The sequence below is a fragment of the Neoarius graeffei genome, chromosome 9 (genome assembly GCF_027579695.1).
Source record: "Neoarius graeffei isolate fNeoGra1 chromosome 9, fNeoGra1.pri, whole genome shotgun sequence".
NCBI lineage: Eukaryota > Metazoa > Chordata > Actinopteri > Siluriformes > Ariidae > Neoarius > Neoarius graeffei.
In genome coordinates this window covers 30,380,001-30,668,358 of record NC_083577.1, presented here as the reverse complement: position 1 = coordinate 30,668,358, position 288,358 = coordinate 30,380,001, and the positions used below count along the sequence as shown (strand labels likewise).

Below are 288,358 nucleotides of genomic sequence, written 5' to 3'. Positions count from 1 at the left end.
AACTTCATTTGGGCGGGGTAAAAAAAAAAATATTCATGTTCAACACACAGACACACAAAGAGTTAGGTGTTTTACTGTATTGGACGGTGTACTGCATCTTCTCCCAGACACTGAACTGCAGGTTGGCCAGATGTTTTGCCACATGGATCAGTGCTCCTGAAAGCTCCTCTGGATGCTGCAGTGTGCTCTGGGCTCTGCAAAAACATTCAGGAGTCAGTGTTGCTGTGGGTTTGGATTCAGAAACACAGAGAATGAGAGAGACAGGAAGCACATCACTCACCTTTTCACTGTGGCCTTGTAGTTCTGTAAAACAAACATCAGTGGATATGATTTACATTTTTACACCACTGAAATGTGACGTTTCTGATGATGGAAAGAAGTTTTACTTTCTCACAGTATAAATACTGACTAAATGACCCTCACTTCTAAGAATGAGACGTCTTCAGCTCTATACAGCAACATGAACTGTATGAACACGCAATGCTGGTACAGCGATAGAAAAATGTCAGTTGACCCAAAACCTGACTCGACAAAACAGTTTCATTCTCAAGAAGGAATGAAATCAGCTTCATCCTCATGTAGGGACATGCCCACATTTAAAAAAATATATATATTTGTTAATCACAAGAATCAACCTGTAACATGATGAACTGGTCCAACTCTTCCGATCTGGCCATTTTGAAAAAAAAAATCCTTAAATATTTTTTCCCCAGAATTTAAGTTGAATAAATAATACTATATATTATATAGACACGAGTGTTTTACTGGGAAATACGCCACTCATATTTTTCATACGTGCTCCATCCAGGACATGGAGAACCAAAACCGTGACATAAATCTCTATCTGTGACTTGTGAGGAAATCGATTAATTGTCTTGATAAATTTGGGTACTTGTTGTTTGTGAATGTGTCTATATAATAAAAAACCTCAAAGATGTGAATTTTCTCTTCTCATGTTGAAAACCTTGCATGTTTCATACGAACTACATCATGGATCTGAGTGATATATTTAAATATCATTGGCTGGTGTTGAGTGGTATATCAGATATATTCCATTAAGCTAGCATGATATTGAACGACTCGAAGATGAGTTAGCTGAATGGAATATATTTGATATACTACAAAAAAAAAGCCATCCAATATTATTATTATTATTATTATTATTATTATTATACATACACATTCCTTTCGGTGTTCAACATGTCTTTCAAAATTCTTTCAAAATCTTCCGTATTTAACAAATCAAACCTGGCGGCCATGTTTGTTTACAAACCTTCACAGTCGCTCGCTCGCGTGGAAGTTTTATGTCTCTGACGTGTGACATCATGTTGTCTTGACAACCATACAACATCGTAAACCATATTCAGGGCTCATTTTCCACTGGGTAGAGTGGTGTAATACATGTAGGATAAGCGATATGATAACAATATTGCATGCTATCAAAATGAGAACTTTGTGATTTTGAGTTGGTTCACTCTGCAGACCAAACTCGGCTTTTATTATTTGATTTAATAAAAGTCTAAACTTTTCTGTAACCTCTTGGACTTTGAATCATTTTTGCTCAGAGAGTTTAGGTTTTGAGACTTTCCATGACGGGTGGCACGGTGGTGTCGTGGTTAGCACTGTTGCCTCACAGCAAGGAAGGTCCTGGGTTTGAGCCCAGCAGCCGATGGGGGGCCTTTCTGTGTGGAGTTTGCATGTTCTCCCCGTGTCTGTGTGGGTTTCTGCTGGGTGCTCCGGTTTCCCCCACAGTCCAAAGACATGCAGGTTAGGCTAATTGGTGGCTCTAAATTGACTGTAGGTGTGAATGGTTGTCTCTCGCTATGTGTCAGCCCTACAGTGATCTGGCAACTTGTGTACCCCGCTTCTCGCCCATAGTCAGCTGGGATAGGCTCAAGTTTGCCACGACCCTGTATAGGATAAGCAGCTACAGATAATGGATTGCTGGATGGAGTTTCCATGACACACAGACCTTACAGACTGTTTGCACTTACATCATGAATCTCCCGTGATGCTCTCCGATTTTGTTGTATCCACCATCTTTGCGGTATAACATCCATGGCGACCGAGGAGAGTACATTGACAAATCGTAATTTTTCGCAAAGATATCATGAATTGAGTAATAGTGAGAAGGTCAGATACAGGGAAAAGATGAAAGAATGTTCAGGGATGGATCTGTACAGCAATGTTGTAGAGTATGAAGACGATGTACGGATGTCGCCGAGTGTGAATTACACAGACATTGTGAATTACCAGGTGTTAACTACTAGCTTCGTCTCTGGTACCAACTGACGTACACTATCATTTACTGTTTTGCGCAAGTTTACTGTAAGGCTCTAGTAGGTTCCTGATGTGGGCAAATGTTACACAAAACACAAACCAAAAAAAAACAACCTTGACGTCTTCTAAGGCAACATTTTACCGAGCTCAATGACCTACATTTTACTGGGTCTTTGTGCTGTGCAATTGTAACTGCACTATGAATTGGAGTAGCGCTTACAAGTACATCACTTACAGTATGTCGCATCTTTATATATAGTTTGTCTATGGGTCACATAAACGATAGAAATATAAACTTACCCTTTACGAAAGGATCTGCACATACTTGTACATATTTGTAGCTGGTCTCTTTTTTGTCTGATCTATTCAGATTTGCAAGCCACTGTCTCTGTAGTCTACGGGTTAGATCTTCCATTTGGGGTCCTTCTCGCATTTTAACTGAACAATCTGACTCCAGCCTCAGCAGAATTGTTCAAGCAGCCGATAACTGAGTAAATTTGTGGCATTTCGTATAAAAGGAGAACTGAAGGCAAATTTTTTATTATCAAAATTCTATTTATCTCATTTTATTCAATATAGGAATGCATTTTTGATAGCTATTTTGTCACTGCTATAGCAAGTTATGAGTGTTTGAAATATGCTATGGAATATATCAGTCCATATGTCAAAGCGATGGCTGTAAACGAGATGCATTGAGACCTGTGCGAGATATCGTAGGACGGAAGTAAAACGTTCAGCGGAAATCAAACCCCGTGTCCGAAATCGCTCACTCATTCACTACTCCCTATCTAGGGAATTATTATAAAGAGGACTATATAGTGGGCGGCACGGTGGTGTAGTGGTTAGCGCTGTCGCCTCACAGCAAGAAGGTCCGGGTTCGAGCCCTGTGGCCGGCGAGGGCCTTTCTGTGTGGAGTTTGCATGCTCTCCCCGTGTCCGCGTGGGTTTCCTCCGGGTGCTCCGGTTTCCCCCACAGTCCAAAGACATGCAGGTTAGGTTAACTGGTGACTCTAAATTGACCGTAGGTGTGAATGTGAGTGTGAATGGTTGTCTGTGTCTATGTGTCAGCCCTGTGATGACCTGGCGACTTGTCCAGGGTGTACCCCGCCTTTCGCCCGTAGTCAGCTGGGATAGGCTCCAGCTTGCCTGCGACCCTGTAGAACAGGATAAAGCAGCTACAGATAATGAGGTGAAACGAGATGAGGACTATATAGTGAGTTCATTGGTAAAATGAAAAATGCTTTTGGACACTACTCCGTCGTGCTGGTATTTACATCATTACTGTCGCACAATTAAAACGTGCGAAATCAGTCGGCTGGTGGGTTTTCAAAATAATAAACACATGCATGTATTTTTGTGATAAATCCATATTATACTGAGCGTATTTCCCACATTAATCAATACAAAGTACCTGCAACTTGCAGTTCTTTTAAATCAAGGCTGAATACTTTCTTCTTTGCCGCTACCTTTTATTAAATCAAATTTGAGACTTTTAATTTGACTTCTTTCAGCATGACTACAATACATGATGGGATATATTGCTTGGGTTAGTGACCATCGGTTGTACACTACTTTTCATGATGCATTGTGGGATACTTTGAGTGCAATATATAGGGTGTAAATAATCCTCACTAAGGTTTTGGACAACACTACAAAATGGCGTCCCCACGATATAGTGCCCTATATAGTGAGTAGGGAGCGATTTCAGTCACAGTGAAAGTAACCAACATCTGCCAACGTTGTCAAAAGACGCGTGCCCTTGTTCGAATGCTGATGTAATCAAGCTGGACATTTTGTTTGTTTTGATAGCAATCAGGAAAGTTTGAAAAAAGTAGGCAGTAATCGTCATTTAAACTCGTTTTTGTGCAATATTTCATTTGGAAAACAGTTTTCAAAATGGCGGCACAGACACCTGGCTGACACTTCACGTTTCGAAGTCTCGCACAAGTCTCGTGAAGATCGTGCGGATAAGCGACGCCTGCCGTGGACCAAACGAACTAAATTCAACATGGCTAAAAACCAAACAGGCCAATAAGTATAATATTTAATTGCAATTAATTGCCAATATGAGTCATGATATAAGGTTACTAAAACCAAAAACATAATTGAATAACACGTTAATTCAGAAATAAAGCAAGTTTAAAAATGACTTCAGTTCTCCTTTAAATATTCAACCCAGACTCAGGCAAAGCCACATGTGGGTACATTCTGTCCGACATGCCCGCAACAAGATCAACTGTGAGCTACTGCTCACTTACGTATCCCCCGCTCTCACTTCTATCAGAATGCAAGCGATCAAAGGAACAGCACACTGATTATGAATGTTGACTTCAACAAATAATTAACCCTGAAACAAGTAAGTAAAGAGCAGTGTTCTCCCCAGGGATTTCAAATAGCATCCCGGTAAACGGTCATTTTGAAATAGCATTTTGCTTCTTGAAATAGCATCAAAATCCACCCTATACTGTATGTTTATTTCTGTAATATCTAAACAAGGGTGCTCTGAGAGCACAATATCCCCCACTACAATATATTGCAAATGAAATTGCAATATGCACATGACTGTCCTATAACAAAGCCTTTGGCCAAGTTTCGTGAAATTCCTCCAAAAATTGTGAGAGGAGTTGATTTCAGAAGGTGAGAACCCTTTCCGGGACGGAAGGATGGAGACGGACGGACTTCGCCACCACATAATCCCTCTTCGGGCATTTAGGCCAGCGGGGGATTAAAAAAAAAAAAAAAACATAGGCCATTCTGTGGGTGGGAAGTGATTTGAGGGGATTCCCAAGCAAATAATGTGCATCAAATCGCTCGTTTCGTGCAGTCAAGCAGACAGAGGAAGTCCGTGTGCGCATGCGCAGGTTTATCTGCTACTTCTTTTGGGTTTTACAGCAGCTGGCATCCACAGTATTGCATTACTGCCATCTACAGGTTTACCTCTGACCCTGCCCTGACAGTTCCATCATTCTGTCGCTAAACGAACCGCTGATCACACCGAGGTGTTCACTGACCACCAATATTTATTAGTTGGGTCCTGCGTTTCCTTTCCTTCGCAACATAGCATCTTTTCTTCTCGCTTTCCGTTACTGTACCTGCTATACCTCAAGTGCTTCAAGTGCCCTTGACTGTTTGTTTATTTGCACCAATTTACGTGTGTGTGTGTGTGTGTGTATATATGAGTGTTTAGTCTATGTCTAGTTCTTATCTAGAGTGTTTATACTGTTTATATTGTTTGTTTGTTTTTTCAATTATTCTATTTTTATTTATTGCATTGCCTGTTTGCACCGTGGGTCAGAGAGGACTGAAATTTCATCTGTGCTGTATGTCGAGCATGTATAGCATATTTGACAATAAAGTTGACTTGACTTGAATGGAGTCAGTCTTTCACGTTTCATTTGCACACTCACATCCTCCATTTTTTTCTCCTGTTTCAAATTTGTATCCCACAATGCCTTGCAAGAACAGGGAAAGCCCACCACGTGATGCATGACACAGTATCTTGAATTGGGTCATGGTGAAGCAGGAAAAAATAGCGGAGAATTTAGCGCCACATGGCCCTCAGTTCATTCAGTGTTCTATTAAAAAAAAACCTAATAAAATTGGAAGTCTGTGATTTGAATTCAGTAGCATTTGCTCCACTAACCAAAAAATAATTGGGTGTCAGGGGAAAATTCTTTTTATGACCTAAACTTGAAAAATCTGAAAGGCAGTACAGCTTCAAAATTAGTGTTCCTCATAAAAATCTACTTATAGTCCTGAATTGAATTGAAAGATAGGGAAAAACCCACAGTATCTGTCCAACTAGTCCCACTCGGGGATGGTTGTGGAATCTTATGCAAGGCCCCCAAAAGTATTTGGACACTTAAAAACACCTGTCCGTCAGGTTTCCAAGTCAAGCTTTAAAAGGTTTCGCAGTTTAAACACACTGATGATCTCTGTTTCTCTTCAAACATTCCACTGTCATCATGATTGTTGTCATGAGCTGTGCTGCAAATCAAGATCTCTGATCTTACATTCAAAAATAAATAAATATATAAATCCAGAAAGTCCATAAGCCTGGCACACAAAACAGACCTTTTGGTAAAATTCAAACATGAACTGTAAGAGGAAAACTGGATCGTGTTCGTACTCAATAATGGTCTCGAAAAAGACACAGCGCTGGTTTGTTTAGCAGAGGTAGCTGGATGGAGAAATTTGTCCATTTCTGTAGCCCTTGTTTTTCTTTTTCTCCCCCAGGGTTGATCTATTAGAACAGCCGTAAGCAGCACAAACCATCAGCACTTTTGCATCGTTAGTGATCGTTTGCAAAGAACCCATGGTTCCAGGTTAGTTTAGGCCAAAGATCATTATGTTCATGTAAATGAGTGAGCGATAATGTACAGTAAGCTGGTTATTATCGTGAAATACACCCTGACAGGGTGATGCAGGAGTCCAACACAAAGCAGAGAAGGTCTTGAATCACCCTGAAGGAGTTTTATTTTGCGATAAGAATCGGCTCACTGTACATTATCCCATTTATTATACAGTTACGTACTAAAGAACTCAAAATCTGACAAAATATTGTTGTAAAATGATTTTATTGCTTCTGGTAATGTCGTGGTCCATAACAACAGTTTGTAATAAAGAAAAAACAGACTGTAAACCAATCAGAATCAAGCATTTAACAAAGCTTTGTAATAATAATACAACCCCAATTCCAAAAAAGTTGGAACACTGTGTAGTGGGAAGACATGGGACAAAAATAAAATACCTAGGCCTAAATGTTTAATTTTTATTTATTATAGACGAGACAGATCTTGTCATGTTTTAACCCATATGATACAGCAGCCAGGGATAATGGATGAGAGTTAAATATAACTTGCGGTTAAAGAGAACATTGAGAAAATTGTTGCTTTTAATTGTTGCTTTTAATGACTGACTCTCTCACCTGCCTCTCTCTCTTCCACATCCTCTCAGTGATCACTTACACACACATTAAACTGAACACATCCCTGATACTAATCATGTAAATAACAACCACCACTGCACACATCTGTACAAATATATAACTGTGCACATCATGAACATTTTAACTGTTAATAATAAACATTACACAGATTACAGATATATTTATTTGTGCATATTTTAATTGTCCCATTATGCAGATTAACAGTGTTTAATATCAGAATGAACAAAGTGAATTTATTTCACTCAGAATTGATTTAAACTTGTGAATCATCACCTAATGCAGCATTAACATACAAATCCATCTGATCTTTACAAAACCACAAACTGCTGGGGGAGGGAAACTTAGAGCTTGAATTCTCCTCCACTGCACAGTTTCTCACACACACACACACACACACACACACGTTTAATCCAAGAATAACAGCAAACGCTAACAAGTACAAATACAAGCAAGACATGAGCTTTCAAATTCTCAATTTATTTAAAATACATCAATAAAATTAAATAATCTTTTCAGCTCATTCTGCATTTGAACACTTTTGTGATTTTAATTAAATGCTATGTCGTAAGTTTGAGTTAATACCTTGTTATTTCAAGACAGTGTGTCATTATTTCACTTATTTTGACTTCCTCATACTTTCAAAAGCTATCATAATATATTTTAAGATATATCTTATTGAGTTAATTCATTATTTCAAGATATTCTGTCAATATTTTGAGTTGATTCACTTGAAAAAAAAAAAAATCACAGTGTGCGCTTCAGGGTTTCCAAAAGGGGGAAAAAACACTTACACAAAGAACACTAATCTTTTAATCTGCAGTATTTTATTAATGAACTGGAATAAAACATCAGTGCTAACTGATCTGATTCACTCTTACAGAGCACTCAAGTGGGAGGATCTTTATGGAACCAGTAACACGTAGGAATGGCAGTAATTTATCAGTAAATGTGTGTGTGAAAGTGTGTAAGTGTGTGTTAGTGAGAGGGTCGGAGAATGACAGTTTTCCTCTGTCCCAGTCCAGCTTCACTCTGATCCTCTGGAGTTTCTGTGCTACTGAGAGCTGAGTGACTGGATGTGGTGTAGAAACTGCGCAATATTTATCACCAAAATACCGCACATACCAGATTCCTCTTCTGGAGAATATCCCCCCCTTCCTCTGAGCAGATTCTGTCACACCCACACTCCACCCTGTGCAGTCTCCAACTTCCACATCCCAGCAGTGTGTCCCTGAGTTAAAGCCCTCAGAACCCAGGATACACGGATATTTATCAAATCTCTCTGGATTATCAGGAAGTTTCTGTTTCTCACCACTGCATCTCACACTTTTCAGATCATCAGATACAATGAGTCCAGGATGAGCAGTGTTGGGGTCCAGAGTTACAGGTGCTGAAAACACACACACAGAATTAAGAGTCTTACTGCAGAGGTGTAGAATTGGGTATGGACGGTATGGGCGTGTCCTGACCAATATTTCTGATTGAAGAAAAAAAAAATGGCGGTACACAAATGGTTCCTGTAGGTTTCCACTGGGCGAAACAGCATGCAAAATTCGCTCATGAATATTCGCTCTCAAACATTTTCATGTAATAAGCAAAACAGCCTCCGCCTTCTGGATCAGAAATGTTTGGTTCCTCCCGTCTCTCTTTTGAAAACGTCCCATACCGAGAACACACATCCGCTGAACTGATTGGTTCTCGAGGGGCTTCATTTGAAAGCGGGGGCAAAAACTTTTCTCTGTAGAACCCTGTCACTCCCTCCTCCCCCTCCCCCCTCCGCTCTGGGCTCAAGAAGACAACAGAAGGGCAATAATATAACAACAACCAATCAGAATTCAGATACAACAACCAATCAGAATTCAGATACATTCTGTTGCCAAGTAAAATTGTAGCCTTTCAACATATCAAAAAGGTTCTCGAGCCCTCGTCCTGTTTTACCGTTAGATCAATCACATATCAGCTTAAACTAGCATTCTAACACTAGTGAAAGATCCCACAGAAGAGAGCCGACTCCCCCTGCCAGCCTCATGGAACGCAGTGTTTAAGGCTCCGGATGTGTTTTATTTCCATTGATGACAGTCAATGCGTTATTCGCTTGTAAAACACATTTGCAAATTGGTAGAATGAGTTAATCATCATGTAACCGCTGATCCTGTTCTACAGGGTCGCAGGCAAGCTGGAGCCTATCCCAGCTGACTATGGGCGAAAGGCGGGGTACACCCTGGACAAGTCGCCAGGTCATCACAGGGCTGACACATAGACACAGACAACCATTCACACTCACATTCACACCTACGGTCAATTTAGAGCCACCAATTAGCCGAACCTGCATGTCTTTGGACTGTGGGGGAATCTGGAGCACCCGGAGGAAACCCACACAGACACGGGGAGAACATGCAAACTCCACACACAAAAGGCCCCCGCTGGCCGCTGGGCTTGAACCCAGGACCTTCTTGCTGTGAAGTGACAGTGCTAACCACTACACCACCATGCTGCTCAATGGACTACATATTATTATTATTCATGAATTATTACAGTTTGGAACTTCAAATTTTAAAAGTCTGGACTTTGGAGAGATGATGGATACTCTTTTGGTGGAACACAACAGAGCAAAATATTGCGACTCTATAATGTTGACCTGAAGTTGGCGCCAGTGGGGGTTGGCATTGGGTTTATGTCCCCACCAATGTTAATACCAAACCTAAGCCATTGTCTTACTGTATTGGACGGTGTACTGCATCTTCTCCCAGACTCTGAACTGCAGGTTGGCCAGATGTTTTGCCACATGGATCAGTGCTCCTGAAAGCTCCTCTGGATGCTGCAGTGTGCTCTGGGCTCTGCAAAAACATTCAGGAGTCAGTGTTGCTGTGGGTTTGGATTCAGAAACACAGAGAATGAGAGAGACAGGAAGCACATCACTCACCTTTTCACTGTGGCCTTGTAGTTCTGTAAAACAACAAAACAAACATCAATAGATATGCATGGATTAAAGCAAAAAAAAAAAATCATCTGACTGAAAAAAAAAAGCTCCATGTTGTTGGCCCCCAACACGTCAGCAATGCGTCAAATTTTAAACGCCGTGTTGTCCATTATCCCCTCGGCCCCTACTGGCTATAAATGATGAAAAATCAAGTTTTCAGCGCAAAGTGCAAATTTATTTCAACAATACTTTAGTAATGCACAACAGTGGTTCAGAGAAAAGTGCAAGTGCAGTCGAACTTGAACCATGCTTTCAAAAGAGTGGAACAGAAAGAAAAATAAGAAAATCTGTTGAAATCACGCCAGGAAGCAAGAAAAGTAAAGTGAAAGTTCACTTTTTCTGCTTCTTCGCAGTGAAGCCAAGGCATCTAGTTTGGCAACACCTGATGCCTGTTTTTGTTTCTTTTTCCTTGGCACAGCAGCAGGAGCTTGCCATTATCGCCCATTTCATTTCGCCAAGCCCATCTCCACTTATTTTTTACCGTTTTGTCGATGTCTGACACATCTGTGCCTTCATTTAAAAGAAGCGCGTCCATGCTGGCAAAACCGCAAGTAATTTGACGCGCTCTAGTGATGGAAATCGAAGGGCCTATGTCAGGTGAAATATGACCTTATACGCAGTACTCGAGTTGAGGGGGGATGTGGGGGGAGGCATCCCCCTTCTGAGATAAAAATCTCAAATCATCCCCCTTATAAAACGGCCATCCCCCCCCCCCATCACATCCCTTGTGCCATTTTACCAATTAATGTGGAAATTAGCCTACTATTATTTTAACAAATATTACTACCATTTCAACATTAGAGGCTTTGCGCAGTGATAGCCTCCATGTAGCCAGATAAAAAAGACGCATATTTATTTATTCGGTTGCACCTCTCATTCACACCTACAGTACCAGTCAAAAGTTTGGAAACGCCTCTAATTCAGTGGTTTTTCATTATTTTAAAATTTTCTGAATTGTAGATTAATACTAAAGTCATCGACATTATGAAGAAATATATATGGAATTATTTGGTAAACAAAAAGAGTGTTAATCAAACCAGAATATGTTTTATATTTTAGACTCTTCAAAGAAGGCACCTTTTGCTTAGGTGGCAGCTTTGCACATCTTGGCATTTTCTCAGTCAGCTTTACGAGGTAGTCACCTGGAATGGCTTTCAGTTTACACCTGTGCCTTGTCAAGAGTTAATTTCTTGAATTTCTTGACCTCTTAGGCTACATCCACACGACAACGAGATTTTTTTTTTTAGCGGATAAAAAATATCATCGCGTCCACATGGGCAACGGATCAGTAAAATATCAGGTACATATGGCAACGCAACGCTTGCTGAAAACGATGCAATACACATGCCACACCTCTACGTGCGCTGTAAGACGGTCCCATCGGAGACACCAGAACAATAGAAGAAGTAGGACGCATGCGCATAAACCCCTTCTTCTACCCGGCGTGCTGCTTGTTCTAGTCATGTGGTTGTGACGTCATTGTAAACAAATCCGTTCTACTCGTCCAGACGACTTCGCAACGGCGCCGTTGCCAGATTTTTCCACTCTGGAAACCATTCTCAAAAAATATCGTTTTGGGGCACCCAAAACGCCGGTGCCGTGTGGACGCCAGGCCGAAACGATAAAAATTTTTTATCGGATTCACCTGAATCCGTTGCCGTGTGGACAGAGCCTTAATGTGTTTGAGACCATCAGTTGTGTTGTGAAGAGGTAGAGTTGGTATACAGTGAATGGCCCTATTTGAGTCCTGCTCTAATCCATGCCAAGAACTACTCAACTAAGTAAAGAAAAACGACAGTCCATCATTACTTTAAGAAATGAAGGTCAGTCAGTCCGAAAAAGTTTGGGATGAGTTGGACCGCAGCGTGAAGGCAAAGCAGCCAACGAGTGCTCAGCACCTCTGGGAACTCCTTCAAGACTGTTGGAAAACCATTTCGAGTGATGACCTCATGAAGCTGATTGAGAGAATGTCAAGAGTGTGCAAAGCTGTAATCGAAGCAAAAGGTGCCTACTTTAAGAATCTAAAATCTAAAACATATTTTGGTTTGATTAACATTTTAAAGTTTACTAAATGATTCCTTACATGTTGCTGCATAGTCTGGATGACTTCAGTATTCATTTACAATGTAGGAAAAAAATTTAAAAATGAAAACATCGAATTTGAAGGTGTTTCCAAACTTTTGACTGGTACTGTATACGGAGGTTTCAGTCACTGAAAACAGCTACTTTCGCAAACTCGGGGCAGAGTGGAGATTTCTGAAAACTCCATCTTCAGACACTCGTGTAAATCGGGAAAACGAAGCAACAGTGGGCGAGAGGGAGCGCACGAATATAATGAGTCATAGGTGTGAATCTTTCACCGAATGCCAATTGTCCCGGTTCTTCATGAAATCGCACGCGCGTGCACAAATTCATTAGGTTAACTTTCAAATAACTGTTCTTGTGCACTTGCGACACCGGAGCCACTTTCCTGAATTTTGAGCTTCGGAGTATTGGCTTCCACTGTTTTCTGACCTTTTGTGCTCAGTGAATGAGACACTTCATTACACTCCACTGACCGACTTCCAATTCCGGACTTTTTTGAAAATGTAAAATATAGGCCTACGAGATTTTTTTTGGGACTTAATTCGCGTTGGTCCTTCACTATTAATTTTTGAGACTGACGAGGCACTAAATACTGTGGAATTATTTTCTCCTTACTATGAAGTTTGGCATCTTAAACAAGCGTCAGGAAATCTTGCAGCCCGACTCTGCAGCCTCCAATGTTTAAGCGAACTGCTGAAACCATAATGTTTAAAGATTAAATCGTAGGCTAATCAAACCAAAGAAAAATACAGCCTTTCCAGAACGTTGTCTGCCGAAGCCTGTTTAACCTACAAAAGGCTTAATAGCATAGGTCTTGCTGCGGCTTCAACAGGGCTGTTTAGATTTTTTACCTGATCACCTTTCAAGAGGCAAATATCATCATCATCATTATTATTATTACTACTACAATAGGCCCAGTATTAGTAGTAGGCAAGTAGTTGCCTAGTAGTAGGACAGCCAAATTGTTTCATCAGTGGAGCCGCCGTTAAAAGGAAACTGATGCGGAGCGCCGTGGCTCGCCTCGGGGTGAATCGCGTCCCGAGGCGCGGGGCTGGCCCACCCTGGCAGCGCTGGTTCGTTGGGGAGAGGGCAGAGGTCGCTGGCTGCCAAGTTTGGGGAGGCTGGGACCTCCCCTGGCCGAGTTACGAGCGTGCAAAGTCGGGCTGGAGCCGCCGATAGAAACGAAACTCAAGCCGAGCACCGCGGCTCGCTGCCTACACCTAGGCTCACTGGGACTAGACAGTAGCGGAGGCTGTATTTATTTATTTATTTGCGCCTATCTAGCGCAACAACTTATTCTTTTACATATACTCAAACATAGCACAAGAAAGGGTTCAACAACAGGCAATCACAGCAGCTTGGTGAAGTTCTAAATCACATCGGTGTCAGACCTATGGGCCTACCCCCCCCCCTTTTTTTTCTTCCTTGGATCTGCATCACTCTCATTATTGACCTTTAGCGCTCCCAGTTGACGGAAATCCGTCGTAGCGACGGAAAACTTTAATCCATGGATATGATTTACATTTTTTCACCAATGAAATGTGACATTTCTGATGATGGAAAGAAGTTTTATTTTCTCACAGTATAAATACTGACTAAATGACCCTCACTTGTAGCAATGAAACGTCTTCAGCTCTCATCTTCACTTTTATGGCTTTGATTTTGCCTGAAAGAGAGGATATGTCTTTGCTCAGCTTCTCAATCTTCTCCTTCATCATCTGACTCTTCTGCTCCTCTTCCTCTCTCAGTGCAGTGATCCTGACTGCCTCTTCATCTCGTAGAAACTGGTGAAGCTTCTCAAACTCCTCCTTAATCTGACGCTCTGTGTGTTGGGCCCGAATCTGCAGTGAAGAGAAAATCAAATGAAACATAACTGAATATGCAATGAAACAAAATATAATTATAATATCAAACCCATGTTATTGATTCTAACCTTTATATGTTCTGCAGTCTGACTCCATTTCCATTTACAGTCTTTAAGTATCTTCAGTTTCTCCTGTAGGGGTTTCAGTGCAGTTTTGAGCTTCTCCTGAAATAAATTAACACGCTGCATGGAGTCTCTGTGTTTTAGATATTATTTGAACTCAGATGAACTAAATTGATTACAAAGTAATTGTCATGATTATGAACAATAGCATTTGTTGACATGTGACCCATGAGTTCATATGTACATTTTATTTACCTTACAGTCTGTTACTGCCTCATCAATGGGGCAGAATTTGTGGTTGGTGTGTTTTCTTGAAGTCTGACACACCACACACACCGGCTGTTGATGATCCAGACAGAAGAGTTTGAGTTTCTCACTGTGCAGACTGCAGACTGTTTCAGACCCTGATGAAGATCTCGGACTTCTCTCCTGTAAGAAAGTCTCACACAGGTTCTTTAAGGCCAGGTTTATGGGAGGAGACTCCATAGATGACTTCATCCTACAAAACGGCACACAGGACAGGAGAAATCCTCCTCTGAAAACTTAGAAGCCATTTCTTTTGCTGCTGCTGTTCTTCTCTCTCCTCCAAATGCTCAGAGTTTCACTGTCACTTCTGTGAAAAGTAATCACACCCTGATTTCAGGTTTCTTTAAAGTTAAATAGATGACTTTGTAGGTTCAGTTAATCATCACTTCCTTTCACTGTGCTGAAAATGAGACACAGATTTCTCCCTAAACTGAGAATAAATCTCAACTTACCAGAGCAGAACACTGCAGGCTGTTAATGAAGGACTTCGGTCGTGTCAGACTTGGCACTTCCTTAATAGGAGGAGTTTTCGAGAGACACATTATGACCTGTTACACTCCTCAGTTACATCAGAAACAGCACACGGCACTTACTTATGTTTAAGCACTGAGAATTAACTGTAATTTTGGGACAAATTTATCCAGTGATGAATTTCACTCTTCTGAACTGAAAATAATGTTTCACTTCTGGAATCATTTAAAGGGATAGTTCGGGATTTTTGACATGAATCTGTATGGCATCCCCATCAATAGTGTCGTGCAAACACACTGACTTACCCCTGACAGCATCCTGTGAGTCCAGTTCTTGTCCAGTTTTGGTCCAGACGAAAGTAGTCCGGCAAGTTTGTTGGGGTCACGAAAGTAAAACGTTTTTCGTCTCAAAACAGTATGTGTTCAAAAGAGTGATATATTTGCATCACAAAACCGTTGCCAAATAAAAAGTCAGACCTCGAAATCGCTTGGCACTATTTTCTCTCCCTTCTTATCACTGCGCGCTGCCGCCAGGTGACAGCCACGGCTGTTTCATTCATTGTTTTAGTGATGGGAATTTCGGCTCTTTTTCGGGAGCCGGCTCTTTTGGCTCTTCTTACTATAAGGAGCCGGCTCTTTCGGCTCCCAAACGGCTCCTGAGATTTTATTTTTGATTTAATTGCTGCAATTAACGAGTTAATTAATTACGACACTATTGATGGGGATGCCATACAGATTCATGTCAAAAATCCCGAACTATTGTATCCTTTTAAAGTTGATCTTGCAGTTTCGGACACAAGACCCAGAAAGCTCTAATCATCAGTGGGATGCACTGGATCTCAGTCAGAAGAGTTATAAGCTCTTATAAACAGCAAATGATACTACACCTTATCCTCAGACCTGAATAAGGAAGACACTCACAGGAAACAGCACAATGGCAAATAGTCACATACTGTACTGAGTGAGATTATAGTTTTTAATAATATTTACTCCACATAACACAGTTGATGCAAATCCTGTAGTGCTACAACTGATGCAAGATGCTGATCATAAATGGAAAACATTTATCAACATTGAATGGCAAATGATATTCATCATATTTGTATAATATTGTCTGATATTTTGTTGCATTAACCGTTTTATAGAAGGGGCTCAGTTGTAACATGTTTCACATTTTCTTAAAAATACAAACCTCATTTCCAGAAAAGTAGGGATATTTTCCAAAATGCAATAAAAACAAAAATCTGTGATTTGTTAATTCACATATATCTTTATTTAACTGACAAAAGCTCAAAGAAAATATTTTCAGTAGTTTTACTGACCAACTTAATTGTCTCATCTCATTATCTGTAGCCGCTTTATCCTGTTCTACAGGGTCGCAGGCAAACTGGATCCTATCCCAGCTGACTGCGGGCGAAAGGCGGGGTACACCCTGGACACCTTAAGTCGCCAGGTCATCATAGGGCTGACAAATAGACACAGACAACCATTCACACCTACGGTCAATTTAGAGTCACCAGTTAACCTAACCTGCATGTCTTTAGACTGTGGGGGAAACCGGAGCACCCGGAGGAAACCCACGCGGACACGGGGAGAACACGCAAACTCCGCACAGAAAGGCCCTCGCCGGCCACGGGGCTCGAACCCGGACCGTCTTGCTGTGAGGCGACAGCGCTAACCACTACACCACCATGCCGCACAACTTAATTGTAGTTTGTAAATATAAATGAAGTTAGAATTTGATGCAGCTTAATTGGTAACATGATTGGGTATAAAAGGAGCAGCACCAAAGGCTCAGCCTTTGCAAGCAAGGATGGGTTGTGGCTCACTCTTTGTGCCAAAATTTGTGAGAAAATTGCTAGTTATTAAAAAAAAAATTCTCAATGCAAGATTACAGAGAATTTAACTCTTCCAAAATCGACAGTACATAATATTTTGAAAAGTTTTAGGGAATTCGGAGACATCACAGTGCATAAAGGATGAGGTGGGAAACCACTGTTGAATGTGCGTGACCTTCAAGCCCTCAGGCGCCACTGACTGGGAAACTGTCATGCTAATATGACAAATACAGCCACATGGGCTCGGGAGTACTTCGAAAAACTGTTGTCACGTAACAGACTCAGGAAATCATGGATTACAGCTTGAAAGTTCCGACACTCCAATCAACTAAAAAATGTACAAATTAAATGGGAAACATGCTTCAGTTACACTGTGTTCGCTATACTTTCCAGGGGTGCCAATAATTGTGGAACGTTTTTTGTTGAAAATAATTATTTCTTGATAAGTCATTTGTTTTTCTCTGAATAAATTTAGTTCAATTAAAGGTTGGATTTTTCCTCATTTTTTCAGCGTGAGATGAAGCGACTTCACTAAAAGGTGGATTTTTTTCGAACCCTTTTCACTCATCTTTACAAGGGGTGCCAATAATTGTGAAGGGCACTGTACATGCAGTGGCTTCTGAGAAAAACATTGGAATACTGTGCCTTGATAAGCTTTATGGATCAAGATATAAGGAGCATCTCACTACTCGACTTGATGCCTTCTTAATTTCTTGCTCCTGCATCCATCATCCTTCCATAAAATAAAATCTTTATGGATGTATCAATTCTCACTCAGAGGAAACAAGGAGAGCAGAGATAGGAGACCTTTTTTTCCATCGCATGTGACATATGCACACAGTATAACTCCACCTCCTCCAAAGAACAAATTCCAAAAAATAATCATAAAATACACTAATATTGAACTAATCAAACATTGGATAAAGGTCCAGATGTGTGTGAGAAGCCAAACTACAGTTTTATATATGATTTGTTTTTATACAACACACACAAGTCTGGATCTCAAAGAAACTGCTGGAAAAGTAAAACTGAAACTGACACTTGTCACTCGTATGTGTAATTACACATCAAATATAATCCAGATTAAAGGTGTGGGGAAAAAAGGCTTGTGCACAGTTCTGCAGTGTTGTATAGTAACGAAGTAAAAATACTTCACTACTGTACTTAAGTACATTTTGGGAGATTTTGTACTTTACTTGAGTTTTCAAATTTTTGAGAACTTTCACTTTTACTTCACTATATTTTTTAACTTAAGGGCCCGTTTACACGAGGACGCTGTCGGGTAAAAACGACTAAATATTTTATCGGAAGTGCCTTTCGTCTACACGGGGACGGCGTTTCCGAGGCTGAAAAACGGAAAAAATTGAAAACGCCTTCCAGAGTGGATAAGTTAAAAACAGCCCCCGTTGCATATCCGTCTAAACTACCCAATACGCCAAACTCTGCTCGGATCTGCTCACGTCGGGTACGCGTTTACGTCATACATATGTCATATACTGTACATGCCAGCCCGGGAAGTAAGAAAGTAAGTAAAAAAGTAAGAGCATGTCTGATTACATCGATCCAACGGACCTTCAAGCTGCTCTGGCAGCTTTAATAAACGTCCAGGAGTCCTTCGAACATCTATACCGAATCTGCACATATACCGTTAATGAACAGAGGCGGGTATAGCATGCTCTTACTTTTTTACTTACTTTCTTACTTACCATAGCCAGAGTAGTCAAAGTTTTCGCGGCGCAGATGTGCAGATCAGACAAGACGGAAGACGTTGCGCATGCGTGCAGACATAGCGGAGGTCTTTCACAGCACCACCTAGCCGCCTGGCATGCACATCTGTGACAGAGCGCAATGCGTCTGTCACTAAACAGCGGTTCCTCCCGCTGGTCATGTTTCAATGGTCAAGTGCAATGGACTAAACCACAGTTGCAAAGACATTCCAAATACAATCTGTGTTGTATGTTTGTTGTGGGTTTGGTAATGGGGGCTTTACAAGTATGTTTTGTTACGGGTACATTTGTTGCAACTTTTAGATATGTAAACCTGAAATGTTTGGTCCATGTGTTCATAGTAAAAGACGCGACACAGGTTTAAACAGCGCAAGCATTTATTAGTGTTCACTATAAACAATAGCGTGTAAAGATTCATTAAGTGCGCACGTTTAACATCTGAATCCTTTTCTGCTAGAGTTTATCTAACATCAGCCAGAAATGTTTGTAGCCATTTACCTGCTGTAGTCTTCCGGGTGCGGGACCAAACCAGAATGCAGGTCCGAAAGCGCTTTTCAAGGTTTCTTCCGCGATGCGCGGGAAAGCAGCTCATTAGAGCGGAGAGAAATGGTCTAAAAATCTTACGTAAGTGTTTGTTGTAATATTTAAGGTCTGCACACTGTTGTAGGAGTGTAATGCATGCAGTGAAAATGTTTAGAACTGTTAAAATCTGTCTAGATGTGTTGATTGATTTTAATTGTGTTAAGACTGTGATGTAGTCTTTTAAATATGCGCTGCACTGTTCATTCGGGGCATGGCCTCGGCAGGGAGAGGACGCATGACTTGAGCTCTGTGTGAGTAATGCCAGAGTAGCCTAGGCATGGGCATTTTGTCCCAGAATTTTTTTTTGTTTGGTTTTGTCATCAGTGTTTTTTTTTTTGGTCCTGTCTGTGTTAACTGCCGGCTTAAGAATAAAAAGAAAACTATTTTTGTACAAGAATTTTCCTTGTTTTGCTCATCATTCTGACTGACTACTCCATCCGCTCGGCACACTCTATTACAACATCCAATTGAATTCCACACATTTATGCGTCACCGTATAGATGCAGATTTCCTCCTTGAAAACGGTCATGTAGATGCGGAAAAAAGTGAGAACGAAAACGGACTTTTGCGTTTTTGTTTCAGACCGTCCCCGTGTAATTGCATACTTTTACTCCGATACATTTTCAAAGAGCCGTTTAGTTACTCGTTACAAAAAAAAAGAAAGGAAAATAAACGTGTTTTAACCCCACTGACTGCAACGAAGTCAGGACGTGCCTGGGCTTGTTCACCACTTGCGCATGACAACCAATAAATCAAATCAAATCAAATCAAGTTTATTTGTACAGCGCTTTTAACAATAAACATTGTCGCAAAGCAGCTTTACAGAATTTGAACGACTTAAAACATGAGCTAATTTTATCCCTAATCTATCCCCAATGAGCAAGCCTGTGGCGACGGTGGCAAGGAAAAACTCCCTCAGACGACATGAGGAAGACCCCGTCCACACGTAGCCGGGTATCTGCTAAATCGAAGATATTTTTCTACGTTTTGGCCTGTCATCCACATGAAAACACATCAAAAACGAATATTTAAAAAAACTCCGGGCAAAGTGAAGATTTTTGAAAACTCCGTGTATGCCTTTTCGTGTAGACAGAGATAACCGGAGGTTTGCGTTTTAGAATGTCACAATCTGCGCCAAAAAAATGACAACAAATCTGCCCTGACGTCAAACGTGCGACCTTTGTTTACTGCAGAAGCCAGATTAAGCATGGACTTAAGCTAGCCGCACACCACGGCGATCCACGCGGTACCGAACCGACCCATTTCAGAGCCGACTCCCGACAGGGCACGCACATATCCCCCGACTGTTGACGAGTGCAGTCGCGATTGAAGCGACACGTGACAACTTAATAGCTTTGTGTTTGGCTATTGGATATCGTTACTGTTAAATCCAACACTTGAAGATGCTACAGGCTGAATTACAAATGACACAACATGGAATATGTAGCGCACTATCTAGGCTGCATGAGCTATTATTCCCAACCTTAAATAGTGCACTTATATAGGGGAGTTAAAACGATTTGGAATTCAGCCACACAACTTGAGCAGAGTGGCTTTCCAGCCCACTGTGTCTATGGATAAAGCTTCAGTCTATGGAATTACAGTATATACCTGCATTAGGTGCTACCAACACGTATTTCTCGCGCTAGAAATTGTGTTTAATGATGTCACGTGTTATATGCGAAAGATATGATTGGCTATTGCTAGCGACTCTCGCCGATCAGTCTGGCTCCCGATTAGTTTTTCGAATCGGCTGTGAGATGAGTCGGTACCACCGAAAACTAGTCTTTACGCCTGACTCGCGACTTCAGTTGGCTCGGTACGCTGAAAATCGGCGTAGTGTGCGGCTAGCTAAAGAGTAATGGATCGGAGTAGTGCCTTGAAAGCGTTAATTATTGTGCAGGTGCTATTTACATGTTTAATTTTAGAAGCCCAACTACTGCTCCAAGAGCACAGGCGATGTGATTAGGGGGTAGGATTTGGGGAAATAACCATCTACAGGTTTGGAATGCTTATGAATGTGATTGAAAACGCAGATGTTCGGTTATGTGTGGAAGGGATTTTTTTCGAAGACGAGGTGGTGTAGATAAAACAGAAGAAACCTCGAGAGGAACCAGACTCAAAAGGGAACCCATCCTCATTTGGGCAACAACAGACAGCCTGACAATAATATTAACAGTTTTAACAGGTATAACCCTCAACTGTCCTCATGGGGCCGTCCTTCACAGGAGTGGGGCGATAAAACTCCGACCAGACACAGGGCACCAGGATGGATCAAGCAGGTCCGAGGGGCAGAAGAGGCCAGCATCTCAATCCCAGGATCAACATGTAACTCAGAGGGACAGATGGGGGGGGGGGGGGGGGGGAGAAGAAGATGGGGGGGGGAGATAGGCTGCACCTGTTGGCTTCACGCAGTAAGCTAGCTTCGCAATCAACAGCCCTGATGGAAGAGGAGACAGAGACAGCAGCTACTTCGGCTACAAATGAAGGGGAACCTGATGATGAGCACCCCTGGCCGTATTTGAACACAATGTTCTCTTACGGTGATGTGAAGGATTCATCCTATCGAATGAAGTGCCTCTTATGCCTTCCAAAAAACGTGGAAATTCTATCTTATAGAAACTCCCCATCCAATCTAAAGAAACACATCGAGGTACACTGCAAAAAGTAAAATCTAACCAAGATTAAATATCTTAAATCAAGACAAAATATGCTTGTTATTTGTCTGCCAAGATAATTCTCCTTTCCAGGCAGGTTTTGTGTAAGAGTATTTCACTTACTTTAAGCATTTTTTCCCTCAATTATCTTAATAAGGTATTATAACTTGTTATTGAGATTTTATTACTGGTTATGAGTAAGTTCTGTCTTAAAATGAGAATTACCGTAATTTCATCGGTGTTACATTAACCATGACAAGTTTGTCAAAGTCAGAATTTCTTATTTCAAGCATCTTATCCTTTCTTTTAATCTCTTAACACAAAACAGATAACTAAATTAAATTAATTGTTGTATTGTCAATCTGGCAACAAAAATAGGCTACAAAATGGATTGGTTTGTTGTTTTGATTTTGATTTATTTGGCGGTCTCGGTTGGTATAAACACTTACTTAAACAGAGCACACCAATATGCCCAGATGAAATAGTCAAACTGTTGGTTGGAGGACAAAGTATCTAGGATGTTAAAGTGAATAGTACAAATCTACTTGTTTTTAGTATAAATACACTAGTTTTAAGACATCTGTGGGGTTTCTCAAGCTAGATATATTTACTTGTTTTTAAAAACCTTGCCAAGTCAAATTTTCTTGTTCTGTTGGCAGATAATTTTGCTTATTTTAAGTAAACTATTCCTAATTTTATTACTTTTTTCTTGTTTTTGTAAGCCGGGTTTTTGCAGTGTAAGTTCTAGGTTTATGAAATTGTTACAGTATATTCCCATTTCAGCAACCATAGTATGAATATTCTAGACACAATTGTGAAACCTTGAGCATTCCTGTACAAACGAACTTTGTTCTTCGGTTCCACGCGGTTTTGGCATTTGTTGGCTGTAGCAGGCTACCTATCTGCGAGCCTTTTCGGCTCAAGGAAAGGCATACAGTAGCTGTAAGTGTAAGGATACACTGTCGAATTTCAGTGCTAGCTGGTGCGATGCCCATGGCGACATAACCTACAGTTTGGTTTTGAATATTTGACATTCAAATACATTTAAGCTGTGATGTAAATCACAGATTCTTCAAACAATTTTTACTGTCTTCATGATAATCCAGACTATACTGCAAGACAGTAAATTAAACAAAATCATATGATTTTCTACTATCCTAAATATTACTATATCACAAGTTAAATGCTCTTTTTAAATAAGTCCAATTTTAAATATTCAATTCCAACCAATTCATCATTGGCACTAAATGTAAGCCTATGTTTTATGTGTACAGCATGTTTTATTTAGCAACTTAAGCAAATTGGTAAATGTGATGCACTGTTTGTAAGTAATGTGTGGGTGAGTTAATTTGTGTTCAGTTTGACTAAATATAGTGTGTCCTTTTTTTTTTGTCTGTTTCAGAGAAAGCATCCGCACCATGTTCAAAAATACATCGAGCTGACCACAGCAAAGCGGAAAAGGGTCAGTGGAGCATCCACCACCAGCAAGCAGGCCACGTTAACACAGTCCTTGACCATGACGCCTCAGAAGAGAATTGACAAGGCCGTCGTTAAATACGTTGTACATGGGCTTCAGCCATTTTCTGTAGTTGAGCAGGAACCTTTCAGAGAATTAGTTAAGGACCTTGTCCCTAATACCAAAATGATGTCCCGGGTGACTCTCACCTCCATGATTGATGATGGCTTCAAACAAATGAAAACGGCTCTGACTGAGGCAATGAAGGGGGTCGACCACATTGCCACTACGACCGACTGTTGGTCTGTCAGAAGGCTAGGCTTCATCGGTGTTACTGCACACTGGATTGACCCTGAGACTCTTCAAAGATGTTCAGCAGCCTTAGCTTGCAGACAGTTGAGGGGTTCACACACATTTGACCTGCTAGCCAATGCTCTGAATGACATACACGCGGAATTTGAGATTCGAGGCAAGATTGTGAGGACGACCACTGATAATGGTTCGAACTTTGTCAAGGCTTTCCGAGTGTTTGGGGAAGATGAGAACAACAATGCGGAGGGAGTTGAGGAAGCTGAAGAGTCTGCACAGTCTGAAGAGGAAGACAATGGTGGAGTGGATGAGGATGAAGATGTACAGTACGTTGATACGGCAGCTCTTCTAAATGAAGATGATGGCTTTGAATTTCAACTACCGAGACACCGACGCTGTGCTTGTCATATATTAAATCTAATCGCTAGTGAAGATTCCACAAATGCAACCTCCAATGATGCATACAAAAAGCTGCACCATGCAACATTTGGCAAGTGTTACGGCCTATGGAACAAATGTGGAAGATCCACACTTGCAGCTGAGATGATTGAAGATGTCTGTTCCATTCAGCTTCTAAGACCAAATAAAACAAGGTGGAATTCCTTGTTCATGGCCGTGGAACGCCTACTCCGGATTAATAAAGAGAAGGGAGAGGGAGCCCTAAGAGCTATTGCCACCGACCTGAAGGTCCCAATGTAAGTAGACCTAAGAATTGTATGTTTTTTTATTAAAGTAAGTATGGAATAACAGATACAGATAAACAAAACAGATTTCCAGTGTTTTTTGTTTTTCATCATAGGTGCTATTTTTTTCACATTGTATCAGAACTGTGAAATTTCTATTTAGTGTTCATGTATAATTCTTGGTTCCATCTAACAAATATCCGGGTGTCGTGTGTGTGTTCTTTTTTTTTTGTCAACACAGGTTCAACCCAGCAGAACTTGCATTTCTCACTGAATATGCTGCTGTAATGAGCCCTGTCGCCCAAGCAACCAACATACTGCAAGCAGAGACCAACGCACAAATGGGGGTGGCTACTTCTTACAATCCACCTGCTGACGGTCAAACTCGACAAGGTCAAGTTGCAGCTGAAGTACTGCAGGCCTCTTGTCGATGCTCTACAGTCTGGAATTCAGAACCGTTTTGGGCACATGTTCAGGGATGCTGAGCTGGTTGCAGCTGCAATTCTTCTTCCCAAATTCCGAATGACATGGACGAAGGACGACGCTACCATCAAAATGGGTAAGGCATGCATATAGTTAAGTGTGTTTGTGTCTCGACACTTTGTAATATTAACAGTTTTGCATGTTTGTTGTAGGTGCATGAAATTGGACAATGAATGAGTGCAAAAAAATTAATTCAAATAATACTTTAATGTTTCACTTCCTTAGGCTGATATCACAACATGGTAGAAGGTTGCATTGCATCATTTAAGTACTGTAACTTTCTATATTTCAGGAATCGATTACATCAAGCAGCATATAGAGGATCCCTCCCTCCAGCTGGGTGTGACCAGGTCGAGTTCATCAGATGAGGATGACTTCTTCTCGTCCCGGCAGGTGTCGAAGACCCAAGATGGTGCCAAACAGTTGGATGCCTACTTGTCCTGCTCAGCTGACCACATGGACTTGCTGAAGTCCTTCCCTTCTGTTTGCAAGCTGTCTGTCAAGCTCAACACGCCACTGCCAGCATCAGCAGCATGTGAAAGGCTGTTCAGCATAGCAGGGCTTGTTTTCAGCCCATGAAGAGTACGGCTAAATTCTAGGCATTTTGAAAGCCAGCTGCTTTTGAAGATGAACAGAAAGTTTTACAGTTTCAAGTGATGGCGGGGGTTATGTGCAAGGATGACCTCAAAGGAGGTTTAAGTTAGAGGGGAAGAATAAAAAGGTCAAGGGCAAAAGTGTGTATTGGGGATGGGGAAGTGGGGCTTGAATGTGCAAAAAGAAAATCTGTTGGTGCTATGTTAAATGTTAAGATTTAGTTTATAAAGTGCAATAACGGTAGCAGCTCTTTTTTGTTTTATATTTTGTCTTGATGGTGTGATGTACGCCTCATTTTCAGTACTATTTTATTTTTAAAAAAAAGGTTTCAAACTGTGGTCACCCTCTTCAGATGCCAGATAAGCTTCAGTTTTCTCCAAATTACTTTTTTCTTTTGATTATTATGACAGCAATTGGTCGTGTATGCACCTCCATAGTTTATAAAGTGCAATAACAGTAGCAGCTTTTTTTTTTTCTTAATGGTGTGATGTATGCCTAAATTTCAGTACTTTTAGTTTAAAAAACAAAGGAAAAAAATGAGAAAAGTGTCAAAACTGTGGTCTCCATCTTCAGATGCCAGATAGGCAGCTTCATTTTTCTCCCAATTTATTTTTTCTTGTTTATAATGGTTGTGTGTGCACCTCTATTTTCAGCAGTGTAACTGCTTGTCATGAACCATTGGTGACAAATTACCTTCAGTTTACCAAAATATTACAAATTCAGATTGCCTTTGCTTGTTTACTTTTACGTGTACTTTTAATTACATTACTTGAGTACATTTATTTTTGCATTACTTGTCATACTTAAGTGCAAGAAATGTCAGATACTTTAAGACTTATAACTCAAGTAACATTTCAGTCAGTGACTTTGACTTTTACCAAAGTCATTTTTGGAAAGGTATCAATACTTTTACTTGAGTGTGATTTCCCAGTACTTTATACAACCCTGCAGTTCTGGATATACAGGTTGGGTTAAAATGTTTAGTTTTATTAAAACACTTTGAGGCAGAAAATTTGTCAGGACAAAGTGAACTTAAAAACCATCGAGCAGGCACAGTGCAGGTGATGAGCAAATAGACAGGGAGAGACTCGATAATGATCACAAACCGGGATATCAAACACAGAATAAGCAGCTCACTAACGTCCCGAGTAAAGACCAAGTGTGAGATTTCACAGTGATTAATTGAAATCAAGTGATTGTGAATGTGATGTGGTCGGTACTTTTGAGAATCATGGCAGTTGGAGTTTGTGTTTTCAGTCGAAGGAGACAAGACAGATCTTGTCATGTTTTAACCCACATGATACAGCAGCCAGGGATAATGGATGAGAGTTAAATATAACTTGGGGTTAAATGACGATAGAGAACATTGAGAAAATTGTTGCTTTTAACACCTTTAATGACTGACTCTCTCACCTGCCTCTCTCTCTTCCACATCCTCTCAGTGATCACTTACACACACATTAAACTGAACACATCCCTGATACTAATTATGAAAATAACAACCACTGCACACATCTGTACAAATATATAACTGTCCATGTCACAAACAGTTTAACTGTTGATAATAAACATTACACAGATTACAGATATATTTATTTGTGCATATTTTAATTGTCCCATTATGCAGATTAACAGTGTTTAATATCAGAATGAACAAAGTGAATTTATTTCACTCAGAATTGATTTAAACTTGTGAATCATCACCTAATGCAGCATTAACATACAAATCCATCTGATCTTTACAAAACTACAAACTGCTGGTGGAGGGAAACTCATCTCATCTCATTATCTCCAGCCGCTTTATCCTGTTCTACAGGGTCGCAGGCAAGCTGGAGCCTATACCAGCTGACTATGGGCGAAAGGCGGGGTACACCCTGGACAAGTCACCAGGTCATCACAGGGCTGACACCAGTGGCGGCTGGTAGTCTTTCAAACAGGGGAGGCTGGTCGGTTACGATATTTCCAGATTTTAAAAGAAAAAAGAAAAAACACATCAGTTTTGCCCATACTCTTGCCTCTGATCTGGCTGATTGTTGGCAGGGTCACAAACTGTGAAATAACAGGTTCTTTTGGCCCATTAGCCTACTGTCCAATATACATGATGGTGGTGTTGGGGGGGGATATTTTAACATTTTATATTTTAAAATTGAGGCATGTTGTTTAAAAATTGATCATTATTGAAAGCAGCTCTTTGTCAGGAACCTCAGCAGTAACAGCAGAGTGTTCTGGAATAGGCACAAGCACTGACCTTGGGGAGCCAAACATAGAGCTGGGTGGCACACATTTCATTCAATGACACTTTCCCTATATTTTACTTATTTTGACTGAGAAATGTTTTATTGACAATTTTGATAACCCTTCACTTTTAATCCAGGTCTGTAGTGTGAAATGTTCTCGGCTGTGTTTTTGTTTAAAAATGTTTTCCAAATTGTAGCTGTGTTTAATTCATATCCAGAAAAATATATATTCCAATATAATATACTCAGCATAAACATTTTAAATAGAGTCTATATTTTTGGTCCATCCATGACATATTACTAAAGTAGCCTATTTACTGTTGTTGATGTGGGTCACTTGCTCTTAGCCAATTCACTTTCTCGTACCAGGAGAGCTGAAAGGAACGAGTATTATTCCCTACCTTTTTCACCAAGTCAATTTGAGGCGTTGGTCTACCCTGCTCTTTAATTTTAATTTTTTCCTCGAAAGGAAGACTGGCAAATGGCTTAGCCAAAATTAAATCAGCAATGCTTGGCATCCGTGCGCAGCTTTCTTGCTAGCTGACTAGCCCCCTCAAGTTCAAGTTCATTCACTCAAATAAACGACATTTCTGGAACTAAAATAGCAAACTTGACAACACCATATTTACACTTTATTTACAATGAAAATATATACAAACTAAAAAAGCTGGTAGAAACCGTATGTAATGAATGAAATCGAAATGTAAGCTGATCTCTTACAATACACCACAGCACTCGCGAATCCGCATGGGAGTGAACTGAAATTCACCGCTGCCTGTCTATAGTTGAAACGAGCTGTCAATCAAAGAAAATATCTGTCCGCTTTCACCAATCACCTGTCTCCTCGCAGAAAGCTTTGCCATGTCCCTCCCACTGTGAGGCTGGAAGTCCGTGGGGCGGGCGTTTTCGCAGTATTTGTCCAATAGCCGTCTTGCATTTTGAGATTGACAAGCGCATAGCTCCCAAATGCCATTGAAGTCCACTGAGGCTGGGAGTCTGTGAGGCGGGCGTTTTCGCAGTATTTGTCCAATAATCGTCTTGCATTTTGAGATTGAAAAGTGCATAGCTCCCAAATGCCATTGAAGTCCATGGGCTGCATCGCTCTGTCACGAGGGGGAAAAACTCACGCACACATTAGGCGAACTGGGGAAAGTTATAACGGAATGATTTCGCACTGTAGTTGGGTTGAGCACATATATTTCTATGATTCTGGATCTGAAATAGCAATGTTATAAGGTCGGCTATAACATAAGCCTAGCGCAATTCATCCTACACGATGTTCGTCATTTTTAGAGGAGCCTGAGCCTCCCTCGTTGTCTTAGAGCAATCGCCCGTGGCTGACACATAGACACAGACAACCATTCACACCTATGGTCAATTCAGAGTCACCAGTTAACCTAACCTGCATGTCTTTGGATTGTGGGGGAAACCGGAGCACCCGGAGGAAACCCACGCAGACACGGGGAGAACATGCAAACTCCACACAGAAAGGCCCTCGCCGGCCACGGGGCTCAAACCCGGACCGGGGCGGACTTACCATTAGGCAAACCAAGGCTGCTGCCTAGGGCCCCCAAAATTTGGGGGCCCCTAACAGTCAGCCCCGTCACGGTAAACACCAAACAATATATATGTAATCTTAATTTGTCTCTGATATTAAGTAGTCAATGATATAAATGGAAAAACACACCAAAATAGCATCAGAATATCGAATTCATGTGTATATAGTATTTGTCCCAGCACACACACACACACACACCCTGGTTGTTTTACATTGGACTAGTCCATGATCTGATGACGTAGACAGGTGCGCGACGCAGGCCCGGCGCCAGGAACAGTTTACTAAGGGGGCAATTAGAAATCGCAAGGGGGCAAATATTTTTCATATAGTGTGTAGTAGTGATGGCGGTCTGACAACGTGTTTCAAACAATTAACTGCGCCAACCGCAAAACCACGGCCCCGCAGGTTGCTTTAGTCCGGGAAAATCATGTGACATATTACCAGGGCCAGGGCCGTAACTACCATTGAGGACACCGAGGTCATGTCCTCGGCATTTTTTCCCACGGTATTTTTTTTTTTCACTCAGAAATGTGAAATTAATATATGATGAAAATCGCTCTGACTTTGATCGGTGGAAAATTCTAAATTCAGCTTGCATCCCCCTGTTCTCATTTGTTTGTCTAAAAATAAAGTCCACATAATCATTTTTAAACGAAGCTGAAATATCCGACATTGGAAACATTTCATATTCGGCAGCCTCGCGATAGTCAGCTAAACACCGCGGGATATACAAGAGCTGAGAAGTGTTCTCATCAAGGTCCGACTCCGCAGCCAGGCAGTTTGTCGTGGAATCTGAAAATTGACATAAGATGAAGAATTCTACTACACTAAAACAAACCAAACTCAGCTCTGGAAAGTCAACAAGTGAGAGAAAAAGAAAGAGGGAAGAAGGGGAGTTAATTTTGCCAGTGACTGACAGTTATGTGCCGGAATGCTTATGATCATTAACAGTGCAATTTTAATTAGCATTTCAAGCAACAACAGTCGAAGCCACTTAGCTAGATAGGATTTTCGTTTTCCAGGCGGCACAAACTCTTTTATTCTCTCTCGTCTCGATTTGATTTGGTGCGTTTCAGATCAGAAAAGGCTGGACAGTCGTGACCTGTTGTTTATGAAGTTATTGGGTGCTGACGAGACTTGAGCTATTTTGCTAACTTACCAGACTATAGGCTAACGTGAACACAAGACACTATTGTTTTGATCATTGGTTGTATTTTCGAACGGAAATGAAAACGGGTAGCAAACTTATTATGTTCACATTTTATTTACAACATGATGTACCACCTCTGACTGCTTTCTGTCAATCATGAAGAGCCCAGCCGTGTTCACAGCTCCTCCTCCAATCACCAGCTGAGATGAGCCTCCTCTCGGGAAGTCTTGTCCCGCCCCTCTTATTGACTCCCATCTCCAGTGAGGCTCAGTCTCCGAATGGAGCGTTTTAGTCGGTTTTGTCCAATAACCGTCTAGTATTTTGCTATTGAAAAGGGCAGATATTTTTTAAAAAGCAATTGAAGTCCATTCAGGCTCGGCTAGATTGCGTTGTCACTCTCACTCACTCACACTCACACACACTCACTCACCCACGCGCGCGCGCGCGCACACACACACACACACACAAAATACTTTTGTGATCGTGCAGTTTTGAAATTGTTAAAATAAACATGTTCACCTACATGTTCATCTTGTTGGGCTTGTGATTTTGACTCGTTTCCAAAATGTATCAAAAGTCACCATATTAGGACATTTTTTTTTGGCAAATAAGATGTATCGCAATGTTTGACCTCGGGATTTGAAAAATCCTGGTTACGGCCCTGACCAGGGCAGTTGCGCTTTATCAACCCCCGTGCCCACCTGTTAACCCTCCCCTCCAATTTTCTCACAGACACGCGGTACAACCGGAAAGATGCCAAACATAAAACAACATACACAAACCTACAGGCAAGTCCTTTAAATTTAAAATACATACAAATAGCTCCGCGGCATGAAAACAAAACGTCAATGCAAGTCTAAGGTGCTTGGCTCGGCGGCCAAAATCATAATTTAAAAAAAATCAACAGACCCCGCGGCTGCACCAGTAATAGCCTTCCTGACTCGCACCGAGTCAATGCTAACCACTTAATCCGCGATCCCAGTTTAGGCGTGTAGGGGACTAAACACTCTGAAGTGATGAATTTTCACCCCCGCTGCATGGGGGGTGACGTCAACGACACATATTCTTACGCTATTTGCGCACAAAGCGGACCATATATGAACACATACACCAACATAAACGGAGATAAACTTAGCCTACAAAGAAAGAAAATGGATTCACAATATTGTGATTGAATTCGTTTAATTCGGTGGGGGAAAGACTACTCCCGTAAACTGACTGCATATTAAAGGATATTGCAGAGACAGTGCACTTGTAAGTGTACATGTAAAACCCCCGCCCGCCCGCACGACCCCTCCCCTTGTCCTTATCACAGGTCTGTGTGTGCGCGGCTGTGTCAGCATTACATATCTATGTCTAAAACAGGTGATTTATGTGAAATGTATTTTTGTGCAATGCGCAACCACTTAATATTTCGTATTTGAAAATGCAAATTATTAATACGTCTGGGGTGGCACGGTGGTGTAGTGGTTAGCGCTGTCGCCTCACAGCAAGAAGGTCCTGGGTTTGAGCCCCGGGGCCGGCGAGGGCCTTTCTGTGTTTGCATGTTTTCCCTGTGTCCGCGTGGGTTTCCTCCGGGTGCTCCGGTTTCCCCCACAGTCCAAAGACATGCAGGTTAGGTTAACTGGTGACTCTAAATTGACCGTAGGTGTGAATGTGAGTGTGAATGGTTGTCTGTGTCTATGTGTCAGCCCTGTGATGACCTGGCGACTTGTCCAGGGTGTACCCCGCCTTTCGCCCGTAGTCAGCTGGGATAGGCTCCAGCTTGCCTGCGACCCTGTAGAAGGATAAAGCGGCTAGAGATAATGAGATGAGATTAATACGTCTATAATGCATTATATTTTCATAAGAAAACAATTAAGTGATCTAAGTCTCCGTTGAGGGGGCGGGGCTGTAGCCACGAGGGGGCGACGCCCCCTTTCGACCCCCCACGGCGCCGGGCCTGGCGCGACGGAAATTCAAACCAAAGCAGAGGGAACTGTAAACAAGATGAAGCGCAGTTATGAGAGTGGTTGCGCTAAACGCAAAAAAAGGGCATAAAGCAAAACGAATGCAGCTGCATTTCTGAAACTAACTACATTTTTCAAATTACATTTTTTTTATGTATAATCTGGAATATCAAGAGTAGTAGCTGAAGTAGTCTGTTTATTTATTTATTCAAATCAATCTAATTATTATAGCTGTCGGTCAAATATGCAACCTTTTTCAAGAAGCAACTTTAAAGCAATCTTTTTATTGTTGCAAGTTAGAGCACAAGTGGATATTGATTCAAATTGTGACTGAGGGGGGAAAAAGGTATCAGTCATAGCTTGACGGTTTTAGTTGCAGCGGCATCGTGGCAGCAGTTGACTTTCTACCACTTTTACACTCTTTTCTGGAGACCAGAAAGACAATAACAATAGGATTATATAGATGATGAAGGCCAGGAGAAGTACATGGAGAAGAGACAAGCAAGAAAGGCACAAAGGAGAGAGGGAGACCTGAAACATAAAGGCAAAACAGACACACAGATGAAGAAAAACAGGGACACAGACAAAGAAATGGAAGACAGGGACAAAGAGAAGGTATTCATTTTAACAATACATTTTGGGTATTTATTTCTACTGTTCCATGATTGATTTGCTGTTGTCTTGTGTCACAGTAGTGAAAGATAATAAGAGACAAGACGGATGGACAACACCAACTTCTGCCAGTGAGCCCTTGCTGAACAAGGTATGTGATTTGACAAAGGATTACTTGTGTTCATAGACCATATCAACAAAGAAAAAAGTGTATTGAGTTGTTTTGTTATAATGCTGTGTTTGTTGTAGTTTGGGTTCCATACCTCTGCACACCACCTTTCTATGAAGACTTTGGAGAAGCCAGCAACAAGGACTTTCTTTCTCATATGATTATGATGAACAATGGACATTTAGAGATTAAGGACTTTTCAGTAATGTACTGGCTGCAACCTTTAAAAACTCATACCTCTCTCTTTCTCTACCCCCCCCTCTCTCTCTCACACACACACAAACACTCTCTCTCTCTCTCTCTCACACTCACCCACCCACCTACACCCCATTATGGAATGGTGATGGAATACATCTCATCTCATCTCATTATCTCTAGCCGCTTTATCCTTCTACAGGGTCGCAGGCAAGCTGGAGCCTATCCCAGCTGACTATGGGCGAAAGGCGGGGTACACCCTGGACAAGTCGCCAGGTCATCACAGGGCTGACACATAGACACAGACAACCATTCACACTCACATTCACACCTACGGTCAATTTAGAGTCACCAGTTAACCTAACCTGCATGTCTTTGGACTGTGGGGGAAACCGGAGCACCCGGAGGAAACCCACGCGGACACGGGGAGAACATGCAAACTCCACACAGAAAGGCCCTCGCCGGCCCCAGGGCTCGAACCCAGGACCTTCTTGCTGTGAGGCGACAGCGCTAACCACTACACCACCGTGCCGCCCGTGATGGAATACATGAACAATGGAATTTTGAAGATTAAGGACATTTCAATACAGTGTTGGGCACGTTACTTTGAAAAAGTAATTACCGTATTTTCCGGACTATACGTCGCTCCGGAGTTTAAGTCGCATCAGCCAAAAAATGCATTATGAAGACAAAAAAAACATATATACGTCGCACCGGACTATAAGTCGCACTTTTTTGAAGGGTTATTCTATCCATAGAATCTGTGATTGTATCTGATAAGCGGCGCGTGGTTACTGCGCGACTGCATTGTTTATTTAATAAACGAACAGCTGAGCAGTGATAACGTGCCCTTTGCCCTGTAAGTAGCCTAGTCTGATTATTTTAAATATCTACTACTATCTTTAATACTATCACTATCGTTATTACTAATAGCCTATAGTATTATTATTATAACTAATATTAGTAGCCTATTACTGATGCATTAATCAGTTTGCGTTTAGAATATTTTTACCGGTAGGGCTTATTATCGCCCCATGGCTCTTTCATCTGTGTTATTAAAGCTGTAGTCATCATCGAGGAGTGTCATTCTTCATTTTTGTCGAATTTTATTTCATTAAATCAGAGGTCAAGTAGGCTATAGGTATATCATCTCCAAAGACAACCGTCTAGTGAAAAAAAAACAACAACCGCTTTTAAATCCCCTACTTAAATCCTTAAAAAGAGTAATTTAACTCATGTCTTGTGTGATCTGATCTCCAATGGTGAAATAAACCGGTTGTGATATGAGTACAGTCTGTTATTTTAGAAGATAAATTTAATATATAATTTAATATATAGCCTAATAAAAATAACATTTTATAACATATCACGACATATTACTGTCTGTAACTGTTCGTCACTAAAGCGTTTTCTAAGATCATAATGTCTGATATTATTATTATTTTTTTACACACACAATAAGCGCGTGTGCGTAAAGTTATAGTAAACCACCCCCCACCTTTTTTTTTTTTTGAGTCGCCGGACCCACCCACCTCCTGCGTTCCGGGACCTCCCACTTCACAAATTAAGCACTGCCTAAAATCATTACATAACTTATTTAAATAACTATAGGCCTATCATTAATAAAACACAGGTCAATCAAGTTTATCAAGCTGGCGATTTCACTCCAAATCAGCAAATCCATTGAATTCCTCATCCTCGGTGTCGCTTCTGAACAACTCTGCCTCCAGCGGCAGACGAAGCCCCGTTTCCTCTTCTTCTGCGTGGCTGTCGTCAGACTCGGCATCAGCTCCAGTTATTCCGCGGTGAAAAAAAAACAAAAAAAACGTATATACGTCGCACCGGAGTATAAGGCGCATGGCTAGCTGAACCATGAGAAAAAGTGCGACTTATAGTCCGAAAAATACGGTAGTTATAGTTACTAGTTACTTCTCCCAAAAAGTAACTGAGTTACTAACTGAATTACTCCACTATAAAAGTAACTAGTTACCAGTAAAAGTAACTATTGCGTTACTCGCCCCCCGCACCCCCCTTCTCAGAGCGTGTTTCATAAGCCAGATGCATAGAGCAGAACAGCAAAGACAGGTAACTGCACAGAGGTTTGCATTTATTGCAACTCAACGTAAACTATAGACAATGGATGGACATACAGTTCTCCAAATATGTTTTTAAAAAGAAAAGTACACGATTTAACAGAGGCGCTTTTAAATTGAACTGAAAATGTATATGGATTTGTTAAATCCAACTTAAAGTTCATAACATGCATTAATTCATCTTGCATGTATGCAATCATTTATCCACCCACCCAACCCAGTCATCTCACCAACAGCAAAGACAGTTACCTGCACAAAGGTTTTCATTTACTGCAACTCTAACTTACCAGAACTAGTACACAACTATAGCCAACGGATGGCCATAAAGTGCTCCTATTTTGTTTTTTAAAGAAAGTAAATAGTTCAACAGGAGTGCTTTTTAAATTGAACTGAAAATGTTCATGATTTGTTAAATCCAACTCTAAACATGCATGCATTCCTCTCTCCATCCATCCACCCACCCAACCCAGTCATCTCAACATTTTAGCCCTTAAACCAGTGGTTGTATCGTAGGAGAAGCAGCTTCTCAAACTTGAGGTCAGAGAGTCTGTTCCTCTTTGGTGTGAAGACCAGCTTCCCCAGGCGAAAGAATCTCTCCACTGGAGCACTGGATGGAGTGGCAGCATTATACTTCAGGGAAATTCTCTTTATAAGAGGAAATCCATGAAGTGAGTCCATCCCTTGGGCTCCTGATTTCAAATAATCTGCGACTTGACTTTCCGCAGTAGCAGAAGTGTCGTCCTCATCATCAAAGGAGAAGAACGCATCCTCTACAGTTGAGCTGGTACATGTGGGTGTGGTAGTGCTTGTACCTTTTTGCTGGTCTTCATTTCTAACACTTGCACAACATACTGTGAGCAGCTCTGCCTTGGCCTTGGCCTTTCTTTCTTGTGTTCGCAGCCAACGTAACTTGAACCTGGGCAGAGTGACAGCAGCCAGGAGAGCACTGTCGCTCTCCAGCACCTCTGTAAATCTTGTTTTTATCGCCTGAAATGACATAAAGCAAAGAACATATGACTGACTGTCTATACAAATACAAACAAACACACGCGCACGCGCGCACACACACACACACACACACACACGACACATTACGAGTACAATATCTCATCTCATCTCATCTCATTATCTCTAGCCGCTTTATCCTTCTACAGGGTCGCAGGCAAGCTGGAGCCTATCCCAGCTGACTACGGGCGAAAGGCGGGGTACACCCTGGACAAGTCGCCAGGTCATCACAGGGCTGACACATAGACACAGACAACCATTCACACTCACATTCACACCTACGGTCAATTTAGAGTCACCAGTTAACCTAACCTGCATGTCTTTGGACTGTGGGGGAAACCGGAGCACCCGGAGGAAACCCACGCGGACACGGGGAGAACATGCAAACTCCGCACAGAAAGGCCCTCGCCGGCCACGGGGCTCGAACCCGGGCCTTCTTGCTGTAAGGCGACAGCGCTAACCACTACACCACCGTGCCGCCGAGTACAATATATACTATATTATTTATTTTCACAATGTATGGATGTATTAGACAGAAATGTAGTTCTTACCTCAACAATTGCCTCTGGAAGGTCCACAAGTATTTGGAGTCTACTCTTCAGCTCAAGGGTTTTCATCATCAAGGTCTCCAGGGTAGGTAGCAGCGTGCCGTGGTAACAGTTGTCCTCTCCCTGGAGGATATCTAGGGCGACTGTCAGTGGCTTCATTGCAATGCAATATTCCTTGAGGAGCTGATGCTCTTTTTCTGTGATTGCTTTCGAGCCAAACTTGGATGAGATGGTGTTGAGGTCGACTATGGGAATCTCGCAGATCCTAGCTAAGGCTTCATAAAAAGAATTCCATCTGGTACTGCAAGGCACTACCAGCTTCTTTGCAACCACATCCTCTACAGTCTCTGCGGCCACTGTGGAATGGCTGGCCTTATTCCACAAGGCTGTGCATTTTGCAGTTGCACTCCTGTAAACTGCCTTCTCTGGTCTGGAGAGAATCCACTTCTCAATGTCAGAACAAGACACAAGGTTCAGTGTGTGTGATGCACACCTGTAGTGTGGTGGCAAAGTGATCACATCGTCATCCTCATCAACACGGCTAAATTGCAAGACATCATTCATGCCAACAAAAGTCACCTCATCATCTTCCTCATCATCCCCAGAGTCATCCTCCTCAACTGGCTGATGATACCTCTTAAAAGCCTTAACGAAATTCGAGCCATTGTCAGTGACAGTTGCCGTTATTTTGTGCGAAATGCCATATGACGAGTGAATGTTGTCAAGCTCTGTGGCAATGCTCTCGTGTGTATGACGGCCCTTAAACCGTCGGCATGCCAGGGCAGCTTTTTTTCGTTCCATGTTTGCTGGATGTATCCAGTGTGCAGTTACACCAAGGTAGCTTTTATTGTGTGCAGTCCATATGTCTGCAGTAGTTGCCAAGTATTCCACCTGTTCAAATTCTTTTTTGAGCTCAGCATTCATTTTAACATATTCGGCATCAATGTATTTAGAAAATGTCTTTCTACAAGGCGGACCGATGCCTCCTTTTCTCTGTATTTTGCCTATGAGAGCCCTGAAGGAGTCTGACTCAACTGTTGACATCGGCAGCATGTTCTCCACAATATATCTCCCTATCAAGTCATAGAGCTCTGTCTGTGTTAGTTTTTGGGGAGCTGAAGCACAAAAATCAAACTTTTGCTGCTTACACGGTGAGGGTCCTTCACCGTGTCCTTCTTTGTTAACGTTAACACCAGCCTTGCTGCCTGTGTCTCGGGCCACTAGTTTAGTGGAAGCATGAGCCGTCGACAGGTGTTTCAGTAGGTTGGAGTTGCTTACACAAGACGTGGACAAAGTCTTTGCTCGGGGACATAATGTACACTCGACGTGTACATTTTTACTTTTGACCTCAACGAGGTTAAAGTAGTGTCTGTATTTCCATCTGGCAAACGCCGTCTTCCCTCTGGAGTCCACCTCACTCGCCATCTCTAATCGATATGCGCTGTAAACACCCGCCACTATGCGCTCTAAACACCCGCCCACCTAATTTCTCTGATTGGCTGAAGACATAATCTTACTATACCTTAGCCAATCATCATTGCTTAGGCGGTTATCTCACCCTCCCCTCCCTTGTCACTCACACACACACACAAGCACACTTGAGTCCTGTGTCTGTATGCGCAAAGTCGGGTGACAGCTTTTATTGAGCGGCTTCAGTAACATGCAGTAACGGGGTGTCGGTAATGGTAACGGCGTTATAGTGACAGACAGAGTAATTAGTTAGATTACCCGTTACTGAAAAAAGTAACGTTGTTAGTAACACTGTTTATTTTAACGCCGTTATTCCCATCACTGATAATATACTGGCTGCATCCTTTACAAACTCACAATCCCTCTGTATCTGTCTCTCAACCACTGTATTGCCTGTCACTAAATGGCTCTCTCTCTCACTCCCTCACTCCCTCTCTCTCTCGTACATTTACCATATCTTGGCATCAGTCTTATCCCATTGAAATGTAGAGGTTTCGATAGAGTAATATCCATTTGTGTTGTAGTTCTGATAACAGTAAGATCATTTTGTATCTCTGGTAATGTGTATCTGGTAATATGTATCCATTTGTGTTCTACTTCTGATAAGAATAAGATCATTTTATATCTGGTAATATGTATCTGTGGAGTAAAAATAATAATTGGATTTCAGATATTCTTGTTTTATTAAAATATGGAGATTGACTCTTAAAATTGGCTATCTCTCTCTACTGTCTCTTCTTCTGTTGTTTGCCTTGTCGCTCTCTCTCTTTCTGGTTTGATCTGAGCAATAAACACTGTCAGAATTTTGGCAAATGCTGGAGTAATCTCAAACCTGTTTCACTGTGGAGCTTATTTGGGGCACATTGTTAGTGGCAGTTTGCTATCTTTTTTTCTGAATTTACAGCAAGGAGATATGGCATGTGCCAAGTAGGGATGACCATTATTCTGTATGTGTGTTTCAAGACTGACTTTTGAGGGCCCCATGTCTATATTTCGCCTAGGGCCCCAAAATGGCTAGAACCGCCCCTGTCACTCACACTGACTCTCACACTCACTCACAGTCAGTGCGTTTACATGCACATCCAAATCGAGCTACTGTCGGTAATCGAGCTAAGGGTCCCAGCAGGGTGCCAGAGAAATCCAATCCTACATGCACACAAGGAAATCGAGCTATTGTGTGAGGTACATTGTGCACCCAAGCTACAGGTGGCGCTACATGCCCCATCGTGTTGGTACACTTCCAGTTGTCGTCATGAAGAAGAGCTATTCAAGAGTATAAACAAAGTTATGAAGTAGAACGCGAAATAATTTTAAAATAAATTCACATCAGACTCGGTGTGCTGGATTGCAGGACTAACTGGATGATAATACATTTTGTCTTCAAGTTAAATTTGATTTCACCTGTTCTTGTCACTTCCGGAAGGGGCAGTGCTGAAGTAAGTAGCTCGACTACGTAGCTCGATAGGGTATACATGCGCTAAGTAGCTCGGCTACAATCGCATAATCTAGGTCGCGTAGCTCGATTACGAGAAATCCAGTTCGGTTCGATTTCAGCCGAGCTAAGGTGTTTCCATGCCATTTAGAACTTCGATTTCAGTCGAGCTATGGCAGAAATTCGATTTTCTCTATGTGCATGTAAACGCACTGACTGACTCTCTCACTCACACACACAGCTAAACATTTCATCCAAGATTAACAGCAAACGCTAACAAGTACAAATACAGTAAAGAAATGAGCTTTCAAATTCTGTTTATTTAAAACTATTTAAAATACATCAATAAAATTAAATAATCTTTTCAGCTCATTCTGTATTTAAACACTCTTGTGATTTTAATTAAATGCTAAGTCATTATTTTGAGTTAATACCTTATTTCAAGACAGTGTCATTATTTCACTTAGTATTTTGACTTCCTCATACTTTTAAAATGTATCATAAGATATCTTTTTATTTGAGTTAATTCATTCTTTCAAGATATTGTGTCAATATTTTGAGTTGATTTACTTGAAAAAAAAATCAGTTTGTGCTTCAGGGTTTCCAAAAAGGGGGAAAAAACACTTACACAAAGAACACTAATCTTTTAATCTGCAGTATTTTATTCATGAACTGGAATAAAACATCAGTGCTAACTGATCTGATTCACTCTTACAGAGCACTCAAGTGGGAGGATCTTTAGGGAATCATAAATACCTAGGAATGGCAGTAATTTATCAGTAAATGTGTGTGTGAAAGTGTGTAAGTGTGTGTTAGTGAGAGGGTCGGAGAATGACAGTTTTCCTCTGTCCCAGTCCAGCTTCACTTTGATCCTCTGGAGTTTCTGTGCTACTGAGAGCTGAGTGGCTGTATATGGTGTAGAAACTGCGTAATATTTATCACCATAATACCGCACACACCAGATTCCACTTCTGAAGGTGATTCCCCCCCCCTCCTCTGAGCAGATTCTGTCATCACACCCACAATCCACTATGTACCGTCTCCAACTTCAACATCCCAGCAGTGTGTCCCTGGACTTCCGGCTTAGTGACTAATGGAGTGAGACGTGTTTACGGGAGCTCCTGCAGAACTCCTTTGGGACTAACATTGGGGCATCTCCATGAACCCCCCATCATTACATTTTGACTCCAAGAGCTTGTTGTGACTAAGCTGCATGTTGATATGCCTTCAAAACCAAAGAGCGCGAGCAACCCGGCGGCTATGCAGACGAGGCCCACTCCTCCGGCTACATCCCCGCCTCATAGTGTTGCAACTATCCCGCCGTGAAGCGGGGCTGCTAAGCCGCTTCCTTCAGAGGGGGCTGATGCCGCCTCGAGCATGGCTTCTGCAGACTTTAAGGTTGAACTGCTCGCTGCTCTTCGAGAAGAGATAGTATGCATTTTTAAAACTGAATTAGAAACGGCAATGGCAAACAACTTGATCCAGATAAAGTCCGAGCTACAGAGCGTGAAAACTGAACTAACTGCTAACATGGCGGCTATCAAGTCGGAGGTGGATGTGCTAAGGATGACTGTGAATGACATGGAGGGCTCGCTGTCGACATGTATTGATGATGTGGTTTCACTCAAAAGTAAAATAGACAAATTTTCGGCCCAACTTGCCACTCTTGATAGTAAATGTGAAGATTTGGAGGCGAGGTCTCGCCATAATAACATCAGGATAATAGGACTACCCGAGGAGCACGGCCCAGTCAACGCAGCCACAGTTTCCACCCTTCTTAAAGATGCTCTCTGCCTGGAGCAAGGGCCGGTTGTGGACCATGCCCACCGATCCCTTCAGCCTAAACCAAAACCCAGTGAATGTCCCCGTCCAATAATAGCATGTATGCACTATTATGCAGATTGTGTTGATGTCCTACGATGTGCCAGAGCCCAACAGCAGATCAAAGTAAAGGATTCAACAATCTCCATTTTTCCAGATTTTACTGTGCGTACAGCAAAAGCCCGCGCAGCCTTCAATGATGTCCGACGCCAGCTCAGGGACATTCCAGACATAAGATTTGGGCTGCTACACCCAGCTCGCCTCTGGGTCACAAGAGGAGATGTCACAAGAGAGTTTACATCACCCGGCAAAGCTGCAGTTTTTGTGAGAACACTCAAATAAACCGGTTTGCTACTCCAAAATCATTGTATCACAGTTCTGAATGTAGGTCCCACTGCAGTTATGTTACTTTTTAAAGTGGTGGTGCTAAAACGATTTTTAACAGCGCTATCTACAATATAGCTCTGAATATTATTTCACTATTGTAGTTATGTTTTGTTGACTTTGATGTAAATGGCACCTCAACTCCCACTGTTTGCACAAGTTTTTTTTTTTTTTTTTAAAGATGGTTCTTGGTTTTGTGTTGTTTAATATTTCAGCCTTGTCCTCAGCTGAATATTCCTTAGAGGAAAGTTTGCAGGAGCTCCAACCGTATTGGAGCGAGGTGAAGATGACTGTTCGGTCCAAAGCCTTGATTTTGTTCTTTTGGTTCATGACTCCTTGTGGAGTTAGCACTGGTATCCTGTCGTTTGGGGATGGGGTAGTGGAAGGTGCTATGGGGGGAGGTTGCGGGTTTGGGGGTGTTTGTCCCCCTCCCCTCCTTTTTTTCTCTTTTCTCCTGGAATCCGGGGTCGGGATCCTGGCTGCCTCCTATCTTAATTCATACTTTACATGGCTAATGTTATAAGCTCAAATGTAAGATTTATCAGTTGGAATATTAAAGGTTTAGGGGGTGCTGTTAAGCAGTGTAGGGTGTTCTCCCATTTAAAACGCTTGAAGCCTGACATTGTCTTTTTGCAGGAGACCCACATGAGGAACAAAGACCAGGTCAGACTGAAATGTCCCTGGGTTGCTGAAGTATTCCATTCTAGTTTCAACTCTAAGGCCAGAGGGGTTGCCATTTTGATTGGTAAATCTGTTGCATTTACACTGACCAAAACCATTTCTGACAAAGACGGCAGATATCTGATAGTTCTGGGTACTTTGTTTCGGGTGCCTATCCTACTGGTTAATGTGTATGCACCAAATTTTGATAATCCCTGCTTTATGAACAAGTTGTTTGAAAATCTACCCTCTCTGAGTGACTGCTTTCTGATTTTTGGAGGGGACATGAACTGCGCTATTGATCCTCAATTAGACTGTTCTAAACCTGGCTCAACCCAGTCATTAATGGCTAGGACCCTTTGCAATTTCCTGTCTAGTAATGGCTATGTTGACCCGTGGAGATTATTGTAATCCATACAATAGGCAATACTCTTTTTATTCACATGTGCACCAAACATTTTCTCGCATAGATTATTTCTTCATAGATGCTAATCTTATGCCAAAAGTGACAAATGTATCGTACCATCCAATTATTGTTTCAGATCATGCGCCTGTGTCCCAAGATGTTCAGATTTCCCCCAGACCTCACTATTCCAATCAATGGCGATTCAACACATTATTATTAGCAGATGACAAGTTCCATAAATTCATTACAAGTGCAATAGAGGATTTTATTACTCTTAACGACTCTGATTCTGAACCCATCTCTAGGGCACTACTGTGGGAGTCCATAAAAGCATATTTACGAGGTCAGATAATTTTCATATTCGGCACATATAAGAAAATTAAGGATATCAAATATTCAGAAGCTTTCAACTGGTTTAGAATCAGTAGACCAACAGCTTGCGACTGCCCCATCTGATGATCTCTCTAAGCATCGCAGGGTCTTGCAAACTGAGTTGGATCTTATCACAACCAACGAAGAAGAACGCATGTTACTTCACTCCCGTTCTAGATATTATGAACATGGCGACAAGGCTGGTAGGTTACTATCTCACCAGTTGCGTCGTGAAACAGCCTCACGTTTAATACCTCGCATTAGGGATGGATCAGGAGAGCTCCAGGAGGAATTGGATGTTATTAACTCTGTCTTTTCATCTTTTTACAAGTCCCTGTACAAGTCTGAACTTTCACCAGGTCTAGCCAACATTCACATGTTTTTCGATGAACTTCGGTTTCCCTCCGTAAATCCAGAATGGATTTATCAATTGGACTCTGCCCTGACTATTCAAGAACTAAATTCAGCTTTACAAAACATGCAAAATAATAAAACCCTGGGATCTGACGGGTTTCCGGTCGAATTTTTTAAAGCATTTCATAGCCAATTTACTCCATTGCTTTATTCTGTTTATGTTGAATCTTTCTCACTCCGTTCTCTCCCTCCTACATTGAGACAGGCCTCTATTAGTGTTCTTTTAAAAAAGGACAAGGATCCCAATCTTTGCATCTCCTATAGATCAATCTCTTTAATGAATGTAGATACAAAGATTCTTGCAAAGGCCATGGCTCGCCGACTTGAGAAGGTCCTTCCGACTATCATTTCTAAGGAACAATCTGGCTTTATAAAGGGGCATTGGCTCTATTATAATATTCAAACTCTATTAAATGTAATCTACTCAAAAGAAACTACAGTTACGCCTGAAGTAGTAATATCAATTGATGCTGAAAAGGCGTTTGATCGAGTTGAGTGGAACTATCTATTTGCAGTCTTAGCTAAATTCGGATTTGGTGAAAGTTTTATATCATAGACACGCCTTCTTTATACATTCCCATGTGCCAGTATTACCACTAATGACATTCAATCTGGCTATTTTCTCTTTAATCGAGGTTGTAGACAGGGCTGCCCCCTATCTCCCCTCTTGTTTGGACTTTCAATAGAGCCCCTGTCTATTTATTTGAGGACCTCCCCACCCTGAAACTGAACATTTTTTTAATGTACAGGCAGTGGGCCTACAATTTTTATGATTGTATTAGAGGCTTACTCTCCAATATTGAGAACTAAAAATGAAGTAAAACAAACTTTATGAATGTTTTAAAATTCAATGTTTTATTCCAATAATGACTTGCAAATGATATGCTGGATAAACATAAACTAGGGTTATATTATATTAGGGTTATATTATGTTTGAAACAAAACAAACTCTACACCAATCTTTTCATGTAGACATCTACATACAATTAATAATACATCATATTTAAGAGCAAAACTGAACAGTTTTAACACAAACACATTACAATCAATAAATTTCCTGAGAAAATTCATATGAAAAAATACTGTAAGTTTTTATCACAAAGAGTTGAAGACTCAGTATGGCATTAGTCAGATTCAACACAATGCAATTGAACACGCGCGTCATTTTTAAGAGTAAAACTGAACAGTTTTAACACAAACACATTACAATCAATACATTTCCTGAGAAAATTCATATGATGAAAAATTACATCATACAAAAAAACTAAATTAATAATTTAAATTAATGTTTAATCTCCAGAGAAAAAGTTTCTCCAGAAGTAAAATTCAATTTTATCAAAAATATTGTACAACCCCGATTCCAAAAAAGTTGGGACAAAGTACAAATTGTAAATAAAAATGGAATGCAATGATGTGGAAGTTTCAAAATTCCATATTTTATTCAGAATAGAACATAGATGAGATATCAAATGTTTAAACTGAGAAAATGTATCATTTAAAGAGAAAAATTAGGTGATTTTAAATTTCATGACAACAACACATCTCAAAAAAGTTGGGACAAGGCCATGTTTACCACTGTGAGACATCCCCTTTTCTCTTTACAACAGTCTGTAAACGTCTGGGGACTGAGGAGACAAGTTGCTCAAGTTTAGGGAGAGGAATGTTAACCCATTCTTGTCTAAAGTAGGATTCTAGTTGCTCAACTGTCTTAGGTCTTTTTTGTCGTATCTTCCGTTTTATGATGCGCCAAATGTTTTCCATGGGTGAAAGATCTGGACTGCAGGCTGGCCAGTTCAGTACCCAGACCCTTCTTCTAGGCAGCCATGATGCTGTAATTGATGCAGTATGTGGTTTGGCATTGTCATGTTGGAAAATGCAAGGTCTTCCCTGAAAGAGACGTCGTCTGGATGGGAGCATATGTTGCTCTAGAACCTGGATATACCTTTCAGCATTGATGGTGTGTTTCCAGATGTGTAAGCTGCCCATGCCACATGCACTTATGCAACCCCATACCATCAGAGATGCAGGCTTCTGAACTGAGCGCTGATAAAAACTTGGGTCGTCCTTCTCCTCTTTAGTCCGAATGACACGTTGTCCCTGATTTCCATAAAGAACTTCAAATTTTGATTCGTCTGACCACAGAACAGTTTTCCACTTTGCCACAGTCCATTTTAAATGAGCCTTGGCCCAGAGAAGACATCTGCGCTTCTGGATCATGTTTAGATACGGCTTCTTCTTTGAACTATAGAGTTTTAGCTGGCAACGGTGGATGGCACGGTGAATTGTGTTCACAGATAATGTTCTCTGGAAATATTCCTGAGCCCATTTTGTGATTTCCAATACAGAAGCATGCCTGTATGTGATGCAGTGCCGTCTAAGGGCCTGAAGATCATGGACACCCAGTATGGTTTTCCGGCCTTGACCCTTACGCACAGAGATTCTTCCAGATTCTCTGAATCTTTTGATGATATTATGCACTGTAGATGATGATATGTTCAAACTCTTTGCAATTTTACACTGTCGAACTCCTTTCTGATATTGCTCCACTATTTGTCGGCACAGAATTAGGGGGATTGGTGATCCTCTTCCTATCTTTACTTCTGAGAGCCGCTGCCACTCCAAGATGCTCTTTTTATACCCAGTCATGTTAATGACCTATTGCCAATTGACCTAATGAGTTGCAATTTGGTCCTCCAGCTGTTCCTTTTTTGTACCTTTAACTTTTCCAGCCTCTTATTGCCCCTGTCCCAACTTTTTTGAGATGTGTTGCTGTCATGAAATTTCAAATGAGCCAATATTTGGCATGAAATTTCAAAATGTCTCACTTTCGACATTTGATATGTTGTCTATGTCCTATTGTGAATACAATATCAGTTTTTGAGATTTGTAAATTATTGCATTCTGTTTTTATTTACAATTTGTGCTTTGTCCCAACTTTTTTAGAATCGGGGTTGTAAACCTACATGTACCGTAAGTTCGTGGTCAGCACTGGCGTGGAATAGCTTAAGAGTAAACAGTGTTGGAACTTAAACTTATCTTTTATGTAGCCTGTACTGTATAGTGTTTTTAACCCACAAAGAGACAGATAAACACTTCTCTTATTTTATTTGCCAACAAATTTGAAAACAAAGGTGAGAACATTGAGACAGACTTGAATCATACTGGCTGTCATTATACACCATCACCGAAATACATCTGAATTTTTACAATTTCATCAAAAACAAGTCAAATTTCATCAAAGGTTTTTTTATTATTATTATTTCTCAGGAGTGGGATAATTTATTTATTTATTTATTTATTTATTTTTCTTTAGAGCTTGGATGTCAATTTCAGTCATCATTGCCATGTTTTTTACTTTGGCATTTAATACAATGTTGCTTTAAATTTTGATTTTTTTAAAGAAAATGAATATGTTCTTAATCCTGAGTATCTGTTGTTATTTTGTGAATTCTTACCTTTATAACTTCATTGTAACTTAAGGTACAAAACACTTAAGTTGTCTACTGGTAGTGTGCATGAGGTAAGGGTTAGGGCGCGAAAACTAATAGTATACCTAGAAGGGTAATTGCAGTATACTTCAAAACTAAAACGTGGACTTGATGTATATAACCAGTAACTAATAGTATATTTCCAGTATGCTATAAAGTATACTTTTATAAACTAAAAAGTGGACTAGAAGTATAAAACAAGTAACTCATAGTATATTTCCAGTATACTATGAAGTATGCTTTGGTAAACTAAAGAGTGAACTGCAAGTATAGAACTAGTAAACTATTAGTATATAAGTTTACTTGTGGTATACTTACAGTACAAAATTAAAAATACTAGTTGTATACTCAAGGTTTACTTCTCTTAGACATAACGTATACTTTATCAACTAAAAGTGGGCCAATTTAGTCCCAAGAAGTATTAGATTAGTTTACTTACAAGTATACTGTAAGTACATTGATATCTGTATACTTGGAACACAAAAGTATACTTAAGGAAATATACTTTAACTTAAGTATACTTAATAAAATGAACTTGAAGTCTGCTTCTTTTTGATAAGGGTATACACAGCTCTGGAAAATTTTAAGAAGCCACTGCAAAATTATCGGTTTCTCTGGTTTTACTATTTATCAATATGTGTTTAAGGAACATGAATATTTTTGTTTTGTTCTGTAAACTACTGACAACATTTCCTCAAAACTCCACATAAAAATACTGCCACTTGGAGCATTTAATTGTAGAAAATGACAACTGGTCAAAATAACCAAAAGGATTAAGTGTATTCAGATCAGAGAAATCAAGATCATATTCAATTTTATACAACACAATACTAATGTTTGAACTTAGGATGAGTTCAGAAATCAATATTTGGTGGAATAACTAGCATTTAATCATAGTCAAGTTTATTTATAGAGCACTTTGAACAACAGACATTGTCGCAAAGCAGCTTTACAGAAAATTAAAGACTTTAAACATAAGCTGATTTTATCCCAAAGTTATCCCTGCTTTATCCCCAATGAGCAAGCCTGTAGCAATGGTGGCAAGGAAAAGCTCCCTCAGGCGACACAAGGAAGAAACCTCAAGAGGAACCAGACTCAAAAGGGAACCCATCCTCATTCGGATGATAACAGATAGCGTGATTATAAATAATTTGCTCCTTTAAATGTGTCCTATATAGACACAAAGTATAACTGTGTTACCAGGAAAATCATTATAGTTTTAACATGAAGTCTGTTTTGTTGAAGTTATAAACTGTTCATTGATGGAAACTTGAGTGCAAAACTGTTCATGACTATCAACTGCAGTCCTAAAGTTAGCAAGTCAGCTGTCGTCCTCAGACATAAATGTATTACTGTAAGTGTCCAGAGCTGTCTTCCAAATACGACTTTCGACTGTCCATATGGGGCCGTCCTCCACACTCCATAACTTTCAGACCTCTTGGCATGCTCTCCACCAGTCTTTCACATTGCTCTTGGGTGACTTTATGCCACTCCTGGTGCAAAAATTCGATCATCTCAGCTTTGTTTGATGGCTTGTGACCATCCATCATCCTCTTGATCACATTCCAGAGGTTTTCAGTGGGGTTCAGGTCTGGAGATTGGGCTGGCCGTTGTGGTCTTCCATCTACACCTTGTTTGACCTGGCTGTACGGCATGGAGCATTCCCCTAATGGAAAACCCAATCCTCAGAGTTAGGGAACATTGCCAGAGCAGAAGGAAGCAAGTTTTCTTCCAGGATAACTTTGTACATGGCTTGATTCATGTGTCCTTCACAAACAAAAATCTGCCCCATTCCAGCCTTGCTGAAGCACCCCCAGATCATCACTGATCATCCACCAAATTTCACAATGGGTATGAGACAAAGTGGCTTGTAAGTTTCTCAAGGTCTCCATCTAACCACTAGATGACTAGGTGATGGGAAAAGATGAAACATGGACTCATCAAAGAAGATGACCTTACTCCAGTCCTTCATGGTCCAATCCTTATGGTCTTTAGCAAACCTCAGCCTGGCTCTTCTTTGATGAAGGGCTTTTTTCTCGCTTTGCATGACTTCAACCCCTCCTGGAGGAGCCTATATCAAACAGTCCTTGCCATGCATTTAACCCCAGCTGCCATATGCCATTCTTTTTGCAGGTCACTTCATGTCATCCTATGGTTGTTGAGTGACACTCGAAGGAGCTGATGATCATCCTGGTCAATGGACAGTCGTTTTCACCCTCTGCCAGTCTGTAACTTTGTTGTCCCCAATGTCTGCTGTTTGACCTTGTTCTTATGAACTGCTATCTTTGAAATTTTGAGGATGGAAACAACCTGACACTCACTGTATCTCTCTGCCAGTAAAGCTAGAATTGGAACCCTTCTTTTCTTCACTCAAAACTTTTCTTTTTCACTCTTTTGGCATGATACATAGATATTTTTGTATTCCAATTAAATTTAAGGTACGACAAGCACTGTTTTCACCATCCAAACTGGTCCTATTGCAAAAGAATAGTGATGATCACAGCAGTGGTTTTTATACTTTTCCACATTAAATAAGATTTGGTTCACGTGATCACCTAATCAGTACAGAAAAAAATAGTTTCTGAGCAGCATATTACAGAAAAGAGCACTTTCCAGATGAAAAAAGAAAACATAATGAAGGCTGCTGGGTTTTGGTGCAAAATGAAGACGCGAGTGTGAGAGTCAAAGTGTCCAGAAGAACTGTGGCTGGTTCTGTAAGATGCTCAGTAAAACCTACAGCTCATTTCCGCATAAAACTGCACTTATTGTGCCTGAGACTACTATTTTTTTTTAAGCAAAGGGTCATCTCACACCAAATATTGACTTTGTTTCATTTATTATGGCTTATGGCTTATTGTTTATAGTATTTTTTTAATGTTGAAACATTTCATGTCATTATTTTTAAACCATTTTTAGTCTAGAGCATTTCTTTACATGTGCCTAAGACTTTTGCACAGAATTGTATATTTTAAGGCCCAAAGCCAACATGATGAAGAGAAAAAGAAAGAGACAGCTTTCTGACACACTGCTGTTCACTCAAGTGTGAAATCACAGCAGCACCAAGTTCATTCTCTCATATCCCATTTCACAGAAGGCAGGGTGTTGAACGTATGACCAGTTTGATGAAGATTATAATCCGGCCCTCCAGATGAATTTAAAAGTAGACGGCCTTTCGATTTCATAGAATCGGTGAAGTTTAGTTCCTGCTGAAATTTGGTCATTGTGATGTATGTTTATTTCTGTAATATCGAAACAAGGGTGTTCTGAGAGGACAATATCCCCCGCGACAAAATATTGCAAATTAAATTTTAATATGCGTATTACTGTCCTATAACAAAGCCTTTTGCCAAGTTTTGTGAAATTTCTCCAAAACTTGTGAGAGGAGTTGATTGCAGAAGGTGAGAACCCTTTCCGGGACAGACAGATGGACAGACAGAAGAATTTTGCCCCGACATAATCCCTCTTTGGGCCTTTCAGCCAGCTGGGGATAAAAAAAGCCAGGCCATTCTATGGCTGGGAAGTGATTTGAGGGGATTCCTGAGCAAATAATGCGCATGAAATCGCTCACTTCGTGCAGTCAAGCCGACAGAGGAAGTCTGTGTGCGCATGCGCAGGTTTACCTGCTTCTTCTTTGGGGTTTTATGACAGCTGGCATCCACAGCGTTGCATTACTGCCATTTACAGGTTTATGTTTGACTGTACACTGACAGTTCCATCATTCTGTCACTAAACAAACAGCTGATCACACCGAAGTGTTCGCTGACCGCCGATATTTATTAGTTTGGTCCTGAGTTTCCTTTCCTTCGCAACAAAACGTCTTTTCTTCTCGCTTCCCGTTACTGTAGTAGGTCTTTCACATTTCATTCGCACACTCACATCCTCCATTTTTCTCTCCTGTTTCAAATTTGTATCCCATAATGCCTTGCACAACCGGGGAAAGCCCACCACATGATGCATGATGTAGTATCTTGAATTGGGTCATGGTGAAGCAGGAAAAAATAGCGGAAAATTTTGCGCCACATGGCCCTTAATTCATTCATTGTTCTGTGAAAAAACCTAATAAAATTGGAAGTCTGTGATTTGAATTCAGTAGCGTCTGCTCCATTAAACAAAAAATAATTGGGTGTCAGGGGAAAATTCTTTTTATGACCTAAACTTGAAAAATCTGAAAGGCAGTACAGCTTCAAAATTAGTGTTCCTCATAAAAATCTACTTACAGTCCTAAATTGAATTGAAAGATAGGGAAAAACCCACAGTATCTGTCCAACTAGTCCCACTCGAGGATGGTTGTGGAATCTTATGCAAGGCCCCCAAAAGTATTTGGACAATTAAACACCTGTCCATCAGGCTTCCAAGTCAATCTTTAAAAGGTTTCACAGTTTAAACACACTGATGATCTCTGTTTCTCTTCAAACATTTCACGGTCATCATGATTGTTGTCATGAGCTGTGCTGCAAATCAAGATCTCTGATCTTACATTCAAAAAATAAATAAATATATAAATCCAGAAAGTCCATAAGCCTGGCACACAAAACAGACCTTTTGGTAAAATTCAAACATGAACTGTAAGAGGAAAACTGGATCGTGTTCGTACTCAATAATGGTCTCGAAAAAGACACAGCGCTCGTTTGTTTAGCAGAGGTAGCTGGATGGGAAACTTTGTCCATTTCTGTAGCCCTTGTTTTTCTTTTTTCCCCCCAGGGTTGATCTATTAGAACAGCCGTAAGCAGCACAAACCATCAGCACTTTTGCATTGTTAGTGATCGTTTGCAAAGAACCCATGGCTCCAGGTTAGTTTAGGCCAAGGATCATTATGTTCATGTAAATGAGTGAGCGATAATGTACAGTAAGCTGGTTATTATCATGAAATACACCCTGACAGGGTGATGCAGGAGTCCAACACAAAGCAGAGAAGGTCTTGAATCACCCTGAAGGGCTTTTATTTTGCGATAAGAATCGGCTCACTATACATTATCCCATTTATTATACAGTTACGTACTAAAGAACTCAACATCTGACACAAAATATTGTTGTAAAATGATTTTATTGCTTCTGGTAATGTCGTGGTCTATAACAACAGTTTGTAATAAAGAAAAAACAGACTGTAAACCAATCAGAATCAAGCATTTAACAAAGCTTTGTAATAATAATACAACCCCAATTCCAAAAAAATTGGAACACTGTGTAGTGGGAAGACATGGGACAAAAATAAAATACCTAGGCCTAAATGTTTAATTTTTATTTATTATAGACGAGACAGATCTTGTCATGTTTTAACCCATATGATACAGCAGCCAGGGATAATGGATGAGTTAAATATAACTTGTGGTTAAATGACGATAGAGAACATTGAGAAAATTGTTGCTTTTAACACCTTTAATGACTGACTCTCTCACCTGCCTCTCTCTCTTCCACATCCTCTCAGTGATCACTTACACACACATTAAACTGAACACATCCCTGATACTAATCATGTAAATAACAACCACCACTGCACACATCTGTACAAATATATAACTGTGCACATCATGAACATTTTAACTGTTAATAATAAACATGACACAGATTACAGATATATTTATTTGTGCATATTTTAATTGTCCCATTATGCAGATTAACAGTGTTTAATATCAGAATGAACAAAGTGAATTTATTTCACTCAGAATTGATTTGAACTTGTGAATCATCACCTAATGCAGCATTAACATACAAATCCATCTGATCTTTACAAAACCACAAACTGCTGGTGGAGGGAAACTTAGGTGGGGTTTACATTAGACCGTATCAGCGGATCATCAGATTAACGTTTTTAAAACGATTAGCGTGCACACAGCAACACCAATACACGATTAGCATGCACACAGCAACACCAATACATGGGTGCGCTTGGCTCCGCAGGCATCCTGCGCTCCAAATCACTCCGCCCTGAACAGCGAGTGCCCTCTGGAGGGTGTGCACTCCGGCCCTGCGCAGCTCACAGAGCGCGCAAGTGAAGTGCACAAGCAGTGATTCGGGACCGAGCCGCTGTGTGTGTGATCCCAGCGCATATCACTTACCACTTGCAAGTGGAAGGATGGCAAGCCTAAAGACAATCATAACTACACAATGGGCAGTATTTGCATCAGTATTTGCAGTATTTTTCATACTTTTATACTCTTTAATGAAAGGCGATACAAGGCGGAAGTCCACGCCGTTTTTCAGCAGTCGCGTCACATGACCAACGCCAGCGAATCAGGAAGGTGGATGTCACAGTGACGTTGTCCAATGACGATGCCAGCTAGAGCTCAGCACAGCGTATCCGCGTATTCTCAATGTTTACACAACACCGGACCAGACACGATCTGGATTGAATACGTGGACCCTGGCGGATTCCTGTTTCCCGGCGTTTCCAGGCGGTTTAATGTAAACGGACAGTGCATCCGCGAAGAAAATGAGACAGATACGGTCTAATGTAAACTTGGCCTTAGGCCCTGTTTACATTACTTCGAATCAGTGGATCATCAGATTAACGTTTTTAAAACGATTCGTGTGCACACAGCAACGCCAATACACGGATACGCTAATCACATGACTAATTAGACGGCACGTCACATGATCCCAGTGCATATCGGGCATGCGCAAGTCACTCACCACTTGCAAGTGGAAGGATGGCAAGCGAACACCTTCTCCAGCAGATAAACACACCTGGCTGTGATGTTCATGTTCTCACTGAGTTTAAGCGCCTGAAGGAGGTTGAAATGTGTACATAAACCTCAGTGCAGCTCAGCGCTTCCTCCTGCGCTCCAAATCACTCCGCCCTGAACAGCGAGTACCCTCTGGAGGGTGCGCACTCCGGCCCTGCGCAGCTCACAGAGCGCGCGAGTGAAGCGCACGAGCAGTGATTCGGGACTGAGCCGCTGTGTGTGTGATCCCAACGCCAGCGAATCAGGAAGGTGGATGTCACAGTGACGTTGTCCAATGACGACGTCAGCTAGAGCTCAACACAGCGTATCCTCGTTTCTCAATGTTTACACAGCACCGGATCAGACACGAACTGGATTGAATACGTGGGCTCTGGCGGATTCCCGTTTCCCGGCGTTTTAATGTGAACGGACAGTGCATCCGCGAAGAAAACGAGACAGATACGGTCTAATGTAAACTTGGCCTTAGAGCTTGAATTCTCCTCCACTGCACAGTTTCACACACACACACACACACACACACACACACACACACACACACACACTTAATCCAAGATCAACAGCAAATGCAAACAAGTACAAATACAGTAAAGACATATTTACTGAGAATAAACTAAGAAACAAATTCTCAGTTTATTTAAACTATTTAAAACATAAATAAAATTATTTTCAGCTCATTCTGCATTTAAACACACTTTTGTGATTTTAATTAAATGCTAAGTCATTATTTTGAGTTAATACCTTGCTATTTCAAGACAGTGTGTCATTATTTCACTTATTATTTTGACTTCCTCATACTTTCAAAATATATCATAATATATTTTAAGATATTTTATTATTTGAGTTAATTCATTATTTCAAGATATTCTGTCAATATTTTGAGTTTATCCCCTTGAAAAAAATCACAGTGTGCGCTTCAGGGTTTCCAAAAGGGGGAAAAAAGACTTACACAAAGAACACTAATCTTTTAATCTGCAGTATTTTATTAATTAACTGGAATAAAACAACATCAATGCTAACTGATCTGATTCACTCTTACAGAGCACTCAAGTGGGAGGATCTTTAGGGAACCAATAACACCTAGGAATGGCAGTAATTTATCAGTAAATGTGTGTGTGAAAGTGTGTAAGTGTGTGTTAGTGAGAGGGTCGGAGAATGACAGTTTTCCTCTGTCCCAGTCCAGCTTCACTCTGATCCTCTGGAGTTTCTGTGCTACTGAGAGCTGAGTGACTGGATGTGGTGTAGAAACTGCGCAATATTTACCACCATAATACCGCACATACCAGATTCCACTTCTGGAGAATATCTCCCCCTTCCTCTGAGCAGATTCTGTCATCACACCCACAAACCACACTGTACAGTCTCCAACTTCCACATCCCAGCAGTGTGTCCCTGAGTTAAAGCCCTCAGATCCCAGGATACACAGATATTTATCAAATCTCTCTGGATTATCAGGAAGTTTCTGTTCCTCATCGCTGCGTCTCACACTTTTCAGATCATCAGATACAATGAGTTCAGGATGAGCAGTGTTGGGGTCCAGAGTTACAGGTGCTGAAAACACACACAGAATTAAGAGTCTTACTGCAGAGGTGTAGAATTGGGTATGGACGGTATGGGCGTGTCCCGACCGATATTTCTGATTGAAGGAAAAAAAATGGCGGTACACAAATGGTTCCTGTAGGTTTCCACTGGGAGAAACAGCATGCAAAATTCACTCATGAATATTCGCTCTCAAACATTTTCACGTAATAAGTAAAACAGCCTCCGCCTTCTGGATCAGAAATGTTTGGTTCCTCCCGCCTCTCTTTTGAAAACGTCCCATACCGAGAACACACATCCGCTGAACTGATTGGTTCTCGAGGGGCTTCATTTGAAAGCGGGGGCAAAAACTTTTCTCTGTAGAACCCTGTCACTCCCTCCTCCCCCTCCCCCCTCCGCTCTGGGCTCAAGACAACAGAAGGGCAATAATATTACAACAGCCAATCAGAATTCAGATATAACAACCAATCAGAATTCAGATACATTCTGTTGCCAAGTAAAATTGTAGCCTTTCAACATATTAAAAAGGTTCTAGAGCAGGGGTTTCAGAGTGTGGGAGAGTCAGACCCCCCTCACAGAGCAAATAAACAACAGCCCCCCCACACACAATTTTTATTGTTGCTATACTTAGGGGAGAGAGGGGTAAGATGAGCCACCCCCTGTTTCTGAGAAACAGTAAACAAATGTGACCATGTGACCACATTCAAAGGGGGGCGGGACCATTTACTTACACTTGTGGAGAGGAGCACCACATGTCAAACTAGGTGAGAGCATATTTATAAAAATGTGTTTTTGTGCTTTCTAAGTCAATTCCATGTTTGTCCACAGTGAAGATGATTTAGAGAAGACAAAAGTAGAATAATATTTAGACACATTAGGGTTAAGTTAGTGGCTTTCTAAGCTATGATATGAATGCTAATAAAAATAATTTTGATTAGCCTAATCCCCTTTATTAGCATTTTTCTACAAAATGGTGGCCATGGGGTAAGATGAGCCATTAGATGTGGGGCAAGTTGAGCCACTGGCTCAACTTACCCCATTGGTGGCTGAGCTTACCCAATATGGATGACACTTAAGTTTTCACATTTACTGGTCATATATGACAACAACATATATATATATATATATATATATATATATATATATATATATATATATATATATATATATATGACATCAGATGAGGAAGACCAGTTGTTAGATGTGGGGGATTATGTTGTGGCAAAATACACAGGGAAGAAGAAAGTGCATTTCTTCATTGGCCAGATAATCAAATTGGATGTCTTCGAAATAGAGGCAAGATTTCTCAAAAGAAGCCGGTCATGCCATGGCTCTGCAAGAAAGCCAACCTTTGTCTTCAAAGAGAAAGATGAGGCTGTCCTGTCAAGACAGGATATTGTGAAAAAATTGCCCCGCCCCTTTACTGTTGGGGGGACAGCACGGAGGGAGAGGCAAATGGTGTTCCCTTGCCATTTGAACGCTTGGAACATTGAATAATGATGAAATGATTGAATGATTGATGGAATGATTGCTGCATGTTTTAGCAATGTTTTAACCTACTGAAAGAAATAAGATTCTTTTGGCACTGTTCTACTGTTTTAGTAATTTCTATAATATAGTATATCTCTCATTCCCTCTCTAACCATCCCTCTTTCTATCTATCTACGCATATCTCTCTCTCTATCCATCTATCTATCCCTCCCTATCCCATCTCGTTCTATCACCTCTCTCTTCATCTCCCCTTCTCTATGCAACGGCCCTATCCCCCACTTGATTGACTTGACTTGATTCATTGATTGCATTTCTAATAATAAAAGTTGTTTACTTTGTTAACCTAACATGTTTTGTGTTGGCTCAATTTACCCCACACAGTGGCTCATCTTACCCCGTGCATGGGGTAAGTTGAGCCACTTGACATTTTTTTTTTCAAGAGGTAATATCACTCTAACCATAAAAACTTATCAATTATGTTTTGCTCAGATAGTAACAGTACACTTTGAAATTTGGTATGGTGTGTAGACTGGAAGCAAAAATGGCTTTAACATGTAGTTATGATGAAAAATGTAAAAAGTGGCTCATCTTACCCCGCTCTCCCCTAATGTCTCATCTCATCTCATTATCTCTAGCCGCTTTATCCTGTTCTACAGGGTCGCAGGCAAGCTGGAGCCTATCCCAGATACTTAATGTTCCATTCGTATTTAAAAAAATAATGGTTGTTGTACACATTTTTATTTTTTTATTTTAAACATATGAGCTTTTTTAAAACCTCTTTTTTTACACCTTTTAAAACATCTGTGCTTTTTAAAACCTTTTTACACATTTTAAACATCTGTGCTTTTTTAAAACATCTTTTTTTTTTTTACACATTTTAAACATCTGTGCTTTTTTAAAAACATCTTGTTTTACACATTTTAAACATCTCATAGCATCGTTAGCTAGCACCTCTTGGCAGACAACACACTGTGGCAGTGGAGCATCTTCAGATCCAGTCCATGAAAATCCAAACTTTAAATAATCGTGGTCATACTTCCTTCTTTTTTTGCTTGGCCCAGACTCTGTCTCCTCATTCACTGTAGCTTTAGGTACTAAAAATCGATCCATTTTGTCTCTGGCAAAGGCTAGCTGAAGTTCGCTAAATGTCCGCAATAGTAACTCATTCTGGTTTATTTTTCCTCACGTTGCGCCCCCCTGAAGAACTCTGGCGCCCCCTAGGGGAGGCGTGCCCCACACTTTGAAAAGCCCTGTTCTAGAGCCCTTGTCCTGTTTTACCGTTAGATCAATCACATATCAGCTTAAACTAGCATTCTAAAACTAGTGGAAGATCCCACAGAAGAGAGCCGACTCCCCCTGCCAGCCTCATGGAACGCAGTGTTTAAGGCTCCGGATGTGTTTTACTTCCATTTATGAGGGAAAGGAACATACACCCTCCCGACAGTCAATGCGTTATTCACTTGTGAAACACATTTGCAAATTGGTAGAATGAGTTAATCATCACAAGCAAGATTTGCAATTAATCAAATGAATTGCATCCATCCATCCATTATCTGTAGCCGCTTATCCTGTTCTACAGGGCTGACACAGAGACAAACAACCATTCACACTCACATTCACACCTACGGTCCATTTAGAGCCACCAATTAGCCTAACCTGCATGTCTTTAGACTGTGGGAGAAAACTTGAGCACCCAGAGGAAACCCACGCAGACACGGGGAGAACATGCACACAACACACAGAAAGGCCCCCGCCGGCTGCTGGACTTGAACCCAGGACCTTCCTGCTGTGAAGCGACAGTGCGAACCACTACACCACCATGCTGCCCAATGAACTGCATATTATTATTATTATTATTATTCATGAATTATTACAGTTCTGAACTTCAAATTTTAAAAGTCTGGACTTTGGAGAGATAATGGATACTCTTTTGGTGGAACACAACAGAGCAAAATATTGCGACTCTATTATGTTGACCTGAAGTTGGCGCCAGTGGGGATTGGCATTGGGTTTATGTCCCCACCAATGTTAATACCAAACCTAAGCCATTGTCTTACTGTATTGGACGGTGTACTGCATCTTCTCCCAGACTCTGAACTGCAGGTTGGCCAGATGTTTTGCCACATGGATCAGTGCTCCTGAAAGCTCCTCTGGATGCTGCAGTGTGCTCTGGGCTCTGCAAAAACATTCAGGAGTCAGTGTTGCTGTGGGTTTGGATTCAGAAACACAGAGAATGAGAGAGACAGGAAGCACATCACTCACCTTTTCGCTGTGGCCTCGTAGTTCTGTAAAACAACAAAGCAAGTATCAGTGGATATGATTTACATTTTTTCACCACTGAAATGTGACGTTTCTGATGATGGAAAGAAGTTTTACTTTCTCACAGTATAAATACTGACTAAATGACCCTCACTTCTAAGAATGAAACATCTTCAGCTCTCATCTCCTCTTCTACGGCTCCGATTGTGTCTGAAAGAGATGATATGTCTTTGCTCAGCTTCTCAATCTTCTCCTTCATCATCTGACTCTTCTGCTCCTCTTCCTCTCTCAGTGCAGTGATCCTGACTGCCTCTTCATCTCGTAGAAACTGGTGAAGCTTCTCAAACTCCTCCTTAATCTGACGCTCTGTGTGTTGGGCCTGAATCTGCAGTGAAGAGAAAATCAAATGAAACATCACTGAATGTGCAATGAAACAAAATATAATTATAATATCAAACCCATGTTATTGATTCTAACCTTTATATGTTCTGCAGTCTGACTCCATTTCAGTTTACAGTCTTTAAATATCTTCAGTTTCTCCTGTAGGGGCTTCAGTGCAGTTTTGAGCTCCTCCTGAAATAAATTAACACACTGCATGGAGTCTCTGTGTTTTTGATATTATTTGAACTCAGATGAACTAAATTGATTACAAAGTAATTGTCATAGTTATGAACAGCAGCATTTGTTCACATGTGACCCATGAGTTCATATGTCCATTTTATTTACCTTACAGTCTGTTACTGCCTCATCAATGGGGCAGAATTTGTGGTTGGTGTGTTTTCTTGAAGTCTGACACACCACACACACCGGCTGTTGATGATCCAGACCGAAGAGTTTGAGTTTCTCACTGTGCAGACTGCAGACTGTTTCAGAGCCTGATGAAGATCTCTGACTTCTCTCCTGTAAGAAAGTCTCACACAGGTTCTTTAAGGCCAGGTTTATGGGAGGATCATCCATAGATGACTTCCTCCTACAAACAGGACATTCTCTGGATCCTTTGGTCTCCCAGAACTGCTGCAAACACACTTTACACACACTGTGACTGCAGTGCAGAAGAACAGGATCCTTGAAGATTTCACAGCACACAGGACAGGAGAAATCCTCCTCTGAAAACTTAGAAGCCATGTTTTTTTTGCTGCTGCTGTTGTTCTCTCTTGTCCAAATGCTCAGAGTTTCACTTTCACTTCTGTGAAAAGTAATCACACCCTGATTTCAGGTTTCTTTAAAGTTAAATAGATGACTTTGTAGGTTCAGTTAATCATCACTTCCTTTCACTGTGCTGAAAATGAGACACAGATTTCTCCATAAACTGAGAATAAATCTCAACTCACCAGAGCAGAACACTGCAGGCTGTTAATGAAGGACTTCAGTCGTGTCAGACTTGGCACTTCCTTAATAGGAGGAGTTTTCGAGAGACACATTATGACCTGTTACACTCCTCAGTTACATCAGAAACAGCACACGGCACTTACTTATGTTTAAGCACTGAGCATTAACTGTAATTTTGGTACAAATTTATCCAGTGATGAATTTCACTCTTCTGAACTGAAAATAATGTTTCACTTCTGGAATCATTTAAAGTCGATCTTGCAGTTTCAGACACAAGACCCAGAATGCTCTAATCATCAGTGGGATGAACTGGATCTCAGTCAGAAGAGTTATAAGCTCTTATAAACAGCAAATGATACTACACCTTATCCTCAGACCTGAATAAGAAAGACACCCACAGGAAACAGCGCAATGGCAAATAGTCACATACTGTACTGAGTGAGATTATAGTTTTTAATAATATTTACTCTACAAAACACAGTTGATGCAAATCCTGTAGTGCTACAACTGATGCAAGATGTTGATGATCATAAATGGAAAACATTTACCAATATTGAATGGCAAATGATATTCATCATATTTGTATAATATTGTCTGATATTTTGTTGCATTAACCTTTTTATTAGAGGGTCAGTTGCAACATTTTTCAATTTTTTAAAAAAAATATACAAACCTTGTTTCCAGAAAAGTAGGGATATTTTCCAAAATGCAATAAAAACAAAAATCTGTGATTTGTTAATTCATGTCACGTATCTTTAGTTAACTGACAAAAGCACAAAGAAAATATTTTCAATAGTTTTACCAACAAACTTAATTGTATTTTGTAAATATAAATGAAGTTTCAATTTGATGCCTGCAACACATTAAAAAAAAGTTGGGATGGAGGCAAAATAAGACTGAAAAGTTTATAGGATATTCAAGTAACACCATTTTGGAAGATTTCACGATAAGGAGCTTAATGGGTAACATGATTGGGTATAAAAGGAGCAGCACCAAAAGCTCAGTCTTTGCAAGCAAGGATGGGTTGTGGCTCACTCTTTGTGCCAAAATTTGAGAGAGAATTGCTAGTTATTAAAAAAAAAATTCTCAATGCAAGATTACAGAGAATTTAACTCTTTCAAAAATGACAGTACATAACATTTTGAAAAGTTTTAGGGAATTCGGAGACATCACAGTGCATAAAGGGCGAGGTCGGAAATCACTGTTGAATGTGCGTGACCTTCAAGCCCTCAGGCGCCACTGACTGGGAAACTGTCATGCTAATGTGACAAATATAGCCACATGGGCTCAGGAGTACTTTGCAAAACTGTTGTCATGTAACAAACTCAGGAAATCATGGATTACAGCTTGAATGTTCCGACACTCCAATCAACTAAAAAATGTACAATTTTAATGGGAAACATGCTTCAGTTATACTGTGTTCGCTATACTTTCCAGGGGTGCCAATAATTGTGGAACTTTTTTTTGTTGAAAATAATTATTTCTTGATAAGTCATTTGTTTTTCTATGAATAAATTTAGTTCAGTTAAACGTTGGATTTTTCCTCATTTTTTCAGCATGAGATGAAGCGACTTCACGAAAAGGTGGATTTTTTTCTAACCCTTTTCACTTATCTTTACAAGGGGTGCCAATAATTGTGAAGGGCACTGTGCATGCAATGGCTTCTGAGAAAAACATTGGAATACTGTGCCTTAATAAGCTTTATGGATCAAGATATAAGGAGCATCTCACTACTCGACTTCATGCCTTCTTAATTTCTTGCTCCTGCATCCATCATCCTTCCATAAAATAAAATCTTTATGGATGTATCAATTCTCACTCAGAGGAAACAAGGAGAGCAGAGATAGGAGACCTTTTTTTTCCATAGCATGTGACATAAGCACACAGTATAACTCCACCTCCACCAAAGAACAAATTCCAAAAAATAATCATAAAATACACTAATATTGAATGAATCAAACATTAGATAAAGGTCCAGATGTGTGTGAGAAGTCAAACTACAGTTTTATATATGATTTGTTTTTACACAACACACACAAGTCTGGATCTCGAAGAAACTGCTGGAAAATTAAAACTGAAACTGACACTTGTCACTTGTACGTGTAATTACACATCAAATATAATCCAGATTAAAGGTGTGGGGAAAAAAGGCTTGTGCAGAGTTCTGGATATACAGGTTGGGTTAAAATGTTTAGTTTTATTAAAACACTTTGAGGCAGAAAATTTGTCAGGACAAATCCATCCATCCATTATCTGTAGCCGCTTATCCTGTTCTACAGGGTCGCAGGCAAGCTGGAGCCTATCCCAGCTGACTATGGGCGAGAGGCGGGGTACACCCTGGACAAGTCGCCAGGTCATCACAGGGCTGACACATCAAGACAAACAACCATTCACACTCACACCTACGGTCAATTTAGAGCCACCAATTAACCTCACCTGCATGTCTTTGGACTGTGGGGGAAACCAGACCACCCGGAGGAAACCCACGCAGACATGGGGACAGCATGCAAACACCATACAGAAAGGCCCTCGTCAGCTGCTGGGCTCGAACCCAGGACCGTCTTGCTGTGAAGCGACAGTGCTAACCACTCCACCACTGTGCCGCCCTGTCAGGACAAAGTGAACTTAAAACACATTGTGCAGGCACAGTGCAGGTGATGAGCAAATAGACAGGGAGAGACTCAATAATGATAACAAACCAGGATATCAAACACAGAATAAAAAAAGCCAAAGTCCTTCCCACACCAAGTGGCGCATAGGGCGGTGCCGATCTCCGTTTACATGGCTAGGGTTAGAGTGGGGGGCTGGTCCTCTGGTAACCGCGAGAGTTTGACTCCCCACTCACATCTGTATTGCAGCGTGCCTTGCCAGGTGGTAGCAGGTACCATTTTTATGATGGTCTTTGGTCTGACCCAACTGCGAGTAGAACTCGCGATCTCTCTATCGAGAGGCGGACACACTAACCACGAGGCCACTCACTGGTTCAACACAGAATAAGCAGCTCACTAACGTCCCGAGTAAAGACCAAGTGTGAGATTTCACAGTGATTAATTGAAATCGAGTGATTGTGAATGTGATGTGGTCGGTACTTTTGAGAATCATGGAAGTTGGAGTTTGTGTTTTCAGTCGAAGGAGACGAGACAGATCTTGTCATGTTTTAACCCACATGATACAGCAGCCAGGGATAATGGATGAGAGTTAAATATAACTTGCAGTTAAATGACGATAGAGAACATTGAGAAAATTGTTGCTTTTAACACCTTTAATGACTGACTCTCTCACCTGCCTCTCTCTCTTCCACATCCTCTCAGTGATCACTTACACACACATTAAACTGAACACATCCCTAATCATGGAAATAACAACCACTGCACACATCTGTACAAATGTATAACTGTGGACATCATGAACATTTTATCTGTTAATAATAACCATTACACAGATTACAGATATATTTATTTGTGCATATTTTAATTGTCCCATTATGCAGATTAACAGTGTTTAATATCAGAATGAACAAAGTGAATTTATTTCACTCAGAATTGATTAGAGCTTAAATTCTCTTCCACTGCACAGTTTCTCACACACACACACACACACACACAGCTAAACATTTCATCCAAGAATAACAGCAAACGCTAACAAGTACAAATACAGAAGAGACATGAGCTTTCAAATTTTCAATTTATTTAAAACACATCAATAAAACTAAATAATCTTTTCAGCCCATTCTGCATTTAAACACACTTTTATTTTAATTAATGCTATGTCGCAAGTTTGAGTTAATACCTTGTTATTTCAAGACAGTATATCATTAATTCACTTATTTTGACTTCCTCATACTTTCAAAAGCTATCATAATATATTTTAAGATATCTTATTTGAGTTAATGCATTATTTCAAGATATTGTGTCAATATTTTGAGGTGATTCACTTGAAAAAAAATCAGACTGACACAAAGAACACTAATCTTTAATCTGCAGTCTTCTATTAATGAACTGGAATAAAACACAGAGCCTAATCTAGGAATTTGAAAATAGGGGAGAGATCCCTCACTAGTTGTAGAAACAGGGGACAGAAAATATTAACATGGGTAAAATATCCCTCATTTGTTCCAGTTAGTGGGGACAGAAAAATAAGTAATACATTAGTAGATATTTTCAAGAGTACATCTATAAACAGAACAGTTTTATTAATCTTTACTTTTAGAATATCATTAACATAATACTAAATTGAACTTTCAACAAGAAAAATTAAACAAATTACTCAAAAAAAAAAAACTAGCAATCATGTAGAATGTGTAAGATTACCAGGACTACAAAAATGCAGAAAAATAGGCTTTACTTATCCAAATGCACCTGTTGGTTCAAAAGTTAAAGTGCAGAGAACCTCACAGCACAACATGAAGTTACCTTAAAATATAATATAAATGCCTCAGCGTTCATGTAAGAAAAAAAAAACTATTAATACTAGTACTGTGTGCAGGCAGTATCTCCTGAAGACTAAATTAAACAATAATTATAAACTAATAAAATAAATGGCTCAGGCTTCATAGAAGAAAAAAAAAACAATTTGAACAGAATCTCACAGTATGATGCTGAAGCTGCCTAAACAATGGAAAATAAAATACCATTTTGGCAAAAATGTTGGCATCCATTAATTTCTTGTATTAAGTAAAAAAAATAAAATAAAGTGCACACAGTGCTTCACTGTAAACATAACACACTTTCAGCCTACTTAAACACTGACTCACATATCATGCAATGTTGCCAGATACTGCTGACATTTTCCAGCCTAAATATGTTCATAACCTGCCAAAATGCACTTAAAACCGCCCAATCTGGCAACACTGCGCACATGCTGCTTCTCTTGAACGTATACACGGAAGTAAGGCGGAAGGTAGTTTGTCGACGTCACCGCAAGACGACGCCAACGATTGGTCAAATTTGCGGAAAAGTTGCGGTGATTGGATAGAATTGCAACACCGCCCTGAATTCACGGGGATTGGTTGAATTTGCGTTGATGTTGCAATTTGTGAAATCCTGGAGGGCCTGAATGTTATGTTTGGATGAGACAGAATGATATGCGATGTGCTTTTGGGTATTTTTAAAACACTTCACACGATTGGTTGAGATACACTGTCTTCCGGTTCAGTGACCAATGATATAATAGTTCACAAAACTGTTTTACCCACTAAATAAACCATTCGGAATACTTCGGTCCTTTCCGATTGGTGTGTAAACAACGCTATATTTACTGCAGTGCTTGCTAGCGGGTGCTGACAAATTGATACACACAAGATTCAGTAAAACGCGACTACAGGCTCTCTACTTATAAATTCGCGACAAAATGAATAGATACCCGATATCACTGTCGCGCCCAAAAAGTGGATGTGCAAAAGACAGATAAAAAATGCGTATTATCGCGTATTACACGTCCTAGATTAGGCTCTGAAACATCAATGCTAACTGATCTGATTCACTCTTACAGAGCACTCAAGTGGGAGGATCTTTATGGAACCAATAACACCTAGGATTGGCAGTAATTTATCAGTAAATGTGTGTGTGAAAGTGTGTAAGTGTGTGTTAGTGAGAGGGTCGGAGAATGACAGTTTTCCTCTGTCCCAGTCCAGCTTCACTCTGATCCTCTGGAGTTTCTGTGCTACTGAGAGCTGAGTGGCTGTATGTGGTGTAGAAACTGCGTAATATTCATCATCATCATCATACCACACATACCAGATTCCACTTCTGCAGAACATCTCCCCCTTCCTCTGAGCAGATTCTGTCATCACACCCACACTCCACCACGTACAGTCTCCAACTTCCACATCCCAGCAGTGTGTCCCTGAGTTAAAGCCCTCAGATCCCAGGATACACCAATATTTATCATCAAATCTCTCTGGCTTATCAGGAAGTTTCTGTTCCTCATCGCTGGGTCTCACACTTTACAGATCATCAGATACAATGAGTTCAGGATGAGCAGTGCTGGGGTCCAGAGTTACAGGTGCTGAAAACACACACACACAGAATTAAGAGTCTTACTGCATAGGTGTAGAATTGGGTATGGACGGTATGGGCGTGTCCCGACCAATATTTCTGATTGAAGAAAAAAAAAAATTGTGGTACACAAATGGTTCCTGTAGGTTTCCACTGGGCGAAACAGCATGCAAAATTCGCTCATGAATATTCGCTCTCAAACATTTTCACGTAATAAGCCGACCTCCTCTAGGCGTAGAGTGCGATAGCGCTGGTGTTGTTGTTCTGGGGTGCGCCCCACACGCTGGTGGACAGCCCGGCGCAGGTCTGCGTAGACCAGCTGGCTGTCGGCGGGGAGCTGTAGTGCAGCACCTAGCCCGTTAGTAGGGGGAGGAGGCGCGCTGCGCACTGTTCCACTGGCCAGCTCCAGGCCTCTGCTGCTTGCCTGGAGAGCGCTAGGAAGGCCTCAGGGTCGTCGTGCGGGCCCATCTTCATTAGGGTGAGGTGGGGAGGGCCCGCGGCGGTGGAGGTGGTGGACCCCACCGCCATGAGGAGGTGCTGGAATGCCTGACGATCTTTCTGTTGCGCCAGCACCAGGGCCTCAAACCTTCGCGCTTGCTCCTTTCGGAGGGTGACCAGGGCCTGGTGCTGGCTCTGTTGGGCCGTGACGAGGGCGTGGATCAGGTCCGTGAAGGGGGAGGACTCCATGGGGCTGTTCTCCTCTGTGCTCCTCCCGGGTTTCAGCACCACTGTAGGACTTTGAGCGGGTGGGTAGAGCACAGAAGTACGGCAGGCCAGAACTGAGTTTTCAAAACTCAGTATTTTCAGCTTTTATAGTCTCCCAGTCACACAGACACGCACACACACATCAGTCATCTGGTTGAGGAGAGAGCACTCTTCCTCTGCTCTCTCTCCCTCTCTCCTTATATAGGGGGCGATCACTGGGGAAGACACACAAACACAGGTCAACTGACATCAGGTGCAGGGATTCTGCCACTTACCTTCCCTGACTCCGCCCTTCGGTCACAGACCGCCGCTTGACCACGCCCCCACTGCCACAAACACATATACCAACTTTCAAGACCATACCACTCAGTTTTCAAGTTCTGCTCTGGAAACAAAACCTACCTCTCAGACTAACCTGAGAGACTAAGTCTGAAATTGTTTTCATGGAAAGGGTTGTACAAAATTCTGAATTTAATTCAATTCAAGGAAAGAATTTGAATTGACTCTGCCCTACAGGATGTTGAATTGAATTGGAATTACAGGAAGTGGAACTGAATTCATTGCAATTCAGAGCAATTAATTCTTCTCACATATCAGTGAGAATGTGATACGTAACATTTTTCTTCCAAATGGAAGTAGAGACACGAACATTAAGCATACATTCCCTTAATATTGAATAATTAGCAATATCTTCATTTCCAAGTAATCAAATGAAACAATGTTTTGGTAAATGCAATTATTATTAAAAGTTCTTTACGGAGTAACGGTGTTGCATCTAATGGTCAGCAGTTCCTCAAATGTTTTGTCATTGAGGTGGCATCGTTCTGGTCTGAATATCTTACCTGCAACACTAAATATCCTCTCAACAGGTGCAGAGGAAGCAGGTATGGCCAGATATTTACATGCAAGTACAGCTACGGTAGGTTTGGGAAACTGTTTTGGTTTTCTTTCTAGAACAATAAAGGATCGGCATCCTCAGCCAAACATGGTGTGCTCAAGTAAACTGGGAGCTTATGTGAGGCTGTGTCAATTGGGACAGCAGTTGTTTGAGTCTCCATGTAGGAAAAGAGTCTGGGGCGTTTCCTTGTTTGAGCACTACTGTCAGAGGTGGCACTGACTTTTGCAGCGAGAAGATTTTTGATTATAATCGGTTCTTCACCATTACACCAGTCTAGTTTAAATCTTGGATCAAGCGTTGCAGCCATCTGAAAGCATTCCATATCCTTGAATTTTACTAGTCGTCTCTCAAGTGAGGTTTGTAAGGTGGACACAAACTTCTTGTTCCCAGTCATCTTTGCATCTTTGATTGCATGTCTCAGTCCTCTAACACAAGGAATAACCAAGCTTGATGTGACAGCTTTCTCTGCCTGACAAATTTCCTGAATTATTTTTAGTTCATATGCTGTTAGCTGAATTGGGCAGTGGAGCTCAGCAAGGACATCATTTGGAACTTTAAGGACTTACCTCAGCATCTTCAACTGGCTATTCCAGTGGGTGACATTAGCAGGTTGAAGTTTGTGCATTCCCTCCAGGACCTCTGTAGCATGGGTGGATTTATGGCAAAAACCAACAAGTTTCTGGACCTTGCCCAGGAGGCTTTTTATGGAGCCAGCATCATCTAAGGCATCACGCACTACCAGTTGGAGACTATGAGCAAAGCAAGATTGTCTCTCTGGTAGAAAGTACATAATCTCTTCTACATTGACCACTTCTAGATCACAGGTGTCATCCTCTTCATCCTCACTCTCACTGTTAACATGAACTGGTGGAAACAGAGTGAATGCCTTTATCATATTGGATGCATTGTCAGTTACAATGAATGATACCTTGTTCTGAATATTGTATTTGTCCAGAACATCATCATAGACTTGGCAAATATTTTCAGCTGTGTGTCTCCCTTTAAAACGCCGACAGCTCAGCATTATGCTCTTCAAATTGTAATCAACCAGGAAATGGCCCGTCATCCCAAAAAAGGACCTCATTGATCGATTTGACCATAAATCAATGGTCAGGCAAATATGGCCAGCTTTTGCCATCAGATTACCTAGATGTGCTTTCACAGAATCCGAGCGTTGTGGAATAAGGATCTCTCTGAGAGCTCTTCGGGTAGGCATTGCGAATGAGGGTTGGGCCAGTTGCAAGATATTATCTCATCTCATTATCTCTAGCCACTTTATCCTGTTCTACAGGGTCGCAGGCAAGCTGGAGCCTATCCCAGCTGACTACGGCCGAAAGGCAGGGTACACCCTGGACAAGTCGCCAGGTCATCACAGGGCTGACACAGACACAGACAACCATTCACACTCACATTCACACCTACGGTCAATTTAGAGTCGCCAGTTAACCTAACCTGCATGTCTTTGGACTGTGGGGGAAACCGGAGCACCCGGAGGAAACCCACGCGGACACGGGGAGAACATGCAAACTCCACACAGAAAGGCCCTCGCCGGCCACGGGGCTCGAACCCGGACCTTCTTGCTGTGAGGCGACAGCGCTAACCACCACCACGCCGCCTGCAAGATATTAATGAAGTCCTTATTTTCAACAGTAGAGGGGGAGGAGACCATTTGAAATGAATGTAACAATACTATCTGTCAGAGCCACTTTATGTGTATTGGTTGATGACCATTTAGAAGTTGAAGTTGGAGGATGACTGTCTTCATCTTGATTTCGTTGGCTTGTGCCACTGCTGGGTGCAGACTCCATCAAAATTTCAGGGTGTTTCTTCTGTAAGCAGAAAAGCCAATCTATATTCTCAGTCTAAAGACTGTTCATGCTTTGGATCAAAGTGCCAGCAAGTTTGTTATACTACATTTGTACTGCAAATATTATTGGATTCTCTGCCTCTCTATAATGCTATGCCCAAGGCTACTTTGCGTTCACATGATATGCCAGGATGATTTGGACTTGCACAAGCAAATGAGAAATAGTGTGTTTAGATAGTCATTGTATTTCAAAGAAAGCAGGGTATAAGGTAATACTTTACATGCTTCAAGTGGTGAGTAAAGTATAATGTATTACTGATTGATTCACAGTTCCCAATGCAAATACATGCTATGGTCATCAAAATAAAAGACAGATCACACATCTGTAAACTTACCTGGAGGTGCCGTTTGAAATTTGAGGTAGCCTTTATGGAACCACACACTGGAGCACTGCAGTAATTGCAGATTGCTCTGTGGTTTCCATGTCTTGTGGGAATTGGCTCATCAAAATGAACAAGCACAAATGTCCTTTTATGCATGCTATTTCTTTGCATATTGCTGTAATCACAAAAATCAAAAGTACAAACCAGCTCTGGCCCTCAGTTAGCTTATTCCACTAGAGTATACTCCAAATAAAATGTCCTAAATGTTTGGATGACCATTTTGAAGACTTGGATAAAGCAAGGAATTCTGGGAAATGAAGTGCTGTTCTATCATTTTCCACAATTTGGAAGTTATTACAATTTTAATGTTCTGTTCGATAGAGTATGTTTTTAATGTTAATTAGTAGTAAAAAAAAAAAAGGCCCATTTACTATAAAGTATTGTGTACATAAAGTCCATGCAATAATATTTGCATGAAATTCATATTGTAATCATATGTAAATATATACACTGTAAAGCTTCATTGTTAAATACACCTTATGTATCATGAATTTCTTTGAATTTCATGGAATTCCAATTCTACTTCCTGGAATTTGAATTGCAATTCCACTTCCTGTTTGCAATCTCAATTCAAATTCAAGAATTGAATTGGAATTTAGGGGTCACTCAATTCAATTCTGAATTTTAATTTCTCATGTTTCCTGGAAACATTAAACATTAAAATCAAATTTCTTTGTATGAAAAGGCATATCGACATGACCTTGTTAACATGTATACCAAGTTTCAAATCCGTATCATGAATAGTTTTGGATAGATGCTCCAGAAAGGAACATTGCTCTTAGAAACTAAATCAAAATCTATTTATGTAAAAACTTGAGAAATACTCTTTCAAAAATCCAACCTGGCAAAAGGCACTAGTTCACATGTTGCTTGATATTTATACAAAGTTTCATGAAGATATCTTCAGTAGTTTTAAAGACATGGCCCAGAAATGAAAAAGTGACCAGACAGACAGCCGGAACCCATTTCTATATCCCCCACCAAACTTCATTTGGGTGGGGTAAAAATAAATAAATAAGTAAATAAATAAATACTATTCATGTGTAACGGGTGTGTGTTTAGGCATGAAGGAAGAGGACTTGAGATGCTGCTTTCCTGTATTTATTTTCTCCCTGCAGAAGACATCAACACAGATTATAAATTTGTCTTTTCCTTCGTTCACCTCTGCTCCTAAACATGCACACATGATAGCACCACCGGGAAGTGCAAACTAATGCTGCATGGGTTACACGACTGCATGAACAAATCGCACCAAAAATGCGAAACTAAAAACATCCACAACTCTTATATTAACGGTACAACGCAACACAAAACAACTTGGTAACAAAGTATGTAACAGAGAATAATATACACAATATATTTCAACATAAATGACTAAACTTTCAAAGAAAATAACAATATTACTGCTGTATTTTCCACACAACTTACCCTCAGCAGAATACAACAGGACTGTGAGGGCAGAGGGGAGGGGCTACAGAAGCCCAGGAGGAACAAAAAGGGCAGAGTGCAGGAGGGTAATTAACACAGGGAAAATTTATAAAATAATGGTAAATGAAAATCTCATCTCATTATCTCTAGCCGCTTTATCCTTCTACAGGGTCGCAGGCAAGCTGGAGCCTATCCCAGCTGACTACGGGCGAAAGGCGGGGTACACCCTGGACAAGTTGCCAGGTCATCACAGGGCTGACACATAGACAACCATTCACACTCACATTCACACCTACGGTCAATTTAGAGTCACCAGTTAACCTAACCTGCATGTCTTTGGACTGTGGGGGAAACCGGAGCACCCGGAGGAAACCCACGCGGACACGGGGAGAACATGCAAACTCCACACAGAAAGGCCCTCGCCGGCCCCGGGGCTCGAACCCAGGACCTTCTTGCTGTGAGGCGACAGCGCTAACCACTACACCACCGTGCCGCCCAGGTAAATGAAAATAACTCATAAAATTCATAAATACTCAATATAATCATAAAATGATAAATAAAACTTACAAATACAAATTGGAAATAAATATTTCATAAAGTGCATTTTTAAACTCTGTTACACCCACCCCCACTGAATTTTATCAAATATGAGCACCAACTACACAGTCTACACCATAGAGAACAGTACAGGTTCACAAATTACCAGGGCCCATAAACAAGAAAACCAAACACCAAATGTATCCCTTAAGGATGAAGTGGCATGAGAGCAGCGCTTATCCCTCAATCCAGCAACTGGTAACAGGGTGCCTTATACACCCCACAAGACCCCAAAACATAGTGTAGTGCAGGCTCATGACATGGTATAAAATGAAAACAGCAGAATATAATCAATACAAAAACTTTCAGACCCAAAAGGGGCATAGGCTATCTCTTGGCGAATCCTGTTGACTGTGCCGAGGATGGTTGAATTCCGGCTAAGTAGTCGTTTTGCAAGTGACAGTGATGTAAAGAAATTGTCTGTGGTAACATTTCTGCCCTTGTCCAAGAATGGTTCCATCAGCCTCATGACTACACTCTCAGACACTCTCTCCCCACGAGGCCGAGTGGGGTCCTTGCCAAGATATGGGAGGATGTTGCAGACGTATTTGGTTTTCAAGTCACACGCCACCCAAAACTTGATACCAAACTTGTCTGGTTTAGTTGCAATGTACTGTAGGAAACAGCAGCGAGTCTTGCACGGGAAAAGTTGTTCGTCAATGGTGATGTGTTGACCAGGGATGTAGGATGTGATGCAGTTGGTGACAAACAATCCCCATATGTTTGAAATTGCAGCAAACCTATCAGTCTGTACTCGCTCGCTGCGGGTGTCTCTGTCATCAAAGCGCAGGTGATGCATGATGTTTTTGAAACGCCCTCGGGACATGGTTTCGATGATGTGTGGGTTTCCCAGGTTTTTCGACCAGCAGTCATGCAGTGATGGCACCTTGATGATTCCCCTCATGATGGTGATGGAAATAAATGCCATTAGTTCAGGTATGCCCATGAACCAATCCACATGCTCAGTTTGCTTCGCATGTTGAATTGTACAGTCTCGTATGATGCCAAGCATGTCCAGAGTGATGAAACAAAGGAAGCTCTGAAGGCGACTTGTGATTGACCTCCTGGCCTTAGCGGTTGGCTCTCCATCTGTGCTGTATGGCGTTGGTGGGGTGAAATGTGGACCCGTTCCCACCTGTTCTTCATGCCATACTGTGCCATCTTTTGCAGTCTCTGCCACATCAGTCGCTAGCCGAGCTCTCTTTGTTGGTTGGGGAGCACTCTCCTCATCTGTAGCATGAAAAAATGTAATTATGAGCAATGGGAAATTCAAATGATATCACAAATGCAAGTATAGAAGCTAATCACTGCAAAAATGGTTTATTTTTCTAGTTTCAAGTAATGTAGTAAAAATCACCTCTAGTATTTTTTAACTAGAACTAGTAGTTTTTGGGAAATAACTATTATTTTTACATTGCAATAACTAATATTACCTGAAGACTGAGACAGCTCGGAGTCTGAATCCACCTGGAGATTGATGTCTTCTCCATCCGATTCGCCAGGGTCAGCTCCATCCAGGATCATTTCCAATGCCTGTTGAGTGCTGAATCTCTGCATCTTCGTTCCTTGGAGAGGAGCTTCTTTCACCACAAAATTCTTGAGGGAAATGAAGCAGTAGTCCACATGCACTGGTATTTATCCATCTAACAATTGCCAGGTTGCATTCACATGAGTCGTTATGGTCACATGGCATGAGAGATTCACACGCTAATTCAACCATTATCTGGTTGCAGTCATATGATTCGTCATGATCACATGGGAAGTTTTTCCAAGCCAGGTGTTAAGACTGAAGAGTCGAGAAAATGCAAAAATTCCTCTCGCTGGGAGTGGGCCACTAATAAAAGATTGTATTCCAGTCTTATAGAGATCAGAAAAAAGTTTTCTGAAATCATCTTGGACAAACAGCTGTTCTCTGAAAACATCATTTGCTCCCACATGCACAACAATACGTTTGATAGTTTTGTGCTCGGACATTTACATACAATTACACACACATTGTAAGGTGTGACCCCCTCACCCCTCACCTCACACACTGCCCCTAACAGCCTCATTACCATAACAAAATGAGTGATTAGTGTATTCGGCAAAAGCTGTGTGGGTCAAATGACCCCTCTCTGGTCCTTCTAGGTAGGCAAGCTGTGTGGGTCAAATGACCCCTCTCTGGTCCTTCTAGGTAGGCAGAAAAATTGTGGTCTTTGTAGTGTTAAGGTTTTAGTCAGCAAAAGCCTGGAACACTGATTTGCAAACAGCTTTAACACTGAACTTGTCCTGAACAACATCCTGCCTGGACATGGTCTGTATGAGCCTGTTCACAGGTTTGACTAGGCGACCAAATCTTGACCTGACTTTTGTCTGTGCATTAGAACGGTCACAGTGCATGGTTGAGGTCTTGGCAACAGTGTGCAGAATGTCTGAAACATTGTCTGTGTCATGGCACTGAGAGCAGGGGCTGGTTGACTCACACTTGTCAAGATGTCCACAGAAGTCACAGGGGCAGAGTCACAAGTCACAGACAGATCTGTCATGTGGCCCTCACGTGAGACAGAGCAGTTCCATGGGTCAGAGGTCATGCTTGTCATGTCAGTAACCTCTGCTTCTGACAGACTTTGTGCAGACAGCTGTGTGATCCATTCTATGGTTCTCCTCTCAGAGTCCACAGGTTCCGGATCAGTCAAAGGGCACTGTCCCTCCTTCACAGTCACAGGTGAGTTTCTGTCACTTCCAGCATCAAGGCTCTCACTAGCTCCGAAAAGAGTCTCGCTCTCTCTCTCAAACAAGGGCTCTCCATCCTCTCTGACACCATCAGTTCCTGGGGCTGAGGATTCTGTAGCAGGAATGGATGAGGCAGGGTCAGACATGTCACATGTGTCCTCCATAGGAAGAAAACTGGCCAGCATCAGGAGGTTCCTGTGGATCACCTGCTCCTGTCCAGTGACTGTGTTGCAGATCCTGTATGTGTGCATCTCTGGGTTCATGTCCACTACAGTGTAAATGGTTGATTCCCACCGGTCAGCGAGCTTCTTCTCACCCCCATCCTTCCTGTTGGCCAAGAGCACTCAGTCACTGATGTTAATGTTGGATCCCTTCACTTTCCTGTTGTACAGCTGAGCATGTCTCTTCTGCTCTTTCGTGGCATGGTCCTGAGCAATCACCATCGCTTCCTTCAGGTCACTGGCGAGTAGGGATGCACCGATACCGGTATCGGGCTGATACTATTCTGAACATACTCGTTAAAGTTAATCGATACCATGAACCGATACCAATTTATTGCATGCAATTGCTTTGCATGAAGACCGCGATCAGAGGGTGGCTTGTCATTTTGTTGTATTTTTTTAAGATTGGCGGCTAGGGGAAATGTCGAGCTAATCAGGAACAGTGTGGTTAGGTGAGTGAGACCAGCTGCAGTAGGCTAAACAGCATGTCAGCAGTGTGGACTCACTTCAAAATATGCGATGATGACAGAAGCAAGGCAGAGTGCAAACTGTGTACTGGTAAGGTGTCCAGGGGAGGGAAGGAGAGTACGTCGTTCAATAAAAGCAATTTGATAAAACATCTGAGGACACATCATAACCCTGAGTACACAGAGTTTATTAAGGCTAATGCAAAACCACAACAGCCAACTTTAACTCAGGTTTTGGAAAAGCGAGAGAAAAGAAAAAAGTCAAGAGAAAATCCACAGGCAGTTAAAATAACAGGAGGCTCTGACTCATTTTATTGCTCTAGATGACCAGCCACTGTCAGTTGTGGAAAATGTAGGATTTCGCCATCGTCTCAGCACACTCGAGCCGCGATATGAGATTCCCAGCCACTCCTACATCACGGACGTTATGGTGCCAAATCTTTGACGTGGTTTAAAAAAAAAAAAAAACCCGTGCGCAACCTGGTGAATGAAGTTTCAGCCTTAAGTTTCACTACGGACATTTGGACAAGTAGTGTGTGCCCGATGTCATTGCTCAGTTTAACGGCGCAGTGGATTGATGGAATGTTCGTCATCAAGTCACACTACATGCAAAGTCGTTCCGGGGCTCGCACACCAGCCAAACCATCACAGGTGCTTTCGATAGCATGCTCCAGACCTGGGACATACCGAAGACGTCCATCCACATAGTGCTCCAAGACAACGCAAGAAATATGATAAAGGCCATGAGTGATGCTGAGCTGCCCAGCCTACCTTGTACTGCTCACACTCTAGCTGGTGGTTCACGAGGGCCTTCTGTCACAGAGGAGTGTTGCTGATGCGGTGGCAGTTGGCCACAAAATAGTTGGGCATTTTAAACATTCTGCTCTGGCCAACTCCCGCCTCGAGGACATTCAATTAGAGATCAACCACCCTGCGAAGCAGCTCCAGCAAGACGTACAGACCCTCTGGAATAGCACTTTTTATATGATACAGTCATTGAGCAGAAATGGCCTCTGGGAATATTTGTGTCTGAATATGGACTCCCTGATACTCTCACAGCTCACCAGTGGATACTGCTGGAGAAGGTGCTCTCTGTTCTGGCTCCGTTCGAGGACTTAACTCGAAAAGTTAGCTCTTCAGATGCCATGGCCGCAGACGTCATTCCAGCAGTCACTGTGCTGCACAGATTTCTAACAAGGGAGACTGATGAGGACCATGGGATCAAAGCAATGAAGGGAACCTTGGCTGCAGCTGTCAGGAAGCGATTCACTGATGTGGAGGAAAACCCACTACAGCATCGCCACGCTACTCAATCCCAGGTGAGTGTGTGCCTGTGTGTGTGACTGTGTGTAACTGTGACTGTGTGTGACTGCGTTAAAATGGCAAGCATACCTATTGTCAGCTACATTTTTTCTCTGTTTTAGGTATAAAATTCTTTTTTTCTCCAGCACCACCACTGCTGCAAATGCCAAAGAGATGCTGAAACTTGAGCTGCTAAGGTTGCCTGGAGAAGCGGACAAGCAGGAGGATGCTGACCTGAATGAACCACCTTCAAGAAAACCACGCAATGACCAGCCCACTAGTAGTCTAGACAGCATATTTAATGAAATTGCATCAGCGGGCAGAGCTGCAGTAGGTTCTAGTGTACAGTTAGAGACATATCTTGGAGAGGCCACAATTTCACGAGAAGACAAACCACTACAATATTGGATGGTTAATAAAGTGCGGTTTCCAACTCTGGCTAAACTGGCGGGCAGATACCTTTCAGCACCTTGCACTAGTGTTGACAGTGAAAGGCTGTTCAGCTCAGTGTCACACATTGTGAGTGAAAGCAGAAACAGGCTCACAGCTGATCATGCAGAGATGATTCTTTTCATCAAAAAGAACCTGCATCTCACTTTCCCAAAAAAAGATTAGAGAGACCTCAAAGACCACACCATTGCATGCTGACTGAAGTTTGATATTTTGTTTGATTCAAATGGACACTCTGCAATAGGTTCATTAATGTTTTGTCAATCTGAAAGGTGGAGACAGTGCCAAATAGTTAATTGATATTTTGTTTGATTAAAACGTGGAAATTCTGCAATAATTTCATAGAAAATGTTAATTTTAGTTTTATAGTGAAAAATAAAGTCATTTTTAGTAATATTTTTTTTTTATCTAATTCATCATCATTTGTTGTAACAAGCAGAGAAGAAAATAAAGCCCCTCTTCCAATTCATTGCATTTTTTTTTTGTGGTAGAAGTATCAGCATCGGTACTCGGTATCGGCAAGTACTCAGATCCAAGTATCGGTTTGAAAAAAAGTGGTATCGTTGCATCCCTACTGGTGAGACATGCAGCATACTTATCATAGCTCGTCACAGCAGAGTCATGAAGGACGGTATGAAAGAGGACGTCAACAGGTAGGTGAGGGACTCTGCCAAACATGAGGTAAAAGGGGGGGGATAACCTGTTGTCTCATGGGCTGTGCAGTTATACACAAAAGGTCAGTGTCTGCAAGCGCCATGGCCAGTCAGCTCTATCTTCAGGGGGCAACACATGGATCATGCCACCCAAGGCTTGATTGAATCACTCCACACTTCCGTTTCCCATTGGATGGTAGGGGGTTGTGTGTGATTTTCTGACACCTGACACCCTGAGGAGCTCACTTATCAGCTGACTCTCAAAGTTGGCCCCTTGGTTGCTGTGAATCCTTTCAGGGAAGCCAAAGACACAGAAATACCGGTCCCAGAGAACCCTTGCCACCTGCTTAGCTGTCTGGTCTTTACACGGAAATGCCTGAGCCATTCTTGTAAAAATGGTCTGTTATCATCAAAACATTGACAGACCTGTTTCTGGAGTCTTCAGCTGACCAAAAGTCAATACATACCAGCTCTAGTGGCCTGGTTGATGTTATGGTCTCCAAGGGAGCCCTACCCTCAGGCTCGATGGTCTTACTGACAATGCATTGCTGACAATGGCGAACAGTCTCTCACATCTCTGTCGAGGTTCAGCCAGAAAAACCTCGGTCTTGTCAAGCTGAGGCTCCTGAACTGAGCTTGATGTCCCGCTCCATCGTGCACTCCATGCAGAACCTCAGTCTTGAGTGAATCAAGGACAACATATTGGAAGTGCTTTGCCTTGGTCTTCTGATCCCTTGAAATCCTGTATAGCACACCGTTGCTCACAGTTAACCTATCCCAGTGCTTCAAGTATTTTGTGACAGACAGACTCCATAAACCGTTCTCTCCTAGACAGTGGCAGCTGGTAGTCTTTCAAACAGGGGAGGCTGGTCGGTTACGATATTTCCAGATTTTAAAAGAAAAAAGAAAAAACACATCAATTTTGCCCATACTCTTGCCTCTGATCTGGCTGATTGTTGGCAGGGTCACAAACTGTGAAATAACAGGTTCTTTTGGCCCATTAGCCTACTGTCCAATATACATGATGGTGGTGTTGGGGGGGGTTATATTTTAACATTTTATATTTTAAAATTGTGGCATGTTGTTTAAAAATTGATCATTATTGAAAGCAGCTCTTTGTCAGGAACCTCAGCAGTAACAGCAGTGTGTTCTGGAATAGGCACAAGCACTGACCTTGGGGAGCCAAACATAGAGCTGGGTGGCACACATTTCATTCAATGACACTTTCCCTATATTTTACTTATTTTGACTGAGAAATGTTTTATTGACAATTTTGATAACCCTTCACTTTTAATCCAGGTCTGTAGTGTGAAATGTTCTCGGCTGTGTTTTTGTTTAAAAATGTTTTCCAAATTGTAGCTGTGTTTAATTCATATCCAGAAAAATATATATTCCAATATAATATACTCAGCATAAACATTTTAAATAGATTCTATATTTTTGGTCCATCCATGACATATTACTAAAGTAGCCTATTTACTGTTGTTGATGTGGGTCACTTGCTGTTAGCCAATTCACTTTCTCGTACCAGGAGAGCTGAAAGGAACGAGTATTATTCCCTACCTTTTTCACCAAGTCAATTTGAGGTGTTGGTCTACCCTGCTCTTTAATTTTAATTTTTTCCTCGAAAGGAAGACTGGCAAATGGCTTTGCCAAAATTAAATCAGTAATGCTTGGCAGCCATGCGCAGCTTTCTTGCTAGCTGACTAGCCCCCTCAAGTTCAAGTTCAGTCACTGAAATAAACGACATTTCTGGAACTAAGATAGCAAACTTGACAACACTATACAGTGGTGCTTGAAAGTTTGTGAACCCTTTAGAATTTTCTATATTTCTGCATAAATATGACCTCAAACATCATCAGATTTTCACACAAGTCCTAAAAGTAGATAAAGAGAACCCAGTTAAACAAATGAGACAAAAATATTATACTTGGTAATTTATTTATTGAGGAAAATGATCCAATATTACATATCTGTGAGTGGCAAAAGTATGTGAACCTTTGCTTTCAGTATCTGGTGTGACCCCCTTGTGCAGCAATAACTGCAGCTAAACGTTTCCGGTAACTGTTGATCAGTCCTGCACACCAGCTTGGAGGAATTTTAGCCCATTCCTCCGTACAGAACAGCTTCAACTCTGGGATGTTGGTGGGTTTCCTCACATGAACTGCTCGCTTCAGGTCCTTCCACAACATTTCGATTGGATTAAGGTCAGGACTTTGACTTGGCCTTTCCAAAACAATAACTTTATTCTTCTTTAACCATTCTTTGGTAGAACGACTTGTGTGTTTAGGGTCGTTGTCTTGCTGCATGACCCACCTTCTCTTGAGATTCAGTTCATGGACAGATGTCCTGACATTTTCCTTTAGAATTCACTGGTATAATTCAGTATTCATTGTTCCATCAGTGATGGCAAGCCGTCCTGGCCCAGATGCAGCAAAACAGGCCCAAACCATGATACTACCACCACCATGTTTCACAGATGGGATAAGGTTCTTATGCTGGAATGCAGTGTTTTTCTTTCTCCAAACATAACTCTTCTCGTTTAAACCAAAAAGTTCTATTTTGGTCTCATCCATCCACAAAACATTCTTCCAATAGCCTTCTGGCTTGTCCATGTGATCTTTAGCAAACTGCAGGCGAGCAGCAATGTTCTTTTTGGAGAGCAGTGGCTTTCTCCTTGCAACCCTGCCATGCACACCATTGTTTTTCAGTGTTCTCCTGATGGTGGACTCATGAACATTAACATTAGCCAATGTGAGAGAGGCCTTCAGTTGCTTAGAAGTTACCCTGGGGTCCTTCGTGACCTCGCCGACTCTTACACGCCTTGCTCTTGGAGTGATCACTGTTGGTCGACCACTCCTGCGGAGGGTAACAATGGTCTTGAATTTCCTCTATTTGTACACAATCTGTCTGACTGTGGATTGGTGGAGTCCAAACTCTTTAGAGATGGTTTTGTAACCTTTTACAGCCTGATGAGTATCACCAATGCTTTTTCTGAGGTCCTTAGAAATCTCCTTTGTTCGTGCCATGAGACACTTCCACAAACATGCGTTGTGAAGATCAGACTTTGATAGATCCCTGTTCTTTAAATAAAACAGGGTGCCCACTCACACCTGATTGTCATCCCATTGATTGAAAACACCTGACTCTAATTTCACCTTCAAATTAACTGCTAATCCTAGAGGTTCACATATTTTTGCCACTCACAGATATGTAATATTGGATCATGTTCCTCAAGAAATAAATGACCAAGTATAATATTTTTGTCTCATTTGTTTAACTGGGTTCTCTTGATCTACTTTTAGGACTTGTGTGAAAATCTGATGATGTTTTAGGTCATATTTATGCAGAAATATAGAAAATTCTAAAGGGTTCACAAACTTTCAAGCACCACTGTATTTACACTTTATTTACAATGAAAATATATACAAACTAAAAAAGCTGGTAGAAACCGTATGTAATGAATGAAATTGAAATGTAAGCTGATCTCTTACAATACACCACAGCACTTCCGAATCCGCATGGGACTGAACTGAAATTCACCGCTGCCTGTCTATAGTTGAAACGAGCTGTCAATCAAAGAAAATATCCGGCCGCTTTCACCAATCACCAGTCTCCTCGCGGAAAACTTTGCCATGTCCCTCCCATGTGAGGCTCGGAGTCCATAGGCGGGCATTTTTGCAGTATTTATCCAATAACCGTCTTGCATTTTGATATTGAAAAGCGCATAGCTCCCAATGCCATTGAAGTCCACTGAGGCTGGGCTGCATCGCGCTGTCACGAGGGGGAAAAACTCACGCGCACATTAGGTGAACTGGGGAAAGTTATAACGGAATGATTTTGCACTGTAGTTGGGTTGAGCACATATATTTCTATGATTCTGGATCTGAAATAGCAATAAAGGTCAGCTATAACATAAGCCTAGCGCAATTCATCCTACACGATGTTCGTCATTTTTAGAGGAGGCTGAGCCTCCCTCGTTGTCTTAGAGCAATTGCCCATGCTCCTAGAGGGCCTCTGACATCTCTCAACATAGTCCATAACACGAGAGAGAGTTCTGTCTTCCAACTGCTTGTCACGGAGGTCCTTTTGGGTGTAGGCAGGTAAGGTGTCCTGTCCAGGTGGAACCAACTGAGGTAGATACTGCAAGACTTCAACACCACGGGCCCTCGGACCAGCATCCCACTCAATGTGCAACTGCAGCACAGCAGACACATCCTCCATTGCAACAGACTGAGTGTGCATTTATAGTGGACTGCATGTGGACTGGGCATTGACGCTCACTGGAAAGGGGTTCTTGTGACCACTGGATGAGCAGAAGGCATTTTGGACGGAGGAATTTGCCACATCCTTGACCTCAGTGAGAAGACCTACATAGGGTTCAGCAAGCAACCTGTGGCCAACGCTCTCTGACAAACAGCACACGGCTCAGGGCATCAGCCACAATGTTCTGCCGACCTGGGATATACTTGATATGGAAGTCATAGCTCGCCAACTTGGCCACCCAACATTGCTCACAACGGTCTAGCTTTGGCTTTGTCAGGATGTGAGTCAACAGGTTATCAGTCCAGACTGTGAATTTGTGGCCTTTCAGCCAGTGACTGAACTTGTCGCAGACTGCCCATTTCAAGGCTAGAAACTCTAACCGGTGAGCAGGGTAATTCTTTTGGGACTGAGACAATGACTTGCTGGCTAAAGCAATGGGCCTGGCTCATGTCACACTCTCCTGAACCTGAGACAGAACAGCACCTATGCCATCCAGGGATGCATCGGTTGACAGCATGAAGGGATGGGTGAAATCTGGATGAGCCAGGACAGCACTGTGAATCAGTGAAGACTTCAGGTGTTCAAAAGACTGTTCCTGCTCTGTTGTCCAGTCAGAGGCACACAACTTCCTGCCTGACAGTTTGGTCTTGTGGTGTTTGCCTTTTCCCACCCTTCAGCAGATCAAAGAGCGGCTTGGCAATGGCAGAGTACCTGGGCACGAAGTGCTGATAGTAATTTACCATCCCCAAAAAGGACCTTATCCTCTTCTGAGATGGGGTCACGCCATCGGGCTCCATGAGGTCAGTGGTCGCCATGTTTGCGATATTCTCAACCTTACTGGGGTCTGTTGAAACACCACTCTCATCTATTATGTGACCGAGAAACTTGACAGACCTCCTGAGAAAGAAACACTTTTTGGGGGCCAACTTCAAGTTATGAACATGCAGCCTCTCGAACACCATCTCCAGCTGCAGCAAGGCAGTCTCCTCATCAGGTCCAAACACCAACAGATCATCCAAGTAACACAGTAGACTCAGATAGTTTTGGTCTCCAAAAATGCTGGTCATCATGCGCATAAAGCTCCCAGGGCTGTTGCAGAGGTCCTGCGGCAGATGGTTGTACCCATACAAGCCCATGGGAGTGGTGAATGCTGAGTACTTCCTGTCGTCCTCATGGAGTGGCATATTGTAGAACCCGGAGGTCAAATCCATGGTGCTGAACAAACAGTTACCTCCCAGCACTGCCAAACAATCTGCCTGGCGAGGAAGGGGATGGGCATCCTTCAGGGTTCTCCTGTTCAACCAGCAAAAGTCTGTACAGATGTGGAGATCTCCATTTTTCTTCCACACAAGCACCAATGGTGATGCATATTCACTGGTCGATTTTCTGATGATCTCCTTTTCCTCCATCTCACTCAGCACTTGGTGCAGCTTCTGGTACTGGCCAGGGGGCACTCGCCTGTATGGGAGCCTGAATGGTCTGCTGTCTGACAGGTGTATGTGGTATACAAAACCCTTCGCCTCCCCACAGTCAAGATGGTGGCATGAAAAGACATCCTCATACTGCAGAATAAGATCAGCCATTCTCCTCTTGCAGTCCTCAAACTTCACATGACTCCATATCAACACCACTGAGCCCAACTGACCTGAGCTTGTCTTTAGCAGAATTTGTGTCTGCAGTTGCCGGCACGGCTGATTGAGTGCAGCCAGCAAGGGGAACCTCTGAGCGCTCTGCAACATCCATGTCTTCAAGTGCTATGACAGGGTAGACATCAGCCAACTTTGCATTGCGCCTTAATAACACAGGCTTGTGTGATGTGTTGATGAGCTTCAGTGGGACCCATCTGTCTCCCCACAATGTTGTTACAATCTTTGTGACCAAAACACCTCTGGAAGCTGAGCAGGATGATGTTGGCTCTGTCATGATGGTGCTGCCTGGGGAAACAGCAGCGTTTTTGGGCAGTTTTCCCCAGATGAGATATTCATGGCCAGGCTCGAGGCAGGTAGCCGAGTTACACCTTACTGTACTGACCTTGTCAGGAACATCTTCACCTTTCCAGGGATTCAGACCAGATAGCATGGACAGGAAATGTTCAGTTTCTGGGTCTCCGGTTGGGCAAGGGCCAGACACTGTCTTCCAGTAGGACTCACATAGCTTGGACTGATGCAAGATGTGTTATGACGCTGGTCCCTAGTATCAACTAGTCATGCTGTCCTGGAACAACAAGTGTGGGGACTAACATTTTACAGCCATACATTTCCATCTCCACGTCAAAAGCACACTTTGGCTTAACACGAAGTCCACCACATCCAACAAGGACCACATTCACATCAATCAGTTTTTGGTCTGTTATCATTCCAGCCTCTCTCAGCTTCACTTCAGCTGTCTCACTGATGCTGCAGGCCATTGAACCACTGTCCAACAGTCCGCCAATTTTCACTGTCCCACCCATGTCCACAGCTGTGTAGAAGAGACTGTCACTGCTACCTGTTCTGTGAGCATTCTGATAAACAACAACTTCAGAGTCACTACATGAGTCTCTCACAGATGTGTAAACAGTCTCAGCATCAGACATGTCATCGGTTTGGGAGTTTGTGGTGTGACCTGTACTGCCTCCCTCCGAATACAGGTCGGCTAGTTTCCCCTCAGACTAGGACTGAGAGGAGTTATTAGCAGGGCAGCTCAGTCTGGTGTGGCCAGGGGCGAAGTAGCCAAAACAGTCTCTCAGACATGCAGTGTGAAATGGTGGTGTGGCTTGAGTCATTACAGACTTTACAACCTGCTTCTCTGGTACGACGCTCACGAGGAGCACGCTGGAGCCTCCCACCTCGGATTGGATGAGTAGTGTTGCGCTGCTGCATATTCCCCATCATCTCATGAAACATGTCAACCATATGAGTAAGAAGTCTCTCCTCTGACTGTTGGAGATTTTGTGCCACAACTGGTACTGAGGCTTGGCTCTGAGCATGTTGGGGACCACCTTGAACTGAGACAGGCACTGGAGAGGGGCAAGGAGGGTGACACACATAACGTTGGGCTTGGAGAGAGGAGGGTGAGGGTAATGGACTCGGAGTGTGACACTGCTCATATGCCACTAGGCTCAATGATGGTGGGCTGGGCTGCTCACAGGTGATGTGGCTCTTCAGCTGTGTAGCACCATTGGTTCTGCCACTAGCCCTCAACTCTCTCTGATAGTCATCAATTCTCAGCTGAACATCACGTGAGGTCCACTCATGAATTGGCTTACATTTTAAGGTGCAGGATCGCTCCGGGTCAGGGCAGTGTTTGATGAACATGAGAGCCACTTCATCATTCATGTCTTCCATCTGCTTCCCTCGTCTGTGCAGGCCCTCAAGAGCTAGGTCTGCTGCCTTGTTCAGTTTTATCCAGTAGTCGACTGGGTTTTCTCTGTGCTTGGGCAGAGTAGCATAAAAGTCAGCGAGAGGAAGACACGAGGGAGCCTCACTGAAATAGTGGAGAAGAACATTGTATATCAGTTCAGGTCGCTGTGTAACATCAAGTGCAGGATCACTACACAAGGCAATCTTCACATCATCTCTGGCCTTGCCCATTAAGTGGCTCATGATTTCTTCTGCTTGTTCGCACACAGGAATGTCTTGTTTTCTGAGGTGAGTTTTAGTCATGTCAATCCAGTCCTGGACTGAGTATTTGTCAGTGTTGTCACTTCTGAATGTCTGGAGCACTTTATCAGGTTTAACATGGACTGTCGCATGTGGGAGGTCATGTCTTAACTTCACATGGTGTGTTCTGGGTGGCTGGGATAGTCTGGTGGTCACTATTCATGTTAACAACACCAGCTGACATTAGCTTAGCAACAATGGATTCACCAATTTGAGAACCTAACTACCCTACCATGTCTGTGAGGTGGCAAATGTCATCAACATCACTGCAGGGTGTGGAAGTAAGGGGACCCTCCCTCATTATCCCACCAACAGGAGTACAACCAGGGCTCAAACCTAACCCTGATTCTGCACAACCATCAGGTGTGAACTTTGAATGTCCTACAGCCCTACTGTCAGCAACATCATTGAACCAAACACCCCTACCTTTAGGTAAAGTAGGACTACCAAACCCATCCATCGTTATTTCAGCAGCTGCTTTTAACCATTAAATGTGCTTGCATTGTATATGTACACAGAAACAAAATGGAGTAGAAAAAAAAGTTAACTGGGAGTACAAGAATAATATACATCAGCAATTAAAAGTCATCAACTCACTGAGGGTATAAAAAAAAAGATTAAAGCAGAGTGCCCTAAACCACAGTCTCTCATTATGTTACATCCTTTTTTTTTTTACCAAGTTGTTTTGTGTTGCTTTGTACCATTAATGAGTTGTAGATGTTTTTAGTTTCATGTTTTTGGTGCGATTTGTTCATGCAATCATGTAACCCATGCAGCATTAGTTTGCACTTCCTGGTGGTGCTATCATTGTGTGCATGTTTAGAAGCAGAGGTGTAGGAAGGAAAAGACAGAAGATTTATCTGTTGATGTCTTCTGCAGGGAGAAAATAAATACAGGAAAGCAGCATCTCGAGTCTTCTTCCTTCATGCCCAAACACACACGTTACACTGGTGCCGTGACCCTTTGGATCTTCAGATCAGCTTGATGCTCATCGCCATGGATGCTGTCCTACTATCCTACTAGGGTCCCCAGGATAGTAGCACAGCATCCACGGCGATGAAGAGCGGTTGATTGAGGAAGTGAGGAAGTACGTACATCTATACGACTCCAGTTCTAGTCATTATAAAAAAAAAAAGTTCTAGTCATTATAAAAAAAAAAAAAATTCTAGTCATTATAAGTAACCGGAGGATAAACACTCCACTAACCACACCCACCAACTACTCCTAGCGACTTCGCGCCCCCTTGCGTTGTGCCGGTGAATAACATCGCGCACGCCTATTATCCCCGCTCAACAATAAATTACAACTGTCTGCGAAAAGCTATCTGCGAAAGCCTTGTCGCAAGACCATGCAGAGGCCTTAAGTCCCAAGTTTTTTTTGTCTTGGGCAAGTCAAGTCAAGTCAAGTCAAGTCAAGTCACAGGCTATGTCAAGTAAAGTCAAGTCAAGTCCTATAATAAGTCAAGTCAAGTCAAGTCCAAGTCAAGCTACCTTAGGCGTATTGGTGTAATTTTAGCAGCAGAATATGAATTTAATACATTGAAAAGGCAATACATAAGTAAATGTCAGTAAACATCCCTGGCACATGTGCCCAACCTGTTAAATATTTGCATCTTAAATACTCATGTTCTGTAAAATACATCATGGAATAAAACTAAACAGTAATAATGTCACAAAGTTATTTATTGATGGCAAAATTGACTGCAAGATTGAAAGCCAACTAAGTTTCTCACATTGTCATCAGCCAACAAGAAAAATAAACAGACAAAGTGTTATAAAAACATATTACGATAGGAGTCATTTTGAAGGAGTAATGTATTTTGAACTTCTTGGCTTGCTATGATAAAGTCAGAGGTATCGATGCCAGGTCCATAGTGTAAACACTCTACCATGTATTCCTATTCACAACTTAAGCCTAGTTGATTGACCTTCCTGCTTTTTTTTCTTTTTTTTTTACTGCTTTAACTTGTTATAAGTATTATGTTTCATAGTTCAGTCTCGCCTGCACAACAGATTCCATGATGCCTTGCATCACAAATTGCAGGTCTACACACTACTGCCTCATTCATTAATTTTTATATTTTATTTATTTCTGATCAGTGATGGGAATAACAGCAGCCGCTACTAACACCTTTACTTGATCCAGTAACAGGCCATCTAATTAATTATTAGGGAGGCACCGAAATGAAATTTTGGGGCCGAAGTCGAACACCGTGTCTAATGCCGTACACACTATGTTTACTGTAATTGTACACCCTGAAGTTGAAGAACAGCAAAGGAAGATGAAAAATTCAGGGAGCTGTCTGTCTCATTTTTCACAATAAAATAAAACTAAACAATATATAAATAAATACATATAAACAGTAAATGCAAAAATTAATGAAAAAAATACCCCATTATGGTAGCCTACTCATGCAGAGAATTGGCATTCTGTTATGTGCGTATAGAGGGTAGGACGACACCTTGGGTTAACAGGGGCATGAGCTCCTCCAATCTCTAATCACGTCAGATGAGATGATTATTATTAATAAGATACACGTGGAGAAACCTGAAGTGACTTCGATGTATGTTTGCGCCAGTAAAAAACAAAAACAAAAACCAAAGGATAGAGAAATGTGTCAGACATAATTTAGGTCTCAAAAAGAAGACCTGTTCGCCCGTGCAAAAGTGACATCATCTTACCCCATATGATAAGCTACAGAGGTGTGTGCAAAAGCGCTCTCTCTCTCGCTCTCTCCCTCTCCGAGGCTGCCTCAGCCTGTGCGGAGCGGGGACAGAAAGAACAACTTTGGCGCGGGAGTCTTGGTTCCAGCTATAATAGATTGTTACGAAAATAAATGTTAAATGAAATATGCATCCCGCGCATTCCTTTCCACAGGAACTTTGCTCACCATGTTTCGGTCGTGGCTAACGCACTGTCCTCCTTACCACAAGTGCAACGTTTCGGGAACAATACGGAAAGGACAGTGTGCAGGATTCATCTTTCCTTCAACAATTACCCAGATACTTTTTAAATTACCTCACTGGGAAATATCCAATGCACCTGTTCAGTTACAGAGTTGTGCTCTCTAAATTGTAGTCATTCAAACCATTGTTTTGGCGGCCTGGTAGCCTGATATACTAAATGTAAATTCATGGTTTGGATGACTGCACAATTTATTTTCGTAACACTGTGTAACAGCGGGAACCGAGACTCCCGCGCACAGTCAGCCTATTTTGCAGAGTTTAGTGTTGCTGCTAGCCTGTATTCAAACAGCGAGTGGCATGCCGGGGAATCCAAATCGTGGCGCTTTTTTCAATAGTGCATGATAGGCAGTGGGACGGAGTTTTCTTTTCTTTTTTGATCGGGTAGTGTGACGAAAAAAATGTGCAGGTTGCTGCACTGCTATTTCAAACGGCTATGATAAACTCCCCTGCCTCTCTGCCCTATGGACAGTCTGGCTAATGTACACGAACACACTTACACGAATTTGTGCTGCTCATGAACGTGTTCACAAGCTGACTATTAGCTTAACCCTGAAACAGAACAACAGGGTAGGAAGCTGCTTCTGTTATTCAGCATCACGACTGCAAAGTGCACAATCAACTTACTACTACTGATATACAATATCATTAAACTTGACGTAACTACATTGCTTACCAGCATTCACATAAGAATTTCACAATAATAAACTGAATCCCTAGCTACATCTGCAACGGCTAAAATCCTCCTACCGCTCACTCTCGTGGCTAACATTGGCTAACGAGGAGTTTAGCTGCTATCACCAAATAACAACACATTAATAAACTTACTGGGCAGAATGGATCTTCAAATGCCGGACGAAATTGGAGGTCGTGATCTGGCTGTCAGAAATCGTCACGTTGCAAATCTTGCACTGCGCCGTTCGTTGTTTACCTTCTAGGCAGTAGCCCTTGAAGCCGAAAGTGATGACTCTTGGGATGGCTGACATGATGATATGATGTGAAATCTGTGAACACATCGTGGCATGGAGCGTGCCGGTATATAGCCCACGCAGAGAACGTGCCTGATGGACAGGGCGGTGACAACGCAACGGCAGTGCAATCAAAATTACTGAAGTATGTGCATATTACATTTTATTTTCACAATAAAAATACAATGGAAATAACACTCAAGTCACTCAAGTCATCGTGTGTCAAGTCAAGTCAAGTCAAGTCCCGAGTCTTAAACTTCCAAGTCCGAGTCAAGTCTCAAGTATTTTCATGTTTTGTCAAGTCATGGGCGTAAAAATGCGTATGGACGGTATGGACGCGTCCATACCAATATTCAGCTGAGTTTAAAATGTCCATACCATTTTTGAATGGAGAAGCCGCGATGTGGGAAACGCTGAATAAAAACACCAAACGCGGTATCGCTTCCAGCTGATTTTCAGTTGTGAACAGACCTCTCAAAGACGGCTAACTATTGGTGGGGACAGGTAAAAAAGCTTTATGAAGCTTTGATTAGCCCACCTCCCGTTGCCTTGACGTTGCTATGGTTTTTTTGTTGTCATTGGCTGTAAGCAGTAGCAAGCGGTAAAATCAGCATCCAGCTCGCTGCTACAGCAAAACAGCACACAGGCAGTGATGTCGGGCAATAAAAGAAAACGTAAGGAGGACACATGGGCGCCGCCAGGGGGGGAAAGGTTAGAACAATTCTAGGGGCCCAGCACTGCCATGGGGCCCTTTAAGGGGCTGATAATATGCTTTTAATGATTTTAATAAGACTTTTGAAATAACAACAATGCAATATTCCATCTGGTAAAATGAGCTAATTGAACAAGGTTGTCTATTTCTTGAGTTCTTCAACATATTGTCATTTAACCCTCCCCTTTTGCGAAATGGTACGGTCCAGTTCTGGTAGAAGCGCGATACGTTAAATCTGTGTGCTGATCAGTGCAACGCTACTTGCTGCTGTGTCGCAGTGCAGCAGCCAGCCAGCCAGCCAGCAGTGGAGTGCGTACAGTCTATGATCGCTAAATATGAAGAGTGGCTGTCAAAAACGTAAAGAAAGGCAGCTGAAAGCTGAGAGGGACCGGAGAGGCAGGCAACTGGTCACTCCGTTTTTCCCAAAGAAAGGTAGCTATCGCTCACATGTGTATTCAAAATATTAGCGAATGGTAAATGAACAGTATGAACGTGGTTGGATTAGCATATCAAGAGAACACTTTTACAGTTTGTACAGTGACATTTTTTCCATTTTAATAACTGAACTGACTTGTGGGATAAACAAGATGAAATATTACGTTATGCTGGTGCTAATAACTAGTGCTAATAACCAGTTTCATAACTAATGGGGTGCCCTAAATATGCACAGATTCAGCCTCAGGGGGACCTCCGCCCTACCAAACCACTGAACCCCCCTTTGGAGAAGGAGGTAAGCAGCAATACAACCCATAAATGCTTTAGGATTGAAGTTTTTAATGAGCGAGCGCCATATACAGTTTGCTAGATTAAAGTGTTGCTAATAACGGACACCAGTCAAGTGTTTGACATGGTTACGTGTGTGGAATGTTCACACGTTCTAAACCATTGGTTTCAAATTGAGGAGCTGGAGAAAGCGCAGCACACATAAAAGAGGGATAGAGGTTACAACATATGAAGAAATACGTACGTAATTGATCAAATTGAAATGTCACTCCGTGTCACTTTGAAATAAATTTATAATAAGATGTTTCTTCCTTTCACCCGTAGTCAGCTGGGATAGGCTCCATCTTGCCTGCGACCCTGTAGAAGGATAAAGCGGCTAGAGATAATGGGATGGGATGGGATGTTTCCTGTTTTTTATGGGTAACATTTGTAAGGCTACTGAGTATGGAGTTCATTTACATGCATCAAACTTGAATGCATCAAACTTTTTCATGCATTAACTAACTTGCATGCATTGCTGATAACAGAGCCAGGCCCCTCATCAGGCCATGTCTAGACACACTTTGCTTTGAACATATTCCCTTTTTGCAGAACAGTACACACAGCTTTCTACCTAACACATAACAATCCATGGGATTTCCATAGGTATTTTGATGCTGGGTAAAAAACTTTTTCTACAATTTATTAGCAGTCACATCACACATTTCGGGGCGGCACGGTGGTGCAGTGGTTAGCGCTGTCGCCTCACAGCAAGAAGGTCCTGGGTTCGAGCCCTGGGGCCGGCGAGGGCCTTTCTGTGTGGAGTTTGCATGTTCTCCCCGTGTCCGCGTGGGTTTCCTCCGGGTGCTCCAGTTTCCCCCACAGTCCAAAGACATGCAGGTTAGGTTAACTGGTGACTCTAAAATTGACCGTAGGTGTGAATGTGAGTGTGAATGTTTGTCTGTGTCTATGTGTCAGCCCTGTGATGACCTGGCGACTTGTCCAGGGTGTACCCCGCCTTTCGCCCGTAGTCAGCTGGGATAGGCTCCAGCTTGCCTGCGACCCTGTAGAAGGATAAAGCGGCTAGAGATAATGAGATGAGATGAGATGAGATCACACATTTCACTACCAATTGTCCTAGCACAAGAAGGCATGTGGCAAAATCTTGAATTTTCATTTGTGCAGAGGTGGAAAGTAACGAATTACATTACTCACGTTACTGTACTTGAGTAGCTTTTTTGTGTACTTATACTTTTTCAAGTAATTTTTAAAGAGTGTACTTTTACTTTGACTTAAGTATGTTTTCTTTTAAGTAGTGTACTTCGGTACATTTTACATCACAACCGTTACTGAGTAAAAAATAAATAAATAAAAAATAAAAAAAGGCTAAAACGGAGAAGGGGAAATGCATTCTGGAAATGAATCACGGGAAGGACAGTTGTCGCGCGCGCGAGTCTCACAGACGATGGCGGACATGCACCGGCGCTTTAAGGGGGGGCTTTGGGGGGCTCAAACCCCTGGGCCACAGCCAATCAGGGGCCTTGTAATATTAATAAAATAATAAACTGTCGGAATCGTGGGCCTACATTAATGTACGGATAGAAATAAGGTTAGAAATAAATGAGCGCACAGTAGCCTGCTGTAAGAGACATGGTGGATGTGGTTCGCGAAACGAACACCCACAACTGTACCAAAATAAAATGTAACAAAATGTAACGTCACGCACGAAAGCGCGCCAAAGACTGCAGACTACTGAGATACAAATTTAGAGGCTTTGAAAGATGAAGCGTTCACATGTTAGCGGGGCGCATAGAAGGAAAAAAAGAGAGAGATGCAGGTAATGATAGAATCGTTGCCTAAAGTCACAGACTTTTTTAAGGTAAGGATCACCAATCTGTTCATAATATCAGCTACTTATCAGTTATCAGCCGTACCAGCAGCTAGGCTATGTGCAGCTAGGCTAGATATGCTATGATCTGTCCAACAGTAAAATAAATCAGTTGTGATTTGAATACGTGTCGTGTGATTTGAGTTATAATCCTGTTAATATAATAGCATATTTCGATGGGGATAATAAAATGTCTAAAACGGCATCTACTGAAGAAATTGATGAAAAGATTGTAGGCTATAATTGTCACAGTTCGGGCAGCAGACAGAGTAAGCATACTGAGGGGAATAGCAATACAAAGCTAGCGCATATCCACATTTCTCGCTAGCTGTGTTGGGTGTGTTGTTAACCCGTGTGGATTTAAGTGAAATACTTGAGAAGTTCTGTGGTCAAGACAACGTTTTAAGGTAAGGACACTTGATTATTAATGTTTGCCCGCCGTGGCTTGTTGTTGACGAAAGGCCCACATGATTTTGCCTTATGCAGCTACTGCTAGCGTCATGCTTTGAACTAGGTTAAGCTCATTTGCGCTAAAGGATGGGTTTATTGAAGGACTTTGATGTAGCTAGTTTCTTTTTAAAAAATCGTATGCTCAAAACAGTATGCCCGTGTTCATCATGTTTAACTTTTTTCTTGATGGAGTGCGTGAAATATTGTTGCAAGTGGTATTTCGATGCAGTCATGTCAAAAAGGCAGTTGAATGCACGGTCTTATTCAAGGAGAAGGAAGACTTGCATGATGCTTGAACATAGATCGGTAAAATAGACCCTAGTAGGACTTGGTTTCGTGTATTTCGGTCTGTAGAGTTATGAGTTTGGCCGCTGTCCATGGTGTTTACGTTTCATGTGGCCGCCGAGCCAAGTACTTTCATCATCATCATCATGTTCCCCTGTCAAAAGTTAAACTCTCTAGGGGTGCTTCTGCTGTAGCAGTTGCAGCAGTTGCTCAAAGTTTGATTTGTCCATCATCATACGTCTTATCTGTGGGGTATCTATGCCCAGCAGATTTTCCCATTTAGTTCATTTGTAACCATTTTTGTCAAACAGGAGCTGCTTTTGCACTTGGTTATTGCCCATCCGGCAAACGTGAGCAATATATTTTAGTTGTTGTACGTAGCAGGATAGTTTTATATCCTGGGTTCCTGTCAGTTTCCGGAGGTCAGCATTGGACATCTTCTAGCTCCAGTCTATATCTTCATTTGTAGTGTTCTTTTGGTCAGGGGCATTCTTTTGTTTATATCCACCTTTAATCATTTTCCTTAGGAAGCTGTGCCACACTACCTCAATTTTGTGAATTTCACTGGATGATAGTTGCCATGCCTGTGTGCTGTACAGGAGGTGAGCTCGAACGCATGCCACTAGGAACTTTATACGGGTTTTTAGTAGTATTCGGTGGTCAGTTAGAACGTGTTTCAGTTCATTCCATTTCATGAATGCAGCACTTATCCTAGCATGCAGGAAGTGTGAGGATTCATCACAGTTGCTGACATTATAACCAAGATATTTAAAGGTGCAGATGTTTTTAATATTAGTGCCGCCAAGGGAAATGATACTTGGTTTACATTTGATATCCTCATTGACGTTAAAAGCCATTGTTTCTGTTTTGACATATGATATTTGTAAACCAAAGCGGGTGTAGGTCTTATCATACAACTGAAGAATATTCTGAAGCTCCTCAATGGATCCAGTGAGTATGGCCTGATCATCTGCGTATAGAATCTCTGTTATGCAACCCTCTCCTGATGCTCGTGCTTTCGTACGCATTTCTCTTGTGGATACCTCATTTGGAATGCAATATCTGAACTTGAAGCCTGTATCTGGGTACAGTTTTGATATCTCATGCTGTGCACTCCTGACAACAAAGTCCATATAGATATTAAAAACTGATGGCGATTCTAGGGCACCTTGTCTTGCAGTGAATGTTTGTTTTCATGCCGCCGAGCTATTTTTATGTATTTTATTTTTTAAAAGGACTTGTCTGTAGGTGTGTGTGTTTTATGTTTACAACACATAGGTCTACATTAGCGCACACGCGCTTGTGTGGTTATCTCTGGCCATGCTCCTGCGTGAAAGTTACGCAGTATCACTGTCCTGTCCGTGGTAATAATCAGAACCGGCTCTGTAATGATAATGCGCGCGTTCTTCTCTCCCTCTGTGGTCGGATGTGTTGAGTGATGTGAGCGTGGGCCTTGCGCAGCTACACTGAGCCAAATGTAACCTATCGTAGGCTTCTAGGCTAATTACGCGCTTACACTGTAAATGCTTGACACGTATTGCAAATAAAATAAGAGTGTTTTCCTGGCCAACGGTAAGGGTAGGGTTGACAGGTAGCCTATGAGGGGCCTAGCCCCTGGGCCACGGGTGTTGATAAAGCGCCCCTGCGGACATGGAGGAGACCGAGGAACCTGTGGTGGACGACCCTGCAGAAAACGCAATTTCTTCCAGTAATGAAGTGCACCCCTGGCCCTACATACGTGATCACTTCAGCTTCGTAGAGAAAAGGGGTGACAGTTTCATTATGCAATGCAGATTATGTGTGCCCAAGAAGACAACCATTGCGGCATACAAAAATTCGACGTCTAATCTGCGCAAGCATGTTGAGGTAAGTATTGTCATTGGCATCATAATCACGGGTGCAGATAGAGGGTGGGACGGGTGGGATTCGTCCCACCCATATTTAAATTCACCTCGTTCGGTCCCCCCCCACTTATAGGGAGGAAAAAACGTCTATGCTGTCTTTCTTTGCATAAGGCAAACCTCACGGAAAAATCAAAAGACTAATTACCATTCGGTTTATTGAGGTGCACAGCAGTACATACATAGTTGCAACAACTCACATAAAACAAAACAAAGACTGATATTCAGTTGGTTGAGCTGCGCAGACTGCACAGGTTGCGAGCTCGAGCTTGGTTGCTATGGTTACCCACAACAAGTTTGACAGGCATATCGGGGTTGGGGTTGGTTTGCTGGCAGCTTTGTCCCCCCCAGTTTTTTGTCCCCCCCAGTTTTTTGTCCCTCCCAGTTCAAAAAACGTATCTGCGCCCCTGATCATAATGTTTCCTTTCCATAGTAAAACCGACAATAGGCTGGTTATATTCCAAAAATAGTGGATGGCATTGCTAATGTTGAAGTAACAACCTGTTGGTACTGTAACATAACGGTAACTAGTCTGTTATTCGGTTGGCTAATCATGCAAGCAAGTTAGCTCGCCAACCTGACGTGATCAGTCCTCCTACCATTCTACATCCAACAGGCCAGAAAGGAATACTAAGCAAAACAAATAATGTTTGAATTGAATTGTTCAATAACACACAGTGCACACAGGCAAGCTACGAGATTTCGGTGCAACATTTCACTTTCATATTTCGTGTACAATGCTTTGTGTGTGGTCAGGGCGATGTAAACGACATGACTGTGTGTATTGACCTTTTTTGTTTGTCTCAGTTTTAATGCAGCATTATCCTAAGCATTCAATTTGATACACTTCCTTTAAATAAAACATCTGGGTTGAGATGTACATATATCCTTGTTTCCTCTTCTTTTTCATTTTTGCACAACACAATGGAGGCAGAAAACACCCATTGTTAAAAGTAACGTTTTACTTTTACTCAAAGTACATTTTAAATGATCTGCTTTTTACTTTTACTTGAGTAGATTTTTTTGTCTGGTAACTTGTACTTAAGTAAAATTTCATCAGAGTAACAGTACTTGTACTTGAGTATAATATTTTAGTACTCTTTCCACCTCTGCCCAATAATAAATATTAATTTAATTTTCGATTAGTATACTATTGCAATGCAAACAAAAAAGGCATCATGTTATTTCTAATTTTGTGTTGTGCAGTTTTTAGCACTAACCACGGGTGTTCATTTACTGTAGGCTATTTGCTTTCACATTTGGGCTCGGGAAAGAAGTTTGTGAGCAGTTGCTTTCCCTCATTTCTTTTCTTGTCTCTTTCCTGCCTCTCTTTTCATTTCTGAAAACCGGATTTTGTTTTCTTGTGCATCATCTTCCATAGCACAGATTGCCTACAATGCGCATGCGCTGCTTCAGCAGAATGAACGCTACGTTAAAGGTGTCATTGCATCGTTTTTTCATGAATTGTGCGGTGGTCTCTAGTATGAATGAATGGGGAGAGAACAACAGGATTTCAGCTCTTACTCATGAATATTCATGACATGTAAACATATCGCTTCTGATTGGCTAACAGCACTGTGACGCTCCCTCCAGTGAGTTATGGGCGAGGCTATGACTACTAATTTTTGAAGTGACGTAAGTTCGTAGGGCTTTTTCTGATTCGCTCGTTTTTCCATCTATTTTCTTTCATAGGCTAATACAGGGAATGGGGGTACGAGAACATTTTCACGTGCAACATGCATATGCAACTCGGAGTGACCTGTGGTATTTCAAAAAGAGCAAGTATTAAACGGTTTGTCGTGGAATGACACCTTTAATTGCGCCTCGTGAAAAAGCCCGGTGAAAGCGGACTAAACCATTTCGTGCAAAGGGTGGGTGGGGGGCTGTCCCCAGACACTAGCAGTGTTGCCAGATTGGGCGGTTTTGAATTCTACTTTGCGGGGAAAAATGGCTTGGGCTGGTTGACAAAAATTGGACGGGTTTGACGTTAGTTCGGCGGGTTTTTATCAGATGTTTATAAATATTTCGCACCAACGTTCTGTGTGAGAATGCAGCCAGAGACACTTATATAGCCTTAAGGCCTCTGCATGCTCTTGCGACAAGGCTTTCGCAGATAGCTTTTTGCAGAGAGTTGTAATTTATCGTTGAGCGGGGAGTATAGGCGTGTGTAGGCGTGCGCAATGTTATTCACCGCCACAACGCAAGGGGGAGCGAAGTCGCGAAATCGCTAGGAGTAGTTGGTGGGTGTGGTTAGTGGAGTGTTTATCCTCCGGTTACTGAGCAACAGGTCATTCAACACCAACAACAATGGCGACTGGACGAGTCCGCACTTTGATCGAGATATAATGACTAGAACTGGAGTCGTATAGATGTATGTACTTCCTCACTTCCTCGATCAACCGCTCTTCGTGCTGCTCCATCTTCGCTCGTGTTTTTAAAAATGGCGGTCATGAAAACAAAACAAACCGGGGAAGTAGGGAAGCGGAAGTGCGTGTACAGCGGATGTAGAGTGGACCAATCAGAGCCCTCTTGTCTGCGACGCTGTCTGCGGTGGTCACAATTTTTGGGAGGTGCGCGCAGAGCGTCTGCGGGGGGGGGGGCTTCGCAGACGCCATCTGCTAGGACTGGGTTGTCAGCATAAATTGGCCCTTAGAAGGACTTTGATGCAGCACATTCTATGTACTATCTACGTCCACTAGTCTACATCCAATCCAAACCATATTAAACACTTCTGTGACCCAATCAGAGATCGTGGGCATCACACGACACAGAGTGCAGTTAGTGAACGACGGCTAGTCAAGATGCCAAAGTGGACAAAATACAAAAAAAAGTACAGAAAGGAGTGGGAAAACTACCCAGATTTAAAGTTATGGATAGTTTCATCGAATGATGGAGAGAAAGCACACTGCAAAGTTTGCAACACCGACATAAGAGCTCACCTCAAGGACTTGAAAGACCACGCTGCAACTAAAAAGCACAAGATGAGGTGCCAGCCAACGGTCAGAACTTTTACGGTGAGGAGAGCTAACACGACTGATATCCGTGATGACCAGAAACGTCGTGAACTACGGATAGCAACATACATTGCTTGCCACACTTCGATTAATGCTGTGGATGAGTTATCTGACATACTGCAGGATGTCAGATAACTGTAAGACTAATATGAATGTGTGTAATGTAGTGCAGAAACTGAACTCATAAACTAGTAAATAAGAATGACGCAATCCATTCTCCATTTTCTCTTCTCATGTTACATTCAGCCATGCATCGTAGCCTAACTTTTTTTTTAATTGAAGTATATAAAACAGGGACAATCTAACAAATCCACAAAAATCAGGAAAACAGATGAAGAAAATACATGGATGTAGACAAAAATAAATTAAGTAGAATAACTAGGCCTATGAAATTAATAAAACAAACAGGATAAATAAAAAGATAAATAAACAAAAGACAAATAAAAAATAAATAACCTCAGCAATGCAGATGTCAGATATGCATCATAGCCTAACATAGCCTACGTAATATTATGCGTGTGCGTCACCTACAAGTGCATGTAGGATTCAGAACACAGCAGATGATTGCAAAGTTATAATCTGATTCAACCATACGGAGCCGAGTACCAGACAGCAGATTTTTCACCTCCAGCACTGATGGTCTCATGTTGCCATTTAGAAGTTGTTTGCAGTGTTGTTCGATTTACAAATAGTATACTGGTCTTTAGCTGCATATTTTTACTTTACAAGATAGGCATCAAGTACATGTTACATTTTGGGCGGTTTTAAGTGCATTTTGGCGGGTTTTGAACATATTTTGGGCTGGAAAACGTCAGCTGTATCTGGCAACACTGGACACTATATTTAGGCTAGGATACACAATTCAATCCATTAATCAAATGATTTATTTAGCCAAAACATTACATTTACATTAGTTAGCAACATATATTCATCTCATCTCATCTCATTGTCTCTAGCCGCTTTATCCTGTTCTACAGGGTTGCAGGCAAGCTGGAGCCTATCCCAGCTGACTACGGGCGAAAGGCGGGGTACATCCTGGACAAGTCGCCAGGTCATCACAGAGCTGACACATAGACACAGACAACCATTCACACTCACACCTACGGTCAATTTAGAGTCACCAGTTAACCTAACCTACATGTCTTTGGACTGTGGGGGAAACCGGAGCACCTGGAGGAAACCCACGCGGACACGGGGAGAACATGCAAACTCCGCACAGAAAGGCCCTCGCCAGCCACGGGGCTCGAACCCGGACCTTCTTGCTGTGAGGCAACAGCACTAACCACTACACCACCGTGCTGCCCGCAACATATATTGTGATCTTTAAATGGTATTGATATTTAAAGGAAAATAAAATTACAGACTCCTCAAGGGCCCTCCCCCCACTTGGGGCCCTGGTAACTCAGTCCCCCTTTTCCCCGCCACTACCAGTGATGGATAGCTTGACGGACGAAGTGAGGCAAGAGTCACCATGGAACATGATGCTTGCAGATATTGTAATATGGTGAAAGTAGAAAGGAGGTTGAGTTGGGTTTGGAGAGATGGAGGTATGCATTGGAATGAAGAGGAATGATGGTGAGCAGTAACAAAACAGAATACATGTGCATCAATGAGAATGGGGATGAGAGTGTAGTAAAGATGCAAGGAGTAGACGTAAATAAAGTTGGTGATTTCAAGCACCTGGGGTCAACTGTGCAGGAAAATGGGGTCTGCAATAGTGAGGTCGAGAGTGCAGACAGGATGGAGCAGTTGGAGAAGGATTTTGGGAGTCATTTGTGATAGGAAAGTCCCAGCAAAAGTGAAAGGTAAGATGTATAAGACAGTAGTGAGACCAGCTGTGATGTATGGATTGGAGACAGTACCCTTGATGAAGAGACAGGAGGCAAAGTTGGAGGTGGCGGAGTTGAGGATGTTAAGGTTTGTGATGGGAATGACAGGGTTGGACAGGATAAGGAACGAGCACATCAGAGGGACAGCACATGTGGAGAGCTTGGGAATGAAGCTAAGAGAGGTGAGACTGAGATGGTATGGGCACATCCTGAGAAGAGATGCAGAGCATGTTGGAAGGAGAATGTTGAGGATGGAGCTGCCAGGCACACGAAAATGAGGAAGGCCAAAGAGGAGATACATGGATGTGGTGAGAGAGGACATGAAAGTGGCAGGTGTGATAGAGAAGGATGCGGAAGACAGGGAGCAATGGAGATGAAAGATCCACTGTGGCGACCCCTGATCGGGAGCAACCAGAAGAAGAAGAGGAAGGAGAAGAAGAAGATTCACTTGAAAAAAAAAATCAGTGTGTGCTTCAGGGTTTCCCAAAGGGGGGAGACTTGCACAAAGAACACTAATCTTTTAATCTGTAGAATTTTATTAATGAGCTGGAATAAAACATCAATGCTAACTGATCTGATTCACTCTTACAGAGCACTCAAGTCGGAGAATGACAGTTTTCCTCTGTCCCAGTCCAGCTTCACTCTGATCCTCTGGAGTTTCTGTGCTACTGAGAGGAGAGTGAATGGATGTGGTGTAGAAACTGCGAAATATTTACAGTACCATCATAATACCCCACACACCAGATTCCACTTCTGGAGGTGATCGCCCCCTTCCTCTGAGCAGATTCTGTCATCACACCCACAATCCACCATGTGCAGTCTCCAACTTCAACATCCCAGTAGTGTGTCCCTGAGTTAAAGCCCTCAGATTCCAGGATACACAGATATTTATCACCAAATCTCTCTGGATTATTGCTGCGTCTCACACTTTTCAGATCATGAGATACAGTGAGTCCAGGATGAACAGTGTTGGGGTCCAGAGTTACAGGTGCTGAAAACATACACACATTTTGGTCCAGGTGAGCTAAAAATTAAAATTGCTCTCACATTTCTTAGTATCAAAAGGCACATATACATTACTTAATCAACACATATACCAACTTTCAAGACCATCCCACTCATAGTTTTCAAGTTCTGCTCCGGAAACAAAACCTACCCCGAAGACTAGGTCTGAAATTGTTTCCATGGAAACATGAAAAATTAAAATTTCTGGACTTCCGGTGGTGCTAGAGTTGAGATGACAGCGTAAAATCTGAGCTCCTGTATCAGCTTAGTTTTTCCCACTCAATATTATAAAATGCATTTATTTGTTTTCAAATTCACTTGCAAGAATGAGTGCGGACAAACTCAAGAAAGCAAAGACGACTACGAAAGCGTGAGAAACTGAGGGAAAGCGGGGAGATGGAGAGAAACACGGAGGAGCACATGGCGGGGATGAAAGCCTGGACACAATTCGAGAAGCAGTGAGTGCAGCGGCAGCTAAAGGAATGGAAGCAAGAACCGAGCTTAAAAAGGACCTCCAAGAATTTAGTAAGTGTTTTAGAGAAGATATTAAAAAGCAAATGGACGAATTCACTTCCGAAATACATAGAAAACTCCAAGATGTGACAAGTCAGATTGAAGATGTTACCGAACGGGTTGGAGAGATTGAACATAGCATGGCGGATGCGGAGCGGTGGGATATTGCTGTTAAGGATACGCTAACTCAGTTGTTGGTAAACCAGCGAACGTTGCAGGATAAAGTGACTGAGATGGAGGGGCACGCGAGACGGAACAACATCTGAATTTCTGGAATACCAGAGGACGCAGAGGGTACTTCTGCAACAGCATTTGTGGTGAACATGATCAAGGCGCAACTCAGTGAGGACATTGATCCTAACTGGAGCAGTGACCTTGGGATAGAACGCGCTCACCGTGCACTAGCGGCTAAACCATCCGCTGGCGCTCCGCCACGCTCAATGGTGGTTCACTTCCTCCAATTCACTGTCAAAGATAGAATCCTCTACGCAGCTTGGAAGAAAGGTCTTAGCCACAATAACCAATGAGTCTATTTTTACCATGACTATGCCGAGGCTGTGCAAAAGAAGAGGAAGGAATATGTTCCTATTAAGAAAGCACTGAAGGAACAGGGGATATGATTTCAGACTCCAATGACCAGAATGTGAGTTCATCTGCAAACCGGCTCGGTCAGATACTACAACGCGACACAAGCAGCAGAGGATCTGAGAAGACATGGGCTCAACGTGGGCAAGGTCACATGCGAGAAAAATGCAGAGGCTTTCACACACTGTAAAAAATGTCCGTAGAATTAACAGTGAATTTATGTAAAATCATGACATAAAAAAACTGTAAATACAAAAACAATGAAGCAGTGTGTAATTTACATCAATATACTGTAAAACTCCTCACCAAATACCACTGTTAATTTAACAGTAAGAATATGTTGAATTGATCATATTTTTTTGTAGAATTTACAAATTGTTGTAGTTTAAACACAGACAAACTGTAATACTAAAACAGAATGTGATAGTTAAAATTACATCATTGCCCTGTTAAAAAAATAAAAACATGCCCACCGTCGTGGCTCAGTCGACTAAGGCGTCATACCATGAATCCGGGGACCCGGGTTCGATTCTGACCTGAGGTCATTTCCAGATCCCTCTCCAGCTCATTTCCTGTCTCTGCACTGTCCTATCCAATAAAGGTAAAAAAATATATATATCTGTTTAGTAGATCATTGCTTGTAACCATCATTTTGAATCATTGTTTATTGTACAATGAATATCCGTAAAATTAACAGTTATGTATTGATTATTGTACATTGAATACCTGTAAAATTGAACATTTTCAAACTGTTGTTTTTACAAGTGTTGATATACCTTACCGTAAAGCCATATACACTGTCACTGTATTTTTTACGGTGAAAAAATGGCAACCACAGCTGCCAGTTTTTCACTGTAAATTTGACAAGATTTTTTTTTACAGTGCAGAGGAAACACTGGCCAAGCTGCTACCCTGGGAGGTGATTAACAAGACTTGTTCCAGAGGGGAAGAATTCCAGCAACAGGTGAGAGAGAGACTACAGGAATATCGCAGGAAGGATAAGGACGCCTCAGAAGATGAGAACCACTCACCTCAATAGTCGCCTTTTTTGATCATATTGGAATAGCTGATACTAATGCATCGTCAACAGACTGCCACAAAACTTTTGTTTTTGCGTCAGCTTGCCAAGGGACTCCACCTAGTGGCAGTTCCCTCACGTTTCCTAAAGGTGATGGGTCACCTTTCTTGTTGGAAGCCCTGTTCATTTGGTTGTATTATAGTTATAGTTCCCTTATTCATTTTTCTTTTTCTTGTTTGAGGTCTTGGAGTGTACAATCACAGGATATCAATGATAATATGAATGCATTATCAATATTATAATATATTGTCATGGAATGTAAATGGGCTTAACAATCCTATAAAACGTAGTAAGATGATAGCCAAGGTTAAAAGGGACAGGGTAAATATAGTGTTTTGGCAGGAAACCCATATGTCTGCAGATGAACATGAAAAATTTAAAAAGCTGGGTTTTAGAAATATTTTTTTTTCATCATACAAAAATGGCAGGAAAAGGGGGGTAGGAATACTAATTTCAAACTGGACCCCATTTGAATTTGTTTCTGAAATAAGGGATAAAGAAGGCAGGTTTGTTCTGGTTAAGTGCAAAATAGATTAGCGAGAAGTGACTTTATTTAATATCTATGCCCCTCCAGGGAGTGAGACATCATTTTTTAAAAAAGTGTTTGATCTGATTGCAACAGAGACATATGGAATGCTTTTTTGTGCTGGTGACTTCAATGTACTCCTCAATCCCTCTTTAGATACCACTAATAGAAATAGGAAAAGGAACCCCACAGAAAAACTACTTAATAAGGCCCTAAGAGAACTGGGACTAAATGATGTGTGGAGAGCAATACATGGCTTAGAACCTGGGTACACCTTCTACTCTAGGAGACATGCAAACCACTCAAGACTAGATTATGTGTTTATGCATAAGAAGGATCTGCATAGAATTAAAGAATGTAAAATAGGCCAGAGGATTCTCTCTGACCATGCGGGAGTTCATATAACAATGCATTTGGAAGGCAAAAGGCGCAAAACACTTTGGAGGCTAAACTCTGGTATGTTAAATGATGCCAGTTTTGTGTCAATGATGAAAATAGAGCTAGACCTATAGCTTCAGGAAAATGATAATGGGACTGTACATCCTAGTATGCTATGGGATGCGTTTAAGGCTGTCTTGAGGGGCAAGATAATAGCTTGGTCAGCTTTATCAAAAAAGATAAAAACAATGCAACTGTCAAACTTGGAAGAAAAATTAAAGAATCTTGAACAAATTCATATTACCAATAGAAACCATGCAATTATTGAACAAATAAGACTCATTAAGCAGGATATAGACAAAATACTTAGTGAGGAGGTGGAGAAAAAACTCAGATTTATGAAACAAAGATACTATGAGGCCGGCCCCAAAGCATCAAAGCTGCTAGCCTGGAGACTAAAAAAGCAACAGGCTGAAAATACAATCCATAAGATAAAAGACCCTGTTTCAAATAAGATTGTTAAAAATCTAGATGATATACAAAAAGCCTTTGAGAAATACTATACATCTCTTTACTCTAATAGGGACCAGGCAGATACGCAGACAATAACTGAGTTTCTAAATTCCCTAGACCTCCCAAACATTGGTACACAAATCAATGAAAAACTAACTCAATCAATAACAAGGGAGGAGATAAATGATGCCATTTCAAGTCTGAATAATAACAAGTCACCTGGTGTGGATGGATTTCCCCCAGAATGGTACAAAACCATGAGAGAACATTTGGTACCTCTTCTTGACACATGCTTTAATTACATATTAGAGGACGGATCTCCTCCGCCATCTTGGAGAGAGGCATTCATATCTGTCATCCCTAAGGAAGGGAAGGACAGGATGGATTGCAAAGGGTATAGACCGATCAGTGTGTTAAATGCTGACTATAAGCTCTATGCAACAATCTTAACAAAGAGAATGGAAACTGCAATGCATGATCTAATAGATGAGGACCAAACCGGATTCATTAGAAATAGACAAACACAAGATAACATTAGGAGATCCCTCCATATTATTGAAAATATTAACAAAACACAGTCAAGGGCTATTATTTTAAGTTTAGATGCAGAGATGGCCTTTGATTCAGTGGGATGGAATTTTCTTTACTCAGTAATGAAAAGATATGGCTTTGGGAATACATTTATCAGTTGTATTCAAGCACTTTATTCCTCCCCAATAGCTAGAATTAAGGTAAATGGCAGTCTTTCAGATCCTATTAGCTTGGAACGAGGATGTAGACAGGGCTGTCCTGCCAGCCCCAGTCTCTTCAACCTGTTCATTGAGCCTTTGGCCCAGGCCATAAGACAGGAGGCAAAACTGACAGGTATCTCCATTGGAGGAGAGGAATACAAAGTAAGCCTATATGCCGATGACGTACTTGTCACATTGTCTGAACCAGCCACTGGCCTACCTATTCTAATGGATATGCTGGAAACATATGGGAAATATTCAGGTTATGTTCTTAACATTAATAAAACTCAGGTTATGCCATTTAATTTTGCTCCCACACAGGGACTTAAAACAAAATATACGTTCAACTGGAATTCCACCCAAATCAAATACTTAGGAGTATATTTGACTAAAGATCTGTCTCAGTTATTCCAATCTAATTACAATAATGTTAGTAAAAAAATATATGAGGATCTAAATAGATGGAGTCTCCTCCCCCTTGACTTTGGCGATAGAATTAGATCAGTTAAGATGAACATCATGCCCAGATTACTTTATCTTTTTTTGTCACTTCCTATAGACATTCCTACAAAACAATTCAGAGAATGGAATAAGCACATTTCATTATTTGTATGGAATAATAAGAGACCAAGAGTGAAATTTTCCACACTCCAGTTACCAAGGGAGCAGGGGGGCATGGCACTCCCATCCTTAAAGGACTATTATATATCAGCTCAGCTAAGGCCACTTATATGTCTATGCAACCCATCTTATAAAGCTAAGTGGAAAGACATAGAGACATCTTTAACAGATGTCCCATTACAATCATTAATAGGTTGTACTGACAGGGATAAGGCAAGACCACAGACAGAGAGTGACTGGGTGAACTTATCACTGAAGATATGGTTTGAAATTGTTCAACGCTATCAGCTCCAGAGGGAGGTAAAACTACTCAGTTGGCCTGCTTATGACCCCGACTATAAGCCATCACTGTATGATTTCAGATACAAACAATGGGTTTATCATGGTATCACATCTCTATGTACAAAAGTTAAAGACAGAACACTCTATAGTTTTGAACATTTATGTAAGGTCTATGGGTTGAGGAGACAGGATTTTTACAGGTACTTACAAATCTCTGATTATTTCTGTAAAGAGGTTAGGGACTCTGACCAGAAAGAATGGTCTAAGGTTGTTCAGTTGTTAATTGATGCATACAACTGTAGGAGCAGTAAAGGACTGATAAGTAAACTGTACCGTGCTGTCACATCCCTTAAGAAGGACTCCACAGAATACGTGAAGCAATGTTGGGAAAAAGAACTGGACATTGTAATAACAAAGGACATATGGATGAACGCTTGGAAAACACATTCGACTACTACTAACTCATTGGGGTGGAGAGACTTTTGCTGGAAGAATCTGATTCGCTTCTTTATAACTCCTAAGCAAAAAGGCAAAGAAACAGACACTCAGCTGGGATGCTGGAGAGAATGTGGAGAAAACATGGTGGACCATGCCCATATATTTTGGTTGTGCCTCCCCATCCAGACTTACTGGAGGGAGGTGACAGAAGTCATTGATAAGATTTTGGGTTTTAGTGTGGATGCAACATTCATTTATTTTTATTTAGGCAATTTTCCTGAGGGATTGGACAAAGATGATGAGTATCTCCTAAAAATTCTGGTGGCTGCAGGGAAGAAGGCAATTACTAAATATTGGCTTCAGAAAGACACTCCTACTGTGGGCACATTTGTTGGCATTGTTAAACATTTACACCTCCTTGAGCAGATGACCTATTCCCTACGGCTCCAAAAAGAAATTGGAGAGAGAAGGTGGGGGAAATGGTCCATTTACATGAATGACAGAACCAACAACATAGGTTAATTAGTCATGTACTGACCTGGGATGTAGTGGTGCGTAAACGCACATAAACGCCGTTTACCCACCTCCAGATTTTAGGAAATAGCGTTTATGAACCTCTAAATATAGTTTACGCAGGTCCAAGCATAGTTTACCCACCTCTAAATACAGTTTACGCACGTATGTCTCTTGTTTTATACAGATATTAAAACAGCTTTTCCGTTATTTTTCAATTGCCTACACCTAGTAGATCCTGCACAAGTTCTTGTGGGTTTTATCAACACTGCGTAGCCTACGCGTAGTAATTGTCTGTCTACCGCTCGCCCTCTTGCGGGAGCCAGCAGACTGCGAGATTCATTAGTCACTGATTACGTGTGTGAAGAAATGGATATTAGGCAAAATGTCTCAACACAGTGAGTCCAAAAAGAATCCTGAACTTCACGTTTTTAGGATAAACTCCCCATCGTTTTGGTTTGTGAACCATGCCACTAACTAACGTTAGGTTGTTAACTTGTGCCAACAAATTAGCCTACCTTTCTGGCAGACAAATGACGTTGACGTTGTTAGTGCAGTCTAAAGTTTTTGGTAATTATTATATCAACATAAATTCAGTATTTGTAGCGCATTGTAAGACAAATAGTTGTCATTTCATGTTAATCTCGAAGTCATGATGACAGCATGCTAGCTTCATGTCACGGACATAATATAGAGAACTTAGCCTAAAGTAACGTTAGGCAAGTCACTCCTCCCCGCCCTTCTCGGTGTGTGGGTGTGTGTGTTTATTTTTTAAAGAAGGCTATAGCATTCAGATTGGGCAGAAATACTTGTCCACATGATTGGTGTACTTAGCCGTTTTAATTTAATTTTACAGATAGTGGTGGAGAGACAGACAGTGTTGCGGGGCCAGGAGAAACAGCAGGAGGAGAGACAGAAGGAGGAGAGAGTGAGAGGAGGAAAATAGGGCAAAGAGAGGATGAAACAGGATCAACTACAAGAGGAGAAAAGGGAGGAAAAGAGAGAAGGCAAATGGATGGAGAATCAGATAGGCCTTTAAGAGAAACTTTGATAGAGGAAACTGAGGGAGAAACAGAGAGGAGAAAATGAGGGAAGAAAAACAGAAATAGACGGAACAGAAGGAAGAGAAAATGAGGGAGGAGAATCAGACAGAGAAGATGCAGAGACAGACGAAATGGAGGCAGAGGAAACTGAGACAGTATCAGAAAGCATCAGATGCCATCCACACATCTGGACTGAAAGTATGTGTAATTTGCCATTCTTACACACAGTCTTTATTTTTCTCTCTTTATTGATTATTTAGATTTCATAAACACCACTCTACTTGGTGTCACACACACACACACACACACACACACACACACACACACACACACACACACACACACACACAAATGCTTGGACTCACTCACACATGCACACAAGTAAACACACATGCACATTCACACTCACACACACAAACACTTTCATACACACACATACAAAAGTTAACATTCTTCTAGTGCAAGGTCTACTGCTGTGATATATCTGTCAGCTTATGGATTTCATATGGCCTACTGTTGGTATGTGTAATTTGCCATTCTTTCACACTGACATTATATTTCTCTTTATTAAGATTTAATAAACCTCAAACATACTTATTGTGTATCTTGTTTTATGAATGATATAGAGTAGAGACCTCAGGGAACCCTTGTCACACACATACATACATGCACTCACACACACAAGTACACACACATGCACATTCACAAACACTTTGTCATATACTCACACACACACACACACACACACATGCACTGTCATGCACACACACACACACACACACACACACACACACACACACACACACACACACACACACACACACTCCTATGTGTCAGAAAAGTTGTTTCATACAATACGCATCGTAGCATCCTTGCGTCATGCTTGCGTCAACTATGAATTGGCCCTTACAACGTCGTGGTCCCCCGATCCCAAAATTTATAGTTTACCCACCTCTTTTTTTACCACTACACCCCTGGTACTGACCGTGATGTGCATTTTCTTTGTGACCTCAAGTTTTTTTTTCTCCCCTTTGTTTTCCTCAATGTTGTCATTATGACAAAAATACCATAAATAAAAAGTTAAAAAAAAAATTAAAATTTCTCAAATTTCTTAGTATCAAAAGGCACATCGACATCACCTTGTTAACATGTATACCAAGTTTCAAATCCGTATCATGAATAGTTTTGGATATATGCTCCAGAAAGGAATATTGCTCTGAGAAACTAAATCAAAATCAATTTTTGATGTAAACATTTGAAAAATACTCTTTTTCAAAAAAAAAACCAAAATGGCAAAAGGCACCAGTTCACATGTTGCTTGATATTTATACAAAGTATCATGAAGATATCTTCAGTAGTTTTAAAGATATGGCCCGGAAATGAAAACGTGGCCGGACAGACGGAACCCGTTTCTGTATCCCCCACCAAACTACATTTGGGCAGGGTAAAAAAATATATATTCATGTTCAACACACAGACACACAAAGAGTTAGGTGTTTTACTGTATTGGACAGTGTACTGCATCTTCTCCCAGACACTGAACTGCAGGTTGGCCAGATGTTTTGCCACATGGATCAGTGCTCCTGAAAGCTCCTCTGGATGCTGCAGTGTGCTCTGGGCTCTGCAAAAACATTCAGGAGTCAGTGTTGCTGTGGGTTTGGATTCAGAAACACAGAGAATGAGAGAGACAGGAAGCACATCACTCACCTTTTCACTGTGTCCTTGTAGTTCTGTAAAACAAACATCAGTGGATATGATTTACATTTTTACACCACTGAAATGTGACGTTTCTGATGATGGAAAGAAGTTTTACTTTCTCACAGTATAAATACTGACTAATGATCCTCACTTCTAAGAATGAGACATCTTCAGCTCTATACAGCAACATGAACTGTATGAACACACAATGCTGGTACAGCGATAGAAAGATGTCATTTTACCCAAAACCTGACTCGACAAAACAGTTCCATTCTCAAGAAGGAATGAAATGAGCTTCATCCTCATGGAGGGCAGACCCGTTGCAACAAGGTAGGCAGACTTGGCAATTGCCTAGGGCCCCAGCCCTCGAAGGGCCCCCGCTGCCGAACGACTGGTTATGTATTCAATAGCAATGACAACTTTTTGAGCGCGGCAGCGCAGCGCCTAATGACACTTGTTGAAATACCCTAGTTCCAAGGGGGGCCCCCTAATGCACAACAGCGCCTCCCTACATGCTTTGGCCGAAAAGTGCAATGACAGTCTGTTGTCAACCCCTCAATGCCCATCTCCGTCCAGTCAAGTGGTTGCAGAGCTCATTCTCATCTCATTATCTCTAGCCGCTTTATCCTTCTACAGGGTCGCAGGCAAGCTGGAGCCTATCCCAGCTGACTACGGGCGAGAGGCGGGGTACACCCTGGACAAGTCGCCAGGTCATCACAGGGCTGACACATAGACACAGACAACCATTCACACTCACATTCACACCTACAGTCAATTTAGAGTCACCAGTTAACCTAACCTGCATGTCTTTGGACTGTGGGGGAAACCGGAGCACCCGGAGGAAAGGTTGCAGAGCTCCATGGCAAAAAAAAAAAACCAAAGTCAAATATGAAGCGAAATTACCCCCCAGGGAGCCAGAAGAGAAAGAAGAAAAGGGACGAGGAAGACAGAAAAAAACAAGACACTGGTAAGTGAGAATGTACACACTCATTAATACCAAGCGGGTCGACAAGCAAATTTGGTAGCTAGCTTACGTTAATGGTAGTTATCTTGTAGACAGTGTTTATAACAGTAATGTAAACGTTGTAATGCACAACAGGCTTACAAACTTGCAAGGATTGGCTAAAAATTCTAATATGTGCCACACAAATAGGTGAAAGACTGTCAACTTCTCCCAGATTAACTTATTGTGTTTATCAAAATGTCATGGTCAGAGTTAGTTTGGGACTATAACGTTGGGAATGGGGCATATTGGTGTAATATCGCCGCAGGTCAAGTCAGATTTTGGACATGATAAGCGAGAAAACGGTACTTCTTTCAGTGGGACTTAAACTCAGTTTTGTCCGGATCTGCACAGTCTTTGTTACCCCAGAATGTAAGGTAGGAGAGCCAAATATTATTTGCAGTCCATTACTTTTATGTATATCATCACGTTTTCAGTGAAAAAGGGATGAGAAATCATGCCTAAACTAATGTAGACCTGCTGCTTTGATGCCGTTCTTGCCCTCCAGCCCTCCTTGTGATGTCACGTTGCAAAGTATGAATAGTACTCTCCTCTATGTCAGCATCAGCTGTGACTAATTCAGCCACAAACAACCTGGAGAGTGCATAATGCTTTTATTTGCCATGTGACCGCCATACCTGTAAGCTTAAGATAAGATAAGGTTTGATAATTATTTATAATAATGTAAAGAGTTCATTTATTAAGTAAAAATCATAAGAATGATTACAATATGTGTGATGTTTATTTATTAAGTCTTCAGTGGGTAGGCGGCCATAAGGCCTTTCGTCGAGGGGGGGATAATTATGGGCCCCAGATCCACCTTTGCCTTGGGACCCCAAATAGCTTGAAATGGGCCTGATGGAGGAACATGCCCACATAAAAAAAATATATTGTTAATCACAAGAATCAACCTGAAACATGATGAACTGGTCCAACTCTTCCCATCTGGCCATTTTGAAAAAAAAAAATCCTGAAATATTTTTCCCCAGAATTTAAGTTGAATAAATAATACTATATATTATATAGACACGAGTGTTTTACTGGGAAATACGCCACTCATATTTTTCATACGTGCTTCATCCAGGATATGGAGAACCAAAACCGTGACATAAATCTCTATATGTGACTTGTGAGGAAATCGATTAATTGTTTTGATAAATTTGGGTACTTGTTGTTTGTGAATGTGTCTATATAATAAAAAACCTCAAAGATGTGAATTTTCTCTTCTCATGTTGAAAAACTTGCATGTTTCATACGAACTACATCATGGATCTGAGTGATGTATTTAAATATCATTGGCTGGTGTTGAGTGGTATATCAGATATATTCCATTCAGCTAGCATGATATTGAACGACTCGAAGATGAGTTAGCTGAATGGAATTGTGGCAGCGAGGGCGTGGTCAAGCGGCGGTCTGTGAACGGAGGGTGGAGTCAGGGAAGGTAAGTGGCAGAATCACTGCACCTGATGTGAGTTAACCTGTGTTTGTGTGTCTTCCCAGTGACCGCACCCTATAAAAGGAGAGAGAGAGCAGAGGAAGGGAGCTCTCTCCCCAACCAGACGACTTATGTGTGTGTGCATGTCTGTGTGGCTGGGAGAGTGTTAAGTCACTGAAAAGTGCTAAAATAAAGAGTTTTGGGAAACTCAGTTCTGGCCTGCCGTCCTTCTGTGCTCCACCCACCAGCTCAAAGTTCTACAGTGGTGCCGAAACCCGGGATTGGAGCACAGAGGAGAACAGCCCCATGGAGTCCTCCCCCTTCGCGGACCTGATCCACGCCCTCACCATGGCCCAACAGAGCCAGCACCAGGCGCTGGTCACCCTCCGAAAGGAGCAAGAGCAAAGGTTTGAGGCCCTGGTGCTGGCACAACAGGAAGATCATCAGGCGTTTCGGCACCACTGTAGAACTTTGAGTGGGTGGGTGGTGCACAGAAGGATGGCAGGCCAGAACTGAGTTTCCCAAAACTCTTTATTTTAGCACTTTTCAGTGACTTAACACTCTCCCAGCCACACAGACACACACATAAGTCATCTGGTTGGGGAGAGAGCTCCCTTCCTCTGCTCTCTCTCTCCTTTTATAGGGCGCGGTCACTGGGAAGACACACAAACACAGGTTAACTCACATCAGGTGCAGTGATTCTGCCACTTACCTTCCCTGACTCCGCCCTCTGTTCACAGACCGACGCTTGACCACGCCCCTGCTGCCACAGGAATATATTTGATATACTACAAAAAAAAAAGCCAGCAAATATTATTATTATTATTATTATTATTATTATTATTAGAATCATAAAACACGGGACGAGATGTTAAACAGTCCATTGTGCCAGTAGATGGTATGCATGAGAGAGAGAGGGATAGAAAGAGAGAGAGAGAGAGAGAGAAAGAGAGCGCAACATATACATACACATTCCTTTCGGTGTTCAACATGTCTTTCAAAATTCTTTCAAAACCTTCCGTATTTAATGAAGCAAACCTGGTGGCCATGTTTGTTTACAAATCTTCACAGTCGCTCGCTCGCGTGGAAGTTTTATGTCTCTGACGTGTGACGTCATGTTGTCTTGACAACCTTGCAACATCGTAAACCATATTCAACGCTCATTCTCCACTGGGTAGAGGGGTGTAATACATGTAGGATAAGCAATATGATACCAATATTGCATGCTATTAAAATGAGAACTTTGTGATTTTGAGTTGGTTCACTCTGCAGACCAAACTCGGCTTTTATTATTTGATTTAATAAAAGTCTAAACTTTTCTGTAACCTCTTGGACTTTGAATAATTTTTGCTCAGAGAGTTTAGGGTTTGAGAGTTTCCATGACGGGTGGCACGGTGGTGCAGTGGTTAGCACTGTCACATCACAACAAGGAGGTCCTGGGTTTGAGCCCAGCAGCCGATGGGGGGCCTTTCTGTGTGGAGTTTGCATGTTCTCCCCGTGTCTGCGTGGGTTTCTGCTGGGTGCTCCGGTTTCCCCCACAGTCCAAAGACATGCAGGTTAGGCTAATTGGTGGCTCTAAATTGACTGTAGGTGTGAATGGTTGTCTCTCTCTATGTGTCAGCCCTACGGTGATTGTCAAGAAAAGTTGATTCAAGAACTTGGGAGAGCTTCACAAGGAGCGGACTGAGGCTGGTGTCAGTGTATCAAGACCCATCACGAACAGACATCTTCAAGAAAGGGGATACAACTTTCGCATTCCTAATATCAAGCTACTCCTGAGCCAGAGACAATGTCAGAAGTGGCTTATCTGGGCTAAGGAGAGAAAGAAATGGACTGTTGCTCAGTGGTCCAAAGTCCTCTTTTCAGATGAAAGTACATTTTGCATTTAATTTGGAAATCACGGTTCTAGAGTCTGGAGGAAGAGTGGGGAGGCACAGAATCCAAGGTGTTTGAAGCCCAGTGTGAAGTTTCCACAGTCTGTGATGATTTGGGGTGCCATGTCATCTGCTGGTGTTGGTCCACTGTATTTTATCAAGTCCAAAGTCAACACAGCCATCTACCAGTTTAGAGCACTTCATGCTTCCATCTGCTGACGAGCTTTTTGGAGATGCTGATTTCCTTTTCCAGCAGGACTTAGCACCTACCCACAGTGCCAAAACTACTACCAAATGGTTTGCTGACCATGATATTACTGTGCCTGATTGGCCAGACAACTTGAATGACCTGAACCCCATAGAGAATCTATGGGGTATTGTCAAGAGGAAGATGAGAAACACCTGACCCAAAAATACAGATATGCTGAAGGTCACTATCAAAGCAACCTGGGCTTCAATAACACCTCAGCAGTGCCACAGACTGATCACCTCCATGCCACACTGCATTGATACAGTAATTCATGGTAAAGGAGCCCTAACCAAGTATTGAGTGTATAAATTAATATACTTTTCAGAAGTTGGACATTTCTGTATTGTAAATCCTTTTTTTGATTGATCTTAGGGAATATTCTAATAATTTGAGATACTGGATTTCTGATTTTCATGAGCTATAAGCCATAATCATCAAAATAAAAAAAAGGCATTAAATATTTCACTTTACATGTCATGAATATAGAATATATGAAAGTTTACCTTTTTTAATTAAATTATGAAAAAAGGAACTTTTTCATGTTATTCTAATTTTTTGAGATGCACTAGTATATATATATATATATATATATATATATATATATATATATATATATATATATATATATATATATATATATTAATCCAGAAAGTCCAGAAGCCTGGCACACAAAACAGACCTTTTGGTAAAATTCAAACATGAACTGTAAGAGGAAAACTGGATCGTGTTCGTACTCAATAATGGTCTCGAAAAAGACAGCGCTAGATTGTTTAGCAGAGGTAGCCGGATGGGGAAATTTGTCCATTTCTGTAGCCCTTGTTTTTCTTTTTCCCCCCAGGGTTGATCCATTAGAACAGCCGTAAGCAGCACAAACCATCAGCACTTTTGCATCGTGAGTGGTCGTTTGCAAAGAACCCATGGCTCCAGGTTAGTTTAGGCCAAAGATCATTATGTTCACTTAAATGAATGAGCGATAATGTACAGTAAGCTGGTTATTATCATGAAATACACCCTGACAGGGTGATGCAGGAGTCCAACACAAAGCAGAGAAGGTCTTGAATCACCCTGAAGGGGTTTTATTTTGCAATAAGAATCGGCTCACTATACATTATCCCATTTATTACACAGTTACGCACTAAAGAACTCAACAACTGACACAAAATATTGTTTTAAAATTATTTTATTGCTTATGGTAATGTCGTGGTCAAAAACAAGTTACAAGTTAGTTTGTAATAAAGAAAAAACAGACTGTAAACCAATCAGAATCAAGTATTTAAAAAGCTTTGTAATAATAATACAACCCCAATTCCAAAAAAGTTGGAACACTGTAGTGGGAAGGCATGGGAGAAAAATAAAATACCTAGGCCTAAATGTTTAATTTTTATTTATTAAAGACAAGACAGATCTTGTCATGTTTTAACCCATATGATACAGCAGCCAGGGATAATGGATGAGAGTTAAATATAACTTGCGGTTAAATGACGATAGAGAACATTGAGAAAATTGTTGCTATTCACACCTTTAATGACTGACTCTCTCACCTGCCTCTCTCTCTTCCACATCCTCTCAGTGATCACTTACACACACATTAAACTGAACACATCCCTGATACTAATCATGTAAATAACAACAACCACTGTACACATCTGTACAAATATATAACTATGCACATCATGAACATTTTAACTGTTAATACAAACATTACACAGATTACAGATATATTTATTTGTGCATATTTTAATTGTCCCATTATGCAGATTAACAGTGTTTAATATCAGAATGAACAAAGTGAATTTATTTCACTCAGAATTGATTTGAACTTGTGAATCATCACCTAATGCAGCATTAACATACAAATCCATCTGATCTTTACAAAACCACAAACTGCTGGTGGAGGGAAACTTAGAGCTTGAATTCTCCTCCACTGCACAGTTTCACACACACACACACACACACACACACACAGATAAACATTTCATCCAAGATTAACAGCAAACACTAACAAGTACAAATACAGAAGAGACATGAGCTTTCAAATTCTCAATTTATTTAAAACTAATTAAATACATAAATAAATTTAAATAATCTTTTCAGCTCATTCTGCATTTAAACACACTTTTGTGATTTTAATTAAATGCTATGTCGTAAGTTTGAGTTAATACCTTGTTATTTCAAGACAGTATATCATTAATTCACTTATTTTGACTTCCTCATACTTTCAAAAGCTATCATAATAATATATTTTAAGATATCTTATTATTTGAGTTAATTCATTATTTCAAGATATTCTGTCAATATTTTGAGTTGACTCACTTGAAAAAAAATCAGTGTGTGCTTCAGGGTTTCCAAAAGGGGGAAAAAAGATTAACACAAAGAACAGTAATCTTTTAATCTGCAGTATTTTATTAATGAACTGGAATAAAACAACATCAGTGCTAACTGATCTGATTCACTCTTACAGAGCACTCAAGTGGGAGGATCTTTAGAGGAGATTCTTTATGATAAACACATAGGAATGGCAGTAATTTATCAGTAAATTTGTGTGTGACAGTGTGTAAGTGTGTGTTAGTGAGAGGGTCGGAGAATGACAGTTTTCCTCTGTCCCAGTCCAGCTTCACTCTGATCCTCTGGGGTTTCTGTGCTACTGAGAGCTGAGTGACTGGATGTGGTGTAGAACCTGCACGATATTTACCACCATAATACCACACACACCAGATTCCACTTCTGGAGAATATCCCCCCCTTCCTCTGAGCAGATTCTGTCATCACACCCACACTCCACCGTGTACCGTCTCCAACTTCCACATCCCAGCAGTGTGTCCCTGAGTTAAAGCCCTCAGATCCCAGGATATACAGATATTTATCAAATCTCTCTGGATTATCAGGAAGTTTCTGTTCCTCATTGCTGGGTCTCACACTTTTCAGATCATCAGATACAATGAGTCCAGGATGAGCAGTGTTGGGGTCCAGAGTTACAGGTGCTGAAAACACACACACAGAATTAAGAGTCTTACTGCATGGGTGTAGAATTGGGTATGGATGGTAAGGGCATTTCCCGACCAATATTTCTGATTGAGGAAAAAAAATTGTGGTACACAAATGGTCCCTGTAGGTTTCCACTGGGTGAAACAGCATGCAAAATTCGCTCATGAATATTCGCTCTCAAACATTTTCACATAATAAGCAAAACAGCCTCCGCCTTCTGGATCAGAAATGTTTGGTTCCTCCCGCCTCTCTTTTGAAAACGTCCCATACCGAGAACACACATCCGCTGAACTGATTGGTTCTCGAGGGGCTTCATTTGAAAGCGGGGGCAAAAACTTTTCTCTGTAGAACCCTGTCACTCCCTCCTCCCCCTCCCCCCTCCGCTCTGGGCTCAAGACAACAGAAGGCCAATAATATAACAACCAATCAGAATTCAGATACAACAACCAATCAGAATTCAGATACAATCTGTTGCCAAGTAAAATTGTAACCTTTCAACGTATCAAAAAGGTTCTCGAGCCCTCGTCCTGTTTTACCGTTAGATCAATCACATATCAGCTTAAACTAGCATTCTAACACTAGTGAAAGATCCCACAGAAGAGAGCCGACTCCCCCTGCCAGCCTCATGGAACGCAGTGTTTAAGGCTCCGGATGTGTTTTACTTCCATTTATGAGGGAAAGGAACATACACCCTCCCGACAGTCAATGCGTTATTCGCTTGTGAAACACATTTGCAAATTGGTAGAATGAATTAATCATCACATGCAAGATTTGCAATTAATCAAATGAATTGCATCCATCCATCCATTATCTGGAGTCGCTTATCCTGTTCTACAGGGCTGACACAGAGACAAACAACCATTCACACTTACATTCACACCTACGGTCAATTTAGAGCCACCAGTTAGCCTAAGGCTAGGCTGACACTTGCACGATTCCGTGGCACGCATTGGCACGATTCGAGTCGTGCCAGTGCGCAAACTAGTCGTAAACTGGTGTGAAGTGTGCGTAAACCCGTCGTGACTGCGTGCCATGTCGGGACGAGAATTTTGAAATGTTCAAAATTTTGGTCATGACAAAATTTCGCGACCGGGTCTTGAACTATGCGCAAACTGTTCGTGATCTCGTCGTGAACTCGTCGGGACGATGCGGGAGGATGCGTGCCAGTGCGTGGAAGTGCGCGCCATGCCACAACTGTCACGAACTGCCACGAATAGTTCACGAACAGCTCACGTCGAGTTCACGAGTAGTTCACGACATGTTCACGAATTGGTGTGCGTCGCAGCGTGGCCGTGCCTTCCCACTGACACAGTCACGCATTGATGGCACGAGCAGTTCACGACTAGTTTACGCACTTCACGAACAGTTTGCGCATGGCACGAGCAGTTCACGACGAGTTCACGAGCAGTTCACGACTACTGCGCGACAGTGGCGCTCGCGTCGGTGCGGGGGTATATATAGGGCTTCCCGGACACTTCTCGCCATTCGCAATTTTTTTTCTTGCTTTTTTCTTTAATGTCTTTTATTTTCTATTCCTTCATGACTTTTTTTTGGGGGGGGAGTTTCGTTTCTTTTATTTCAAAAATGGAACAACTGTGGATGCAGCTCATGAAGCTACTACCATTCTTTCTTGCCAAGGGACAGCACCAGCAGGGGACATGTAGTAATGTGACAGGTAGTCTCGCTGATCCTTTGCATCCTTCTGGGTATGATGGCTGGTTAGAGGCAGCAGCCCCTGCAGGTGTCGGTCAGTCCTCCATCCACCAGGGATCAGATCATGTGTGTCCGGATCTTCGCGGTCCACTTCTGAAATTGCGTGTGGGTATCTGATGAGGATGAGGTTGTGCATGACACAGGCGAGCCCAAGTCGGCACGACACTGTCCGAATTGCGCAAACTCGTCGTGCCAATACGGGAAGTGCGTAAACTATGCGCAAACTATGCGTGAACTCGTCGTGCCAGTTCGTGAATGTGGACGGGCATGCATTCGTGAACTCGTCGTGAAATATGCGTGAACTAGTCATGAACAGTGCGGGAGCCTCCCAGTTCATGCCCCAAAATGACACGACTTGCCACGACAAAATTGTGGCCAAAAGTCGTGCAAGTGTCAGCCTAGGGTAACCTCCATGTTTTTGGACTGTGGGGGAAAACCGGAGCACCCGGAGGAAACCCACGCGGACATGGGGAGAACATGCAAACTCCATACAGAAAGGCCCCCTCTGGCCGCTGAACTTGAACCCAGGACCTTCCTGCTGTGAAGCAACAGTGCTAACCACTACACCACCATGCTGCACAATGAACTGCATATTATTATTATTATTCATGAATTATTACAGTTCTGAACTTCAAATTTTAAAAGTCTGGACTTTGGAGAGATGATGGATACTCTTTTGGTGGAACACAACAGAGCAAAATATTGCGACTCTATAATGTTGACCTGAAGTTGGCGCCACTGGGGGTTGGTATTGGGTTTATGTCCCCACCAATGTTAATACCAAACCTAAGTCATTGTCTTACTGTATTGGACGGTGTACTGCATCTTCTCCCAGACTCTGAACTGCAGGTTGGCCAGATGTTTTGCCACATGGATCAGTGCTCCTGAAAGCTCCTCTGGATGCTGCAGTGTGCTCTGGGCTCTGCAAAAACATTCAGGAGTCAGTGTTGCTGTGGGTTTGGATTCAGAAACACAGAGAATGAGAGAGACAGGAAGCACATCACTCACCTTTTCGCTGTGGCCTTGTAGTTCTGTAAAACAACAAAGCAAATATCAGAGGATATCATTTACATTTTTACACCACTGAAATGTGACGTTTCTGGTGATGGAAATAAGTTTTACTTTCTCGCAGTATAAATACTGACTAAATGATCCTCACTTCTAAGAATGAAACATTTTCAGCTCTCATCTCCTCTTCTATGGCTCTGATTGTGTCTGAAAGAGAGGATATGTCTTTGCTCAGCTTCTCAATCTTCTCCTTCATCATCTGACTCTTCTGCTCCTCTTCCTCTCTTAGTGCAGTGATCCTGACTGCCTCTTCATCTCGTAGAAACTGGTGAAGCTTCTCAAACTCCTCCTTAATCTGACGCTCTGTGTGTTGGGCCTGAATCTGCAGTGAAGAGGAAATCAAATGAAACATCACTGAATATGCAATGAAACAAAATATAATTATATCAAACCCATGTTATTGATTGTAACCTTTATATGTTCTGCAGTCTGACTCCATTTCAGTTTACAGTCTTTAAATATCTTCAGTTTCTCCTGTAGGGGCTTCAGTGCAGTTTTGAGCTTCTCCTGAAATAAATTATCACGCTGCATGGAGTCTCTGTGTTTTTGATATTATTTGAAGTCAGATGAACTAAATTGATTACAAAATAATTGTCATGATTATGAACAACAGCATTTGTTCACATGTGACCCATGAGTTCATATGTACGTTTTATTTACCTTACAGTCTGTTACTGCCTCATCAATGGGGCAGAGTTTGTGGTTGGTGTGTTTTTTTGAAGTCTGACACACCACACACACCGGCTGTTGATGATCCAGACAGAAGAGTTTGAGTTTCTCACTGTGCAGACTGCAGACTGTTTCAGACCCTGATGAAGATCTCGGACTTCTCTCCTGTAAGAAAGTCTCACACAGGTTCTTTAAGGCCAGGTTTATGGGAGGATCAGCCACAGATGACTTCCTCCTACAAACAGGACATTCTCTGGATCCTTTGGTCTTCCAGAACTGCTGCAAACACACTTTACACACACTGTGACTGCAGTGCAGAAGAACAGGATCCTTGAAGATTTCACAGCACACAATACAGGAGAAATCCTCCTCTGAAAAATTAGAAGCCATGTTTGCTGCTGTTGTTGTTCTCTCTTGTTCAAATGCTCAGAGTTTCACTTTCACTTCTGTGAAAAGTAATCACACCCTGATTTCAGGTTTCTTTAAAGTTAAATAGATGACTTTGTAGGTTCAGTTAATCATCACTTCCTTTCACTGTGCTGAAAATGAGACTCGGATTTCTCCATAAACTGAGAATAAATCTCAACTCACCAGAGCAGAACACTGCAGGCTGTTAATGAAGGACTTCAGTCGTGTCAGACTTGGCACTTCCTTAATAGGAGGAGTTTTCGAGAGACACATTATGACCTGTTACACTCCTCAGTTACATCAGAAACAGCACACGGCACTTACTTATGTTTAAGCACTGAGCATTAACTGTAATTTTGGGACAAATTTATCCAGTGATGAATTTCACTCTTCTGAACTGAAAATAATGTTTCACTTCTGGAATCATTTAAAGGGATAGTTCGGGATTTTTGACATGAATCTGTATGGCATCCCCATCAATAGTGTCGTGCAAACACACTGACTTACCCCTGACAGCATCCTGTGAGTCCAGTTCTTGTCCAGTTTTGGTCCAGACGAAAGTAGTCCGGCAAGTTTGTTGGGGTCACGAAAGTAAAACCTTTTTCGTCTCAAAACAGTATGTGTTCAAAAGAGTGATATATTTGCATCACAAAACCGTTGCCAAATAAAAAGTCAGACCTCGGAATCGCTTGGCACTATTTTCTCTCCCTCGGTATCACTGCGCGCTGTCATGTTGACATCTGCGCAGGAATCAACACCTTTCCCATTGTTTGGCAGTGATTAGGAGTTCAGATCAGCGGTGCTAACAAGCTAATTTGAGAGCAAGAACAGCGACAAATTTATCACCTTCTATAACCTATACAATAATATATTTGTGAAAATGGTGCGCACTTGCGACTATCCAGGCTGTAGCAACAAAGATGTGGCTGAATCTCCGCACACATTTCACCGTCGTAGTCAGACATGTTGTCGCTAACTTTGCTAGCAGTAAACAATGTAGTGATGTGTCGGTCGCGAACGATCCGGTTCAAAGAGCCGGCTCTTTGAAGTGAACGACGGGGGCCGGCTCTTCGGTGGGAGCCGAGTTGGGGAACCGAATCAGTTTTTTGTCCTTAGGTGCCTCAGAGAGAGAGAGAGAGAGAGAGAGAGAGAGACAGAGTTCAGCTCAGCTGAAGGATGATTGTCTATTTGACAACCATGATCATTGTTTTGTTGCTGTGAATTCCTAAAGCTCATGATATAAATTGTCGCTCATAAATTGACAGGTTCAGTCGGCAACCGCCTTGGCATGGCCAGATTAATCTGCGGTATACAACGAGACAGCAGTCATTATAACAGGAGCATATTTGCTGTTCCAGCAGCTTCTCATTACTGGTGGAGCAGAGTGCGGCACTTTTTTCTCTTTTTACATGCACTCAAGGTGCCACATATTTTGTTGCACATTGTTCTGTGTTTGTTAAAATAATTTCCAACTTTGCTTCATAGTTTCTTAGGCCTGATTTATACTTCATAATTTATTTTGTGGCATTTTGTTCAAGGTCGAGTGTGAAATAAAGCCATAAAGGATAAACAGTTGATGTCTTCTGTGTATTTTATATTGGTAATATAACACAGTTTTGCATTATGTTTGTGAGAAAATAATTTATTAATTGGTAAGTAAGTTTTATTTCTATAGCTAGAACATTGTTACACTGCTATACTTTACAAAGCTTTACAATGGCTACAAAAACTAAAAAATAAAATGGAAAACATCCTATTGCTAAAATATAAATAATAATGTAATTAATTAACTAGTTAATTGCAGCAATTAAATCAAAAATAAAATCTCAGGAGCTGTTTGGGAGCCGAAAGAGCCGGCTCCTTATAGTAAGAAGAGCCAAAAGAGACGGCTCCCGAAAAAGAGCCGAAATTCCCATCACTAAAATAATGAATGAAACAGCCGTGGCTGTCACCTGGCGGCAGCGCGCAGTGATAAGAAGGAAGAGAAAATAGTGCCAAGCGATTTCGAGGTCTGACTTTTTATTTGGCAACGGTTTTGTGATGCAAATATATCACTCTTTTGAACACATACTGTTTTGAGACGAAAAAGGTTTTACTTTCGTGACCCCAACAAACTTGCCGGACTACTTTCGTCTGGACCAAAACTGGACAAGAACTGGACTCACAGGATGCTGTCAGGGGTAAGTCAGTGTGTTTGCACGACACTATTGATGGGGATGCCATACAGATTCATGTCAAAAATCCCGAACTATCCTTTTAAAGTCGATCTTGCAGTTTCGGACACAAGACCCAGAATGCTCTAATCATCAGTGGGATGAACTGGATCTCAGTCAGAAGAGTTATAAGCTCTTATAAACAGCAAATGATACTGCACCTTATCCTCAGACCTGAATAAGAAAGACACCCACCGGAAACAGCGCAATGGCAAATAGTCACACACTGTACTGAGTTTATAGTTTTTAATAATATTTACTCTACATAACACAGTTGATGCAAATCCTGTAGTGCTACAACTGATGCAAGATGTTGATCATAAATGGAAAATATTTACCAATATTGAATGGCAAATGATATTCATCATATTTGTATAATATCGTCTGATATTTTGTTGCATTAACCGTTTTATAGAAGGGGGTCAGTTGTAACATGTTTCACATTTTCTTAAAAATACAAACCTCATTTCCAGAAAAGTAGGGATATTTTCCAAAATGCAATAAAAACAAAAATCTGTGATTTGTTAATTCACATGTATCTTTATTTAACTAACAAAAGTACAAAGAAAAGATATTCAATAGTTTTACGGACCAACTTAATTGTCTCATCTCATCTCGTTATCTGTAGCCGCTTTATTCTGTTCTACAGGGTTGCAGGCAAACTGGATCCTATCCCAGCTGACTGCGGGCGAAAGGTGGGGTACACCCTGGACACCTTAAGTCGCCGGGTCATCATAGGGCTGACAAATAGACACAGACAACCATTCACACCTACGGTCAATTTAGAGTCACGAGTTAAACTAACCTGCATGTCTTTGGACTGTGGGGGAAACCAGAGCACCCGGAGGAAACCCACGCGGACATGGGGAGAACATGCAAACTCCACACAGAAAGGCCCTCGCCGGCCACGGGGCTCGAACCCGGACTGTCTTGCTGTGAGGCGACAGCGCTAACCACTACACCACCATGCCGCACAACTTAATTGTAGTTTGTAAATATAAATGAAGTTAGAATTTGATGCAGCTTAATTGGTAACATGATTGGGTATAAAAGGAGCAGCACCAAAGGCTCAGCCTTTGCAAGCAAGGATGGGTTGTGGCTCACTCTTTGTGCCAAAATTTGTGAGAGAATTGCTAGTTATTAAAAAAAAATTCTCAATGCAAGATTACAGAGAATTTAACTCTTCCAAAAACGACAGTACATAATATTTTGAAAAGTTTTAGGGAATTCGGAGACATCACAGTGCATAAAGGGTGAGGTGGGAAACCACTGTTGAATGTGCGTGACCTTCGAGCCCTCAGGCGCCACTGCCTGGGAAACTGTCGTGGTAATATGACAAATACAGCCACATGGGGGCGGCACGGTGGTGTAGTGGTTAGCACTGTCGCCTCACAGCAAGAAGGTCCTGGGTTCGAGCCCCGGGGCTGGCGAGGGCCTTTCTGTGTGGAGTTTGCATGTTCTCCCCGTGTCCGCGTGGGTTTCCTCCGGGTGCTCCGGTTTCCCCCACAGTCCAAAGACATGCAGGTTAGGTTAACTGGTGACTCTAAATTGACCGTAGGTGTGAATGTGAGTGTGAATGGTTGTCTGTGTCTATGTGTCAGCCCTGTGATGACCTGGCGACTTGTCCAGGGTGTACCCCGCCTTTCGCCCGTAGTCAGCTGGGATAGGCTCCAGCTTGCCTGCGACCCTGTAGAACAGGACAAAGCAGCTAGAGATGATGAGATGAGATGAGATGAAACGAGCTTTGTGTGTGTGCTTCTGCTATCTAAGTAACAAAGCAAGGGTTAGCAAAGCTTGCAATTCTGTCTTGGTGAACTGCTACACTGTCGAATTTCAGTGCTAGCTGGTGCGATGCCCATGGCGACATAACCTACAGTTTGGTTTTGAATATTTGACATTCAAATACATTTAAGCTGTGATGTAAATCACAGATTCTTCAAACAATTTTTACTGTCTTCATGATAATCCAGACTATACTGCAAGACAGTAAATTAAACAAAATCATATGATTTTCTACTATCCTAAATATTACTATATCACAAGTTAAATGCTCTTTTTAAATAAGTCCAATTTTAAATATTCAATTCCAACCAATTCATCATTGGCACTAAATGTAAGCCTATGTTTTATGTGTACAGCATGTTTTATTTAGCAACTTAAGCAAATTGGTAAATGTGATGCACTGTTTGTAAGTAATGTGTGGGTGAGTTAATTTGTGTTCAGTTTGACTAAATATAGTGTCCTTTTTTTGTCTGTTTCAGAGAAAGCATCCACACCATGTTCAAAAATACATCGAGCTGACCACAGCAAAGTGGAAAAGGGTCAGTGGAGCATCCACCACCAGCAAGCAGGCCACGTTAACACAGTCCTTGACCATGACGCCTCAGAAGAGAATTGACAAGGCCGTCGTTAAATACGTTGTACATGGGCTTCAGCCATTTTCTGTAGTTGAGCAGGAACCTTTCAGAGAATTAGTTAAGGACCTTGTCCCTAATACCAAAATGATGTCCCGGGTGACTCTCACCTCCATTATTGATGATGGCTTCAAACAAATGAAAACGGCTTTGACTGAGGCAATGAAGGGGGTCGACCACATTGCCACTACTACCGACTGTTGGTCTGTCAGAAGGCTAGGCTTCATCGGTGTTACTGCACACTGGATTGACCCTGAGACTCTTCAAAGATGTTCAGCAGCCTTAGCTTGCAGACAGTTGAGGGGTTCACACACATTTGACCTGCTAGCCAATGCTCTGAATGACATACACGCGGAATTTGAGATTCGAGGCAAGATTGTGGGGACGACCACTGATAATGGTTCGAACTTTGTCAAGGCTTTCCGAGTGTTTGGGGAAGATGAGAACAACAATGCGGAGGGAGTTGAGGAAGCTGAAGAGTCTGCACAGTCTGAAGAGGAAGACAATGGTGGAGTGGATGAGGACGAAGATGTACAGTACGTTGATACGGCAGCTCTTCTAAATGAAGATGATGGCTTTGAATTTCAACTACCGAGACACCGACGCTGTGCTTGTCATATCTTAAATCTAATCGCTAGTGAAGATTCCACAAATGCAACCTCCAATGATGCATACAAAAAGCTGCACCATGCAACGTTTGGCAAGTGTTACGGCCTATGGAACAAATGTGGAAGATCCACACTTGCAGCTGAGATGATTGAAGATGTCTGTTCCATTCAGCTTCTAAGACCAAATAAAACAAGGTGGAATTCCTTGTTCATGGCCGTGGAACGCCTACTCCGGATTAATAAAGAGAAGGGAGAGGGGGCCCTAAGAGCTATTGCCACCGACCTGAAGGTCCCAATGTAAGTAGACCTAAGAATTGTATGTTTTTTTATTAAAGTAAGTATGGAATAACAGATACAGATAAACAAAACAGATTTCCAGTGTTTTTTGTTTTTCATCATAGGTGCTATTTTTTTCACATTGTATCAGAACTGTGAAATTTCTATTTAGTGTTCATGTATAATTCTTGGTTCCATCTAACAAATATCCGGGTGTCGTGTGTGTTCTTTTTTTTGTCAACACAGGTTCAACCCAGCAGAACTTGCATTTCTCACTGAATATGCTGCTGTAATGAGCCCTGTCGCCCAAGCAACCAACATACTGCAAGCAGAGACCAACGCACAAATGGGGGTGGCTACTTCCTACAATCCACCTGCTGACGGTCAAACTCGACAAGGTCAAGTTGCAGCTGAAGTACTGCAGGCCTCTTGTTGATGCTCTACAGTCTGGAATTCAGAACTGTTTTGGGCACATGTTCAGGGATGCTGAGCTGGTTGCAGCTGCAATTCTTCTTCCCAAATTCCGAACGACATGGACGAAGGACGACGCTACCATCAAAATGGGTAAGGCATGCATATAGTTAAGTGTGTTTGTGTCTCGACACTTTGTAATATTAACAGTTTTGCATGTTTGTTGTAGGTGCATGAAATTGGACAATGAATGAGTGCAAAAAAATTAATTCAAATAATACTTTAATGTTTCACTTCCTTAGGCTGATATCACAACATGGTAGAAGGTTGCATCGCATCATTTAAGTACTGTAACTTTCTATATTTCAGGAATCGATTACATCAAGCAGCATATAGAGGATCCCTCCCTCCAGCTGGGTGTGACCAGGTCGAGTTCATCAGATGAGGATGACTTCTTCTCGTCCCTGCAGGTGTCGAAGACCCAAGATGGTGCCAAACAGTTGGATGCCTACTTGTCCTGCTCAGCTGACCACATGGACTTGCTGAAGTCCTTCCCTTCTGTTTGCAAGCTGTCTGTCAAGCTCAACACGCCACTGCCAGCATCAGCAGCATGCGAAAGGCTGTTCAGCATAGCAGGGCTTGTTTTCAGCCCACGAAGAGTACGGCTAAATTCTAGGCATTTTGAAAGCCAGCTGCTTTTGAAGATGAACAGAAAGTTTTACAGTTTCAAGTGATGGCGGGGGTTATGTGCAAGGATAACCTCAAAGGAGGTTTAAGTTAGAGGGGAAGAATAAAAAGGTCAAGGGCAAAAGTGTGTATTGGGGATGGGGAAGTGGGGCTTGAATGTGCAAAAAGAAAATCTGTTGGTGCTATGTTAAATGTTAAGATTTAGTTTATAAAGTGCAATAACGGTAGTAGCTCTTTTTGTTTTATATTTTGTCTTGATGGTGTGATGTACGCCTCATTTTCAGTACTATTTTATTTTTCAAAAAAAGGTTTCAAACTGTGGTCATCCTCTTCAGATGCCAGATAAGCTTCAGTTTTTTCCAAATTACTTTTTTCTTTTGATTTATGACAGTAATTGGTCGTGTATGCACCTCCATAGTTTATAAAGTGCAATAACAGTAGCAGCTTTTTTTTTCTTAATGGTGTGATGTATGCCTAAATTTCAGTACTTTCTCTTAGTTTAAAAAACAAAGGAAAAAAATGAGAAAAGTGTCAAAACTGTGGTCTCCATCTTCAGATGCCAGATAGGCAGCTTCATTTTTCTCCCAATTTATTTTTTCTTGTTTATAATGGTTGTGTGTGCACCTCTATTTTCAGCAGTGTAACTGCTTGTCATGAACCATTGGTGACAAATTACCTTCAGTTTACCAAAATATTACAAATTCAGATTGCCTTTGCTTGTTTACTTTTACGTGTACTTTTAATTACATTACTTGAGTACATTTATTTTTGCATTACTTGTCATACTTAAGTGCAAGAAATGTCAGATACTTTAAGACTTATAGCTCAAGTAACATTTCAGTCAGTGACTTTGACTTTTACCAAAGTCATTTTTGGAAGGGTACCAATACTTTTACTTGAGTGTGATTTCCCAGTACTTTATACAACCCTGCAGTTCTGGATATACAGGTTGGGTTAAAATGTTTAGTTTTATTAAAACACTTTGAGGCAGAAAATTTGTCAGGACAAAGTGAACTTAAAAACCATCGAGCAGGCACAGTGCAGGTGATGAGCAAATAGACAGGGAGAGACTCGATAATGATCACAAACCAGGATATCAAACACAGAATAAGCAGCTCACTAACGTCCCGAGTAAAGACCAAGTGTGAGATTTCACAGTGATTAATTGAAATCAAGTGATTGTGAATGTGATGTGGTCGGTACTTTTGAGAATCATGGCAGTTGGAGTTTGTGTTTTCAGTCGAAGGAGACGAGACAGATCTTGTCATGTTTTGACCCACATGATACAGCAGCCAGGGATAATGGATGAGAGTTAAAGGCATCATGCGGTAATTTCAGCAATCAGGCTATATCATGTGTCAAAATGTCGGGTTTGGTGGGTTATTCAAGCCCCTCGGTTTCCCGCGATCTCAGTGTCACGATGCGCCCGCTACAAGCATTTAAAGTTGACGCGCACAGCCAAATTTAGGCAGCCAGCCGTTAACTAGGTCAACTTATGTGTGACGTCATACCAGTAACCTCCCTTGGGTGATGCTGGCCTGTCGCCATGTTTTCTCTATAGCGTGCGTTTACCAGAGTTGTTTACATTGCGGATTTTGTGGATTTATTCAGTTTGTGGATAGTTTTGAACACTCAAAACACTATGAAATGTATTAATATTCTGTGATACAAAATGCCTAATCGGTGTATTGTGTTTGGCTGTAACAACGAACACTGAACACTATTTGTGACTGTTATCAATGGATCTGATTTCAAGGTCATGGCTAGGTATTGATAAAAAAAAATATTTTTTTAAAAACACATTGTGGCAGCGGGGGGCGTGGTCAAGCGCCGGTCTGTGACAGGAGGGCGGAGCCAGGGAAGGTGAGTGCACTCGCGAATCCGCATGGGAGTGAACTGAAATTCACCGCTGCCTGTCTATAGTTGAAACGAGCTGTCAATCAAAGAAAATATCCGGCCGCTTTCACCAATCACCAGTCTCCTCGCAGAAAGCTTTGCCATGTCCCTCCCACTGTGAGGCTGGAAGTCCGTGGGGCGGGCGTTTTCGCAGTATTTGTCCAATAGCCGTCTTGCATTTTGAGATTGACAAGCGCATAGCTCCCAAATGCCATTGAAGTCCACTGAGGCTGGGAAGCCGTGGGGCGGGCGTTTTCGCAGTATTTGTCCAATAATCGTCTTGCATTTTGAGATTGAAAAGTGCATAGCTCCCAAATGCCATTGAAGTCCATGGGCTGCATCGCCCTGTCACGAGGGGGAAAAACTCACGCACACATTAGGCGATCTGGGGAAAGTTATAACGGAATGATTTCGCACTGTAGTTGGGTTGAGCACATATATTTCTATGATTCTGGATCTGAAATAGCAATGTTATAAGGTCGGCTATAACATAAGCCTAGCTCAATTCATCCTACACGATGTTCGTCATTTTTAGAGGAGCCTGAGCCTCCCTCGTTGTCTTAGAGCAATCGCCCGTGGCTGACACATAGACACAGACAACCATTCACACCTATGGTCAATTCAGAGTCACCAGTTAACCTAACCTGCATGTCTTTGGATTGTGGGGGAAACCAGAGCACCCGGAGGAAACCCACGCAGACACGGGGAGAACATGCAAACTCCACACAGAAAGGCCCTCGCCGACCACGGGGCTCGAACCCGGACCAGGGTCGGACTTACCATTAGGCAAACCAAGGCGGTTGCCTAGGGCCCCCAAAATTTGGGGGCCCCTAACAGTCAGCCCCGTCACGGTAAACACCAAACAATATATATGTAATCTTAATTTGTCTCTGATATTAAGTAGTCAATGATATAAATGGAAAAACACACCAAAATAGCATCAGAATATCGAATTCATGTGTATATAGTATTTGTCCCAGCACACACACACACACACCCTGGTTGTTTTACATTGGACTAGTCCATGATCTGATGACGTAGACAGGTGCGCGACGGAAATTCAAACCAAAGCAGAGGGAACTGTAAACAAGATGAAGTGCAGTTATGAGAGTGGTTGCGCTAAACGAAAAAAAAAGGGCATAAAGCAAAAAGAATGCAGCTGCACTTCTGAAACTAACTACATTTTTCAAATTACATTTTTTTATGTATAATCTGGAATATCAAGAGTAGTAGCTGAAGTAGTCTGTTTATTTATTTATTCAAATCAATCTAATTATTATAGCTGTCGGTCAAATATGCAACCTTTTTCAAGAAGCAACTTTAAAGCAATCTTTTTATTGTTGCAAGTTAGAGCACAAGTGGATATTGATTCAAATTGTGACTGAGGGGGAAAAAGGTATCAGTCATAGCTTGACGGTTTTAGTTGCAGCGGCATCGTGGCAGCAGTTGACTTTCTACCACTTTTACACTCTTTTCTGGAGACCAGAAAGACAATAACAATAGGATTATATAGATGATGAAGGCCAGGAGAAGTACATGGAGAAGAGACAAGCAAGAAAGGCACAAAGGAGAGAGGGAGACCTGAAACATAAAGGCAAAACAGACACACAGATGAAGAAAAACAGGGACACAGACAAAGAAATGGAAGACAGGGACAAAGAGAAGGTATTCATTTTAACAATACATTTTGGGTATTTATTTCTACTGTTCCATGATTGATTTGCTGTTGTCTTGTGTCACAGTAGTGAAAGATAATAAGAGACAAGACGGATGGACAACACTAACTTCTGCCAGTGAGCCCTTGCTGAACAAGGTATGTGATTTGACAAAGGATTACTTGTGTTCATAGACCATATCATCAAAGAAAAAAGTGTATTGAGTTGTTTTGTTATAATGCTGTGTTTTTTATTGTAGTTTGGGTTCCATACCTCTGCACACCACCTTTCTATGAAGACTTTGGAGAAGCCAGCAACAAGTAGGACTTTCTTTCTCATATGATTATAATGAACAATGGACATTTGGAGATTAAGGACTTTTCAGTAATGTACTGGCTGCAACCTTTAAAAACTCATACCTCTCTCTTTCTCTACCCCCCTCTCTCTCTCACACACACAAACACTCTCTCTCTCTCTCTCTCTCTCTCTCTCTCACACACACACACTCACCCACCCACTTACACCCCATTATGGAATGGTGATGGAATACATGAACAATGGAATTTTGAAGATTAAGGACATTTCAATAATATACAGTGTTGGGCACGTTACTTTGAAAAAGTAATTAGTTATAGTTACTAGTTACTTCTCCCAAAAAGTAACTGAGTTACTAACTGAGTTACTCCACTATAAAAGTAACTAGTTACCAGTAAAAGTAACTATTGCGTTACTCGCCCCCCGCACCCCCCTTCTCAGAGTGTGTTTCATAAGCCAGATGCATAGAGCAGAACAGCAAAGACAGGTAACTGCACAGAGGTTTGCATTTATTGCAACTCAACGTAAACTATAGACAATGGATGGACATACAGTTCTCCAAATATGTTTTTAAAAAGAAAAGTACACGATTTAACAGAGGCGCTTTTAAATTGAACTGAAAATGTATATGGATTTGTTAAATCCAACTTAAAGTCCATAACATGCATTCATTCATCTTGCATGTATGCAATCATTTATCCACCCAGCCAACCCAGTCATCTCACCAACAGCAAAGACAGTTACCTGCACAAAGGTTTTCATTTACTGCAACTCTAACTTACCAGAACTAGTACACAACTATAGCCAACGGATGGACATAAAGTGCTCCTATTTTGTTTTTTAAAGAAAGTAAATAGTTCAACAGGAGTGCTTTTTAAATTGAACTGAAAATGTTCATGATTTGTTAAATCCAACTCTAAACATGCATGCATTCCTCTCTCCATCCATCCACCCACCCAACCCAGTCATCTCAACATTTTAGCCCTTAAACCAGTGGTTGTATCGTAGGAGAAGCAGCTTCTCAAACTTGAGGTCAGAGAGTCTGTTCCTCTTTGGTGTGAAGACCAGCTTCCCCAGGCGAAACAATCTCTCCACTGGAGCACTGGATGGAGTGGCAGCATTATACTTCAGGGAAATTCTCTTTATAAGAGGAAATCCATGAAGTGAGTCCATCCCTTGGGCTCCTGATTTCAAATAATCTGCGACTTGACTTTCCGTAGTAGCAGAAGTGTCGTCCTCATCATCAAAGGAGAAGAACGCATCCTCTACAGTTGAGCTGGTACATGTGGGTGTGGTAGTGCTTGTACCTTTTTGCTGGTCTTCATTTCTAACACTTGCACGACATACTGCGAGCAGCTCTGCCTTGGCCTTGTCCTTTCTTTCTTGTGTTCGCAGCCAACGTAACTTGAACCTGGGCAGAGTGACAGCAGCCAGGAGAGCACTGTCGCTCTCCAGCACCTCTGTAAATCTTGTTTTTATCGCCTGAAATGACATAAAGCAAAGAACATATGACTGACTGTCTATACAAATACAAACAAACACACACGCGCGCACACACACACATGACACATTACGAGTACAATATATACTATATTATTTATTTTCACAATGTATGGATGTATTAGACAGAAATGTAGTTCTTACCTCAACAATTGCCTCTGGAAGGTCCACAAGTATTTGGAGTCCACTCTTCAGCTCAAGGGTTTTCATCATCAAGGTCTCCAGGGTAGGTAGCAGCGTGCCGTGGTAACAGTTGTCCTCTCCCTGGAGGATATCTAGGGCGACTGTCAGTGGCTTCATTGCAATGCAATATTCCTTGAGGAGCTGATGCTCTTTTTCTGTGATTGCTTTCGAGCCGAACTTGGATGAGATGGTGTTGAGGTCGACTATGGGAATCTCGCAGATCCTAGCTAAGGCTTCATAAAAAGAATTCCATCTGGTACTGCAAGGCACTACCAGCTTCTTTGCAACCACATCCTCTACAGTCTCTGCGGCCACTGTGGAATGGCTGGCCTTATTCCACAAGGCTGTGCATTTTGCAGTTGCACTCCTGTAAACTGCCTTCTCTGGTCTGGAGAGAATCCACTTCTCAATGTCAGAACAAGACACAAGGTTCAGTGTGTGTGATGCACACCTGTAGTGTGGTGGCAAAGTGATCACATCGTCATCCTCATCAACACGGCTAAATTGCAAGACATCATTCATGCCAACAAAAGTCACCTCATCATCTTCCTCATCATCCCCAGAGTCATCCTCCTCAACTGGCTGATGATACCTCTTAAAAGCCTTAACGAAATTCGAGCCATTGTCAGTGACAGTTGCCGTTATTTTGTGCGAAATGCCATATGACGAGTGAATGTTGTCAAGCTCTGTGGCAATGCTCTCGTGTGTATGACGGCCCTTAAACCGTCGGCATGCCAGGGCAGCTTTTTTTCGTTCCATGTTTGCTGGATGTATCCAGTGTGCAGTTACACCAAGGTAGCTTTTATTGTGTGCAGTCCATATGTCTGCAGTAGTTGCCAAGTATTCCACCTGTTCAAATTCTTTTTTGAGCTCAGCATTCATTTTAACATATTCGGCATCAATGTATTTAGAAAATGTCTTTCTACAAGGCGGACCGATGCCTCCTTTTCTCTGTATTTTGCCTATGAGAGCCCTGAAGGAGTCTGACTCAACTGTTGACATTGGCAGCATGTTCTCCACAATATATCTCCCTATCAAGTCATAGAGCTCTGTCTGTGTTAGTTTTTGGGGAGATGAAGCACAAAAATCAAGCTTTTGCTGCTTACACGGTGAGGGTCCTTCACCGTGTCCTTCTTTGTTAACGTTAACGCCAGCCCTGCTGCCTGTGTCTCGGGCCACTAGTTTAGTGGAAGCATGAGCCGTTGACAGGTGTTTCAGTAGGTTGGAGTTGCTTACACAAGACGTGGACAAAGTCTTTGCTCGGGGACATAATGTACACTCGACGTGTACATTTTTACTTTTCACCTCAACGAGGTTAAAGTAGTGTCTGTATTTCCATCTGGCAAACGCCGTCTTCCCTCTGGAGTCCACCTCACTCGCCATCTCTAATCGATATGCGCTGTAAACACCCGGCACTATGCGCTCTAAACACCCGCCCACCTAATTTCTCTGATTGGCTGAAGACATAATCTTACTATACCTTAGCCAATCATCATTGCTTAGGCGGTTATCTCACCCTCCCCTCCCTTGTCACTCACACACACACGCACACTTGAGTCCTGTGTCTGTATGCGCGAAATCGGGTGACAGCTTTTATTGAGTGGCTTCAGTAACGTGCAGTAACGGGGTGTCGGTAATGGTAACGGCGTTATAGTGACAGACAGAGTAATTAGTTAGATTACCCGTTACTGAAAAAAGTAACGTCGTTAGTGACGCTGTTTATTTTAACGCCGTTATTCCCATCACTGATAATATACTGGCTGCATCCTTTACGAACTCACAATCCCTCTGTATCTGTCTCTCAACCACTGTATTGCCTGTCACTAAATGGCTCTCTCTCTCACTCACTCACTCACTCACTCACTCACTCTCTCTCTCGTACATTTACCATATCTTGGCATCAGTCTTATCCCATTGAAATGTAGAGGTTTCGATAGAGTAATATCCATTTGTGTTGTAGTTCTGATAACAGTAAGATCATTTTGTATCTCTGGTAATGTGTATCTGGTAATATGTATCCATTTGTGTTCTACTTCTGATAAGAATAAGATCATTTTATATCTGGTAATATGTATCTGTGGAGTAAAAATAATAATTGGATTTCAGATATCCTTGCATTATTAAAATATGGAGATTGACTCTTAAAATTGGCTATCTCTCTTTACTGTCTCTTCTTCTGTTGTTTGCCTTGTCGCTCTCTCTCTTTCTGGTTTGATCTGAGAAATAAACACTGTCAGAATTTTGGCAAATGCTGGAGTAATCTCAAACCTGTTTCACTGTGGAGCTTATTTGGGGCACATTGTTAGTGGCAGTTTGCTATCTTTTTTTCTGAATTTACAGCAAGGAGATATGGCATGTGCCAAGTAGGGATGACCATTATTCTGTATGTGTGTTTCAAGACTGACTTTTGAGGGCCCCATGTCTGTATTTCGCCTAGGGCCCCAAAATGGCTAGAACCGCCACTGTCACTCACACTGACTCTCACACTCACTCACAGTCAGTGCGTTTACATGCACATCCAAATCGAGCTACTGTCGGTAATCGAGCTAAGGGTCCCAGCAGGGGAGCCAGAGAAATCCAATCCTACATGCACACAAGGAAATCGAGCTATTGTGTGAGGTACATTGTGCACCCGAGCCACAGGTGGCGCTACACGCCCTATCGTGTTGGTACACTTCCGGTTGTCGTCATGAAGAAGAGCTATTCAAGAGTATAAACAAAGTTATGAAGTAGAACGCGAAATAATTTTAAAATAAATTCACATCAGACTCGGTGTGCTGGATTGCAGGACTAACTGGATGATAATACATTTTGTCTTCAAGTTAAATTTGATTTCACCTGTTCTTGTCACTTCCGGAAGGGGCAGTGCTGAAGTAAGTAGCTCGACTACGTAGCTCGATAGGGTATACATGCGCTAAGTAGCTCGGCTACAATCGCATAATCTAGGTCGCGTAGCTCGATTACGAGAAATCCAGTTCGGTTCGATTTCAGCCGAGCTAAGGTGTTTCCATGCCATTTAGAACTTCGATTTCAGTCGAGCTATGGCAGAAATTCGATTTTCTCTATGTGCATGTAAACGCACTGACTGACTCTCTCACTCACACACACAGCTAAACATTTCATCCAAGATTAACAGCAAACACTAACAAGTACAAATACAGTAAAGAAATGAGCTTTCAAATTCTGTTTATTTAAAACTATTTAAAATACATCAATAAAATTAAATAATCTTTTCAGCTCATTCTGTATTTAAACACTCTTGTGATTTTAATTAAATGCTAAGTCATTATTTTGAGTTAATACCTTATTTCAAGACAGTGTCATTATTTCACTTAGTATTTTGACTTCCTCATACTTTTAAAATGTATCATAAGATATCTTTTTATTTGAGTTAATTCATTCTTTCAAGATATTGTGTCAATATTTTGAGTTGATTTACTTGAAAAAAAAATCAGTTTGTGCTTCAGGGTTTCCAAAAAGGGGGAAAAAACACTTACACAAAGAACACTAATCTTTTAATCTGCAGTATTTTATTCATGAACTGGAATAAAACATCAGTGCTAACTGATCTGATTCAGTCTTACAGAGCACTCAAGTGGGAGGATCTTTAGGGAATCATAAATACCTAGGAATGGCAGTAATTTATCAGTAAATGTGTGTGTGAAAGTGTGTAAGTGTGTGTTAGTGAGAGGGTCGGAGAATGACAGTTTTCCTCTGTCCCAGTCCAGCTTCACTCTGATCCTCTGGAGTTTCTGTGCTACTGAGAGCTGAGTGGCTGTATATGGTGTAGAAACTGCGTAATATTTATCACCATAATACCGCACACACCAGATTCCACTTCTGAAGGTGATTCCCCCCCCTTCCTCTGAGCAGATTCTGTCATCACACCCACATTCCACTACGTACCGTCTCCAACTTCAACATCCCAGCAGTGTGTCCCTGGACTTCCGGCTTAGTGACTAATGGAGTGAGACGTGTTTACGGGAGCTCCTGCAGAACTCCTTTGGGACTAACATTGGGGCATCTCCATGAACCCCCCATCATTACATTTTGACTCCAAGAGCTTGTTGTGACTAAGCTGCATGTTGATATGCCTTCAAAACCAAAGAGCGCGAGCAACCCGGCGGCTATGCAGACGAGGCCCACTCCTCCGGCTACATCCCCGCCTCATAGTGTTGCAACTATCCCGCCGTGAAGCGGGGCTGCTAAGCCGCTTCCTTCAGAGGGGGCTGATGCCGCCTCGAGCATGGCTTCTGCAGACTTTAAGGTTGAACTGCTCGCTGCTCTTCGAGAAGAGATAGTATGCATTTTTAAAACTGAATTAGAAACGGCAATGGCAAACAACTTGATCCAGATAAAGTCCGAGCTACAGAGCGTGAAAACTGAACTAACTGCTAACATGGCGGCTATCAAGTCGGAGGTGGATGTGCTAAGGATGACTGTGAATGACATGGAGGGCTCGCTGTCGACATGTATTGATGATGTGGTTTCACTCAAAAGTAAAATAGACAAATTTTCGGCCCAACTTGCCACTCTTGATAGTAAATGTGAAGATTTGGAGGCGAGGTCTCGCCATAATAACATCAGGATAATAGGACTACCCGAGGAGCACGGCCCAGTCAACGCAGCCACAGTTTCCACCCTTCTTAAAGATGCTCTCTGCCTGGAGCAAGGGCCGGTTGTGGACCATGCCCACCGATCCCTTCAGCCTAAACCAAAACCCAGTGAATGTCCCCGTCCAATAATAGCATGTATGCACTATTATGCAGATTGTGTTGATGTCCTACGATGTGCCAGAGCCCAACAGCAGATCAAAGTAAAGGATTCAACAATCTCCATTTTTCCAGATTTTACTGTGCGTACAGCAAAAGCCCGCGCAGCCTTCAATGATGTCCGACGCCAGCTCAGGGACATTCCAGACATAAGATTTGGGCTGCTACACCCAGCTCGCCTCTGGGTCACAAGAGGAGATGTCACAAGAGAGTTTACATCACCCGGCAAAGCTGCAGTTTTTGTGAGAACACTCAAATAAACCGGTTTGCTACTCCAAAATCATTGTATCACAGTTCTGAATGTAGGTCCCACTGCAGTTATGTTACTTTTTAAAGTGGTGGTGCTAAAACGACTTTTAACAGCGCTATCTACAATATAGCTCTGAATATTATTTCACTATTGTAGTTATGTTTTGTTGACTTTGATGTAAATGGCACCTCAACTCCCACTGTTTGCACAAGTTTTTTTTTTTTTTTTAAAGATGGTTCTTGGTTTTGTGTTGTTTAATATTTCAGCCTTGTCCTCAGCTGAATATTCCTTAGAGGAAAGTTTGCAGGAGCTCCAACCGTATTGGAGCGAGGTGAAGATGACTGTTCGGTCCAAAGCCTTGATTTTGTTCTTTTGGTTCATGACTCCTTGTGGAGTTAGCACTGGTATCCTGTCGTTTGGGGATGGGGTAGTGGAAGGTGCTATGGGGGGAGGTTGCGGGTTTGGGGGTGTTTGTCCCCCTCCCCTCCTTTTTTTCTCTTTTCTCCTGGAATCCGGGGTCGGGATCCTGGCTGCCTCCTATCTTAATTCATACTTTACATGGCTAATGTTATAAGCTCAAATGTAAGATTTATCAGTTGGAATATTAAAGGTTTAGGGGGTGCTGTTAAGCAGTGTAGGGTGTTCTCCCATTTAAAACGCTTGAAGCCTGACATTGTCTTTTTGCAGGAGACCCACATGAGGAACAAAGACCAGGTCAGACTGAAATGTCCCTGGGTTGCTGAAGTATTCCATTCTAGTTTCAACTCTAAGGCCAGAGGGGTTGCCATTTTGATTGGTAAATCTGTTGCATTTACACTGACCAAAACCATTTCTGACAAAGACGGCAGATATCTGATAGTTCTGGGTACTTTGTTTCGGGTGCCTATCCTACTGGTTAATGTGTATGCACCAAATTTTGATAATCCCTGCTTTATGAACAAGTTGTTTGAAAATCTACCCTCTCTGAGTGACTGCTTTCTGATTTTTGGAGGGGACATGAACTGCGCTATTGATCCTCAATTAGACTGTTCTAAACCTGGCTCAACCCAGTCATTAATGGCTAGGACCCTTTGCAATTTCCTGTCTAGTAATGGCTATGTTGACCCGTGGAGATTATTGTAATCCATACAATAGGCAATACTCTTTTTATTCACATGTGCACCAAACATTTTCTCGCATAGATTATTTCTTCATAGATGCTAATCTTATGCCAAAAGTGACAAATGTATCGTACCATCCAATTATTGTTTCAGATCATGCGCCTGTGTCCCAAGATGTTCAGATTTCCCCCAGACCTCACTATTCCAATCAATGGCGATTCAACACATTATTATTAGCAGATGACAAGTTCCATAAATTCATTACAAGTGCAATAGAGGATTTTATTACTCTTAACGACTCTGATTCTGAACCCATCTCTAGGGCACTACTGTGGGAGTCCATAAAAGCATATTTACGAGGTCAGATAATTTTCATATTCGGCACATATAAGAAAATTAAGGATATCAAATATTCAGAAGCTTTCAACTGGTTTAGAATCAGTAGACCAACAGCTTGCGACTGCCCCATCTGATGATCTCTCTAAGCATCGCAGGGTCTTGCAAACTGAGTTGGATCTTATCACAACCAACGAAGAAGAACGCATGTTACTTCACTCCCGTTCTAGATATTATGAACATGGCGACAAGGCTGGTAGGTTACTATCTCACCAGTTGCGTCGTGAAACAGCCTCACGTTTAATACCTCGCATTAGGGATGGATCAGGAGAGCTCCAGGAGGAATTGGATGTTATTAACTCTGTCTTTTCATCTTTTTACAAGTCCCTGTACAAGTCTGAACTTTCACCAGGTCTAGCCAACATTCACATGTTTTTCGATGAACTTCGGTTTCCCTCCGTAAATCCAGAATGGATTTATCAATTGGACTCTGCCCTGACTATTCAAGAACTAAATTCAGCTTTACAAAACATGCAAAATAATAAAACCCTGGGATCTGACGGGTTTCCGGTCGAATTTTTTAAAGCATTTCATAGCCAATTTACTCCATTGCTTTATTCTGTTTATGTTGAATCTTTCTCACTCCGTTCTCTCCCTCCTACATTGAGACAGGCCTCTATTAGTGTTCTTTTAAAAAAGGACAAGGATCCCAATCTTTGCATCTCCTATAGATCAATCTCTTTAATGAATGTAGATACAAAGATTCTTGCAAAGGCCATGGCTCGCCGACTTGAGAAGGTCCTTCCGACTATCATTTCTAAGGAACAATCTGGCTTTATAAAGGGGCATTGGCTCTATTATAATATTCAAACTCTATTAAATGTAATCTACTCAAAAGAAACTACAGTTACGCCTGAAGTAGTAATATCAATTGATGCTGAAAAGGCGTTCGATCGAGTTGAGTGGAACTATCTATTTGCAGTCTTAGCTAAATTCGGATTTGGTGAAAGTTTTATATCATAGACACGCCTTCTTTATACATTCCCATGTGCCAGTATTACCACTAATGACATTCAATCTGGCTATTTTCTCTTTAATCGAGGTTGTAGACAGGGCTGCCCCCTATCTCCCCTCTTGTTTGGACTTTCAATAGAGCCCCTGTCTATTTATTTGAGGACCTCCCCACCCTGAAACTGAACATTTTTTTAATGTACAGGCAGTGGGCCTACAATTTTTATGATTGTATTAGAGGCTTACTCTCCAATATTGAGAACTAAAAATGAAGTAAAACAAACTTTATGAATGTTTTAAAATTCAATGTTTTATTCCAATAATGACTTGCAAATGATATGCTGGATAAACATAAACTAGGGTTATATTATATTAGGGTTATATTATGTTTGAAACAAAACAAACTCTACACCAATCTTTTCATGTAGACATCTACATACAATTAATAATACATCATATTTAAGAGCAAAACTGAACAGTTTTAACACAAACACATTACAATCAATAAATTTCCTGAGAAAATTCATATGAAAAAATACTGTAAGTTTTTATCACAAAGAGTTGAAGACTCAGTATGGCATTAGTCAGATTCAACACAATGCAATTGAACACGCGCGTCATTTTTAAGAGTAAAACTGAACAGTTTTAACACAAACACATTACAATCAATACATTTCCTGAGAAAATTCATATGATGAAAAATTACATCATACAAAAAAACTAAATTAATAATTTAAATTAATGTTTAATCTCCAGAGAAAAAGTTTCTCCAGAAGTAAAATTCAATTTTATCAAAAATATTGTACAACCCCGATTCCAAAAAAGTTGGGACAAAGTACAAATTGTAAATAAAAATGGAATGCAATGATGTGGAAGTTTCAAAATTCCATATTTTATTCAGAATAGAACATAGATGACATATCAAATGTTTAAACTGAGAAAATGTATCATTTAAAGAGAAAAATTAGGTGATTTTAAATTTCATGACAACAACACATCTCAAAAAAGTTGGGACAAGGCCATGTTTACCACTGTGAGACATCCCCTTTTCTCTTTACAACAGTCTGTAAACGTCTGGGGACTGAGGAGACAAGTTGCTCAAGTTTAGGGAGAGGAATGTTAACCCATTCTTGTCTAAAGTAGGATTCTAGTTGCTCAACTGTCTTAGGTCTTTTTTGTCGTATCTTCCGTTTTATGATGCGCCAAATGTTTTCCATGGGTGAAAGATCTGGACTGCAGGCTGGCCAGTTCAGTACCCAGACCCTTCTTCTAGGCAGCCATGATGCTGTAATTGATGCAGTATGTGGTTTGGCATTGTCATGTTGGAAAATGCAAGGTCTTCCCTGAAAGAGACGTCGTCTGGATGGGAGCATATGTTGCTCTAGAACCTGGATATACCTTTCAGCATTGATGGTGTGTTTCCAGATGTGTAAGCTGCCCATGCCACATGCACTTATGCAACCCCATACCATCAGAGATGCAGGCTTCTGAACTGAGCGCTGATAAAAACTTGGGTCGTCCTTCTCCTCTTTAGTCCGAATGACACGTTGTCCCTGATTTCCATAAAGAACTTCAAATTTTGATTCGTCTGACCACAGAACAGTTTTCCACTTTGCCACAGTCCATTTTAAATGAGCCTTGGCCCAGAGAAGACATCTGCGCTTCTGGATCATGTTTAGATACGGCTTCTTCTTTGAACTATAGAGTTTTAGCTGGCAACGGTGGATGGCACGGTGAATTGTGTTCACAGATAATGTTCTCTGGAAATATTCCTGAGCCCATTTTGTGATTTCCAATACAGAAGCATGCCTGTATGTGATGCAGTGCCGTCTAAGGGCCTGAAGATCATGGACACCCAGTATGGTTTTCCGGCCTTGACCCTTACGCACAGAGATTCTTCCAGATTCTCTGAATCTTTTGATGATATTATGCACTGTAGATGATGATATGTTCAAACTCTTTGCAATTTTACACTGTCGAACTCCTTTCTGATATTGCTCCACTATTTGTCGGCACAGAATTAGGGGGATTGGTGATCCTCTTCCTATCTTTACTTCTGAGAGCCGCTGCCACTCCAAGATGCTCTTTTTATACCCAGTCATGTTAATGACCTATTGCCAATTGACCTAATGAGTTGCAATTTGGTCCTCCAGCTGTTCCTTTTTTGTACCTTTAACTTTTCCAGCCTCTTATTGCCCCTGTCCCAACTTTTTTGAGATGTGTTGCTGTCATGAAATTTCAAATGAGCCAATATTTGGCATGAAATTTCAAAATGTCTCACTTTCGACATTTGATATGTTGTCTATGTCCTATTGTGAATACAATATCAGTTTTTGAGATTTGTAAATTATTGCATTCTGTTTTTATTTACAATTTGTGCTTTGTCCCAACTTTTTTAGAATCGGGGTTGTAAACCTACATGTACCGTAAGTTCGTGGTCAGCACTGGCGTGGAATAGCTTAAGAGTAAACAGTGTTGGAACTTAAACTTATCTTTTATGTAGCCTGTACTGTATAGTGTTTTTAACCCACAAAGAGACAGATAAACACTTCTCTTATTTTATTTGCCAACAAATTTGAAAACAAAGGTGAGAACATTGAGACAGACTTGAATCATACTGGCTGTCATTATACACCATCACCGAAATACATCTGAATTTTTACAATTTCATCAAAAACAAGTCAAATTTCATCAAAGGTTTTTTTATTATTATTATTTCTCAGGAGTGGGATAATTTATTTATTTATTTATTTATTTATTTATTTATTTTTCTTTAGAGCTTGGATGTCAATTTCAGTCATCATTGCCATGTTTTTTACTTTGGCATTTAATACAATGTTGCTTTAAATTTTGATTTTTTTAAAGAAAATGAATATGTTCTTAATCCTGAGTATCTGTTGTTATTTTGTGAATTCTTACCTTTATAACTTCATTGTAACTTAAGGTACAAAACACTTAAGTTGTCTACTGGTAGTGTGCATGAGGTAAGGGTTAGGGCGCGAAAACTAATAGTATACCTAGAAGGGTAATTGCAGTATACTTCAAAACTAAAACGTGGACTTGATGTATATAACCAGTAACTAATAGTATATTTCCAGTATGCTATAAAGTATACTTTTATAAACTAAAAAGTGGACTAGAAGTATAAAACAAGTAACTCATAGTATATTTCCAGTATACTATGAAGTATGCTTTGGTAAACTAAAGAGTGAACTGCAAGTATAGAACTAGTAAACTATTAGTATATAAGTTTACTTGTGGTATACTTACAGTACAAAATTAAAAATACTAGTTGTATACTCAAGGTTTACTTCTCTTAGACATAACGTATACTTTATCAACTAAAAGTGGGCCAATTTAGTCCCAAGAAGTATTAGATTAGTTTACTTACAAGTATACTGTAAGTACATTGATATCTGTATACTTGGAACACAAAAGTATACTTAAGGAAATATACTTTAACTTAAGTATACTTAATAAAATGAACTTGAAGTCTGCTTCTTTTTGATAAGGGTATACACAGCTCTGGAAAATTTTAAGAAGCCACTGCAAAATTATCGGTTTCTCTGGTTTTACTATTTATCAATATGTGTTTAAGGAACATGAATATTTTTGTTTTGTTCTGTAAACTACTGACAACATTTCCTCAAAACTCCACATAAAAATACTGCCACTTGGAGCATTTAATTGTAGAAAATGACAACTGGTCAAAATAACCAAAAGGATTAAGTGTATTCAGATCAGAGAAATCAAGATCATATTCAATTTTATACAACACAATACTAATGTTTGAACTTAGGATGAGTTCAGAAATCAATATTTGGTGGAATAACTAGCATTTAATCATAGTCAAGTTTATTTATAGAGCACTTTGAACAACAGACATTGTCGCAAAGCAGCTTTACAGAAAATTAAAGACTTTAAACATAAGCTGATTTTATCCCAAAGTTATCCCTGCTTTATCCCCAATGAGCAAGCCTGTAGCAATGGTGGCAAGGAAAAGCTCCCTCAGGCGACACAAGGAAGAAACCTCAAGAGGAACCAGACTCAAAAGGGAACCCATCCTCATTCGGATGATAACAGATAGCGTGATTATAAATAATTTGCTCCTTTAAATGTGTCCTATATAGACACAAAGTATAACTGTGTTACCAGGAAAATCATTATAGTTTTAACATGAAGTCTGTTTTGTTGAAGTTATAAACTGTTCATTGATGGAAACTTGAGTGCAAAACTGTTCATGACTATCAACTGCAGTCCTAAAGTTAGCAAGTCAGCTGTCGTCCTCAGACATAAATGTATTACTGTAAGTGTCCAGAGCTGTCTTCCAAATACGACTTTCGACTGTCCATATGGGGCCGTCCTCCACACTCCATAACTTTCAGACCTCTTGGCATGCTCTCCACCAGTCTTTCACATTGCTCTTGGGTGACTTTATGCCACTCCTGGTGCAAAAATTCGATCATCTCAGCTTTGTTTGATGGCTTGTGACCATCCATCGTCCTCTTGATCACATTCCAGAGGTTTTCAGTGGGGTTCAGGTCTGGAGATTGGGCTGGCCGTTGTGGTCTTCCATCTACACCTTGTTTGACCTGGCTGTACGGCATGGAGCATTCCCCTAATGGAAAACCCAATCCTCAGAGTTAGGGAACATTGCCAGAGCAGAAGGAAGCAAGTTTTCTTCCAGGATAACTTTGTACATGGCTTGATTCATGTGTCCTTCACAAACAAAAATCTGCCCCATTCCAGCCTTGCTGAAGCACCCCCAGATCATCACTGATCATCCACCAAATTTCACAATGGGTATGAGACAAAGTGGCTTGTAAGTTTCTCAAGGTCTCCATCTAACCACTAGATGACTAGGTGATGGGAAAAGATGAAACATGGACTCATCAAAGAAGATGACCTTACTCCAGTCCTTCATGGTCCAATCCTTATGGTCTTTAGCAAACCTCAGCCTGGCTCTTCTTTGATGAAGGGCTTTTTTCTCGCTTTGCATGACTTCAACCCCTCCTGGAGGAGCCTATATCAAACAGTCCTTGCCATGCATTTAACCCCAGCTGCCATATGCCATTCTTTTTGCAGGTCACTTCATGTCATCCTATGGTTGTTGAGTGACACTCGAAGGAGCTGATGATCATCCTGGTCAATGGACAGTCGTTTTCACCCTCTGCCAGTCTGTAAATTTGTTGTCCCCAATGTCTGCTGTTTGACCTTGTTCTTATGAACTGCTATCTTTGAAATTTTGAGGATGGAAACAACCTGACACTCACTGTATCTCTCTGCCAGTAAAGCTAGAATTGGAACCCTTCTTTTCTTCACTCAAAACTTTTCTTTTTCACTCTTTTGGCATGATACATAGATATTTTTGTATTCCAATTAAATTTAAGGTACGACAAGCACTGTTTTCACCATCCAAACTGGTCCTATTGCAAAAGAATAGTGATGATCACAGCAGTGGTTTTTATACTTTTCCACATTAAATAAGATTTGGTTCACGTGATCACCTAATCAGTACAGAAAAAAATAGTTTCTGAGCAGCATATTACAGAAAAGAGCACTTTCCAGATGAAAAAAGAAAACATAATGAAGGCTGCTGGGTTTTGGTGCAAAATGAAGACGCGAGTGTGAGAGTCAAAGTGTCCAGAAGAACTGTGGCTGGTTCTGTAAGATGCTCAGTAAAACCTACAGCTCATTTCCGCATAAAACTGCACTTATTGTGCCTGAGACTACTATTTTTTTTTAAGCAAAGGGTCATCTCACACCAAATATTGACTTTGTTTCATTTATTATGGCTTATGGCTTATTGTTTATAGTATTTTTTTAATGTTGAAACATTTCATGTCATTATTTTTAAACCATTTTTAGTCTACAGCATTTCTTTACATGTGCCTAAGACTTTTGCACAGAATTGTATATTTTAAGGCCCAAAGCCAACATGATGAAGAGAAAAAGAAAGAGACAGCTTTCTGACACACTGCTGTTCACTCAAGTGTGAAATCACAGCAGCACCAAGTTCATTCTCTCATATCCCATTTCACAGAAGGCAGGGTGTTGAACGTATGACCAGTTTGATGAAGATTATAATCCGGCCCTCCAGATGAATTTAAAAGTAGACGGCCTTTCGATTTCATAGAATCGGTGAAGTTTAGTTCCTGCTGAAATTTGGTCATTGTGATGTATGTTTATTTCTGTAATATCGAAACAAGGGTGTTCTGAGAGGACAATATCCCCCGCGACAAAATATTGCAAATTAAATTTTAATATGCGTATTACTGTCCTATAACAAAGCCTTTTGCCAAGTTTTGTGAAATTTCTCCAAAACTTGTGAGAGGAGTTGATTGCAGAAGGTGAGAACCCTTTCCGGGACAGACAGATGGACAGACAGAAGAATTTTGCCCCGACATAATCCCTCTTTGGGCCTTTCAGCCAGCTGGGGATAAAAAAAGCCAGGCCATTCTATGGCTGGGAAGTGATTTGAGGGGATTCCTGAGCAAATAATGCGCATGAAATCGCTCACTTCGTGCAGTCAAGCCGACAGAGGAAGTCTGTGTGCGCATGCGCAGGTTTACCTGCTTCTTCTTTGGGGTTTTATGACAGCTGGCATCCACAGCGTTGCATTACTGCCATTTACAGGTTTATGTTTGACTGTACACTGACAGTTCCATCATTCTGTCACTAAACAAACAGCTGATCACACCGAAGTGTTCGCTGACCGCCGATATTTATTAGTTTGGTCCTGAGTTTCCTTTCCTTCGCAACAAAACGTCTTTTCTTCTCGCTTCCCGTTACTGTAGTAGGTCTTTCACATTTCATTCGCACACTCACATCCTCCATTTTTCTCTCCTGTTTCAAATTTGTATCCCATAATGCCTTGCACAACCGGGGAAAGCCCACCACATGATGCATGATGTAGTATCTTGAATTGGGTCATGGTGAAGCAGGAAAAAATAGCGGAAAATTTTGCGCCACATGGCCCTTAATTCATTCATTGTTCTGTGTAAAAACCTAATAAAATTGGAAGTCTGTGATTTGAATTCAGTAGCGTCTGCTCCATTAAACAAAAAATAATTGGGTGTCAGGGGAAAATTCTTTTTATGACCTAAACTTGAAAAATCTGAAAGGCAGTACAGCTTCAAAATTAGTGTTCCTCATAAAAATCTACTTACAGTCCTAAATTGAATTGAAAGATAGGGAAAAACCCACAGTATCTGTCCAACTAGTCCCACTCGGGGATGGTTGTGGAATCTTATGCAAGGCCCCCAAAAGTATTTGGACAATTAAACACCTGTCCATCAGGCTTCCAAGTCAATCTTTAAAAGGTTTCACAGTTTAAACACACTGATGATCTCTGTTTCTCTTCAAACATTTCACGGTCATCATGATTGTTGTCATGAGCTGTGCTGCAAATCAAGATCTCTGATCTTACATTCAAAAAATAAATAAATATATAAATCCAGAAAGTCCATAAGCCTGGCACACAAAACAGACCTTTTGGTAAAATTCAAACATGAACTGTAAGAGGAAAACTGGATCGTGTTCGTACTCAATAATGGTCTCGAAAAAGACACAGCGCTCGTTTGTTTAGCAGAGGTAGCTGGATGGGAAACTTTGTCCATTTCTGTAGCCCTTGTTTTTCTTTTTTCCCCCCAGGGTTGATCTATTAGAACAGCCGTAAGCAGCACAAACCATCAGCACTTTTGCATTGTTAGTGATCGTTTGCAAAGAACCCATGGCTCCAGGTTAGTTTAGGCCAAGGATCATTATGTTCATGTAAATGAGTGAGCGATAATGTACAGTAAGCTGGTTATTATCATGAAATACACCCTGACAGGGTGATGCAGGAGTCCAACACAAAGCAGAGAAGGTCTTGAATCACCCTGAAGGGCTTTTATTTTGCGATAAGAATCGGCTCACTATACATTATCCCATTTATTATACAGTGACGTACTAAAGAACTCAACATCTGACACAAAATATTGTTGTAAAATGATTTTATTGCTTCTGGTAATGTCGTGGTCTATAACAACAGTTTGTAATAAAGAAAAAACAGACTGTAAACCAATCAGAATCAAGCATTTAACAAAGCTTTGTAATAATAATACAACCCCAATTCCAAAAAAATTGGAACACTGTGTAGTGGGAAGACATGGGACAAAAATAAAATACCTAGGCCTAAATGTTTAATTTTTATTTATTATAGACGAGACAGATCTTGTCATGTTTTAACCCATATGATACAGCAGCCAGGGATAATGGATGAGTTAAATATAACTTGTGGTTAAATGACGATAGAGAACATTGAGAAAATTGTTGCTTTTAACACCTTTAATGACTGACTCTCTCACCTGCCTCTCTCTCTTCCACATCCTCTCAGTGATCACTTACACACACATTAAACTGAACACATCCCTGATACTAATCATGTAAATAACAACCACCACTGCACACATCTGTACAAATATATAACTGTGCACATCATGAACATTTTAACTGTTAATAATAAACATGACACAGATTACAGATATATTTATTTGTGCATATTTTAATTGTCCCATTATGCAGATTAACAGTGTTTAATATCAGAATGAACAAAGTGAATTTATTTCACTCAGAATTGATTTGAACTTGTGAATCATCACCTAATGCAGCATTAACATACAAATCCATCTGATCTTTACAAAACCACAAACTGCTGGTGGAGGGAAACTTAGGTGGGGTTTACATTAGACCGTATCAGCGGATCATCAGATTAACGTTTTTAAAACGATTAGCGTGCACACAGCAACACCAATACACGATTAGCATGCACACAGCAACACCAATACATGGGTGCGCTTGGCTCCGCAGGCATCCTGCGCTCCAAATCACTCCGCCCTGAACAGCGAGTGCCCTCTGGAGGGTGTGCACTCCGGCCCTGCGCAGCTCACAGAGCGCGCAAGTGAAGTGCACAAGCAGTGATTCGGGACCGAGCCGCTGTGTGTGTGATCCCAGCGCATATCACTTACCACTTGCAAGTGGAAGGATGGCAAGCCTAAAGACAATCATAACTACACAATGGGCAGTATTTGCATCAGTATTTGCAGTATTTTTCATACTTTTATACTCTTTAATGAAAGGCGATACAAGGCGGAAGTCCACGCCGTTTTTCAGCAGTCGCGTCACATGACCAACGCCAGCGAATCAGGAAGGTGGATGTCACAGTGACGTTGTCCAATGACGATGCCAGCTAGAGCTCAGCACAGCGTATCCGCGTATTCTCAATGTTTACACAACACCGGACCAGACACGATCTGGATTGAATACGTGGACCCTGGCGGATTCCTGTTTCCCGGCGTTTCCAGGCGGTTTAATGTAAACGGACAGTGCATCCGCGAAGAAAATGAGACAGATATGGTCTAATGTAAACTTGGCCTTAGGCCCTGTTTACATTACTTCGAATCAGTGGATCATCAGATTAACGTTTTTAAAACGATTCGTGTGCACACAGCAACGCCAATACACGGATACGCTAATCACATGACTAATTAGACGGCACGTCACATGATCCCAGTGCATATCGGGCATGCGCAAGTCACTCACCACTTGCAAGTGGAAGGATGGCAAGCGAACACCTTCTCCAGCAGATAAACACACCTGGCTGTGATGTTCATGTTCTCACTGAGTTTAAGCGCCTGAAGGAGGTTGAAATGTGTACATAAACCTCAGTGCAGCTCAGCGCTTCCTCCTGCGCTCCAAATCACTCCGCCCTGAACAGCGAGTACCCTCTGGAGGGTGCGCACTCCGGCCCTGTGCAACTCACAGAGCGCGCGAGTGAAGCGCACGAGCAGTGATTCGGGACTGAGACGCTGTGTGTGTGATCCCAACGCCAGCGAATCAGGAAGGTGGATGTCACAGTGACGTTGTCCAATGACGACGTCAGCTAGAGCTCAACACAGCGTATCCTCGTTTCTCAATGTTTACACAGCACCGGATCAGACACGAACTGGATTGAATACGTGGGCTCTGGCGGATTCCCGTTTCCCGGCGTTTTAATGTGAACGGACAGTGCATCCGCGAAGAAAACGAGACAGATACGGTCTAATGTAAACTTGGCCTTAGAGCTTGAATTCTCCTCCACTGCACAGTTTCACACACACACACACACACACACACACACACTTAATCCAAGATCAACAGCAAATGCAAACAAGTACAAATACAGTAAAGACATATTTACTGAGAATAAACTAAGAAACAAATTCTCAGTTTATTTAAACTATTTAAAACATAAATAAAATTATTTTCAGCTCATTCTGCATTTAAACACACTTTTGTGATTTTAATTAAATGCTAAGTCATTATTTTGAGTTAATACCTTGCTATTTCAAGACAGTGTGTCATTATTTCACTTATTATTTTGACTTCCTCATACTTTTAAAATATATCATAATATATTTTAAGATATTTTATTATTTGAGTTAATTCATTATTTCAAGATATTCTGTCAATATTTTGAGTTTATCCCCTTGAAAAAAATCACAGTGTGCGCTTCAGAGTTTCCAAAAGGGGGAAAAAAGACTTACACAAAGAACACTAATCTTTTAATCTGCAGTATTTTATTAATTAACTGGAATAAAACAACATCAATGCTAACTGATCTGATTCACTCTTACAGAGCACTCAAGTGGGAGGATCTTTAGGGAACCAATAACACCTAGGAATGGCAGTAATTTATCAGTAAATGTGTGTGTGAAAGTGTGTAAGTGTGTGTTAGTGAGAGGGTCGGAGAATGACAGTTTTCCTCTGTCCCAGTCCAGCTTCACTCTGATCCTCTGGAGTTTCTGTGCTACTGAGAGCTGAGTGACTGGATGTGGTGTAGAAACTGCGCAATATTTATCACCATAATACCGCACATACCAGATTCCACTTCTGGAGAATATCTCCCCCTTCCTCTGAGCAGATTCTGTCATCACACCCACAAACCACACTGTACAGTCTCCAACTTCCACATCCCAGCAGTGTGTCCCTGAGTTAAAGCCCTCAGATCCCAGGATACACAGATATTTATCAAATCTCTCTGGATTATCAGGAAGTTTCTGTTCCTCATCGCTGCGTCTCACACTTTTCAGATCATCAGATACAATGAGTTCAGGATGAGCAGTGTTGGGGTCCAGAGTTACAGGTGCTGAAAACACACACACACAGAATTAAGAGTCTTACTGCAGAGGTGTAGAATTGGGTATGGACGGTATGGGCGTGTCCCGACCGATATTTCTGATTGAAGGAAAAAAAATGGCGGTACACAAATGGTTCCTGTAGGTTTCCACTGGGAGAAACAGCATGCAAAATTCACTCATGAATATTCGCTCTCAAACATTTTCACGTAATAAGTAAAACAGCCTCCGCCTTCTGGATCAGAAATGTTTGGTTCCTCCCGCCTCTCTTTTGAAAACGTCCCATACCGAGAACACACTGAACTGATTGGTTCTCGAGGGGCTTCATTTGAAAGCGGGGGCAAAAACTTTTCTCTGTAGAACCCTGTCACTCCCTCCTCCCCCTCCCCCCTCCGCTCTGGGCTCAAGACAACAGAAGGGCAATAATATTACAACAGCCAATCAGAATTCAGATATAACAACCAATCAGAATTCAGATACATTCTGTTGCCAAGTAAAATTGTAGCCTTTCAACATATTAAAAAGGTTCTAGAGCAGGGGTTTCAGAGTGTGGGAGAGTCAGACCCCCCTCACAGAGCAAATAAACAACAGCCCCCCCACACACAATTTTTATTGTTGCTATACTTAGGGGAGAGAGGGGTAAGATGAGCCACCCCCTGTTTCTGAGAAACAGTAAACAAATGTGACCATGTGACCACATTCAAAGGGGGGCGGGACCATTTACTTACACTTGTGGAGAGGAGCACCACATGTCAAACTAGGTGAGAGCATATTTATAAAAATGTGTTTTTGTGCTTTCTAAGTCAATTCCATGTTTGTCCACAGTGAAGATGATTTAGAGAAGACAAAAGTAGAATAATATTTAGACACATTAGGGTTAAGTTAGTGGCTTTCTAAGCTATGATATGAATGCTAATAAAAATAATTTTGATTAGCCTAATCCCCTTTATTAGCATTTTTCTACAAAATGGTGGCCATGGGGTAAGATGAGCCATTAGATGTGGGGCAAGTTGAGCCACTGGCTCAACTTACCCCATTGGTGGCTGAGCTTACCCAATATGGATGACACTTAAGTTTTCACATTTACTGGTCATATATGACAACAACATATATATATATATATATATATATATATATATATATATATATATATATATATATATATATGACATCAGATGAGGAAGACCAGTTGTTAGATGTGGGGGATTATGTTGTGGCAAAATACACAGGGAAGAAGAAAGTGCATTTCTTCATTGGCCAGATAATCAAATTGGATGTCTTCGAAATAGAGGCAAGATTTCTCAAAAGAAGCCGGTCATGCCATGGCTCTGCAAGAAAGCCAACCTTTGTCTTCAAAGAGAAAGATGAGGCTGTCCTGTCAAGACAGGATATTGTGAAAAAATTGCCCCGCCCCTTTACTGTTGGGGGGACAGCACGGAGGGAGAGGCAAATGGTGTTCCCTTGCCATTTGAACGCTTGGAACATTGAATAATGATGAAATGATTGAATGATTGATGGAATGATTGCTGCATGTTTTAGCAATGTTTTAACCTACTGAAAGAAATAAGATTCTTTTGGCACTGTTCTACTGTTTTAGTAATTTCTATAATATAGTATATCTCTCATTCCCTCTCTAACCATCCCTCTTTCTATCTATCTACGCATATCTCTCTCTCTATCCATCTATCTATCCCTCCCTATCCCATCTCGTTCTATCACCTCTCTCTTCATCTCCCCTTCTCTATGCAACGGCCCTATCCCCCACTTGATTGACTTGACTTGATTCATTGATTGCATTTCTAATAATAAAAGTTGTTTACTTTGTTAACCTAACATGTTTTGTGTTGGCTCAATTTACCCCACACAGTGGCTCATCTTACCCCGTGCATGGGGTAAGTTGAGCCACTTGACATTTTTTTTTTCAAGAGGTAATATCACTCTAACCATAAAAACTTATCAATTATGTTTTGCTCAGATAGTAACAGTACACTTTGAAATTTGGTATGGTGTGTAGACTGGAAGCAAAAATGGCTTTAACATGTAGTTATGATGAAAAATGTAAAAAGTGGCTCATCTTACCCCGCTCTCCCCTAATGTCTCATCTCATCTCATTATCTCTAGCCGCTTTATCCTGTTCTACAGGGTCGCAGGCAAGCTGGAGCCTATCCCAGATACTTAATGTTCCATTCGTATTTAAAAAAATAATGGTTGTTGTACACATTTTTATTTTTTTATTTTAAACATATGAGCTTTTTTAAAACCTCTTTTTTTACACCTTTTAAAACATCTGTGCTTTTTAAAACCTTTTTACACATTTTAAACATCTGTGCTTTTTTAAAACATCTTTTTTTTTTTTACACATTTTAAACATCTGTGCTTTTTTAAAAACATCTTGTTTTACACATTTTAAACATCTCATAGCATCGTTAGCTAGCACCTCTTGGCAGACAACACACTGTGGCAGTGGAGCATCTTCAGATCCAGTCCATGAAAATCCAAACTTTAAATAATCGTGGTCATACTTCCTTCTTTTTTTGCTTGGCCCAGACTCTGTCTCCTCATTCACTGTAGCTTTAGGTACTAAAAATCGATCCATTTTGTCTCTGGCAAAGGCTAGCTGAAGTTCGCTAAATGTCCGCAATAGTAACTCATTCTGGTTTATTTTTCCTCACGTTGCGCCCCCCTGAAGAACTCTGGCGCCCCCTAGGGGAGGCGTGCCCCACACTTTGAAAAGCCCTGTTCTAGAGCCCTTGTCCTGTTTTACCGTTAGATCAATCACATATCAGCTTAAACTAGCATTCTAAAACTAGTGGAAGATCCCACAGAAGAGAGCCGACTCCCCCTGCCAGCCTCATGGAACGCAGTGTTTAAGGCTCCGGATGTGTTTTACTTCCATTTATGAGGGAAAGGAACATACACCCTCCCGACAGTCAATGCGTTATTCACTTGTGAAACACATTTGCAAATTGGTAGAATGAGTTAATCATCACAAGCAAGATTTGCAATTAATCAAATGAATTGCATCCATCCATCCATTATCTGTAGCCGCTTATCCTGTTCTACAGGGCTGACACAGAGACAAACAACCATTCACACTCACATTCACACCTACGGTCCATTTAGAGCCACCAATTAGCCTAACCTGCATGTCTTTAGACTGTGGGAGAAAACTTGAGCACCCAGAGGAAACCCACGCAGACACGGGGAGAACATGCACACAACACACAGAAAGGCCCCCGCCGGCTGCTGGACTTGAACCCAGGACCTTCCTGCTGTGAAGCGACAGTGCGAACCACTACACCACCATGCTGCCCAATGAACTGCATATTATTATTATTATTATTATTCATGAATTATTACAGTTCTGAACTTCAAATTTTAAAAGTCTGGACTTTGGAGAGATAATGGATACTCTTTTGGTGGAACACAACAGAGCAAAATATTGCGACTCTATTATGTTGACCTGAAGTTGGCGCCAGTGGGGATTGGCATTGGGTTTATGTCCCCACCAATGTTAATACCAAACCTAAGCCATTGTCTTACTGTATTGGACGGTGTACTGCATCTTCTCCCAGACTCTGAACTGCAGGTTGGCCAGATGTTTTGCCACATGGATCAGTGCTCCTGAAAGCTCCTCTGGATGCTGCAGTGTGCTCTGGGCTCTGCAAAAACATTCAGGAGTCAGTGTTGCTGTGGGTTTGGATTCAGAAACACAGAGAATGAGAGAGACAGGAAGCACATCACTCACCTTTTCGCTGTGGCCTCGTAGTTCTGTAAAACAACAAAGCAAGTATCAGTGGATATGATTTACATTTTTTCACCACTGAAATGTGACGTTTCTGGTGATGGAAAGAAGTTTTACTTTCTCACAGTATAAATACTGACTAAATGACCCTCACTTCTAAGAATGAAACATCTTCAGCTCTCATCTCCTCTTCTACGGCTCCGATTGTGTCTGAAAGAGATGATATGTCTTTGCTCAGCTTCTCAATCTTCTCCTTCATCATCTGACTCTTCTGCTCCTCTTCCTCTCTCAGTGCAGTGATCCTGACTGCCTCTTCATCTCGTAGAAACTGGTGAAGCTTCTCAAACTCCTCCTTAATCTGACGCTCTGTGTGTTGGGCCTGAATCTGCAGTGAAGAGAAAATCAAATGAAACATCACTGAATATGCAATGAAACAAAATATAATTATAATATCAAACTCATGTTATTGATTCTAACCTTTATGTGTTCTGCAGTCTGACTCCATTTCAGTTTACATTCTTTAAGTATCTTCAGTTTCTCCTGTAGGGGCTTCAGTGCAGTTTTGAGCTTCTCCTGAAATAAATTAACACGCTGCATGGAGTCTCTGTGTTTTTTATATTATTTGAACTCAGATGAACTAAATTGATTACAAAGTAATTGTCATAGTTATGAACAACAGCATTTGTTCACATGTGACCCATGAGTTCATATGTCCATTTTATTTACCTTACAGTCTGTTACTGCCTCATCAATGGGGCAGAATTTGTGGTTGGTGTGTTTTCTTGAATCTCGACACACCACACACACCGGCTGTTGATGATCCAGACAGAAGAGTTTGAGTTTCTCACTGTGCAGACTGCAGACTGTTTCAGACCCTGATGAAGATCTCTGACTTCTCTCCTGTAAGAAAGTCTCACACAGGTTCTTTAAGGCCAGACTTACGGGAGGAGACTCCATAGATGACTTCCTCCTACAAACAGGACATTCTCTGGATCCTTTGGTCTCCCAGAACTGCTGCAAACACACTTTACACACACTGTGACTGCAGTGCAGAACAACAGGATCCTTGAAGATTTCACAGCACACAGGACAGGAGAAATCCTCCTCTGAAAACTTAGAAGCCATTGTGTTTGCTGCTGTTGTTCTCTCTCGTCCGAATGCTCAGAGTTTCACTTTCACTTCTGTGAAAAGTAATCACACCCTGATTTCAGGTTTCTTTAAAGCTAAATAGATGACTTTGTAGGTTCAGTTAATCATCACTTCCTTTCACGGTGCTGAAAATGAGACTCGGATTTCTCCATAAACTGAGAATAAATCTCAACTCACCAGAGCAGAACACTGCAGGCTGTAAATGAAGGACTTCAGTCGTGTCAGACTTGGCACTTCCTTAATAGGAGGAGTTTTCGAGAGGCACATTATGACCTGTTACACTCCTCAGTTACATCAGAAGCAGCACACGGCACTTACTTATGTTTAAGCACTGAGCATTAACTGTAATTTTGGTACAAATTTATCCAGTTATGAATTTCACTCTTCTGAACTGAAAATAATGTTTCACTTCTGGAATCATTTAAAGTCGATCTTGCAGTTTCGGACACAAGACCCAGAATGCTCTAATCATCAGTGGGATGAACTGGATCTCAGTCAGAAGAGTTATAAGCTCTTATAAACAGCAAATGATACTGCACCTTATTCTCAGACCTGAATAAGAAAGACACCCACAGGAAACAGCGCAATGGCAAATAGTCACACACTGTACTGAGTGAGTTTATAGTTTTTAATAATATTTACTCTACATAACACAGTTGATGCAAATCCTGTAGTGCTACAACTGATACAAGATGTTGTTGATCATAAATGGAAACCATTTACCAATATTGAATGGCAAATGATATTCATCATATTTGTATAATATTGTTTGACATTTTGTTGCATTAACCGTTTTATAGAAGGGGGTCAGTTGTAACATTTTTCATATATTTTTTAAAAATTCAAACCTCATTTCCAGAAAAGCAGGAATATTTTCCAAAATGCAATAAAAACAAAAATATGATTTGTTAATTCACGTGTATCTTTAGTTAACTGATAAAAGCACAAAGAAAATATTTTCAAGTTTTACTGACCAACTTAATTCTCATCTCATCTCATTATCTGTAACCGCTTTATCCTGTTCTACAGGGTCGTAGGCAAGCTGGAGCCTATCCCAGCTGACTACGGGTGAAAGGCGGGGTACACCCTGGACAAGTCGCCAGGTCATCACAGGGCTGACACATAGACACAGACAACCATTCACACTCACATTCACACCTACGGTCAATTTAGAGTCACCAGTTAACCTAACCTGCATGTCTTTGAACTGTGGGGGAAACCGGAGCACCCAGAGGAAACCCATGTGGAGAACATGCAAACTCCGCACAGAAAGGCCCTTGCCAGCCACGGGGCTCGAACCCGGACCTTCTTGCTGTGAGCCGACAGCGGTAACCACTACACCACCGTGCTGCCCCAAATTAATTCTATTTTGAAAATATAAATTAAGTTTGAATTTGATACCTGCAACACATTAAAAAAAAAGTTGGGAAGGAGGCAAAATAAGACTGAAAAGTTTATAGGATATTCAAGTAACACCATTTTGGAAGATTTCACAATAAGGAGCTTAATGGGTCACATGATTGGGTATAAAAGGAGCAGCACCAAAAGCACCAGCCTTTGCAAGCAAGGATGGGTTGTGGCTCACTCTTTGTGCCAAAATTTGTGAGAGAATTGCTAGTTATTAAAAAAAAAAAATCCTCAATGCAAGATTACAGAGAATTTAGCTCTTTCAAAAACAACAGTACATAACATTTTGAAAAGTTTTAGGGAATTTGGAGACATCACAGTGCATAAAGGGCGAGGTTGGAAACCACTGTTGAATGTGCGTGACCTTCAAGCCCTCAGGCGGCACTGACTGGGAAACTGTCATGCTAATATGACAAATACAGCCACATGGGCTCGGGAGTACTTCGAAAAGCTGTTGTCACGTAACAGACTCAGGAAATCATGGATTACAGCTTGAAAGTTCCAACACTCCAATCAACTAAAAAATGTACAATTTAAATGGGAAACGTGCTTCAGTTACACTGTGTTCGCTATACTTTCCAGGGGTGTCAATAATTTACAATTTTTTTTTTGTTGAAAATAATTATTTCTTGATAAGTCATTTGTTTTTCTCTGAATAAATTTAGTTCAATTAAACATTGGATTTTTCTCATTTTTTCAGTGTGAGATGAAGCGACTTCACTAAAAGGTCAATTTTTTTCTAACCCTTTTCACTAATGTTTACAAGGGGTGCCAATAATTGTGAAGGGCACTGTACATGCAGTGGCTTCTGAGAAAAACATTGGAATACTGTGCCTTGATAAGCTTTATGAATCAAGATATAAGGATCTCACTACTCGACTTGATGCCTTCTTGATTTCTTGCTCCTGCATCCATCATCCTTCCATAAAATAAAATCTTTATGGATGTATCAATTCTCACTCAGAGGAAACAAGGAGAGCAGAGATAGGAGACCTTTTTTTCCATCGCATGTGACATAAGCACAGTATAATGCCACCTCCTCCAAAGAACAAATTCCAAAAAATAATCATCCAATCCATCCATATGGTCCGCATCTAGGAAGATGATCGGGGACCCTTCTCACGACGTCGTCGACGCCTCGCTGCCGCTCGTTCCATGAGCTGATGCTCTGACAGGGTTCGACCAAGCTTCACCTGGGCACGCCATGCCGTTCTGTCAGCCGCCACCTCAAACCAATTGTTGCCGAAGCCAAAGATTTTTAGGTCTTCTTTCGCACAGTCTTTCCATCTTTTAAGGGGATGGCCTCTCGGTCGGGTGCCGTGCGAGAGTTCGCAGAAGAGAAGCTGCTTTGGGATCCTGTTGTCACCCATCCTACAGACATGACCCAGCCAGCGGAGTCTATTAGCTCGAATCATAGTTTCCACTGTAGTTGAGTTGGCACGTGACAGGACCTCTGCGTTCGTGATGTGATGCTACCATTTAACTCTGAGGAGTTTCCGCAAGGATCGTTGATGGAAACTTTCTAGCATTTGCAGTTGCTTTGAGAGAGTTGGCCATGTCTCACTGCCGTAGAGCAGAATCGGTAGTATAATGGCTCAGTACACTGTCAGCTTGGTGGTGGTGGACAGTCCATTTCTGTCCCAACATCTCGTAGCTAGATTGCCGAATGAGTGAGCTGCTCGACTAATTCTCTTCTTGACCTCGGCTTGAAGGCTCCCATCGTCGCTGAGGTTGCTACCCAGGTACACAAAATTGTGTGCCCGCTTGAGTTTAAAGCCATCTAGGAGGATCGGTGGTGGTTCTGGGCACTGAATGTGCATTACCTCGGTCTTGGGTTTGCTGATGGTGAGGCCATAGTCGTTACATGCGTTGTTAAGGGCTGTTGTGACATTCTGTAGAGAGTTAAGGTCTGCAGTGGCTAAGGCCGCATCGTCGGCATACAGGAAGTCGCTCAGTGTCATTTTGGATGCTGATTTAGACTTGAGGCGGCGAAGTTGGAAAAGCTTGCCATCCAACTTGTGTCGTATCTCAACTCCACAGTCTTGCATTTCCTTATGTGCATGGCGAAGCATGAAGGAAAAAAAAAGGATAAACAGCGTGGGTGCGAGAACACAACCTTGCCGTAGTCCAGAGGAGACTTCGAATGCTTCAGTGAGTTCGCCTTTGATAGAGACTTTGGCCTGCATGCTGTCATGGAAGCTGCTGCTGATGGCCACCAGCTTAGGGGGGATTCCAATCTTGCGCAGGATATTCCATGTGAGAGACCTATCCACTGTGTCAAACGCTTTGACAAGGTCAATGAAGATGATATGGAGCTGCTGGTTCTGCTCGCGGCTCTTCTCAATCAATTGGCGCAGGGCAAAGATCATGTCATTGGTTGAGCGCCCTTCTCTGAAGCTACACTGTGCCTCTGGGATGTGCTTTTCTATGCTTGGCCAGATACGATTCAGGATCACTCGTGCAAACAGTTTTCCGACGATAGATAACAAGGAGATGCCACGATGGTTTCCACATGTAAACCTGCAGTTCTTCTTGAAGAGTGTCACGATGTTGCCATCCTTGAAGTCTTGGGGGACTCTCTCTTCCTGCCAGATTGTGAGCAGAAGCTTGTGGAGCTCGTTGGTGAGAGCGATGCCACCGGCTTTGAGGACTTCTGCAGGGATACAATCCGGGCCAGGTGATTTGTCGTTCTTTAAGTGTTTTAGTGCCTTCTGCACTTCATCAAGGAGCGGTGGTTCAGCAAGCTCATGCAAGATTGGCTCTTGGGGAATGTCATTGAGAACTGATGGATCAGCGCATGTTCTTTCCAGTGAGTTAGTATGTCGTCTTTCTCGGTAAGGCGAATACATCGTTGATGGGACCAAGGCCAGATGAACGCCTCTGCTGAACCATCTTCACTACCTTAAAGAAACTCTGTGAGTCATGTTTCTCCGCATGTTCTTCTACCTCGCTAGCTCTGTCAAAAATAATCATAAAATACACTAATATTGAACGAATCAAACATTAGATAAAGGTCCAGATGTGTGTGAGAAGCCAAACTACAGTTTTATATATGATTTGTTTTTACACAACACACACAAGTCTGGATCTCGAAGAAACTGCTGGAAAATTAAAACTGAAACTGACACTTGTCACTTGTACGTGTAATTACACATCAAATATAATCCAGATTAAAGGTGTGGGGAAAAAAGGCTTGTGCACAGTTCTGGATATACAGGTTGGGTTAAAATGTTTAGTTTTATTAAAACACTTTGAGGCAGAAAATTTGTCAGGACAAATCCATCCATCCATCCATCCATCCATCCATTATCTGTAGCCGCTTATCCTGTTCTACAGGTTCGCAGGCAAGCTGGAGCCTATCCCAGCTGACTATGGGCGAGAGGTAGGGTACACCCTGGACAAGTCGCCAGGTCATCGCAGGGCTGACACATTGAGACAAACAACCATTCACACTCACATTCACACCTACGGTCAATTTAGAGCCACCAACTAACCTCACCTGCATGTCTTTGGACTGTGGGGGGAAACCAGACCACCCGGAGGAAACCCACAGGGACATGGGGAGAGCATGCAAACTCCATACAGAAAGGCCCTCGTCAGCCGCTGGGCTCGAGCCCAGGACGTCTTGCTGTGAAGCGCCAGTGCTAACCACTCCACCACTGTGCCGCCCTGTCAGGACAAAATGAACTTAAAACACATCGAGCAGGCACAGTGCAGGTGATGAGCAAATAGACAGGGAGAGACTCGATAATGATAACAAACCAGGATATCAAACACAGAATAAAAAAAGCCAAAGTCCTTCCCACACCAAGTGGCGCATAGGGCGGTGCCGATCTCCGTTTACATGGCGAGGGTTAGAGTGGGGGGCTGGACCTCTGGTAACCACAAGAGTTTGACTCCCCACTCACATCTGTATTGCAGCATGCCTTGCCAGGTGGTAGCAGGTACCATTTTTATGATGGTCTTTGGTATGACTTGATTGCGAGTAGAACTCGCGATCTCCTGATCGAAAGGCGGACACGCTAACCACGAGGCCACTCACTGGTTCAACACAGAATAAGCAGCTCACTAACATCCCGAGTAAAGACCAAGTGTGAGATTTCACAGTGATTAATTGAAATCGAGTGATTGTGAATGTGATGTGGTTGGTACTTTTGAGAATCATGGCAGTTGGAGTTTGTGTTTTCAGTCGAAGGAGACGAGACAGATCTTGTCATGTTTTAACCCACATGATACAGCAGCCAGGGATAATGGATGAGAGTTAAATATAACTTGCGGTTAAATGATGATAGAGAACATTGAGAAAATTGTTGCTTTTAACACCTTTAATGACTGACTCTCTCACCTGCCTCTCTCTCTTCCACATCCTCTCAGTGATCACTTACACACACATTAAACTGAACACATCCCTGATACTAATCATGTAAATAACAACCACCACTGCACACATCTGCACAAATATATAACTGTCCATGTTACAAACAGTTTAACTGTTGATAATAAACATTACACAGATTACAGATGTATTTATTTGTGCATATTTTAATTGTCCCATTATGCAGATTAACAATGTTTAATATCAGAATGAACAAAGTGAATTTATTTCACTCAGAATTGATTTGAACTTGTGAATCATCACCTAATGCAGCATTAACATACAAATCCATCTGATCTTTACAAAACCACAAACTGCTGGTGGAGGGAAACTTAGAGCTGGAATTCTCCACGACCCTGTATAGGATAAACAGCTACAGATAATGGATGGCTGGATGGAGTTTCCATGACACACAGACCTTACAGACCATTTGCACTTACATCATGAATCTCCCGTGATGCTCTCCGATTTTGTTGTGTCCACCATCTTTGTGGTATAACATCCATGGCGACCGAGGAGAGTACATTGACAAAACGTAATTTTTCGCAAATATATCACGAATTGAGTAATAGTGACAAGGTCAGATACAGGGAAAAGATAAAAGAATGGTCAGGGATGGATCCGTACAGCAATGTTGTAGAGTATGAAGACGATGTACGGATGTCGCCGAGTCTGAATTACACAGACATTGTGAATTACCAGGTGTTAACTACTAGCTTCGTCTCTGGTACCAACTGACGTACACTATCATTTACTGTTTAGCGCAAGTTTACTGTAAGGCTCTAGTAGGTTCCTGATGTGGGCAAATGTTACACAAAACACAAACCAAAAAAAACAACCTTGACGTCTTCGAAGGCAACATTTTCCCGAGCTCAACGACCTACATTTTACTGGGGCTTTGTGCTGTGCAATTGTAACTGCACTATGAATTGGAGTAGCGCTGACATGTATATCACTTACAGTATGTCGCATCTTTATATATAGTTTGCCTATGGTTCACATAAACGGTAGAAATATAAACTTACCCTTTCCGAAAGGATCTGCACATTTGTACATATTTGCAGCTGGTCTCTTTTTTGTCCGATATATTCAGATTTGCAAGCCACTGTCTCTGTCGTCTACGGGTTAGATCTTCCATTTGGGGTCCTTCTCGCATTTTAACTGAACAATCTGACTCCAGCCTCAGCAGAATTGTTCAAGCAGCCGATAACTGAGCAAATTTGTGGCATTTCGTACAAAAGGAGAACTGAAGGCAAATTTTTTATTATCAAAATTCTATTTATCTCATTTTATTCAATAAAGGAATGCATTTTTCATAGCTATTTTGTCACTGCTATAGCAAGTTATGAGTGTTTGAAATATGCTATGGAATATATCAGTCCATATGTCAAAGCGATGGCTGTAAACGAGATGCACTGAGACCTGTGCGAGACATCGTAGGACGGAAGTAAAATGTTCAGCGGAAATCAAACCCTGTGTCCGAAATCGCTCACTCATTCACTACTCCCTATCTAGGGAATTACTATAAAGAGGACTATATAGTGGGCGGCACGGTGGTGTAGTGGTTAGCGCTGTCGCCTCACAGCAAGAAGGTCCGGGTTCGAGCCCCGTGGCCGGCGAGGGCCTTTCTGTGTGGAGTTTGCATGTTCTCCCCGTGTCCGCGTGGGTTTCCTCCGGGTGCTCCGGTTTCCCCCACAGTCCAAAGACATGCAGGTTAGGTTAACTGGTGACTCTAAATTGACCGTAGGTGTGAATGTGAGTGTGAATGGTTGTCTGTGTCTATGTGTCAGCCCTGTGATGACCTGGCGACTTGTCCAGGGTGTACCCCGCCTTTCGCCCGTAGTCAGCTGGGATAGGCTCCAGCTTGCCTGCGACCCTGTAGAACAGGATAAAGCAGCTAGAGATAATGAGATGAGATGAGATGAGATGAGATGAGGACTATATAGTGAGTTCATTGGTAAAATGAAAAAATGCTTTTGGACACTAGTCCATCGTGCTGGTATTTACATCATTACTGTCGCACAATTAAAACGTGCCAAATCAGTCAGCTGGTGGGTTTTCAAAATAATAAACACATGCAAGTATTTTTGTGATAAATCTATATTATACTGAGCGTATTTCCCACATTAATCAATACAAAGTACCTGCAACTTGCAGTTCTTTTAAATCAAGGCTGAATACTTTCTTTTTTGCCGCTACCTTTTATTAAATCAAATTTGTGACTTTTAATTTGACTTCTTTCAGCATGACTACAATACATGATGGGATATATTGCTTGGGTTAGTGACCATCGGTTGTACACTACTTTTCATGATGCATTGTGGGATACTTTGAGTGCAATATATAGGGTGTAAATAATCCTCACTAAGGTTTTGGACAACACTACAAAATGGCGTCCCCACGATATAGTGCCCTATACAGTGAGTAGGGAGCGATTTCAGGCACAGTGAAAGTAACCAACATCTGCCAACGTTGTCAAAAGACGCGCGCCCTTGTTCGAATGCTGATGTAATCAAGCTGGACATTTTGTTTGTTTTGATAGCAATCAGGAAAGTTTGAAAAAAGTAGGCAGTAATCGCCATTTAAACTCGTTTTTGTGCAATATTTCATTTGGAAAACAGTTTTCAAAATGGTGGCACAGACACCTGGCTGACACTTCACGTTTCGAAGTCTCGCACAAGTCTCATGAAGATCGTGCGGATAAGCGACGCCTGCCGTGGACCAAACGAACTAAATTCAACATGGCTAAAAACCAAACAGGCCAATAAGTATAATATTTAATTGCAATTAATTGCCAATATGAGTCACGATATAAGGTTACTAAAAACAAAAATGTAATTGAATAACACGTTAATTAAGAAATAAAGCAAGTTTAAAAATGACTTCAGTTCTTATTTAAATACTCAACCCAGACTCAGGCAAAGCCACATGTGGGTACATTCTGTCCGACACGCCCGCAACAAGATCAACTGTGAGCTACTGCTCACTTACGTATCCCCCGCTCTCACTTCTATCAGAATGCAAGCAATCAAAGGAACAGCACACTGATTATGAATGTTGACTTCAACAAATAATTAACCCTGAAACAAGTAAGTAAAGAGCAATGTTCTCCCCAGGGATTTCAAATAGCATCCCGGTAAACGGTCATTTTGAAATAGCATTTTGCTTCTTGAAATAGCGTCAAAATCCACCCTATACTGTATGTTTATTTCTGTAATATCTAAACAAGGGTGCTCTGAGAGCACAATATCCCCCACTACAATATATTGCAAATGAAATTGCAATATGCACATGACTGTCCTATAACAAAGCCTTTGGCCAAGTTTCATGAAATTCCTCCAAAAATTGTGAGAGGAGTTGATTTCAGAAGGTGAGAACCCTTTCCGGGACGGAAGGATGGACAGACAGACGGACGGACTTCGCCACCAAATAATCCCTCTTCGGGCATTTAGGCCAGCGGGGGATTAAAAAAAAAAACATCGGCCATTCTGTGGCTGGGAAGTGATTTGAGGGGATTCCCAAGCAAATAATGTGCATCAAATCGCTCGTTTCATGCAGTCAAGCAGACAGAGGAAGTCCGTGTGCGCATGCGCAGGTTTATCTGCTACTTCTTTTGGGTTTTACAGCAGCTAGCATCCACAGTATTGCATTACTGCCATCTACAGGTTTACCTTTGACCCTGCCCTGACAGTTCCATCATTCTGTCGCTAAACGAACCGCTGATCACACCGAGGTGTTTGCTGACCACTGATATTTATTAGTTTGGTCCTATGTTTCCTTTCCTTCGCAACATAGCATCTTTTCTTCTCACTTTCCGTTACTGTACCTGCTATACCTCAAGTGCCCTTGACTGTTTGGTTATTTGCACCAATTTACGTGTGTGTGTGTGTGTGTGTGTGTATGAGTGTTTAGTCTATGTCTAGTTCTTATCTAGAGTGTTTATACTGTTTATATTGTTTTTTTTTTCAATTATTCTATTTTTATTTATTGCATTGCCTGTTTGCACCGTGGGTCAGAGAGGACTGAAATTTCATCTGTGCTGTATGTTGAGCATGTATAGCATATTTGACAATAAAGTTGACTTGACTGTAGTAGGTCTTTCACGTTTCATTTGCACACTCACTTCCTCCATTTTTCTCTCCTGTTTCAAATTTGTATCCCACAATACCTTGCAAGAACGGGGAAAGCCCACCACATGATGCATGACATAGTATCTTGAATTGGGTCATGGTGAAGCAGGAAAAAATAGCGGAGAATTTAGCGCCACATGGCCCTCAGTTCATTCAGTGTTCTATTAAAAAATAATAATAAAATTGGAAGTCTGTGATTTGAATTCAGTAGCGTTTGCTCCACTAACCAAAAAATAATTGGGTGTCAGGGGAAAATTATTTATATGACATAAACTTGAAAAATCTGAAAGGCAGTACAGCTTCAAAATTAGTGTTCCTCATAAAAATCTACTTCTAGTCCTGAATTGAATTGAATTGAAAGATAGGGAAAAACCCACAGTACCTGTCCAACTAGTCCCACTCGGGATGGTTGTGGAATCTTATGCAAGGCCCCCAAAAGTATTTGGACACTTAAAAACACCTGTCCGTCAGGTTTCCAAGTCAATCTTTAAAAGGTTTCACAGTTTAAACACACTGATCATCAATGTTTCTCTTCAAACATTCCACTGTCATCGTGATTGTTGTCATGAGCTGTGCTGCAAATCAAGATCTCTGATCTTACATTCAAAAAATAAATAAATATATAAATCCAGAAAGTCCATAAGCCTGGCACACAAAACAGACCTTTTGGTAAAATTCAAACATGAACTGTAAGAGGAAAACTGGATTGTGTTCGTACTTAATAATGGTCTCGAAAAGACACAGTGCTAGTTTGTTTAGCAGAGGTAGCCGGATGGGGAAATTTGTCCATTTCTGTAGCCCTTGTTTTTCTTTTTTGCCCCCAGGGTTGATCTATTAGAACAGCCGTAAGCAGCACAAACCATCAGCACTTTTGCATTGTTAGTGATCGTTTGCAAAGAACCCATGGCTCTAGGTTAGTTTAGGCCAAAGATCATTATGTTCATGTAAACGAGTGAGCGATAATGTAAAGTAAGCTGGTTATTATCATGAAATACACCCTGACAGGGTGATGCAGGAGTCCAACACAAAGCAGAGAAGGTCTTGAATCACCCTGAAGGGGTTTTATTTTGCGATAAGAATCGGCTCACTATACATGATCCCACTTATTACACAGTTAGGTACTAAAAAAACTCAACATCTGACAAAATATTGTTTTAAAATTATTTTATTGCTTCTGGTAATGTCATGGTCCATAACAACAGTTTGTAATAAAGAAAAAACAGACTGTAAACCAATCAGAATCAAGTATTTAACAAAGCTTTGTAATAATAATACAACCCCAATTCCAAAAAAGTTGGAACACTGTGTAGTGGGAAGACACGGGACAAAAATAAAATACCTAGGCCTAAATGTTTAATTTTTATTTATTATAGTCGAGACAGATCTTGTCATGTTTTAACCCATATGATACAGCAGCCAGGGATAATGGATGAGAGTTAAATATAACTTGCGGTTAAATGATGATAGAGAACATTGAGAAAATTGTTGCTTGAAACACCTTTAATGACTGACTCTCTCACCTGCCTCTCTCTCTTCCACATCCTCTCAGTGATCACTTACACACACATTAAACTGAACACATCCCTGATACTAATCATGTAAATAACAACCACCACTGCACACATCTGTACAAACATATAACTGTGCACGTCGTGAACATTTTAACTGTTAATACAAACATTACACAGATTACAGATATATTTATTTGTGCATATTTTAATTGTCCCATTATGCAGATTAACAATGTTTAATATCAGAATGAACAAAGTGAATTTATTTCACTCAGAATTTATTTGAACTTGTGATTCATCACCTAATGCAGCATTAACATACAAATCCATCTGATCTTTACACAGGCATGCAAACTGGTCAGGGGTGAAAAAGGTGAGAAGGATGCACGGGGACACGGCACGCGCGCAAAAGTACATTTCGTAGTCTACGTTACAAAAAAAATTGCAACCAGTGACATCTTGAATTTAATACAGTACAAAATAACTTTCCATAAACATGTCTTAATAAGTTACTGTTGAGTGGCCGGTAAATTGTACCATTTATTTGTCAGTGGCCGGTAAAGTTTGATATTTTGTGAAGTTAATTTTCACCCCTGTGTACAACACAGTGGGCTATTTACAAAAAGGTATATATTACTGCCTGTGCTATCTAACAGACCTACCCCAGAGGACACACCTGGCCAATCCCTGTCTGTCAATTTTCTTAAAGACATCACCTATGTGAAATCAGGGGCGGATCTAGAAAAATATTTATGGGGTGGCAAGAGGGGGGCAGGAATTTTTGAGGGGTGGCAACGTATTACAGACATGTATATATACTGAATTTAATCACAGTTTGATGACAAATAGTATGTACACACTACAAAAGGGCACAGACTGCCATTTACAAACTCATACAGAAACTTAATCTCATGCCTTTATTGTTCACGAAGAACACACATTCTCAGATGAGGTCTATACCGTTTCTGGACAGTTTTATACTGTATATGCAAAAGAACAGACACTAAAAAACAACAATAACAACACTGCTTCAAGTTCAGCATGATTTAAACCATTTACACCAGTGTCACATTTTATAGTTTTTTTCCCCTCACGCTTTGTAAAGGCTCACCAGTGAGCAGAACATGAACTTGTCATGCCTACAACAGCTGAATGCGGCGATTTCCATGTTGCTCAGCAAAACGCTTCACAAATTTATCAAGATCTAATGCTTTTGTGCGCTTTGATTCAATGCTGAGTACAGCCAAACTTGATAGTCTCTTTTCTGTCATAGTCAACCGCAAATAAGTCTTTATGAGCCTGAGAGATGAAAAACTTCGTTCACAGGATGCACTGCTCACAGGCAAGACAACCGCTATTTTACACAACCTGAACAACTAAAAAAAAAACATCATCATCTTGGTATGGGTCCAAAAACAGTGAACTCCATGAGAGTGGTAGGACTCTCCTGTTCCCCCTTTTTTCTGTCTAGTACTCTCCTCGTCTGATGTAACTCATGTTTAAGATCCTCAATATTTGAATCATAAGCTTCAGCCAATAGCAATGTTTTCCTTGACAGACGGTGAATCAATATTAACTTTTGTGGCCGACTTTACACAAAACTAATGTCAGACCTAGCTAACATTAGGCCAAAAAAAAAAAGTGTGTTTCAGGTAACATGAAATACTAAAATAAGGTCGGTAGGCAGGAAATTTTTTTTTCTTAATTTGTTTTATTTTGTTCGAAAAAATTAACACAAGTAAACATCTTACAAAATAGTATTTTGGCACAGAATCCTTTATACCACACATCATAATAAAATAAGTGTTTTAAATCTTTAAACGAATAAAAAAAATATCGCAAGAGTTCGAGTTATGATCTGCGGAAGCGTATTGCTGCCACACTCAAAAAAAAAAAAAATTGGCTTAGACTCAAGTAATTACGTGAAAAGATATTGTTAACAGAGTTATCACGTTTTTACAATATATTTATCATGTAATAACATAACACGTAATTTCATGATATTTTCGTGTGATAATGTGAAAACACCTTATCAAGAAATAACGTGAAAATATGGTTTAACGTCCTAGGCTAGGCTACTTCCATTAAAAGCAGACGGCCTCGCCTAGCCTACTGTAGAACTTGGGTCGAGCAAAAACACGGAGCAAAAACATGGCTGAATCCTGAATGACTCCTATTTGTATAACTAGGGGACTACATAGGCGGCAAAATGTAGTGTTTTTCCCTGCCATGGAAGTGCACTTGTATACTGAAGAGGAAGCAATTTGCATTACAGCCAGGAGGGCTGATAGAAGTGGCAAAACATTTTACTTTTTATCGTTTCTTTCACAACTTGAATGCGTTGAAACAAAAAAAATTATGACAAACTAACGCCACTTACACTAAAATATCGAGGGAAATTTGTAATAAAAACTTTACGGTCGGCAATTTCGACGCGGAAATTCTCGATCGGTCGGGTTACCGGAAACACACTTTTTTTTTTGCCTTACATGTATAGTTAGCTAAATAACCTTCTCCAACCTGATTTTTATCCTCTCAAAATCAGCATCGCAACTATACTAGCACTGTTCATTCATTATAATTTCATTTTTTGATAGATAGTTAATCAGCTTTTACCCCTTTCCTCCCGTGTCTCCTTTCCTCGCGACTCCTGGCTCCCTCGCTTCGCGCCTCTCAATTTTCCAAAACAACCAATCTCTGGCGTTATCTCGTGCTGCATTCGCCACAGTCGGACATTGGAAATTCGCGCACGTAAATGTCAAATTGGCCGTAATTTTTCTTTGAATTCGTCGCTGCCAACTGGGGTAGCAGCAGGGGTGGCAAGGCTTTCTTTTAGAGTGGCATATGCCACCCCGGTAGATCCGCCCATGGTTATTCACCCCCGAGCGCGCTGGAAACTGTTCCATTGGTATGTTCAGATTCAGTCGCGAGATGAGGTTGCCAGATCTCTCTATAAAAAGGTGACTTTGCGGTCTGAATCTGTGGAATATTCGTAAGCGAGGACTGGCAACCAGCAGTGGGTTGTGCACCAGCTGATCAGAACTCCAATGGAAAAGAAGTGTGTTAGTAACTGTTTATCTTGATTGGCTGTAACCTTGTAAGTGAAATGTTTGGCAACAATAGCGTTATCACTAGCTCGTTAAGGTCACACATCTTATATAATCGTTCTCCGTTATCATTACGTACTCCCAATCCATGCTTCCCCATGACTCTTTCAAAGACCCAGTTTTGGTCTCCAACCTTCGCATTCATATCGCCAGTGATGTTTAATATGTCATGCTGATTCCTCTTATCCAGTACCTCCTGCAGCCGTGTATAGAACTTATCTTTTACCTGTTCATCTGCTTCCTCCGTAGGCACTTATATGTGAATGATGGTCAATTTAATGTGCCTGGAGTAGAATCTTGCTTGAATCATTCTTTCACTCAAAAGAGTCCATTCTATTAAACAAGCCGCTGCATTTTTTGACATAAGGATCCCTACTCCCTCTCTATGGATGTTATCTTCCCTCCCGGAATAAACCATTGTCTTGCCGTCTCTCAGCTGCATTTTCCCTTGACCTGTCCAGTGAGTTTCACTGATTCCCATCATGTCAATATCCCTCCTGCTCATTTCCCTTGCTACCTGGGCAACGTTGCCACTACTATATAATGTTCTGACATTCCAATTACCAATTCTCATTGCATGTTTTGGGTGGACCAATGGCCTTCTCGGCCCAGGGGCGTCTGGATGGCTTTGGCCTCTGTGCGTCATACAATCCCTTCCTTGAGATGCAGCCATGGTCTTCCCTCTATTAAGTGGATTTGCTCTGCTTCTGGTTTCTGTGATAGACTGTTTTTTTTTATGGGAGAGGGTTATCAACCCTTTGCCCAACCCCCAACCTGGAGGACCAGGGGATCACTCTTCTTCTGGCCCATACCTTTTGACCTGTCCGGCATGGGTGACCCTACCAGGAGCATAGCTCCAGCCAACATAGCTCTAGAGGTCACTGGGGCATGCAAACACCCTCACCACGGTAAGGTGTCGATCCCAGTCGAGGATGTGAAACTTGGTATACATGTTAACAAGGTGATGTCGATGTGCCTTTTGATACTAAGAAATTTGAGAAATTTTAATTTTTCATGTTTCCATGGAAACAATTTCAGACCTAGTCTTCGGGGTAGGTTTTGTTTCTGGAGCAGAACTTGAAAACTATGAGTGGTATGGTCTTGAAAGTTGGTATATGTGTTGATTAAGTAATGTATATGTGCCTTTTGATACAAAGAAATGTGAGAGCAATTTTAATTTTTAGCTTACATGGACCAAAGTGTGTGTATGTTTTCAGCACCTGTAACTCTGGACCCCGACACTGTTCATCCTGGACTCACTGTATCTGATGATCTGAAAAGTGTGAGACGCAGTGATAATCCAGAGAGATTTGGTGATAAATATTGGTGTATCCTGGGATCTGAGGGCTTTAACTCAGGGACACACTACTGGGATGTTGAAGTTGGAGACTGTACATGGTGGATTGTGGGTGTGATGACAGAATCTGCTCAGAGGAAGGGGGCGATCACCTCCAGAAGTGGAATCTGGTGTGTGGGGTATTATGATGGTACATATATCGCAGTTTCTACACCTCATCCATTCACTCTCCTCTCAGTCGCACAGAAACTCCAGAGGATCAGAGTTAAGCTGGACTGGGACAGAGGAAAACTGTCATTCTCCGACCTTCTCACTAACACACACTTACACACACATTTACTGATACATTACTGCCATTCCTATGTGTTAATGGTTCCCTAAAGATCCTCCCACTTGAGTGCTCTGTAAGAGTGAATCAGATCAGTCAGCATTGATGTTTTATTCCAGTTCATTAATAAAATTCTACAGATTAAAAGATTAGTGTTCTTTGTGCAAGTCTCCCCCCTTTGGGAAACCCTGAAGCATACACTGATTTTTTTTTTAAAGTGAATCTTCTTCTTCTCCTTCCTCTTCTTCTTCTGATTGCTCCCAATCAGGGGTCACCACAGTGGATCTTTCGTCTCCATTGCTCCCTGTCTTCCGCATCCTTCTCTATCACACCTGCCACTTTCATGTCTTCTCTCACCACATCCATGTATCTCCTCTTTGGCCTTCCTCGTTTTCATGTGCCTGGCAGCTCCATCCTCAACATTCTCCTTCCAACATGCTCTGCATCTCTTCTCAGGATGTGGCCATACCATCTCAGTCTCATCTCTCTTAGCTTCATTCCCAAGCTCTCCACATGTGCTGTCCCTCTGATGTGCTTGTTCCTTATCCTGTCCAACCTTGTCACTCCCATCACAAACCTTAACATCCTCAACTCCGCCACCTCCAACTTTGCCTCCTGTCTCTTCGTTAAGGGTACTGTCTCCAATCCATACATCATAGCTGGTCTCACTACTGTCTTATACATCTTACCTTTCACTTTTGCTGGGACTTTCCTATCACAAATGACTTCCAAAATCCTTCTCCAACTGCTCCACCCTGCCTGCACTCTCTTTCTCACCTCACTATCACAGCCCCCATTTTCCTGCACAGTTGACCCCAGGTGCTTGAAATCACCAACTTTCTTTACGTATCCTCCTTGCATCTTCACTACACTCTCATCCCCAGTCTCACTGATACACATGTATTCTGTTTTGCTACTGCTCACCTTCATTCCTCTTCGTTCCAATGCATACCTCCATCTCTCCAAGCCCAGCTCAACTTCCTTTCTACTTTCACCACATATCACAATATCATCCGCAAACATCATGTTCCATGGTGACTCTTGCCTCACTTCGTCCGTCAAGCTATCCATCACTATGGCAAACAAGAAAGGACTCAAAGCAGATCCTTGATGAAGTCCCACCTTCACCTCGAACCATTCAGCTGTTCCAATTGCACACCTCACTGCTGTTTCACTGTTCTCATGCATGTCTTGCACCACTCTAATATACTTCTCATTCACTCCACACTTTCTCATATAATACCATAACTCATCTCTCAGCACTCCATTGTATGCCTTCTCCAGGTCTACAAACACACAATGTAGCTTTCTCTGGCCTTCCCTGTACGTCTCCATTAACATTCTTAAAGCAAAAAATTGCATCCGACGTGCTCTTCCTTGGCATAAACCCATACTGCTGTTCACAAATTGCTACCTCTCTTCTCAATCTCGCCTCCAATACCTTTTTCCATAACTTCATGGTGTGGCTCATCAATTTTATCCCTCTGTAATTACTGCAGCTCTGTACATCTCCCTTATTCTTGTGTATTGGGACTAGCACACTCTTTCTCCATTCATTCAGCATTTTCTCATTTTCTAAGATCTTGTTAAACAATCTCGTTAGGAACTCCACAGCCGTCTCACCCAAACATCTCCAAGCCTCAATCGGGATATCATCTGGTCCGACTGCTTTCCCAGTCTTCATTCTTTTCATTTGCTGCCCTCACCTCATCCTTACTAACCGACTCTACTTCCTGATTTGCTGTCTCCAGCAAATCTGACCTTTTCTCTTTTGGATTCTCCTCATTTAATAAATCCTCAAAGTACTCTTTCCACCTTCTTAAGATGGTGGAAGATGCGTGACAGCTGTGATCAGTAATGGGGAGACAGAGGGCACTGTGAGTCTTGGGGATTGTAGTTCTGGGAGTCCATATTTGTAGTCAGAGTCAGGGCCGGATTATGGGGGGTCTGGGCCCCGGGGCCAGGAGTTCGCAAAGCCCCCCCACACACACACACACAAAGGCTACTGAGGTCGCAAACTAGCAGAGGGCAACATGTGAATGAAGTAAATAAAGTGACGTGAACATACTGTATGTTTAGAACATTAAGGCATACAATGTTAGTGATTAAAGATATATGTATTGTGTCAAGAAGTTAACAAGGAAACTGATTAGGATATGTCAATAATTAAGCCGTACCTAAGGAATAATTCATTCTAGGCTATATAAGTTTTTTCCTACTCTTCCTTCTTGCAAAGTCATCCACTAATTCATCAAAGTTAAGCTGTCGGACCAACTCTGATTCAATTGCCAGAAGAGAAAGTGAATTCAAGCAGTTTTGGCACATTGTCATCCTGAGTTCATTCTTAATACGAACCAGTGTGGAGAATGAACGTTCCCCTTCACAATTTGTAATAGGCAGGGTCAAAAAAAGTCTGAGTGCTATGTAGACATTTGGAAAAGTGGACTGTAGATCCAAATCCACCATGGTCTTCAGCATTGTACTTGGGCATTTTTGATTTTCTGACATGAATGATTTGTATTGTAAAAGTTCATCTGCCAGGCTCATGTCCAAATCTGTGGGATATGCTGCAGCAAGTGATTTGGCCCTTGAAGTGAGCTCACTGTTGGACATATTGTCAGGCATGAAAAGAACATGAAAAAGATTGGTCAAGTGTGTGTATGCAGTTAACCGATGGTTAAGACAGGACACAAGTTTGTCAATTAGAACACTGAATGTTTCAATCTGAAACTTTTCTTTTCCACTAAATTCAACACCTGGCTCTTCACTCTCATCAGCCATACGTTTGCGCTTCTTTGTGCGCTGGAGGTCATGCCTGTAGTCTTGGGAGACTGAATGGGTAACATTTAAAGCTGACCCTTCAAAACAGGCGAAATTGTCTCTCTGTTCTGCCACAAAGTCACGCAGTGAAAGGAGAAGCCGTGTAGCCGTGTGTATGTCAATGTTATGTTTCTGCAACTGCAGACTTGTGGCTTGGAACCGCTGCAGTATTGTATCCCAAAAGTGTGCCATGAAGGCTATCTCTAGGGTGTCCAGCTTGACACAGAGTGCAGAGGCCTCGCTTCTAGTTTCACGTTTCTCCTGTGAATCTTTGGAAATATTGTTCAGTGCCTCTCTCAATTGTGGATAATATTTCCAAAGAGCCTTTGTGGATTCAGCTCTTGAACTCCAGCGAGTACCTGACAACGATTTCAATGTGAGTTTCACATCTGTATCACGAAACACCTTTCCCCACCTGTGTGTTGATGAGGTACAAAATGTGTATAGTGATTGCACAAAGTCAAAGAAACGGCCAGCTTCTGGGCAACTGTTAACAGCATTGACACCAACTAAATTCAACGAATGTGCTGCACAGGGGACATAACAAATTAATGGGTTTATTTGTTTCAGATGAGCTTGGACTCCATTGTACTTTCCTGACATATTACTTGCATTGTCATAAGACTGGCCTCTACAGTTAGTTAAGTCTAGGCCCAGGTTCTCCACCATAGCAACAACACACTCAGCCAAACTGCTCCCACTATGATTTCCAATAGGCTCAAAAGCCAGAAAATGCTCAACTACTTCTCCACCATTATTTACAAACCTGAAAATAAAAGTGAGTTGGTCTACATGAGCAAGGTCTGGAGTGGAGTCAACTATAACAGAAAAGTATTTGGACTCTTTAATCTTGCTGATAATTGCTTCCTTTGTTCTTTCTCCCATTAAGTGGATAAATTCCTCACAGATTGTTGATGAGAGGTAGGGCACAGAGCCTTTGCCCTTGCCTCCAAACCTTTGGAGATGGTCGGCTAGAAAAGGGTCAAATTTGGCCAACAGTTCAACAATGCCCAAGAAATTACCACTGTGAGGTGATCCCAGCTGCTCATCGTCTCCCCTGAAAGCAAGGCCCCTCTCCCCCAAAAACTGGATTACAGCAACAACTCTTTTCAAAACTTCCCGCCAGTATTGCCTCTCTGCATCCATTTGTTTGACAAGATCAGAATCAACTCTTCCTGTGTTTTTGGAGCGATTGTGTAATGCTAGCATGCAAGCCTTATGCTCCTCACTCCTCTCATGCTCACCGATACGCTCAGAATGTTTCCAATCAGAAAACCCGTGGACAAACGCATTGTGCTTACTTGAAAATAGCTTGCAAGCAAAACAAAAGATGCAACCAGTTGAAGGGGAGTAAAGTAGCCAGTGCCTAGTCACAGATTGGCCATTAGGTAGAGAACATTTGAGTAAGGAATTTGTGAAACTCCTAGTCATGCCCCCCATTGTCCTATCCCTACTTGAGGCAGGGTACTTTTCACTTCGATTTTGAAAAGCATCTGCTCCTCTACTAACCAGAATCGACTTGGCTTGTTCAGTAATGGAACTTGGCCATAAAGCAGGGTCATTATCTGTTTCACACCAGGAGTTTGAGCCCCCAGCTTCTGGTGTGATACTGGTCTCGGTGTACCCCTTCTGACTTGACAAGACTTTCTCAGGCGATGCCTGGTCTGACAGTGAGTCTCCTGTACTAACAAGAGTGTAGTCTTGGTCGGTTGTGGTATTTGGCCGTAAAGCAGGGTCATTAAGTGTTTCACAACTGGAGTTGGAGTCCCAAGCTTCTGGTGTGAAACTGGGCTCCGTGCACTCCTCCTCACTTGGAAACACTTTCTCAGGTGATGCCTGGTCTGATTGTGGGCCTGAGGCCTGAGCCTGACAGGTCGGGTCTACGCTTGATTGGGTCTGTGAGGGCTCCTGTATGATTAAGCCAGTAGTGATCTCTTCATTGCTACAACTCGGGCCACTGATGACATTATCAATACTTGAATCTTGAGGCTTGTCGAAAAAGTTAGAAATCAGAGGCACATTTTTTTTTTAAATCGGCCTGCTTTGCCTCCCTAATTTTTTTGGCTTTTCATTTTGAAGCCCCACTTTTTTGTTTGCAATCCATATTACTGATGCCAAGTGTAATGTGGGAGTGTTATATCTATTGGATTTTCACTGGGACTTCCTAAATTTCTCACAACTGATTATAATAATATATATACACACACACACACACACACACACACACACACACACACACACACATGCACTACAATAATTAAAGGCAATGAGCCTTTAAAAAGGCTTTGAACCTTTGAAGGTGCAGTGTTGTTTCTAGTAATATAATATAATATAATATAATATAGGGCGGCACGGTGGTGTAGTGGTTAGCGCTGTCGCCTCACAGCAAGAAGGTCCTGGGTTCGAGCCCCGGGGCCGGCGAAGGCCTTTCTGTGTGGAGTTTGCATGTTCTCCCCGTGTCCGCGTGGGTTTCCTCCGGGTGCTCCGGTTTCCCCCACAGTCCAAAGACATGCAGGTTAGGTTAACTGGTGACTCTAAATTGACTGTAGGTGTGAATGGTTGTCTGTGTCTATGTGTCAGCCCTGTGATGACCTGGCGACTTGTCCAGGGTGTACCACGCCTTTCGCCCGTAGTCAGTTGGGATAGGCTCCAGCTTGCCTGTGACCCTGTAGAAGGATAAAGCGGCTAGAGATAATGAGATGAGAATATAATATAATAATTAAAGACAATGAGCCTTCACAAAGGCTGTTGGAAATGCACTAGCCTTTTACAAAGGCTTTGAACCTTTGAATGTGCAGTGATGTGTAATATAATATAATATAATATAATATAATATAATATAATATAATATAATATAATATAATATATAAATGGATATAAGCCTTTAAAAAGGCTGTTGGATGCTAAACTGCTGAACAAGTCTGGTTGAACAGGCTGAACACAGAGCAAGTTGTCAAGCTGAACGGTCAGAATGTTGTGAGGAGTACTGAAGCAGGGAGCCTATATATATAGAAAACCCAAGTCTCCGCCCCTTCTGGTCAGTCCATTGGAAAATCGATATTAGATTTTCACTTAGACTTCCGAAATTTCTCACTGAAAATACACTAGTCCTTACCACGGCTTTGAGGTCGTAGCGGCGAATCAAATCGATTAAAACATTTATGTTGTTGATTTGATTGGCCGCCGCAGGCGAAATTCGCTCCTCATTTGCATAATATTAAACTTGGCCAAATATTTTCACTTCGCTTCGCCCTGTTTGCTTGCCTTCGCCCCAGTTCGCTTCCCTCATAGGAATGAATGGCGAATTTCGCTTCGCTTTGCCAAATTCGCGTGTATGTGTCCCCGGCGTGAGGCACACAAGGCATACTCTTAACAGTACGCTTTCCTGTTAGGGCTCTCTCTAGGGCCCCCAGATAGCCAGAAGTCACGACCCTTAGCAGGGGCTTTCATAATCATAGGATCCTCTGAAAGCATTCCCCCTACTTCCTTGAACCCCTAGTTGGCAGACATTACGGCCTCAGGAGTTTTCACGAGAGGCACTACAGCAGGGCCAGGGGCCCTCTGATTGCTGTCCCCCGCCGCCCACCAACCCACCCCTTCCCTCTGTTTTCTTCAGATATGCCCTATAACAGTGTAAGTAGTCATAAGATCCTAGAGAATAGAGGCTCTCTGATGTCACAATTGGCATCGGCATCGCTATGGGCCCCCCGGGCCCCTGGACCCCTTGGGCCCCTGGGCGCCGGCCCCACTGGCCTGGTCCGTAATCCGGAATAGGTCAGAATGTTATCAGCAGGTTTACTGACAGAGCTGAAAAGATTATTTAATTTTATTGATGCATTTTAAATAGTTTTAAATAAATTGATAATTTGAAAGCTCATGCCTTTACTGTATTTGTACTTGTTAGCGTTTGCTACTACAGTATATCCTCTAATACTGGCCTGTATTCCATTACTGGCCGGGACTCTAATATTGGCCGGTCTCGCTGTCGGAGGAGGTAAATAATGGCCGGACTCTAATACAGGCCGGGGCTATAACCAACGATGTTTCTGAGATCATAGTGGCCTTACACAATCGTTCCGATCTGAAAGACAATTGTGATCAGTGGCGCCGCCAGGCGTATGGCCGTACGCACTAGGCGTACCTTGGGGAGAGAGATTTTTTTTTTAAATTATAATTGTTACCTGAATGCTTTGGCAATGCAACATAATTTGAGAAAGAGAGAGAGAGAGAGAGAGAGAGAGAGACGTGTGTGTGCCGGCGCATTTGTGTGCTTCAGGAGTGGGCGGGGTGTGCGTGACCAAGAAAGCTCATTGGTCAATGCAGATATACTTTTCTTGCACCACTGAGATTCTCTCCAGTTTTGAGAAACGGAGACAGACAATCGTCAGTAGTCAGAGCTTGTGCGAGAATTTATTGAGAAGCGAGTCAAAAATGAGTAAACGAACCCTGAAACAAACGAGCTTGTTTCAGACTTTTACGAAAAAGTCCAAAAGCAGTGATCCAGGGGTGTCATCTGCTTGCCAGTCCTCTCCAGTATCAGCTAGTAACACGGCACCGGCAGCTTCCACTCCTCCGCAACCTAGCAGCAGTACGCTGCAGCTGGATGCTCGCTCAGTTCCTTTGAGGGAATTGCCTTCATCTACCTCTGAGTTTGAAACTAGCCATACATCCAGTGAATTTCATATAAGAACACCTACATCTCCCCATGTCCCTTATGATCAGAAGTAGATGGTTGCTCCACCTTGCTGACAAATGAGCCATCAGATAGCTTTACTAATGAGCCACGAGTCAGCCCGCTATCACTGACATCAGATTTATCAGACATGGGTAAACTTCAACCAGATGCCTTAAAATGTGCACCGGACTCTGTAAAGCTCAATGTCCTACAGAACCGCTTCAAACCAGACAGAGGGTGGGTGGCTCCTTCTACTCTGATTTTCGGTAAACTCAGAAAAATACCCGAGGAGTTTTTCAACAAGTCTATGTACCCCACGTTGCGCTACAGTGTGTGTCAGAGTCGTGCGTGCGGTAGTGCTGAGCAAGTTCACTAGATTCTAATCGAGGCTATTAAGAGTTTATTGTTTATTGTCGTGTGTAGTTCACATATGTTGTTCAAATATCAGCCTGTGTTCATGGAAGGCTATTGTTCAATTTCAAGTTAAAGTTCTATCGCAGCCTGTGTTGTCTTTTTTTTTTCGTATTGCCGTGCAGAAAAATTGCAGCTGCTGGAAAGGATGTCTGAATTACCGGTATTTGTTGATAATGTTCTGTATACCGTTATGGTAACTGTACTTTTTCAATAAATGAACCTATTTTATAGGTTCAAATAGACACAAAATCTCGTTTTTATTCATTCCACTGGTAGTCTGTTTTGCTCAAATAGAAATAGAGGCCTGCCTCTAATTCTGGCCTCCTTCCAATAATGGCCTGGACCAAGATGCACTTGAGTGAAATAAAGGCCCCGGCCTATATTAGAGGATTTACGGTAATCTTGGATGAAATGTGTAGCTGTGTGCGTGTGTGAAACTGTGCAGTGGAGGAGAATTCCAGCTCTAAGTTTCCCTCCCCCAGCAGTTTGTGGTTTTGTAAAGATCAGATGGATTTGTATGTTAATGCTGCATTAGGTGATGATTCACAAGTTCAAATCAATTCTGAGTGAAATAAATTCACTTTGTTCATTCTGATATTAAACACTGTTAATCTGCATAATGGGACAATTAAAATATGCACAAATAAATATATCTGTAATCTGTGTAATGTTTATTATTAACAGTTAAACTGTTTGTGACATGGACAGTTATATATTTGTACAGATGTGTGCAGTGGTGGTTGTTATTTCCATGATTAGTATCAGGGATGTGTTCAGTTTAATGTGTGTGTAAGTGATCACTGAGAGGATGTGGAAGAGAGAGAGGCAGGTGAGAGAGTCAGTCATTAAAGGTATTAAAAGCAACAATTTTCTCAATGTTCTCTATCGTCATTTAACCGCAAGTTATATTTAACCCTTGTGTGGTGTTCATAATTTTGTTACTCGGCCAGTGTTCGTGGGTCTGGGGGACCCGCTGCATTTTGGTGTTTTAAATTCAACACAATCAAACAACTTTACTTAACAGATGTTTACTTCACCACAATTACAAGCAATATAAACAGCATATATGGTTAATATTTGCCCTTTACCTTTGTTAGATTACATTTATTTTTTAAAAAGTGCTACTCGTTTTTTGTTTGTTTTTTAATGCACTTGTTTTTGTACAGTGTGTGGTCATCGAAAATGTGTTCTGATATATGTTCTTCACAGAAAATGAGCCAAAGCCACTGAGTCTGAGAAAATAATTAATCGTATCATTATTCCTTTGATAAAAATGAAAACGGCTCCCACAGACCCAAACACCATACAAGGGTTAACTCTCATCCATTATCCCTGGCTGCTGTATCATGTGGGTCAAAACATGACAAGATCTGTCTCGTCTCCTTCAACTGAAAACACAAACTCCAACTGCCATGATTCTCAAAAGTACCGACCACATCACATTCACAATCACTCGATTTCAATTAACCACTGTGAAATCTCACACTTGGTCTTTACTCGGGACGTTAGTGAGCTGCTTATTCTGTGTTGAACCAGCGAGTGGCCTCGTGGTTAGCGTGTCTGCCTCTCGATAGGAAGATCGCAAATTCTACTCGCGGTCGGGTCAGACCAAAGACCATCATAAAAATGGTACCTGCTACCACCTGGCAAGGCACGCTGCAATACAGATGTGAGTGGGGAGTCAAACTCTCGCGGTTACCAGAGGACCAGCCCCCCACTCTAACCCTAGCCATGTAAACGGAGATTGGCACCGCCCTATGCGCCACTTGGTGTGGGAAGGACTTTGGCTTTTTTTATTCTGTGTTTGATATCCTGGTTTGTTATCATTATCGAGTCTCTCCCTGTCTATTTGCTCATCACCTGCACTGTGCCTGCTCGATGTGTTTTAAGTTCACTTTGTCCTGACAGGGCGGCACAGTGGTGGAGTGGTTAGCACTGTTGCTTCACAGCAAGACGGTCCTGGGTTCGAGCCCAGCGGCTGACGAGGGCCTTTCTGTATGGAGTTTGCATGCTCTCCCCATGTCCGCGTGGGTTTCCTCCGGGTGGTCTGGTTTCCCCCACAGTCCAAAGACATGCAGGTGAGGTTAACTGGTGGCTCTAAATTGACCGTAGGTGTGAGTGTGAATGGTTGTTTGTCTCGATGTGTCAGCCCTGCGATGACCTGGCGACTTGTCCAGGGTGTACCCCGCGTCTCGCCCATAGTCAGCTGGGATAGGCTCCAGCTTGCCTGCGACCCTGTAGAACAGGATAAGCGGCTACACATAATGGATGGATGGATGGATTTGTCCTGACAAATTTTCTGCCTCAAAGTGTTTTAATAAAACTAAACATTTTAACCCAACCTGTATATGCAGAATTGTGCACAAGCCTTTTTTCCCCACACCTTTAATCTGGATTATATTTGATGTGTAATTACACATACGAGTGACAAGTGTCAGTTTCAGTTTAATTTTCCAGCAGTTTCTTCGAGATCCAGACTTGTGTGTGTTGTGTAAAAACAAATCATATATAAAACTGTAGTTTGACTTCTCACACACATCTGGACCTTTATCTAATGTTTGATTCATTCAATATTAGTGTATTTTATGATTATTTTTTGGAATTTGTTCTTTGGAGGAGGTGGCGTTATACTGTGTGCTTATGTCACATGCTATGGAAAAAAAAAGGTCTCCTATCTCTGCTCTCCTTGTTTCCTCTGAGAGAATTGATACATCCATAAAGATTTTATTTTATGGAAGGATGATGGATGCAGGAGCAAGAAATCAAGAAGGCATCAAGTCGAGTAGTGAGATGCTTCTCATATCTTGATCCATAAAGCTTATCAGTGCACAGTATTCCAATGTTTTTCTCAGAAGCCATTGCATGTACAGTGCCCTTCACAATTATTGGCACCCCTTGTAAAGATGAGTGAAAAGGGTTAGAAAAAAATCCACCTTTTAGTGAAGTCGCTTCATCTCACGCTGAAAAAATGAGGAAAAATCCAACGTTTAATTGAACTAAATTTATTCAGAGAAAAACAAATGACTTATCAAGAAATAATTATTTTCAACAAAAAAAATATGTTCCACAATTATTGGCACCCCTGGAAAGTATAGCGAACACAGTGTAACTGAAACATGTCTCCCATTTAAATTCTACATTTTTTAGTTGATTGGAGTGTCGGAACTTTCAAGCTGTAATGCATGATTTCCTGAGTCTGTTACGTGACAACGGTTTTTCGAAGTACTCCCGAGCCCATGTGGCTATATTTGTCACATTAGCATGACAGTTTCCCAGTCAGTACCGTCTGAGGACTCGAAGGTCACGCACATTCAACAGTGATTTCCGACCTCGCCCTTTATGCACTGTGATGTTTCCGAATTCCCTAAAACTTTTCAAAATGTTATGTACTGTCGTTTTTGAAAGAGCTAAATTCTCTGTAATCTTGCATTGAGAATTTTTTTTTTAATAACTAGCAATTCTCTCTCAAATTTTGGCACAAAGAGTGAGCCACAACCCATCCTTGCTTGCAAAGACTGAGCTTTTGGTGCTGCTCCTTTTATACCCAATCATGTTACCCATTAAGCTCCTTATTGTGAAATCTTCCAAAATGGTGTTACTTGAATATCCTATAAACTTTTCAGTCTTATTTTGCCTCCATCCCAACTTTTTTTAATGTGTTGCAGGCATCAAATTCAAACTTCATTTATATTTACAAAATACAATTAAGTTTGTCAGTAAAACTACTGAAAATATTTTCTTTGTGCTTTTGTCACTTAACTAAAGATACACGTGAATTAACAAATCACAGATTTTTGTTTTTATTGCATTTTGGAAAATATCCCTACTTTTCTGGAAATGAGGTTTGTATTTTTAAGAAAATGTGAAAAATGTTACAACTGACCCCCTTCAATAAAAAGGTTAATGCAACAAAATATCAGACAATATTATACAAATATGATGAATATCATTTGACAGCCCTGTGATGACCTGGCACTTGTCCAGGGTGTACCCTGCCTTTTGCCCGTAGTCAGTTGGGATAGGCTCCAGCTTACCTGTGGCCGTGTAGAAGGATAAAGCGAGTAGAGATAATGAGATGAGATGAGATCATTTGCCATTCAATATTGGGAAATATTTTCCATTTATGATCATCAACATCTTGCATCAGTTGTAGCACTACATGATTTGCATCAACTGTGTTATGTAGAGTAAATATTGTTAAAAACTACAACCCCGATTCCAAAAAAGTTGGGACAAAGTACAAATTGTAAATAAAAATGGAATGCAATGATGTGGAAGTTTCAAAATTCTATATTTTATTCAGAATAGAACATAGATGACATATCAGATGTTTAAACTGAGAAAGTGTATCACTTAAAGAGAAAATTTAGGTGATTTTAAATTTCATGACAACAACACCTCAAAAAAGTTGGGACAAGGCCATGTTTCCCACTGTGAGACATCCCCTTTTCTCTTTACAACAGTCTGTAAACGTCTGGGGACTGAGGAGACAAGTTGCTCAAGCTTAGGGATAGGAATGTTAACCCATTCTTGTCTAATGTAGGATTCTAGTTGCTCAACTGTCTTAGGTCTTTTTTGTCGTATCTTCCGTTTTATGATGCGCCAAATGTTTTCTATGGGTGAAAGATCTGGACTGCAGGCTGGCCAGTTCAGTACCCAGACCCTTCTTCTACGCAGCCATGATGCTGTAATTGATGCAGTATGTGGTTTGGCATTGTCATGTTGGAAAATGCAAGGTCTTCCCTGAAAGAGACGTCGTCTGGATGGGAGCATATGTTGCTCTAGAACCTGGATATACTGGATATACAGCATTGATGGTGTCTTTCCAGATGTGTAAGCTGCCCATGCCACACGCACTAATGCAACCCCATACCATCAGAGATGCAGGCTTCTGAACTGAGCGCTGATAACAACTTGGGTCGTCCTTCTCCTCTTTAGTCCGAATGACACGGCGTCCCTGATTTCCATAAAGAACTTCAAATTTTGATTCATCTGACCACAGAACAGTTTTCCACTTTGCCACAGTCCATTTTAAATGAGCCTTGGCCCAGAGAAGACGTCTGCGCTTCTGGATCATGTTTAGATATGGCTTCTTCTTTGAACTATCGAGTTTTAGCTGGCAACGGTGGACGGCACGGTGAATTGTGTTCACAGATAATGTTCTCTGGAAATATTCCTGAGCCCATTTTGTGATTTCTAATACAGAAGCATGCCTGTATGTGATGCAGTGCCGTCTAAGGGCCCGAAGATCACGGGCACCCAGTATGGTTTTCCGGCCTTGACCCTTACGCACAGAGATTCTTCCAGATTCTCTGAATCCTTTGATGATATTATGCACTGTAGATGATGATATGTTCAAACTCTTTGCAATTTTACACTGTCGAACTCCTTTCTGATATTGCTCCACTATTTGTCGGCACAGAATTAGGGGGACTGGTGATCCTCTTCCCATCTTTACTTCTGAGAGCCGCTGCCACTCCAAGATGCTCTTTTTATACCCAGTCATGTTAATGACCTATTGACAATTGACCTAATGAGTTGCAGTTTGGTCCTCCAGCTGTTCCTTTTTTCTACCTTTAACTTTTCCAGCCTCTTATTGCCCCTGTCCCAACTTTTTTGAGATGTGTTGCTGTCATGAAATTACAAATGAGCCAATATTTGGCATGAAATTTCAAAATGTCTCACTTTCGACATTTGATATGTTGTCTATGTTCTATTGTGAATACAATATCAGTTTTTGAGATTTGTAAATTATTGCATTCCGTTTTTATTTACATTTTGTACTTTGTCCCAACTTTTTTGGAATCGGGGTTGTATAAACTCATTCAGTACAGTATGTGACTATTTGCCATTGCGCTGTTTCCTGTGGGTGTCTTCCTTATTCAGGTCTGAGGATCAATGCAGTATCATTTGCTGTTTATAAGAGCTTATAACTCTCCTGACTGAGATCCAGTTCATCCCACTGATGATTAGAGCATTCTGGGTCTTGTGTCTGAAACTGCAAGATCGACTTTAAATGATTCCAGAAGTGAAACATTATTTTCAGTTCAGAAGAGTGAAATTCATCACTGGATAAATTTGTCCCAAAATTACAGTTAATGCTCAGTGCTTAAACATAAGTAAGTGCCGTGTGCTGTTTCTGATGTAACTGAGGAGTGTAACAGGTCATAATGTATCTCTCGAAAACTCCTCCTATTAAGGAAGTGCCAAGTCTGACACGACTGAAGTCCTTCATTAACAGCCTGCAGTGTTCTGCTCTGGTGAGTTGAGATTTATTCTCAGTTTATGGAGAAATCCAAGTCTCATTTTCAGCACAGTGAAAGGAAGTGATGATTAACTGAACCTACAAAGTCATCTATTTAGCTTTAAAGAAACCTGAAATCAGGGTGTGATTACTTTTCACAGAAGTGAAAGTGAAACTCTGAGCATTTGGACGAGAGAGAACAACAACAGCAGCAAATAAAATGGCTTCTAAGTTTTCAGAGGAGGATTTCTCCTGTCCTGTGTGCTGTGAAATCTTCAAGGATCCTGTTGTTCTGCACTGCACTCACAGTGTGTGTAAAGTGTGTTTGCAGCAGTTCTGGGAGACCAAAGGATCCAGAGAATGTCCTGTTTGTAGGAGGAAGTCATCTATGGATGATCCTCCCATAAACCTGGCCTTAAAGAACCTGTGTGAGACTTTCTTACAGGAGAGAAGTCAGAGATCTTCATCAGGGTCTGAAACAGTCTGCAGTCTGCACAGTGAGAAACTCAAACTCTTCTGTCTGGATCATCAACAGCCGGTGTGTGTGGTGTGTCAGACTTCAAGAAAACACAACAACCACAAATTCTGCCCCATTGATGAGGCAGTAACAGACTGTAAGGTAAATAAAACGTACATATGAACTCATGGGTCACATGTGAACAAATGCTGATCTCATTATCTCTAGCCGCTTTATCCTTCTACAGGGTCGCAGGCAAACTGGAGCCTATCCCAGCTGACTACGGGCGAAAGGTGGGGTACACCCTGGACAAGTCGCCAGGTCATCACAGGGCTGACACATAGACATAGACAACCATTCACACTCACACCTACAGTCAATTTAGAGTCACCAGTTAACCTAACCTGCATGTCTTTGGACTGTGGGGGAAACCGGAGCACCCGGAGGAAACCCACGCAGACACGGGGAGAACATGCAAACTCCGCACAGAAAGGCCCTCGCTGGCCATGGGGCTCGAACCCGGACCTTCTTGCTGTGAGGCGACAGCGCTAACCACTACACCACCGTGCCGCCGTGAACAAATGCTGTTGTTCATAATTATGACAATTACTTTGTAATCAATTTAGTTCATCTGAGTTCAAATAATATCTAAAACACAGAGACTCCATGCAGTGTGTTACTTTATTTCAGGAGGAGCTCAAAACTGCATTGAAGCCCCTACAGGAGAAACTGAAGATACTTAAAGACTGTAAACTGAACTGGAGTCAGACTGCAGAACATATAAAGGTTAGAATCAATAACATGGGTTTGATATTATAATTATATTTTGTTTCATTGTATATTCACTGATGCTTCATTTGATTTTCTCTTCACTGCAGATTCAGGCCCAACACACAGAGCGTCAGATTAAGGAGGAGTTTGAGAAGCTTCACCAGTTTCTACGAGATGAAGAGGCAGTCAGGATCACTGCACTGAGAGAGGAAGAGGAGCAGAAGAGTCAGATGATGAAGGAGAAGATTGAGAAGCTGAGCAAAGACATATCATCTCTTTCAGACACAATCGGAGCCGTAGAAGAGGAGATGAGAGCTGAAGACATTTCATTCTTAGAAGTGAGGATCATTTAATCAGTATTTATACCAGGGCTTTGAACCGGTTCAAGGAACGAAAACGAAAACCGGGAACTTTTTCTATTTCACATGGAACAGAAACGAAACCAGAAACTTTATTATTTTTTATGTTCCGGAACAGAAACGCTTATTAAAAATAATGGTAACCGGTTAATACCGGTTTTTATTTCGTTCCTCAAAGTTTCCGTAGCCTACAAATTAAAAAGTCATTCTTCTCCTGCGCAAGTTTCTATGACCCGCTGGGGTTCACTTCCTGTGTGACGTTCGCTGACTGAATGGAGAGAGCGGGAAGGTGGACTACTATCACGTCTCCATGTGATAATAAGTGCATTACTGAGTGTCTGAGCAAAGAAGAGCCTGAACGATGCAACCTCCCTATTGGCTGTTTGTAAAAATGTATCAGTTGTTGCCCTTCCCACGGGAATCATCGCGGGCTCGAGAGACGAGACCTGACGAGTTAGTTCGTTGGTAGCAGAACAAAATGTCTGGACACAAATCGGGTTTTCAGAAAAGGAAAGAAAATAAACGGAGGGTCGAAAATACAAAAAAGGAGGCAGAAAATGCAAAACGAGTTTAGGACAAATGGTTACTTTTCTGAGGCAGCCCGCCGTGGCTGCCTGCAGGCTTATTTATTATAGCCCATTTAGTTAAAATAGTTAATATAAAATGTTTATAGTTATAGTTATGTGATGGTTGTCCTGATTTAGACTGGTGGTTTTTTTTGGGGGGGGTGCGCGATGTTGCACCCGGGTCCAGATGAGGGCAGAACCGGCCCTGGCTACATTTCAGGTGTAGTTTGTTTTATGTATGTATGTACTTGCATAGATGTGTACTTGGTCTTCCAATATGGCGCCTAACAAAATCTCGCGGCGCGGTGACGTCATGCGGTAGCCCTCTATAGGGCCTGACTAGCCTTTGGTAACACACTAAACGAATTCTCTTTCATTTTTGGCACTTTTTCTGTTTGTGTAGATGGGAAGACATACTGAGAATCCAAATCGCCAACATTTGAAATCATAATTGTTTTGAATTATTTCTTGTCTTATTTAATGAAGGTTGTAATAGAATTAGCCTACATTTGGCTTAAGCTGGATGAGACAGAGACATCATTTTATAGCCATTTGTTAAACAGCTGACAGGGAACGTAATTAACCGTTCCGGGAACGAATTTTTTTTTGTTCTAACCGGTTCGGGAACGTCTATTTAATGGTGGAACCCAAAACCGGAAACGTTAAAATTCCGTTTCTGTTCGGAACGAACCAATAGGAAAAAAATTCTGGTTCAAAGCCCTGATTTATACTGCGAGAAAGTAAAACTTTTTTCTATCATCAGAAACGTCAAATTTCAGTGGTGTAAAAATGTAAATGATATCCACTGATATTTGCTTTGTTGTTTTACAGAACTACAAGGCCACAGTGAAAAGGTGAGTGATGTGCTTCCTGTCTCTCTCATTCTCTGTGTTTCTGAATCCAAACCCACAGCAACACTGACTCCTGAATGTTTTTGCAGAGCCCAGAGCACACTGCAGCATCCAGAGGAGCTTTCAGGAGCACTGATCCATGTGGCAAAACATCTGGCCAACCTGCAGTTCAGAGTCTGGGAGAAGATGCAGTACACCGTCCAATACAGTAAGACAATGGCTTAGGTTTGTTCTTAAAATTGGTGGGGACATAAACCCAATGCCAACCCCCAGTGGCGCCAACTTTAGGTCAATATTATAGAGTCGCAATATTTTGCTCTGTTATGTTCCACCAAAAGAGTATCCATCATCTCTCCAGAGTCCAGAGTTTTAAAATTTGAAGTTCAGAACTGTAATAATTCATGAATAATAATAATATGCAGTTCATTGGGCAGCATGGTGGTGTAGTGGTTATCACTGTCGCTTCACAGCAGGAAGGTCCTGGGTTCAAGTCCAGCGGCCGGCGGGGGCCTTTCCGTGTGGAGTTTGCATGTTCTCCCCGTGTCTGCGTGGGTTTCCTCCGGGTGCTCTGGTTACCCCCACAGTCTAAAGACATGCAGGTTAGGCTAATTGGTGGCTCTAAATTGACCGTAGGTGTGAATGTGAGTGTGAATGGTTGTTTGTCTCTGTGTCAGCCCTGTAGAACAGGATAAGCGGCTACGGATAATGGATGGATGGATGCAATTCATTTGATTAATTGCAAATCTTGCATGTGATGATTAACTCATTCTACCAATTTGCAAATGTGTTTTACAAGCGAATAACGCATTGACTGTCGGGAGGGTGTATGTTCCTTTCCCTCATAAATGGAAGTAAAACACATCCGGAGCCTTAAACACTGCGTTCCATGAGGCTGGCAGGGGGAGTCGGCTCTCTTCTGTGGGATCTTTCACTAGTTTTAGAATGCTAGTTTAAGCTGATATGTGATTGATCTAACGGTAAAACAGGACGAGGGCTCGAGAACCTTTTTGATACGTTGAAAGGTTACAATTTTACTTGGCAACAGAATGTATCTGAATTCTGATTGGTTGTTGTATCTGAATTCTGATTGGTGGTTGTTATATTATTGCTCTTCTGTTGTCTTCTTGAGCCCAGAGCGGAGGGGGGAGGGGGAGGAGGGAATGACAGGGTTCTACAGAGAAAAGTTTTTGCCCCCGCTTTCAAATGAAGCCCCTCGAGAACCAATCAGTTCAGCGGATGTGTGTTCTCGGTATGGGACGTTTTCAAAAGAGAGGCGGAAGGAACCAAACATTTCTGATCCAGAAGGCGGAGGCTGTTTTGCTTATTACGTGAAAATGTTTGAGAGCGAATATTCATGAGCGAATTTTGTTTTCAGCACCTGTAACTCTGGACCCCAACACTGCTCATCCTGGACTCATTGTATCTGATGATCTGAAAAGTGTGAGACGCAGCAATGAGGAACAGAAACTTCCTGATAATCCAGAGAGATTTGATGATAAATGTTGGTGTATCCTGGGATCTGAGGGCTTTAACTCAGGGACACACTGCTGGGATGTGGAAGTTGGAGACGGTACAGGGTGGTTTGTGGGTGTGATGACAGAATCTGCTCAGAGGAAGGGGGGGATATTCTTCAGAAGTGGAATCTGGTGTGTGGGGTATGATGGTGATGAATATTTCGCAGTTTCTACACCACATCCAGGCACTCAGCTCTCAGTCGTACAGAAACTCCAGAGGATCAGAGTGAAGCTGGACTGGGTCAAAGGAAAACTGTCATTCTCCGACCCTCTCGCTAACACACACTTACACACTTTCACACACACATTTACTGATAAATTACTGCCAATCCTAGGTGTTTATGGTTCCATAAAGATCCTCCCACTTGAGTGCTCTGTAAGAGTGAATCAGATCAGTTAGCATTGATGTTATTTTATTCCAGTTTATTAATAAAATACTGCAGATTCAATGATTAGTGTTCTTTGTGTAAGTCTTTTTTTCCCTTTTGGAAACCCTGAAGTACACACTGATTTTTTTTTTCAAGTGAATCAACTCAAAATCTCATCTCATCTCATTATCTCTAGCCGCTTTATCCTTCTACAGGGTCGCAGGCAAGCTGGAGCCTATCCCAGCTGACTATGGGCGAAAGGCGGGGTACACCCTGGACAAGTCGCCAGGTCATCACAGGGCTGACACATAGACACAGACAACCATTCACACTCACATTCACACCTACGGTCAATTTAGAGTCTCAACTCAAAATATTGACAGAATATCTTGAAATAATGAATTAACTCAAATAATAAGATATCTTAAAATATATTATTATGATAGCTTTTGAAAGTATGAGGAAGTCAAAATAAGTGAATTAATGATATACTGTCTTGAAATGACAAGGTATTAACTCAAACTTATGACATAGCATTTAATTAAAATAACAAAAGTGTGTTTAAATGCAGAATGAGCTGAAAAGATTATTTAATTTTATTGATTTATTTTAAATAGTTTTAAATAAATTGAGAATTTGAAAGCTCATGTCTCTTCTGTATTTGTACTTGTTAGCGTTTGCTGTTATTCTTGGATGAAATGTTTATCTGTGTGTGTGTGTGTGTGTGTGTGTGTGTGTGTGTGTGTGTGTGTGTGTGTGTGTGTGTGTGTGTGTGTGAAACTGTGCAGTGGAGGAGAATTCCAGCTCTCAGTTTCCCTCCACCAGCAGTTTGTGGTTTTGTAAAGATCAGATGGATTTGTATGTTAATGCTGCATTAGGTGATGATTCACAAGTTCAAATCAATTCTGAGTGAAATAAATTCACTTTGTTCATTCTGATATTAAACACTGTTAATCTGCATAATGGGACAATTAAAATATGCACAAATAAATACATCTGTAATCTGTGTAATGTTTATTATTAACAGTTAAAATGTTCATGATGTGCACAGTTATATATTTGTACAGATGTGTGCAGTGGTGGTTATTACAAAGCTTTGTTAAATGCTTGATTCTGATTGGTTTACAGTCTGTTTTTTCTTTATTACAAACTGTTGTTATGGACCACGACATTACCAGAAGCAATAAAATCATTTTACAACAATATTTTGTCAGATTTTGAGTTTTTTTCGTACGTAACTGTATAATAAATGGGATAATGTATAGTGAGCCAATTCTTATCGCAAAATAAAATGCCTTCAGGGTGATTCAAGACCTTCTCTGCTTTGTGTTGGACTCCTGCATCACCCTGTCAGGGTGTATTTCACGATAATAACCAGCTTACTGTACATTATCACTCACTCGTTTAAGTGAACATAATGATCTTTGGCCTAAACTAACCTGGAGCCATGGGTTCTTTGCAAACGACCACTCACGATGCAAAAGTGCCGATGGTTTGTGCTGTTTACGGCTGTTCTAATAGATCAACCCTGGGGGAGAAAAAGAAAAACAAGGGCTACAGAAATGGACAAATCCAGCTACCTCTGTTAAACAAACTAGCACTGTGTCTTTTTCAAGACCATTATTGAGTACGAACACGATCCAGTTTTCCTCTTCCAGTTCATGTTTGAATTTTATCAAAAGGTCTGTTTTGTTAAGGGAAACAGAGCTCATCAGTGTGTTTAAACTGCGAAACCTTTTCAAGATTGACTTGGAAACCTGATGAACAGGCGTTTTTAAGTCTCCAAATACTTTTGGGGTCCTTGCATAAGATTCCACAACCATCCAGAGTGTGACTAGTTGGGCAGATACTGTGGGTTTTTCCCTATCTTTCAATTCAATTCAGGACTAGAAGTAGATTTTTATGAGGAACACTAATTTTGAAGCTGTACTGCCTTTCAGATTTTTCAAGTTTAGGTCATAAAAAGAATTTTCCCCTGACACCCAATTATTTTTTGTTTAGTGGAGCAAAAGCTCGTCTCGTCTCGTCTTCTTCCGCTTTATCCGGGACCGGGTCGCGGAGGCAGCAGTCTAAGCAGGGAAGCCCAAACTTCCCTTTCCCCAGACACCTCGGCCAGCTCCTCGGGAAGAACACCGAGGCGTTCCCAGGCCAGCCGAGAGACATAGTCCCTCCAGCGTGTCCTGGGTCTTCCCCGGGGCCTCCTCCCGGGGGGACATGCCTGGAACACCTCCCCAGGGAGGCGTCCAGGAGGCATCCGAAAAAGATGCCCGAGCCACCTCAGCTGATTCCTCTCGATGTGGAGCAGCAGCGGCTCTACTCCGAGCTCCTCCCGAGTGACTGTGCTTCTCACCCTATCTCTAAGGGAGCGCCCAGCCACCCTGCGAAGGAAACTCATTTCGGCCGCTTGTATCCGCGATCTTGTCCTTTCGGTCATTACCCAAAGCTCATGACCATAGGTGAGAGTCGGAACGTAGATCGACCGGTAAATTGAGAGCTTCGCCTTTTGGCTCAGCTCCTTCTTCACCACAACGGACCGGTAAAGCGACCGCATCACTGCGGAGGCTGCACCGATCCGCCTGTCGATCTCACGCTCCATCCTTCCCTCACTCGTGAACAAGATCCCGAGATACTTAAACTCCTCCACTTGAGGCAGAACTTCTCCACCAACCTGGAGAGGGCAAGCCACCCTTTTCCGGTCGAGAACCATGGCCTCGGACTTGGAGGTGCTGATTCTCATCCCAGCCGCTTCACACTCAACTGCAAACCACCCCAGTGCATGCTGAAGGTCCTGGTTTGAAGAAGCCAACAGGACAACATCATCCGCAAAAAGCAGAGATGAAATCCTGTGGTTCCCAAACAGGATTCCTTCTGGCCCCTGGCTGCGCCTAGAAATTCTGTCCATAAAAATTATGAACAGAACCGGTGACAAAGGGCAGCCCTGCCGGAGTCCAACATGCACTGGGAACAGGTCTGACTTACTGCCGGCAATGCGAACCAGACTCCTGCTCCGTTCGTACAGGGACCGGACAGCCCTTAGCAAAGAGCCCCGAACCCCATACTCCCGAAGCACCCCCCACAGAATACTACGGGGGACACGGTCGAATGCCTTCTCCAGATCCACAAAGCACATGTGGACTGGTTGGGCAAACTCCCATGAACCCTCGAGCACCCTATGAAGGGTATAGAGCTGGTCCAGTGTTCCGCGACCAGGACGAAAACCGCATTGTTCCTCCTGGATCCGAGGTTCGACTATTGGTCGAATTCTCCTCTCCAGTACCCTGGAGTAAACCTTCCCTGGGAGGCTGAGAAGTGTGATTCCCCTATAATTGGGGCACACTCTCCGGTCCCCTTTCTTAAAAAGAGGGACCACCACCCCAGTCTGCCACTCCAGAGGCACTGTCCCTGACCGCCACGCGATGTTGCAGAGGCGTGTCAACCAAGACAGCCCCACAACATCCAGAGACTTGAGATACTCAGGGCGGATCTCATCCACCCCCGGTGCCTTGCCACCGAGGAGCTTGCAAACCACCTCAGTGACTTCGGCTTGGGTAATGGACGAGTCCACCTCTGAGTCATCAGCCTCAGTCTCCTCAGTGGAAGACATGACGGTGGGATTGAGGAGATCCTCAAAGTATTCCTTCCACCGCCCGACAATGTCCCCAGTCGAGGTCAACAGCTCCCCACCCGCACTGTAAACAGTGTTGGCAGAGTACTGCTTCCCCCTCCTGAGGCGCCGGACGGTTTGCCAGAATTTCTTCGAGGCCGACCGATAGTCCTTCTCCATGGCCTCCCCGAACTCCTCCCAGTTCCGAGTTTTTGCCTCCGCAACTGCCCGAGCTGCAGCACGCCTGGCCTGCCGATACCCGTCAGCTGCCTCGGGAGTCCTGGAGGTTAACATGGCCCGATAGGACTCCTTCTTCAGCTTGACGGCATCCCTTACTTCTGGTGTCCACCACCGGGTTCGGGGATTGCCGCCACGACAGGCACCGGAGACCTTGCGGCCACAGCTCTGAACAGCTGCGTCCACAATGGAGGTAGAGAACATGGTCCACTCAGACTCAATGTCCCCCGCCTCCCTCGGAAGCTGGGAAAAGCTCTCCCGGAGGTGGGAGTTGAAGACCTCCCCGACAGAGTGCTCGGCCAGACGTTCCCAGCAGACCCTCACCATACGTTTGGGCCTGCCAGGTCTGTCCAGCTTCCTCCTCCGCCAGCGGATCCAACTCACCACCAGGTGGTGATCAGTTGACAGCTCAGCCCCTCTCTTCACCCGAGTGTCCAAGACATAGGGCCGGAGATCAGATGAAACGACTACAAAGTCGATCATCGACCTCCGACCTAAGGTGTCCTGGTGCCACGTGCACTTATGGACACCCCTATGCTCGAACATGGTGTTCGTTATGGACAAACCGTGACTAGCACAGAAGTCCAATAACAAAACACCACTCGGGTTCAGATCGGGGAGGCCGTTCCTCCCAACCACGCCCCTCCAGGTGTCACTGTCATCTCCCACGTGAGCATTGAAGTCCCCCAGTAACACAATGGAGTCCCCAGTCTGAGCACTCCTCAGTACCTCTCCCAGGGACTCCAAGAAGGCCGGATACTCTATACTGCTATTTGGGCCATAGGCACAAACAACAGCAAGAGCCCTCTCCCCAATCCGAAGGCGCAGCGAGGCGACCCTCTCGTTCACTGGGGTAAACTCCAACACATGGCGGCTGAGCTGGGGAGCTATAAGCAAGCCCACACCAGCCCGCCGCCGCTCACCACGGGCGACTCCAGAGAAGTGGAGAGTCCAGCCCCTCTCGAGGAGCTGGGTTCCATAGCCCAAGCTGTGCGTGGAGGTGAGCCCGACTATCTCTAGCCGGTACCTCTCAACCTCCCGCACAAGCTCAGGCTCTTTCCCCCCCAGCGAAGTGATATTCCATGTCCCAACAGCCAGCCGCTGTGTCCGGGGATCAGGTCGTCGAGGCCCCTGCCTTCGACTGCCACCCAATCCACATTGCACCAGTCCCCTACTGCTACCTCTGTGGGTGGTGAACCCACAGGAGGTCGGGCCCACGTCAGCTCTTCGGGCTGAGCCCGGCCGGGCCCCATGGGCAAAGGCCCGGCCACCAAGCGCTCGCATACGAGCCCCAACCCCGGGCCTGGCTCCAGGGTGGGGCCCCGGTTGCGTCATCCCGGGCGACGTCACGGTCCTCGGATTTCTCTCCATAGGGGTTTTGGTGAACTGCTCTTAGTCTGGCCTGTCACCTAGGACCTGTCTGCCTTGGGAAACCCTGACAGGGGCATAATGCCCCCGACAACATAGCTCCTAGGATCATTCAAGCACACAAACCCCTCCACCACAATAAGGTGGCAGTTCAAGGAGGGGGGAGCAAAAGCTACTGAATTCAAATCACAGACTTCCAATTTTATTAGTTTTTTTAATAGAACACTGAATGAACTGAGGGCCATGTGGCGCTAAATTCTCTGCTATTTTTTCCTGCTTCACCATGACCCAATTCAAGATACTATGTCATGCATCACGTGGTGGGCTTTCCCTGTTCTTGCAAGGCATTGTGGGATACAAATTTGAAACAGGAGTAAAACATGGAGGATGTGATTGTGCGAATGAAACGTGAAAGACCGACTACAGGAACGGAAAGTGCAAAGAAAAGATGCTATGTTGCGAAGAAAAGGAAACACAGGACCAAACTAATAAATATCGGCGGTCAGCGAACACCTCGGCGTGATCAGCTGTTCGTTTAGTGACAGAATGATGGACCTGTCTGTGCAGGGTCAAAGGTAAACCTGTAGATGGCAGTAATGCAATACTGTGGATGCCAGCTGCTGTAAAACCCAAAAGAAGTAGCAGATAAACCTGCGCATGCGCACACGGACATCGTCTGTCTGCTTGACTGCACGAAACGAGCGATTTGATGCACATTATTTGCTTGGGAATCCCGTGAAATCACTTCCCAGCCACAGAATGGCCTATGGTTTTTTTTTTTTATCCCCCACTGGCCGAAATGCCTGAAGAGGGATTAAGTGGTGGCGAAGTCCATCTGTCTGTCTGTCCATCCTTCTGTCCCGGAAAGGGTTCTCACCTTCTGAAATCAACTTCTCTCACAATTTTTGGAGGAATATCACGAAACTTGGCGAAAGGCTTTGTTATAGGACAGTCATGTGCATATTGCAATTTCATTTGCAATATATTGTAGCGGGGGATATTGTGGTCTCAGAGCAGCCTTGTTTAGATATTACAGAAATAAACATACAGTATAGGGTGGATTTTGATGCTATTTCAAGAAGCAAATTGTTATTTCAAAATGACCGTTTACCGGGATGCTATTTGAAATCCCTGGGGAGAACACTGCTCTTTACTTACTTGTTTCAGGGTTAATTATTTGTTGAAGTCAACATTCATAATAAGTGTGCTATTTCTTTGATTGCTTGCATTCTGATAGAAGTGAGAGCGAGGGATACGTAAGTGAGCAGTAGCTCACAGTTGATCTTGTTGCGGGCATGTCAGACAGAATGTACCCACATGTGGCTTTGCCTGAGTCTTGGTTGAGTATTTAAATGAGAACTGAAGTCATTTTTAAAACTTGCTTTAGTTCTTAATTAACGTGTTATTCAATTACGTTTTTGCTTTTAGTAACCTTATATCGTGGCTCGTATTGGCAACTAATTGCAATTAAATATTATACTTATCAGCCTATTTGGTTTTTAGCCATGTTGAATTTAGTTTGTTTGGTCCATGGCAGGCGTCGCTTATCCACGCGATCTTCACAAGACTTATGCAAGACTTCGAAACATGAAGAAGCATCAGCTCAGGTGTCAGTGCCACCATTTTGAAAACTGTTTTCCAAATGAAATATTGCACAAAAACGAGTTTAAATAATGATTACTGCCTACTTTTTTCAAACTTTCCTGATTGCTATCAAAACAAACAAAATTTACATCAGCATTCAAAAGAGTGCGTGTGCGTCTTTTAACAACGTTGGCAGATGTTGGTCACTTTCACTGTGTCCGACATCACTCCCTACTCACTATATAGGGCACTATATAGTGAGGACGCCATTTTGCAGCGCTGTCCGAAACCTTAGTGAGGATTATTTACATCCTATATAGTGCACTCAAAGTATCCCACAATGCATCACAAAAAGTAGTGTACGACCGATGGTCACTAGTGGTGGGCAAATCGATCTAAAATATCGATATATCGATACCAACGTTGGTATCGGTATTGATCGATATTTGCGTTATGAGATCGATATGTACGTTTAAATTTCTCTTCTCTACGTTCAGTACACAACTCCTGTTACCTCTAAGTGGTTGTGCATGTGCAAACACCGCTCCTCTCACTCACTTCGCTTATGCTTGCTCTGTCCCCCAAACGCCGGCCCCCCGCTATATTGTGAGTGTTGCCGGCGGCAGTCACGTCACTGAGCAGTGCGCTGCTTGGTATTATAACATGGCATAGAAAAAGAGGTGCGACGTTTGGTCTTACTTTACAGTTTCAGACCAAAATACTGCAACCTGCGATGTTTGCAGAAAAGAAATCAGGTACTGTGGCAACACCACAAATTTGTACAAACATCTTAAAACCCACCCACATGAGAACTCCGAGCTCCAAAGCAAACGGAGGGCAGAGGAGGGGAATCCCCCAACCACAAGCAGACCCCCAGGACCCAGACAGAAGTCACTGGAAGATGCCTTGCAGCATGGCCAACAATATCCAGGTAGCTGATTTATAGAAGTGAAAGTAAGATATAGTCATCTTCAGCATTAGTTAATGTTATTTTTCGAAGTGTAATTGGTCATCGTAATTTTAGCAGACTGATTAAATATAGACTATTCAGAGAGTCATATAATATATTCAGCCAGTTAAAATAAATCTAAATGAATTATTAAAATATATATATACCTATATAAAGATACATACCTCAAACCTGAAATATGAATATGGCTGAATATAATAACTGTGGGTGCAATCAGTTAATTATTGATATTAAGTGATCAATCTCGTTAAATCAGTCTCATTAAATTTTGAAGGTTAATAATTAAAATGAATCAATCCCATTGAATCGTTTAATTTGACTCGTTTGAATTGAATCATACCATAGAATCAGTCTCATTCAGTGAATCATTTAGTGAATCGTTCAATGAATCATTTAGTGAATCATTTAGGGAATTGTTCAATGAATCATTTAGGGAATCGTTCAATGAATCATACCATGAATCCTGGATAAATTACCAAACAGCTAAATTATGGTATATTTCCAAATTATTACAATCACTTACCACATTACATAACTTTTATATGCACCCTTTTTGAATTCTTTGAGAAGATTGGGGACTTCAGATATTGTTCACACAAATAAACACAGTTTGTTTAATAAATGAATTTATTATACAAAGATAAAAAGATAAAATAAATCAATATATACAAGCAGTGAGGTGTGTGTGTGTGTGTGTGTGTGTGTGTGTGTGTAGGACTTGACCATGTGTTTAGCCTCGTGTAGCTAACTACACGTGGTGGAGGCCTAGCTTGTTGGTAGCTAAACAAAAGAATGTTATCTAAACAGAACAAAGGATTAGCTCTGTGTTTAGCCTTGTGTTGCTAGTGTGAGTTTGCTAAAGGCCCTATGGCCTAGCTAAAGTGTGTTTGTTAGGCCTGGTGAGGCCTACTGAGCACGTGTTGCTAAAGACAAAGGTATTAGCCGTAGCTGACTAAGGCTACATCCACACGACAACGGCAACGAGATGTTATTTAAAAATATATCGCGTCCAAATGGGCAACAATCAGTAAAATATCAGGTCCATATGGCAACGCAACGCTTGCTGAAAACGATGCAATACACATGCCACACCTCTAGGGGCGCTGTAAGACGGTCCCTTCGGAGACACCAGAACAATAGAAGAAGTAACAACGCATGCACATAAACTATTATGCGCAAGACTTCATATTAGCCACAAAGTCAGGAAAATCTGTTTGTAAAATTACATTATAATGACCAAATACAATGAAAAGTATTTTTCCAGTCTCACCTGTGAAAGGTAATCCCATGTGATCTCGTTTGGACAGAAAACCTGTTGGTACAGTTAAACGCAGCTAATCTTTATTCTCCGCTTTGACCTTTCCAAAATGGCGGCGAGGATGACGTATGATTCTACGCAGAAGGCAGCGTCTTCAATGGTCCGGAATAAAGTGAATGATACACGTTGATGGAATTAATTTGTTGTTTCTCACATGTGAAAGGTAATCCCATATTATCTCGTTTGGACGGTAAACCTGTTGGTACAGTTAAATGCAGCTGATCTTTATTCTCCGCTTTGACCTCTCCAATATGGCGGCGAGGATGACGTATGATTCTACGCGGAAGGCGGCGTCTTTAATGGTCCGGAATAAATTGGATTAATTTGCTCCTCTACGCCCTTTTTAATGAATGTATTGTCGGACTTAAATCAACATCTGAAGAGGTGAGATCGCTCCTTTTTTCCCCTATTTTTGCTGGCGGGATTGCACCATTACACAATAAATATTCACAGTGAAAATATTTTGTAAGCGCGTTTCATGAACCAAGTTATAGGATTTGTTGACAACTCGCATCGCAATGAGAAGATCATTGGCACTACTGGTGTTAAGAATCAGACCATTTCATAAATGAATATTTTGCTGTAGAGCTGCAGTGTTTGTACAATTGCATGTTTTTGCTTCACTATTACTGTCACTCTTCTGCTTCTTGCATTACTACTGTGAACTAACACTGAACATAATAATAATAATAATATCCAAGCTCGTGTTTCACTCTCACTAGTGCTCTGTAAGGCTTTTTCCTGGTGATATTCGTTACACTTCTACCCGGCGTGAAGCACTCACAGTCATGTGGTTGTGACGTCATCGTAAACAAATCCGTTCTACTCATCCAGACGACTTCACAACGGCAACGTTGCCAGATCTTTCCACTCTGGAACCCGTTCTCAAAAAGATTGCGTTTTGGGCACCCAAAACGCCGGTGCCGTGTGGACGCCAGGCCTAAACGATAAGCAATTGTATCGGAGTCGCCTGAATCCGTTGCTGTGTGGACAGGGCCTAAAAGCTAGCTTGTGGATTTCTAGCTGAGGTGTGGTTTATCAGGCCTGATGGCCTGCTGAGCACATGGTAGGCCTTGATTAGCTTTGTGTTGCTAAGCAGACAAAAGGGAAGCTGTAGCTAACCCAGTAGCTCATAACCATACTGAATCCACTGAAATCTTGAGATCAAGAGGTATAATAAGAGAACTATATGTTAGTAGTAAAGAAAAGCATGCACAGCCTATCTATTAAAAAAACAATTGAGAGAACATAGAACAAAATAAATCAACACGCTGCGTGTCTAATAGTGTAATGAATAAACCTGGGTTTAAATTCACACTATTTCAAATAAAAGCAAATTCCTAAGACTATCCTAATTATGCCCAAATGCCAAAATCTTACTTAATCCTGCCTTTAGCAAGATATGAAGAACTATTCGCCGGTGTAGTTTCGGGCCTCGCCGTGGGAGCACGTGAGCCGCTCGTGATGGAGGCGTAGAAAACTTTCTGGTCCAGCGGAGCACTTGGGTGGTTCCCGTGGAAAGCAGAGGATTCTTGGTCCGAACCTCAGCGTTCGTGAGGAAAAGTCTCTGATCAGAATAAGATGCACAGCGCTTTTGAGTTAAAAAGGATTCAATCGCTTCTTAACTTTTGACTGCCTGGGCTGCAGTCGTGACGTCACTTCTAATGCAAGTAAACCGGTTGTAACTCAGGTTGAGTTTAAAGATCGCGCGACTCTAGAGTTTACCTTTGCCAAGGGCAAGAAAGAAAATCGCGCTGAGTGATGGATCTTGCAAGAAAGAAGACGTCTTTTGGGTGGAGAGCGCCTCTTTATACGTCCAGATTCATCGGAAGCCAGACGTGAGAGACAAAATGGAAGAGCTTCCGCTTGGATTTATGCGTGCATGTTGGACTGACGTAGATGATCCCGCCCACGCGTGACGTGGGTCACACGGAAGTTGCCTGGGAATTGTAGTTCTGACACAAGATGGCGGCATGATACCTACAATAACCCTTTTGTGGTAACTGTCAAAGGAACATTAACATTCCTATATTTAGGCTACATGCAGATACAGTATATTCCAATATAATATACTCAGCATAAACATTTTAAATAGATTCTATATTTTTGGTCCATCCATGACGTATTACTAAAGTAGCCTATTTACTGTTGTTGATGTGGGTCACTTGCTGTTAGCCAATTCACTTTCTCATACCAGGGGAGCTGAAAGGAACGAGTATTATTCCCTACCTTTTTCACCAAGTCAATTTGAGGCGTTGGTCTACCCTGCTCTTTAATTTTAATTTTTTCCTCGAAAGGAAGACTGGCAAATGGCTTCGCCAAAATTAAATCAGCAATGCTTGGCATCCGTGCGCAGCTTTCTTGCTAGCTGACTAGCCCCCTCAAGTTCAAGTTCAGTCACTCAAATAAATGAAATTTCTGGAACTAAGATAGCAAACTTGACAACACTATATTTACACTTTATTTACAATGAAAATATATACAAACTAAAAAAGCTGGTAGAAACCGTATGTAATGAATGAAATCGAAATGTAAGCTGATCTCTTACAATACACCACAGCACTTGCGAATCTGCATGGGACTGAACTGAAATTCACCGCTGCCTGTCTATATTTGAAACGAGCTGTCAATCAAAGAAAATATCCGGCTGCTTTCACCAATCACCAGTCTCCTCGCGGAAAGCTTTGCCATGTCCCTCCCACTGTGAGGCTGGGAGTCCATGGGCGAGCATTTTCGCAGTATTTGTCGAATAACCGTCTTGCATTTTGATATTGAAAGCGCATAGCTCCCAAATGCCATTGAAGTCCACTGAGGCTGGGAGTCCGTGAGACTCCGTGGACGGGCGTTTTCGCAGTATTTGTCCAATAATCGTCTTGCATTTTGATATTGAAAGTGCATAGCTCCCAAATGCCATTGAAGTCCACTGAGGCTGGGCTGCATCGCGCTGTCACGAGGGGGAAAAACTCACGCGCACATTAGGCAAACTGGGGAAAGTTATAACGGAATGATTTCGCACTGTAGTTGGGTTGAGCACATATATTTCTATGATTCTGGATCTGAAATAGCAATGTTATAAGGTCGGCTATAACATAAGCCTAGCGCAATTCATCCTACACGATGTTCGTCATTTTTAGAGGAGGCTGAGCCTCCCTCGTTGTCTTAGAGCAATCGCTCGTGATGATATCAGAGGCAGCAGCAAGTTTTGCAATGCGATCGGCAAGAGAATTACCCATGATTTCAGGTGTGTTTCCCGAGGCATGCGCCTTAGTTTTAACTATGGCGAGTGACCTAGGGAGATGACAAGAATCAATTAGATTTTGTACTAAGGTAGAGTGAGAAATGGGCTTCCCATCTGTGGCATGGAAGCCTCGAGACTGCCAAATCTTCCCAAAATCATGAGCCACACCAAAGGCATAACGAGAGTCTGTGTAGATTGTGACATCCTTGCCCTGAGACAAAATACAGGCACGCGTGAGAGCATACAACTCAGCTGCCTGAGCCGAGGAGAAAGGAAGAGCGTATGCCTCATGCACAATATCAGGCAGTGAACACACAGAGTAACCACAGAGGAAAACACCGTCTGAGGGTTTAGAACAAGAGCCATCAACAAAAAGTACTTCCCCCATCCCTAGAGGGCTGGAGGAGAGGTCGGACCTGATACTAGTAGTATGTACGATTTCAGACAGGCAATCATGATCAGTGTCATCCAGAGTGTCATCCTGAGAATTAAGGAGGTGTGCGAGAGCGTGACCTACAGTATCGAAAGAGGATGTGACACGAATTTCGAGATTGTTAATAGAACAGAGAATGGTTTCGTATCCGGAGCGGCGCTGCGCGGTCATATGTTGGGTCTGTAAATTTTGCAACACCTGTTTAACTTGATGTGACGAGTGCAAGATCAGTGGGTGAGACAAAACCAATTTCTCCGCATCTAAAACCATCAGAGCACATGCGGCGACAGCCCTTAGACACGCAGGTAAGCCTTGAGCAACAGTGTCTAACGTTTTAGATAAAAACGCACAAGGACGCATCCCCCCCCATGCTCCTGGGCCAACACCACAGAGGCTGTGCCATGATGTTCACAGGCATAGAGGTGGAAGGGCTTGGAGTAGTCGGGTAGACCTAGGGCCGGGGCTGAACAAAGGGCGCTTTTGAGGGAGTGGTAAGCGTCCATCATAGTGGCAGTCCAGGTCAAAGGGTGCTGCAGTGGATCATGATGAGAGATTGCAGAACGGAGAATCTTGTCATATAAAGAGCAGTCAGGGATCCATTGTCTACAGTAATTAATAAGACCCAGGAAAGCCATCAGTGCATGTTTAGTTGCAGGGCGCTTTGTGTCCAGAATCACCCGCACCCGGTCAGATGACAGCTTACGACATCCTTGTGAAAGTTCAAACCCCAAATACTTAACAGTGTCCATGCAATATTGCAGCTTGGTCCTGGAAACCTTAAAGCCCTTGTGCGCCAGATGTTGGAGCAGGCGTAAGGAGGCGTCTTGGCAGATTTCTGGTGATTCAGCAGATACCAGAAGATCGTGTGCGTACTGCAGGACCACAGAGCCCTGGGGGAGGGAGAGGTCACGGAGTGCGTCCTGAACTACGGCTGAGAAAACAGCAGGAGAGTCAATAAAACCTTGAGGCAAACGTGTCCAAGTATACTGCCTCCCCCTGTGCATGAAGGCAAACAAAGGCTGTGTCTGCTCTTCAACAGGAACACTGAAAAAGGCAGAACAGAGATCAATAACAGAAAAACAGCAATGATGAGCAGGAACCTGTGACATTACAGAGGAAACGTCAGGTACAATGGGTGCAACAGGGACAATCAGTTCAATAATCTTACGTAAATCTTGTGTAAAATGTCAGGTACCATCAGGTTTAGGTACTGGATTGACAGGTGTATTGTACGAGCTGGTACATGGTCTCACCACACCTTGCTCGAGGAGAGACTGTAGGATGCCATCAATTCCCTGAGCCTTAGCTTCAGAGAGAGGGTACTGTTTAACATAAACAGGATGCACATGTTTAAGCTTACCCTCATAAGGCACACAGTGAACCAGGCCAACCTTGTCCTTGTGTTCTGCCCAGAGGGAGGAGGGGAGGGCACTCAAAGGATCTGTAGGAGAGAATACAACAGGGTTTACAGCAGCAGTACAAACAGCAGAGATATTTGGGGCAGTCATCCATGAAGAGAGATGAGCCAAGGCGGGAGGCAGAGAGTCAGGGGTGCAAATAGTCATTCTAGACCCCTGAAACAAAATGGATAAATGTAACAGACTCGTTAGATCACGCCCCAGTAGATTAAAGGGACACTGTGGCATAAACACAAAAGAATGATGAGTAAACAATAGAAAATAAAATTACATAAAATAAAGGGGGAAGAAGAGAGATATCTGTGGCTGCCCATTGCAGATATCTGTGGCTGCCCATTGTTAACAACATGCTCACATTCTCCATGTGATTGTTGATATCCTTGGCAGTCTGCCCCAGATGGCTGTGTGTCCTTGTTGAAGCATCTCTGCTGTGCTTGCATGGATGGTTGTTTCGTTTGTATTGTTGATATCTGTAACTGGGTCAGTCTGTGAGCACTTATCAACAGTTCTGCTCAATATTGGCTGAGGAAAGAATGCATGCTGGAGAGAGAGGCTGTAGTGATCATATTGCTACGGTCACTTAACTGATATTTCAGAACCTTCTGTATGTCAGGACGACAATTATTCAAAAATATCGAAGTAAAGAGCGGGTTGGCTTGCTGCTGATCTAACTGCATATTTCCCAGACAAGTCCACGTCTCGCTGAAATGCGTCAGAAACTTTGAAGTGAGTTCAGCCCTCTCCTGTTTACAATTAGTAACCCTCATGGCTTTACTGGTATCCTTCCAGTAGAGCTTAAACTCATTCTTTGTGGTGGTTTTGCTGTCATCTACTTCTATCTTAGTTTTAACCACTTCGTATTCATCATTTATGGGATCTAGACATGACACTGCAGCTATTAATGCAGCTTCATCATAACTGTCGCCTAGGACGGCATGAAGGATAAAACGGTAATCTGCTCCTACCAGCTGGCAGTGTCATGACATTTTTGCAAGCATGTCTACGAAGTTAAGTGGTCTGTCTAACGGAGACAACATTTTAATAATATCTTTTAGGTCTGATGCAGAAGGCGGAGTGATTTTCAGCCCCCTGCCCTTCTTAACCCATACACAAGCGGCATTCACGGGGGAAGGCGGCGGTGGAAGGGAACCTCTATCTGGTCCCACATCATCGTCGTCATCCTCATCAGAGTCGTCAGTCTCGTTTTTTAGTACCAGCATATTTGAGCTTACAGAGGGTTTTTTACCTGCCTTGGGTTTCTCAGGTTTAGCACCTGTCTCAAGAGATGCAGACGCGCTGGGAGCGCTATCAGCAGGGCATGAAAGGTTACTTAAATCTGGATATATATTTTTTTAATTCCATGAAAATCGTCCCATATTGTTTCATTCTGACCCATTCTAAATAGCCTTTAGTCATATAATCATAATCCCATTCTGGGTCGCCCAATCCCTCGTATATTTGTCTATGTGCCGAGGCGAGATACTCTGGTTTAAAAGTTCCTGCACGAGGATAAGTCAAAAACTGAGGCTGGGATTCAGTCCAGCCGGCCAAATCGTCTAACCACGGACTGGTGTAGAATGCTAAACCACAGCGATTCATCCAATCCCGTTGGGTTTCCTTGGGGTCCGGTCTGGGTGCCTTAACACAATTTCCCCCCATGGTGACACGGAAGGACCGTCTCGAGATAAAACTAGATTTTACGCGTGCGCTAATTATTCCGTGGTAACTCATACGGACCCATCCCGTGGCAACTCTCACGGGGATAAATGGGTTTTTGGATACTACCAACCAGGCGGAAGTCCCTTAAAATAAAAGAGATTTCTTACCTGATCAGGAGTATCCCGGATGAGCCCCCAAAACTGTTAGGTCAGAGATTCACTGTCTCTTCCTCTTGCTCCAACTGGAGCGATCACCCTCTCACAGATCGGTCCCTTCGTGTCACCCAGAGCTCTGGGGCAAATCGTGAAGCAAGACAGGAACAAGAATAGTTTCACAGTCTTTATTCACAAGTCCCCAGAATACTTTTTCAACAGAAGACTTTTATATGTGTGTGTGTGTGTGTGTGTGTGTGTGCGCGCATGTGTGTGTGTGCGTGTGTGTGTGTGTGTGAGTATGTGTGTGTGTGTGGGAGAAAGACCTTGCTCGGAGTAGGTCAGGTTATCCACAGCAAAGCAGAACACGTTATCACAATGGTATGCAATAATAAGCAGAATGTCCAGACATATTTCTGATCAATAATAAGCAAAATGTTCAGACACATTTCTTATCAATAATAAGCAGAATGTTCTTATGATAGCAATTGAATTTTAAGCAAAAATACTGACAAAATAGATTAATGCCTTAATAAATCCTTACAATTCCCCTCTTTCTGGATATAGTTTTGGGACCGGTGTGGATGCAGGAGCGGGAACGTTATTCGATCCCTTATACAGCGGTGGTAGGGCGGAGGCTGTAGGTGGTGTAGTAACAGGAGATGTAGACAAAACGGTTTTTGCCTTGTCTTCAGGCTTAGGGCGTGGTACTGATTTTCTTTGTTCCTTAGTTTCTTTAATTCCCTCATATATTGCAATATGCGCATGACTGTCCTATAACAAAGCCTTTGGCCAAGTTTCGTGAAATTCCTCCAAAAATTGTGAGAGGAGTTGATTTCAGAAGGTGAGAACCCTTTCTGGGATGGAAGGATGGACAGACAGACGGACGGACTTCGCCACCACTTAATCCCTCTTCGGGCATTTAGGCCAGCGGGGGATTAAAAAAAAAAAACAGAGGCCATTCTGTGGCTGGGAAGTGATTTGAGGGGATTCCCAAGCAAATAATGTGCATCAAATCGCTCGTTTCGTGCAGTCAAGCGGACAGAAGAAGTCCGTGTGCGCATGTGCAGGTTTATCTGCTACTTCTTTTGGGTTTTACAGCAGCTAGCATCCACAGTATTGCATTACTGCCATCTACAGGTTTACCTTTGACCCTGCCCTGACAGTTCCATCATTCTGTCGCTAAACGAACCGCTGATCACGCCGAGGTGTTCGCTGACCACTGATATTTATTAGTTTGGTCCTGCATTTCCTTTCCTTCGCAACATAGCATCTTTTCTTCTCACTTTCCGTTACTGTACCTGCTATACCTCAAGTGCCCTTGACTGTTTGTTTATTTGCACCAATTTACATATGTGTGTGTGTGGGTGTATATATGAGTGTTTAGTCTATGTCTAGTTCCTATCTAGAGTGTTTATACTGTTTATATTGTTTGTTTTTCAATTATTCTATTTTTATTTTTTGCATTGCCTGTTTGCACCGTGGGTCAGAGAGGACTGAAATTTCATCTGTGCTGTATGTCGAGCATGTATAGAATATTTGACAATAAAGTTGACTTGACTGGAGTCAGTCTTTCACGTTTCATTCGCACACTCACATCCTCCATTTTTTTCTCCTGTTCCAAATTTGTATCCCACAATGCCTTGCAAGAACGGGGAAAGCCCAACACGTGATGCATGACATAGTATCTTGAATTGGGTCATGGTGAAGCAGGAAAAAATAGCGGAGAATTTAGCGTCACATTGCCCTCAGTTCATTCATTGTTCGAAAAAAAAACCCCTAATAAAATTGGAAGTCTGTGATTTGAATTCAGTAGCGTTTTCTCCACTAACCAAAAAATAATTGGGTGTCAGGGGAAAATTCTTTTTATGACCTAAACTTGAAAAATCTGAAAGGCAGTACAGCTTCAAAATTAGTGTTCCTCATAAAAATCTACTTATAGTCCTGAATTGAATTGAAAGATAGGGAAAAACCCACAGTATCTGTCCAACTAGTCCCACTCGGGGATGGTTGTGGAATCTTATGCAAGGCCCCCAAAAGTATTTGGACACTTAAAAACACCTGTCCGTCAGGTTTCCAAGTCAATCTTTAAAAGGTTTCGCAGTTTAAACACACTGATGATCTCTGTTTCTCTTCAAACATTTCACTGTCATCATGATTGTTGTCATGAGCTGTGCTGCAAATCAAGATCTCTGATCTTACATTCAAAAATAAATAAATATATAAATCCAGAAAGTCCATAAGCCTGGCACACAAAACAGACCTTTTGGTAAAATTCAAACATGAATTGTAAGAGGAAAACTGGATCGTGTTAGTACTCAATAATGGTCTCGAAAAGACAGCGCTAGTTTGTTTAGCAGAGGTAGCCGGACGGAGAAATTTGTCCATTTCTGTAGCCCTTGTTTTACTTTTTTGCCCCCAGGGTTGATCTATTAGAACAGCCGTAAGCAACACAAACCATCAGCACTTTTGCATCGTGAGTGGTCGTTTGCAAAGAACCCATGGCTCCAGGTTAGTTTAGGCCAAAGATCATTATGTTCACTTAAATGAGTGAGCGATAATGTACAGTAAGCTGGTTATTATCATGAAATACACCCTGACAGGGTGATGCAGGAGTCCAACACAAAGCAGAGAAGGTCTTGAATCACCCTGAAGGCATTTTATTTTGCGATAAGAATTGGCTCACTATACATTATCCCATTTATTACACAGTTACGTATGAAAAAAACTCAAAATCTGACAAAATATTGTTGTAAAATGATTTTATTGCTTCTGGTAATGTCGTGGTCCATAACAACAGTTTGTAATAAAGAAAAAACAGACTGTAAACCAATCAGAATCAAGTATTTAACAAAGCTTTGTAATAATAATACAACCCCAATTCCAAAAAAGTTGGAACACTGTGTAGTGGGAAGACATGGGACAAAAATAAAATACCTAGGCCTAAATGTTTAATTTTTATTTATTATAGTCGAGACAGATCTTGTCATGTTTTGATCCATATGATACAGCAGCCAGGGATAATGGATGAGAGTTAAATATAACTTGCGGTTAAATGACGATAGAGAACATTGAGAAAATTGTTGCTTTTAACACCTTTAATGACTGACTCTCTCACCTGCCTCTCTCTCTTCCACATCCTCTCAGTGATCACTTACACACACATTAAACTGAACACATCCCTGATACTAATCATGTAAATAACAACCACCACTGCACACATCTGTACAAATATATAATTGTGCACATCATGAACATTTTTACTGTTAATAATAAACATTACACAGATTACAGATGTATTTATTTGTGCATATTTTAATTGTCCCATTCTGCAGATTAACAGTGTTTAATATCAGAATGAACAAAGTGAATTTATTTCACTCAGAATTGATTTGAACTTGTGAATCATCACCTAATGCAGCATTAACATACAAATCCATCTGATCTTTACAAAACCACAAACTGCTGGTGGAGGGAAACTTTGAGCTGGAATTCTCCTCCACTGCACAGTTACACACACACACACACACACACACACGTTTAATCCAAGAATAACAGCAAACGCTAACAAGTACAAATACAGGCAAGACATGAGCTTTCAAATTCTCAATTTATTTAAAATACATCAATAAAATTAAATAATCTTTTCAGCTCATTCTGCATTTGAACACTTTTGTGATTTTAATTAAATGCTATGTTGTAAGTTTGAGTTAATACCTTGTTATTTCAAGACAGTGTGTCATTATTTCACTTATTATTTTGACTTCCTCTTGCTTTCAAAATATATAATATATTTTATTATTTGAGTTAATTCATTATTTCAAGATATTCTGTCAATATTTTGAGTTGATTCACTTGAAAAAAAAAAAATCACAGTGTGCGCTTCAGGGTTTCCAAAAGGGGGGGAAAAAAAGACTTACACAAAGAACACTAATCTTTTAATCTGCAGTATTTTATTAATGAACTGGAATAAAACAACATCAATGCTAACTGATCTGATTCACTCTTACAGAGCACTCAAGTGGGAGGATCTTTATGGAACCATAAACATGTAGGAATGGCAGTAATTTATCATTAAACGTGTGTGTGAAAGTGTGTAAGTGTGTGTTAGTGAGAGGGTCGGAGAATGACAGTTTTCCTCTGTTCCAGTCCAGCTTCACTCTGATCCTCTGGAGTTTCTGTGCTACTGAGAGCTGAGTGTCTGGATGTGGTGTAGAAACTGTGCAATATTTATCACCAAAATACCACACACACCAGATTCCACTTCTGCAGAATATCCCCCCCTTCCTCTGAGCAGATTCTGTCATCATACCCACAATCCACCCTGTACCGTCTCCAACTTCCACATCCCAGCAGTGTGTCCGAGTTAAAGCCCTCAGAACCCAGGATACACCAATATTCATCATCAAATCTCTCTGGATTATCAGGAAGTTTCTGTTCTTCATCGCTGCGTCTCACACTTTTCAGATCATCAGATACAATGAGTTTAGGATGAGCAGTGTTGGGGTCCAGAGTTACAGGTGCTGAAAACACACACACATAGAATTAAGAGTCTTACTGCAGAGGTGTAGAATTGGGTATGGACGGTATGGGCGTGTCCCGACCGATATTTCTGACTGAAGAAAAAAAAATGGCGGTACACAAATGGTCCCTGTAGGTTTCCACTGGGCGAAACAGCATGCAAAATTCGCTCATGAATATTCGCTCTCAAACATTTTCATGTAATAAGCAAAACAGCCTCCGCCTTCTGGATCAGAAATGTTTGGTTCCTCCCGCCTCTCTTTTGAAAACGTCCCATACCGAGAACACACATCCGCTGAACTGATTGGTTCTCGAGGGGCTTCATTTGAAAGCGGGGGCAAAAACTTTTCTCTGTAGAACCCTGTCACTCCCTCCTCCCCCTCCCCCCCTCCACTCTGGGCTCAAGACAACAGAAGGGCAATAATATAAACAACAACCAATCAGAATTCAGATACAAGAACCAATCAGAATTCAGATACATTCTGTTGCCAAGTAAAATTGCAACCTTTCAACGTATCAAAAAGGTTCTCGAGCCCTCGTCCTGTTTTACCGTTAGATCAATCACATACCAGCTTAAACTAGCATTCTACAGTGGTGCTTGAAAGTTTGTGAACCCTTTAGAATTTTCTATATTTCTGCATAAATATGACCTAAAACATTATCAGATTTTCACACAAGTCCTAAAAGTAGACAAAGAGAACCCAGTTAAACAAATGAGACAAAAATATTATACTTGGTCATTTACACGGAGTGCAGAATTATTAGGCAAGTTGTATTTTTGAGGATTAGTTTTATTATTGAACAACAACTATGTTCTCAATCAAACAAAAAGACTCATAAATATCAAAGCTGAATATGTATGGAAGTTAGAGTGGGGTGTTTTTAGTTTTGGCCATTTTAGGAGAATATGTATGTGTTCAGGTAACTTTCACTGTGCAGAATTATTAGGCAACTTAATAAAAACCAAATATGTAGCCATTTCACTTATTTATTTTCACCAGGTACACTGATATGACAACTCCAGATTTGCAAATAAACATATCTGACATTCAAACACAAAACAAAAACAAATCAGTGACCAATATAGCCACCCTTCTTCATGAGGACGCTCAAAAGCCTTCCATCCATAGATTCTGTCAATTTCTTTATCTGTTCACGACCAACATTGTGTGCAGCAGCAACCACGGCCTCCCAGACGCTGTTCAGAGAGGTGTACTGCTTTCCCTCTTTGTAGACCTCACGTTTTATAATGGACCACAGGTTCTCTATGGGGTTTAGGTCAGGTGAACAAGGGGGCCATGTCATTATTTTTTTCACCTTTCAGACCTTTACTGGCTAGCCACGCAGTGGAGTATTTGGACGCATGAGATGGAGCATTATCCTGCATGAAAATCATGTTCTTCTTGAAAGATGCTGACTTTTTCCTATACCACTGCTTGAAGAAGGTTTCTTCCAGGAACTGGCAGTAGGTCTGGGAGTTGAGTTTGAGTCCATCCTCAACTCGAAAAGGTCCAACAAGCTCGTCTTTGATGATACCAGCCCATAACAGTACTCCACCTCCACCTTGCTGGCGTCTGAGTCGGAGTGGAGCTCTGTGCCCATTACTGATCCAGCCACAGGCCCATCCATCTGGCCCATCAAGAGTCACTCTCATCTCATCAGACCACAGCACCTTAGAAAAATCAGTCTTAAGATATTTCTTGGCCCAGTCTTGACGTTTTATCTTGTGTGCCTTACTCAGTGGTGGTTGTTTTTCAGCCTTCCTTACCTTGGCCATGTCCCTCAGTATTGCACACCTTGTACTCTTTGACACTCCAGGAATGTTGCAACTCTGGAATATGGCAGAACTGGATGCTAATGGCTGCTTGTTAGCTTCACGCTTGATTTTCCACAGATCATGTGCAGTTATTTTGCGCCTTTTTTTCCCCACACGCTTCTTTCAACCCTGTTGACTATTTGCAATGAAACGCTTGATTGTTCGGTGATCACGTTTCAACATCTTCGCAATTTCAAGAGTGCTGCATCCGTCTGCAAGACATCTCACAATTTTATACTCTTCAAAGTCTGTCAGATCTCTCTTCTGACCCATTTTGCCAGAGGAAAAGAGGTTGCCTAATAATTATGCACACCTGATATAGGGTGTTGATGTCATTAGACCACACCCCCTCTCATTACACAGATGCACAGCACCTGATATACTTAATTGGTAGTAGGCTTTCAAGCCTAAACAGCTTGGACTGGGACAACATGCATTAAAAGGATGTTGTGGTCAAAATACTCACTTGCCTAATAATTCTGCACTCAGTGTATTTATTGAGGAAAATGATCCAATATTACATATATGTGAGTGGCAAAAGTATGTGAACCTCTAGGATTAGCAGTTAATTTGAAGGTGAAATTAGAGTCAGGTGTTTTCAATCAATGGGATGACAATCAGGTGTGAGTGGGCACCCTGTTTTATTTAAAGAACAGGGATCTATCAAAGTCTGATCTTCACAACATGTGTTTGTGGAAGTGTATCATGGCACAAACAAAGGATATTTCTGAGGACCTCAGAAAAAGCATTGTTGATGCTCATCAGGCTGGAAAAGGTTACAAAACCATCTCTAAAGAGTTTGGACTCCACCAATCCACAGTCAGACAGATTGTGTACAAATGGAGGAAATTCAAGACCATTGTTACCCTCCCCAGGAGTGGTCCACCAACAAAGATCACTCCAAGAGCAAGGCGTGTAATAGTCGGCGAGGTCACAAAAGACCCCAGGGTAACTTCTAAGCAACTGAAGGCCTCTCTCACATTGGCTAATGTTAATGTTCATGAGTCCACCATCAGGAGAACACTGAACAACAATGGAGTGCATGGCAGGGTTGCAAGGAGAAAGCCACTGCTCTCCAAAAAGAACATTGCTGCTCGCCTGCAGTTTGCTAAAGATCACGTGGACAAGACAGAAGGCTATTGGAAAAATTTTTGTGGACGGATGAGACCAAAATAGAACTTTTTGGTTTAAATGAGAAGCATTATGTTTAGAGAAAAGGAAAACACTGCATTCCAGCATAAGAACCTTATCCCATCTGGGAAACATGGTGGTGGTAGTATCATGGTTTGGTCCTGTTTTGCTGCATCTGGGCCAGAACGGCTTACCATCATTGATGGAACAATGAATTCTGAATTATACCAGCGAATTCTAAAGGAAAATGTCAGGACGTCTGTCCATGAACTGAATCTCAAGAGAAGGTGGGTCATGCAGCAAGACAACGACCCTAAGCACACAAGTCGTTCTACCAAAGAATGGCTAAAGAAGAATAAAGTTAATGTTTTGGAATGGCCAAGTCAAAGTCCTGACCTTAATCCTATCGAAATGTTGTGGAAGGACCTAAAGCGAGCAGTTGATGTGAGGGAACCCACCAACATCCCAGAGTTGAAGCTGTTCTGTACAGAGGAATGGTCTAAAATTCCTCCAAGCCGGTGTGCAGGACTGATCAACAGTTACCGGAAACGTTTAGTTGCAGTTATTGCTGCACAAGGGAGTCACACCAGATACTGAAAGCAAAGGTTCACATACTTTTGCCATTCTCAGATATGTAATATTGGATCATTTTCCTCAATACATAAATGACCAAGTATAATATTTTTGTCTCATTTGTTTAACTGGGTTCTCTTTATCTACTTCTAGGACTTGTGTGAAAATCTGATAATGTTTTTGGTCATATTTATGCAGAAATATACAAAATTCTAAAGGGTTCACAAACTTTCAAGCACCACTGTAAAACTAGTCAAAGATCCCACAGAAGAGAGCCCACTCCCCCTGCCAGCCTCATGGAACGCAGTGTTTAAGGCTCCGGATGTGTTTTATTTCCATTTATGAGGGAAAGGAACATACACCCTCCCGACAGTCAATGCGTTATTCGCTTGTAAAACACATTTGCAAATTGGTAGACTGAGTTAATCATCACATGCAAGATTTGCAATTAATCAAATGAATTGCATCCATCCATCCATTATCTGTAGCCACTTATCCTGTTCTACAGGGCTGACACAGAGACAAACAACCATTCACACTCACATTCACACCTACGGTCAATTTAGAGCCACCAATTAGCCTAACCTGCATGTCTTTAGACTGTGGGAGAAAACTTGAGCACCCAGAGGAAACCCACGCAGACACGGGGAGAACATGCACACAACACACAGAAAGGCCCCCGCCGGCTGCTGGACTTGAACCAGGACCTTCCTGCTGTGAAGCGACAGTGCGAACCACTACACCATCATGCTGCCCAATGAACTGCATATTATTATTATTATTCATGAATTATTACAGTTCTGAACTTCAAATTTTAAAAGTCTGGACTTTGGAGAGATGATGGATACTCTTTTGGTGGAACACAACAGAGCAAAATATTGCGACTCTATAATGTTGACCTGAAGTTGGCACCACTGGGGGTTGGCATTGGGTTTATGTCCCCACCAATGTTAATACCAAACCTAAGCCATTGTCTTACTGTATTGGACGGTGTACTGCATCTTCTCCCAGACTCTGAACTGCAGGTTGGCCAGATGTTTTGCCACATGGATCAGTGCTCCTGAAAGCTCCTCTGGATGCTGCAGTGTGCTCTGGGCTCTGCAAAAACATTCAGGAGTCAGTGTTGCTGTGGGTTTGGATTCAGAAACACAGAGAATGGAGAGAGACAGGAAGCACATCACTCACCTTTTCACTGTGGCCTTGTAGTTCTGTAAAACAACAAAGCAAATACATCAGTGGATATGCATGGATTAAAGCAAAAAAAAAAAATCATCTGACTGAAAAAAAAAAAAAAAAAGCTCCATGTCGTTGGCCCCTACCACGTCAGCAATGCGTCAAATTTTAAACGCCGTGTTGTCCATTATCCCCTCGGCCCCTACTTATAGTACATTTACATAATTTTAACAATGACTAAAGCTAAGGCAAGACTTTACCATGGTCATTACTGGCTATAAATGATGAAACATCAAGTTTTCAGCGCAAAGTGCAAATTTATTTCAACAATACTTTAGTAATGCACAACAGTGGTTCAGAGAAAAGTGCAAGTGCAGTCGAACTTGAACCATGCTTTCAAAAGAGTGGAACAGAAAGAAAAATAAGAAAATCTGTTGAAATCAAGCCAGGAAACAAGAAAAGTAAAGTTCACTTTTTCTGCTTCTTCGCAGTGAAGCCAAGGCATCTAGTTTGGCAACACCTGATGCCTGTTTTTGTTTCTTTTTCCTTGGCACAGCAGCAGGAGCTTGCCATTATCGCCCATTTCATTTCGCCAAGCCCATCTCCACTTATTTTTTACCGTTTTGTCGATGTCTGACACATCTGTGCCTTCATTTAAAAGAAGCGCGTCCATGCTGGCAAAACCGAAAGTAATTTGACGCGCTCTAGTGATGGAAATCAAAGGGCCTATGTCAGGTGAAATATGGCCTTATACGCAGTACTCGAGTTGAGGGTGGATGTGGGGGGAGGCATCCCCCTTCTGAAATAAAAATCTCAAATCATCCCCCTTATAAAACGGCCATCCCCCCCATCACATCCCTTGTGCCATTTTACCAATTAATGTGGAAATTAGCCTACTATTATTTTAACAAATATTACTACCATTTCAACATTAGAGGCTTTGCGCAGTGATAGCCTCCATGTAGCCGGATAAAAAAGACGCATATTTATTTATTCGGTTGCACCTCTCATTCACACCTACAGTACCAGTCAAAAGTTTGGAAACGCCTCTAATTCAGTGGTTTTTCATTCTTTTAAAATTTTCTGAATTGTAGATTAATACTAAAGTCATCGACATTATGAAGAAATGTATATGGAATTATTTGGTAAACAAAAAAAAAGTGTTAATCAAACCAGAATATGTTTTATATTTTAGACTCTTCAAAGAAGGCACCTTTTGCTTAGATGGCAGCTTTGCACATCTTGGCATTTTCTCAGTCAGCTTTACGAGGTAGTCACCTGGAATGGCTTTCAGTTTACACCTGTGCCTTGTCAAGAGTTAATTTCTTGACCTCTTAGGCTACATCCACACAACAACGAGATTTTTTTTTTTAGCGGATAAAAAATATCATCGCGTCCACATGGGCAACGGATCAGTAAAATATCAGGTACATATGGCAACGCAATGCTTGCTGAAAACGATGCAATACACATGCCACACCTCTACGTGCGCTGTAAGACGGTCCCATCGGAGACACCAGAACAATAGAAGAAGTCGGACGCATGCGCATAAACCCCTTCTTCTACCCAGCGTGCTGCTTGTTCTAGTCATGTGGTTGTGACGTCATTGTAAACAAATCCGTTCTACTCATCCAGACGACTTCGCAACGGCGCCGTTGCCAGATTTTTCCACTCGTTCTCAAAAAATATCGTTTTGGGGCACCCAAGACGCCGGTGCCGTGTGGACGCCAGACCGAAACGATAAAAAATTTTATCGGATTCACCTGAATCCGTTGCCGTGTGGACAGGGCCTTAATGTGTTTGAGACCATCAGTTGTGTTGTGAAGAGGTAGAGTTGGTATACAGTGAATGGCCCTATTTGAGTACTGCTCTAATCCATGCCAAGAACTACTCAACTAAGTAAAGAAAAACGACAGTCCATCATTACTTTAAGAAATGAAGGTCAGTCAGTCTGAAATATTTTGGGATGAGTTGGACGGCAGAGTGAAGACAAAGCAGCCAACGAGTGCTCAGCACCTCTGGGAACTCCTTCAAGACTGTTGGAAAACCATTTCGAGTGATGACCTCATGAAGCTGATTGAGAGAATGTCAAGAGTGTGCAAAGCTGTAATCAAAGCAAAAGGTGCCTACTTTAAGAATCTAAAATCTAAAATATATTTTGGTTTGATTAACATTTTAAAGTTTACTAAATGATTCCTTACATGTTGCTGCATAGTCTGGATGACTTCAGTATTCATTTACAATGTAGGAAAAAAAAATTAAAAATAAAAACATCGAATTTGAAGGTGTTTCCAAACTTTTGACTGGTACTGTATACGGAGGTTTCAGTCACTGAAAACAGCTACTTTCGCAAACTCGGGGCAGAGTGGAGATTTCTGAAAACTCCATCTTCAGACACTCGTGTAAATCGGGAAAACGAAGCAACAGTGGGCGAGAGGGCGCGCGCGAATATAATGAGTCATAGGTGTGAATCTTTCACCGAATGCCAATTGTCCCGGTTCTTCATGAAATCGCACGCGCACGCACAAATTCATCAGGTTAACTTTCAAATAACTGTTCTTGTGCACTTGCGACACCGGAGCCACTTTCCTGAATTTTGAGCTTCGGAGTATTGGCTTCCACTGTTTTCTGACCTTTTGTGCTTAGTGAATGAGACACTTCATTACACTCCACTGACCGACTTCCAATTCCGGACTTTTTTGAAAATGTAAAATATAGGCCTACGAGATTTTTTTTTGGGACTTAATTCACGTTGCTCCTTCACTATTAATTTGAGACTGACGAGGCACTAAATACTGTGGAATTATTTTCTCCTTACTATGAAGTTTGGCATCTTAAACAAGTGTCAGGAAATCTTGCAGCCCGACTCTGCAGCCTCCAATGTTTAAGCGAACTGCTGAAACCATAATGTTTAAAGATTAAATCGTAGGCTAATCAAACCAAAGAAAAATACAGCCTTTCCATAACATTGTCTGCCGAAGCCTGTTTAACCTACAAAAGGCTTAATAGCATAGGTCTTGCTGCGGCTTCAACAGGGCTGTTTAGATTTTTTACCTGATCACCTTTCAAGAGGCAAATATCATCATTATTATTATTACTACTACAATAGGCCTAGTATTAGTAGTAGGCAAGTAGTTGCCTAGTAGTAGGACAGCCAAATTGTTTCATCAGTGGAGCCGCCGTTAAAAGGAAACTGATGCGGAGCGCCGTGGCTCGCCTCGGGGTGAATCGCGTCCCGAGGCACGGGGCTGGCCCGCCCTGGCAGCGCTGGTTCGTTGGGGAGAGGGCAGAAGTCGCTGGCTGCCAAGTTTGGAGAGGCTGGGACCTCCCCGGCCGAGTTACGAGCGTGCAAAGTCGGGCTGGAGCTGCCGATAGAAACGAAACTCAAGCCGAGCACCGCGGCTCGCTGCCTACACCGAGCCTCCCTGGGACTAGACAGTAGCGTAGGCTGTATTTATTTATGCCGATCTAGCGCAACAACTTATTCCTTTACATATACTCAAACATAGCACAAGAAAGGGTTCAACAACAGGCAATCACAGCAGCTTGGTGAAGTTCTAAATCACATCGGTGTCAGACCTATGGGCCTACCCCCCCGCTTTTTTTTTTCCATCGGATCTGCATCACTCTCATTATTGACCTTTAGCGCTCCCAGTTGACGGAAATCCATCGTAGCGACAGAAAACTTTAATCCATGGATATGATTTACATTTTTTCACCACTGAAATGTGAAATTTCTGATGATGAAAATTAGTTTTATTTTCTCACAGTATAAATACTGACTAAATGACCCTCACTTGTAGCAATGAAACGTCTTCAGCTCTCATCTTCACTTTTATGGCTTTGATTTTGCCTGAAAGAGATAATATATCTTTGCTCAGCTTCTCAATCTTCTCCTTCATCATCTGACTCTTCTGCTCCTCTTCCTCTCTCAGTGCAGTGATCCTGACTGCCTCTTCATCTCGTAGAAACTGGTGAAGCTTCTCAAACTCCTCCTTAATCTGACGCTCTGTGTGTTGGGCCTGAATCTGCAGTGAAGAGGAAATCAAATGAAACATAACTGCTCAAACTGTCCAAATGCTCAGAGTTTCACTGTCACTTCTGTGAAAAGTAATCACACCCTGATTTCAGGTTTCTTTAAAGCTAAATAGATGACTTTGTAGGTTCAGTTAATCATCACTTCCTTTCACGGTGCTGAAAATGAGACACAGATTTCTCCATAAACTGAGAATAAATCTCAACTCACCAGAGCAGAACACTGCAGGCTGTTAATGAAGGACTTCAGTCGTGTCAGACTTGGCACTTCCTTAATAGGAGGAGTTTTTGAGAGACACATTATGACCTGTTACACTCCTCAGTTACATCAGAAACAGCACACGGCACTTACTTATGTTTAAGCACTGAGCATTAACTGTAATTTTGGTACAAATTTATCCAGTGATGAATTTCACTCTTCTGAACTGAAAATAATGTTTCACTTCTGGAATCATTTAAAGTCGATCTTGCAGTTTCAGACACAAGACCCAGAATGCTCTAATCATCAGTGGGATGAACTGGATCTCAGTCAGAAGAGTTATAAGCTCTTATAAACAGCAAATGATACTGCACCTTATCCTCAGACCTGAATAAGAAAGACACCCACAGGAAACAGCGCAATGGCAAATAGTCAGTCACATACTGTACTGAGTGAGTTTATAGTTTTTAATAATATTTACTCTACATAACACAGCTGATGCAAATCCTGTAGTGCTACAACTGATGCAAGATGTTGATGATCATAAATGGAAAATATTTACCAATATTGAATGGCAAATTATATTCATCATATTTGTATAATATTGTCTGATATTTTGTTGCATTAACCGTTTTATAGAAGGGGGTCAGTTGTAACATTTTTCACATTAAAAAAAAATACAAAAACTTTGTTTTCAGAAAAGTAGGGATATAGCCCAAAATGCAATAAAAAAAAAAATCTGATTTGTTAATTCACGTGCATCTTTATTTAACTGACAAAAGCAAAAAAAATATTTTCAATAGTTTTACTGACCAACTTAATTGTATTTTGTAAATATAAATTAAGTTTGAATTTGATGCCTGCAACACATTAAAAAAAGTTGGGATGGAGGCAAAATGAGACTGAAAAGTTTATAGGATATTCAAGTAACACCATTTTGGAAGATTTCACAATAAGGAGCTTAATGGGTCACATGATTGGGTATAAAAGGAGCAGCACCAAAAGCTCAGTCTTTGCAAGCAAGGATGGGTTGTGGCTCACTCTTTGTGCCAAAATTTGAGAGAGAATTGCTAGTTATTAAAAAAAAAATCCTCAATGCAAGATTACAGAGAATTTGGCTCTTTCAAAAACAACAGTACATAACATTTTGAAAAGTTTTAGGGAATTCGGAAACATCACAGTGCATAAAGGGCGAGGTTGGAAACCACTGTTGAATGTGCGTGACCTTCAAGCCCTCAGGCGCCACTGACTGGGAAACTGTCATGCTAATATAACAAATACAGCCACATGGGCTCAGGAGTACTTCGAAAAACCGTTGTCACGTAACAGACTCAGAAAATCATGGATTACAGCTTGAAAGTTCCGACACGCCAATTAGGCTTGGGCGGTATGGTGAAAATATCGTGTACCGCGGTACGACAAAATACCGGCGATATATTTTTCATACCGTCAAATAAATATATTTGTATTTTTATCCAACTTACTCGAAACGACTGCAATGTCATTTTATTACAGTACAACCGTCTCTGGTACAGCGCGCGCAGGCCACTAGATGCTGTTGACCCACAAACTGCCAAAGACTCTAGAATCTTTGGTCAACAGGCAGCAGTGACAGTTGGCCCAGTCAGTGCGTGAGGATGGCGACTGTAAATGATGGCGGTGCGGAATTGGTCAAAAAGGCCAATGCCTCGGCCGTTGTCTGGGAGCATTTTGGTTTTCTGCCGAATGATAAAGGTGAGCCGGCAAATTCCACCGAAGCTATATGTGCTATACGTTATAAGAAAGTCTGTGCTAGAGACAGCAACACGTCGAATTTCCACTCTCACCTCAAAGTATACCATCCTGCAACATACCAGACAGTGAAGTCAACTCCGAAGCAGATCAACCAACCGACAATCGCTGGATCTTTTGTGAAGGCAACAAAGTACAAAAAGGACAGTCTGAGGTGGAAGGACTGCACTAAATCGATTAGCAAATACATAGCAGAAGGTATGTTGTCCTTTCACATAGTAGAGAACAAGTCTTTTCCTCAGATGGTGAAAACGTTTGACCCTCAATATAAGTTGCCTGGAAGAAAATACTTTTCCCAAACCGCAATACCAGACCTCTACAGACAAGTGCGTGAGGAAGTAAAAAAGTGTCAGTGCTGGGAGCAAGTCACTCCGCATTAACAACCGATATGTGGTCCTCGAGAGACATGACCCCTTACATGTCACTGACGTGTCACTACATCTCAGCAAACTGGGAGCTAGAATCAAAATGCCTCCAAACTAGCTTCTTCCCCAAAAACCACACGACAGACAATTTGAGAGATGCTATCGAAGAGGCACTTGAGGAGTGGGGTTGAAAAAGTGTCAGCAATTACGACAGATAATGGGGCCAACGCCATAGCTGCGGTAAGGCTGCTGAATTGGCCATGGCTCAACTGCTTCAGCCATAACCTCAATCTTGCTGTAACAAATGCACTGGCAGACCTGAAGAAAAAGACTGACAGGGCCATAGGAGTATACCGTTCCATTGTATCCGCCTTCTCACACAGCTATCAGCGACAGCGGGGGTTGAAAAAGAAGCAACAAGAGCTAGGACTGCCGGAGCATAGTTTAATAACGGTAAGTAGCCTAGCCTACTAGCAAATACTGTAGCCTATTGCCGGGAGCTGGGGCGGAAACTGTCGTATCAGCTGGGAAACACTTGCCAGTCATAACCAGACGGTCGTAAGTCGATCGGTCGTAAGTCGACGACTACCTGTATTTCAAAAAGAGCCAGTATTAAACATTTTTGGTGGAAGGGCAGCTTTAAATAATACTTAATGAGATTAATGTTTATTGTTAATGATTAATTTAGGAGGCGGCACGGTGGTGTAGTGGTTAGCGCTGTCGCCTCACAGCAAGAAGGTCCGGGTTCGAGCCCCGTGGCCGGCAAGGGCCTTTCTGTGTGGAGTTTGCATGTTCTCCCCGTGTCCGCATGGGTTTCCTCCGGGTGCTCCGGTTTCCCCCACAGTCCAAAGACATGCAGGTTAGGTTAACTGGTGACTCTAAATTGACCGTAGGTGTGAATGTGAGTGTGAATGGTTGTCTGTGTCTATGTGTCAGCCCTGTGATGACCTGGCGACTTGTCCAGGGTGTACCCCGCCTTTCGCCCGTAGTCAGCTGGGATAGGCTCCAGCTTGCCTGCAGAACAGGATAAAGCGGCTACAGATAATGAGATGAGATGAATTTAGGCCAATGCTCGATTTTGGTTGTTTAAAATACCGAAGGGGTACTGGGTAAACTAGGTCTATGGTGCGAAATATTTATAAACATCTGATAAAAACCCGCCGAGCTAACGTCAAACCCGCCCAATTTTTGTCAACCAGCCCAAGCCATTTGTTGCCCGCAAAGTAGAATTCAAAACCGCCCAATCTGGCAACACTGGTTTCCACACACTCAACTGCAGGCGGGCTTCCTCCACTGACTGAATCACGTGTTGTAAAGACGCTTTACCATAGGTCGAGGGAGGAGTCAGTGGCAGTGCTGCCTTTAGGGGCGCTTGAAAAAATTCGGGAAGAAATGGGAGCATTTGTTTGTGATGTTGCTTGTGAAATAAAATGCTAAAGAATCGTTGTGTTTCGAAATGAGATCACGTGTACAAAGACGGCTGCACGCGCACCCTGGCAACAGAAGCAGTAAGCTTCCCAACTGATTCTGGGACAGACTAGCCCACTTATCAATCATTTAAACGCGGATAGAAACTGTTCTCAGCATCAACATGGCTGGTTGTTGCGTATACGGTTGTACGAATCGCTATTCCACCGGCGGACTAAAGTTTTATAGGATTCCTAAAGGATCGCACCCATTTCAGAGCAACAGACGGCGGCTGTGGCTGCAGGCGATTAAACGTGTGGACCGGAATGAGGACATAATAAAAAATGCTCGTGTCTGTAGCGCCACTTTATATCAGGTAAGGTTATCTATCTACTGATTTTACTGGAAGCCTTGTTTACATTAGTGATTACCTGCATGGTGTAGAATAATCATCAAAAGCAGCTTAAGTTGTTGGATAAACTGACGTTAGCTTTGGCTAGTAGCACTATTAGCACTAGCTGCTAGCTTGCTATGCAGCTAAAGTTTTATTAGATTTGCCCATTACCTTGCTAGGCAACACAAATGTTTGTTCTCAGACGATCTTTGTGTACAAACAGAAAAATGGTCTATAAAACTTTAGCTGCATAGCAAGTTAGTGCTAATAGTGCTACTAGCCAAAGCTAACGTCAGTTTATCCAACAACTTAAGCTGCTTTTGATGATTATTCTACACCATGCAGGTAATCACTAATGTAAATTAGTGAACTCAAACTAGTAAATAAGAATGACGCAATCCAGTCTCCATTTTCTCTTCTCATGTTACATTCAGCCATGCATCGTAGCCTAACTTTTTTTTTTGAATTGAAGTATATAAAACAGGTACAATCTAACAAATCCACAAAAATCAGGATAACAGATGAAGACAGATCGTCTAGAAGGCTGAATACAAAACATGTACCTTCTTGAAAGTAGTTGTTCTCCAGACGCCATCTTCAGGGGACAGTCCGTAAAAGTCGAGTGCAGAGCTAAATCCTCTGGAAATGCACAATTTCGTAGCATTTTATGGAAACACAGTCTAGTGTTTAGTTCGAAATTAAAAGGAAACTGCATGCAACAACATTATAGTCCAAGCAGGTTGAAATTTTGAATGGGAGGTCACGTGATGCTACAAAATTGTGCATTTCCAGAGGATTTAGCTCTGCACTCAGCACTCGACTTTTACGGACTGTCCCCTGAAGATGGCGTCTGGAGAACAACTACTTTCGGGAAGGTACATGTTTTGTATTCAGTCTTCTAGACGATCTGTCCGTACACTTACAGAGCCAGGGACACTTCGGTTTGTGTGTAGGAACCCTGTACTCACTTCCACTGAACTGTAATGTTGTTTGGACCTTGGCAATGGTTTTAAAAACAGCGTTTTGTATCGGTGAAATGACATGCCCCTTGCACTGCCGTGTTGGCGCTTTCGGTTTAAATCACAAAAAAACAACTTTCTCAAAACACAACCGATTGACGTGATTGTGCTACCAACTCAACGTATGCACTCCCAATCATGCGAAAACAGCCCTAAAAAGCGTTTCACTCCGGAGTATTCCTTTAAATGACTGTAAAAGACATGTTGAGGTGAGGAGTGTCATTTCACGTGCATTATACTTCGGTCTACAACAGGCTGTCATGAAAAGACCAAACTTATTGAAGATTTCCGTAAAGTAACAATGTATGAATAAGCAGTTTACATAAATATATAATATAATATAATATGCTTTCATATCTTTTAGGGAGCACAACATATTAGGGAGGCTGAGCGCAGGGAAGGCTGCTCCAATATATCTCAGTTCTTTCCATCAGAAAAGCAGAGTCTCATTGAGAAGGTTACTACAGCTGAGGGGTATTTCACATCTTTTGTTGTTGAACATAATGTGCCATGCCATGCGTGTAGGCACACTGGCAAGTTATTTAGGAAAATGTTTCCAGACTCGGAAATAGCAAGAAATTATTCCTGCTGCTCCACTAAGACAGCAGCGATGATGAACCTGGCGCTGGAACCTGAATGTTCAGAGGATGTGTACAAATTAATCCGGAGGTGTTGAGAGAACAGAAAGTGCAGGAGATAGATGTGAGTAACCCTGAAATCCACTGTGAAGATGAAGAGCTTTTTTACCCCTTTTCCACCAAATCAGTTCCAGGGCTGGTTCGGGGCCAGTGCTGGTGCTGGTTCACAACTCGTTCAACTTGCGAGCCAGCTGAGAACCAGTTTGCTTTTCCATAGCTCGGGGTGCTAAAGGGAGCCACGTCATTACGTCGCTGTATACGTCAGTTACATAGCTGCATTTGCATAAACCTTGGCGCGAACATCGAAGCAACAACAACACAGAGAAGAAGAAGCAGCAGCAATAACGACAATAATGGATGACTTTGCGTTTGTACAGCTGCTGCTTCTCATCGCTTATTTAAAAATGGCGATCTTTCACGGTCTTGCTATTGTTGTTGGTCTTAACAACTCCGCTCCCCTCCCCCCACTGATGTAAGCGGTTCTTTCCTCTGGCCCAGTAAAGAGCTGGTGCTAGCCTGGAACTGGTTTTTCTGACCCCAGAGCCAGTCCTTTGTCAGTGGAAACAGAAAACCTTGTTCCAAACTAAGCACTGGCCCCGAACCAGCCCTGGAACTGCTTTGGTGGAAAAGGGGCATTTGTTGGGCTCTTGACCAGGAGGCACTTGCTAAGTGAGGAAGCCCTCCTCCCTTACAAGACAAAGCAATTTTTCAAAGATGCCAGAGCATTCTATGTCAGGAGCTTCCAAAAAGTAAAGGAAAAGTTCCCAATGCAGGGTTTCCCATACATAGACCATTGTGTGGCGCAGCGCCACAGAATGGATTCCTAGTGCCACACAATCAGATTTTGAAAAAAAAAAATTCCGTTGCGTATCGTTCCGTTCATAGTGCTCGCTCTTCTCGTTCACGCGCACACAGAGAGAGAGAGAGAGAGAGAGAGAGAGAGAGAGAGACGGAGAGGCGTGTACACAGGCCTGCCGGTGCGCATGTACCCAGACTGCAGGTAGGCCTGTTAGGCTAATTAAAAATAACGCAGCCTTCCCGATTCGCCTTCCGACCCCTTATTTTAAAAGGTAGCCTACGTCGTGCTCGTGATGAGCTTTATCATAGCCTTCTTGGCTTACAGGAAACGGACATCCCTGAGTCAGGCTATAAACCAATTTTGATGCAGACAGCAGCAGCTTGACGCGAGGAACCGGCCTTATTGCATTATCCCGTTTAAGCAATCACTTCCCTTACAATAGGGCACTGGAGGGTTTTTTTTTTTTCAGGAAGCCACGCAGAATTAAATGTTCTGATAGGGCATGCAGGCTTTGCACCAATTAGGGTAATGCTTTTTCATTACTGTTAGTTGCCTTGGTGTTACCTTAAGTGGTTTCTTACATTAATTATGATATTTTATTATTATTTTGTTGTTACATTATACTATTTATTTCATTTTAGTATTGGTTGAGGTAAGTGTTGAATTCAATATTTAAAATAAAAACCTCCAGCTTGTTTTTTGCAATTTATTCCTTGAATGTCAACTAAAGAATGATTGAAAGATTGCCAGCAAAAAGGCAAAAAACTAAGGTAAAAACCAGAGATGCACCGATTGACCGGCTGCCGATCGGAATCGGCCGATTTTCACGTGATCGGCCATGACCGGCGACCGGCCGGTCAAAATTAAAATATGCCGATTTTCTGCCGATCAAAACTTGTGTATCACACAGAGATGAAAGTGGAAATACTCGTAATTCGCAACTAAAAAGACCGCAGCTACACTGGCAGCTTGAACATGCTTTCTAGTGCGATTGTGTTGCGCAGAACAGTGTCAGTCCTGCGCGCCTAACGAGCTCCGGCGCACGCGCCGTTAACAACAACAAAATTCACTATATTTGGATATCCACATATAGACCCTTCCCACTGACGTCACCGGAAACCGGAAGTAAACAAACCCTGCGCCATATTGGAAGACCAACAAACTCATGATTAGGGGGAAATAACGGCAGCACGCAGAATTTAAACCCACGAGGCACTTGGTTCATCATAAACCTACAATGGTAAACTTTTGTGCTGTGTTAGGGTGTTCCAACAAAGCTGATGGGAAAGGTGAAAAGAAGTCTTTCTACAGAATACCAGCTGGGATTGAGACACAAGCAAACCAAGGAGCTTTCTGCCAGGAGACAGAGAATAAGTGCATTACTGAGTGTCTCTGAGCAAAGGAGCGCCTGAACGTTGCAACCTCCCTATTGGCTGTTTATTGGCTGTTTGTAAAAATGTATCAATTGTTGCCCTTCATCGCGGACTCGAGAGACGAGACCTTCTGGACACAAATCGGGTTTTCAGAAAAGGAAAGAAAATAAACGCAGGGTCGAAAATACAAAAAAGGAGGCAGAAAAAGCAAAACGAGTTAAGGTAGGACAAATGGTGACTTTTCTGAGGCAGCCCGCCGTGGCTGCCTGCAGGCTTATTTATTATAGCCCATTTAGTTAAAATAGTTGATCTAAAATGTTTATAGTTATGTGATGGTTGTCCTCAGTGTTCGAACTATGCCGATATTTTCGGGGGGTCCCTTTTTTCCCCTGGGGGGTGCTTGCGCTTGTCTCGGAGCGCGGATCTCCAAACACGAGAAGCCTCTCTTACGCACATATCACGCGGACTCCACACACGCATCGCGTCTGAAGTCATAACTCATCAGGGGAAATCGTGTCCGCATTGGCATGTTCAAAAAACAACCTCGTGTCAACAATGATACCACACGCAATAAAAAAAAAAAGTCAGGCTACTCAACAACCAACCTGGCAGCAGCAGTCGTTGTCAAATCGGTTTATTTTATCTTTGATGTAAACACAACACTTCGGATATGCAAATGCTTCCCGTTACACACGATTGCTATGTCAATAAACATCATTTTGCCAATATTTTAGAGACCCCCCAACATTTCCCAAATCATGTTTTCAAGGGATCTCATGTCTGTTTCAGGGGATCTCGGATCCCCCGAGTACCCCTGTAGTTCGAACACTGGTTGTCCTGATTTAGACTGGTGTGTTTTTTTTTTTGGGGGGGGGGGGGGGGGGGGGGGGTTTGCGCGATGTTGCACCCGGGTCCAGATTAGGGCAGAACCGGCCCTGGCTACATTTCAGGTGTAGTTTGTTTTATGTATGTATGGACTTGCATAGATGTGTACTTGGTCTTCCAATATGGCGACTACCGAAATCTCGCGGCGCGGTGACGTCATGCGGGATCCCTCTATAGTGAATTTTTTTTTTTTTTGTGCCTGATCTTGGATGTGAAAAGAAGAAAACGTTTGTGCTTGTGTGAATTTCCCATTACAGGAATTAATACGTTAGCCTATTACCAAACATCTAGTTAGATTTGTACAAAGAGAGAGAGAAAAAAAATGCCTTTTTGTTTGTTTTACAATCTTGGTTGCACTTGATTCCATTGGAAATTACTCTACAAATACACATTTGACAAAGATGATAGAATGGCTATGGTATACTGTAAGTATGACTGGAAATTATTTTTGTATTTTGATACTGAATGAAGAAATGGGTTGTTCCATAAGGCAGAAGTTTTCAGATCTAAATAGGCTTATGAAAGTGTGTTCCATAGCAGTAGGCAAATAATATATGAGGGGGAAGTTGTTTTTGTGCCAGATATTGGATGGGAAAAGAAAAAAATGTTTGTGTGAATTTCCTATTTCAGGAATTAATACGTTAATACCAAACATGAAGAAAGATTTTACAAAGAACAATGTCTTTTTGTTTGTTTTCAACCTTTGAGGTGTTAAATTTATTACTGAAAATCTGGCAGAATGTTCTATTAAAGAAAAGATAAAAAGAAAATAGCTAGTCTTTGTGTGTGCTGTGAAGTGGTTTGAAAAAATGAAATCGGAATCGGCCAAAATTGGTATCGGCAGGTCACACTCCATGGGAAATCGGAATCTGCCAAAAAAAATTGCAATCGGTGCATCTCAAGTAAAAACTAAACTTTAACTTCAATTTTGGTGAGTAATTTTCATAAATTTAAAAGACAGGTTTTCCACCAACATCAAGCCCAGCAAACTAATGGCCTGCCCTGTAATGTAAAGTTGGGTCGAGGAATGAAACCAGGCAGGGTTCTGGGAAAAATTGTTTTAGCTGTCTAGAGAACTTAAAAGAATTTAGATTGAACTGAATAATCTCAAATGCTTCTTGTAGCTTTAAAATAGTCCCAGCAGGTGACTCTGAAGAAAAATACTGTGTGTTTGAACACCGCCCGCTGTAAACACTTTGCATACACCCCAATGACCGACTCCACCGACCGCCACGACACCACCGCGCACGACTCCCTCATCGGCACAGTGGAGCACCACAAATTGCTACCTGGTCTGTGGGAAACACTGACCACACTGATTTATCAAGAATTACAATGCTTAAACTAATAAGGAACAAATTTTGAATGTCCATGAAGAACGTTCCGGTCATCACTTATGTTACAACTGCTATGGTGGCATGCAAAAGTTTGGGCACCCTTGCTGAAAATGTCTGTTACTGTGAATAGTTAAGTGAGCAGAAGATGAACTGATCACCAAAAGGCATAAAGGTAAAGATGAGACATTTCAGCGTTTTATGCAGGATTTGTATATTATTTTTTTGTTTTGTACAATTGGAGAGTGAAAAAAAGAAAAGGAACACCATGTGAAAGTTTGGGCACCCCAATAAATTTGAGTTCTCGGGTAACTTTTACCAAGGTTCCAGACCTTAATTAGCTTATTGAGCTGTGGCTTGTTCAAATTCTTCGTTAGGAAAGGTCAGATGATGCAGATTTCAAAGCTGTATAAATTCTAGAGATGAAAGTGGGGCAAAAAAAACCAAAAACCTGAAGGTCAACCTAAGATGGGGCAATGTCCCCCGAAACTATTTTAATAACATTACATGCAAAACCCTGCATTCTAGTGCATTTTAGTACTTATTTTCACTGAAACAAGTTATAATTTTAAGCCTTTTTCTTTCATGTACATTAATGATTAATATGTCAAAAATATAAAATTTAATTCCTCTAGTTAATGAGTAATTTTCAGGAGTGCATTTAGAAAACGCGGTGATTTTCCTGCTACACAGTTCATTACTTTGGAAAAAAAAATCAGACAGTTGAAGGTAAACTCAGCAAAATCCCAAAACAGTGCTGTTAAAAAGTAAAGGTCTGTTAGAGTTTCTAAAGCTTTCAGGTTTCAATGTTGGGGACACTGAGCCTCGTTTATCAATCTTTTAGTAGAGTCGTGCGTTTGCAGACGCTAAAGTGAACTAAACATTTCCAATTCATATTTATGCGAGTTGAAGCCAATTGTTTACATTAGTTCGTATTGTCTGTAAATTTAAACACACCAATGAATACCACATTTCTCATGTAAATCAGGGGCGTAGGGTGTGTGTGTGTGTGTGTGTGTGTGTGTGTGTGTGTGTGTGTGTGTGTGTGTCACACACTGACTGGCAGCCTGAGTACATTATGGAACAAAAAATAATGACCATTGCTAGTTTTAGGCAGCTTAGAAACCGGCTCTTCCATTATTGCTGTTTCTTCCACGTTTTCTTGATGTTGTGTTCTAGAAACAGCACTAAAACTTAGCTTCAAAACCACAAAATGCAACTTTGATGGGAAAAAAAAAATTATATATAAAATAAATTGCTTACCTCTCTTCCCGTCGAAAGGAGGAGGAAAGTTTTGCTTGTTTTGACATGGCGAATTATTAACACGAGAAAATACTCGTAATTCGCAACTAAAAAGACTGCAGCTCCACTGGCAGCTTGAACATGCTTTCTAGTGCGATTGTGTTGCGCTTGCGCAGAACAGTGTCAGTCCTGCGCGCCTTAGCATGTGCACCTGAAGGTGCGCCTTGGGCGCGCGCGCCTAACGAGCTCCGGCACGCACGCCGTTAACAAAGAACACCTGTCTTTAATCAATGAACTATGTTTGGGCTATTTAAGGACCGCGCCCATGCAAGGACGATGTGAAGTATTACGCCGCGTCTAGGAACGCGAAAAGTCCGAAAAATAAATTTCTCCATTCGGAAAACCGGAGATTTTCAAGAGTTTTGTCAAATATCCGGATTTCCGGGTATTTCGTCATTAGTGGAATAAATCGGGAGGAATTTTCATAAATCTAAAAATCCGGAATTCCGGGAAAATCCGGAACACTTTCATGACTAAAATTCTCTGACTCCTCAAATGGTCCCTAAAATCAACAGCCATGGGCTCCTCTAAGCGACTCCCTCGCATTCTGAAAAATAAAATAATTGATGCTCACAAAGCAGGAGAAGGCTACAAGAACGTAGCAAAGTGTTTTCAGGTAGCCGTTTCCTCAGGCTGTAATGTTATTAAGAAATGGCAGTTAACAGAAACAGTGGAGATCAAGGTGAGGTCTGGAAGATGAAGAAAACTTTCTGAAAGAACTGCTGGTTGGATTGCTAGAAAGGCAAATAAAAACCCGTGTTCGACTGCAAAAGACCTTCAGAAAGATTGAGCAGACCCTGGAGTGGTGGTGCACTGTTCTACTATGCAGCGACATCTGAACAAATATGACCTTCATGAGAGAGTCATCAGAAGAAAACCTTTCCTGCGTCTGAGCCACAAAATTCAGCGTCTGAAGTTTGCAAATGAACATCTAAATAAGCCTGATGCATTTTGGAAACAAGTCCTGTGGATTGATGAAATCAAAATAGAACTTTTTGGCCACAATGTGCAAAGGTATGTTTGGAGAAAAAAGGGTGGCAAATTCCAGGAAAAGAACACCTCTCCGACTCTGAAGCATGGGTGTGGATCGATCATGCTTTGGGGTTGTGTGCAGCCAGTGGCACAGGGCACATTTCACTGGTCGAGGGAAGCATGGATTCGAATAAATACCAGCAAATTCTGGAAGCAAACATCACACCATCTGTAAAAAAGCTGAAGTTAAAAAGAGGATGGGTCCTACAATAAGACGATGATCCAAAACACACCTCAAAATCTATAATGGAATACCTCAAGAGGCCCAAGCTGAAGGTTTTGCCCTGGCCCTCACAGTCCCCTGACCTAAACATCATTGAAAATCTGTGGATAGATCTAAAAAGAGCAGTGCATGCAAGACAGCCCAAGAAACTTGTAGAACTCGAAGCCTTTTGCAAGGACGAACGTGTGAAAATCCCCCAGGTAAGAACTGAAAGATTATTAGCTGGCTACAAAAAGTGTTTACAAGCTGTGATACTTGCCAAAGCGGTTTTACTAAGTACTGACCATGTCAGGTGCCCAAACTTTTGCTTCAGGTCCTTTTCATTTTTTGGTATTTTACGCCTGGAAATGATGGAAATAAAAATGTAATCTTGTGGAAAATATTAAAGAAATGTGTCATCTTTACCCTTACGCCTTTTGGGGATCAGTTCATCTTCTGCTCACTTAACTATTCACAGTAACAGACATTTTCAGCAAGGGTGCCCAAACTTTTGCATGCCACTGTATAACAGGTTGTTCATAGTGTCCTCTCTTGAACAAATGAATATAGAATATAGGAAAGTTTACCTTTTTGGATTAACTTACCAAAAATAACTTTTTCACAATATTCTAATTGTTTGAGACGCACTAGTACAAACACAGTTTTCTAATGTTTAAATTAACACTGTTGTTGTTCGTTATGCGTGTGTGTGTGTGTGTGTGTGTGTGTGTGTATATACCTGCTTGACTTTCCTTTTCCTGTTAATCAGTTCCTCTGCAGAGACGCCACCAGCGATGATCTCCAGGGGAATTCCATTGTCACCTATGAAGAAGCTGGATGGAATGCACACCACGGGATCTACCAGGAACTAACGTTAAGGCAATGATAAACAGCTTTGGCTTTCTCACTGAGGCCATGTTGTTAAGTGCATCAAAACACGAATGTATCAGGACATAATCAAAGTCTGTCAACTATAGGGGTGTTCACACGGCACATACTTGCATCGATGCTGCACCGATGTATTTTGTTGCGATATATCTTACACCGGTGTAAATTTTGTGGAGCGTTCACACGTCACAAACCTGCTTACTAGAGAGAAGCGTGTTAGCACCGGTGCGGCCCTACTTGCGTTCACACGGCAGTTTTTGCGACCGCGCTATACGATAGTAATAATGCGGAAATGAAATATGCGCATGCGTGAAAATGTACTTCCTTTTCCCGGTTGTCATGGCATCACCAAGCGCCAGGAAAACAATGTGGATGAAGACACGCAGTTCTGTTGTTGTTGATATTCGCCATTTTGAAAGCGCAAAATACCAGGATGCAAATTATGCAATGCCCGTATGTAATCAACTCTCCTCACGTGTAGCGAGTCTACCCCTGTAGCGTTCAGACGTCCCATTTTATAAATCGGTGCTGCCCCGCAAACTAGCATTTACTCCGGAGTAAATTTCTTAAACCACCTCCCGAGCAGGGTTAGATTTGCACCGGTTTAAGCAGCTTTCAGGGGCGACACTGGTATCACTTTGTACTGTGTGAACGCTCTACCGGGGCAGCCCCGGTGCTACACCGGAGTAAAAGTTGCCGTGTGAACACCCCTAATCTTAACTGAATTTAGGACCGATATGAATCCGGGGATCCGTAGGTTCCGCAAAGTGGAAAATTTTGCGGAATTGATAGAAATATTAAAAGCAGTGCAGAAAAGCAGAATCTTAAATTTTTTGTAGAAACAACGCGGAAATGTGGTCATATTTCTGTGAATTATATGTGTATTTCTTCTCATTCGAGTCGGTATCTGCCATATTGAATGCCATAAACCAGCGTGGATCATGACATGCAGGTCAAAAAAAAAAAAAGGTACACACGTATTTCTACTCATTCGAGTCATAGTGCCCCGATCCCTCGCTTGCAGGTGAAAAAAAGATACGCTATTATAATGTTTTAGCCATACAGTTCAAGTTTAAGTAGACACTGTGTGTTATGGAGCACAAAGTTTCCAGTGTTTTTAACAGGGTTGGAATCAGAATGCCAGGTTTTTCTCTCAGGAGGTTGCTACGACAAGCACATTGTGCCATGTAAATAATGTTTGTGACGATGAAAGATGTTATAATGTTTTAGTCATCCAGTTCAAGTTTAAGTAAACAATCTGTGATATGAAACACAGAGTGTTTGTTGTTTTTAGTCGGGTTTGAACCAAAATGCCATGTTCTTCTCTTGTATGATCTCGTGTTATTTTTGCACTGATTAAATTTATTATTATTATTATTATTATTATTATTAATATTGAATTGTTCTAGCCGTATAATTCAAAGTAGACTAAGAGCGTTCATGGTATGAAACCTATAGTTTGAAAGGTTTTGAATGTTTTGCATGACCTGCACCTTCTCGAGTAAGATCTTGTGAGGTTGCTGGGACAACTATCGTGATTCATGTCATTTTTGTACTGATCTAAGGGTTCTGAGCAAGGTTCTAGCCATAATAAGTTCTAAGAGTTGTTTTTGTTTCAATAAAAATATTGCAAATTTACTCATGTTTGCTAGTATTTTCTTACTTGTGAGCTTTTTTTTTAAATTAGTGTTCTAAAACAGAAAAATAAAGCAGAATTGGCCATTTTTAAAGCAGAATCAGGGGTTTTATAAAGCAGAATTTACAGATCCCTGAAACTAGAACAATTTCTGAATGCTAATTGTGGTTCAGAAAGGATACAGATCTGTGAAAATTGGACACACGTCTCACTGAGAGAGAGAGAGAGAGAGAGAGAGAGAGAGAGAGAGAGAGAGAGAGAATTATTTCATTTCATACAATGAAAAAACATTCTGGCAGCTATACATATCTCATGTTCCCAAAATGGCTGCCCTCATCTCCTTCCAGCCGTTTTAGCTCAGGTATAAAATAATGCCTCAGTGCACTAAATGTCCAGTCAGGAGCTGTTTGGAAGTCGTCACCTTTTCGCGTCCACTTTAATGGCAATGAAGCAGTTGTTGGTGAGCTCAGCTACCCGCTCGTCCTCCCAGCTGGATAGCATCTGTGTGGACTGCTCATCGTCTCCTAGTGGTCAAGACAATATTTGTTAATTCAGTTCCATTTTATTTATAAAGCGCTTTTAACACTGTCACAAGGCGACTTCATGGAAATCCGGATATAGATTTGTTCTTAAAAGGAGAACTGAAGGCACATTTTTTAGCATCAAAATTCTATTTCTCTCATTTTATTAAATATCGGAACGCATTTTCGATCGCTATTTTGTCGCTGCTATAGCAAGTTATGAGTGTGTGAAATATGCTCTGTAATATATCAGTCCATATGTCAAAGCAACGGCCGTAAACGAGATTCGCTGAGACCTGTGCGAGACATCGTAGGACGGAAGTAAAACGTACAGCAGAAATCAAAGTGACCGACATCTGCCAACGTTGTCGAAAGACGCACGCACCCGCTTTCGAATGCTGATGTAATCAAGCCGAAAGTTTTCCCTGTGTCCGAAATCGCTCCCTACTCACTATATAATGCACTATATAGCGGGGACGCCATTTTGTAGTGCTGTCCGAAACCTTAGTGAGGATTATGTGGGAAATGTCTCATCTCATCTCATTATCTCTAGCCGCTTTATCCTGTTCTACAGGGTCGCAGGCAAGCTGGAGCCTATCCCAGCTGACTACGGGCGAAAGGCGGGGTACACCCTGGACAAGTCGCCAGGTCATCACAGGGCTGACACATAGACACAGACAACCATTCACACTCACATTCACACCTACGCTCAATTTAGAGTCACCAGTTAACCTAACCTGCATGTCTTTGGACTGTGGGGGAAACCGGAGCACCCGGAGGAAACCCACGCGGACACGGGGAGAACATGCAAACTCCGCACAGAAAGGCCCTCGCCGGCCCTGGGGCTCGAACCCGGACCTTCTTGCTGTGAGGTGACAGCGCTAACCACTATACCACCGTGCTGCCTTGTGGGAAATGTGCTCAGTATAATATGTATTTTTCACAAAAGTACATGCATGTATTTATTATTTTGAAAACCCACCAGCCGCCTGATCTGGCACGTTTTAATTGTGCGACAGTAATGACATAAATACCAGCGTGACGGACTCGTCCTTATCCTGTCGTCTTTCCAACTCTTCTCTACTCCACGTTGGTTCGAAGTCGTATGGAATAATCTCCATCACTGATGAAGCTGGCAAATCTCGAAAGTAATCTAAATTGGAATGATGTGGCGATCTGGTCGCTGTGTAAACAGTTTTCAAAATGGCAGCACTGACACTTCATGTTTGAAGTCTCACGAAGATCATGCGGATAAGTGACGCCTGCCGTGGACCAAACAAACTACATTCAACATGGCTAAAAACCGAAAAGGCCGATAAGTGTAATATAATATGCCAATACGAGTCACGATATAAGGTTAATAAAACCGAAAACGTAATCGAATAAACACGTTAATTAAGAAATAAAGCAAGTTTAAAAATGACTTCAGTTCCCCTTTAACGAACAAGCCAGAGGTCACAGTGGTGAAGATAAAACTCAGACGACATGAGAGTCACCCGTCCTCTTCTGGGTGACACCAGATAGTATGGTGACGTATGTGAAAGGATGGAGAGTACGAGCTTGTCTAGTGAAATCAACTCTGATTATTTAATTTTAAGTCTGTAGTGCCAACATTATCGACTGTTCAGTGATTAAGACGCGAGTGTAAACTGTGCAGTCTTTATACAATCTCAGCAAGAACGTCCACAGTCATCTTTAACTATGCTGCAGAGACATAAAAGAAGATTAGGGGTGTTCACACAGCAACTTTTACTCCGGTGTAGCACCGGGGCTGCCCCGGTAGAGCGTTCACACGGTACAAAGTGATACTGGTGTCGCCCCTGAAAGCTGCTTAAACCGGTGCAAATCTAACCCTGCTCGGGAGGGGGTTTAAGAAATTTACTCCGGAGTAAATGCTAGTTTGCGGGGCAGCACCGATATAAAATGGGACGTCTGAACGCTACAGGGGTAGACTCGCTACGCGTGACGAGAGTTGATTACATACGGGCATTGCATAATTTGCATCCTGGTATTTTGCGCTTGCAAAATGGCGAATATCAACAACAACAGAACTGCATGTCTTCCAGTGTTGCCAGATTGGGCGGTTTTAAGTGCATTTTGGCGGATTTGAACATATTTTGGGATGGAAAACGTCAGCAGTATCTGGCAACACTGGTGTCTTCATCCACGTTGTTTTCCCGGCGCTTGGTGATGCCATGACAACCGGGAAAAGGAAGTACATTTTCACGCATGCGCATATTTCATTTCCGCATTATTACTATCGTACAGCACGGTCGCAAAAACTGCCGTGTGAACGCAAGTGGGGCTGCACCGGTGCTAACACGCTTCTCTCTAGTAAGCAGGTTTGTGACGTGTGAACGCTCCACAAAATTTACACCGGTGTAAGATATATCGCAACAAAATACATCGGTGCAGCATCGATGCAAATATGTGCCGTGTGAACACCCCTGATGAGACTCAGTCCAGCTAGAGCAGTGGTTCACAACTTCTTTTCAGCTGTGCACCCCGAGCATATCCTGGCTGATCCTTGCAGACACCGAACATAATGTGTGTATATTAATATATAATTACTGTATAATTTACATAATGTACAAAATACTTCACACGTTTTCATTTACCAAAAAAAGGTAATCAATTTTCAGTTCAATATTATATTAAATCCTGCCTGCTATTCACCTTACACACAGACATATACATTTCACTTTACCTCATGCACTCTCAGAAAATAAAAAGTACATTATTGTACCTTTAAGGGTACAATGGCTCGTCACTGGGTCAGGACCCTCTGGGGTACTTATTTATACTCTTTAAATACTGCTTGGGAACATGTGTACCTTTTTGGCCCTAAAAAGGTACACACAGTTACCTTGAGGTCCAATAATGAGCCCGAGGGGGTACATTAGTGTAGACTAGGGCTGTGCGATATGGGAAAAAATGAATATCCCAATACATTTTCTCCATTTCACGATATACGATATATATCTCGATATATTTAAATCTCCTCTAAAGGACCCCATGAAATCTAACTTTTACTCTTTACTGTTTTCACTACAATCCCTGCAGATTAAATAACATTCTTGGTTAACTTTACAGGTGGTTTTCAACAACACATTTTACATTTTCATGTTGGTGATTAATCACAATTGAATTGAAATAAGACTATTTTTTATTCAACAAAGATGTGGCACAAACTGCAAAAACAATCTTGAAAATTGCAACAAAGGGGCAACACAATACAGAGCCGCTCAGAGCTCAAACCAATAAAGTGCAGCTCAACACTGAGAGACATTTAGCCTAAATAAGAAAAGTGCTCTTTCATTAACTTATTTTAAAAAATAGATCTCCAAGCTATTAACCTGACTACTGAGAACCACTGGAACATTCGCAATAGAGCGAGAGATTGAGGGAGAGAAGAGAGAGATCTGCAAAACATCATTTTTCTCTTTGCACACTTTTGAACTGAATGTTTTCTGGCTCTGCCTCTCAGATGTGTAGAATTCTGGAATTGACTTCTCTGTAAAATGTCTGCGACCAGGCAACTCATATTTGGGATTGAGTGTGTTTAGTAATTTTTGGAAGCCTGGTTTTTCCACTATACTAATCGGGATCATGTCTTCGGCAATGAAGTTAGTGACTGCATCCGTTATAGCTCTCCATCTCTGACTCGGTTTCTCATATGGGGGGCTTTGGAGAACGAGGCCGCTAGGGTAATTTGTTTAGCTTGTGGGGGGGTTTAGCTCGTGGGCAAGTAGTTCGGAGTTTAAGAGACTCTTCATACTGTCCCGGGTGAGTTTTCAGGTGATGGAACATATTTGTCGTGCTGCTGCCTTTCGTGATGACAGGTTTTGGGGTTTTTTTGCACACTTTACAAACTGGTATTTGCTGTTCCACGTCCTCCTCGCGATATCCAAAAAATGTCAGTTGACTGATCCCTTACTAGTTCTTTTAGGAAGTAATTTGTCGCTGAAATTGACAGAGCTAACACGGTAGCCTACGCAACACCAGCAATTGCACGAACCGAGTCAGCGCTGGAAACCGGAACCAGGAAATCTTCCCGCCGGCAGTGTTGCCAGATACTGCTAACGTTTTCCAGCTCAAAATATGTTCAAAACCCGCCAAAATGCACTTAAAACTGCTCAATCTGGCAACACAACCGAAACTAGAAAATCTTCCCGGAAGTTCCTTTCAGCACCGAGATGTTGCCCGGGATTGGTTGGTGAGTGTGTGACGTTATTGTTTTCTTTACCCTTAAGCAGCCTCTCACGTTACTGCCTGAGGGACAGGGAGAAAACCACCGGGAAAGGTTTTAAACAAACACAAAACAAACGCAAGTCAGAAGATGATCATAAAATACTCAATAGTTACGATATAATAATTTTATGTATCGCACACAGAATTTTCGCGATATATCGCACAGCCCTAGTGGAGACTGTACCCTGGGGGGCAGAAATGGACTCCAGTGTTGATGTAAAACTTGAAGTGAATGTTTCTATAGCCTGGGCTGAACTACAATTTTATTTGTAACATTAATCATTAATCTTTAACAGATTATCACTGTGATTTGTTTGTTTAACCCATCGATGTCGATCATCGATCGCTCCAGAACGAGCAAGCAAAGCTCAGCCAGTGAGAGAATTCTGAACGCGCAGGACTAAGCCTGTAGGCTAAATATATATTAGACTAGTAGTTATTGCCAGTGAACCTGATTTCCTCTGAATGGTGCGCTTCAGTGTGTGTGTGTTGTTTCTAGTGCTTGGTCATACAGTTGCTTGGAATTGGGCAGTCTACCCGAGGAGTCGGGGTCACATATGACGTATATTTTCACTGTGTGCTGTCAAAATGACGTAAATCACTCTCCGCATCTCCTCAGTGATGTAGACTCGGCCCTAGCGGAAGACTCCGGCGAGAAGCGAGGGAGAGGATTCCCCGCCGAGGCTGCACGCAGTATGCTTGCGTGAGCATGTAGCCTATGGGAAATGAATAGTGTACTGGATGAGCACTAATCCCATGTTTTGGAAAATCAAAAATGCTGTCTTGGGCCCCTCTGGGGTGTCACCAATCCATGTACAAAGGATGGAGTATGAGCATCTAGCTGTATCGAACTGCACTGGTGAACAGACAGGGAGATAAACAGCCTTCCTTGAGTAGTGCGTGTATATAAAATATACACTACCGTTCAAAAGTTTGGGGTCACCCAGACAATTTTGTGTTTTCCATGAAAAGTCACACTTTTATTTCCCACCATAAGTTGTAAAATGAATAGAAAATAGAGTCGAGACATTTTTCTGGCCATTTTGAGCATTTAATCGACCCCACAAATGTGATGCTCCAGAAACTCAATCTGCTCAAAGGAAGGTCAGTTTTATAGCTTCTCTAAAGAGCTCAACTGTTTTCAGCTGTGCTAACATGATTGTACAAGGGTTTTCTAATCATCCATTAGCCTTCTGAGGCAATGAGCAAACACATTGTACCATTAGAACACTGGAGTGATAGTTGCTGGAAATGGGCCTCTATACACCTATGGAGATATTGCACCAAAAACCAGACATTTGCAGCTAGAATAGTCATTTACCACATTAGCAATGTATAGAGTGGATTTCTGATTAGTTTAAAGTGATCTTCATTGAAAAGAACAGTGCTTTTCTTTCAAAAATAAGGAAATTTCAAAGTGACCCCAAATTTTTGAACGGTAGCGTAAATATAAAACATGGATGAGTGGCGGCTACAATTATCCACGCCTTAACAATCTTATGGTCGTTGCAAAAGTAGAAAAGACTTTCAGTACATAAATTGTGCAGGAATAATTACTCAAACTTCCACTGGGGGGAAAAAAAAAACTAAATTGTTGATTCATGATTACTTAGCGCATCAGATCACGTGGCACCGTTCCGCACTTATCGACATCCAGATGACTATTTATAGAAAAATAATCGGTATGTGGTATTAAGTTAACAAGACAGTTTTTATTTAAAATTTGTTTTACATAGACTTGTATTTAGTCCAAAATATCTTTTATATAAATATATCGATGTTGGTGCTTATGTAAATGAGGAAGTAATTCTAATGTTTGTAAACAAATGAACTAATAAAGTTTAACCTGTGTCAGAAAATCATTTTGTTCCACTTTAAGTCTTTTCGTAGATCACATTTTGTTAATCATTTGATGTTGTTTGTATTCATTTCTAGTTTTGTCGTTTACCAATAAATGTCAACAGGCGCTTGACACTGTAACCACATGAAAACCCAGGTCAAAGGTCGCATGTCATTCCTCGAACCAAAATATAAAACGTCTCCTGATATTGTAATATGTGGTAGATATGTACAACAAACTGCAAAAACAAATTCTGAACGAAATAAAAAAATCTGAATATTTCAAGCATGTAATTTTTTTTATAGTCTAGGAATTTAATTCTGGTCTAATTCTATTTATTGCAATAGGATTCCAAATACACTATAAACATTCCATTCTATTATGAATCAGAAAAAAAAATGATATAAATCACAGCACTTTTATTTTTCCCCAAGGACTTCATCTACTTCAGCAATGTAACACAAAGATCGATCCAGAACAGTTGTAAATGTCACTTAATTCCACAGGGTGTTGATAATGGTGGACGCCGGTGAAAGTGATCACTATTATCGACACCTCACGTGACTTCTCAAACGCACGTTTAGATACAAAATGGCGACTGTCAAATGAAAGAGTAAAAAACAAAGTCGGTTTCGACGAGGAGATCATGAAATATCGGTGAATTTGATCAGTAAAAACATGTCCATGATCTTTCCACCGTGCTTACCTGCGATGATAACGTCCAGGTTTTCCTCAAATTGCTGATCGTGCTAAAAAAAATTCCATCTCGGGTAACGAGCTGCGTCATCAGACGACAAGATCAAAGGGCGAGGCGGGTCCTCCGGTTGATTAATTAACTCATAATAACTGCTGTAACCGAAACTCACCTTTGTAAAATTTGTTTTTTATTGGTAAATCTGAAAAGGTGTCGATAATTATGGTCTGTCAATAACTGCGCTCGCTCTCATTATAAAATCAGTAAGTCTTGTCTTACATTTAACCAGCCTCAAAATGTATTTCAAGTACAATACACCAGTCAAAAAAGTTTGTACACCCCTTCTGTATCCTGACCATTTTCTACATTGTAGAACAAAACTGAAGACATCTGGAACAGATATAGAATTATGCAGGAAACAAAAAAAACCCAAAATGTTTCATATTTTAGATTCTTCAAAGTATTCAGCGTTTACCTTGACGCTTCGTACACGATTGGCATTATCTTAACCAGCTTCATGAGGTAGTCACCTGGAATGCTTTTCAATTAACAGGCGTGCCTCGTCAAGAGTTAATTAGTGCACTTTCTTGCCTTCTTAATGCATTTGACATAATAAAAATACAGTAAATAGCCCTATTCCAGAACTGTCGTAATCCATATTACTTTAAGACTTGAAGTGACTTTTAATTAATTAAAAGTTCAATTCAATTAAATTTGAATTAAAAGCAGGCGGCACGGTGGTGTAGTGGTTAGCCCTGTCGCCTCACAGCAAGAAGGTCCTGGGTTCGAGCCCAGTGGCCGGTGAGGGCCTTTCTGTGTGGAGTTTGCATGTTCTCCCCGTGTCTGCGTGGGTTTCCTCCGGGTGCTCCGGTTTCCCCCAAAGACATGCAGGTTAGGCTAATTGGTGGCTCCAAATTGACCGTAGGTGTGAGTGTGAATGGTTGTTTGTCTCTGTGTCAGCCCTGCGATGATCTGGAGACTTATCCAGGGTGCAGCCCGCCTCTCACCCATAGTCAGCTGGGATAGGCTCCAGCTCGCCTGCGACCCTGTACAGGATAAGCGGCTACAGATAATGGATGGATAGATTAGAAGCTGTGTCCAAACTTTTGACTGGTACTGTAGATTTTGAAATGCTTTACAAAAATACTACTTTTACACAGATTAAATATTTTTACGGAGCACTGACTTCTGGAAGGAAACGTAATGCATTAAACACCGACGCGTGTTCTCCATGTGTGCATGTGTTTATTTCTGGTGTGTCTCCCAAAAACATGCCAGAAAATGGATTTGCTAAGATGAACTACTCCTCAGTGTGTGTGTGTGATGCCCTGTGATGGACAAGTATCCCAAGGAGGGTTTACTCCTGCCTCATACTCAGCGTTCCTAAGATAAGGAACAGATCCACCGCAACCGTGACCAGGATAAAGCCCTTACTGAAGCAGGGCTCGACATTAACGCTTGTCCAGGACAAGTGACACTTTACGTCGGACAAGTTCATCGTCTCAGTTATTTGTCCGATCGGACAAGTGCCAAAATACGCCGATATTCGGGTTACATATCAAATTTATCAGTTTATTCACATGATTTCCAAAGCATCTCACTCGACATATTGTTTTGACGAATCGCCGGATGTTTCTGTTCGGAAAGAGCGATGTGCGCATGCGCAATATTCCACTTGCGAAACCAGCCAATACCGGTTGGCCAATGGGGTCAGAACACGCAGAACTCAAGGGTTGATAGTAGGGCTGTAACGATACATCCAACTCACGATTCGATTTGTATCGCGATTTTTGACCCACGATTCGATACGCCCACGATTTTTTTAAAATGTTTTTTAAAGTAGTAAATTTGACTTATTAACATTTACTTACTTACATTAACTATTTAATAACAAATAATTCAGGCCACTGCAGAGAATGAGTAATATGTATGCAAAAATGAACAAATGTATATCCAAAGATTGTTTTATTTCTCAAAATAATACTGTTGAGCCGGAAGCTCTGTTTTTTTCGGTTCTGAAAAAGTCATTTTTCCAAATCGTGTAAATCCGTTAAGATTTTTTTGGGGGGGTGGCTCTCTCACTGTCTCACTCTCATAGGCCAATGATTTTCTGTGATCGCGGAAAACAGATGGAAATTACGGAATTTTTATGGTGAAACATTGCTCGCGTGTCAAAATGTAACTGCCGCAGAAGGCTTCCGCCCAAGCAGACATGCCTTCAGTGTTGCCAGATATTGCTAACGTTTTCCACCCCAAAATATGTTCAAAACCAGCCAAAAAGCACCTAAACCTGCCCAATCTGGCAACACTGCATGCCTTTCCGGTCAAGTGATTGTGATTGGCTTGTGGCACACCTAGCCAGCCAATGAGCTGCTTGTTTACAGATTCGCTCCCCGCGTCGCAACCAGAATGGCGACCGCTTAAAAGAAATGAATGCTCTGCCAGTGGCGAGTGTGGACGTTGCGTGACTCGCAGAAGATTGTCGCAGGTCAGCGAAAAAACGACTTACTAATAGATATAAAAAAATAAAAGTAATTTAAGTAAGTTTAAAATGTAATTTAAATAAAAAGTAAAGTATTCATAAATTGAAGTTTGGAAGCGCCTCTGTTTTTGGGCTAAGGAGAAGTTTGAAAGGGTGTACCGCGATTCTGCCTTCTTGTATCGCGATACGGATCGTGGCTCTGCGTATCGCGATTTCGATACGCATATCGTTACAGCCCTAGTTGATAGATGAAGATGAACAGAAACTTTATTTGTATCCATTCATCTGTGAGTCAATAGAGGTGTGGAGGTTTTCATAACAAGATATATTATCTTATCATTTGATAACTAGATTTCAGTGTATAATAATCAGTGATTTACAGTATTAATCAGTCAATTTTGTTATCAGTTGTTTTTATTTGTAGCATTGTTGTTTTGTTTCTCTTGTCCAAACTAGTGATATCTCATCAAGTCATAAATTTTATGATAATGTTACTTTTTGTGATATTTGTTACTGGACTGCAGAGTACTGATCTGTGTATACTAGTAGATAATGATTAGTGTTTCTGGATCTCATAGTATAGTTATTTTGTTCTTAAAATTTTATATGTTCATAATTTCTACTCTATTGGAATATATTGCTTCTGAACTTCAGCATAATAATTGGTGAATTATGGTATCAGTCTGTTTTACTATATTTTTGAACTTTTGCCTCATATCAAGTATTGATTACTTTTGATTCATAGATATTATGCATATGTTGTGAATTCGGAAACAAATGCAATAAAGATTGTTGGGTTACAAATAGTTTATTTGTGTTTTTTTTTTCTCAAATATATCTTTGGACAAGTCAACTTCACATTCGGACAAGTACATTTCCTTTCAACTTGCCCGACAGGACAAGTGGTTTCAAAAGTTAATGTAGAGCCCTGTGAAGACGGATGAACCCAAATAATCTTGATGCATGTCATTACCATGTCTGCGCATACATATCAACCTATACGGAATGTCCGTACTTTATACGGATTTGATTCAATAAACACAGTATACGGGCGTATAAATAAAGTTATACGGATTCTTTAAAAAAACTTCAATATTTATTTAGAGCTATAATCAATTCCCACGATGATAAAAGAGCACATAACATTTATAAACGTACTGTACAGCACAGACAGCCAGTAAAGAGTCTTATGAAATCACGCGTTATCTTGTGGTAGCGAGACTTCGTTCCACTTTTGATCATGCGCACACCGCACTGCGAGAATCCCACCAACCATGAAGTCATAGACATATAAACATAGACGCCGCCTTCTGCGTAGAATCATACGTCATCCTCGCCGCCATATTGGATGTGGCAAAGTGGAGAATAAAGATGCCTCATTCATCTCATCTCATTATCTCTAGCCGCTTTATCCTGTTCTACAGGGTCGCAGGCAAGCTGGAGCCTATCCCAGCTGACTATGGGCGAGAGGCGGGGTACACCCTGGACAAGTCGCCAGGTCATCACAGGGCTGACACATAGACACAGACAACCATTCACACTCACATTCACACCTACGGTCAATTTAGAGTCACCAGTTAACCTAACCTGCATGTCTTTGGACTGTGGGGGAAACCGGAGCACCCGGAGGAAACCCACGCGGACACGGGGAGAACATGCAAACTCCGCACAGAAAGGCCCTCGCCGGCCACGGGGCTCGAACCCGGACCTTCTTGCTGTGAGGCGACAGCGCTAACCACTACACCACCGGGCCGCCTCTGCCTCATTCGTGTGCTGCGTTTAACTGTACCAACAGGTTTACCGTCCAAACGAGATCACATGGGATTACCTTTCACAGGTGAGACCGGAAAAATACTTTTCATTGTACAACCCCTGGCAAAAAGTATGGAATCACCAGTCTTGGATGAGCACTCATTCACACGTTTTATTCTGTAGAACAAACTCAGATCACAAACATGATACAATAATAAAGTCATTCCAAAGTGCACCTTCTTGGCCTTCAGAAACACTAGTTTGTGATCATCCCCAAACATCTTTTCAATTGAAGGGATAAGAAAACTGTCCAAAATGTCAATGTAAACCTGTGCATTTATTGAAGAAGTAACCACAGCCATCTCCCCAGTGCCTTTGCCTGACATGCAGCCCCATATCATCAAGGATTGTGGAAATTTGGATGTTTTCTTCAGGCAGTCCTCTTCATAAATCTCACTGGAACGGCACCAAACAAAAGTTCCAGCATCATCACCTTGTCCAATGCAGATTCGTGATTCATCACTGAAGATAACTTTCATCCAGTCATCCACAGTCCATGATTGCTTCTCCTTAGCCCATTGTAGTCTTGTTCTTTTCTGTTTAGGTGTCAATGATGGTTTTCTTTTAGCTTTCCTATATGAAAATCCCATTTCCTTTAGGCGATTTCTCACGGTTCGGTCACATACTTGTATACATTGACATTTTGGACAGTTTTCTTATCCCTTCAACTGAAAAGATGTTTGGGGATGATTAAATAATTTTCCAAGATGACAATGCATCGTGCCATAGAGCAAAAACTGTGAAAGCATTCCTTGGTGAAAGACACATCCAGTCAATGTCATGGCCTGCAAATAGTCCAGATCGCAACCCAATAGAAAACTTGTGGTGGAAATTGAAAAAAATGGTCCACGACAAGGCTCCGGCCTGCAAAGCTGATCTGGCAACTGCAATCAAAGAGAGTTGGCACCAGATTGATGAAGAATACTGTTTGTCACTCATCAAGTCCGTGCCTAAGAGACTGCAAGCCGTTATAAAAGCCAGAGGTGGTGCAACTAAGTACTAGTGATGTGTTTTGAATGTTCTTTTGTTTGTCTGTTTTTCATGATTCCATATTTTTTTTTCCTCAGAATTGAGTGATTCCATATTTTTTTCCCTGTGCTTGGTCTATAAAAGTAACATTTACTGACTTCCACAATGCTTTTTCTTCATTTCTTTTAGTGTTTCTGAAGGCCAAGAAGGTGCGCTTTGGAATGACTTTATTATTGTATCATGTTTGTGATCTGAGTTTGTTCTACAGAATAAAACGTGTGAATGAGTGCTCATCCAAGACTGGTGATTCCATACTTTTTGCCAGGGGTTGTATTTGGTCATTATAACGTAATTTTACGAACAGATGTTCCTGACTTTGTGGCTAATATGAAGTCTCGCGCATAATAGCCGCTCGGTGAAACCTGTCTCCAAACAACGAAGTATTTCCTTCGTAACTACGCTGATAACACTTTGTGTTTTTGTCAAACATTGGAGCTTTGTATTCATTCTGAAGGTTTATTGTTATTGATATTGAATAAAAAGGAACTGGGATATATCATTGTTAATTATCATTCAAATTTTAGGTAAATTATTTTAATTTGCATCTTATACGGATTTTATAAGGGAAATACGGATTTTGGAGGTTGGTTATACAGGTTTGATTGACCAAAGGTATGTCTGCGTCACTTCTCTCTGCACTTGAAGCTTACAGAAAAATCAGCTCGGTGCAAATATCTAGTCCTGAATGACTTCCTGCTGGACATGTAGTGCACTACCTCGAGGCTGGATTCACTTCTGCTGCATTCTTGCTGTATTGCACCAGGGAAGAAATATGGTATTTAGGACACAGCCCCTGATATCAACAACAAACTAATCTGTGCTATTATGTGTTTGTTAGAAACCTTTCTGTAATTATTAATTAATTAATTACTTCCCTGATTTCTGGATGATGATGATGATCTGATTCAAGGCACCAGCAGATGAACCAACAGTTACGGCTGTGTTCCAAATCACTCCATATTGAACAAATAGTGCACTACGTGTTACTTCACCGTAACCTTAGTGCTTTCTAGCGGACATGAAGATTCCCACCGAACGCTATTAATTTATTAACTCCGTGCATTTAACTGTGAGATTTAGATTCACTGTTACCTCAGACATGCTAGCTGGATTAGCACAGCTTTCTTTGCTGAGCTTTATTTACATTCCCAAGGCCTTTCCCGTAGCTGTTAGCATTAGCAGGCTAGTTTTGCGCGTCACGAAGTCTGAGTTTTAATAATTTACCTGCAATGACGACGACAAAAACAGAGCTGTGCTGCTTGGAGGTGGCAATGGCTGCCGGGATGGAGCCCTCAAACCAACGCATCTTTCCTTCAATCAGCCGCTTTGGATACTTTCTCTGTGACAGTTGTCGGTTTACATCTATACTGTTAGATCAACTAGAAACCTGTAATCTCATCACGGAAGTGACGTATAATAAACGCGACATGGAATATGTAGTCTTTTTTTATGGAGCGTAGCTACTGGGGCTAAAATCTGATAACTATCTACCCATCTTATATATAAACACGCTTCCAAAAAAGAAGTTTATTCAAGTGTGCTTCTAGTATACTTCTTTTAAACTAAAAACAAGACAGTACGCTTTCAGTTTACTTTTTATTTACTTATCAGAGATGTACTTAATAAAGTTATATAGAAGTATACTTGGCTTATACTGAAAAGTATATAGAAAAGTCTAGGTATATTAAGCTTAAACTTTTGATCAAGATATACTTAACAAAAGTGTAATAAAGTATTAAAATATTTGTGTTTTATAAAGACAATAAGAGACAAATAAAATATTTGTCTCTTATGTTTAAGTGTACTTGCCCTGTAGTTGTGCTTATCCTTTTGATAGGAGCCTATAAACTACTTCTTTTTCCACACATATTGGCTTCTTTGTGATATACGGTACACTACCGTTCAAAAGTTTGGGGTCACTTTGAAATGTCCTTATTTTTGAAAGAAAAGCACTGTTCTTTTCAGTGAAGATCACTTTAAACTAATCAGAAATCCACTCTATACATTGCTAATGTGGTAAATGACTATTCTAGCTGCAAATGTCTGGTTTTTGGTGCAATATCTCCATAGGTGTATAGAGGCCCATTTCCAGCAACTCTCACTCCAGTGTTCTAATGGTACAATGTGTTTGCTCATTGCCTCAGAAGGCTAATGGATGATTAGAAAACCCTTGTACAATCATGTTAGCACAGCTGAAAACAGTTGAGCTCTTTAGAGAAGCTATAAAACTGACCTTCCTTTGAGCAGATTGAGTTTCTGGAGCATCACATTTGTGGGGTCGATTAAATGCTCAAAATGGCCAGAAAAATGTCTTGACTATATTTTCTATTCATTTTACAACTTACAGTGGTGCTTGAAAGTTTGTGAACCCTTTAGAATTTTCTATATTGCTGCATAAATATGACCTAAAACATCATCGGATTTTCACACAAGTCCTAAAAGTAGATAAAGAGAACCCAGTTAAAGAAATGAGATAAAAATATTATACTTGGTCATTTATTTATTGAGGAAAATTATCCAATATTACATATCTGTGAGTGGCAAAAGTATGTGAACCTCTAGGATTAGCAGTTAATTTGAAGGTGAAATTAGAGTCAGGTGTTTTCAATCAGTGGGATGACAATCAGGTGTGAGTGGGCACCCTGTTTTATTTAAAGAACAGGGATCTATCAAAGTCTGATCTTCACAACACATGTTTGTGGAAGTGTATCATGGCACGAACAAAGGAGATTTCTGAGGACCTCAGAAAAAGCGTTGTTGATGCTCATCAGGCTGGAAAAGGTTACAAAACCATCTCTAAAGAGTTTGGACTCCACCAATCCACAGTCAGACAGATTGTGTACAAATGGAGGAAATTCAAGACCATTGTTACCCTCCCCAGGAGTGGCAGACCAACAAAGATCATTCCAAGAGCAAGGCGTGTAATAGTTGGCAAGGTCACAAAGGACCCCAGAGTAACTTCTAAGCAACTGAAGGCCTCTCTCACATTGGCTAATGTTAATGTTCATGAGTCCACCATCAGGAGAACACTGAACAACAATGGTGTGCATAGCAGGGTTACAAGGAGAAAGCCACTGCTCTCCAAAAAGAACATTGCTGCTCATCTGCAGTTTGCTAAAGATCACGTGGACAAGCCAGAAGGCTATTGGAAAAATGTTTTGTGGATGGATGAGACCAAAATAGAACTTTTTGATTTAAATGAGAAGCATTATGTTTGGAGAAAGGAAAACACTGCATTCCAGCATAAGAACCTTATCCCATCTGGGAAACATGGTGGTGGTAGTATCATGGTTTGGGCCTGTTTTGCTGCATCTGGGCCAGGGCGGCTTGCCATCATTGATGGAACAATGAATTCTGAATTATACCAACGAATTCTTAAGGAAAATGTCAGGACATCTGTCCATGAACTGAATCTCAAGAGAAGGTGGGTCATGCAGCAAGACAACGACCCTAAGCACACAAGTCGTTCTACCAAAGAATGGTTAAAGAAGAATAAAGTTAATGTTTTGGAATGGCCAAGTCAAAGTCCTGACCTTAATCCAATCGAAATGTTGTGGAAGGACCTGAAGCGAGCAGTTCATGTGAGGAAACCCACCAGCATCCCAGAGTTGAAGCTGTTCTGTACAGAGGAATGGGCTAAAATTCCTCCAAGCCGGTGTGCAGGACTGATCAACAGTTACCGGAAACATTTAGTTGCAGTTATTGCTGCACAAGGGAGTCACACCAGATACTGAAAGCAAAGGTTCACACACTTTTGCCACTCACAGATATGTAATATTGGATCATTTTCCTCAATAAATAAATGATCAAGTGTAAGGTTTTTGTCTCATTTGTTTAACTGGGTTCTCTTTATCTACGTTTAGGACTTGTGTGAAAATCTGATGATGTTTTAGGTCATATTTATGCAGAAATATAGAAAATTCTAAAGGGTTCACAAACTTTCAAGCACCACTGTATGGTGGTAAATAAAAGTGTGACTTTTCATGGAAAACACAGAATTGTCTGGGTGACCCCAAACTTTTGAACGGTAGAGTAAGGCAGCATGTTTTAAATCCCATCAACCCGATTCCAAAAAAGTTGGGACAAAGTACAAATTGTAAATAAAAACGGAATGCAGTGATGTGGAAGTTTCAAAATTCCATATTTTATTCAGAATAGAACATAGATGACATATCACATGTTTAAACTGAGAAAATGTATCATTTAAAGAGAAAAATTAGGTGATTTTAAATTTCATGACAACAACACATCTCAAAAAAGTTGGGACAAGGCCAGGTTTACCACTGTGAGACATCCCCTTTTCTCTTTACAACAGTCTGTAAACGTCTGGGGACTGAGGAGACAAGTTGCTCAAGTTTAGGGATAGGAATGTTAACCCATTCTTGTCTAATGTAGGATTCTAGTTGCTCAACTGTCTTAGGTCTTTTTTGTCGTATCTTCCGTTTTATGATGCGCCAAATGTTTTCTATGGGTGAAAGATCTGGACTGCAGGCTGGCCAGTTCAGTACCCGGACCCTTCTTCTGCGCAGCCATGATGCTGTAATTGATGCAGTATGTGGTTTGGCATTCATTGTCATGTTGGAAAATGCAAGGTCTTCCCTGAAAGAGACGTCGTCTGGATGGGAGCATATGCTGCTCTAGAACCTGGATATACCTTTCAGCATTGATGGTGTCTTTCCAGATGTGTAAGCTGCCCATGCCACGCACTAATGCAACCCCATACCATCAGAGATGCAGGCTTCTGAACTGAGCGCCGATAACAACTTGGGTCGTCCTTCTCCTCTTTATTCCGAATGACACGGCGTCCCTGATTTCCATAAAGAACTTCAAATTTTGATTCGTCTGACCACAGAACAGTTTTCCACTTTGCCACAGTCCATTTTAAATGAGCCTTGGCCCAGAGAAGACGTCTGCGCTTCTGGATCATGTTTAGATACGGCTTCTTCTTTGAACTATAGAGTTTTAGCTGGCAACGGCGGATGGCACGGTGAATTGTGTTCACAGATAATGTTCTCTGGAAATATTCCTGAGCCCATTTTGTGATTTCCAATACAGAAGCATGCCTGTATGTGATGCAGTGTCGTCTAAGGGCCCGAAGATCACGGGCACCCAGTATGGTTTTCCAGCCTTGACCATTATGCACAGAGATTCTTCCAGATTCTCTGAATCTTTTGATGATATTATGCACTGTAGATGATGATATGTTCAAACTCTTTGCAATTTTACACTGTCGAACTCCTTTCTGATATTGCTCCACTATTTGTCGGCACAGAATTAGGGGGATTGGTGATCCTCTTCCCATCTTTACTTCTGAGAGCCGCTGCCACTCCAAGATGCTCTTTTTATACCCAGTCATGTTAATGACCTATTGCCAATTGACCTCATGAGTTGCAATTTGGTCCTCCAGCTGTTCCTTTTTTGTACCTTTAACTTTTCCAGACTCTTATTGCCCCTGTCCCAACTTTTTTGAGATGTGTTGCTGTCATGAAATTTCAAATGAGCCAATATTTGGCATGAAATTTCAAAATGTCTCACTTTCGACATTTGATATGTTGTCTATGTTCTATTGTGAATACAATATCTGTTTTTGAGATTTGTAAATTATTGCATTCTGTTTTTATTTACAATTTGTACTTTGTCCCAATTTTTTTGGAATTGGGGTTGTAAACTTACACGTGTAAGTTCGTGGTCAGCACTGGCGTGGACTAGCTTAAGAGTAAACAGTGTTGGAACTTAAACTTATCTTTTATGTAGCCTACACTGTATAGTGTTTTTAACCCACAAAGAGACAGATAAACACTTCTCTTATTTTATTTGCCAACAAATTTGAAAACAAAGGTGAGAACATTGTGACAGACTTGAATCATACTGGCTGTCATTATACGCCATCACCGAAATACATCTGAATTTTTACAATTTCATCAAAAACAAGTCAAATTTCATCAAAGTTTTTTTTTAATTATTATTATTTCTCAGGAGTGGGATAATTAATTAATTTCTTTCTTTTTCTTTTGAGCTTGGATGTCAATTTCAGTCGTCATTGCCAAGTTTTTATACTTTGGCATTTAATACAATCTCATCTCATTATCTGTAGCCGCTTTATCCTGTTCTACAGGGTCGCAGGCAAGCTGGAGCCTATCCCAGCTGACTACGGGCGAAAGGCGGGGTACACCCTGGACAAGTCACCAGGTCATCACAGGGCTGACACATAGACACAGACAACCATTCACACTCACATTCACACCTACGGTCAATTTAGAGTCACCAGTTAACCTAACCTGCATGTCTTTGGACTGTGGGGGAAACCGGAGCACCCGGAGGAAACCCACGCGGACACGGGGAGAGCATGCAAACTCCGCACAGAAAGGCCCTCGCCGGCCACGGGGCTCGAACCCGGACCTTCTTGCTGTGAGGCGACAGCGCTAACCACTACACCACCGTGCCGCCCCCATTTAATACAATGTTGCTTTAAATTTTGATTTTTTTGAAAGAAAATGAATATGTTCTTAATCCTGAGTATCTGTTGTTATTTTGTGAATTCTTACCTTTATAACTTCATTGTAACTTAAGGTACAAAACACTTAAGTTGTCTCCTGGTAGTGTGCATGAGGTAAGGGTTAGGGCGCGAAAACTAATAGTATACCTAGAAGGGTAATTGCAGTATACTTCAAAACTAAAACATGGACTAGATGTATATAACCAGTAACTAATAGTATATTTCCAGTATGCTATAAAGTATACTTTTTATAAACTAAAAAGTGGACTAGAAGTATAAAACAAGTAACTCATAGTATATTTCCAGTATACTATGAAGTATGCTTTGGTAAACTAAAGAGTGGACTACAAGTATAGAACTAGTAATCTATTAGTATATAAGTTTACTTGTGGTATACTTAGTACAAAATAAAAAATACTCGTTGTATACTCAAGGTTTACTTCTCTTAGACATAACGTATACTTTATCAACTAAAAGTGGGTCAATTTAGTCCCAAGAAGTATTAGATTAGTTTACTTACAAGTATACTGTAAGTACATTGATATCAGTATACTTGGTACACAAAAGTATACTTAAGGAAATATACTTTAACTTTACTTAAGTATACTTAATAAAATGAACTTGAAGTCTGCTTCTTTTTGATAAGGGTATACACAGCTCTGGAAAATTTTAAGAAGCCACTGCAAAATTATCGGTTTCTCTGGTTTTACTATTTATCAATATGTGTTTGAGGAACATGAATATTTTTGTTTTGTTCTGTAAACTACTGATAACATTTCCTCAAAACTCCACATAAAAATACTGCCACTTGGAGCATTTAATTGCAGAAAATGACAACTGGTCAAAATAACCAAAAGGATTAAGTGTATTCAGATCTTGAATAATGCAGAGAAATCAAGATCATATTCAATTTTATACAACACAATACGAATGTTTGAACTTAGGATGAGTTCAGAAATCAATATTTGGTGGAATAACTAACATTTAATCATAGTCAAGTCAAGTTTATTTATAGAGTGCTTTGAACAACAGACATTGTCGCAAAGCAGCTTTACAGAAAATTAAAGACTTTAAACATAAGCTGATTTTATCCCAAAGTTATCCCTGATTTTCCCCAGTGAGCAAGCCTGTGGCAATGGTGGCAAGGAAAAGCTCCCTCAGGCGACACGAGGAAGAAACCTCAAGAGGAACCAGACTCAAAAGGGAACCCATCCTCATTCGGGTGATAACAGATAGCGTGATTATAAATAATTTGCTTCTTTAAATGTGTCTTATATAGACACAAAGTATAACTGTGTTACCAGGAAAATCATTATAGTTTTAACATGAAGTCTGTTTTGTTGAAGTTATAAACTGTTCATTGATGGAAACTTGAGTGCAAAACTGTTCATGACTATCAACTGCAGTCCTAAAGTTAGCAAGTCAGCTGTCGTCCTCAGACATAAATGTATTACTGTAAGTGTCCAGAGCTGTCTTCCAAATACGACTTTCGACTGTCCATATGGGGCCGTCCTCCACACTCCATAACTTTCAGACCTCTTGGCATGCTCTCCACCAGTCTTTCACATTGCTCTTGGGTGACTTTATGCCACTCCTGGTGCAAAAATTCGATCATCTCAGCTTTGTTTGATGGCTTGTGACCATCCCTCTTCCTCTTGATCACATTCCAGAGGTTTTCAATGGGATTCAGGTCTGGAGATTGGGCTGGCCGTTGTGGTCCTCCATCCACACCTTGTTTGACCTGGCTGTGTGGCATGGAGCATTCCCCTACTGTAAAACCCAATCCTCAGAGTTAGGGAACATTGTCAGAGCAGAAGGAAGCAAGTTTTCTTCCAGGATAACCTTGTACATGGCTTGATTCATGTCTCATCTCATCTCATTATCTCAAGCCGCTTTATCCTTCTACAGGGTCGCAGGCAAGCTGGAGCCTATCCCAGCTGACTACGGGCGAAAGGCGGGGTACACCCTGGACAAGTCGCCAGGTCATCACAGGGCTGACACATAGACACAGACAACCATTCACACTCACATTCACACCTACGGTCAATTTAGAGTCACCAGTTAACCTAACCTGCATGTCTTTGGACTGTGGGGGAAACCGGAGCACCCGGAGGAAACCCACGCGGACACGGGGAGAACATGCAAACTCCACACAGAAAGGCCCTCGCCGGCCCCGGGGCTCGAACCCAGGACCTTCTTGCTGTGAGGCAACAGCGCTAACCACTACACCACCGTGCCGCCCTTGATTCATGTGTCCTTCACAAACAAAAATCTGCCCCATTCCAGCCTTGCTGAAGCACCCCCAGATCATCACTGATCCTCCACCAGATTTCACAATGGGTATGAGACAAAGTGACTTGTAAGTTTCTCAAGGTCTCCATCTAACCACTAGATGACTAGGTGATGGGAAAAGCTGAAACATGGACTCATCAAAGAAGATGACCTTACTCCAGTCCTTCATGGTCCAATCCTTATGGTCTTTAGCAAACCTCAGCCTGGCTCTTCTTTGATGAAGGGCTTTTTTTTTCTCGCTTTGCATGACTTCAACCCCTCCTGGAGGAGCCTGTTTCAAACAGTCCTTGCCATGCATTTAACCCCAGCTGCCATATGTCATTCTTTTTGCAGGTCACTTCATGTCATCCTATGGTTGTCGAGTGACACTCGAAGGAGCTGATGATCATCCTGGTCAGTGGAGAGTCGTTTTCACCCTCTGCCAGTCTGTAACTTTGTTGTCCCCAATGTCTGCTGTTTGACCTTGTTCTTATGAACTGCTATCTTTGAAATTTTGAGGATGGAAGCAACCTGACACTCACTGTATCCCTCTGCCAGTAAAGCCAGAATTGGAACCCTTCTTTTCCTCACTCAAAACTTTTCTTTTTAACTCTTTTGGCATGATACATAGATATTTTTGTATTCCAATTAAATTTAAGGTACTACACGCACTGTTTTCACCATCCAAACTGGTCCTACTGCAAAAGAATAGTGATGACCACAGCAGTGGTTTTTATACTTTTCCACATTAAATAAGATTTGGTTCAGGTGATCACCTAATCAGTACAGAAAAAAATAGTTTCTGAGCAGCATATTACAGAAGAGAGCACGTTTCAGATGAAAAAAGAAAACATAATGAAGACTGCTGGGTTTTGATGCAAAATGAAGAAGTGAGTGTGAGAGTCAAAGTGTCCAGAAGAACTGTGGCTGGTTCTGTAAGTTGCTCAGTAAAACCTACAGCACATTTCCGCATAAAACTGCACTTATTGTGCCTGAGACTACTATTTTTTTTTAAGCAAAGGGTCATCTCACACCAAATATTGACTTTGTTTCATTTATTATGGCTTATTGTTTATAGTATTTTTTTTAATGTTGAAACATTTCATGTCATTATTTTTAAACCATTTTTAGTCTACAGCATTTCTTTACATGTGCCTAAGACTTTTGCACAGAATTGTATATTTTAAGGCCCAAAGCCAACATGATGAAGAGAAAAAGAAAGAGACAGCTTTCTGACACACTGCTGTTCACTCAAGTGTGAAATCACAGCAGCACCAAGTTCATTCTCTCATATCCCATTTCACAGAAGGCAGGGTGTTGAACGTATGACCAGTTTGATGAAGATTATAATCCGGCCCTCCAGATGAATTTAAAAGTAGACGGCCTTTCGATTTCATAGAATCGGTGAAGTTTAGTTCCCTCTGAAATTTGGTCATTGTGATATATATTTATTTCTGTAATATCGAAACAAGGGTGCTCTAAGAACACAATATCCCCCGCGACAAAATATTGCAAATTAAATTTTAATATGCGCATTACTGTCCTATAACAAAGCCTTTTGCCAAGTTTTGTGAAATTCCTCCAAAAATTGTGAGAGGAGTTGATTGTAGAAGGTGAGAACCCTTTCCGGGACAGACAGATGGACAGACAGAAGGATTTTGCCACGACATAATCCCTCTTTGGGCCTTTCAGCCAGCTGGGGATAAAAAAAAAGCCAGGCCATTCTGTGGCTGGGAAGTGATTTGAGGGGATTCCTGAGCAAATAATGCGCATGAAATCGCTCACTTCGTGCAGTCAAGCCGACAGAGGAAGACTGTGTGCGCATGCGCAGGTTTACCTGCTTCTTCTTTGGGGTTTTATGGCAGCTGGCATCCACAGCGTTGCATTACTGCCATTTACAGGTTTACCTGTGACTGTACACTGACAGTTCCATCATTCTGTCACTAAACAAACAGCTGATCACACCGAAGTGTTCGCTGACCGCCGATATTTATTAGTTTGGTCCTGAGTTTCCTTTCCTTCGCAACAAAACGTCTTTTCTTCTCGCTTTCCGTTACTGTAGTAGGTCTTTCACATTTCATTCGCACACTCACATCCTCCATTTTTCTCTCCTGTTTCAAATTTGTATCCCATAATGCCTTGCACAAACAGGGAAAGCCCACCACGTGATGCATGATGCAGTATTTTGAATTGGGTCATGGTGAAGCAGGAAAAAATAGCGGAAAATTTTGCGCCACATGGCCCTTAATTCATTCATTGTTCTGTGAAAAAACCTAATAAAATTGGAAGTCTGTGATTTGAATTCAGTAGCGTCTGCTCCATTAAACAAAAAATAATTGGGTGTCAGGGGAAAATTCTTTTTATGACCTAAACTTGAAAAATCTGAAAGGCAGTACAGCTTCAAAATTAGTGTTCCTCATAAAAATCTACTTACACTCCTAAATTGAATTGAAAGATAGGGAAAAACCCACAGTATCTGTCCAACTCATCCCACTCGGGGATGATTGTGGAATCTTATGCAAGGCCCCCAAAAGTATTTGGACAATTAAACACCTGTCCGTCAGGTTTCCAAGTCAATCTTTAAAAGGTTTCACAGTTTAAACACACTGATGATCTCTGTTTCTCTTCAAACATTCCACTGTCATCGTGATTGTTGTCATGAGCTGTGCTGCAAATCAAGATCTCTGATATACATTCAAAAAATAAATAAATATATAAATCCAGAAAGTCCATAAGCCTGGCACACAAAACAGACCTTTTGGTAAAATTCAAACATGAACTGTAAGAGGAAAACTGGATCGTGTTAGTACTCAATAATGGTCTCGAAAAAGACACAGCGCTCGTTTGTTTAGCAGAGGTAGCTGGATGGGGAACTTTGTCCATTTCTGTAGCCCTTGTTTTTCTTTTTTGCCCCCAGGGTTGATCTATTAGAACAGCCGTAAGCAGCACAAACCATCAGCACTTTTGCATCGTTAGTGATCGTTTGCAAAGAACCCATGGCTCCAGGTTAGTTTAGGCCAAGGATCATTATGTTAATGTAAATGAGTGAGCGATAATGTACAGTAAGCTGTTATTATCATGAAATACACCCTGACAGGGTGATGCAGGAGTCCAACACAAAGCAGAGAAGGTCTTGAATCACCCTGAAGGGCTTTTATTTTGCGATAAGAATCGGCTCACTGTACATTATCCCATTTATTACACAGTGACGTACTAAAGAACTCAACATCTGACACAAAATAATGTTTTAAAATGATTTTATTGCTTCTGGTAATGTCGTGGTCCATAACAACAGTTTGTAATAAAGAAAAAACAGACTGTAAACCAATCAGAATCAAGTATTTAACAAAGCTTTGTACTGTAATAATAACACAACCCCAATTCCAAAAATGTTGGGACACTGTGTAGTGGGAAGACATGGGACAAAAATAAAATACCTAGGCCTAAATGTTTAATTTTTATTTATTATAGACAAAAAAGATCTTGTCATGTTCTAACCCATATGATACAGCAGCCAGGGATAATGGATGAGAGTTAAATATAACTTGCGGTTAAATGAGGATAGAGAACATTGAGAAAATTGTTGCTTTTAACACCTTTAATGACTGACTCTCTCACCTGCCTCTCTCTCTTCCACATCCTCTCAGTGATCACTTACACACACATTAAACTGAACACATCCCTGATACTAATCATGGAAATAACAACAACCACTGCACACATCTGTACAAATATATAACTGTGCACATCATGAACATTTTAACTGTTAATAATAAACATTACACAGATTACAGATATATTTATTTGTGCATATTTTAATTGTCCCATTATGCAGATTAACAATGTTTAATATCAGAATGAACAAAGTGAATTTATTTCACTCAGAATTGATTTGAACTTGTGAATCATCACCTAATGCAGCATTAACATACAAATCCATCTGATCTTTACAAAACCACAAACTGCTGGTGGAGGGAAACTTAGGTGGGGTTTACATTAGACCGTATCAGCGGATCATCAGATTAACGTTTTTAAAACGATTAGTGTGCACACAGCAACACCAATACATGATTAGCGTGCACACAGCAACGCCAATACACGGATACACTCGGCTCCGCAGGCATCCTGCGCTCCAAATCACTCCGCCCTGAACAGCGAGTGCCCTCTGGAGGGTGCGCACTCCGGCCCTGCGCAGCTCACACAGCGCGCGAGTGAAGTGCACAAGCTGTGATTCGGGACTGAGCTGCTGTGTGTGTGATCCCAACGCATATCACTTACCACTTACAAGTGGAAGGATGGCAAGCCTAAAGACAATCATAACTACACAATGGGCAGTATTTGCATCAGTATTTGCAGTATTTTCATACTTTTATACTCTTTAATGAAAGGCGATACAAGGCGGAAGTCCGTGCCGTTTTTCAGCAGTCGCGTCACATGACCAACGCCAGCGAATCAGGAAGGTGGATGTCACAGTGACATTGTCCAATGATGACGCCAGCTAGAGCTCAGCACAGCGTATCCGCGTATCTCAATGTTTACACAGCACCGGATCAGACACGATCTGGATTGAATACGTGGACCCTGGCGGATTCCCGTTTCCCGGCATTTCCAGGCGGTTTAATGTAAACGGACAATGCATCCGTGAAGAAAACGAGACAGATACGGTCTAATGTAAACTTGGCCTTAGGCCCTGTTTACATTATTTTGAATCAGTGGATCATCAGATTAACGTTTTTAAAACGATTCCCGTGCACACAGCAACGCCAATACACGGATACGCTAATCACATGACTAATTAGACGGCACGTCACATAATCCCAGTGCATATCGGGCATGCGCAAGTCACTCACCACTTGCAAGTGGAAGGATGGCAAGCGAACACCTTCTCCAGCAGATAAACACACCTGGCTGTGATGTTCATGCTCTCACTGAGTTTAAGCGCCTGAAGGAGGTTGAAATGTGTAAATAAACCTCAGTGCAGCTCAGCGCTTCCTCCTGCGCTCCAAATCACTCCGCCCTGAACAGCGAGTGCCCTCTGGAGGGTGCGCACTCCGGCCCTGCGCAGCTCACAGAGCGCGCGAGTGAAGCGCACGAGCAGTGATTCGGGACTGAGCCGCTGTGTATGTGATCCCAACGCCAGCGAATCAGGAAGGTGGATGTCACAGTGACGTTGTCCAATGACAACGTCAGCTAGAGCTCAACACAGCGTATCCTCGTTTCTCAATGTTTACACAGCACCGGATCAGACACAAACTGGATTGAATACGTGGGCTCTGGCGGATTCCCGTTTCCCGGCGTTTTAATGTGAACGGACAGTGCATCCGCGAAGAAAACGAGACAGATACGGTCTAATGTAAACTTGGCCTTAGAGCTTGAATTCTCCTCCACTGCACAGTTTCACACACACACACACACACACTTAATCCAAGATTAACAGCAAATGCAAACAAGTACAAATACAGTAAAGACATATTTACTGAGAATAAACTAAGAAACAAATTCTCAGTTTATTTAAACTATTTAAAACATAAATAAAATTATTTTCAGCTCATTCTGCATTTAAACACACTTGTGATTTTAATTAAATGCTAAGTCATTATTTTGAGTTAATACCTTGTTATTTCAAGACAGTGTGTCATTATTTCACTTATTATTTTGACTTCCTCGTGCTTTCAAAATATATCATAATATATTTTAAGATATTTTATTATTTGAGTTAATTCATTATTTCAAGATATTCTGTCAATATTTTGAGTTTATCCCCTTGAAAAAAATCACAGTGTGCGCTTCAGGGTTTCCAAAAGGGGGAAAAAAGACTTACACAAAGAACACTAATCTTTTAATCTGCAGTATTTTATTAATGAACTGGAATAAAACAACATCAATGCTAACTGATCTGATTCACTCTTACAGAGCACTCAAGTGGGAGGATCTTTATGGAACCAGGAACACCTAGGAATGGCAGTAATTTATCAGTAAATGTGTGTGTGAAAGTGTGTAAGTGTGTGTTAGTGAGAGGGTCGGAGAATGACAGTTTTCCTCTGTCCCAGTCCAGCTTCACTCTGATCCTCTGGAGTTTCTGTGCTACTGAGAGCTGAGTGGCTGTATCTGGTGTAGAAACTGCGCAATATTTGTCACCATAATCCCACACACACCAGATTCCACTTCTGGAGAATATCCCCCCCTTCCTCTGAGCAGATTCTATCATCACACCCACAATCCACCCTGTACCGTCTCCAACTTCCACATCCCAGCAGTGTGTCCCTGAGTTAAAGCCCTCAGATCCCAGGATATCCGAATATTTATCAAATCTCTCTGGATTATCAGGAAGTTTCTGTTTCTTCTTGCTGCGTCTCACACTTTTCAGATCATCAGATACAATGAGTCCAGGATGAGCAGTGTTGGGGTCCAGAGTCACAGGTGCTGAAAACACACACACACAGAATTAAGAGTCTTACTGCAGAGGTGTAGAATTGGGTATGGACGGTATGGGCGTGTCCCGACCGATATTTCTGATTGAGGAAAAAAAATGGCGGTACACAAATGGTTCCTGTAGGTTTCCACTGGGCGAAACAGCATGCAAAATTCCCTCATGAATATTCACTCTCAAACATTTTCACGTAATAAGCAAAACAGCCTCCGCCTTCTGGATCAGAAATGTTTGGTTCCTCCCGCCTCTCTTTTGAAAACGTCCCATACCGAGAACACACATCCGCTGAACTGATTGGTTCTCGAGGGGCTTCATTTGAAAGCGGGGGCAAAAACTTTTCTCTGTAGAACCCTGTCACTCCCTCCTCCCCCTCCCCCCTCCGCTCTGCGCTCAAGACAATAGAAGGGCAATAATACAACAACAACCAATCAGAATTCGGATACAACAACCAATCAGAATTCAGATACATTCTGTTGCCAAGTAAAATTGTAACCTTTCAACATATCAAAAAGGTTCTAGAGCAGGGGTTTCAGAGTGTGGGAGAGTCAGACCCCCCTCACAGAGCAAATAACAACAGCGCCCCCCTCTTTTTTTTTTTTTTTTACACATTTTAAACATCTGTGCTTTTTAAAATCTCTTTTTTACACATTTTAAACATCTGTGCTTTTTAAAACCTCTTTTTTACACATTTTAAAAACATCTGTGCTTTTTTAAAACCTCTTTTTTTTTTTACACATTTTAAACATCTGTGCTTTTTTTTTTAAACATCTTGTTTTACACATTTTAAACATCTCATAGCATCGTTAGCTCGCACCTCTTGGCAGACAACACACTGTGGCAGTGGAGCATCTTCAGATCCAGTCCATGAAAATCCAAACTTTAAATAATCGTGGTCATACTTCCTTCTTTTTTTGCTTGGCCCAGAATCTGTCTCCTCACTCACTGTAGCTTTAGGTACTAAAAATCGATCCATTTTGTCTCTGGCAAAGGCTAGCTGAAGTTCGCTAAATGTCCGCAATAGTAACTTATTCTGGTTTATTTTTACTCACGTTGCGCCCCCCCAGAAGAACTCTGGCGCCCCCTAGGGGAGGCGCGCTCCACACTTTGAAAAGCCCTGTTCTCGAGCCCTCGTCCTGTTTTACCGTTAGATCAATCACATATCAGCTTAAACTAGCATTCTAAAACTAGTGGAAGATCCCACAGAAGAGAGCCGACTCCCCCTGCCAGCCTCATGGAACGCAGTGTTTAAGGCTCCGGATGTGCTTTACTTCCATTGATGAGGGAAAGGAACATACACCCTCCCGACAGTCAATGCGTTATTCGCTTGTAAAACACATTTGCAAATTGGTAGAATGAGTTAATCATCACATGCAAGATTTGCAATTAATCAAATGAATTGCATCCATCCATCCATTATCTGTAGCCGCTTATCCTGTTCTACAGGGCTGACACAGAGACAAACAACCATTCACACTCACATTCACACCTACGGTCAATTTAGAGCCACCAATTAGCCTAACCTGCATGTCTTTAGACTGTGGGGGAAAACTTGAGCACCCAGAGGAAACCCACGCAGAGAACATGCAAACTCCACACAGAAAGGCCCCCGCTGGCTGCTGAGCTTGAACCCAGGACCTTCTTGCTGTGAAGTGACAGTGCAAACCACTACACCACCATGCTGGCCAATGAACTGCCTATTATTATTATTCATGAATTATTACAGTTCTGAACTTCAAATTTTAAAAGTCTGGACTTTGGAGAGATGATGGATACTCTTTTGTTGGAACAGAACAGAGCAAAATATTGCGACTCTATAATGTTGACCTGAAGTTGGCACCACTGGGGGTTGGCATTGGGTTTATGTCTCCACCAATGTTAATACCAAACCTAAGCCATTGTCTTACTGTATTGGACGGTGTACTGCATCTTCTCCCAGACTCTGAACTGCAGGTTGGCCAGATGTTTTGCCACATGGATCAGTGCTCCTGAAAGCTCCTCTGGATGCTGCAGTGTGCTCTGGGCTCTGCAAAAACATTCAGGAGTCAGTGTTGCTGTGGGTTTGGATTCAGAAACACAGAGAATGAGAGAGACAGGAAGCACATCACTCACCTTTTCACTGTGGCCTTGTAGTTCTGTAAAACAACAAAGCAAGTATCAGTGGATATCATTTACATTTTTACACCACAGAAATGTGACGTTTCTGATGATGGAAAGAAGTTTTACTTTCTCACAGTATAAATACTGACTAAATGACCCTCACTTCTAAGAATGAAACATCTTCAGCTCTCATCTCCTCTTCTATGGCTCCAATTGTGCCTGAAAGAGAGGATATGTCTTTGCTCAACTTCTCAATCTTCTCCTTCATCATCTGACTCTTCTGCTCCTCTTCCTCTCTCAGTGCAGTGATCCTGACTGCCTCTTCATCTCGTAGAAACTGGTGAAGCTTCTCAAACTCCTCCTTAATCTGACGCTCTGTGTGTTGGGCCTGAATCTGCAGTGAAGAGAAAATCAAATGAAACATAACTGAATATGCAATGAAACAAAATATAATTATAACATCAAACCCATGTTATTGATTCTAACCTTTACATGTTCTGCAGTCTGACTCCATTTCCATTTACAGTCTTTAAAGACCTTCAGTTTCTCCTCTAGGGGTTTCAATGCAGTTTTGAGCTTCTCCTGAAATAAATTAACACGCTGCATGGAGTCTCTGTGTTTTAGATATTATTTGAACTCAGATGAACTAAATTGATTGCAAAGTAATTGTCATAGTTATGAACAACAGCATTTGTTCACATGTGACCCATGAGTTCATATGTACATTTTATTTACCTTACAGTCTGTTACTGCCTCATCAATGGGGCAGAATTTGTGGTTGGTGTGTTTTCTTGAAGTCTGACACACCACACACACCGGCTGTTGATGATCCAGACAGAAGAGTTTGAGTTTCTCACTGTGCAGACTGCAGACTGTTTCAGACCCTGATGAAGATCTCTGACTTCTCTCCTGTAAGAAAGTCTCACACAGGTTCTTTAAGGCCAGGTTTATGGGAGGATTATCCATAGATGACTTCCTCCTACAAACAGGACATTCTCTGGATCCTTTGGTCTCCCAGAACTGCTGCAAACACACTTTACACACACTGTGACTGCAGTGCAGAACAACAGGATCCTTGAAGATTTCACAGCACACAGGACAGGAGAAATCCTCCTCTGAAAACTTAGAAGCCATTTCTTTTGCTGCTGTTGTTGTTCTCTCTCGTCCGAATGCTCAGAGTTTCACTTTCACTTCTGTGAAAAGTAATCACACCCTGATTTCAGGTTTCTTTAAAGTTAAATAGATGACTTTGTAGGTTCAGTTAATCATCACTTCCTTTCACTGTGCTGAAAATGAGACTCGGATTTCTCCATAAACTGAGAATAAATCTCAACTCACCAGAGCAGAACACTGCAGGCTGTTAATGAAGGACTTCAGTCGTGTCAGACTTGGCACTTCCTTAATAGGAGGAGTTTTCGAGAGACACATTATGACCTGTTACACTCCTCAGTTACATCAGAAACAGCACACGGCACTTACTTATGTTTAAGCACTGAGCATTAGCTGTAATTTTGGTGCAAATTTATCCAGTGATGAATTCCACTCATCTGAACTGAAAATAATGTTTCACTTCTGGAATCATTTAAAGTCGATCTTGCAGTTTCAGACACAAGACCCAGAATGCTCTAATCATCAGTGGGATGAACTGCATCTCAGTCAGAAGAGTTATAAGCTCTTATAAACAGCAAATGATACTGCACCTTATCCTTAGACCTGAATAAGGAAGACACACAGGAAACAGCGCAATGGCAAATAGTCACATACTGTACTGAGTGAGTTTATAGTTTTTAATAATATTTACTCTACATAACACAGTTGATGCAAATCCTGTAGTGCTACAACTGATACAAGATGTTGATGATCATAAATGGAAACCATTTACCAATATTGAATGGCAAATGATATTCATCATATTTGTATAATATTGTGTGACATTTTGTTGCATTAATTGTTTTATAGAAGGGGGTCAGTTGTAACATTTTTCACATTTTTTTAAAAAATACAAACCTCATCTCATTATCTCTAGCCACTTTATCCTGTTCTACAGGGTCGCAGGCAAGGTGGAGCCTATCCCAGCTGACTACGGGCGAAAGGCAGGGTACACCCTGGACAAGTCGCCAGGTCATCACAGGGCTGACACATAGACACAGACAACCATTCACACTCACATTCACACCTACGGTCAATTTAGAGTCACCAGTTAACCTAACCTGCATGTCTTTGGACTGTGGGGGAAACCAGAGCAAACCCACGCGGACAACATGCAAACTCCACACAGAAAGGCCACGGGGCTCGAACCCAGACCTTCTTGCTGTGAGGCAATAGCGCTAACCACTACACCACCATGCTGCCCCAACTTAATTCTATTTTGAAAATATAAATGAAGTTTGAATTTGATGCCTCAACACATTAAAAAAAAAGTTGGGATGGAGGCAAAATAAGACTGAAAAGTTTATAGGATTGGTGGCACGGTGGTGTAGTGGTTAGCGCTGTCGCCTCACAGCAAGAAGGTCCTGGGTTCGAGGGCCTTTCTGTGTGGAGTTTGCATGTTGTCTGCCGGGGTTTCCTCCGGGTGCTCCGGTTTCCCCCACAGTCCAAAGACATGCAGGTTAGCTTAACTGGTGACTCTAAATTGACCGTAAGTGTGAATGGTTGTCTGTGTCTATGTGTCAGCCCTGTGATGACCTGGTGACTTGTCCAGGGTATACCCCGCCTCTTGCCCATAGTCAGCTGGGATAGGCTCCAGCTTGCCTGCGACCCTGTAGAAGGATAAAGCGGCTAGAGATAATGAGATGAGATGAGTTTATAGGATATTCAAGTAACACCATTTTGGAAGATTTCACAATAAGGAGCTTAATGGGTAACATGATTGGGTATAAAAGGAGCAGCACCAAAAGCACCAGCCTTTGCAAGCAAGGATGGGTTGTGGCTCACTCTTTGTGCCAAAATTTGAGAGAGAATTGCTAGTCATTAAAAAAAAATCACAATGCAAGATTACAGAGAATTTACCTCTTTCAAAAACTACAGTACATAACATTTTGAAAAGTTTTAGGGAATTCGGAGACATCACAGTGCATAAAGGGTGAGGTGGGAAATCACTGTTGAATGTGCGTGACCTTCAAGCCCTCAGGCGGCACTACCTGGGAAACTGTCATGCTCATATGACAAATATAGCCACATGGGCTCAGGAGGACTTCAAAAAACTGTTGTCATGTAACAGACTCAGGAAATCATAGATTATAGCTTGAAAGTTCCGACACTCCAATCAACTAAAAAATGTACAATTTTAATGGGAAACGTTCTTCAATTACACTGTGTTCACTATACTTTCCAGGGGTGTCAGTAATTTTGGAAATTTTTTTTGTTGAAAATAATTATTTCTTGATAAGTTATTTGTTTTTCTCTGAATAAATTTAGTTCAATTAAACATTGCATTTTTCTCATTTTTTCAGTGTGAGATGAAGCGATTTCACTGAAAGGTCGATTTTTTTTCGAACCCTTTTCACTAATGTTTACAAGGGGTGCCAATAATTGTGAAGGGCACTGTATATGCAATGGCTTCTGAGAAAAACATTGGAATACTGTGCCTTAATAAGCTTTATGGATCAAGATATAAGGAGCATCTCACTACTCGACTTGATGCCTTCTTGATTTCTTGCTCCTGCATCCATCATCCTTCCATAAAATAAAATCTTTATGGATGTATCAATTCTCACTCAGAGGAAACAAGGAGAGCAGAGATAGGAGACATTTTTTCCATCGCATGTGACATAAGCACACAGTATAATGCCACCTCCTCCAAAGAACAAATTCCAAAAAATAATCATAAAATACACTAATATTGAACTAATCAAACATTAGATAAAGGTCCAGATGTGTGTGAGAAGTCAAACTACAGTTTTATATATGATTTGTTTTGACACAACACACACAAGTCTGGATCTCGAAGAAACTGCTGGAAAAGTAAAACTGAAACTGACACTTGTCACTCGTATGTGTAATTACACATCAAATATAATCCAGATTAAAGGTGTGGGGAAAAAGGCTTGTGCACAGTTCTGGATATACAGTTGGGTTAAAATGTTCGGTTTTATTAAAACACTTTGAGGCAGAAAATTTGTCAGGACAAAGTGAACTTAAAAACCATCGAGCAGGCACAGTGCAGGTGATGAGCAAATAGACATGGAGAGACTCGATAATGATCACAAACCGGGATAACAAACACAGAATAAGCAGCTCACTAACGTCCCGAGTAAAGACCAAGTGTGAGATTTCACAGTGATTAATTGAAATCGAGTGATTGTGAATGTGATGTGGTCTGGACTTTTGAGAATCATGGAAGTTGGAGTTTGTGTTTTCAGTCGAAGGAGACGAGACAGATCTTGTCATGTTTTGACCCACATGATACAGCAGCCAGGGATAATGGATGAGAGTTAACCCTTGTATGGTGTTTGGGTCTGTGGGAGCCGTTTTCATTTTTATCAAAGGAATAATGGTACGATTAATTATTTTTTTCAAACTCAGACTCAGTGGCCTTGGCTCATTTTCTGTGAAGAACATATATCAGAACACATTTTCGATGACCAAACAGTGTACAAAAACAAGTGTATTAAAAAACAAACAAAAATGAGTCACACTTTTTTTTAAATAAATGTAATCTAACAAAGGTAAAGGGCAAATATTAACCATAAATGCTGTTTCTATTGCTTGTAATTAGGATGAAGTAAACATCTGTTAAGTAAAGTTGTTTGATTGTGTTGAACTGAAAACACCAAAATGCAACGGGTCCATCAGACGCACAAACACTGGCTGAGTAACAAAATTATGAACACACACACACACACCCCATACATGGCAAGTTATACAGTTTCCCCGTATTTTGTATGGGAAAATGCAATTTTTTGGCTAATATGACGTACACTGATTTTTATACGGGAAAATTACATTTTATCAGAGATTTTTTTCCGTTACTCCGAGAATTTTCTTAGCATCCACCATTTATTTTTTCAAACACGCATGCCCAATGAAACGGAACTATTTTCGATTTATGTGGTTTTATAGCTGCACGTGGTTTTCTCGGTCCTTTAAGTCCATCGGCTCGGACTGCCCAGACTTCTGTGATGGCTGCAGAAGTTATGTTCTGCCAATTTCTCGTGGAACACAACATCCCCCCGACTGTGGCAGACCATTTTTCGGAGCTAGCGAAAAAATAAAAGTTTCCCGATTCAAAGACTGCACAGATAAGCATTTGTGAGGTTTTTTTTGTTGTTGTTTTTTAAAAAGTTTTTACTGTTTGCATGGAGGAAAGCTTACTCCATTATGATGATAATTTAGGGAGGCGATACTGGGAGTCGCTGTTTATATGACGGCAACTGTAGTTACCCGGCGATTTCTGGTTTCTCTTCCCTAAACATTTTAATTGCTGATAGACATTATATGTAGACACAGATGACCAACACCCGTTTCTACCATCAGTTGTCAGTAAACTGAAAAAGTATTGAATGAAGAGTAATGGTGGTAATGACCGTTGGTAACTTGTCTCTAAAATGTGTAGCAGGGGATGGAAGCAATTTAACACCATCTACTAGTGCATCTCAAAAAATTAGAATATTGTGAAAAAGTTCAATATTTTCCATCAGTTATTTAAGAAAGTGAAAATGTTATATATTATAGACTCATTATACATAAACTAAAATGTTTCAAGAATTTTTCTATTTTGATTTTAATCAGTATGGCATACAGTACAAAAACATTTAAAAAAATCTCAAAATATTAGAATATTTCATTTCGAGTTTGAGTAAAACAGTATGAACACAGTGTATCTCTTGGTCTAGTTCAGTACACACAACCACAATCATGGGGAAGACTGCTGACTTGACTGTTGTCCAGAAGATGATCACTGATGCCCTCCACAAGGAGGGTAAGTCACAAAAGGTCATTGCTGAAAAGGGTGGCTGGAAAAGGTGCACAAGCAACAGGGATGGCCGCAGTCTTGAGAGGATTGTCAAGAAAAGTTGATTCAAGAACTTGGGAGAGCTTCACAAGTGTCAAGGACCAAACAGGAGAGGAGATCAAATGCACTCGAACCAAAGTTTAATAATAACAGGGGAAAAGGTGTGTAGTTCAGTGGTAGGAGGACCGAGAAGCAGGGATGGCTGGTGGGAGCATGGTGGTGACATCTGAGGTCTCCCATCCAAGTACTGACCAGGCCTGACCCTGCTTAGTTTCTGAGATCAGGCAGGACTAGGTGTAGTCAGAGAGGCGTGGCTGTAGGTTGATAGCTCTTGGTTTACAGACAGTCTCCCAGCAAGCAGTTCCTCAGCAGGCTAGAGATAGAGAGCAGGCTGGAACACAGAGTCACAAATCAGGTAGCAAGATAGGGGGCAGAAATGCAGGGTCAGGTTACCAGGGCAGAAGAGTAGGGCTCCAGGCAGGGTTGCTCACACCAGGCAGATGGAGAGGCCGGCGAGCAGCAGGGCTGGGCGAGCTAGAGATCAGGTGAAGGTACAGGAGAGGCAGGCAAGAGGCAGAGTCGACAGAACAGAAGGCAGATCAGGTTACCGGGGCTGGAGAGCAGACAGAGTCAGATGGAACAGAAAGTCTTCAGGAGTCAGAGTAGTAGGAACAAAGAGCAGGTTATCAGGCTGAGAGTTGCAGACGATCTGACACTGAGGCTTGGGAGAACTGCAGCTTAAATACACACAGGGGGGAAGCAGGTGATCGGCAACAGCCAATGACAGTCACTGAAAGTTAATAAGAGGAAGTGAATGCGGGCGTGGCCGGTAATGCTGAGTGGAGATGTTACCTGAAGAGAGAAGCCCACAGGTAGGACCATGACACACAAGGAGTGGACTGAGGCTGGTGTCAGTGTATCAAGACCCATCATGAACAGACATCTTCAAGAAAGGGGATACAACTTTTGCATTCCTAATATCAAGCTCTCCTGAGCCAGAGACAATGTCAGAAATGTCTTATCTGGGCGAGGGAGAGAAAGAAATGGACTGTTGCTCAGTGGTCCAAAGTCCTCTTTTCAGATGAAAGTACATTTTGCATTTAATTTGGAAATCACGGTTCTAGAGTCTGGAGGAAGAGTGGAGAGGCACAGAATCCAAGGTGTTTGAAGCCCAGTGTGAAGTTTCCACAGTCTGTGATGATTTGGGGTGCCATGTCATCTGCTGGTGTTGGTCCACTGTATTTTATCAAGTCCAAAGTCAACACGGCCATCTACCAGGAGATTTTAGAGCACTTCATGCTTCCATCTGCTGACGAGCTTTTTGGAGATGCTGATTTCCTTTTCCAGCAGGACTTAGCACCTACCCACAGTGCCAAAACTACTACCAAATGGTTTGCTGACCATGATATTACTGTGTTTGATTGGCCAGCCAACTTGCCTGACCTGAACCCCATAGAGAATCTATGGGGTATTGTCAAGAGGAAGATGAGAAACACCTGACCCAAAAATACAGATACGCTGAAGGCCACTATCACAGCAACCTGGGCTTCAATAACACCTCAGCAGTGCCACAGACTGATCACCTCCATGCCACACCGCATTGATACAGTAATTCATGGTAAAGGAGCCCCAACCAAGCATTGAGTGTATAAATGAATATACTTTTCAGAAGTTGGACATTTCTGTATTGTAAATCCTTTTTTGATTGATCTTAGGGAATATTCTAATAATTTGAGATACTGGATTTCTGATTTTCATGAGCTATAAGCCATAATCATCAAAATTAAAACAAAAAAGGCTTTAAATATTTCACTTTACATGTAATGAATATAGAATATATGAAAGTTTACCTTTTTGAATTAAATTATGAAAAAAATGAACTTTTTCATGGTATTCTAATTTTTTGAGATGCACTAGTACATGTTTGCCGTGCTCTAATTTTCTTTTATTGACCAGGAAAATAATAGATGTATATTGGGGAAAGGTCTCTGATGTATAAACTGCTCTGGGTGTTGCCAGGTTTCCAATGCTGAAACAACTTTTTTCTGCTTTGCTGTGCCTCCCACATACAGTAGCAATGCAGATAGTGAGAGGGCTTTTTCATTGGTTAGGAAAATTCATACTGAGTACAGAAAAAATATGGCTGCAGACACATTAACTGCATATCTGCAAATTAAAATGAACTGTGATGAGGAGCTACAACTGCGACCCAAGCAGTGATATTATAGCTAGTGCCAAATCTGCAACATCTTTGTACAACAAAGAACACTCCAAAAAGGAATAAGATTTAAATTCTTGTTATAAATTGCTGGGAAGATTTTCGATTTAACTTCATAATTTATTAATATTTTCACTTATCCTTGTTTACATGATATACTTGATGTGGTTCAGTCATCTTTAGTTGGATTGAACACTGCTTGTGGTGTCAACACTTTTTTCTCAAATGGAACTTTTACTAACCTTCATTTACTGTTTGACATGATTATACATAATTTATTACATGTAACCTACTATTTTAATTAATATACCTACTTAGCACTGCTGTTATATTTCAAGTAATTTTCTTTGGTGGAATGGAATATTGTAGGTGATGTCAACACTTGTCAAATAGAACTTTGTGTAATTTTTATGAACTATTTAATATTAATACATTTTATGTGCAAAATTTACATAAATAATTCTGGTATTACTGATACAATTTATATTAAATAATTAAGTTTATAGTTCAGTCATTCTCTTTAGGAGATAATTGTTTACTTGACTGTACATATAGTCCTTTTTAATTCAGTTGTTTTCTGTGGGATCTAAAATTTCTTTTTATTCAGTACATGCTTATTTGATCCCTTTAACTTGATGCAGTGTGATAAATATGCCTATTACAATAGGAGTGTATAATGTGGAATAAAACAATCGGTGCTTTGGATTATATATTGGAATTTTTTTCTCGTGTATAAGGGCTCATGGGTGTATGTGAGGGAAAAGTACAGGTTTTGTAAGGGCATGGGGAACTAAAGGTTGATGTATGCACACACACACACACAGTCACGCTCCCGGGCTCGCCTCACTCTCTGAACTCCACTTCCCACAATCCCCCTCACACACGTGACACTACCACGTGCACCCAATCCACCAATCCGCCCCCGAGTTCTAATTGTTATCACCTGTACCTTTTGTTTATGTCTGTATTTATACCCCTCTGTTTGTTTAGTTCTTTGCACAGTATTGCCGCCACAGTTACCATGAGCCTGCTGAGCGGTTGTATCTGATTGCATTTCCGTTTATGCCTTTTTGCCTTCCGGTTTCACCTTGCCTTCTGTTTGTTTGCTCTTTTCTCTCGCTTCCCGGGCCCTGTACTACGAACGGAGGTCAACCTACCCAGAAGTAACCCAGGGTTCCCCCGCTAAACCGGGGTTGACAAAACCTGGTTATCTTGTTTGGGGTTAAACCAGGGGTGCCCAAATTGATCCATAAAGGGCCATGTGGCTGCAGGTTTTCATTCCAGCCATGCAGCAGCACACCTGATTTGGCTCATTCAATCAACTGAACTGTCTTCACACAGTCAAATACTTGCAGCCACACCCACCCTTGATTAAAGGGTGGGTGTGTCAGTTGATTGAATAAGCCAAATCAGGGTGCTGCTGCATGGCTGGAATGAAAACCTGCAGCCACATGGCCCTTTATGGATCAATTTGGGCACCCCTGGGTTAAACGGTACTACGACGCCAGTTATGAAGTTGATTTGTTGAACCTGTGTTAACCTAATCAGGGTTAATGCGCGTTCACGTTAAAGGGGAAGTTATCAGCGCAAATCACCACTGTTCACAATGGCACGGTCGCTGTACTTCATGGAGGAAGAATGCGCTGTCATAATGCAAAGCTACGAGGAGTTCAAAACAATATTAAAAGCAAAATCTAACACAGCGGCTGCCAATAAGGAGCGGCAAGCATGTTGGCAACGAATTGCCGATCGGGTAAATGCGTAAGTACATTCTCCCTTCTACATGTTCCAGAACAGAAGTATAGGATGAGAGAAAGCTTCATGATCAATCACAAGTCACAGAAAATGGTCCTTCGACGTGGCCCCAGTCATATAGTTATAGCTTGTTTAATGTCCGAAAAATCCTGAATAAAATTTGGTATGGTAAATTCATGGAGTAGCCTACTTAAGCTGATATGTGCACAGAGTCACATGAATTAGGATGACTGACTGTTCAGTCCCTTTGACTAAGTTGGTGTATGTCCTTTGAACATTTCAGAGGCAACAGCAGTGCCAAACGCACCTGGCAACAGGTGAAAATGAAATATAAAAACATCATTCATAATGGTGTGTGTGTGTGCGTGCAAGCAAGCATTCATTTGCCTTTTATTTATTCAAGTTTTATCTGTTTGCCTAATAGTTCAAATTGTTTTGTATATACTTTATAATGTTGTGTGATATTAATGATAATATTGTGGGAAAACTACTTTGCACGGACGTTCATTTAATTTATTCTATCGTCATTGTTTGTTCTATTTTTGTGTATTTCATTTATTTCTGTTTGTCTAGTTGTATCTATTTTTCTAATATATTTTTTGCATTAATAGCTTGTTTTTTTCCTATTAAAATAATCTTGTGTTCTTGTTATAACTTTATCTATTTATCTGACTGTTTATAGTTGTATCTATTTTTGTTACAATTTCAATATTTTTAATATAGAAAGTTTGTTTTTTTCTATTAAAATGTTCTTGTGTGATAACTAGTTCTTGTGTTATATTGTAGTTTTATCTATTTTGTATCTCAGACTTAAATATTTTTTGTAAAACAAGTGTTTTTCTATAAAATATTCTTGCGTTCTTGAAAACTGTTCTTGAGTGGGTTCTTTTTTTTTTTAACAGAAAAGCCGTTCTGCATGGACATTCATTGAAGCCCTCATTGTTTTTTAATGGTTATTTATGAGCGTTTAGGGGTTACAATAATGTAAGTCTAGGTTGCTTTATATAAAAGGTATGTCCAGAAATATTGATGTCACTGTCTAAGCAGAGGGATCTGGCTTCTTTAGACGCTGTCTTCTTTAAACTGAATAAATATTTAAAAAGAGCCAAATGAGCCAGTCTTTTGAACGGCTCTTTTCAAAGAACGGATCACAAAGATGCGGATCCCACCAAAGAGCCATAAATCCCATCTCTAATCTGCGCTCCGATATCGCACGGGTCATCCAGGTACGCTGGCATTGTCTCTAGAGGAAATGTCGGTGGAGAGGTGGTGTTTAAAAAGGGTGTGGTTAATCGGAAACCTCGGGTTAACCAAGAACATAACCTGAGACGAGCAGGTTTGAGATGCAGCGTAAATTGCCATGGCAGCATACCTCGGTTTGAACATAGACAACTTTCGTAGTATGGGTTAATCGGGAAGTTACGCTGCACGTGATCAAGTTACTCTCGAAGTTACCCTGGTAAGCCAGAAAACCCGCTTCGTAGTACAGGGCCCCGGTTTCTCGACTCCAGTTTGCCCAGCCCTTGTGTTTATTCTGCCTGTGTTTTCCTCAATTCCGGTTCTTGGACTCTCGCCCGTTTCATGACCACGATTTGTCTCGCCCTCATGACTCAGTTGGATTTCCCGGTATTGACTCTGGCCTGGTTATTGTACATTGCCTTCCCTCACTGTGTCGATTAAAACCCTCAGTTTGCTCTGAATCCGCGAGCGGCTGCTCTGTTTTTGCCGTTACTTACTTACACTCACTCACTCTTTCTTTCTTTCTTTCTTTCTTTCTTTCTTTCACACTGACTCTCTCTCACTCACACAGCTAAACATTTCATCCAAGATTAACAGCAAACGCTAACAAGTACAAATACAGTAAAGAAATGAGCTTTCAAATTCTGTTTATTTAAAACTATTTAAAATACATCAATAAACAGGGTTTCCCATACATAGACCATTGTGTGGCGCAGCGCCACACAATGGATTCCTAGCGCCACACAATCAGACTCGCGATTTTGGAAAAAAAAAAATTCCGTTGCGTATCGTTCCGTTCATTCATAGTGCTCTCTCTTCTCGTTCACGCGCGCGCGCACACCCACACACAGAGAGAGAGAGGCGTGTCCACACAGAGAGGCGTGTCCACACAGAGAGAGAGGCGTGTCCACAGAGAGAGAGAGGCGTGTACGCAGCCTTCCCGATTCGCCTCCGACCCCTTATTTTAAAAGGTAGCCTACGTCGTGCTCGTGATGAGCTTTATCATAGCCTTCTTGGCTAACATGAAACGGACCAGGGGCGTAGCACCAAATTTGGGGCCCCAGGAACCACCAGTTCCGTGGACCCCCCCCCCCCCGCTGCAATTGCATTGATTCCTCAGAAAATATTGCACATGCACAGTTTTTTGTTTCATTTTCTTTATTCATAATATATAAAATTAACAACACCAGAGGCAGTACAACATTTTGAACTGGCCCTCTACAACCATGATATATATACAGATATAAGCATGCAGTCTATTTGATATGACAGAACGATTCGCGATTGGAAGTTGTTTTTTTCCTCCTTGCGCTGCCCATTCGCACCGCCGCCTTGACATGGCAGCTGATGGACGTAGATTCACATTCATAAGGTAACGAGGACAGACTCTACAAATTTGATGTGGACAAGAAGACAATCTCTTGACCTCATTAATGGGTGTTGTGGTATTGTTGTTAAGGATGTTGTGGCCGAATCATTTAGATTACATTTCATTTTATATCTTAGTGTCAGCCACGTTTCTATGGCACCCCTGAGGAGGGCGCGCGGCATCGCACACCGGTGGAGAAGGTTTATAGTGTGCTTTTCCTTACATCTAGGCTACGATAGGCTCACCTTCTCTCAAGCTGTTGACACCTGTTGCGGCTGGGGCATCATAACATTCTGTGACATTTTCTGAAACTGAGTGGGATTCATTTTATAAATCAGCTTTCCTAATATTTGGACAACATTTTGAACCAACATCGACCCTATGTTAGGCTTTTGGGACACACACTGTATCTATAATAGTAATTATGAAAATAAATTTAAGACAAGAATAGGACTTCTATCACAATTATGTGGTAGCCTACAAAATGACAGATTATTTCATTTCGAATTATTTGATTTAGGCTACTATCACGGTGGTATGCAACTGAATAGGATAACCAGTTAGCTGTTGTTAATTTTCACATTTGGGCTCACCTTTCTTGGGAAAGAAATCAGTAAGCAGTTGCTTTCCTTCATCTTGTTTCCTCTGCCTTTCTTGCCTTTCTTTTCTTTTCTGAAAGCCTGATTTCTTCTTTGACGACATGATCCTTGTTGGCTAAGAACTGTCTGCTGCGTTTCATGCCGAAGCATGAAAAAATCCGTTGCGCATACAATCAAAAGTCCGCGAGAGGGCGGACTAAACCAATGTGCATTAATAATGGGGGTGTCTGATATAGGTACTATTTGCAGGCTGGGACATACATTTCAACCGATGTATTCCCAGAGAACATTGAATTTGCATGAAATACCAACATATATTGACATTATTGAGAAAAAAAAACCGAAAGGGGAAAAAATAGACTCCTTTTGGGGACCTCCTAGCCAGGGGCCCTCCCTGTAGTCAGGACCCTGTGAATTAGTCCTACTTTACCCCCCTCTACGACGCCCCTGAAACGGACATCCCCGAGTCAGGCTATAGCGATGAACCGGCCTGCATTATCCCAGTTATCCCGCTTCAGCATTCATGCAAGTTATTAATAATGGCTTGACATCACAATAAATAAGGATTTCCCACTAGCCTAAATAAAATGTTATACTCGTGGGGATGCCTAGTTGATGCTATCTGAAGCATAAAATCTGAACCAGAGATGCACCGATTGACCGGCTGCCAATCGGAATCGGCCGATTTTCACGGAATCGGCCATGACCGGCGACCGGCCGGTCAGAATTAAAATATGCCGATTTTCTGCCAGTCAAAACTTGTGTATCACATAGAGATGAAAGTGGAAATACTCGCAATTCGCAACTAGAAGAAGACCGCAGCTCCACTGGCAGCTTGAACATGCTTTCTAGTGCGATTGTGTTGCGCTTGCGCAGAACAGTGTCAGTCCTGCGCGCCGTTAACAAAACAACAACAACAAAAAATTCACTATATTTCTCATCTCATCTCATTATCTCTAGCCGCTTTATCCTTCTACAGGGTCGCAGGCAAGCTGGAGCCTATCCCAGCTGACTACGGGCGAAAGGCGGGGTACACCCTGGACAAGTCGCCAGGTCATCACAGGGCTGACACATAGACACAGACAACCATTCACACTCACATTCACACCTACGGTCAATTTAGAGTCACCAGTTAACCTAACCTGCATGTCTTTGGACTGTGGGGGAAACCGGAGCACCCGGAGGAAACCCACGCGGACACGGGGAGAACATGCAAACTCCACACAGAAAGGCCCTCGCCGGCCCCGGGGCTCGAACCCAGGATCTTCTTGCTGTGAGGCGACAGTGCTAACCACTACACCACCGTGCCGCCCTCACTATATTTGGATATCCAAATATAGTGGATTTTTTTTTGTGCCAGATATTGGATGTGAAAAGAAGAAAATGTTTGTGGTTGTGTGAATTTCCCATTATGGAATTAATACGTTAGCCTATTACCAAACATCTCGTTAGATTTGTACAAAGAGAGAGAGAGAAAAATGTCTTTTTGTTTGCTTTACAACCTTGGTTGCACTTGATTCCATTGGAAATTACTCTACAAATACACATTTGACAAAGATGATAGAATGGCTATGGTATAAGTATGACTGGAAATTATTTTTGTATTTTGATACTGAATGAAGAAATGGGTTGTTCCATAAGGCATAAGTTTTCAGATCTAAACAGGCTTATGAAAGTGTGTTCCAGGCAAATAATATATGAGGGGGAAGTTGTTTTTGTGCCAGATATTGGATGGGAAAAGAAAAAATGTTTGTGTGAATTTCCTATTTCAGGAATTAATATGTTAATACCAAACATGAAGAAAGATTTTACAAAGAACAATGTCTTTTTGTTTGTTTTCAACCTTTGAGGTGTTGAAAATTTATTACTGAAAATCTGGCAGAATGTTCTATTAAAGAAAAGATAAAGATAAAATAGTCTTTGTGTGTGCTGTGAAGTGGTTTGAAAAAATGAAATCGGAATCGGCCAAAATCGGTATCAGCAGGTCACACTCCGTGGAAAATCGGAATCGGCCCAAAAAATTGCAATCGGTGCATCTCTAATCTGAATATTTTAAGAAACATCTTTATTAGCTTTATTGGCGAAGTAGATAAACCATCACTGCATCACTGATGCACACACACACTGGCAGCTGAATTAAATGTTCTGATAGGGCATGCAGGCTTTGCACCAATTAGGGTAATGCTTTTTCATTATTGTTAGTTGCTTTGGTGTTACCTTAAGTGGTTTCTTACATCTAATTATGATATTTTATTATTATTTTGTTGTTACATTATACTATTTATTTCATTTTAGTATTGGTTGAGGTAAGTGTTAAGTTCAATATTTAAAATAAAAACCTCCAGCTTGTTTTTTGCAATTTATTCCTTGAATGTCAACTAACGAATGATTGAAAGATTGCCACCAAAAAGGCAAAAAACTAAGGTAAAAAGTAAACTTTAACTTCAATTTTGGTGAGTAATTTTCATAAATTTAAAAGACAGGTTTTCCACCAACATCAGCCCAGCAAACTAATGGCCTGCCCTGTAATGGAAAGTTGGGTCGAGGAATGAAACCAGGCAGGGTTCTGATAAAAATTGTTTTAGCTGTATTCTCTTAAAGAACTTAAAAGAATTTAGATTGAACTGAATAATCTCAAATGCTTCTTGTAGCTTTAAAATAGTCCCAGCAGGTGACTCTGAAGAAAAATACTGTGTTTGAACACCGCCCACTGTAAACACTTTGCATACACCCCAATGACCGACTCCACCGACCGCCACGACACCGCGCACGATTCCCTCATCAGCACAGTGGAGCACCACAAATTGCTACCTGGTCTGTGGGAAACACTGATAAAATTAAATAATCTTTTCAGCTCATTCTGTATTTAAACACTCTTGTGACTTTAATTAAATGTTAAGTCATTATTTTGAGTTAATACCTTATTTCAAGTCATTATTTCACTTAGTATTTTGACTTCCTCATACTTTTAAAATGTATCATAAATCAGACCCTCCAGGATTTCGCGATGCTGCGATTTGCAACTTCAATGCAACTTCAACCAATCCCTGCGAATTCAGGGCGGTGTTGCAATTATATCCAATCACCGCAACTTTCCCGCAAATTTGGCCAATCGTTGGCGTCGTCTTGAGGTGACGTCGATGAACTACCTTCCGCCTTACTTCCGTGTATACGTTCAAGAGAAGCGGCATGTGCGAGTCAGTGTTTATGTAGGCTTAAATTCTGTTACTGAAAGTGTGTTATGTTTACAGTGAAGCACTGTGTGCACTTTACATTATTTTTTACTTAATACAAGAAATTAATGGATGCCAACATTTTTGCCAAAATGGTATTTTATTTTCCATTGTTTAGGCAGCTTCAGCATCATACTGTGAGATTCTGTTCAAATTGTTTTTTTTTCTTCTATGAAGCCTGAGCCATTTATTTTATTAGTTTATAATTATTGTTTAATTTAGTCTTCAGGAGAGACTGCCTGCACACAGTACTAGTATTAATAGTTTTTTTTCTTACATGAAAACTGAGGCATTTATATTATATTTTAAGGTAACTTCATGTTGTGCTGTGAGGTTCTCTGCACTTTAACTTTTGAACCAACAGGTGCATTTGGATAAGTAAAGCCTATTTTTCTGCATTTTTGTAGTCCTGGTAATCTTTTATATTGGTAAAGTTGTTTATAGGACCATTTCTCAGTGTCTTTGTTTTTTTAATCAATAGTTTTTCAGTAATAACTTAATATTTAACATATCACTCAATTTTAATCACAAAAAGAGAAAATCGCAACAATTTCTCGCAACTTTCACTTCCTCGCGCAATGTAATCGCAACAAAAACCTAAAAAACACTACAACTTTCATCGCAATTTTTTGGAAACCCCCCCCCCAACATCAGACATTTTAGCGCGCAACAATCACAAAAAAGGCCCGCGAAATCCTGGGGGGACGGACAAGATATATTTTTATTCAAGTTAATTCATTCTTTCAAGATATTGTGTCAATATTTTGAGTTGATTCACTTGAAAAAAAAAATCAGTTTGTGCTTCAGGGTTTCCAAAACGGGTGAAAAAAACACTTACACAAAGAAAACTAATCTTTTAATCTGCAGTATTTTATTCATGAACTGGAATAAAACATCAGTGCTAACTGATCTGATTCACTCTTACAGAGCACTCAAGTGGGAGGATCTTTAGGGAACCAACACCTAGGATTGGCAGTAATTTATCAGTAAATGTGTGTGAAAGTGTGTAAGTGTGTGTTAGTGAGAGGGCTGGAGAATGACAGTTTTCCTCTGTCCCAGTCCAGCTTCACTCTGATCCTCTGGAGTTTCTGTGCTACTGAGAGCTGAGTGGCTGTATCTGGTGTAGAAACTGCGAAATATTTATCACTATAATCCCACACACACCAGATTCCACTTCTGAAGGTGATCCCCCCCCCCTTCCTCTGAGCAGATTCTGTCATCACACCCACATTCCATTACGTACTGTCTCCAACTTCGACATCCCAGCAGTGTGTCCCTGGACTTCCGGCTTAGTGACTAATGGAGTGAGATGTGTTTACAGGAGCTCCTGCAGAACTCCTTTGGGACTAACATTGGCGCATCTCCATGAACCCCCCATCATTACATTTTGACTCCAAGAGCTTGTTGTGACTAAGCTGCATGTTGATATGCCTTCAAAACCAAAGAGTGCGAGCAACCCGGTGGCTATGCAGACGAGGCCTGCTCCTCCGGCTACATCCCCGCCTCATAGTGTTGCAACTATCCCGCTGCGAAGCGGGGCTGCTAAGCCGCTTCCTCCAGAGGGGGCTGATGCCGCTTCGAGCATGGGTTCTGCGGACTTTAAGGTTGAACTGCTCGCTGCTCTTCGAGAAGAGATAGTATGCATTTTTAAAACTGAATTAGAAACGGCAATGGCAAACAACTTGATCCAGATAAAGTCCAAGCTACAGAGCGTGAAAACTGAACTAACTGCTAACATGGTGGCTATCAAGTCGGAGGTGGATGTGCTAAGGATGACTGTGAATGGCATGGAGGGCTCGCTGTCGACATGTACTGATGATGTGGTTTCACTCAAAAGTAAAATGGACAAATTTTCGGCCCAACTTGCCACTCTTGATAGTAAATGTGAAGATTTGGAGGCGAGGTCTCGCCATGATAACATCAGGATAATAGGACTACCCGAGGAGCACGGCCCAGTCAACGCGGCCACAGTTTCCACCCTTCTTAAAGATGCTCTCTGCCTGGAGCAAGGGCCAGTTGTGGACCGTGCCTACCAATCCCTTCAGCCTAAACCGAAACCCAGTGAATGTCCCCGTCCAATAATAGCATGTATGCACTATTATGCAGATTGTGTTGATGTCCTACGATGTGCCAGAGCCCAACAGCAGATCAAAGTAAAGGATTCAACAATCTCCATTTTTCCAGATTTTACTGTGCGTACAGCAAAAGCCCGCGCAGCCTTCAATGATGTCCGACGCCAGCTCAGGGACATTACAGACATAAGATTTGGGCTGCTACACCCAGCTCGCCTCCGGGTCACAAGAGGAGATGTCACAAGAGAGTTTACATCACCCAGCAAAGCTGCAGTTTTTGTGAGAACACTCAAATAAACCGGTTTGCTACTCCAAAATCATTGTATCACAGTTCTGAGTGTAGGTCCCACTGCAGTTATGTTACTTTTTAAAGTGGTGGTGCTAAAACGACTTTTAACAGCGCTATCTACAATATAGCTCTGAATATTATTTCACTATTGTAGTTATGTTTTGTTGACTTTGATGTAAATGGCACCTCAACTCCCACTGTTTGCACAAGTTTTTTTTTTTTTTAAGATGGTTCTTGGTTTTGTGTTGTTTAATATTTCAGCCTTGTCCTCAGCTGAATATTCCTTAGAGGAAAGTTTGCAGGAGCTCCAACTGTATTGGAGCGAGGTGAAGATGACTGTTCGGTCCAAAGCCTTGATTTTGTTCTTTTGGTTCATGACTCCTTGTGGAGTTAGCACTGGTATCCTGTCGTTTGGGGATGGGGTAGTGGAAGGTGCTATGGGGGGAGGTTGCGGGTTTGGGGGTAAGTTGACTATTGGCCCTTTTCCACTACCCTTTTTCAGCTCACTTCAGCTCGCTTCAGCTCACTTCAGCCCGACACGGCTCGCGTTTCGACTACCAAAAACCAGCACGACTTGGCTCGCTTCAGCCCTGCTTAGCCCCTAAAACTCGCACCGCTTTGGAGTGGGGCTGAAGCGAGCCAAACCGTGCCGACTGAGGCTGGGGGCGTGAGCAGACACTCCCCTGTGCACTGATTGGTGAGGAGGCGTGTCCTCACATGCCCACACACGCCCCGCGAGCGCGCTGGGATCTGTAAACACCGCAAACCCGGAAGAAGAATAATTACGAATTACGAGAATTTCTGAAGCCTTATGCGCCTCGCCTCATCTATACGCTCTTGCCAGTATCTGTTGGCGTTGTCGGTGACAACAAGCCACAGCACCAAGACCAGCAACACTAACGACTCCATGTCCTCCATGTTTATTGTTTACTATTCGGGTCGTGAGACTACCGCTTAAAAGATCACTGAATCAGTGACAGACTGATTCAGTCTGTCCTCGTCCAGTCCAGTTCAGTCCAGTTCAGTCTGTCCTCGTCCAGTCGAACTCGTCCATCGTGGACGAGTTCGCGGAGCGCAAGGCTCGCCGTATGCCCTTCAAATAATGCGCGCAGTAGGCTATTGATGTTTTATTATGAGCCATGTACAGTATGTCGCCTAATGTTTTTTTGTTTGAGTTACATGTTCGTTTGAAGGACTTAATGTACAAAATAACATAGTTGCACCCCGTAGTGTTGAAATTGGTAAACACAGTGCATTCAGTGAGGTTTGCACCGCCCTCCTTTTATTTCTGACTCTTCCTGTCATCGTTGCAACCTCTGAGCGCTCATTCGTATGCCCTTCAAATAATGTGCGCAGTATAGGCTATTGATGTTTTATTATGAGCCATGTACAGTATCCTAATGTTTTTTGTTTCTGAGTTACATGTTCGTTTGAAGGACTTGATGTACTAAATAACATAGTTGCACCCGGTAGTGTTGAAATTGGTAAACACCGCAGTTGCGGACATTTTGTAGCCTAAAATGATGTTATGATAAGCTTTAATAAAGGGCCCGGTCATTTGCCCCGCCCCCGGCCCGGCTCTGACTTGTTCCGCCACTGTCACTGATGTCACTGTTTGCGCTGCTTAACGACATCACATGACGTCCACCCACTTTCGCTAACTCCACCCAATGTGTCCACCCACTTCCAGCCAGCACGGTTCAGCGCGGTTGTAGTCAAAATGCAACTCCAACAGCCCCGCTCAGCTCGACTCAGCTCGACTCGGCACGGCACGGCTCAGCCGCGTTTGTAGTGGAAAAGCGGCATAAGTCTGTTTGTTTGTCCCCCTCCCCTCCTTTTTTTTTTCTCTTTTCTCCTGGAATCCGGGGTCGGGATCCTGGCTGCCTCCTATCTTAATTCATACTTTACATGGCTAATGTTATAAGCTCAAATGTAAGATTTATCAGTTGGAATATTAAAAGTTTAGGGGGTGCTGTTAAGCGGTGTAGGGTGTTCTCCCATTTAAAATGCTTGAAGCCTGACATTGTCTTTTTGCAGGAGACCCACATGAGGAACAAAGACCAGGTCAGACTGAAATGTCCCTGGGTTGCTGAAGTATTCCATTCTAGTTTCAACTCTAAGGACAGAGGGGTTGC

General features: G+C 41.7%; 6 protein-coding genes and 2 pseudogenes across 8 annotated transcripts; 1 reads left to right on the top strand and 7 right to left on the bottom strand.

Annotated features, from left to right (window-relative positions):
• Positions 1-54,836: 54,836 nt before the first annotated feature.
• On the bottom strand, positions 54,837-60,625 carry LOC132891582 (E3 ubiquitin-protein ligase TRIM35-like; annotated as a pseudogene).
• Positions 60,626-72,709: 12,084 nt separating this feature from the next.
• Positions 72,710-74,211, bottom strand: LOC132892140 (uncharacterized). The gene is made up of 2 exons (XM_060930534.1): positions 73,890-74,211; positions 72,710-73,686 (listed from the first exon to the last, which is right to left on the bottom strand). Exons 1-2 carry the CDS (start codon positions 74,011-74,013, stop codon positions 72,710-72,712), a joined length of 1,101 nt encoding a protein of 366 aa, XP_060786517.1. The 5' UTR covers positions 74,014-74,211.
• A 43,368-nt stretch (positions 74,212-117,579) lies between these two features.
• Positions 117,580-251,595, bottom strand: LOC132891578 (zinc-binding protein A33-like). Of its 3 annotated transcripts, XM_060929285.1 has the most exons (9): positions 251,427-251,595; positions 237,995-238,097; positions 237,756-237,784; positions 235,789-235,907; positions 222,521-222,580; positions 222,072-222,302; positions 121,072-121,094; positions 120,867-120,985; positions 117,580-118,346 (listed from the first exon to the last, which is right to left on the bottom strand). In XM_060929285.1, exons 1-9 carry the CDS (start codon positions 251,506-251,508, stop codon positions 117,802-117,804), a joined length of 1,311 nt encoding a protein of 436 aa, XP_060785268.1. In that variant the 5' UTR covers positions 251,509-251,595; the 3' UTR covers positions 117,580-117,801. The 3 variants fall into 3 exon arrangements, with proteins under 3 accessions (XP_060785268.1, XP_060785269.1, XP_060785270.1); XM_060929286.1 differs by lacking the exon at positions 222,521-222,580 and having other exon boundaries at positions 117,581-118,346; XM_060929287.1 differs by lacking the exon at positions 222,521-222,580 and having other exon boundaries at positions 117,581-118,346; positions 222,072-222,296.
• LOC132891577 (E3 ubiquitin-protein ligase TRIM39-like) lies at positions 152,198-158,028 on the bottom strand (annotated as a pseudogene).
• LOC132891576 (zinc-binding protein A33-like) lies at positions 188,232-193,945 on the top strand. Its single transcript, XM_060929283.1, has 6 exons — positions 188,232-188,812; positions 189,341-189,436; positions 189,529-189,759; positions 191,178-191,200; positions 191,287-191,405; positions 192,573-193,945. The coding sequence occupies exons 1-6, from the start codon at positions 188,414-188,416 to the stop codon at positions 193,109-193,111; spliced, it is 1,407 nt and encodes a 468-aa protein (XP_060785266.1). The 5' UTR covers positions 188,232-188,413; the 3' UTR covers positions 193,112-193,945.
• On the bottom strand, positions 204,714-211,247 carry LOC132891574 (uncharacterized). The gene is made up of 2 exons (XM_060929281.1): positions 207,192-211,247; positions 204,714-206,875 (listed from the first exon to the last, which is right to left on the bottom strand). The coding sequence occupies exon 2, from the start codon at positions 206,189-206,191 to the stop codon at positions 205,271-205,273; it is 921 nt and encodes a 306-aa protein (XP_060785264.1). The 5' UTR covers positions 206,192-206,875; positions 207,192-211,247; the 3' UTR covers positions 204,714-205,270.
• LOC132891575 (erythroid membrane-associated protein-like) lies at positions 211,808-218,195 on the bottom strand. Its single transcript, XM_060929282.1, has 2 exons — positions 218,081-218,195; positions 211,808-213,583 (listed from the first exon to the last, which is right to left on the bottom strand). Exons 1-2 carry the CDS (start codon positions 218,100-218,102, stop codon positions 213,294-213,296), a joined length of 312 nt encoding a protein of 103 aa, XP_060785265.1. The 5' UTR covers positions 218,103-218,195; the 3' UTR covers positions 211,808-213,293.
• Positions 251,596-264,736: 13,141 nt separating the features above from the next.
• Positions 264,737-268,868, bottom strand: LOC132892139 (E3 ubiquitin-protein ligase TRIM39-like). Its single transcript, XM_060930533.1, has 6 exons — positions 268,232-268,868; positions 267,983-268,078; positions 267,660-267,890; positions 267,517-267,531; positions 267,304-267,418; positions 264,737-265,392 (listed from the first exon to the last, which is right to left on the bottom strand). The coding sequence occupies exons 1-6, from the start codon at positions 268,628-268,630 to the stop codon at positions 264,857-264,859; spliced, it is 1,392 nt and encodes a 463-aa protein (XP_060786516.1). The 5' UTR covers positions 268,631-268,868; the 3' UTR covers positions 264,737-264,856.
• Positions 268,869-288,358: the final 19,490 nt, after the last annotated feature.

What these genes read in the sequence shown, in the direction of transcription:
- LOC132891578 (XM_060929285.1), bottom strand. Translation starts at nt 251,508, where the DNA reads ATGCGTTGGTTTGAGGGCTCCATCCCGGCAGCCATTGCCACCTCCAAG. An exon ending in TTTTGTCGTCGTCATTGCAG is followed by an intron (nt 238,098 to 251,426) that starts GTAAATTATTAA and finishes CTTGACCACTAG; the next exon opens with GAGACGATGAGCAGTCCACA. An exon ending in AAGACGTTTCATTGCTACAA is followed by an intron (nt 121,095 to 222,071) that starts GTGAGGGTCATT and finishes GTTGTTTTACAG; the next exon opens with AACTACAAGGCCACAGCGAA.
- LOC132891574 (XM_060929281.1), bottom strand. Translation starts at nt 206,191, where the DNA reads ATGCGTCCTTGTGCGTTTTTATCTAAAACGTTAGACACTGTTGCTCAA.
- LOC132891575 (XM_060929282.1), bottom strand. Translation starts at nt 218,102, where the DNA reads ATGCAGTACACCGTCCAATACA. An exon ending in GCAGTACACCGTCCAATACA is followed by an intron (nt 213,584 to 218,080) that starts GTAAGACAATGG and finishes GTGTGTTTTCAG; the next exon opens with CACCTGTAACTCTGGACCCC.
- LOC132892139 (XM_060930533.1), bottom strand. Translation starts at nt 268,630, where the DNA reads ATGGCTTCTAAGTTTTCAGAGGAGGATTTCTCCTGTCCTGTGTGCTGT. An exon ending in AGACTGCAGAACATGTAAAG is followed by an intron (nt 267,891 to 267,982) that starts GTTAGAATCAAT and finishes TCTTCACTGCAG; the next exon opens with ATTCAGGCCCAACACACAGA. An exon ending in GCAGTACACCGTCCAATACA is followed by an intron (nt 265,393 to 267,303) that starts GTAAGACAATGG and finishes GTGTGTTTTCAG; the next exon opens with CACCTGTGACTCTGGACCCC.
- LOC132892140 (XM_060930534.1), bottom strand. Translation starts at nt 74,013, where the DNA reads ATGCAGAGATTCAGCACTCAACAGGCATTGGAAATGATCCTGGATGGA. An exon ending in CGAGCTGTCTCAGTCTTCAG is followed by an intron (nt 73,687 to 73,889) that starts GTAATATTAGTT and finishes TTCATGCTACAG; the next exon opens with ATGAGGAGAGTGCTCCCCAA.
- LOC132891576 (XM_060929283.1), top strand. Translation starts at nt 188,414, where the DNA reads ATGGCTTCTAAGTTTTCAGAGGAGGATTTCTCCTGTCCTGTGTGCTGT. An exon ending in TACAAGGCCACAGTGAAAAG is followed by an intron (nt 191,201 to 191,286) that starts GTGAGTGATGTG and finishes ATGTTTTTGCAG; the next exon opens with AGCCCAGAGCACACTGCAGC. An exon ending in GCAGTACACCGTCCAATACA is followed by an intron (nt 191,406 to 192,572) that starts GTAAGACAATGG and finishes TTTTGTTTTCAG; the next exon opens with CACCTGTAACTCTGGACCCC.